The 243793-nt window shown below is 42.6% G+C and overlaps 1 protein-coding gene and 1 non-coding gene across 2 annotated transcripts; both read left to right on the top strand.

The window, feature by feature from the left end:
* The first annotated feature begins 238 nt into the window (after window positions 1-238).
* Window positions 239-206377, top strand: PID1 (phosphotyrosine interaction domain containing 1). Its single transcript, XM_090269241.1, has 3 exons — window positions 239-523; window positions 98921-99067; window positions 205592-206377. The coding sequence occupies exons 1-3, from the start codon at window positions 494-496 to the stop codon at window positions 206066-206068; spliced, it is 654 nt and encodes a 217-aa protein (XP_090125367.1). The 5' UTR covers window positions 239-493; the 3' UTR covers window positions 206069-206377.
* A 32267-nt stretch (window positions 206378-238644) lies between these two features.
* Window positions 238645-238724, top strand: LOC150022748 (small nucleolar RNA SNORD55/SNORD39). The gene has a single exon (XR_016513632.1). It is a non-coding gene; the product is annotated as a small nucleolar RNA SNORD55/SNORD39 (small nucleolar RNA).
* The last annotated feature ends 5069 nt before the right edge of the window (window positions 238725-243793 follow it).

Here is a 243793-nt window from a genome sequence, read left to right as displayed (position 1 = left end):
TCAGACCTCATCCCACCCGGGGTTCCCGCGGGGGGCAGGGCCGCAGGCTCTGGCCTCCCCACGCTCCCCTGGCCGGCCTCTGGGGGCCTTCGCGCGGCGTCCCGTGACCCCCGCAGCCCCGGGGTGCTGGCTGCCGGGCGGGCTCGGGGCCCCGGGCATGCTCAGAGCGCGCAGGTCCGGAGGCGGCGGTGGGGGAGGAGGAGGGAGCGGTCGCCGCCGTGCGCTCGCGGGCCCGGGCGGAGCTGCGCAGTCTTCTCGCAGCTGCGCCAGGACAGCCGGCGCGCGGCCGTGCCCACAAGTTGCCGGCCCCTGAGCGCGGCGCCGCCCCCTCCCGTCGCAGCCCCCTGCGCCCACCCCGCGGAGGTGGCCCGCTTGAGGACGCACATCCCGAGGACACCGACCCCACATGTAACAGCGGACCGCAGCCCCTCGCCCCCAGGCGCATCCAGTGAGTCTCGCCAGCGTCTCCTCTGCCAAACCCCGCGGCTGGAAGATGTGGCAGCCGGCCACGGAGCGCCTGCAGGTAAGGGGCACCCCGGCAGCCGGGGGCCAGCCTGGAGGAGGAGGTGCCCGGGCCAGAGGAGCCGAGCTGGCGCCTTTGCCCACTTGCAGGGATTTGCCCAAAACGACCGTGTAAGGCGCACGGAGAGGCGCATGATGCTGTCGGCTTAACCTAGCGGCGCCAGGCACCCGGCGGGGGCGAGGGGGTGATAAATTGATGAACGCATCTCTTCCAGCGCCACAACTTTCAGCTTGGGGGTGCTTGTGTGCGTGTTGAAATATATAAGGTTGGACTTTCTGACCAGCAATTTTAGATTGCATTCCACCGACACAATTTTACTGGTCTGGGGCTAAGGGCTTTTGCATCCAGATATTTTTCTTCTTTTTGTCTCCACGAAAGACAGAACAAATGATTTGTGAAAACATCCATTTGCCAATATAATTTGGAATATCAGGCTTGGTTTGGCTTGGTCACGGTATGCTACTTCTTTCTTTTTTTCTCCATTTGTTGGAGCTCTCTCGCCATCTCCGCTGAACCTAAGCTCCCCCAGATATTTGGAAATCAAAAGTTAAGTTAAGCCAGGAATAATTATGTCCTGGGTCATCCCATCGAAAGTTTTTCATAGTTGTCTACTGTAATTCCTTTCGTTTGGATTCTGAAGCTATGGAGGCGGGAAGGGGGGGGGTCAATGTCAGCCAGAGGGGACACTTGGGACCCTGGAATCGCCCTGACTTGAGGTTTGATGACATCCTTTTGCCTGAAGATATTCCCAAGAGGGAGGGCGGCTGCCAGATAAGATTCACTGAGCCCTGCAGCTAACTTTTGGCAGGCTCAGAGCCACATTGTTCTGCGGTAAAGTTTGAAGAAGTGTTTAAGTGGTAAAATACAGCACAGTTGGAGGCCCAGTGTGTCTGAAGAGTTAGGAAGGTGAAGGCCTGGGGCCCTGGCTGGCTGGAATGTTTCTCAATGAAAATTCAAAGCTCCAGATTGCCCTCTCCTACAGAGAGGTCACTGGTTGGGTCCCTGCGCTTAGCAGAATCAGGTGCCCACAGCCCCTGTCTGCGTCTCTCTGGGCCTGAGATACGTGAGGAGTGGGTTCACATGAACAGAATTGGGGCTATCAGGCCAACCCCCAGGGTGTCATACAAACCAAGAAAAGGGACCTGTAGCCTTAGAGGTGCAGTGGTGGTGGGTGACCAGCCTCTAACCCCCTCCTTGTCTTAGTAAGAGAATATCAACATCGGGGTCTGAATGATTGACCAGAGGTGATGTAAACGTATTTTGTCAGTGGCGCTGGTTACTGATTGTGCATATGCATTCCTCCTTCAGTTTGGGGCGTGGATTCTGTTCTAAAGGAGGAGGTGCCTGGGGGTGACGAGTGGGGGGCTCCCCATCAAGGGAGGTGGGCAGCTCTTGGAAGTCCTTAGAAAGCAGAGGCCACAGTGCTTTAAGGTGGTTCTTATGGCCTGGGGGTCAGTGCCTTGGCAGAGTTTAGGGGTTTTGTCCCTTGATATTATTTCTACGGGCCTGTTTCCTTTAGGGACTCCCGTGGGCTCCAGAGCCCGTGACCCTTGGCAGGAGAGCGCTCTGGCTTGCGTTCCGCATGGCGAGCGTTCCTTGCTAGGCATGTCCTCCTGGCGCGTCTGTGAAATGTACACACGGGCAGTTGGCAAGAGTCCGATTTATTACCGTTGGTGTTTGCAATGCGTTTATTTCATTTCGAGGTGTCATGTTGAGAGGGCCCGGGTTTTGGCTTTCGAAAGCTCAAGTAAACATGGCTTATCACTGACGAAGATCTAGTCACCACTGGGGCTTAACCTCATGCTCCTCTAATTTGAATTAGTAAACAGCCCAGTGCTCTTTTAAAAGTCTGTCTCGAGCCTTGTGATCATCAGAGTGAGCCAAATGGAGAAAAAAAATGTCTTCATAGTCATGGCTTCTTCCCAAAGAGCAGCTCAACACTGTTTAAAACACACATACTTTGTATGTTTTTACTTTTGGCTCTGGGGGAGGGAGATGTTGAGTGTGAGGTGGTGAGTGAGCCGCTTGTAATAATATTTTATTTACATTCCTTGTGGTTATCTTTGTCACGGTCTCTGATGTCTGGGATTTTTTTCTTCCCCCCTTTGCTCTCAGGGCGCCACCATATAGGAACGTTGGTTTCCGATTCCTCGGTGAATGGGCCGTGTCAGCTCGCCCAGATTCTGTGGCCACGGGACGCGTGTTCCACGGGGGCTTCTTAACGAAGCCCCACCCCTCTCGCACAAATCTTTTTGACCTTCTCATGTAACCTCATTAATTTTTTAAATTAATATTTAATGCAAACATTCTAATTTAGATGAGCTGGAGTGAAGAAAATGCTCCAAGGATGCTTTTCCCAGAGCATCCTATTAGGACGGAGGAATCATTTTATACCTAGAGACAGAAGAGGCATGGGAGGCAAAGTACAACGTCTTTTCTCAGTTGGTGTTATTAATTTCTATTTGACGGGGCCCGGTCCAAGGGTCTGTAGTGTAGGGAGTGTGGCAGAACTTTGCTGACGCCAGACAGTTCCCCTCTCACTAATTAGAATTGAACACATCCCATCTTTGATCTGGTTGGATTATCATGATCAATGCCCACTTTTTGGCCAAACAAAACGATGCTGATATTTTCTGATTTGAGTGTTTGCTGTTTGACCCAAATCCAGTATGAGCGAAGCGACCCGTTGCCCCGAGCAGGCCTGAGCTGGGTAATTTCTCATTCAGTCACACAAACCGTGGCAAGTTCATTTGCTCCCTTGAATGTTAAAACTTCTGCTGCATCCCACTCGAGGCCTCAGCCGGGAGCTTCTGCCATGAAAAACATAGTAGAATCAAAAGGGATGTGAAGGTTTACATTACCACCCCAACTTTAAAAAAAAAAAAAAAAAGAATAAATCTGAATTCTTCCCTTTCACCTTCTCCTCTGAGCAGCAGACTTTTGTTCTTGGAGGAACTGGGGAAAGTTATACATTTTTAAAGAGCGATTTGGAACAGGCTCTGCTGAGAGACGTAAAGGGGACTTTTCAGTAGAAAAAGGCTAAGTAGGGTTGTTTAAAAATAGAGATGAGATTACTGCTGGCCTCAGTATTTAAGATTTGCATGAATATCCGGCCTGTCTTGGGTATTGGACTGAGCAGATCCATTAGAAGTGACAGACCCATCATGCCTGAATGTGGACTCCCTTAGACATAAGGAACATGTATTTCCCTGAGCATATGTTTTCAGTGAGCTATCTTTAAGTCAGGAAAGGAGGGGAGCCAGAGAAAGATGAATGGAGACTGTTAGAAACAGAGGAGGCCAACCCTTGCCGGGCTCAGTTCGTGGGAGTGTTATCCCACACACCAAAAAGGGTTGAGGGTCCCATCTTTGGTCACGGTGTGTAGGCGAGGCAACGGATGGATGTTTCTCACACCAATGTTTCTCCCTCTCTCCCTTCCTCTCTCTTTAAATCACTAAAAACATAGCCTTGGGTGAGGATTAAAAAAAAAAAGAAAGAAAAAAGAAAGGAGACCAACACATCCTTGCCTGTGGTGTGGAAATTGCAAGGGTAGAGTGGAATGGGTTAGTAAGGAAGTATGGGGAAGAAGTTCTTGCACACTCTAATCGCGGAGTCTGTGTCTGATCACCTTCTCATGAAGCATTCCCTAAAGGTTCCAATTTAATCATTTGCTTGTCTTCCCTGAGATTAAAATTCTCCATGGTAGAGCCAGGAAATACAAAGCTTTTATCCATAAAGCTAGATTTTTGGCTTCTCAGCCTGGCCCATTTTTTTTCTGCCTGGCCACTTTCTTTTCCCCTCATTTTGGCTAATGGCTGTACGTTAGAACTTCCAAAAGAGGGAAAAAAGAGGAAGTGCGGTGAGAAAACCAGAGCCTGAAGAACCTTTCTTTTGATTTCTTTTTAAACTTTTGGCTGTTTAAAGGTTGATATTTTTTAATGAAATAAAATTTGGAGATCTTAGGAGGGAGGAGTCCTTCATCCTCCAGAATTATCCTGCTCTTTCTTTGTCCATTCGTCCTGGTAGATCTCGCCTTGGCTTGGAGTGAGGGTTACTTCAGATGTATTTCTCTCCTGTTATGCCACTTCTGCTTTTTCCCTGAGAAGTGAGACACAAGAACCCTCGAGAACATCAGCTGGAGACCATCAGACCTGGCCCACCGGGCAGAGAGAACAGGTTGGCAGAGAGGGCACATTTCCAGGCAGCCCGAGTGGACAAAAGGAACACAGATCAAGGAAAATAAAGACAACAGCGGCTTTTATGGAGCACACGTGTGTGGGGGGCGCTGTGCTGAGGAATTTTATTTCAATTATCCAGCTCACTTACCTCCCATAACCACTTTGATCCCCATTTTATAGATAAAGAAGCTGAAGGCTAGAGCGTTGACATGAGGCGGCCAAGGTCAGACAGCTGGCGATGAACTGAGTGGGGATTTGAACCAGAGCTTCCTCCTTAACCACGTCTGTCCCGTCCGGAAGGATAAGACAACACAGGATGCTCTACCTGTGTCGCTGCTATTGCTATTAATTAATAGAATTAGAATAATGGTGGTCTTGGTGGCTCAGAGAGGCTGCTTTCATATTTGTTGTTGAAGCAGTGTGGTTGCCTGTGTTTGACCAAGGGATACCTTCTTTTTGGTGACCCAGATCTCTGAGGGAAGTCAGCTGCTGTGTCATACTTAAGCTGAAACCCCCAAGTGCCATTTAAGGGTCCCTTTGAGAAGAGCACATAGCAGATAATCAAACTAGAGGCCTTGAAAGCTGGTAATCAAGCTTGATCTCAGCTGCAGTCCTTGCCTTGTTTAGACCAAAAGTGGGGGGAAGGGAGGGAGGAGGCGGGAGAGTTCAGGAGCAATTGCTTTTACAGAGGCACAGGTTTCTCACTAAATCCACTGTAGACTTGGCTGTTTTCCTTCCTCCCTCCCTCGCAGCCGAGGAAGCACAAAACCTCGGGCCTTATTGTTCCTAGAGAAAACTTGGAGTTATCATTCATTTACTTCTCTCAGAACTAACTCGCTGCCTTCCATCATTGGGTCTTTCTCAGAGTTCGTCAGCAAAATCTCCAGTAAGTGACTTGCAAAATGCTAACCTTGGGGGAAATTCTCCGCCCCTTGTTACATTGCCTAATGTTGACCCCGCCGGGTTATCTCCGGGTGTTGGGCAACTTTTGCGTTTTCTTTGATGTCCCAGATTGGCTCTCTTGTCCCCGCTTGCCTTGGCACTGACTCCATTCCGCCATGTCAATCATTAGTCCTACAAGGTGGATCTGGGAGGAGTTGGCCCCGGACGGCCCCAAGGCTGCTGGAGACCAGGCTCCCTCCGCAGTCCTGTCTGACTCAGAAGAGCAGCAGGCCAGGGACTCGCTAGTGGTCAGCAAAGAAAACTAGTCCGGAAACCCTCAAAGACTGCAGTGTGCTTCGCGCGGTCCCCTTGGGCACACATCTAAACGGGGGCTTTGTTTAAGTAGAGCAAGGAGAAATAGTTGCGATGTTTGTCCTCAGGCCTCCTTAGAGTCCTGGTGGAATTAGTTACTATCATTTTATGTTAATAAAAAAAAAGTTTTCATCCCAATTTAATGGCTAACCAGTAATAAAGCATCAGCATACTCACTGGGTTCAAACCCTAAAGCATCAGCATACTCACTGGGTTCAAACCCTAAATCATCAGCATACTCACTGGGTTCAAACCCTAAAGCATCAGCATACTCACTGGGTTCAAACCCTAAAGCATCAGCATACTCACTGGGTTCAAACCCTAAAGCATCAGCATATTTACTGGGTTCAAACCCTAAAGCATCAGCATACTCACTGGGTTCAAACCCTAAAGCATCAGCATACTCACTGGGTTCAAACCCTAAAGCATCAGCATACTCACTGGGTTCAAACCCTAAAGCATCAGCATACTCACTGGGTTCAAACCCTAAAACATCAGCATACTCATTGGGTTCAAACCCTAAAACATCAGCATACTCACTGGGTTCAAACCCTAAAGCATCAGCATACTCACTGGGTTCAAACCCTAAAGCATCAGCATACTCACTGGGTTCAAACCCTAAAACATCAGCATACCCACTGGGTTCAAACCCTAAAGCATCAGCATACTCACTGGGTTCAAACCCTAAAGCATCAGCATATTTAATGGGTTCAAACCCTAAAGCATCAGCATACTCACTGGGTTCAAACCCTAAAGCATCAGCATACCCACTGGGTTCAAACCCTAAAGCATCAGCATACTCCCTGGGTTCAAACCCTCAGGCCACGAACTGGGAAAGGACAGCGTCAGGGATCAGCCACAGACCCACTTTGTCCCTCTGGGATATGGCAGTGCTGCCAGTCTCCACAAGCTAAACTCCGTCAGTTGATGCTGAAGCCCTTCGGGTCACTCATCCTCCTGAGGTCTCTTGCTCATGCCCATGGCCTCCTCCTCCTGCCCTCATTTGTGGCAACTGAGGTCTTACTTTGATAAGGGAGGTTTCAGTCGTGAGAGAAATGCCATCTCCTGCTTGTTGAATGAAGCCTATATATTAGTTGGGTCTTTCATTAACTGTGGCATTTATACTCACATGGCTGCCAAGGGGCCACGATTCAGATTCTAACCCTGGTCTTACTCATAGTTGTGGGTTGACCTAAGTCCCCCCAAAAGATATGTCAAAGTGTTAACCCCATTACCTGTGAATGTCGCCGTATTTGGAAATAGGGTCTCTGCAGTTGTAATAGCATCAAGATGAGGTCATACTGGATTAGGATGAGCCCTAAATTCAGTGACAGGTGTCCTTGTGAGGAGAGGGGACACAGGACAGAAGGCCATTTGAGGGTGGAGTCAGAGCATGGGGTTATGTTACCACTATCCAAGGGTTGCTGGCAACCTCCAGAGGCGTGAAGAATCAAAGGCGCATTCTTTCCCAGAGCCTTTGGAGGGAGCCCAGTCCTGCCAACATCTTGATTTTAGACTTCCAGCCTTCAGAGCTGTGAAAGAACACATTTCTGTTGTTTAAAGCCACGCAGTCTGTGGTAATTTGTTAGAGCAGCCCCAGGAAAGTAATATACGAATGAAACTATATGTATTGCCTTTGACTGTTCTCTGTGTTTCTAGAGGGCTATGTATGTTTAATGTTTATACACTGGGACAAAATGAACGTGCATATATAGTGTGCTCTTTTGAATGCTGAGTGTGTATTTATTTACAGTGGGTTTGAAAAAAGAAATGAAGACAGACGATAAAGAATGTGTAAATGACTCCTTCCCTGTCCCTGATCTAGTTCTGAGTTCTGGACAATATCCTAGGACCAGGCAGCAAATGGAGGGCCTCTGGAAAATGCATTAGATACCTACTTTAAGAAATAGCTAACTTTGGTAATTAAAATTATGGCTGGTACCCAGGTAGCTCAGCTGGTTAGAGCATCATCATGAAGTGCCGAGGTGGCGGGTTCGATCCCCAGTCAGGTCACATACAGAAATCAATCAATGAAGGCATAAATGGGTGGAATGAGTCGATGTTTCTCTCTCTCCCTTCCCCTCCCTCCTTCCCTTAGTTTCTCTCAAATTAATAAATACAAAATTTATGGCTAGCATGTGAAAAATAGTCATGTAAGGTGGATCTCAGTGATACTTTTCCAGCCAAGGGAGGGCTAGAGTTTTATCTCAAAACAGTCCATTCTGTGCAGGGTCTTCAGGTAATAGGCCTCTGGGGTTTGCTCTTCTCAACTAGGAAAATACATAGGTTGACTTAGACTCCATTTCAAATCGGCCTCCAGGACAGCCTCAGAGTATGTCTGGCTGTTGATTATTTGTATCTGGCGGAATATTTTCTTTTGTTTTCGTTTTCACTTAGTAACGGTATAAATTATTCTCATGAAGAACCCATTTCTATTCTGGGACTGACTTGTAAGACAAAGAGCAAACGTCACGAGGAGTTGGAGCACTTGCTTGCCTAGGAAAGCTGCTCTTTTTCATGCGGCAGCTGTCCCGGGGCAGACGTTTCTAGTCGCGGCGAGGGGACATGGGGATGAGGAGCCTGGCTCATGCAGAGCGGCTCTTTGGGGTTGGGTTTCTCAGAGAGAAGGCACTCAGGTGTCCCAGTGCTGTTTTACTTCTCATCGCCCTTCTTGGAGGGAGTGAATGCTTTGTGTGTGTGTGTGTAGGGGACAGGAGCCGAGTGGAATGCAGCCAGGAGAGAGGGCTCCTTCATTGTCACCCTTCCTCAGGGACAGAGCCGTCTTAATCCTTTCATGACCAGTCTTTCCTCTCAGTTTCTCTGTAATTGTGGGGCTGCAGATCAGCCCTCCGATTCTGATGCCCCGTCTGCACAGCACAAGCTTTGATGCCTTTACTGCAGGACAGGCCCGTTGTTGCTCAGGTGCGCGGGACACCCTGGTGTAGGAGCCACCTGCGCTGCGGGGTCATGGAAACCGCTGTAAATTTAAGTCTCCTGCAGGTGTCCCCTAGGAACTGAGCAGTGGCTGTGGCACCAGGGTACCGATGTGTAGCTATTTTGCTTTTGATGTAACTTCTTGGTCGCTTAGCACGTTGATGTCCCGGGGTCGTTATAACCCAGTGCTGTAGGCTGGGTGGCTGAAGCAACAGGAATGCCTTGTCTCCCAGTTCTGGAGGCTGGATGTGTGAAATCAAGGTGTAAGCAGGGCTGGGAGGGAGCATCTTTCCCGTGCCTGCTGTGCCGCTGCTGGAGGTTTGCTGGCCGCCTTTGGCATTCCTTGGCTTGCGGCAGCATCGCTCCAGGTTTTACATGGCCTTCTCCCTGTGTGTCCGAATCCCCCCCTTTTATAATAGAGACACAAGTCCTATGGGATTGGGAGCCACCCTTCTCCAGTACGGTCTCATTTTAATTTAACTAGTTAGGTCTGCAGTGCTCCTGTTTCCAAATAAGGTCACATTCTAGGGGTTAAGCCTTTTACAATACATATGAATTTTTGAGGGTTACTAGTCAATCCATAGCACTCAGTGTCAAATTTTCTTTTGAGTACCCTCTATTCACCAATATATTTCTCCCTATGTGGACCAGCCATACTCCCCACGCCCCTCCTTCCCTCCCTCCATGAGAATTTTTTCCATGTAGTAATACCAGTGTGGATTGAGTGGCACATCTGCTACATGCCATGAGGTCATGACTATGATTTTCCACTTGATTAAAAAATACAAAATAATATCTGCTTCGGGTAACAAGGTAACAGATCAGACAGTTTAGTTTCTTACTGTAGCCTTGGTTTTAAAGTCTGTTCTGTTGGACATAAGTACTGCTACCCCAGCTTTTTTTCTTTTCCATTTGTATGAAATATCTTTTTCCATCCCTTTACTTTTAGTCTGTGTGCATCTTTCGGACTGAGATGGGTCTCTTGGAGGCAGCATATATATTGGTATTGTTTTTTTATCCATTCAGTTACCCTGTGTCTTTTGGTTGGAGCATTTATATTTACATTTCAGGTGATCATTGGTAGATACGAATTTAGTGCCACTTTATTGTTAGACTATTTTCCTCTGTTTTTTTTTTTTTCTTCTTAAAGCAAGCCTTTTAACATTTGTTGCAGTACTGGGTTGGTGTTAACAAACTGCTTTAGCTTTTTCTTGTTTGAGAAGCTCCTTATTTCTCCTATTTTAAACGATAGTCTTGCTGGGGAAAGTAGCCTTCGTTGTAGGTCCTTGCTTTTCATCACCTTGAATATTTCACACCACTCCTTTCTGGACTGTGAAATGATTCTGTTCAGAAATGAGATGACAGTCTAATTGGTAGCTTCTATGTAGGTAACTACCTGCTTTTCTTTTGTGGCTTTTAGAATTCTCTCCTGTCTTTAAGCCTTGTTGTATTAATTATGATGTGTCTTGGTTTAGGCCTCTCTGGGTCCAATTTGTTTGGGACTTTCTGAGCTTCCTGGACTTGTGTGTCTTTTTTCTTTGCCAGGTTAAGGAAGTTTTCAATCATTATTTCTTCAAATAGGTTCTCGATCCTTTGCTCACTCTCTTTTCCTTCTGGTATTCCCATGATGTGGATATTGTTCTGCTTCATGTTGTCCAAAATGTTTCTTAAGCTCTCCCCAGTTTTTAAAATTCTGTTTTCTTTTTGCTGCTCTTCCTGGGTGTTTTTTTTTCTATATTGTCTTCCAAGTCACTGATGTGATCCTCTGCTTCATCTATTTATTCCTTGCAGTGTATTATTTATTTCAGATGTTGCATTCTTTATTTCTGACTAGTCCTTTTTAATTTTTTCTATGTCTTTTCTCATGCTTTTGAGTACTCTTATAATCATTACTCTAAACTTTCTGATAAATTGCTTGCCTCCATTTCATCTAGTTCATTTTCTGGAGAATTCTCTTGTTCTTTCACTTGGGGTCTGTTTCTTTGTCTTCCCACTTTGGTTGCTTCTTTGTATTTCCCACCTTAGTTGTTAAACTAATCAGCTGTTAAACTGATCAGTGGCCTGGCTTAAGCTCCACAGGGTGGGGCAGAGTAATTTCTGCAGGTAGGGCTATTGCTTCCCCTCAGGCTAATGCCACTTGGAGGGGATTGCTCTGTCTGAGAAAGATGGCTTCTGCAGTATGAGGGATAACTCAGCATAGGGATCCAGGCAGCTGTTCTTTTAGTTCTCTCCCCAGAGCCACCAGCCCCCCAACTCTCCTCAAGCATCCCTAGTCTACTCTGCCCTCCCTCTGCCAGAGCCCAGGGTAAGTGGCCGTAAATGAAATTTTGTGCACTGGCCCTTTAAGAAGCTGTCTGAGCCTCCAGCCATCTCTCCCTGGCAGACAGGAACCCTGCTGCTTTTCACAGCTGGATGTTATCTGGGTTCCTTTCTGGCACTGGTGCTGTAGGCTGGGGAGCCCAGCTTGGGGTTTAGACTCCACATTTCTCAGGGGAACCCCCAGCTGCTGAAATATCCCTCCGGAATGTATCTTGCTGCCCCTGGGAGCCCAGCCAGCCCTCTCACATTTTTGTACTGCCTACCTCTCTCATGGTGGTGACGGGATTTCTTCTGTCTGTCCATAGTTATAAGGCTTCTCCCCAGCCAGTGTTCAGTTGGTTTTTCAGGATGATTTCTCTCCAGTTTAGTTGTAATTCCAGATTGGCCCTGGGAGGAGGTTAGTGTAGCTTCTAGTTATTTCTCCACCTTCTTGCATTTCCTCAAACTAGGCAGTACAGAAGTGTATAAAGAAGTCAATCATATTGTGTCTTCCGTCATTCTCAGTTCTACTCATGAAGGAAACTCATATGATTTGTCTGGTAGTTATCTTCCCAAAACTTTCCCTGGGTTTTTGCAAACATATACAAATATATAGATACACATTTAGGCTTTCTCACATAGCTCAAGATATCTATATCTTTATCTATATCTGTATCACTGCAATTTTTAAAAAAATGTATGAAATTGTTTCAGGAGTTTCTCTTCTGGTCAGTACAAGTAGCTTCAACTCATTCCTTTTAGTACCTGCATAGAATTTTGTGGTAGGTCTGGACTGTAATTTATTCAGTCCTCCCTCATTTGGGGAATATTTTGGTCATATCCATGTTTCTTTTGTTTTCCCCTGTAAATAGTACTGTTACAAGGATCTGAGTCTTATCCTTGCACTTATGTTTCTTTAGACAGAACTGCTAAAATTGGAGCTGCTGAATCAAAGTATACGCATGTTTTAAATTTTAGCAGCTGTCAATGAGGACCTTTTAGGAGAGTTCTGCTTTTTGATCAAGAGTGTGTGATTTTGACAAAGGCGCAAAGAAGATGGTTTGCTGGAGAAAAGATAGTTGTTTTTTTCCAACAAAATGATGCTAGAACAATCGGCTGCCCATGTGCAAAACTACAAGCCAACAACACTGACAGCAAACCCCAAACTTCAGCCCATCGCTCCCCTAGACCGTAAACAAAAAAATCACTCCAAATGCATCAGAGACACACATGTAACGCTTCTAGACACTTTTAGACAAAAACAGCAGAAACTCCCTGGGACTTTGTATACATCTGTGTAAACAACCAAGATAATGAACAGATCCATCACACCCAAAAGTTTCTTTGGTTTGGGCAAAGATTTCCTAGAACAATAACGAACACATTCAATAAAGGGAACTGGGATAAATTGCACCTCATCAAAATTAAAAAGTTCTGCTCTTAAACATATTTATTAAGAGTATGAAAATATAAGGTGCAGACTGGGAGAAAATACTTGCAAATCATATTACGTATGATAAAGGACTTGTACACAGGCTATATGAAGAACTGTCAAAACTCAATAATAAGAGAACCTGATTAGTTTTTTAAATGAGCAAATGATTTGAACAGAGCGGTTACACGGATAGGAGGTTAACACGTGAAAAGTTATTCAACATTTTTAGACATAGGAAAATGCAAATGAAAACTACAATGAGTGGATTGAGTGTTGGCCTGCGAGCCAAGTGTCGCTGGTTCGATTCCCAGTCAGGGCACATGACTAGGTTGCCCCTCAGGTCCCCAGTTGGGGGCGCAAGTGAGAGGCAACCACACAGTGATGTTTCCCTCTCTCTCTTTCTCCTTTCCCCTCTCTCTACAAATAAATAAACAAATAATAATAATAAAAAAAGAAAACTACAATGAGATATCCCTGCATAGCTACAGAGCAGCTAAAACTAAAAAGAGCTCAACTGTACCCAGTGTGGGTGAGGGTGTGGAGGCAGTGGGATTCTCACGCGTTGCTGGCGGGGATGTAAAAGCATGGACAGCAGAGTAGTAGCTGCCTGGGTCTGGGATGGGAGGAAGGGACCCGAACAGCAGGTGTGAACTGAGCATCTCCTGGCTGCTGAGATGTGTGGGCACCTCCATGGTTGGCAGGTGAGATGCTGAACTTCTTTTCCTAACTGTATTCACTTTGGGGGAGAGGAAAGAAATGAAATAGGTTGAGGTGAGGAACAGCAGGGGGGCTAGAAAGCAAGGAACAGGGGACATCGGGGAGTCGAGGGGGTGAAGGATGCCGCTGGCACATGTTAGCTGCCTGTCACAGGTCCACGACACCTGCTGTGAGACATTATTCCTTCTAGCAAAGGCATCAATGCTCACATTTGCTTGCTGTCCTGAACGCATTAGTGGACTATCTGGTTCTCTTGGAAAAGCAATGTTTTCTAGTTGAAGAGCTTGGAAACTTTGAGGGGAGAAATAGCACAGATCCAGAGCCAGGGGCTGGGCCGTGCGGACAAAAGGGGAGGTGAGGAGACCACTTCTTTAGGCTGCAAGCCAGGCCACCCATGGTCCAGGCAGGCTCCCGCACATGGGAAAGAGCATAGGGTTTCGAGTCAGGCCCCCATGGCTATAAATCTTGGCCATTTCCTTATTTAGGGGTTACCTCCGGCCTTTGATTTGTATTTCCTCAACTTTAAAATGGGGGTAACACCATTTAGCTCCTGACTATTAACTGAGATAAAGAATGCGAAGCGTTTAGTAAGGCATCTGGCCATTTGTGGGAACAAATCAAGTCTAGTTTGTCCCCCGACTTCAGGTCCAGGGGTCAACTAGGTGAAACGCGACACCGCATTTTAGAGTGAGGCAGGTAAGAGAGGGTTGGTGTTCCCCAAAGTGGCTCCATGGGGCGCCGGTTCAGCGAGCTGTTCACGTGCGTCTTGCCACAAAGGGTCCTGTCTTTAAATGGGTTTGGGAAGTGCCCGGTGAAACAAAGTGAGTCTGGTTTATAGCAGGACTTCCCACAGCCCTGGAGAGGCCAGACCTGTGAATGTCCACGTGGGGAACCGGACAACCCCAGTCCCTCGTGAGGAAGTTTCCCCCCCCAGGCCGGGGCACTTCAGTGCAGAATCTGAACTCCTTCAAGTTGACCAACTGTGAGCCTGAGGTTTGGCTCTAGCTTAGAAAAATGTTTTCATTGGCCCCCTTCAGTGTATAGAAAAACTTCACAAATTAGTCTCCAGAATTGAAAAATTAGAGGAATTTATAAGACAATCTGGGCTTGCTGATTCTCTCCAAAAATGGGAGGGTCTTGGCACCGTGGGCCTGGATTTTAACATGGTGACCACTGACCAGCTGGAGTTCCACTGGGATGGGATGTGGCGCCTGGCTCATCCAGGCCACAGAGAGCACATCCTGCTGACTCACAGCCTGCTGGGAACTTGAGTCTGGGACCCACGTCTAGGTCAGGTCCTTCTCTTGACTGATGGGAGAACTGCATCCCAAGTTCACATAATGTTAGAATCAGGATTGGATCCTGGGTCTCCTGACTCTTAAAGTTCAGGGTGATACATAATTGTGTGACTAAGTGTACTTGTCCAGAACCATTCAGTGCTCTTTAAGACACAGCTCTGGAACTCACGTTGAGTGCCTGGAGCCCAATTTCTGTCCCCTTTTTGCGGGAGCCATGTGTTGGAGTTTGTGTGGCCGGAGTGGGGAAATACCACCATCTCTCCTCTCCTGGGAAGGCGTGCCCAGGGATTGGCAGTGCTGTTGCCCATCCTGTTTTCTGATTCTGAGCATCTTGGAGGGCTTCCAGGCAGAGGTGGAAGGCTTCACCTACTTGTCACTAAATGTAGATCTCTGTTTCCTTCATATCCCATGCCGGGCAACTACAATTTCTCATTGTTAGGGTGTCAGCTCCTTTGGGGCACTGTTACTGCCAACATTGGAACAGATTGCTTCCCAAAAGGGGGACGTTTAGGGGGTGGAGAGTAATTTTTAATCCTCCCTGATTATCAGCCTATGAAGAACCATTCAAATACTACTTTAGGAAACTCAAACTGAAAGACATCTGTAATGGTGGCAACCCTTTTATATTTAAGAATTCTTATTTTCACCCCCCCCCCCCAAAAAAAAAAAAACCACTCAAAAGCACTTTGCCGATCTTTCTTGATCATCCTGGGAGCAGTTCTGCAGCCGCTGCTGCCCGCCTTCCCGGGTATGCACTTGTTCTCCTTAGCTCTGCCCGTATCCTGCGGGGTTATGGGATTCTGACTGTAGCGTTAAATGTACAAGGAAGTTAACCAGCAAGCGGCCTGAGCTATCAGACAATGAGCCCTCCCACCGTCTCCTACTCTGCTTGGTTCCTGAAAGTACAAATCTGGGTGCTTCTGGGTTCCCCCCCTTGGCCACGCCCCTCCCAGTGAGGCTGTTTAAACTGTAGGTTTGAGGAAGTTGCCTATTGCTGCTCTTCCATTTGACCCCCTTCCACTAAAAGTTTATAAACGTTATTGACAACTAGTCTAAGTGTTACTGCATCCTGTCATTAGACTCTGAGTTAGGTCTTTCCGTTCTTTCTTTTATCTAATCTGATATAGTCTTAAGTTTTTTTCCCCTATATCACCATTTAAGACTGGAAATTCATTGAACTAGTTTCTGCTGCACATGCTTCACTCTGCAGTAGCAAAATAAATAAATAAGTAAATAAATAAATAAAAATAAATAAATAAATAAAAATGTAGAGATGATGCTGAATGCAAAGGTCCTGGCCCACCTAAAAGTTCAGAAAATGCAGTTATACATTAGATGCTTATAAAATTCTGAAGAGTTTGGCTTTTGGTTAGTTCGAAAAAAAAATTCAAGTCCTTTTGAAGTTTTAAAAATTAAATATAGAATTACTGAAGTATTAAAATAAGACTGAAATAAAACCTTCAAATACCAGTTATATCAGGAAGGGAGAGCTTTAGTTCTGCCTGAAAACCTAGACGAAGGATAGCTACTATAATTGGACTTGAAACTTTTAGCTCTGCGCTTCCTGGCAGCCTAAGTAAGAAAAGAAACAGGATGAGTTACTTAGTCCTTATTACCTAATAGGAGAGTATATGCCAGCTCATCTGGAGCCCCAAACTTTCCCCTGATTTGAAGACCCTGGAAATTATCATGTGGATCTTCATAGGGAGCGTCATAACACAGAACATTGGGCAATAACATCAGCTGTAGTTTTTGCCAAAGTTTTCCCTAGAAATTGAAAAAATAAGCAAGTCAGTAGGAACGCTAAGAGTGTTTATGTGGAAGTAGAAGTGGACGTCTCTGGTTTTATTTTTTTTCTGCCCAGCTTCATATCCCATCTTGGCTTTTGGGGACTATTCCTTCCCCACTCCAGTGGGGGGAGACTTCACTCAGTGTAAAGCAGGGCTGTCAGTCAATGTGTCCGCCTTTGGCTAAGGGGTCAGTGTGTGCCCCAAATGTCTAGATTAATCAGACAACTTCTCTCAGGAGTTGGGAGCCTGAGCGGGCTGACAAAAAAGCCGACAGTAGCCCAAACTGGTCATTTTGACCACCACAAAGGAACGGTCCTCCTGCTGCATAGACCCAGGAGCTGCTCTATCCCCACCCTTTCTGAGCTCAGTCCTTGCGCCCGCCTTTCAGTCCAGCCCCACTGCTATTGTTTATTTATGTTTTCTGCTCCAGGGGACCAGGGTTGGCATCCTTTGCTTGCAGCCGCAAACTCTGATTGCTCTGCAGGTGGAATTTTCCATGAACCATTGATACGCAGTCTTCGGATTCTGGTCCACAAAGTGCGGTTTGGGGAGCGGAGTGCCTATGTGGAGAAAAGTGGGGGAGTCATGCTTGCTGGATCTCTAAGAGGCCAACCGGAAACCTGGGGATGCCCACGTCTCTCCTGATGCATCTACTTCCCTTGTGAAGAGTGTGCATGCTTCACTGGGGGATGAAGAAAGGCCGCAAACATTTTTTTTTCCTTGGCTTTTTTAAGGCACCTATCCTTCCTTTAGTAAGTGCCACTGAACAAAGCTAATCCTAATTATCCTATAGTTCTGGCCCATCGTCAGAGAAAGATTTTTGTCTTCGTTGTTTATAAGGGTGTAGCCCTCCTTTGGCATCTGCTATAAATCTTAAGGTTTTTATAAGTTGGATGTCACTCTTACCTTCCTGCCAAATATCTGTACTGAAAAAGCAGAGTGTCATTTTAAGTAATGATGCTTTCACTGCGTCCAAAATAAACAAAGTAATTTCGGTACACATTATAAAATGAATCCTTCTGGTCTCTGAGGCTGGGGTAAAAGTGGTTTCAGGGACACAAACAGCTGTTTTGGCCAAACTAGCCAAAAAGATATAGTCTCAGGCTGTCTGAGCCTTAGATCTTGAGAAACATTTGTAGTTCCTGGTGAAAAATGTGAACGGCTCCGTAAGTTCACGCTGGGACAACGTGGGTTCTTTAGCCCAGAAAGTTAAAAACCTCCGACTTCGGCAGTCCTGACCTTCTGGGTAGAGAGTGTATGATAGCTCCTTAGTTAGTCTTCAAGACCTTCTTTGCCACTTTGATGTAATACGAGGTGGAAATCTCCAAAACAAAGCTCTCTGGATCAAGGGAAGTTCCTCTGGCGTTCGTTAGCTTGGGCACCCCCCTACCTCCACCCCGCCCAGCCCTTAGCCTTCTCTCTAGGAGCTCCGTGCTTTGTGAAAAATGAATGGCTCTGCGAAAGTGCAAATTTGGGAGCGTTGTACAACCCAAGAAAATTCAAATTAGTATTCCCTCCATGGGAATCCTCTTGGGGAAATTGAAATTATATTGAAAGACTCCCGTATAGAGTACAGCCGGTGTCTGTTTTGGGATGTTGACAGACTGAATGACATGGCTCAGCGCTTTGCGGGAAGTGAGGCCGTTTAGAGAAGGAAGGATCGAGTCTAAACACCTACTAATCGGTGTTTCCGTCTCTCTGCTGGGTTAATGGTAAATAGCACAGGCTCAACGCTGATCTCTTTCCTCCTTGGCCCAGAGAACTGGCGTTTCTCTTCATAAGGTAATTTAATGCCCTTGTCGAACAAGGGCTGACCCACCCGGGAGAGATGTGTGTGCTCCGAAGAGGAGGGGACATGTGCTGGCAGGGTACCTAGTAGCAGGGCAAGCGTTCAAGGAAAACTTGGAGCGGCTCTTTTGGAAATAACACTTAATTTGCAAGGATCTCAACTCTACATGTAAGGCAGGGTTGCTCTGTGTTGTGAGACAACACCTATGTTTTTTCTGGTGTATTTTTTTTTTTTTTTACCCTCTTTCTTCTTGCTTCTCTGTTCCTCACAATGAATGAGAGTGAGGCTCTTTCCATTCTTGAGTTTCTTTTAACTCTCTTGCTAACTGCAGAGTTTTTTTGGCACTTTTTAAATAGCTTTCCCAAGCAGCGATCGTCATCTCTCTTCTCTCGTCTTCCTTTCAGCAGCTGGGGGATCTTGGTGGGCGGGAAGTCCCAGCTGAACTGGGCAAAAACAAATTGGGCTGTTGCTTCAAAGCCATTGCTCTTGGGGGCTATTAACCCCCCCCCCTCCGTTATTGGCTAATGATTAAGAGAGCATTTATCTTTGCATTTGCTGGTCATTAAAACTCATTTCTTGGGTTGTGGATGTGAGAACAAACGGATTCATTTTGATCCTAGGACTGGAAGAAATGGATATATTGTTGATATCTTGTAAAAGGCGCTTGAAAAAGTCTGTCTTGGAATGTATCAGATGTCTGTTGTTGGTATTTGAAGGACGTGATACTGTTTATCTATTTTTTTTTTAAAATTCAATCACTGGGCCCTCTAAGTGGGACATTTAGGTTGGCTTTGAAGCTATTAATGCCTACTGGTAAATAAAAAACACGTGATAGAGCAAATTATTTCTCAGTTCTTGCATTTCTATGGGTATCTCAGGCTCGGGGGAATTTTTATGTAGCATAACAATTTTATGAGTGTTAACATATTTTTTAAAGCTTCACATTGTAAATAGGAGCAGAAGCCCACCTTAGAAATGTAAAACCAGATTAAAGTGGGCCAGAGCAGAAGGTAGCCTCAATAGTTCTATTAGAACTCTCATCCTTGGGATTCTGGGTAGTGTACTGACAGTGGGATAGACTCAACTAAAATGCTCTCATAATTCTTAACCTATGGATCTTGGAACTCAGGAGGGTCATGGAATTATTTCAAGACATCTGTGACCCTTACATGCATTACATATGCATGTCCTATAGACCCAAACCATATACTTTGCAAATATTTCAACCACGTTTCAAATCCTATGTGTTTTATTAAAAGAAATATTTTTAAAAATTCATTATTGATTCCTAGGGGCTTTTGGACTCGATGCATATTTCCATTAGTGAGTACAAAAATGCTATGTGTGGGTCAGCATCTTCTTAAATTTAGAAGGGGCTGTGGGATTTGCAAGAGCTGGGCACAGTAGATTTGATTAATGCTGAGCACAGGGTAGGAAAACCACACCGAATTGGGTTGAGATTTGTCTCAATACTTCTCCCCATGTCTCTTTCTGCCCAGCTTTACTTTCAACAACTGTTTATTGATCTTTTATTCTGGGGCGAGGAGCCAAGCTAAATTATAAGGTGGGTCAGAAGAAGTGGTTACAGGAACTGCACATGCTGGAGAAGATTTCAGCGAGTTAAATATAAAGTGGATTGTTGGATTCATGGGGGAACTTCCCTTCTGAGATGCTGTGAGTGGGGAAGGATGAGGGCCTTTGTGTTAGGAAGACAAAAGCTTTCCCTCAAATCCCACCCAAGGAGGATTCTAAAAACTCAGAGACGAGGACCTATGTTACTCTGGAGAACAAATATATTTTTTAACTGGGCACATTTTTTTTGCCCCCAGTTGAGTCAGTGTTGTGTTATGACAAGGGAAACACTGGCAGGCGTTACGTCATCACCACCACAGGTGCTAACATTAAAATAATGGCAGATGCGGATAACACAGCATCCCCGGGTTCCGTGAGTTTTTTTATTTGCCTTAGAGCCTTGGCACTTCCCTCCATGGTTTGGTGCAATTGCATTGAAATGGACACCATCCTAGACATGAGCAGTCAGATGTTGCTGGTCTGATATGGTATCACATGGTTTCTAGCTCATCTTTCAATAAGTGCATTTCGTCCAATGGCATGTGTTGTGAATGGCTGAGAGGACTGAAAAAAAAGAAGACTTTGTGGTTAAAATAAAAATCGCATCGTGAGAGTTCAGAAGTTTAGAAATTTTATGTTTGTTTAAACAGATGCTATTTGGCTAATTTCTTATTTGGGAAAATATCTTTTAGTTTCTATCTCCTGTTTTTTTCTCCCTCTTCTTTCTGCAGGCTTGCACATTGGACGTGAGGTAATCGTATGGAATAAAGCCAACGAGTTAAAATGTTGGTGATTAGGCAGAACCTTTTCGCTCCTCCCTTCTGTGGTCAGTGTTTGTGAAGAGGTATCCTTATCAGATGCTCGGGGGTTGCTCTGATGCTTCGGTTGGAACTCATATACCATCCTCATCTCTCTGTCTCTCTCTTTTCACGCACCCTAGACCACTGTCCGCACTTCCGTGCTTTGACGTTTGATGCCTTGGCTGTCTTGTTTCCTCAGTTGAGCTAGTCTTCATTACCCATGTGCTCTGCCCAGGAGACCATAATCTGGCTGTAGCAGACGAAATTGTCCCTTTTCTGCCTTTCCTGATCTCCATTTGCAATCAATTACCTCTTTTTTTCTGGGAGTCCACACTTTGTTCTTATGTTGCAATTATACCACTTAGCTCAGTCTAGTTGTTCTGGTTATTAGAATTATTTGTGGGCTTCCATCTCTTAAGTCTCTAAGCTCTAGAGGATAGAGTCTGGGTCTTTCTTTCTCATTGGGTGCCTCACTGCGCTCGGCACAAGGCTTGGAGCATTAAGCTGGGAACACAATACCGGCCTATTAGATATATTCGTTTAGATGGTGCTCCAGTAAACTAATGATATTTTATAATTATTTTCCATCTCTCTTAATTTCTGTGGAAGGAAAAGCAAGAGGTAGTCTGGCCTACATACCTTTGTAAATCTGTAAGGATGCTAAGAGTACTGGTTGATTTTTGTGTTGGGAGGGAGAGGGAGAGGGAGTCACTCTTTGCTTTTATCTTTAGAGCCAGCTATTAATGGGGATGCACACAGTTCTAGGTGCCCATATTAAGCTCTTTGGAACATGTCCTGAGTCTCCTTGACATTTAAGTTAAAATATCATACACCGTATCTGTCTTATACCCAAGTTATTTTCCACTTATGGTGGAGATCATATCTTTGTTACATTTAATTTCAGGAATGCAAGAGACATCAACAGTTAGAGCTATTTATAATAAAGTATAATTAATTGAAATACAAAACATAGAATCTGTCATTGGTTAGGTTGGAGCTTTAGATGGGAGAGATTTATGTAAGATAAACTGAACTGCAGCTGGGCACTATCAAGAAACCTGGAGTGTTCTGGGATGGCTAAGCACTTTCTTCGCTGTTCTATAAAGCAGCCAGCACAGAGTTCAGTGCCTGGCAAAAGCAGGCAGTTCTTAAACGTCTGATGGTTGCATGGACCCCAGGGCCTTGAAGTCTTTTGAGCTAGGGAATATTGATCTTTGCACAATTGCAAATGCCATGTGTTGCTATTTTCAGCTCCGTTGCAGCTAGTTATGGCCACATAGCAAGTTCATTGTAGTCGGTGGGATGTCAGCAGGAAGGACCTTGAAGGGTGCGGGGCTGCCTCAGTAGCCCCAGGCTGCTTACCCAGACTTCATGTTTTTGTGAGAAAGATATAAATGTCTGGTTTCTTTAAACCACGGCTGTTTTGCTTTTTCCTTCATTTGCAACTGATGCTAATCCTCAGCGATACACTCTTCTTTCTAAAAATCATCACCATTGAATTTTTGTTTCTCTCTGAGCTTTGGATTCAGTTTGTCCCACATGCACACCAACTAGAGAAATCCTCTGACCCTTAAACAAAATTCTCCTTCTTTTTATTCTTCCTGTTTCCCCAGAGTAGACTTTTTCTTATTGTGATAAGGATTCTGTTTCTGTCCTTGAGTGGGTGGGTCAGTATTTGCGGTCGGGTGGAAAAGACCCTTTCCTTTCCTCTGTCACAGCAAACCTATGCTTTGCAAATTGCTAACTTGGTCTGAAAAGATTGTGAGAACTGGTTTGCCTGGTAGAGTTCTTGTCCTGACAGAACCAGCGGGAGACCGGATGTGCAGAGGTAAGCACCGGGAATAATCAGGAAATAGGAAGTTTTCACGATTTCCAGTTGTCAAAAGCATTTTACTTCAGTTGAAGGATTCAGAGCAGGTTTTCAAGGAGATCCTTCTGCCCGGGGAGTTTTGTTTAGCAAGTCTTTGTACGTATTGGAATCCATGCATGTTTTTACTTGTTCAGTAGATGGTTCTTCCTTGGGAGCTATTTATTGCCACTAAGGTTTGCGGTGCGTTCGGTCCCACAGATAATAAATGGGTGTGCATGCCCACAGCGCAACGTAAATAGAGGAGCTGACTCCCAGCTTGTTTATTGTTGGGCTGGTATGTAAGCAACAGGCTTAACGTCGCAATTATGTCTATGTGTGTTTCTGTGCGGTGCCGTCTGGGAAGTCCCAAATGGATCTTGTAGGGGTAATGCATGGTATGCTGTTATTTCCTTTGATGTGTTTATTTTTTTAATGTGACATGAACAGAGATTGTATATACTTGCATAATTCCCATTGTAACGTTATTTCACGACCTGGGGGGGCTCTGTCGTGTGAGCATACTTTGCCTCCGATGGGCTGAATGAATCACGGGTGCCCTGGCCAATAGGACTCTGCAAGGTAACTGATCATCACTTGAATGTAAAGGATTATATTTGGAATTGCCGTGGGTGAAGTCTGTCAGCTCTTTAAACTCGAAACTATCTTGGACAGGAATCAGAAATTGCTGTCGATGCAGATTTTGATTCTGTTCCTATTAAAAAAAAAGAATGAATAACTTATTTTCCTAAGGTCAACTGAAGAAGTCTCTGTCACCGGTTTGTCTGCAAAACCAAACAAAGAAAACATCAAAGGAAACCAACAAGCAAACAGACGAAAACCTAATTGTAGGTTTTCCTGCCCTGGCCTGGGTGAGTCTGGAGTAATAGGAACAGGGCAGAACTAAGACTCAGGAATTTTCTTTTGGTTCCAGCCCCACAAGCTTGTATCTGTGTGGCCTTGGGCACCTCATACCAACCTCTGCACCTCAGTTTCCCCATAAAGTACAATGAGCCCAACAATAGAGTTTTCTTGAATGTGAAATGAGACCCTAGATGTCAAAATATGTTCAAACATCTTTCAGCAGTCAGCTCCCCCAAGGACTCGGATGCCCTTCCCCCAGTCCCCCAGCGCTGATTTTCCTGTACTTTGCATTCTAGGTCATCGTAATTGCGAAGGATTTGTCAAGATTTGTGTGTGATGTGCAAAAGTATATTCTGATTAAAACAAGTAGCCTTTCTGTGGCCCCAGGATTACCGTTAGCGAAAGCTTATGAGAGAAATTAGGCAAAGTAAAACAAAGTCGTCTTTCTCCCCTTGCCCTTGAGGGTGGACAGACAGACGTGGCCGCCAGAAGACCTGGGGTCTTCATTTCATCCGGCCTTGCTTGGAATGGTGAGGCACGTATCCAGGAGAAAAAGTTTACGAGATTGTGTGTTCCGAACAACACAGAGAGAGTGCAGTGTGAGAGGCCGAGTCACGCAAAGGCGTTTTAAACAACAGGTGTGTTTTTAAGAATGTCCTCAAGGAGAAGGTGCCAAAGCCACAATTAGGCTGAACAGCTCCTTTAGGTGTGAAGAAAAACCCACCTACTGGGAAGAGATGGGCTTGGTCACAGGACAAACCTACAGGTGGGATTTTGATTTAGACCGTTGAAAGCAAATTATATTACATTTGTATTACCTGAAACTTCTGGGTATGGAGCTTTGAAGTTTCCCAGGATGGTGTCCCTATTCCTTTGAGCATCAGAGTGACTCATGCTGCAGCAGGTGTCATACCTGCTACTGTCAGGAGCAGCACACAGGCCAGGGTGGATTGTGTGGGAACCTTCAGACGGGAATTCAGAGGGCACGTGTGGGAAACGAGGCTCTTAGGAGAAGTGGGAAAGAAGACTACATCGTTTTAATTTTCAAAGAATGGAGAATTGCTTTTGCTGCTTAGGCGATATGTTCCAGTTATGGGGATGGAAAGGGGTATTTTGCATTTGTAATAAACGCATTATTTGGGAAATGAAAAACATAAACCAAAAGGAGGAAAAGATAAGCAGCCTTCATAGGAGCAGCTACATAATTTTAATTGAGTTAAAATGCAGAAAAATGAAAGAATTTGGAGGGACTGATTTTAAAAAGATTTTTATGAGGCGGTCCGCAGAGCTGGAATTATGGGAAAGAGGGTCACGCATATTTGTTGATGAAATAGTCATGCTTGGTAGCTTTGAGGTGACTCCCTGCAGCCCGACTTGACCCCCAGTTCTAGTTTTCTCAGCTGCTTGCAGTTGCTCTGGTGAGGATAGGAATCAAGGATAGGGGGTCCTATATTTGGAAAAAGTGATGCTTGACTGCTTAAAAGCGGGTCTGGAGGAAGGCTACTGAGCAGGAGGTGCTTTTGGGCTATGCTGAGTGCTTAACAAGAAACCCTGCTTGCTCTGTCTGTCTTAAAAAACCCCAAGTCTCCATTGAAATAGTGGTTAAATGAGGTTGCACTAATTTTCTGTTGAGAACTAAAGAGAAACATATTTTGTTTACACAATGCTGGTTTTTGCTTTATTCTCATGTTTGTATTAGAAATGAGTAATTTAGTCCCAGAGAAAATACACGTGGGGCTTTCTGCCAAGACCTAGTGCCAAACATGAGTTTTGTGATTAAACTAGCCAATATTAATCTTTTCTTGACAAAAACCCAATTCTATTTTTTTTTTTGTTTCTACTTTTCATGATTTAAAAAGAAAGCATTATAACTAAAATGTCTGGGCTAGGGAATGTTGAGAGATACCAAATTGGGCTTTTCCCGGTACACATATGACCTTGACCTCATCAAAAGAAGAGATTTTATTTCCTCTTGGTATTGGAGACATGTAGATAATGATGATTGCAATTAATACTAAGTCTACTCATTCCTTGTTTTATTTAATTACTGTCCTTGGGGCGTGGGGTTGGCCGTGAGGCACATATTTTATTCGATTCTTGTTTTGCATCTCTGAGCTTTAATATTCAAATGCCCCATATATATTTATGAATTCAATACATGTTTATTGGGCACCTACTATGAGCCAGATACTATGCTGAACATTGGCTTTGTCTTCTGGGAGCTCATAGTCTTAAGAATGCAAGAGGCATATAAACATGCCATTACAGTAGAGTGGATAACAGTTGTGAACCCTGCCCTCGATGGGAACCCTTTGCAGAGCAGGGGACGTCAGCTACTCATGGGCGAATAGGCATTTTCTAGGTTGAGAAGGTAACCATAGGCATTGGGAAGAACGTGTGTAGAGCTGTGAACTCAGGCTCGTGCAAATAAGCGTGAGGGAACCATGTGCATCTGGAGGGTGGGAGACGGACCGCAGCACAAGAATGTAGAAGGAAAAATGTAGAGGCGGCCTGACTGGGAAGGGGCTTGTGTGGGGTATTTGTGAGCATGAACTTCATCTGTCAGGCCCCGGGGGACCACCAGTGGCTGCAGGAGACCGAGGACGCAGATGTAGTGGTCTCAGGAAGAACATTCTTGGGCGGCATAGAAAATGAACTAGAAGCAGCGAAATGAGGAGGCTGTTGGAAATGGTGCAGAAAAAGGAGAATGGAGATGCCACCTGAAGCAGTAACTGTGGGGGTGAGGGGGTGGCAGAGGGCTTGGGTGAGTTAAGGGGCAGAATGGATTGCCAGCAAGTTAGGATGGAGAGGAAAGGTGGAGTGTAATGCTGAGGTTCCTAGTCTGGGCAGCTGAGTGGAGCCAGCCAGGTTTTGTGGCAGAAGGAGCAGATCTCAGGTGGGAAAGGTGGGGTTGGAGGCCCAGGGTTTCTTTTCAGACCTATAACTAACTATTTTAGCCCGTGGGCATGGAGTTCTAGTTGTTCTGTGGAGTCTGCTGAGTCATGGCAAGCAGCGTGAGTTTTGGTTTTAGCTGGCCTGTAATTAGGCAGAACAGGAAAACTATATTTTAGTTGTTGGATTACATTTTTTTCCACCTCATGCTCTAAAGGCAGAAATCTCTGCCTTTGGAAATAACTATTTACTGAGCAATAGCTCTCTACCTGCTATTATGCTTAAGGGCTACCTGTTGTTACAAATGTGGTATTTTACAGGTGAGGAAACAGATGCATATAGAGGTTAACAACAAATTTGCTAGATGCGATGAAGGTGGAATCACATCATGTCTGTATTAAATGTAAACATAGCCTTATATTTAATTCTTAAAACATGATGCCTTCTATGGGAAAATTATTGAAAAAATAAAAAGAGATTCTGTTTTTACAGCAGCAGCTAAATTGTAAGGTATTTTGATTCTTATTTGGTCTTTTAGGCTGGTCACTACAACTTTTCTGTCCATATAGGGAAATAAAATTTGATTTATGCATTTTGTGATTTTCGTAGTTCTTGTAAACAAAATCAACATTCCTATTATCATAGAATGACAATAGGCCCCAGAGTCCTAAAATGTATCATTCATCGTGATCAGTGTGAAACAAGAAATTCTGGCAGAAAATAGAACATATAGCTAAGAGGGAAATGAATCAACAAAAACAGACCCTGAAAGGACACTGATGTTAGAATAGCAGAAAAAGACTTTGAAACAGCTGTTTAAGGAACTAAAGTCTCAGCAGAGAAATAGAAACTGTACAAAAGAATCAAACAGAAACTCTAGAACTGAAAAATAAAGTATCTAAAATAAAAAGTAAATATCTAAATCTCAATAGAGAAATAGAAACCATACAAAATAATGACACAGAAGCTCTAGAACTGAAAAATAAAATAACCTAAAATAAAAACCATGTATCTAAAATGTGGACTTCACAGCAGATTGAAGAAAGAGGAAGAACAGGTCAGTGAACTTGAAAACAACTCAAAAGAAAGCAATCCAATTGAAGAACAGAAGGAACAAAAGATTGAAAAAAATGAACCAAGCCTCAGCAACCCATGGGACACACATCACGTGGTGTAAGATACCTGTCATTGTGGTCCCAAAGAGAGAGGAAGGATACTAGGCAGAAAAAAAAAATGACAAAAATGTTTAAAATTCCTCAAGTTTACTGAAAAATGTCACCTTACAGAGATGAGAGCCTTAGATGAGAGCCCGAGCAGAAGAAGCCCAAACTAAACTACCCTTGAGCTAATTGTCATCAAAATGCTAAAAATCAGAAAAAATTGAGAAAAATCACGAAACAGCCTGAGGAAAACAATCTATTTCATACAGGATAACAGGGACGAGACTTATCAGTACTTCTCATCAGAAGAGATGGAGATCAGGGAACAAGGGGAATGACTGCTTTTAAGTTACAGAAAGAAAACAAAACAGTCTGTTAGCTCAGAATTCTATATCCATGTACCTGAGAACACAACTTTCTGTTTACTTGGTTTGAGAACCTCTGAACTAAACAAAGTTCAACAGGTTTCTGTACTTTACCATTTCTTGGTAAATTGAGTTCTACAAAAAGGACATCACGTATCACATTCGCCAGTTTCTAAGATTTTCTTTCTTTTTCTCTTTATACCATAAATCACTTACAGTGGTCCCTCGCTATATCGCGGGTCACTTATCGCGGCCTCACTGTATTGCGGGATTTTTAAAAATATTTAATTATTTATCGCGGGTTTTTCACTATATCGCAGGATTTTGCGGTCCTGTATACGTATGTTGTTAAAGTGACGTAGGGTTAAGAGTGTAGAATAAATGTAAGGTTCCTGCTTCGTGGAGGGTGGGGGTCTGGAACGTAATACCTGCGATAAGTGAGGGATTCCTGTAGTCACAGAATGTCTCAGGGGATTAGTTTTATTGGTTACACACTTCTGTAAATACTGAACTGTGGGAATGAAATTTAATATGGTTTGTTCTGTATTTTTATGTCCCCGGTATCTCAGGATGAGGTGATTTTGGAACTCACTGGCGGTATATCTGTTTGTATCTGTGATAATGAAACTTAAATGAAGTTTTACTTACACCACGTAGTCTTCCCTTCAGTAGCACATTTTGAGGGTCGAATGGGCGTGGTTTGTTGCCGGGTGAAGCTGTCTCCAGCAGGGCTAAATTGTTCAGTGTTGCCTCTTTAGACTGCTTAGAGGTCAATGAAAATAGAACTGCCACCTTGAGTTTCAAGGCATACTCTCTGAGTATAATAGCGCCAGGAATATTGATTGGCTTGAATTACAATGAAAAAATTATCTTCGGTGCCTCTGTTTTTTTGGGTACTTATGTGTATGCCTATGTGGAGTTTAAAAATGAAGTATTATAAATTAATGCTATAAAAAAGCAAGTCATAAAGGTAGTCCAGAACTATTATGGTAAATGGCTTAAGCCATCTTATTCTAATAAAATTTTGACTTCCTGAAATAATTTAGGGAAGGATTGACTTAAATGTCATTGTTACTGACCAGCATGACCTTCTCTGGTATATTAGGAAATGGAGCTTAAGAAATCGTCATTTAAAAGGTTTCTTTTGAATTTGTTTGTTGGACTCATTTTCCATTTTTAAGTCCAATTGCAGCTGCCCTAGAAGTCTAACTTGTTTCCTTTCCACAAGGGCCTCATTGAGGCTCCCGCTGTGTTGATACTGATCGGCAGATGACATTGTAGCTGGCTTGTCTTCTTGCTGGTGGCTGTTAAGGATCTGATGGTAGGTTCATCTGTTGCTGCCTCTTTCGTTCTCCTTTTCACGAGGAATATTTTATTTCCCCTTTAAACCAAAGATTCCTAACTAAAGACCACAAACTTCTTGTCTAGCAGTGGCTGGAATTGGCGATCCCCAGACCTTTAGCGTGAATCACTTGGAAACTTGGTAGAAATACAAATTATTGGCCCCTCTCACTGACTCTGAACCTGAAACTCGGAGAGTGGGCCCAGCAATCGGTGCCTTAACAAACCGTCTCTGTGATTCGGAGCCTCACTCAAGCCAGAGAACTACTGCCCTAAATAAAGCAACACTTTCGAATGTAGTTTTCCCGTCCTGCTGGTTTTCCAGCAGAACCTAAGAGTGATTGGTGGTTGTAATGGAGGGTGTTGGATGAGTCCCTTTCAAACCAAATGAAACATTTTCAATGGTAACAATGATTAGTGGTGATCATCAAGAAATAACAGCACTTTTTATTTAGGGTACATGGTTCTGTGGGCCAAGCCCTGTGCATGTCTTATCTCCATCAATTCTCATAACACGCCTGAGGTCAGTACTAACGTGATGGTTGTTTACAGGGAGAAAACAGGTGTAGGGAAGATGTTGGCCAAGGCCAAGATATTTAATAGGACAGCCTGGATTATGATGCTGGTCAGACGTGTACTAGTAGCAATATCATGACCAGCTGGTAATGCTATGCATGACTTCAAACAGGGCCTATCTCCCATCCCTACTCATCTCTCCCCTGTGAAGCTGGAGACCTATCTGCAAATTCAAGAAGTAGAGCTAAAAATTCACGTCTTTGCAGATGAGCTCATGTCTGTCTTACTCTTTGGGACTTACCCCCCCCCCCCCGCCCCAACTAATATTCAAAGCTACTTTGATCAAATAGAATGACTCTTATACTCTATGCCCTGTGCAAACAAATTTTTATAGCCTGATTTCTTTTAAAAGTGTATCTCATTCTGTAAGTAACAAATTCACTGACCTTTTATCTTTAGGCTCTAGTGTGTGGTCCTTGAAGCTTTTCAAGATCCACTGAATAATGATGTGTTGTTGTGGCATTTTAAACAGTTAATACGGTATCAAGCTGCATGATTCTGAAAGTAATTAACACTTGAATGAGGTCTCCCTTAAAAAAATACGTCATTGGATGATTACAGAAGAGCTTTCAAACTTCAATTCTGGTGATGCGGGGATTTATTTTGCCTCCCAGGTATTTTTGTCTTGACCAACAACAAAATCGAATGTTTGAAAGAAGTAAGACAAACTACATTAAATGGAGAGAAAGGTGCTTTGTAAGTTGAAGTTTAATGTCCTCGATTTTTAACATGAAAGTAAAAACTTAAATGAACCTTCAACGTTACTAATTAATATAATGCTAGCCCCACCCCTCCCAACGTGTAGATTCCTTTTAGTAGAGGAGTTTAAAAGAAGGACATTAATTAAAGTTGGAATGATTAATTTTATTATGTGTAAGTCAGAATAAATTAATTCCAATGTCAGTATAAATTAACTCCAGTGTTAATAACTCCACAGACCTCCTTTTCATGGCTTGCTTCAGTAATTGAGAGTTTATCAGACGTTCCTAAGAATTCAGCAAAAGCCTTTGTGTATTGGGGGGAGAATAGGGGAAGAGGGCATAAAAATATGCTGGTACTTTAGAAATGTCACTTATACTCCATTATTTTTGTTAGGGTAGCTTTCTATTTTAAGCATAATATCTATATAGAAGGATAGAAGTTTCTTTTCCTTCTGCTTGTGCCCCTCCCTCTGCATTTATTCCTATTTCCCTCTCTTTCTCACACCACACAGACATGGCGAAACAAATGAAGAGCTTTGCACTTGCCTGAGATTCCAAGATTATTATTTTTTATTGCACTAAGTGGGTCATTGCAAATTATTGCTTCATCTCCAATCAAAATTGCTTGCTACCTAGAGAATAATGTTTGTTAGGTCAGTTTGGTGTGGTAATATTTTTAGAGGACACTCTTAAATGAATAAAAATGGTAAGTGGAAGTGTTCATGTGACATCGGTTTAGCACTGGGGTGCCCTTTTTATGGGCCATCTATTCACGATTGCGTATTTTCTCCTAAGTTCTTCCACTGTGTTTACAGGATGAATCAAAGTTTGATTTGAGTTTTATTATTATTCTCTAGATGGAAAGGGAGTTCTTAGTTTCCAAAGTGGATAATTGTCTTACTTACACATGACAGATCACCGAGTTCTTCTGTTTGCTTTAATTTATTCACATTAGTGGAAGGTTTTACAATATTTTAAAAGTAGTAATTATCTGTAGCAGGGGTCAGCAGTGTGTCTGTGTGTGCTTGCACACGTGAAAAGGACTGAGCAGTGAGTTTATTAGGCTTTGGGAACATTCTCTACCCTAACTACCCTGATGTGTGAAAACGCAGACAATGTATGAAGGAGTGAACAGGGCTCGGTGGCCAAAAAACGTTAGACAGAACAAGAAATGCTGGCTTGATGTGGCCCAGGCTGCAGCCTGCTGACTCCTGTTCTGTGTTAATAGCTGTGGACTTGCCTGTTCTCTATAACTTGCCTTCCTCCATTTCAACTGACTGGCCCGTGCCTTCCCCTCGAGGAGGATTATGGGCTTTCCTCGTTCCCCATCTTCGTTCAAGCTGCTCCTCCCGCCCTAGAATCCTCTCTTCCCTGTTTAGGCACAGTGGCGCTCCTTGGAAGCTCCTTGGATGTGAAGGTGACCCGGTGGCAGGCCTGGTTCGCTGTGACAACCAGGGTTTATTCCGTTGGTCTGACCTTCCTTCTTTACCATTCTGGGAAGGTCCCTGCTAAAGCTGCACTCTGGGTGGAACAGCGTGACCTTCTCAGGTAAAGGAGGCTGTTTTCTGGTGAGGAAGATGTGGTGGCTTTGCTGCCTGTCCCAGAGGGGCTGATGGGAGAACCATCTCCGTGCAGCTCTGGCTGATCGCTCTGTCTGGAAATGGCCTCCCCTTCCCCTCTGAGTCCCCTAGAGGTTTTTGGATCTACCATCATGAAGTGCCTCCTGCTTCTCCCTCCTCTTCCTTCTGCTATCGGCTTTTCTTTGGGCTGAGTTTATGTTGGGGAAGACCTCTGTCCCTAAAGAAGGGCCTCTTTCTTAAAAGTCAATACCCACATTGCCCCTTTCCCCGATTCTCTACATGTATACCATTTCCTTAAAAGCGGACACCCCTTACTGATATGGTCATAAAGCAAACTGCACAGGTCATCTTTGGGGTGAGCTTTGTCACCAGATTCATGGAGTGCTGTTCCAAGATGATGTTCATCCCTTTTTCTGTAAAACACAGGCTCTGGTTTTCTGCTCTGTTGAAGAACTCCTGAGGAAGAAATGTCTTGTATTTTATTTTTTAAATTGTCATCAGAGGGTATATTTGTTGATTTTAGAGAGAGAGGAAGAGGGGGCGAGAGAGAGATAGACAGACATCAATTAGTTGCCTCCTATGCATGCCTCATCCAGGTATCGAACCCACAACCCAGGTATGTGCCCTGACCAGGAATGGAACCTGCAACCTTCTGGTATATAAAGGATGATGCTCCAACCAACTGAGCCACCTGGCCAGGACAGAAATGTCTTGTATTTTGCCAATTTTGCTCCAGGCCTCTTGTGTCCAGCTAACCACAAGTTCTTTTTGCTCTTGCCCTGAGGGTCATGGAAGCCGTAACAGGACCGTCTTTTCAGGGAGCTCCCCTGGAGGGCAGGCTTCCTCACTTGAAGCTAGAATAGCGAGTAGCTGCTTTCCTGCTATGATTTTACTCTCATGCCTCCCACCCATCTGTCTGAAGGCCTAGTGGGATTCCGCTGCCAGGACCTTATCCCCTTGCTCAAGAACAATGATTATCATTTATTCTACTGATCAGTTATTGCAAAAGTGGAGGGAGATGACAATGCCAGTGGCTATTCCAAGGATTAATATCAGCATTAAAAACAAACAAAAACAAGGGAATGAAAGAAGGGGAAGGGGTTAGCTGAAGAACACACATGCATGACCCATGGACACACAACAGTGAGGAGATGGCCAGAGAAAAGGGGGTGCGGGGGCTAGGTGGAGATGGGCAAAAGGGAGGATAATGGGGACATCTGTAATAGTGTCAATAGTAAAACTAAAGGAAAAAAAAGTCAGGTGAAATCCGTGAAAAGAATCTGAAATTTCAAACGGCAATGGACGACCATCCTGGACGATACCCACGTGGCTGCAGTTGGCTCCTCTGCCCCCTGCGCTCCCGCCACGTCTGCCTGGGTGCTGCTGCTGCCGCCTTCCTGCCCAGCCTGCCTCACGACTGCCTGCTGTGGGGCTCCCCGGGGTGCAACTTTCAGGACCACAGGGTCTGGGCAGCTCCTCTGCTCTGCCTGATGATCTCCGGGTAGAGTTGCGTTAGTTCCGATTTACTTCTCCTTCTGAAATGGGTTTTTCTTTGTCTCCAGTGGAGAGACTCACTGCTCCTAAGGGCTCCTCCTGCCGTAGGTATCAACGTTTTGGTGATGAGGGGTTGGGGGTGGAGAACTGCACCCACAGGAGCTGAGTGGTAAAGGGGAGCAGAGAAGGTTTGAGGGTGCGAGGGAGCCGGGAAGCCTAGAGAGGGCCTAGGGAAGAGGGGTGAATGCGGTGGGGACGGGGGAAGCTGTTGATCAGAGTCTGGACTGACAGTATCACAACTAGCGTTTCAGTCCTTAGACTAAAGCATGACCTCCTGGATGACCGGGATGCGGAAGACTGGACTTTGCAGGCACTGTATGTAAAAGTGAACACTTCATATTTATTGAAGGGTGTTATCAATCAGACACTGTGCTAGGCACTCAAAATTCCCAATCTGTTCTAATAATCATGGCCTTTCAGAATAGGTCCTTGTTTGACAATAACACAGCCATCAGGAATTCCAGGCTTGCCTACCTGGTCCTGTTTGCTATTCAGTCCAAGAGATGAGCACACGCCTGTCATGTGGTGCCCGCCCCCCGAAATGCCCACCCTCCAATACCTGAAACTTAAGAACATCCTATGTGTTAGTTTCCTCTTGCTGCTTTGATAAGTGACCACACCTTTACTGGCTCACAAGAGCAGCGTTATTAGCTAACTGCTTTGCAGATCAGACATCCAAAATGGGTCTCACTGGGCTCAAAGGAAGGTGTTCGTAGGGCTGACTTCCTTCTGGACGCTTGAGAGGAGAATCTATTTCCTTGCTTTTTATACTTTGAGAGCCTTCCTGCCCTTCTTGGCCCATGGCTCCTTTCTGTCTTCAAAGCTGGTTGAGTCTTTCTCATTGTGCATCATTCTGACAGTGGCCCTCCTGTCCCCTCTTTCCCTTGTAAGGACCCCTGGGCTTACATTACAGGATGACCCAGGCTATTCTCCCTGTTTTAAGGTCATGATGGGCAACTTTAATGCCTTAAAATATGACACATTGACTGTTTCTGGGGATTAGGACGTGGACATTTTGGGGGGCCATTACACATTACAAAGCAAAAGGAACTTTGCAGATATAATTAAGGTTGTGAACCTTAAATTAGGGGCTTTATCCTGGATCATCCAGATGGGGCCAGATGAATCCAATGAGCCCTAGCAAGCAGAGTGCTTTCCCAGGCTGGCGTCAGAGAGAGGCGGCCACGGGGAAGGTGCTGAATGGTTCCCCTTGTGCAGCTGCTGCGTGAATCTTTCTCAGTTTGCTTTCATTCCAACTCGTTTTTGCCCAGAGATGGCAATGCAGTGAATCTCATTTGTCCCTCTTGCAAGCCCCAAGTACCATCGCAGATTCTAGTAGTCAGAGCACCTCTGTGAAGCTTTGAATCCTGTAGCTGAAGTCTAGTTCCTTATGTTTCTGTCCGGGCCCTTGAAGCTGCGTGTTCTTCCGTATTCTCTGCCTTGAAGACCTGTCCTGCCTCAATGTCTCCAGTTTCTCCTTCTCTTTCAAAGTTAAATTCAAGTCCCACCTTACCCATGAAGCTGTGGCAACTGTGGCCACTGTGCTGACTTTTCCCCACAGCATCTGTAATCTGACATACAGTGTTCAACTTATTTATTAAGCATCACGCATTGTTCCCTGGGCGTTTCCTGCATAAGTCTTCGCCCTTCAAGGTATATGGATCTTGAGAGTAAAGAAATGTTTTCCTACATCTGCCAACGTGAAATGCTATAACTGATGCTCAGTAAATGTTTGTGGATTGACTCCCTGAAAGTGAGTCTATAAAAATAAGTGAGGCATATTTGGTGGAAGCAGTTTCCTCATTGCATGGTAGCCATCAGAGATCTCACACACTGGGTTTTTGGTTACTGGGACTTTAAGACCTTCGATTTCTGCAACTCTTTTTCTCACCTTGGTCCCCATCTGTTACCTCCATGCGTACCCTGCCCAGCTACATGTAAAACTAGTAAGTGGCTCAGAAACCTTTGTGGTGGCATGTCGGTGACCTGTCGCCCCGTGAAAGTTCCTGCATCACGAAATTTATTATTCTCTCTGCACCCCAAATGTCCCTCGTTCCACCTTTGATCAGGTAATCTGATGAAAGTAAGAGAATGCATGCACTATGAAAAACTGACAGGAAATTTCAAAAATTCTGTTTTTTTTTTTTTTTTTTTTGTAGCAAAATATTATTTAAAAAATCTAAACTGAGGGATTGTGGTTTGTGTGGAAAGTTGTCTTGTCCTTCCTGTTCATGGCTGCCAGAGGGCTGAGAGCTGGCCCTCGAATGTGCTTTCTGGACAGACCGGTGGGCTGGGTGCGATGTTCTGCATCCTTCCTGATGCCTGAGGGTTGGCTTTTTGCTAAAACGCTGGTTGAGGGGTGAGAACTCAGTGACCCTCATGCCTGGGGTTTCCCCACTGCTGGGTGGCCCTCGTTAAAAAGTTAAGGGTAGTTTACTGATGTCCGTGTTTGTCTTGTGAGTAGGTATATTAGTGAGACTTTTCCTTTTAATAAACATTGCCTGGTGTTATTTGAAACAAAGAGAAACAAATCAAGAGAAATGACAGTATATGATACATGTGTACATGGCCAAGAAAGGATACATATATATTTAGTTATGTTTCTAGAGTGTATGTTTGTGTGTGTGTAAAATATCCTTTTGGAGATCCTGTTGAGCTATATTTTGAAAAGAAGACTGTGATTCAATATAAAAACTGAAAATATGAACTTTTTTCATCCCCAGTAAGTCACATCAGGCTTCACGAGCAGATATTACAAAAGCCCAAAGGCAGCAATAAATTTCCTTTGTTGATTTAAATCCCATTAGAGTTCAAGCTTGAGAAACAAATGTTGAAATTGTACAGCTGACAAACCAGACGACTTAAAGGGGTTTTATAGCAAAGAGGCTTATGGAAGTTATTCACAGAAAAACTCGCAATTGGAAAAGATAAGCACTCTTTGGATCTGAATGGTGTCTAATCTGAGCATGCAATCAGGGCCAAAAAGGGTTCAGATTGCAGAACACAGGACTCACTCAAGAATTTCAGCCCTTTAAAACCCTAGCGGTTTCTGCCTCACTGACCAAGTTGATCATTTTTTCTTTCTCCCTTTCTCCTGTCAATGTGAGAAACATCTAAACCTGTACAGAATTTTTATGAGTTTATTTGAGCCAAACGGATGACCATTGCCAGGAAGCAAAATCTCAATGGATGGAGATAATGCTCCAGAGAATGGCGGTACTGGAATTTATATTATACATGAGAATCAAAGGAGGAGCCATCAGGAGGGTTACGTGAGATCCATTGGTGGTAGGTTAAGGGGGCGGGAGAAAGCAAAGGGGGAAATCCCTGGGACCGGATAGAAAACACATCAGAGAGACACAGAGTTCTTTTTCATAGGCTAGTTAATGTTTACAGCACATAGAGATGTGTGTGGGCAACAAGATAACAATGAAGAGTCTGTGGTCTCATGCTCTGGTGTCCAGGTTATGCCCTGAGGGCCTGGAAAAGGAGAATACTCTGACATTTCAAAGGTAGGTTACCTTAAATGCGAAAAGACAACAGACAGGCTCACTTGAAGTAAAGACTGACCTTTGTCAGGGAAGCCACAGGCCTGGGATGTGACTACCCACCATGACCTGCTTTTAGTTAGGAATTTTTATGTTCAGATCATCCTATGTGGTTACTTTGGGTCTCTGAGTTTGTGGGGCCCACCATGCAGCCCTCCCCTGAGCTTCTCCAGTTTAGTACGTGGCCCCTTTTTGATCCACAGCCCCTTTCTATGTCTCTCTTTACTTTGTTCTTCTGGTGGTGGAGTGAGCAAGGTACCTAACTTGGCACCAAGTTACAATTTCAGACACCTTTAATTTACCTACAGCTACATCTAAAACGCCTTGACCCCCATAGATTAGAAATGATTATTTTTAGATTGACACCCTTTCCAAACATTGAAGTTACTGAGAGGAGTTGTATAAGCAGTGAATTAAAATGTCATAGAAAAAAAAATCAAATGACTGGGTGCGTTGAGACAGACAGTGGTTTGACTTCATGATGTTTTAGCAGAGCTTTCTCCCAGCATGCCTTGTGTCTTCATAAAAGTCTTACTAGGTACCATATGTGCAAATAGAAGAGCTAAATTAAACTTAATAGGTCACCTGGGTGAAGTTATTGAATGAAATATCTGCTTTAAGCCAAGTTCAGATGTGCTCTTGGTAGAATCAGCATGATACAGCCTACATGAAGCAAAGATCAATTCTTATTTTGGGGGTTTTGAAGGTGAAATGTAGCGCCACCAAGAAAGAGGCACATATGGAAGAAGCCAGGTGTTAGATATGAGACACCCACTTGAAAATCTGCGGATATCCTACATCCGAGCTGTCTGTATGGTAGATCATTTTGCTATGAGGAAAATTACATAAGAATTTATTTATCATAAGCTGATCATCACCTCACGTTTAAACATTCCCTTTGGTTGAGACTGTGTGAGCACATCCAGTCATTTTGCAAATTAGGGTAGAAATAAACGTGATGCATTTCAGAAAACACGTGTGTGAAGTCTAGGAGGCGATAGTGGCCTCAAGGTTCCCTTGCGGCAGCATTCCGAGAGGAGGCGGTACAGCTGGAGGAGGTACGTGTTCCAGAGCAAAGGGTGGCTTTTACTACTGGTCATTCCCTCCCTCCCTCCCTCCCTCACTCACAAATCCTTACTGGATGCCCACGATGAGTCAGCCTTTACTTAAAGACACAGATATAGTGATGGGCCTAGGCTCTCCTAGACGACATGGGACTAGGTTGAAAAGGGACGTCAGTGGACCATTTCTCCATCATTCCTCCTTGTTGGACTCCATGTTACATCCCTCCAGAAGGACATCGGACAGTTTCTTTGAGATAAGGTGTATTTCTCAAATCAAATAATGTAAAGGACCAACAAGAGGTGTTCTTTTCTCAAAAACACATTTTTTTCTATTTTATTTTTTATTTAAATCATTTTTTATTTTTCAATGATAGTTTATGAGAATTAGATTTTTAATGGGCTTCAAAACTTTTGCTAAAGCCAATGATACTTCTTTTTCAAATTGTTGTTCCATTAGAGTTGTCCCAATTTTCCCCCCTTTGCCCCCCGCCCAGCCCCCCCAGTCAGTCCCCATACCGTTGTCCATGTCTGTGAGTCGTTCATACATGTTCCTTAACCAGACCTTTCCCCTTCTTTCCACCGTTATCCCTCTCCCCGCTGCCCTCTAGCTGCTGTCAGGCTGTTCCATGTCTCTGGTTCTATTTGGATGGCCAGTTTATTTTGTTCATTAGATTCCTCTTATAAGTGAGATCACATGGTATTTACCTTCCACTGCCTGGCTTATTTCACTTAGCATAATATTCTCCAGTTGCATCCATGCTATTGCAAAAAGCAGGAGTTCCTTCTTTCTTTCTGCTGCACAGTATTCCGTTGTGTAAATGTACCACAGTTTTTTGATCCACTCATCCATGAATGGGGCACTCAGGCTGTTCCCAGCATTTGGTAAAGCCAAAGATACTTCTTGTGGTGAGATTTCAGGTACCAACAAAGGGTATTTCTATGTATAAAGGAACCTTTCCATTAATCTTTAAGATCACTTCAGGAATATGACTACCAACATGGTTTTAACAGATACCTTTTTGCTTAACTATGAAACTGTGAAAACTTCTATCCACATACATGTCTTGGATGTTTATAAGTTATACACACATACACACACACACACACAAAGGAACATGTGCTCATTAAAGAACATTTTTAAAGCATTCAGCTTATCCATACACTTGCCTCAAAGATATTTGTTAAAACTCTTTGGTCTATTGCCATTTACTCTATAATCCTTTATAATATGTTAGAAAAAATATAAGTATATATTTGTTATATATATGCACATATTAAATAGTAAATGTAATTGTGTGTGTGTGATTTTGTTGTCTACCTAAAGATATGTGAGCCTGGATATGGAAGTAAACATAAATATTCAGTCTTTCCCTAGACCGTGTGCCTCAGTATCATCTTGTACACTGAAAGGTTGCAGGTTCAATCAATCCGTGGTCAGGGCACATACCTGGGTTGGGAGTTCAATCCCTGGTCGGAGTGTGTATGGGAGGCAACCAATCAATGTTCTTCTCCCTCATTGATGTTTCTCCCTCTCTCTCCTCTCTTTCAAATCAATGAGAAAGTATTCCTAGTGAGGAATATATATCCAGATATATCTATATCTCTCTCTTTATATCAATTCTTATTAGGGATTAGATTGTTCTGTACTCAGTGATTCCAATGACGGGTTATTTCAGATCTTAGAATAGGTAAGTTTATAGAACCTCACCAGTGTAGAGTGATTATTGTAACAGAATACAACTGATTCTGGTAGAAACAGTTCTAACAGTGGTTTAAACAGATAGGGGTACAATTGCCCATGTAGCAAGTGTAGAGAGGAGTGAGTGCTGGCTCCTCCAATGTGTTATCAGAATGGCAGGTTCTGTCCAGCTTTCTGTCCTATTGAATTTGGTGTTTTGACCTTCATCCTCAGGCTTTGCAAGATGGCTGCTGAGACGTCAGTGATCATATTTACGTTTAAAGATGAAGAAGGAGCAAGGTATCATACCTTTATGAGGGAAACTAAAGTTTCCCAGGAGTCCCCAGGAGAGTTCTGTTTCCATGTCATTGGCTGGCATTTTATCGCAAGCCTACTGAGTCCATTTAGCATTTCCAGCCTCAGAAGAGAAAGGCTGAGGGGGAGGAGAGTGGAGAGTGCTCCTGTCAACAGGGTTTGCATCATTAATAAACTGCAATTGCTGTTCCTGCTTTGCCAACAGCGAATATGCACAGAATGGAGTAGTCTGACCCAGTGCTGTCTGATAGAACTTCCTGTGATGAAGAAATGTTTAGTAATCTGTTCTGTCCGGTATGGTAGCTACTGGCCCCCTGTGGCTATCGAGTACTTGAAACATGACTCTTGTGACTGAGGAACTGATTTTTAAAATGTATTTCAATGCAGTGAATTTAAACTTACGTAGTCATACGTGGCTAGGTTGGTGGCTACCGTATTGAGCAACACAGGTGTGATCACTGAACCTATTTGAATAATTTTGGGGAGCGACGTCGACATTTGAAAGATCAAGTCCTTTTGTAGTTAAGTGTGATTTTATAAAAATACATGTTGCAAAATAGTTATTTCTTCATGTGCATGTCTTGAGTTCGCATTTATTTATCTGTGCTTTATAAAGGTAGCCCAAAGCTTAGTTTCTCTGACCGAGCACAGATTTCTTTGAAAGAACATTTCTATCCTGGAGATTGCTCTTTTAGAGTAAAGAAAATACGACTCCATTGCCGACTAAAAAAGTAAATCTTAAACACCCTCTTCTCGTTCCTGTCAGCTGTGCTGCAGTGACAGAGGAACAAAGAGATCCTTAAAGGGGGGTCGTTCTAACAGTTTGGCTCCTTGTTGTGTAGCTATTGTAGAAACTGTAAACGTATTCCCCGCTCCCCATCATGAAACGGCCCCAGTTATTGAAACGTGTGAGTTGACTTTGGATTGGATTTTATTTCTGGCAAGCTGCATGAGAAAAGAAATGTAGAGAAGCGAGGGGGTTTTCAGTGCGGGAGTCCTCCCGGCTCTGGTTCCCTGGTGCACGTGGCTGATGGGGACCCTTCTGGCAGGGCTGCTGGGCCAAAGCTCTGGCGGCCACGCTCTGATGGAACGAATATGTCTGCGCTGGAATAGTCCGCCCATGTGCTAATGGGAAACATCCCTGGAGCTTGGAGGTCTAGCATCTCGGGTGGGGTCACGTGGGCTGGGGGACGTGTCCTGTTGTGCTAAGTTCCGTCAGGCGGTACGACAGCCACAGGTCAGTGCATCCTCTGAGCTAGGACGTGCGTGCTACTTTTGGGTTGAAAAACGATGTGTCCTTTGTCTTTTGCGATATTTAGGGCAGAAGTATTGACTTTCTCAAATGTGCAGTTCTATCCCTAAAAGCAACCCTTAAGCTAAGCCTGGAAAGCTGGAAAAGGGGAGAAGTGCTTACTCTTCGACGGGGCTACAGTCTGATGTGGGATGTGGGCCTGGCCACCTAAATAAAATGGCAAACCTGGAGTGCTTGGAGTAGTGGGACAGGTCAGCCATCAATTCGAGCAAGAACCAAGATTTGTTTCAGTGTCCCTGCTGAAAACCAGATGTCAGAGGACTGAGGGGACTTTAAGAACAGACTCTATGAAGTGGGGACAGGGTTAAGGGGGGCGGGGCATAAGAGATGATGAAAAATGAGAGGCCAGCATTGGGAGGATGCTGTTACAGCCTCTAGCTCTGAAAAGGGCGCAGTGTAGCCCGGGCCTCTGCAGAAAGCCCGCCGACTAGGAGCGTTGGCCCTGAAGAGAATGGCCACTGTGAAAACCTGGCCCTAGACGAAGAGTTAGGGAAAAAGCAAAAGGGAAAAGCAACCTTTATAGCTCCCCCCAGTTGCTTCCTGTGCCTACCGTTGCCTGGCGGTGCTCAGAAGCCTGGGCCAGTGAGGGATGGCCGCACTGTGAAATGCTCACACGCGTGTTGGCTAAGTCCGGCCTCACTGCAGCCTTTATTTTACTTCGGAGAAGACTGCAGCTCAGGGACGTTATGCAAATTTCTTCCCATCCAACGATTGGTCAGGCCAGACTCTGGCATCCAAGCTCGTAACTTCTATGCTGTGAGCAGGACTGTGATGTTGCAGAAGATGAGGAGACATGGAAACACAATTTCTGGTTACAGCTGCATTCATAACAATGGGAAGAATGCCCCCGCCTTCCATTTCCAGACATTATCCCACTAGACCTTCCCAATATTCCTGGGAGTTAACAAGGTTAGGTATTATTATCTTCACTTGGCTAATAAAAATATGTATGTCAAAGGTTCAGGCCAAATGGCTTGCTACAAAACAGTATCTCAGAGCTGGCCTTTGAATACAGGTTTTGTGATTCTGAATCCATCAGTGAGGCAAGCATACCGCACTGCTAATTAGAAAATGCTGGCAACAGGACAACTCAATTAGATTAAGCCCAGAAACAAAGCAAAACAAATCAAAAACCAGGTGTACAGCTCTCCTGCTGAAACGCTGGTCCCCATTTCGCCTCGTGGATCACTGTTTCCTGACGCCCTTATTGAAAAGCCCACAGACAGTCGCGGCCCATCCGAAACCTGGTGGATAAATAGCGTGTGAATCAAAAACCAGAGGAAGGAGCAACCAAAGAACATGTATGCACAAGCCATGGACACAGAAAACACCGTGGGGATTGGCTGAGGGACGGGAGAAAAAGTGGGAACGACTGTAACAGCATAAACAATAAAAGTAAGTAAATGTAAGAAGAACCGAGAAGAAAAGTGGCCGTTGAATAAACGAGTAGGACTTTCTAAAGAAGGAGAGAATTTAAAATGTGTATAATATATCGGCCACCAAAATGAATTCCAGAGAGCGCCAGAGTGACGTCAAAGCCAGTGCACGGGGCCCTCGCAGCATGAAGTGGGCACCGTCGCTGGGTGCCATGCTTCCTGCGTGCCAGGTGCCGTGCCGGGGCTGCGCAAGGGCTTTCCCGTCCAGGGCTCCCCACAGCTTGTTCAGGAGGTTACCCCCCACTTCGCAGGTGACAAAACTGAGGCCCAGCGGCCTCCCGTGGCCCTGTGGCTGACCGTGGTGCGGCCCAGAGCCTTCATCGGTCTCACTCCAGATTCAGTGCGCTGGCTGCTGTGGGGTCTTCTGATCATTCCCATTCGGACCTATCGGATGTCATGGAGGAAGACGTTGTTGGTTTGTTGTCTAGAAAACCTGTTAGATTACCCTAAAATGAGCAATAATGTAGCTGAGAGCCAACAGTAAAACAAACTGGGAAACTATTTGATCTAATACGAAAAAGGGTTAAATTTTATGACAAATATTTTAACTGAGGCGTAAGAAGTACTGTGTAGGTTAATGGATAAAAGATATGAATAAATGTTAGAATATGCTTAGTCAACAAGGTTGAAAAATTTAGCTTATTAATAAAATAGATGCAAATTAAAATAATGAGTGGGTAGTTTACATGTTTCAAATGCATAATAGTTTTTTTCATGTCTTTGGTTTTTTAAGACCAAAGCGAGGGAACATACGAAATCATTGGTGTGGTGGCAATGGAATTTGTGTGGCCTCTTTGGAAAAGCAATTTGGCAACAATTATACATAAAATTTCCACACCCTTTGACCCAGCAATCCCACTGTGGGAATTTATCCTGAGGCAATTATTAAAAAGACAACAAAAGCCATGTGTAAGAAAATATTCAGTGCAGTCATGTTTATAACAGTAAAAATCCACAACAGGAAAATGATTCAGAAAATTGAGTCTTTACAGTCATCCTATAATTATGGAAGCCATACAGTAATGTATTAATGATGTTATATACTAATGATGTTAATTGAAAAAGGAATGAAAATTATATTTATACTGTCTTTAACTGCAAAAATGTCCACATAGGGATTAATTCTGAGAGCAAAACAGAAAAATAAAAAGAATGGTTGTAACATGATGGGATGTTAGTGGCTCCTCTGAGACCTCTGACCACGTGGGATGTTATGACTCAGGCACCTGGGGTTCTGGCTGTGTGAGGGGCGGTGTCCCAAGGTCAGGCTGAGTAAGAAAGTTGAAGCCAAGTCAGAAAGAGTTTCAGGTACCAGCCTAAAGAGTTTGAACTTTGTCCCTAGAGGCATTGGAAAGCCATTGAAAATGTCATAACTACTTTTATATTTTGGGACTCCAGCATGGAGAGCTTCAGAGTGGGAGGAAGATACTCAAGAGGCCTTTTAATGGCCTCGGCAGGAGGCACAAAGTGCCTCAATCAGGGAGCCAGGGAGGGGATGGAGAAGAGTAGAGGGAGAGACCTGAGAGAATCCTTGGGGGCTGAGTCACCAGCATCTGTCAAGTGTCAGATGTGGGAATGTGGGAGAGAGAGGAGGGAAAGAGGACCGCCACGTTTTGCTTGGTGGGGATGCTATCACAGGAAGGAGTGGCGAGATGATGGGTTTCATCTTGAATGTGTTGGGAGCAGGGCTGTTAGGGGGCTCCAGTGGGCAGCTGGAGTGCGAGCCTTGTCTTTGGCAGAGAGAGAGGGGTTGGCTTGTGGCCACAGCGGGAGTTGGAAGAGCGGAGGATGCCCAGAGAATGCGTGCCTCAGGAAGCAGAGGATGGCCCAGGGCAGAACCCAGGGAAGGTTCAAGGTTTTGAGATGGATGGAAAGAAGAATGAATGGAACAGTGGGAGAAGGAGCAGTTGGAGGTCAACTGGAAATGGAACTTGGGAGGATTTGAGAAGGAGGGAGTGGATAGTGGAGCTGAGTGCCCAGAAGGCTGCAGTCCCAGGACAGCCTTTGGTTAGGTTGTTGGACCTTGGACAGTACAGGTTATCCTTGGAGCACGGAGTGGGGAAGGAAGGGGAGGAAACCCAGGTGACTATGGAGTGAGAAGCTAAAGGGGGGTGCCAGGTGGGTACATGACTCTGAAGTACTCAAGACTTGAAGAAGCTCAAGGATAGATTGATCATCTGTCCCCATTTGCCGGGGACTTGGGGGCACTCCAAGGGTGCAGAGCTTTTCATGTCCAAATCAGGAAAGTGCTGGGGCAACCAGGACAAGTGGGTCACCCTACTTACACAAAAATGTATAAGCTAAAGTATTTTGTTCTCTGGGAGACATTGAAGTTGGATGCGGATAGCAGATTATCTATCTATGTAGCTACCCGTCTATGGCAGTTTAGCATCAACACAGAAGAACAAGCCCATGCCGCACTGCCAATTTAGTGGGGTGGAGTTTGGGACTAATCGGGTAAAATCTGGAGGAAACAAAAGTTGTTTTTCTTTTAAATTGTTAGTTAAACAAATCAAGTCAGAGTGGCATCATAAAAACTGTAGGAAGTAAAGCACTGGTGTAAACATTGACACTTTAAAACTAAATGGCTTCCTTTTCTGAGTCTTCCAATTACTGTTTTATTTATTTGGTTTTAATTTTACACCAAGAGGAATAAAAATAACCCTATAACGATACCTCATTAATTTGCATTCATGGGGAAGTAGTGGGCTGTTTGGTAAGAGAACGTGCTGAGTTTAAAGACACAGAATGCTAATAGACCCTTGGTCATAGAAAAGACCCAGGTCCTCTGTGGGGTCACCAGGTCCCCATGGAATCATTGTTTGCCAGGCTGGGCCCTCACTGTTACCGCCTCCTGGGTATCGGAATTCTAGACCTGAGTTTGGATCCCTAACCTCATTGCCTGTTGGTTCAATGGAGAGCGTGGGCCACTGGAGTCCTGACTTCTGACTCTTTGTGGCTCAGTTTCCTCATTGGTTGCACAACCCTTCTGTGAGAATTAAACGCAATGTTTGTGAAGCAGAAGCAGAGACGACCCTGTGTCTGGGGCTCTTTCACCCAGCGTCTTGTCACTTGCTACAGATCACTCAATGTTTCAGGGCCTCAGTTTTCTTGTATAAGAGGTTTCAAGATGTCAGGAGGTTGAAAGTCGGTCGTGTATGGCGTGATTTGCACAGTGGCTGTTACACATTTTTACTGTTATTAGTTGTGGCCCAATCACTGAATAGCTTCATGATCTTAGACAAGTCCCTTGCCCTCCAATTTTTAAAAAAATCTACAAAAAAGGTCTGAACTAGATGATCCATATGGTCTTCCATCCAGTTCCTGAATCACGCCCTTTCTTTAATGTTTGAAGCTTGGACTGAAGATGGATACTTACTTGTGTGTTTGTGTGGTGATTGGAGAGACTGACTTCAAGAGAATATTTCAGTTTAACACATCCTGACATTTGAAAATGAGACATTTAGTCCAGGAAGAAGGACGTTAAGAAGGCTACAAGGAGGGGAGTGTGGACAAAGGTAAGTTCATCTGACCCTACAAAGATCCGCGCAGAGAGTGTATGTTCATCAAAACAATACATTGGGTCACTTTGGGGTTTTCTTGCCTGCACCCTTGCTACCCATCATTCCGCTTGTTACTGTAGCTCCTTCTTCTTTGTTTCTAAATGAAACCTTGGTCCTCTGTCCACTCCTCTCTTCTCCCTGAGACCCAGGCTTCCCCTGTCTATGAATCTGCTCCCAGACTGGACCCATCCACCCTATCCTAGATCCAGGATATCAAAGACTTGGGGGAGCGCAGGTCTGCCTGGCATGCTTAGAAAAGGAACAGGTTTGAGGTGACTGGAGGGTGCATGAGGAGAAGTAGAAGAAACTATAGAGACAGGAGCATGTCTTCCGGGACCTGGGATGGCTGCGATAGGGACATGGTCTGGTGGTGACGTGGAATTAGTGCAGAATCCGAACGAGTGGAGTCTCAAGTAATGAGATTTGACTGGGAGGAGCTTGGGATATGACTTTGTAGTTTCACATTGGTGTCTCAGTGTGATCTGAAGCTTTTGAAGGTCTTGTTTATAATAGTCATCCTGGCTCCTCTCCACAGTCGTCAACCATGTATTGGTTTTCTCCCACCCACCAATCGCTCAGTTGGGGGTGTATCGTTTCTTTGGCAGCCCTCCTATCTTCAGGGGGAGCCGCCTGCCCCCTACTTCCTCCTCCTCCTTCTTGGACTCCGAGAGGGGGATTAACGAATCTTGTTTACTTCAGAACTGGGGCCAAAGGAGAGTCTTTGAATAGATAATTTCTGACTGTATTTCTTCTCTGTGCTGTTTTCTCTCCAGAAAGGCACTATCATTAATTAAAGCGCCAACAAACAAAACAAATCCTAAACAGCTGAGCTTTGTATTTTTAAAGACTCCTACACCTCATCAGCATAAAAGAAATTAAATTCAGAACTTAGCTAGTGCAGACATTCATTTTGATGGAGAGTTCCAGGCTTCTCTTTATTGCCTAGAAGAGTGCTTTTTGCAGTCATCCCGGAGTGCTGACAGGTCTCCCTGTAGATCCTGGATAGAAATGAGCTCTGTCCCCAGGAGGCTATTCTAGCAGTCAGGCTAATGGAAACTAGGGACATTTGTGGCCAGCCTTTTCCAGGAGACTGGAATATGAACCTCTGAGCCCTGGTTGGGTAGCCCTTTTATCTATTTAAAAGTTGAATCTATTTGTACTTGACACCTGTACATTTCACTCGATGTAAATTATAACTCAAGAAAAATTCTAAAAGTAGGAATAGTAGTTTATTAATTAAAAAAAATGTAAATGGGAACATCCAGGTGCCCTTTTCAGGAGAGGACTTTGAAAATCAAAGGGACAATGACAATACTAATATCATTTGGGGCTTTGGGTCAGTTACCTGCACTTTTGGTTTATCCGTTTCCTCATTTGAAAAGTGGTATGCTAGGTTTTTAGTTTTACTTCTGAGTCTTGTCTGTGGTTTACTTTTCCTCCATAGTAAAATCACATTTAGTAAAAATTTTGTGCAAGACAGCTTAAGGTATCAACAGCAGCAAGAGTTATAGTGGCTGACTTTTAAGAACTCGCCAACTCAAAGATTACCCACACATTTTTCTTTGAAAGATCAAAGTCAAAGGCCTTAGTCCACTGTCTCTTTAATTCATAGTGTCTCCACCAGTTTTTGATCTCTTCTCTGGGTCACATGGTTATCTAGATGCTGGTCCTCTTGTTGGGGGTGGGGTGGGGTTAGCCTTCTTTCCTGAGTCCCTATGTTGCTTTCTCGCTCCGTGATTTTGGGAGCTAACGCCACAAGGATCCATAAGTCCATAAGACACCAGGGAGGCAAATGTTGGGCTAGGGGAGCAGATTGGCAGTAGCACAACCTGGACCTTAAACCCTGGAGGAGAACCTTCAGATGAACATCTGCTTCTATACAACTGCCTATACCCTGGAGCATGTCGAGGGGGTCACATGACAAACAGCATATCTGCTGTTAGCCTATTATTATTTAAAGCCTTTATTCATTCATTTTCAGAGAGAAGGGAAGGGAGAGAGAAAGAGGGAGAGAAACATCAGTTAGCTGCCTCTTGCACGCCCCCAACCAGGGACCTGGCCCGCAACCCAGGCATGTGCCCTGACTGGGAATCGAACCAGCGACCCCTTGGTTCACAGGCCAGTGCTCAATCCACTGAGCTACACCAGCCAGGGCTGTGCTGCTAGCCTTTTAAAGAAGGCTATATTTGTATTTGTTCTTCAGCTGCCTGGGATCTTGCAGTCAGGGTCACAAGGTCAAGTTTTAAAGATTCCATCTTTTGAGGGCTCGCCTCCTTAAATCCAAGTGTGCACTGCTGGCCTCTCTTGGCGTTCAGTGATTTCTAAACCCTGTTCAGCAGAGTTGACTCAGGTGTCCCACAAATGATTTTGATTTGGGTTATAGTTTTAAAATATAAAATATATTTTCACTGCTTACAAACCATAATAAGAAGGCAGTACAAATGGTTGACTGGGTTACAGATTACATTTTAAAAGGTTGGGGAGCGCCAGTACATTGGAGACCCCGAGTACAAGTTCAAGTTTTTAATTTAATTTAATTTTCTGATTTTTATCATAAAACATGGTCTGTCATGTCTGTACACATATTTGGACTCCCTGACGAGGAGTTAGCTCTACACCATTTGTTTTTGGGTTCAGACTTGCACGTGTTCATGTACATAATCTTGTCATGGGAATACGTGACTGTGCCATGATTGAGGGCTCTGCTGCATGTGTGGAGGGCCCAGGCGCACCTGCCTGGTCCATGCGCTGCCCGCGGCCAAACGATTTCGTGAGAATAAAGAAGCACGCTGTAATCTGGTACACTTGATTAAGTAAGCATTTAAAATTTGGAGGCAGACTTCCCAGAAGATAAATGACACCTTGGGGAAAGTGTAGAGCCAAAGATTTGACCAGCGAAGGGTCTATTTTACTAACATTCAACGTACTTTCACCATCCCTGCAAAAAAGGGGAGTGAGCTAGTATAAAAACGGGCAAAAGATAAATAAATAGCATCACAGAAAGGAAGTACAAATTTCCAGTAAATATGAAAAAAGATGTTCTGCCTCATTCAGTTAAAGAACTGAAAAATGTAGTAATAGGAAGCATCCCCTTCCTCTGAAAGGTGGGTCGTGGTTATGAAGTGAAATAGAGCCTCTGGCTGTTGGTCTAAGTGATTATCATCACTTTCATGCCTTATTGTTATTGGTAGGAGTGTCCTGTGCTTCCGCAACCCCCTTTTGGAGGGTTTGGGTAATCGTCGTTGGCAGCCGTCCGTCTCGAGAGACGATGGTGTAGCTTCTTAAGAGTCTATCTGCACCGCCGAGAATGGCTGTGCAGTCCGACTCGGGAGTGACACGGTATCTGTCTCCTCCCATGTTGAATCGACATCTTGCGATGACGCTGGAGTGTCCTCTCCAGTGGAGCTGAAGCTACAGAGCCTGGGCAGGGTGATATGGAGGGTCTGCTGTTGCCCATGCAGCAGACCCCCCCTCTCTTCGCAGCTGAAGGGTCCAAGGGAAAGACGGAGTCAATACAGTTTGGCTTCAGGTGCGCCGCAGGAGTTGCCGGTGTTGACTACAACGTCAAACCGCCTTAGGGACTCCGGCTCCGGATTTTCTGTTGGGGTTTACTCCCTTAGCCTTTCCCCTGAAGAGGTATGCCGCAAGGCAGCGGAGGTTTTTTGGAGTCAGAGTTTTCCTTCTCTGATGTGCCCTGACTGGAAGATCGAACCAGCGACACTTAGCTCGCAGGCCGACGCTCAATCCACTGAGCCAAACCAGCCAGGGTGGTTTGGGTAATATGTATCAAGAAAATTAAGGCACGCCCTTTTCCCTTTTATATATTCATTTCACGTCGGCTTAGAATAAGTGTTCTCTATGTTGTTTGTAATAATAACAACGTTGTACTCAAACTGCTGGGAGCGACCTAAATGGCGATATGTGTTTAGTGAGTGCATGGTACCGTGATTTAATGCGACACTAGAGAGCTCAGAGGAGAGAAGGCAGGGCGGAGGGAGACGGGGAGAGAGAGAATGAAGGAGTGATTTGGGGTGCTCTTGGGCTGCTGTTAGGGAGAAATGTTTCATGTCGAGTAAGAGAGAAAGGTAAGCTGTAAAATAGTGATTCAGTGTGACCGTAGTTACATAAAAATGGAACCAAAGGAAAACTCGCCTTATGCTTATCAACTGAATTGAAAATTCAGTCTGGAAAGAGATGCCAAAGAAAAAAATAAAAGGGCACAACAATACGAACCCTGCTGAGAGTGATTGACTCTGGGATTTGACATGGAAATTCAGAGAATGAGGAGGGGTCTTTTATACTTCACTATCTGCCCTTCTTTGGTAATTCAATTTCCTTTTTTTACACGAAGCATGTGGATCTTTCTTGATAGGAAACTATTTAATAAAAAAAACCCCGTTCCTTCTCAATCATTCTCTAATAATGCCCTAATCCTTCCTTCCATCTGATTCTAGAATTTTATTTTTTAAAACTTAAGTACTTGAAGATTTGTTTTTAATGGGCCAAGGCATCACTGGCCTTCTGATACACTTACTTAAGAAGTAATTGCATTTTGACTGAGTTGGCCCGACATCCCCTTAGATTCTATGCAAAAGGATCAGTCACAAGGCCTTCAGGGCTGTTCCTGGTGCGGGGCGGGTTGGGGAGGGGATCCATGCTACAGGCTCTTGGTCAGGAGACATGGTCATGAAAGTGGACTTTTGGGTTAGATGAGTCAGATGACTTGGGTTTAAGTCTCGGCTCTACTAGTCGTCATCGTCGGCAGCCGTCCGTCTCGAGAGACGATGGTGTAGCTTCTTAAGAGTCTATCTGCACCGCCGAGAATGGCTGTGCAGTCCGACTCGGGAGTGACACGGTATCTGTCTCCTCCCGTGTTGAATCGACATCTTACGATGACGCTGAAGCTACAGAGCCTGGGCAGGGTAATATGGAGGGTCTGCTGTTGCCCATGCAGCAGATCCCCCCTCTCTTCGCAGCTGAAGGGTCCAAGGGAAAGACGGAGTCAATACAGCTTGGCTTCAGGTGCGCCGCAGGAGTTGCCGGTGTTGACTACAACGTCAAACCGCCTTAGGGACTCCGGCTCCGGATTTTCTGTCGGGGTTTACTCCCTTAGCCTTTCCCCTGAAGAGGTATGCCGCAAGGCAGCGGAGGTTTTTTGGAGTCAGAGTTTTCCTTCTCTGATGTGCCCTGACTGGAAGATCGAACCAGCGACACTTAGCTCGCAGGCCAACGCTCAATCCACTGAGCTAAATCAGCCAGGGTTGGCTCTACTAGTAAGTGTGATCAATAAACAGCTATATTTTAATTGCACACTCTAAGAAAATGATGAGTACCCAAATAAAGGTTTTATTTGTTCATCACGATCCACTGAACATTTGGTACTTGGAGACATCAGCTTGGCATTAAACCACTGTCCCCAGAACAATTCCTGCCCATAAATGCACTGAATGAATAAATGAGTGAAGGACAGAGAAATATAGACATTAGATTACACAGAACACCTAATTTCTCGGTATATACCTAAATGAAATGTTACAGTAATTTTGAGCCTAGCAAATGTTTCTTCACTAAATTCTCTGATTTTTTGATAACTCCTCCTCGCCAAACCAGCCTCCAATTTTGTTTACACATTTTGTTGTATAATCTTTTTTTCTACAGTCATTTCACTGCACCCCTCCCATCTCCCTTTCCCACTTATCTATTTATGTATGTATTTATTCATTTCTAGAGAAAGGGGAAGGAAGGGAGAAAGAGAGGAGAGAAACATCGATGTGAGAGAGATACAGTATTTGGTTGCCTCTCACGTACTCCCGATTCGGGATCTGGCCCGCAACCCAGGCATGTGCCCTGACTGGGAATCGAACCAGCAACCCTTTAATTTGCTGGTCAGCACTCAATCCACTGAGCCACACCAGCCTGGGCTCCCTTTTTGCACATCACCACATTAAATATTTCTTCCTTATAAGGCAGCTTTGTTTGGAAAGGGGCTTTAGAAAATACTCGTTAATGAAATTTTCAGTGGAGGCTGTCTGCTGCCACCAAAATGTGATTAAATTTTCATTAAACTATATTTAATTAAATCCTATTGGCAGAAAGTAAATGGAAAAAGTGATTAACCCTAATTAACTGTTTTCACCAGGCTTTCAGGTGCCCTGCCGGGAGGGGCCGCTGCTGCTGGCAGACGCAGGGCTTGTCTGGGGGGACGGAGCTTACTTCCCCATCGGCCAGGATTCGCCGCTGGCCTCTAGCGCCATACTGCCGCTTTGTGTCCGGCCTCTTCCCTCACTCCCCCGACAGATGATCTGCACGCACAGGAATTATGAGGCCAAAAGCTATAGCCTTTGAATTTTGTGTTGGGAAAAGTGTGTTGAAGTCTTTTGACTTCTCCCACTCTGGGTTTTTATGTGGCAGACTCTTTCAGTCTCTAATGTCCTTCTTCCCAATCAACATCTTTACATATTTTATCCATTTTCAGAAATCTATGCATTCCCTTTTTGATACTAAGTTGTCTAGTAGGTCATCTCAAGTGGACAAAAGGGCAATAAGCAAAAATTTAGGAGAGGGGAGTCTCTAAAAAGTAATCACTTGAAATGGGATATTTTCTCTCTAAATCAAAGTGGAGGGATATATGTTCCTTTTGTGTGGGACAGTTAATCATCTGGATCGATTACATACACATGTGGGAAGCGGTAGAAGACAACACACAACGGTGAGCTGAGTGAAAACCCTTTCATTTTTACTGAAAAGGCTGTTCGCAGGCCTCAATGAGGCCCCTGCTCTAGACGGGCAGCCAGTCTCGGGCCACGAGGGGGCACTTGTCCTACTTTGCAGAGAAGTGTTTGAGAAAGCCAGCGTGCAGAAGTCAGCCGATGGGTTCAGTCCCGAAGCTCAGACCCAGTGAGGCCATTTCCAGTGTGACCCAGTTTGCGGCGGTGACGAAGAGAGAGAAACCTCGGGAACTGGAACTTGCCATTGCTTTGGATCCAGACGTGGCTAGAGTAGTGAAGTGGAGGACCCATCCGGGGAAGGGGTACCCCGGCTCCAGGGAGTCACTGTGAGTTCATCCCTGAGCCTCTACAGGAGGGTAGGAACAACCACACTCATATCCGGTAGCAGTTTGCTGTTCCCCAAGCCCGTTGTAAGAGCCCCAGTGGCAGGTAGGGGGACCCTGCCTTACTCAAGTTGAGGCTCTGAAGATGAGGCCGTGGTTTCCAGTCCTTTCTGCAGATCAGAGTCACTCAGGAAGGGTTTAATGATACAAAATTCCAAGGTTCCATCTCAGACTTGAGGACCGGCCAGGGAGAAGAGTCTACATTTTTATCAAATCATGATGGCCAACCTGGTGCAGGTCTGGCCACCCACATCTGAGAAATTCTGGGGGAAGCGATTTGCCTAAGGACCGATAGCTAAGAGCAGAGCCAAGTCCATACCTCGCGGCATCTTTTACTACAGATGAATTCATTCCGTTGGAACCGGGATCAGACGGCTTGATAACGTCTGATGGCAAAGACCACAAGAAAAGAATCTCCTATTTGTTGAGGAGCTCCTGAGCTAGAACACTATTTATATGTTTTTATTTCACTGTGTGATAACATCCTAAGTGAGTATTTTCCATTCCCATTCTGCAGAGCAACGTGCTGAGGCCGAGAGAAGGCTGGGTTATCAGCAGGGCGACCCCGTAGCAGTGCCAGACCCGTATACCTCTAGATTTCTGCACTTTAAATCTTACTCTAAATCAAGTCATTATAAAACATGGCTTTAACTTTTGTGTTTACTGATTTAAATTACTAATTGGATCAATCACAGGGAAAGCAAAATGAAACAAACATTTCCATGTCATGCCTAAAGAGAACCAAGCTTATGAAATACTGAGCCTTAATCCCAACACAGCCAGTGCACACCTTGCTTCTCAGAGTCGTCAGCAGATTTATTTAACTTACGGCGTCAGGGTTAAAGGGCTAGAATTGGATCCACTGAACTTGGAACGTAAAAAGATACAGCAGAGTACTTCTTCTGTACAGGTGTGCAGCCGATGCTTTTTGATCACGAAGAGGTTTACTGTTGAAGGTCCATTAAACTTAATTTAAGAGACTTGTCAGATCACAGACTATATTTAATTTAAATAAGTTTCTTATGCCCTGATGATTCTTTCTCTGTGACTCAGATCATTTTCCTGATAACTCTTAGGCAGAATATAATGAACACTGAATAAAAATCCATATTAATCATTGGTCATGATAGTTGTTAGGATCTTTGGTGTAGTTTGTAGTTAAGCGAGCTATAAGTTAGTAGTAATAATTAGTTTTTATGCAATAATTTTAAATTTGCTTTTATGGGGAAGGTCTCCAGAGTTTGGCGTGCTCATGAATCTGAGTAACAAAAATCACCTTGGCAAATGGTTTTGTATAGACTTGAATTTTTGGGTCTCAGTAAGAAAAATCTACATTTCACCCAAAGCACACAGGATCTATTTTGGCATCAGCCTGTTAATGAGACAGTAATTGGTGTGTAAGCCGTTCATTCTTCCAGTTTTCTCACGGGGCATAATTTGTCTCTTATTTGTCAGGGATGGGTCCTGGGAAACAACACTCCCATTCATGATGAGCAGAGCAAATGCACTAAAACATTATCATAGCTGGGATTAGTGGTCCACTATGGATTTATGTCAAGAATGTTAATGATTTGTTTATGAATAAGTGGGCCTGTCGCATGGTGAAACAGTAGCCTGCAGAAGTGCTGAATGGAGAGTTTGCTTGCAGAGAATTCTGGAGGGAACAAATACCCTTGCCAGGCTTTTTGCATCTCTTAAATCACTACTGTGAACTGACTTGTGGATTTGAAATGGTCGCATTTACCTTATGAAATCCTGTTTTCACGATTGCTGGTCTTGTAACTCTGAATATAATATAATATGGAGAAAGAATATATATATATATTTTAAAGTATATTTTGTTGATTATGTTGTTATAGTATCACAATTTTTTCCCCCTTTGCTCCCCTTTGTCCAGTACCTCCCTTCCTTCCAGCCATCCCATCCCCCTTACTTCATGTCCATGGATTGTGCATATAAGTTTTTTGGCTTCACCCTTTCCTATATTATTCATAACTTCCCTATTTCTATTTTGTACCAACCAATTATGCTTCTTAATCCCTGCACCATTTCCCCATTTCTCCCCCTTCCCACTCCCAGCTGATAATCCTCCAGATGATCCCCATACCTACAATTCTGTTCCTACTCTGGTTTGCTTAGTTGGATTTTGTTTTTATTTTTTAGATTCAGTTGTTGATAGTTGTGAGGTTATTGTCATTTTAATATTCATAATTTTGATCTCCTTTTTCTTAAGTAAATCCCTTTGACATTTCATATAATACTAGTTTGGTGATGATGAGTTCCTTAAGTTTTACCTTGTCTGGGAAGCACTTTATCTGCCCTTCCATTCTAAATAATAGCTTTGCTGGATAGAGTGATCTTGGTTGTAAGTCCTTACTTTTTATCACCTTGAATACTTCTTGCCAGTCCCTTCTTGCCTGCAAAATTTCTTTTGAGAAATCAGCTGAAAGTCTTATAGGCACACCTTTGTTGGTAGCTCTTTGCTTTTCTCTTGATGCTTTTAAGATCCTCTCTTTATCTTTAACCTTTCGATTTTAATTATGATGTTTCTTGGTGTGGTCCTTTTTGGGTCTAGCTTGTTTGGGACTCTCTGTGCTTCCTGGACATCTATGTCTATTTTCTTCACCAAATATGGGGAGTTTTCCTTCATTATTTTCTCACATAAGTTTTCAATTTCTTGCTTTTCCTCTTCTCCTTCTGGCACCCCTATGGTTTGGATGTTTGCACGTTTAAATTTGTCCCATAGGTTCCTAAACCTCTTCTCATTTTCTTCAATTCTTGTTTCTTCATTCTGTACTGGTTGACTGTTTTTTTCTTCCTCATGTTCGTAATCATTGATTTGAACCCCAGTTTCCTTCCCTTCACTGTTGGTTTTGTGTGGATTTTCCTTCGTTTCATTTAGCATAGTTTTCACTTCTTCTCTTATGCATTTGTCATACTTAAGCATATGTGTCAAGTCTGTGAGCATCTTTATCACCAGTGTTTTGAATTCTGCATCTGTTAGGTTGGCTATCTCCTTGTCGCTTAGTTCTCCCACTGGAACCTTGATCTGTTCCCCCTTTGGGGCCATACTTCTCTGTCTCCTCATCTTGACAGGCTCCTGTGTTTGTTTGCCTCTTTGTCTTAGGTAGAGCTGTTGTTCTAAGGGGCAGAGCCTTAGGATTTCTCGTCAGAAGAGGGCAACCTGTTTCACCATCTTGTGATGCTGTATGGGGGAGGGATCTGAGAGGGAACAATGCTGCTTGCTCAGCACTCGCCCCTTTTCCAGGCACTTCTCCCACTTCTGTATGGGACCGGTGCCTCTCTAGCTGCTGCCCTGGCCATTGTTCCCAGAGTGGGTGGGTCTGCGGACATTCTAGGACTGCGGGGACCCTTTAAACAAGCGAACTCTGCTGAGAGACTGGCAGTTGCTTCCTCCACCCCAACCCCCACTGGTCTGCACAGTCAGAAGCAATGAGGCTTGATTTTCCCCGGTGCTGGGACTGTGGGCTTTGCGTTCCAGTCAGGAGCTGGGAACTCTCCCAGGTGTCTCTCCTGCCTTTTTAAAGCACGTGACTGCGCTTTCCACCAGCCTGCTGTTGCCACCACCACATCGCGTCCTCTCTGCCCCGGCTCCGCCCCTCCTACCTGTCTGGATGAGTATTTCTTCCTTATATCTTTGTTTGCTGGACTTCCATGCAGCTTGATTTTCTGGAACTTCTGGCTGTTTCTAGTTTTGAGGTAGTTGTGTTCCGTCTTAGTTGTGGAGGGAGATGCAGCGTGTCTGTCTACGCCTCCATCTTGGCCAGAAGTCCGAGAAAGAATACATTTTTAGCATTGAATCTAAAGTATTTTTTGTAAAAGAGTGTGAAAAAGTAATGATTTAATTAAATCTCTCATTGAGCAGAAAGCACTCCTCACAGACCACGTGTGTTTTTTTAAGTGTATGTAAATCTGTGGGAGACATGAATTTGCAGGTTTTAATTGGTGCATAAAAGTAAGTTATTGCCAGGTAGAGTCTAAGAAATGAAACTAAATTATGATTATCTAATGATTCATATCTACACACTTAGATTGATGTAAGAATATGTGTATGTACATGTGTTTATATGTGTGTATATAATATGTATGTGTGATGTGTATGAGTATGCATGTCTGGGGCTTGCAGTGTAAATTTTTATGATGGAATTTAATGATGCATATTCTAGCTACTTTTTAATCACTTGCCTTTTTATGTATGATGATGTTGGTTTTTTCTTAAGAAGAAGTATAAAGTTAAGTGTTATTCTATTTATATAACAAATATTAACTTTTTTTACTCTGGGCTAAAGTTAGTACAGTCAAGTTTTTCTTGACTTATATTAAAAGGGTCTTAATAACTTAAACACCAAAGAAAGTTTATATAAAAATTCTAATTGGAATCTGAGAAATTTTATACCACAAATATGAATGAAAGAATATTAAGGTCTAGGTTCCTATATAATCAGGAAAAAATGTATGATATTTGTTTAATAAAAGTGACACCTGCCTTTATTACCCAGACAGTACCCATAATTCACTTGATCCTTACAGTCCTGGCTGTTCGGGGGTTATAAGGTCATGGAGTCAAGCTTCAAATCAGCACCAGTTGCGTCCACATCTTATGTTCTTTCTGTTGCACAATATCACAGGATCCAAGCCCATGTGACCTCATTCCATGTGTTCCCTTTCACTATATTGCCCTCATGATTGTCTAGGTAGGTGGACGAACTTACTGAATGATATTGAAAGAAGATGGTGGGCACAGATGACCTTCTAGGAATCAGAGAACTCTCTGACACAACGTGAAAACCTTGCATAAATCTTATATTCCTTGGATTTTATCTCTTTCTTTAAGGGGGCTATGATCTCCCCCAAGATCACTTTTCCATGTGTCAAATTAGTAACTCAGTGCATGTCTAATCATACCTGAGTGGATGAACCTGTGTTGTTTGTCATTATCATCTTTTTTATTTTTTCCTTTTTGGATAGTAAATGTGATTTTTTTTTTCATGGAGAAAGTAATATTTTATTTATTTTATTTATTTAATTGTTGTTCTATTACAGTTGTTCCATTTTTTCCCCATTTCTCTCCCCCACCCTGCCCCTCTCCCACCATCCATCCCGACCTCATTGTCCATGCCATGGGTCATTTATACTAGTTCCTTGACTAGACCCTTCTCCTTTCCCTCCTTTCTACCCTCCCCCCCTTGACCCTGGTCACTGTCAGTCTGCTCCTTGTTTCCATGCCTCTGGTTCTCTTTTGCTCATTTGTCTGTGTTGTTCATTAGTTTCCTGTATTAGGTGAGAGCACATGGTATTAGTCTCTCACTGCCTGGCTTATCTCTGAAGCCGAGAAATTGGTTTTTCTGTGTGGTCCTTTACCAGTTGCTCTCACACTTGATGTCGTACTTTGTATACACTCTACTCCAGTCCTAACCAACAGCTCTGGCAGTAAGCGGCAGATGTGTAAACTTGAGCTCTTCTGATCATTCTAAAGTTCATCACCTTCATCCTGACTGGCTAGTTCAGTTGCTTAGAGCATTGGCCCAATATGCCAAGGTTGGGGGTTGAAGCCCTGGTCAGGGCACATACAAGGACGAACCAATGAATGCATAAATAAGGGGTACAACACACCAATGTCTCTCTCATTAATCAATCAATCAGTAATTAAAGTTCATCACCTTAGAAGGGACTGGGTACAGGCAAGTGTGTATTGATTAAGGCTCCTTCAGAATTAAAATAAGAACAACTGTGGTTTGTCAACTTTTCAACTTCATTAAATTCCATTTTCATCCTGTAATGGGCCTCAATGAAGTCTGTTATCATTAGGCAAGTGGTTGGATTTGGAATAGAATTGTTAGCAGAGACATAAAATTCATTCCAAAGGACACATGTTGAGTATCCTCCATGCGTGAGGATGAGAAGATGTATGGGACCTGGAAGGATGCTCACGGTGCTGAGTATGTTCCCCTAAGCATAGATTGTGGTCATGATTCACCTGTGTGTGTGTCTCGTTATTCCACTGCTCACACTCCCATCCCTTAAATGTTAACACACTAAACATTTCAAGGTAAGAAGACTCGAGAAATGCTAAATTACAGTAACATAGCATACTATTTATGACAGAATGAATACGTACTTACAGTATTTATTTATGACTATGTGGTTATTTCTTTTTCTTATCTTCAGATATCTTGGCTTTAGGATTTTCTTTCCCTGTTCACTCCATAGTTATGATTTATAATAAAACTGATTCTGCAGAAAGATAAAAACCTATCTCTTTACCCCAAATCCCTACCATCTGTATCAGTTTTTCACCTTGCTCTATTAACCTCAAGGTCTGTCGCCCTCAAGAATGCTGGTCTCAAATACTGGTGTTTATTGGAATCAACAGGGCTTTTGTTAAAAAGGGAGATGCCTTTCTTCTACTCAGGAATCTTCTAGCTTAACCAGCACCACAAAGGATTCGGGTGCAGAATGGGCTTTATACATGGGCTTTGTAGAGGAATGACCACAACTGAAGCTTTTTAAAATTTAGCTTCTGATCAATTCATAGTTTTATTTACATTCTCAGAGGGGGTCTGAAGTGCAGAAAGAGTTTACAAGCTATTGTTCTTGTGACTGGAATGAAGGACATTAATTGTAACCTATACTTTTTATTTTTAGAGCTTGGGAGGTAAATGAATTGAATTCACAGGTAGTGTGGTGAAATCATATGGTAATCGAGACACTGTTAGAATAAACAGTTTTTACTTTCAAACTAAAAAAAAGAAATACTTTTGGAATACTATTTTGTGTACTTTATTAATAGCACTTAAAATGTCATAAAAGTTGATGGCCAGAAAGGTTAAGCTGGTGTTAGAGGTGTAGAAGAGCATTACAAATACCATACCTGAGCCAGGTGTGGTGGAATGTGCAGACACCTTATGTTCTTCTGGTAGGACACGCAATCTTAACAGCCTTTCGGACAATTCACCCTCCCAGCCCAGTACCCCTGGAAGTTTCCAGTTCTTTCCAAACCTGTCATCTGCCATTCATTGTCATAGGAATAGAATGATAATAAGGCATTAATCACTCAGGGCAGACACAGTGCTAGTATAGATGAAATAATAATGTTAATGAAGTAAGTGACTGAATTCAAAGGACAATTCTACTTTGAGATTCAAAGAGAGGAGTGAATAAAAGCCGAATCGATGCCTGTCCTGGATGTGTAGCTTGATCAGTACTCTAAAACTTGGTAACGAGGACTTTTTTGCAGATTAGTGATAATAAACTTATATTCTTCAGACATGTTTTCTGTACTTCCAGACAGTCATATTAATAGGTCGTTTTTCCTTTAGGGATTAGTTATGCTTTTCTCTTTTAAAAATATTTGATAATTGTTTCCTGGAATTGTCAGTACTTGCTGTGAGTAAAGATACAAGTAATTTCAGTACTAGCTTCACTTCTGTGCCTTTTCACATAATAACAGGTGGCAGGGAGGGTAATACAGGTCTAGAAGTACTGTGGGAGCTACAGTAGTGTGGCTTTGGCTAGTTAAGACAGGAAATATTTTTTCATTTTTACAGTCGGATGAAAATGCCATTGAAACCAAAGCAAATATGTTTTATCATCAGGGAAATGCAAATCAAAACTACAAGGAGATACCCAGCACCTCACACCCATTAGGTTTGCTTGTGTCAAAAAACAAAACAATAACAAACAACAAAAAAAAAAACCCTAAAACAGAAATTAACAAGTGTTGGTGAGGGGGTAGAAAAATTGGAACCTCCGTGCCCAGTTGGGAGGAATGTAAAATGATGCAGCTACTGTGGAAAAAATATGGCAGTTCCTCAAAAAATTAAAAATAGAATTACATATTATCTAGCAACTCCATCCCTGGATATTATACCCCAAAGTATTCAAAGTAGAGTCTCAAAGAGATAATTGTGCATCCATATTTATTGCTGCATTATTGACAATAACTAAAACATGGAAGCAACCCAAGCATCCATTGATGGATGGATGGATAAACCAAAATGTCTCATATATATGGAATATTATTCAGCTCTAAAAAGGAAGGAAATTCTGACATGTATTACAACATGGATGGACCTTGAGGATGTTATACCAACTGAAGTCAGTGAGTCACAGAAAGACAAATACTGTATGATTCTACTTATATAAGGTACTCAGAATAGCCCAAATCCTAGAAACAGAAAGAAGAATGGGGGTTGCTAGAGGCCAGGACAGGGAAAATGGGAAGTTATTGTTTAATGGGCACAAAGTTTCAGTTTTGCAGCAAGAAGAGAGTGCTGGTGATGGATGGTAGTGATGGCTGTCCAACAACATGAATGTACCTAATGCCACTGAACTTAAGCGGTCAAGATGGTAAATTTTACGTTACATGTGTCTTACCACACTAAGAAAGATTGAAAAAGAAAGTGATTTAAAAGATGCTTTCACACAGTTAAAAAAAATGTCTTTCTTAGTTCTCTGTCTCTTGTGGGCCAGAAATCCCTTTTAAATGAGGCTGCAGAATGCAGAGACTCAGGTCAGCCTGGAGTTTGCCAGTGGAGATACCCCAGCGAGCATTCGACATGGAGAAATGGTTACTGTGTTTATTGAGCAAATATCTGTTCCGAGTTCTGCCATGCCGGGTGTTGGCTCAAGTGTGGATGAGTGTGAATGAGGTTCAGCTCAAAACCAAATGCATTTCTTCTTCTTTTTGAACTTGATAGTTCTACCAGGTTAAAGATGCTTTTTGTCCAAATGGAATAGTCTTAGTTTTCTGGTTTTTTTTTTTTTGTTTTTTTTGTTCTTTGTTGTTTGACAACAGTTGTATTTTCCTAGTAGGATATTTCATGGTGTAGAAAAGTATAAAAAATAAAGCAAAACTCATTAAGGCCCTGCTGTTAATGCTTTAGCATCTATTCTATGTTTTTTTAAATATGTATATGTATAAGCACACATTTATTTACAAAACAGAAAACTGTTGATGAATTCTATGTGACCTGCTCATTTGGGTTAATACATGTCATTTGACATAATTCCATGATAATATGATTAATTCTCTGTTTGCATTTTTAGTAGCTGGGACAAAATTTAAAAGGTTGCTAGATGTTTCAATGAACATCATATCATTCTAATGGAGGAGATGAGTTAAGTCATGGAAAAGATGTAACATGGTTGCAATGCAAGGAGAATGAGTGAGGTGCTAGGGAGACACATAGCAGAGTGGGAGCTCAGTGAGGGGTGTTGGAGCTCAGGCTGGGAGCAGAGGCTGTGGCAGCTGATTAACATGGGACATCTGGGGACCGGAGACCTAGCAGAGACCTTCCATTCTTCTCGGATGCTGAGCCTTGTCAGACAAAGTCTGGTCCTGAATTGTTTGTTCACTTGACAAGTGTGTCTTTGAGGGCCGACCATGTGCTAAGCAGTGTGCTATTTCTGGTAACACTGGGCTGAAAACAACCTTTTCCTTTTCCAAGGAGAGCTTCTGGTATAGCAGTGGAGGCAGATACAGTCATTCACAGTTATGTTACAGTGGGACATACAATATATAGGGATTTAGAGAAGCTTCTCAACAGCTAACCCAACAGATATAGGCCTCGGATGGGATATTTTCTTTATAGCATCTATATGGTACAGGGCCCAAATTGATGTTAATTCAGCCATCTATTATTCTTTCAGTGTCTTTTCTGGTAAAATACATACATACATAAATAAATGCTCTGGGATAAACTTTCCCCAAAGTGCTCTCTGTATACATTCACTTGGTTATTTGGCCCCTTTACAGAACAGAGGTGTAAGCAGTGTGCTGACCGTAGAAGGAATTACAGTAACTTCATGGATGGCCATGGCCTTCCTTCCTGCTGGACCCAGGATGCATTGGGGGAGTGAAGCAGTAAAATGACCACTTAGCGAACTAGCTTCACTAGTGAAACAAACTTCCTTGTCCAGGTTCTTCCTAGTGGTCGAATCTCTGCCTCCTGCCAGAATGGGAAGGAGTGATCCTGAGTTTTAAGTTGACCTCCTAAAAGTGTCCGTAACAGAATAATTCCCTTAAAATTGTGTGTGTGTATTGTATGTGGGAATACTTTTCAATTTGATAAAGTAAATTTTTTGATGCATGATATGTGTTTAAATCATACACACAGGCTCTGACTTGCAGGATACTGAAATATTGTTGAAATACTGTTAGAATTGATTGGCTTTGATGGAAAGTATTTTTATATTTTATGTTTGCATATTTTAAATTAGAAATATTCCATTCATCTTAAACAGATATATTCTTTGGAACGTTAAGCGGCTCTCTATAAATTCAGTCATGGAATTAGTTTGTAGATTTTAATAAATCCAAAACATTCCTGTTTAAGAAAGCATACCCTGATTAAGCTTAGTTTGGACTTTATCACTGTACGCTTGTTATTCTAAAAAAGTTGTTGTTTTATTATAGTCGACCACAAAATGCATGTTTATTAAAAGTCTGCCATGAGCCAGGCACTGTTCTAGGTACCAGAAAAATGTTTCCAATACAATTGTGATGGAGAACCCTGCTCTCCAGAGACATGTAGCAAGTAAACGAACAAGAATTGAACATGTAATAGCATGTAGTATGATAGTAGAATGTGAGCTAATACCGGGCAGTGCTGGTAGTGTGTAGAAGACAAAATGAGGTGACCTGATACTTGGTGGGGGCTATTTATCTCTGGAGGAACAAGGCCTCTGGGAGAAGGGGCCCTTTGAAGGGGTTGTTGTTTCACGAATGTTTAGGCAGATGCATTGCAGGCAGAGGAGGCAGCATCGGCAAGGGCTTTCGGTTGGGAAGAAGCTTCGACACAGTGTCTGGGACATCGTGAGGAACAGGACAGAAGCAGAAAGTGAGGTCAGGAGTTAGACCTTGTCAGGCATGGTTGGGAGTTTGGAACGTTATCCCACGAGTGATGGGGAGCTGGTGGTGGAGGCGACAGAGGATCTGTTCTTTCAGAAAGAACAGTGTCTGAATGTGCTTTTGGAGGATGGATCGGAGCAAAGCAAAGTGCAGGCAGGGAGGCCGGTGAGGAGGCCGTTGCACTAAGACTAGAAGAGAGATGCTACTCTGTCAGGGGAGATGGTGAGCAACGGTTGGGTGTGGGATCTGCTTTGAGTACAGAGCCAATAGAATTACCAATAAATAAGGAGTGGACTCTCAGAGAACATGAGAAATTGATACGGTTTCTTAGCTTACACCAAGAGGAGAATGGTGGGAAGGGTTCTGGGAGCGGATGGGGACATAGTTTTGGAGAAAGAACTGTGTATTTCTGTTCTGGCCCTATTAATTTCGAGGTACTCATTCAGGCATCAAGTTAAAGACACTGAGAAGGCGAGTGTACATGCTAATCTAGATCATAGGGAAATCCAGGCGTGTGTGTTTGCGAGCCGAGTTATTGGAATACCTCCAGGGTTGGAAACAATGGAGCAGAACGAGATGACACCGGAGAGAGTGTGGGCAGGGAGGGGATCTGAGAGCACAGTCCCTTGGCTGGCTACTCCTGTGTGAGATCTTGAAACATTATACTTCCACTTCGTCTGCTGCTGAGAACAGATGTTGAGAACAGATTATTATTGCCTTACCTTTTGTGAATGCTCGAAAGCTACTTATGCTGCATATATACATCCCTAATCAATTTTGAAGCTTTTAGGCAAAATCCTCACATGTTTTATTTTGCATCGTCCTAGTGCAATAGGAAGGGTAATAAATTTGGGGAGGATTTGTGTGTATAGTTTCTAAGAAATATTTGTTTGAAAAGATGAGATTGCTTTTTCAGTGTGCCAATATTTTATGGCCTTCTCTGACTTTAAACCTGGAAGCTGTCAGGGTTTTAATTTGTAATTGATTGGATTTGCACCAAAGACTCAGAAAATTTCATTTTAGTTGTTCAGTGCTACCACCATTTGGATTCTGAGCCATAATACTAGATGTTGAATTAAGTTTTTCATAGTTGTCTGTTTATTTTTTTTAATAAAAGAATGCAATTTATTTGAAGTGGTTGTAAAACAGTCATAAAAGGAAAAATCATTTAGTAAATAGCAACATTCCATTGTATGAAGAATTACAAAGAAAATGTACAGCTTACGCAAGGCATTGAGGTTCTCATGACCCCACTCTGTGAATCTCAGGAATTAAGCAAGATGAATCCCATTGGTTGTCTGGTTATGGTAAGAGGTTTTTATCTTGTCATGGTACCTGACTGTAATGTTTACTATCCACCTTGGTATGTTAACACTAAATGTGTATTGTTTCTGTAATTCCAATTATATTTGACCTGTATAATAGCAAATTTTGTTTTATTCGTGCCATGAGAAAAGAAATATATGGTTTACAGTACATGATTACATAATATAGGTAAAATATAACCTCTAATTACTATTGTTAAATGCTGCCACATTCTGAGGATGTATCTTCTCTTTCCAAGTTGTTAGAGTCAGATTAATATATTGATATCTAAGGATTTGTCACTGAATAGTGGATGTAATTTCTAAGGGGCTTTAAAACAATACAATAATGTCCAAAAGGCTTTTTTTCTTTAACCTTAGTAATTTTACTATATATTTTTTTTTTTGCAAAGTTACCATGTACCATCAAAGGCTGCCAATTTTGAGTTATATGAATTAAATCAACATTATTATCTATATATTATCTATATAATTCAAATTCTTTGTGTGCCTTTTTATTTCTACTTGATTCCTCAATTTCTGAAAGTGGTTTGTTAGTGTCTCATTATTTTATTTGCCTGTTATTTTCCTTTGCATTCTAGTGTATTTTGTGTTCTATCTTTCAATTGCATTTTATTATGTTTGACAGATACAGGATCATTCCTGTTTCATTGACAGTTGTGCTTTTTGTCAATATACAGTAATACATGTTTTTGTCTTGTGTTCTACAATTGATGCTGTCTTAATTTTGTTTGTTTATCCTTCTTCTAGTTTTAACTCACTTGTATAGAAGTGTATCAGTGTTACTTACTATAATGTTCCAATAGTAAGGGTTCAATAAAAGATCTAACTTAGCCCTAAAGAAAGCACATGACTCCTTCCCTCCCTCCTTCCCTCCCTCCCTCTCTCCCTCCCCCTCTTCCTTCCTTCCTTCCTGCCACAGTTATCAGAGCGCCATTTCTGCGGGTCAGGAGTCTAGCCACGGCTTAGCTTCTCTGCTTCGGGTCTCATGGGGCTGAATTTAGGGTGTTGGCTGGACTGCATTCTCATTTAGAGGTGCAGGTGGTCATGGATATGCTTCTGAGCTCATGGGTTGGCAGCACTCAGTGCCTGGCACGCAGACAGACTCAGGCCGTGGTTCTTGCCGCTTGTTGGCTGAGAGAAGCCTTCAGCCAACCTACATCCTTCCTAATCCTCATGAAAGCTTTGGGAGCTAGCTTTGCCCTCATATGGGTAAAGGAAGTGAAACTCAAATCCTAAACATGATTAAATAATAATGATGGCATTAGGCTTTTAAACCAAGTCTGTCTGATCTTGACTTTTGCCCTGCATAATCTCTGCAGAGAGTTTTTATTAAAAAAATATTTTAAATTTTATTGATTTGAGAGAGAGAGAGAGAGAGAGAGAGAGAGAGAGAAGCATCAATCTGTTGATCCACTTATTGATGCAGTCATTGGTTGATTCTTATATGTACCCTGACCGGGGATCGAACCCGCAACCTTGGCGTATTGGGACAACGTTCTAACCAACTGAGCTAGCTGGCCAGGGCTCTGCAGAGAGTTTTATAAGCAGTATGATTTTGGGTTATATGTAGCCCAGTCTGAGAAATTTTAACAAGATATTTTGACCCATTTGGATTTATTGTTACAACTGATACACTCATAACCATTTCAGTCATTTTATTTTGAGATATTTTTACATGCTTTCTAATACTGCACATTTTAATTGATTACTTTTAATTTTGTTTTCTCCAGTGACTTTGAAAGTACAGAAACTTTTCATCTTTGAAGATATAGGTCTTTGGGTTATCTTTGAGGAATGTTTTAGAAACATTTAACTCGTATTTCTTTTCTTATCAAAGTTAACAATGAGATTGTTGTTACTCCAAGTATAAAATGAAATTCAGCAGACTTCTACTTTCTTGACCGCCTCAACTTTTCAGTCTTTGAAAGTATAACCTAAGGGGCTTGTATGTAGGCTGCTATTATAGACTTCTTGTTTTCGCACTATACAGCTTCATGTTCAAGAAATAGTTTCCACTTTTATCCTTAGTGTTTTTTTGTTTGTGTGTGTGAGCGTGTATCTTTAGATTAACCTTGATGTTTAACTGTTTTAGTGATCAGTCCTTCTTTAGCACATCTTTACTCTCCTTGGATTCTTAATTTTGTTACTTCTTTTAGTTTGCATCTTTTAGTGCATGTGGAAGAAGAGAGGAGATGTGGGTGGAAGAGGTTTCAAGCACTTGCTATGTGTATAAATGACCTCTTGTATGGATTCTTTTTTTTATCAAAATTCTTCCATGCTCTGATAGAAAATGTCAGAAGATATAATCCCAGGGCTATTTTTTTTTCAATACTGAATTAGTAAAAGCCTGAAAATACTCAAAATCCACAAGGAAGGGGCCAGTTTAATAAACTGTGGAACATTAGGCTCTCATTTCTATGCTCCTGTGAAAAGAATTTAAGAATGATCTATAGGGCATATTGCCAAGTTAAAAATACCTAACACGGGGAGGGTTGTGTATAGCACTCTATTGTTTAAGAAAGGAATGGATACATGTGAATACATGCACGTAGTATGTATACACATATGAACACATGTGTGTATTATGTATATATATTTGTATGTATGCAGAATGTATATATGCAGAATATACATACCTTCTCCCTATATATATGATATAAACCAAAAAAACTAAAAAATTGAATTACTATGGGGCAAGGGGGTACATATAGAGGGGCCAGGGATAGAAACTAGAAATTTCTAAATACAGTAGAAATTTTGGAATCCTGTATTTTGACACAACTATAGATAAAATTAAGGCAAACTAAAACGTGTACTCTCTAAACCTTTAAAGGAAGTTTAAACAGTGATGGTAACTGCATAGATTAATGATTTCACCCCATAGAGAAGAATTATTCCAAATGACTATAAAACACATTCATCTAACTATCACTAGTGAGATAAACTGAAAAACAAAGAAAAAACCCTACAAAGACATCTTAAAATATTCTTGGTAATCATTTGTTTTAGATCATTTTATAGTAATGATATTGGCATTGTTATTCTGAGCCTATTTATGTATGTATGTGTGAATAATATTTGCATGTATATATGCATAGTATATATGTCCCTAAGGCGGTTTGACGTTGTAGTCAACACCGGCAACTCCTGCGGCGCACCTGAAGCCAAGCTGTATTGACTCCGTCTTTCCCTTGGACCCTTCAGCTGCGAAGAGAGGGGGGGTCTGCTGCATGGGCAACAGCAGACCCTCCATATCACCCTGCCCAGGCTCTGTAGCTTCAGCTTCACTGGAGAGGACACTCCAGCGTCATCGCAAGATGTCGATTCAACACGGGAGGAGACAGATACCGTATCACCCCCGAGTCGGACTGCACAGCCATTTTCGGCGGTGCAGATAGACTCTTAAGAAGCTACACCATCGTCTCTCGAGACGGACGGCTGCCGATAGATAGATATATGTATATGCATATATCCATAAAGCATGTATAAATAATCATTGTTTTATTCTAATATATTCTACTGTTCAGTATTCTGTTCTCTATTACTTATTTATTTTATCCTGTGTGTTCATACACTAACACTCACACACACTAACAGATATATCATGAAATATATATTATATTCTATTATGTATATTCTGCATAAATTGTAAGATAAAGCAAATCAATGATTATGTTAATGTCATTAACAGGAGTCAAAATTTTAGTAAATATACATTCCAAGAATTAGAGATAAACTCTATGATTCTAAATTTAAATTGGAATCCTATTGTCATTTCATTTCAATTCACTCTCCTTGGTTTTTAAATTCTTTGTTTCTTAGAGGCGATGTCATCTTATATACTATTGAATTTGCAAAGTAGTTTTCTAAAGTTTTTTTTCTTTCTAAGTGTTTGGAATGAGATTCTCTTTCTCTTGTTCTAGGATATTTTTCAAAGGCTCTATGTTGGTTTCTTCTTTCTTTTTCTTTAACAGAAATGCCTACGTTTATAAAAGTTGAGCTAGTAATAAATCTTAGATTTTCTGCTTTAATTGAATTACTTTTTTGTGTGTGTCATTTTTCCTTCTTCTGACCTTGAGATTAACTAGCCATTTTGAAATTGTTTTTCAAACACTTGGAAAGTTCAGGATACTCCTGGAATGGCCGTGGGTCTGCTGTAAGCCCAGTGCAACAAATTACATTTAATTCCCTCCTAGAATTTTCATTAGGTTTTCTGGACCATCGCTCGGTGGCAAGGGACTGGAGATCATCCTCGCTGTGCATGTAGGTAATAAGTCCTCTTTGACAATGTCTTTCCATTTCACGACTTCAGTGCTTCTTCACAGTATTGCTTGCTTCCCCAGGGAGCCATTTGGAACATAACATAAGGCTTTCCTTTGATTTTGGAAACCAATGCTTAATTTGGCCGTGAGCACGTTGTACTTGACATCAGTTTTATTTGTTCTAATTTCTCGAAAATCTACTCCAAAAGGCCATTTTGCAATAAGGCTCCAATATAATTTTATTAAGTGGGCACTATTTACTTATTACATGTTAGTTAGGTTCTTTTAATACACAGATGCTGACTCGCACATGACATGACACATAACAAAACATCCGTTTTTTGTAATGCCTCAGAGACCTGACTCACAAGAGCAGCAATATTACCCTGTGTGTTGACATGGGATCCGTGTGTGGACTAGTGTGATGGCTGGAAATGAGTTGGTACTTCTCCCATTGGGAGGTGGAATCTAATTTCACTCCCCGTGAATCTGGGCTGGCTTCAGTGATCTGACCAACAGGATGTGGCCAAAGTGACTTTCTGAGACTTCTGGGGTTCAGTTAGATGTCTTACAACACAGTGTCTCCCCAGGCTTTTGAAACATGGTCTCTGGGAGCTCTGAGTCACCAGGTAAGGAACATGACTACCCCGAGTCCACCTCAGAGAAGTCACATCCAAGGATTGTAGCAAGAAGTCCCACTTGAACCCAGCCCTCTAGCCATCCCTGCCAAGGCACCAGACATGAATAAAGTCATCTCCGTTAGCCTGCCCTTTAGCTGAATGTCACTGAGTCATCCATCTGCATCTTCTAGAAGATGATGATCACCCAGCTGAACCCTGCCCAAATTCCTCATCAACTAAATTGTGAAATTTAGTTTAAAAAAATATTTTTTAAAAGCCATTAAATTTTGGAGATAATCGAAATAGGATATGTACATGGATCTCTTAAATGCAGTTTAAATATTGTGATAAATGGCATGTTGAGAAGGCAGCATGGAGTGAGGAGCTGGGAGGTGTAGGTCTAAGTTCTGGTTTTGTTCCTAAGGACCTGACAAGTTACCTGACCTCTTTAAACTTTACTTTTTCAGATATAAAACAAGAAAATTTACCTAAATAACAACAAAAGAAAGAACAAAAAATCTCAGTGTAATAAAAGCAAATACTTATTGAATACAGATGTGCGAGATACCGAATTGAGTGTTTTAATGCATTATCTAATTTAATCCCCATACCAACCTGGTAAGTTTTAGGTGTTATTATTATTATTACCAGTTTACAGATGGGGAAACAGGCTAGAGAAATGAGGGGACTGCTCTCCGATGCTCTGTAGAATATTTTGTAATCTCATAGTCTTCTATATTGTTTCTAAGATTCTTTGAATTACTGATTATGAATTAATTTTCTATTTGTGATAGTTCAAGAGTATCTTTCTAGTGTACAAAATAAATTTCATAGTAGTTTTAAAGTAGTATAAAATCAATCATGTAAAAAGACTTCAAGAGTCTTCTGCACAGTTTATCCTGAGTCTGTTGATATATTGGGACAAGAGAAAGAATGGAAACCTCAGTGGTTCTTCTTCTGGTCTTCAGTCCTGAGGTAAGGGAGTCATGACAGAAAGCATGGGACACACCTTCTAAACAAACATAGTAGTTATCGTGGTTCATACGTAGTTCGTAGAAATGGATCTTGACAGAAAGGTTAGAGAAGGGGCCCCAAGGACAACTGGTGAACTGCTTTGTGTAGAGAAAGACCTGTATCTTCATTTTAATTCTTAGTAAAAAATAAATTGCTCCTACACTTTCAGTATTTTTTTGTTTTGATTTTTTATATCCCCATTTTCTTCTAAGACTTTTTCTTTTTCTTTATACTTGTGGTTGTAAAGAGTATGTGTCATGTTCATTTAAGGAAGGAAGGAGGAAGGAAGGAAGGGGGAAAGAAGGAAGGACGGAAGGAAGAAAGAAAGAAGGAAGGAAGGAAAGAAGGATGGAAGGAAGGAAGGAAGGAAAACCACTAATATTCATTAATTCATTGGGTCATTCTTCTGTGTGCTAGCACCTGCTATTAGCATAGCACCTACATTTCAGTTTTAAATTTTAAGACATATAACGTTTACATTTTTTGAGATTGGTTTGCTCTTCCAAATCCACTTGGCTAGTAAAAGGTGAAACTGGATTTTAAATCCATCCTCAAAATCCCTATTTCTGATACACAATATACCTGATTATCTCCTATAAGCCTGCTCTTTAGTTGACAAGATTTACTTTACTTACATTTGACTTACTAGTTCTTTAAAAAATCTTAATCCAATTTAAGAGTCCTGATTCCTATACTGCGTAGCATTCCCTGGTGCTTTGAACCTATTAATTTCAGTTGAAGTATTAAGAGTGTCTAAATATAAGCTCATGAATGAACTTGCCGAGTAGATTGAAAAATACCCCTAAGCCTTTAGGCTTTTGTGGGAGGGTGTGTATTAGCCGTTGAACTCACAGTTATTCATGGTGAAGATCTCTTCAAAGCACTGAGGAGGTGTCATTTCATGTGATTTAGTGGGGACGGCTTTCCAGGTGGAACTGGGCTGTGTATCCTGCCAAATAGGCCCTGGGAGAGGAACCTGCTTATATAAGAGTTTCCTCCCATTCTCTTGAGAGAGGATGTTCTCAGGCTCGGACACGCCCTCTGCTCAGAGCTCTGGGCCCCGTGGCTGAGCTGCTGGCTGCCGTCATGGGATACCTGTTTTCTGGAGCCCAGTTGTTCTAATGGAACAATTTTGCCCTCCTCCCAGGAGGTATTTGGCAACTTCTGGAGGCAACTGGGAGATCCAAGTATTATCTAGTGGGTAGAGGCGAGGCATGCGGCCCAGCACCTAGCAGCCCCAGGACAGCCCTGCAACCGAGGCTGATGAGGCCCAAGTGCCAGTGGTGCCCAGGCTGAGAAACCTTACTCTAGTTTTTCACCCTTTTCTTCCTTGTTGCCCCCCTGAGCCTTTTTAGACATTTCCTCCCTAATAACACCCTTCCTAGTGAATTTTCAGGTCTTATGTACAGTATTGGTCCCTGGCTGGTTTGGCTCAGTGGATTGAGCGTCGGCCTGCGAGCTAAGTGTCGCTGGTTCGATCTTCCAGTCAGGGCACATCAGAGAAGGAAAACTCTGACTCCAAAAAACCTCCGCTGCCTTGCGGCATACCTCTTCAGGGGAAAGGCTAAGGGAGTAAACCCCGACAGAAAATCTGGAGCCGGAGTCCCTAAGGCGGTTTGACGTTGTGGTCAACACCGGCAACTCCTGCGGCGCACCTGAAGCCAAGCTGTATTGACTCCGTCTTTCCCTTGGATCCTTCAGCTGCGAAGAGAGGGGGGGTCTGCTGCATGGGCAACAGCAGACCCTCCATATCACCCTGCCCAGGCTCTGTAGCTTCAGCTTCACTGGAGAGGACACTCCAGCGTCATCGCAAGATGTCGATTCAACACGGGAGGAGACAGATACCGTGTCACTCCCGAGTCGGACTGCACAGCCATTCTCGGCGGTGCAGATAGACTCTTAAGAAGCTACACCATCGTCTCTCGAGACGGACGGCTGCCGACGATGTACAGCATTCCCTCACTTATCACGGGTATTATGTTCTAGACGCCCCCGCGACAGGTGAAAGTCCACGAAGTAGGACCCTTACGTTTATTTTAGTATTTATATATATTTTAAGGCTTTATAAACCCTTCCCACACACTTATAAACTGTTCCCAGCCCCTTATTAACCTTTTCCACTCCCTTATTAACCTTTTCCACACTTTCATAAACACTACTTATGTTCTTGAACATATTCTGCACTCTTAAACCTATGTCACTTTAACAACATATATATATACAGGACTGCAAAATCCTGCGATAGAGCGAAACATCCGTGATAAATAATTAAATATAATATTCGAAAAATCCCGTGATAGAGTGAGGCCGCGCTAAGTGACCCGCAGTATAGAGAGGGACCGCTGTAAGGGTTTATGCACTGTGTTATGTTTGTATGTAATGCATAATAAGAGTAAGGCTTTTTTGCCCCCTTGGGGAATGGCCTCCATTGAGAATTCGTGTCCCAGTGGACATCCTTGGGAAGTGAGGGGACAGAGGACCCAGGCCACATTATATCCTTGCCCACGACACCACAACAACTCAGGAGGAGCTGAAAGGCCTCGGATGTTAATGAGAATGCCCGGCGGCCCAAGGCCAGTTCACAGCAGTGTCAACAGTCAACTATGAGTTGTAGGTAGGGGGATAAAAAAGATTCTGGCATCCTCTTTCTCCTGCCTCTCAACAGACAATAAAAGCCCCCCCCAAATTCTCCTTCCACACAATCAGAAGATGGGACTTCATACCTCCTCTCGATGTGCTCATCTCCCCCGTAGTCGGTCACTGAGTGAGCATCTCTGTTTTCCACAACTCATTTGAACAGCACTTAGTGACATCTATTCTATGTGCCAAAAGCTGGGAATGCCACTGGGGCAGAAGACAAGGACCAGCCCCTCCTGCAGCCTGTGATGCCCCCCCCAGTGCTGGTCCGGCTCTAGTTATTTGCATAATACCATCCACAACATTTTGATCCCTATGCCACCCCCACAATTTTTACATAGGTGGGCTAAGTGAAATGTTTATTCTCTAGTGTCATTAAATGACACCCCTTATTAGGTCATACCTTTATTTACAAAGGAATATTTGTGTCGCTGCCTTGCATGGGAAACCTTGCCATGTCTCTTACCATTAAATACTAGGAAACAATAAAAATAAAGTGAGAAAAAGTACTTGAGATCCTATTGCTTTCTGAAGGCTCTGAGCTTGGAGCCAGTACCCTTTAGGTTTAAAAGGAAGATTCAAGTTCAAGAACAGTGTTCAAGGACTATTGAGACTTTCTCCCTGGAATTATTCAAGAGAGAATTGAAGTGGGCATAACTTTTTCAAGAGGCAATGGGATACTATGTAATGCCATATCTGTGTACACCCTAAAATCATGTTATGTACCCCAGGGGTACATTTGGGAACACTTATCAGGCTAAGCCAAGTGAACTGCGTGCCCCTCCTGCTTCTGCCCTTTTGACTGTCTGCCCCAGATGGCATTATCAAAAGTCAACTATAACCATCTGAGGTTTCTTATTTTCCCCTCTGTGTCCCTAGTGCCAAGCGCTGTGTCTGGCACAAAGCAGCAGCCCACTGTTCACCTGCCACTTGCTTGGTTGGTTAACAGTGTGTCCTCACTGGCCACGGGAGCCCATAGGTGGCAGTGGTATGAATCAAGGTTGGATGCAGCTTCGTGGCTGCAGGCTGGTGAGCGGGGCTGTGGAAGGATTTCAGCCTCCTCCTGCCATTGGCTAAGAGGCACCCACATGCAAGGGCAGCCCACCCAACCACAGCCGGCTGCTCTGTGTACAGGGAAAGGATGTGTGGGTTCATCGGCGAGGACAGGACTTCTGCAGATGCTCCTTGTGCTTGAGGGGTGAGCGGAGAAGCTGAACTTTTCAGGTATGCCTTCCATGGATTCTCTTTGTTCTGAGGAGCATTTCAGGAGCATTTATCAGTAATTGTCATTGAAATGTAATATAGAAGGAAAATAGACTTGGCATAAATATTTCAAAGGACGCTTACTGAAGACCAAGGTGATTTAAGAAGCAATTATTTTATGTAATCATCTTTCAAGTGGTACTACCTTCCTTTTCTTTCTTCTTTTCCTTCCTTCTTTCCTCTCCTCTCTTCCCAGCTCTTCTCTTCCTCCCCTCCCCCCTTTCCCTTTTTTAAAGATCTGATTTCTCTATTATTAGAGAGAGAAAGGGAAGGGAGAGAGAAAGAGGGAAACACCGATCAGTTGACTCTTGCACATGTGCACTGACTGGGAATTGAACCAGCAGCCTTTGGTCTGCCGGAGGACGCCCAACCCACTGAGCCACACCAGTCAGGGTTCTTTTCTTCCTTTCAAAGTCTCCAATCATGCGAATGGAAAAGGGGAAATTTTCCTTTTGTGTCTGGTGCTGATAGCCTGCCGCTGACCTCCAGGGAATGAATGGGGCCCCTTCACAGAAAGTTACAGCAGGATTGGTTTAGAGTCAAGTCTTAACATTTCTGTTTTCAACATGAAGAAACAGAGAGACAGAAACACATCAGTAACACAGCTTGTGGGGTTTTGATCAGGCGTATTTTGTGACCGTTATTTGTGGTATCATGACTGATGAGGGAACCATGATTCTAAAAGCCAATAGGCGTAGCGGGCAGAGGGGCAGAGAATGAAAATAGCCCATGACGGAACAGTACAGTCTGTTACTCAGCAAACACCTTGAGTCAGATCAGTGGCATGATGGGGCGCAGGCCTGCTCAGAGGGGGTTTCTGAAAGCTTGGAGGACTGGAACTGGAAAAAGAGGCTGAACAAAACTTATAAAAGTGCGTTTTGCTGCGGAGGGAATAAGAGAAATGGGGAAAAAACTGCTGCCGGAGGAGTTGGGAGGGGTGGATTCAAGACAGATAATTTTTTTGACCATGGGAAATTGTAGCATGCTTTGAGCTTATAAAAATGATCCTCTGGAGAGGGGAACATAAGTGACGTAAGGGGGACAGTTGCTGGAATGACGCCTCCGAGTGGACAGGGGGCTGGTACCTGTGCGCAAGTGAACTGAGGAGTGATACCTAGAGGAATGTAGATGTGGCGTGGAAGTATGAGGTGAGGCAGGGTCTCAGGGACAGAGAGGAGGGATGTACGCACAGAGAGGTTCTCCCCTGTGTGCACTGTCTTCCCAGAGAAATGCCAGTGTGTCACCTCCTAGGGCTGCCCTACCAAGGCGCCAGGGGGCCAGATTAGTCAGGGTCCCCAGGGAAACAGAAGCAAGAGGATGTTTGTCGCTATAGAAAGGTTTATTGTAAGGAACTGGTGGCTGCAATTACAGAGGCTGAGAAGTCCAGAATCTGCAGTTGGCAACCTGCAGGCTCAGGAGAGCAGACGGCGTAGTTTGATTGAGTCCACAAGCCTGAGACGTGATGATTTAAGTTCCATTCTGAGTGTTGGCAGACTCGGGAACCAAGAAGAGCTGATGTTTCAGTTCAAGTCCAAAGGGAGGAAAAGATTGATGTGTTAGTTCAAGACAGCCAGACAGGAGGAACTCCCTCTTCCTCAAGGGAGGTCAGCCTCTTTGTTCCATTCAGGTCTTCAACTGAATGGGATGATGCCCACCCACACTGTCTCCTAATTTCAATGTAAATCTCACCCAGAAGCACCTTCACAGAAACACCCAGGATAATATTGGACCATATATCTGGGCACCCTATGGCCCAATCAACCTGACTCATAGCATTGGATTAAGGCCTGCCCTAATCTAGTATGACCTCAGCTTAACTTGGTTGCACATGCAAGGACCCTATTTTCAAATGAAATCACATCCACAGGTTCCAGGGTTTAAGACTTCAAACATATCTTTTTGGAGGACACAATTCAACCCACAAGAGGAGGCAAGATGCTCACTGGGGACGAGGATGGGGAAGAGAAGGGGAGGTACAAATATACCAGAATATAAGAGGGTGGGAGAGTACATCCGCCTAATGACATGCAGAGAGAATGCTGAGCCACCTGGACTGCCTGCTTGGGGTTCATGGTCAGGAGCTGCTTGTGAGACCTGCCAGCTTGGTCCTGTGGGCCTTTCCGGCCGTGTGCGTCTATGTTCATGCTGCATGACTTGAGCTGAAAGCTGGTTTTCACTAGGGTAGGTTTTCCAAGGCAGCTGGAGGAAGTGATTATTAAAGGGGAATGAAAGGCATATGTTATGATGGTGGACCTTGGATAAGTTGGGTAAGGAAGGCGGAGAGGATATGAGAGGGTGGGCCACAGGGAACAGGAGGTAGATAAAATGGGTTGTTATTTCTGTCTCATGGAAGATGGTGGGAGTCCAAGATATTTATGGGAGTTAGCTGAAAATATAAGAGATTTGGGTCCAAGAGTTGGATGCTTAAAATGGAGCTGAGGACTAGTGGCCTCTAAGTACCAAAGATTTTAAATAAACTTTCTAAAATCATTCCACTATTGTCTAGGGAGCTTCTTTTATTACTTTAAACTATCACATTCAATCTTTGCCCTTGGCAAATTCAGAGGGTTATTAATTTTCATTACAAAACAGTAATCTGTTCATATTGGTGATGCTAGCTCTATTTCTTATCTTTATCATTTAAGTGAGAGACAGCTCTGGGAATGTTTACAGAGAGGAATAAAGCAGAATAGCCCTTCTCAGCTGCTCTGTTGCAGCTTAATGGTTCGTGACTTCTAAGTGTAAAATTAAAATGCTAAAGATATTATAATTATGAATTGGAATCCTTTGATTATCAGTGGCGAGTCCTTCTTTGGAGGAATATGTGGAGATGAGAGTGACTTCCTGGCTTCACTGTCACTTTTGTTATTGGTGATATGGTCACAAATCTAAGTTCTGAAGATCTTTACTGATGGGTACCATTGATCTTGTCAGAGCCTTTCCCCAAATCCTCATAGACTTTTCACGGCCCACAGAATCTAGTAGAGTCCTTTGTGACCTGACTCATATCTATTTTTCCAGCATCATCTTCTGCTGTTCACCTCTTTGTATTGTGTATTTCAGCCAAACTAGACTCCCTCTGGTTCCCAAATAATAAGATGTGCTTCTTGCTGCTGGGTTTTACCTCTTCCTGTCCTTGGCCTTGTTTATTGACATTCTGTTATGTCACCTGATTGTCAAGGCCCTGATCAAAGAGTTTTGTGATTCTCAAACATTAGCACATATCAGAATCAGCTGGAGGGGCTGCTAGAAGGCTGATGACCCACCCAGAGGTTCTGACTCAACAGCTTAGGAGGTGGCGCCCGAGACCCTGCAATTCCAGAGAGTTCCCAGGTGATGCTGTTGCTGAGGGTCTGTCTGGATGTCACACTTTTGAGAACTGCCATGCTAGAGCGCTAAAGCCTTTTTATCAGTTACATTGGCATTTTCGAGATGTTTGCCCCTTAGAGCTTCATTCCGTCACAGTGCAAACATAATATTAGCAAATTGTTATCAAGCAATAATTATTTACCTAATGCCTTCTATATGCACACAGATTATGCATTTTGGATAAACCAGAATGCCAAAAACAAACAAACAAAAAAATCTCACAAAAATCCCTATAGTATTTACAACAGTGAAATGATATTGAGTGGAGTTTTATCTTGGATGAGTTAACACGCGCCTCTATTCTATGCATTGCCTAAGAACTATCATTATGAATGTCAATCACAATTTTATGGTACTCTAGGAAAAATTAGGTGATTTGAACTTCTTGCAAAAGCTGATAAAGCAGAGATTTAAAAGGCAGAGACTTCAGACTTGGAATTTGTATATAAAGTGCATGTGGATATAATTGTTGGCATTTATTAACAATACAGGAGATTTAACCAGTCCTTTGGACCTGGCTGTCGTGTTTGGGGCAGATATGGGCTTGCGCTGGGTGGGGGCCTGTCCTGTGAAGGGCCCTGCTGAGGAGAGAAGGAACATGGCAGATCTGGGCTGATGGGGCTGTTTCTGAGCAAAGGTCCTTGTGGTCAAGAAGGGTCCAGCCTCTTTTGTGACTTTGTAGTGCCCCAATCAGGGCTAAATCCAGGACAAACAGGTGACCTCCTGCAACTGTCTTTGCTTAAATCAGATCAGCAGATTGTGTTTTCATAAACCAGGTAATATCTGGCATTTACTTTGTATCGATTGACTTTTACTTTTGGTAGAATTAGAAAAACAAAAACAAAAAACGCTGGGAATCTTGCATGAGTGAGTTTTATAATAATGTTGCATTAAGGAGAAAATACAATTTCTGATAGATTAGTAAGGAGAATGGCTTGGTTTTTAAAAGAAATGCTATCGTCTGTATGTAAATGATGTAGAAGTTGAAGTGTGTCTCTCACTGCAGACTTCCTTTTGAGTCCTTTGTCACCCCAACGTCATTTTCTCTGCTGTTCCCTGTCCATCACTCAACTCGGACAGCTTGCCCTTACAGCTCTGAAAGGGAAACATTTTCCGAATGGGGCACCCATCACATAAAAATAAGCGGTCTGCAGAGCCCAGATTTCTGCTAATGTCTTAGAAGCGATGGAAGCTCCTTTCTGAAGACGCAGTGGGGGCCGATGGGCGCCATGAGGGTGCAGTCGGCCGGCTCTGTCTATGAGAACCAACCTTCCTCTGGCCAGTTCCCTTCCCTCTTGCCTTGGCTGGTGGGAAACGCGGGACTTGAAAACCTGTCCCATGGGAATGGGGTGGGGCACAGAGTCTTAGGCCGAGGAGAGGCAGAACTGAGCTCAGCGGTTCTTGGGACCAAGTGGGGGGTGAGCTTTCACCTTCCGCAAACATCTGGACACCAGAGGGTACCTGTGTGTGTGAAAGAGCCGGCGGTTCAATGGGTCACCCACACTTCCGTCGGCCAGCGCTTTGCGTCTGACCTTTATGGTGAGGATCTAGCTTTGGGCTGGGGCATCGGTCTCTGCGAAGTGAAACTGAGCCTTCCCCCGAGTTGGCTCGTCTCGGCCTTGTCAGCTCACGTGTCCTGCTATCCTTCCCTCTTCTGGCTCATGCCCCGGGCACAGGGATGGTCCTGTTTCCTCTTTTACAGCTTTTCCTGATGCCTCCAGACCACAAGGCAGCCTTCCCTCCTCTGACTGTTTAGACATGCATTGTCTCAAGCCCACAGTTGGGCTCTTTGTAATTGAAACTGAAGTGGTAAAAATTAGCTTCAATTTGGGCAATTTACATGTCTTTGTAAGTAATAAAATACATTTAATTGAATATAATTAATCAGCATACACGAGAAATAAACAAAAGGTTTTTTATCGTGACCAATTATAGAAAATGAACCATGGAGCTTAGAGCTTGGTTTCAAGGAAGACTGAGCCAATGAGAAAGATGAGTGTACAAGGAAAATTAAAGACAAGGAAATGGAATGATCACCGCCCCCCCCCCCCCCAAAAATCATGACCAGTATTTTTCTTTCAAAAAAATGGAAGCAGATATGCTAACATCTTTTTCTACCACTGTTTAATCAAGATGCCTTTTGAGATCATCAGCTCACTGTGTTGGGCTAGAGGGGCATGACTTGGAGGTGGCCTTCCCCACATGTTGTTTTGGTCTGTTGTGCTCACTCTTGGAGGATGGAGAACCCTGAGGGGCAATCACAACATAAATTTGTGGTCACTTGTAGGAGGAGAGGTTTTACCTTTTCCCTTAGCTTCAAATAATATAGAACCATAGGAGTGGAGGGATTGGATAAAAAGAATTGGTTGGATACTTTGATTCAGTGAATATGCAGTTTAAGAAACAAGGAGAAGTAACATTCAGCCCTAGTCTCTGGCTTTGACCTCTACAGTGATGCTGAGCCTGCCAGGGGTGCCTTGGAGAGAGGAGAAGGTTCATGGGAGGGAGGGTAGTCTCTGGAGAAGGCAGATAGCTCATTTGGATGCATTTTGACTTCGGGCTACCTATTGGCTATGTTATTTTACCTCCTTGTTCCTCAGTTCTGAGCTCTGCAAATTGGGTTTAATTATAGTTTCCACTTCGAAAGATTGTTGTCAGCATTTCCTGCATCATTACACCTAAAATAGCACCTAAGACACAGCTCAGTGTTAGGCAAGATAATGGTGCTGAGGGTGATGATGATGATGATGATGACAATGATGTAAAATTTCAGGGGTTCAGCTAGGTAGTCATTCCCCTAGCCTGTCTGATCAACATCTTTTTATGTTAATTCTTTCCTTATCAGAGGTCAAAAGCAGCAGTCTTCAGCATTCACCCATCAATAAATAGGTCTTGAGTGGAAATAGGTCACTTGGTGTTTCCCAGAGCTGTAAAGAAGAAATGTTGAAATCAGTGTTCAATGAAGAGGAGAAGAAAAGTAACACATTGGGGAACTGGGAGAATAAGAAAAGCAAAAGGCAAAAACAAAACAAAAACCAAAGGCAGAAAAGAAGAAAATAACAATCCTAGTAATGAATGTCATTGATTATGTAGGAACGATTTGCATTCCAGTTGCGGCCAACATCCCAGCTCTTGCAAGACGCATGCTAGCTGCTCAGTCCGCAGGCTCACCCAGTTAACCCTTAGGCAGCCCTGTTAAGTGCAGGTATTATAACTGTTCCCATCCACAGAGGATCACACTGAGGCTTGGGAGGGGAAATGACCTTCCAAGTTCATACATCTAGTAAGAAGTGGAACCAGGATTCAAATCCAAGTAACCCTCTCTCTTTTGTAGAAGAAGAGGAGCTCCTTAGAGACATTCTTGACCTATTGATGGATTCTTCCTAGCCCACCATAGCTAATTTTTCTTCTTTTTGTTAATTGCACGATTAGGAAGAAAGCACATGAAGATATATATCATATAAATGAAATATTTGGGTGCTTAAGGCTTATACAATTTCTCCTTTTCATGGTAGGGTTGAATAAAACATTGATGGCAACAGATGACATGGTAGCTGTAGACTTCCATCGAGAATTGTTGAAGTCAGGCATGACTGATCTGCAAATTGTATATTATAGGAAAAGATCTGGCATTAGTAAGAATCATCAGAGCTATCGGTGTCGACTAGAGTTTTCTAAAGTTGCCGGAATATAGGCTTTCGAATATGGGGGCCTAGTTACCTAATAAAAACAATATATAGCACACACTGTATTGGGAATGTGTGCTGAATCCAAGAACTAAAAATTATGTGCCCCCAGGGCAGATTTGGCTGGGCGTGTTACTCTGAGCTGAGGCAAGACAGGGGAGCGGTGATCCAAATGGAACCAATTAATGTACACTTGGATGTGGACCCAAGGTTGTTTACCAAGCCCATTCACTGGTGGAGAGTCAGCTTTCTTTATCCTTCTTGTTTGTAACTTAATTTACTAATTGCCTTGAAGAAAAAAAGAAAGGTTGTATGAACTTGGGACAAACCTATAAAAATCCAGATTTTATGAGCATGTTTAACGCAACCAAGGAAATATAAAGTTGTTCTAAATTTACATGCTAAATGCGCACCTGTTTTGAATTTGTTAGCTCTGATTGATATTACTTTTTGGAATAAGTTCAGGGGGCCTCTGTTGTACTTGAAGCAGATGATGGGGGGTGGCAGGCATGGGGACAGTGAAATCCTTCTTAGGCAATCCCAGAATTCCCCCCAAAAGTGGAAACAGTGAGTATAAAAAGTGACTTTGCTGTGAGATTTGGTGGCTTCGAAGCGTGTCTACAAGCATGTTGTTTTGGTTCATTGTGGCTGTACTGCAAATCACCTCTGAAATTAGCTGTGTGGAACAACGAGTCATTGATTTGACTCCCAAGTCTGCAATCTGGGTCGGGCTCCGCGGGGGGTTGAAGGGTCCCCTTTAAGACGGCTGGTTCTTATGTCTGGGAGTTGGCCGCTGGTGGTCAGCTCGGAGCAGAGCCGCGTGGGCCTGTTTCTTCTCCACGTGCCCCTCGGCTTCCTCACAGCGTGGTGGCGGGATCCCAACACTGAGTGTTGCGAGTCACGGCAGCAGGAAGCTACCAGTTTCTTAAAGGTTCAATTAGCAGGAACCTACATAACCCTTTCTCTTGAGGTGAGAGGTTTCAAAAATCTGCAGCTGTCTTGAAGGTACCCCAGACCAAACTGGACGACTTACCTTTGTCTCTATCAGCTGTTCACTTTCATACCTTTTGGTATTTGTTAAAGTATGTCTTTACCTTTATTGCCTCCCTCCTACTTCCTTTATTTTTTCTTCGTGCATTTCCAATGGGGGCAAATGTTGATTCTTCAAGAGGAGGCAAAAAACTTAGATACTACAATGGGAATAACCACAGCACAGAACGTAAACATATATGTCACATATGTGTGGTATTAAAACGTCATGGGGCTGGGGGACGCAGTCAGAAAAAAAGTCTGAAAAGGCTTCTTGAGGGCAATAATGTAAGAGATTTTAAGAAACACTGCTTTATCTCCAGCTCAAATCTGTTATCCTCTCTTTCATAAAACCTGTCCCACCCCAATCCCAGCAAACTGAAGTGCTCCCGTTTTACACATTTGTTGCCATTTTATTTGCATATTTGCAATATATTTAAGCTGGTTGCATGATGCTTCTTTCTTATCTGACTGTGAGCTTCTTGGGTGCATATACCATGCATCTTTGGAATGCCTGTAATCATTATTTGGTCAATTGAATTAAATTGGTCTAAAGGGAAAATAAGTTTTATCTGGGTTGAGTTCTTCCAGAAATAGACGCTGAGATAAGGATTTTAGTGCAACTGGCCTTTGGAAGGGGCAGGAAACACTGGTGGGGAGCAGGGAAGGGGGACAGGGAAGGAAAAGAGGTGACAAAGGGGGTGCTATCAAGCCAGCCACCACTCGTGTGTAGGAGCTTAATCCTGCAGGGAAATTCTCAGAAATGTAAAAAACTGGCACCAACATCAAGCCAAAGGGCCATGAAATGACCCCCAACTCGGAGGTAGGCCATTCATAGGGCCGAGGAGCGGGGGGCGGTTGACTCTCACTCTGTCTTCCATTGATGGTGGCTGCCCAGGGCTCAGTCTCACATCTACTAGACTTTGCTTCTGTGACTTTGGAAAAAAAACTCATACAGAGAAGCAGGTACTAATGGTAGACGTTACTGGGGGGCCCATGAGTGGGGAGGCCTCAGGGGGAAGGGCAGTGCATCCCTAACATCGGCTGCAGCCCTGCTTAGAACATTATGACTAGAATAGTCAGAAGGAGGTGATGCATGGTCTTTGTCTGAACTGGGGGAGCTCTTAGCTTTCTCACGGTCAGCCTCCTGACATCGAGTTCAGCTCCACGAAGACGGCAAACGTGCCTGTCAACGCTGTCTACCCAGCACAGTCCCTGACTCAGTCAATAAGGGGATTAATGAATAAATGCACTCAGAATTAAGAGATGGGTTCTTCATTGTGCTCTAATGCAAGGGAGCTCAGAGCAGGTAACACACAGCTGGTGATGAAACCTGACAGGTGTCAGCTGCTGTTTGCCCTCCAGAACTCACAGAGAACAAACAAACTAACCACAAGGTGGATTTGTTCCTGGTGACAGCCCAGGCTGCTATGGAACCATTGACATTTTTGTGACTTGAGTGGCCTAGGATCAGATTCAGGTCCACTGAGTTCAGACAGGCCCAGGCCAGGTCCCGCCCACAAACTTTGGTGTCTACCCCTGAGGTATTTAACATTATCTTGGGTTCAAATGCAGCCAAAAGAAGCAATATTGATTGGGGCAGCCGGTGAAACATCTGTGCACGTGAAGAACCCACATGGTGAGAACTTCCTGTTCGGGGCTGAATTTCGCCCCAAGTATGTTGAAGTCCTAACCTCCAATGTGTCAGAATGTGGCCTTATTGAGAAATAGGGTCTTTGTCGAAGTAATCAAGTTAAAATGAGGTCATTAGGGTGAGAGCTAATCCATTATGGTGTCCTGACAGAAGGACACTTGGGCTCAGAGGCAGACACGCACAAAAGAGAGATGATTTGAAGACACACAGGGAGACAATAGCCACGTGCCTGGAACGATGCATCTGTCAGCCAGGGGACGGCAGGGATTGCCAGCGGACACCAAAAGCTAGTCCCCTAGAGATGGCACGGAGAGCATGGCTCTGCTCACACCTTGATTTTGGAGTTTTAGCTGCCAGGACCGTTAGACAATACGTTTCTGTTTTGTGTTGCCACCAGTTCTGGGTATTTTATTATCGCAGCCTGAGGAAAGTGGAACACTTTGTTTTCTTGTTTTAGTTTTGACAAAGACTCTTCCAAGTGGTTGTCTCCTCCCTGTTTTCCTCCTTTTTGCTTGCTTGCTTACGGGCGCTGCACTGATTAATATCTGACGTTTACCGTGGGTTCCCTCAGGTTAGGAGGGACAAGCCATTGGGGAGGACAGAGAAATCCTTCTTCAGCTGTTTGGCTGTTCCTGTGAAGGGAGTCGTTTTCCTCACTGAAATGGTTTGCTGTCTCTGCCAGTGTCCAGTGGGGACGAGCCTGTGCCGCTGTGGCAGTTGGGTGAGACTGGCCTAGGAGATGGCTTCCGTCGCCCACATGGGGCTTCCCGCGGCACCGAGCCTGTCCTTTCCAAGGACATGTGCGTGGTTTCAGTGAACTCTCGTGAGCTCGCTCATCACGGTCTCCATGCCTCAGAGTCACCAGCGTCCTGCTCGTGAGACTGGGTCTTCGTCGGGTTGTGCGCTTGGCCCAGAGCGCATTGCCGAGGGGGTTGCTCAGAAGGGGGAGCAGGTAAGTTAGTGGGTCCTAGCTGGTGGTGATATGTCATCAAGACTGGAAAGGAGTGAGGTCGGAGAGGAACAGTGTGACCCGGGTGTGTGCTTAGTTCAAAGCCATTGTTTCTTAATTCGCATGATGGTGTTTTTCTTTGCTCACTTAATCATTTGTTTATTCATTAAACGTTCATTTCGCGACGAGTCCCTGGCAGGGCCTCTGCCAGAGACGAGGGGTGCAAAGAAGAAGAGATAACATATAAACAGTACATTCAGGTGTTATGGGTGGTATGAAAATGCTGATTATTGGACGAGGTGCAGTTCAAGCATACGGTGGGTGAGGGGTTTCAGAAAAGCCCTCATAGGCGTGATCATCATTGAGAGGAACATCGACCAAATACTGGTTGCTGCCTCCCTCGATGTGTGCGACTTCTCTCTCTCTCTCTCTCTCCCTCTCCCTCCATCTTCACTTGATAAACTCTCTTAAGTGTAGCACGTCTAGCAGGTGAATGCCCTGTCCTCTGTGGGTGACTTGGCAACACAGCGCTCTTCGCTGAGCTCTGGCATGTCACCTTTCTGACCACTTGAAGCTTGGGGACAAAATTATTTTTAGTTTCCTTCCAACCTGCCAAGATAATGTTCACTCCTGTATCAACAAAACATGGTCCTGCAGAGGGATTTGATGTAGCAAAAAGGCCGTGGAAATAAAACCAACTGTGTGTGGGTGTGAATCCCTGTGCGTTTATAACGTATCTCTGCAGTGCTCTGATGAGCTGGGTGCTCACCGACGCCGTGAAGCCAAGCGTCTCCAATGGGAACAGGAGACCCATCTTGGGACTAAACTCAACGACTGAAGGAAGTCCTGAGAAACAGCCCGTGGAATCTTAACCTCCCAACATTCTGTTTGGTTTCCAAGCATCGCATTGTTGTGTCTGACTTCTTTTCATTCCTTTAGAAGTGTGTTTACATGGCTTAGTTTTGATTCTCTGCTCTGTGCCCTCATTTGTTGTCTGGCCACACCAAAAAAAAAAAAAAAAAAATTGAGAGAAAAACAATTCATTATGAGAAGACAAAGCCATGAACAGAACCAGACTCAGAGGTTACTCAGATATGGACCTGGAAATCGTTTTGATGAATATATTCATGGTTCTAGTGGATATATGAGCATGCGTGAACAAATGGGGAATTTTGGCAAAGAAATGGAAACTGTAAGAAAGAATCAGGCAAAACTGCCAGTGAAACAAGAGCAGCAGCAATGGAGTGGCAGGGGTGAAGCCTTCAATGAGTTCATCCGGGGACTAACTGCAGCCAAGGGAGAGTAAGTGAACTTGAAGATAGACCCTTGCGATGACTGTGCTGATTTTGTGTTATATTTCATGGGTTTCTCTTCTGATCTTTATTATGTGTTTTCTTCTATTCACTTTGGGTTTCATTTATTCTTTCTTTTCTTTTCTTTTTAAGTTGAAGCTGATTTCATTGAATAGAGAATTTTCTTCTCTTCTATTATTGGTATTTGTGCTATGGAATCTCCCCTAAGTGCTGTTTTATCGGCATCCCATTTTCGACATGCTGCATTTTCATTTTACTTTTTGATTTATTCTTTCATCCATGGACCATTTAGAAGTGTGTTATTTAGTTTCTGTATGTGTGGAAGTTTTACAGAGATTTTTCTGTTATTACTTTGTATAATTTGATTATAAATTTAGTGAGATTTTTTTTTCCCCTTTGAGCCCAGAATTTGGTGCATCTTGATAAGTGTTGTTATACTTGAATTCTGTTATTTTGGGTGGAGTGGTTTATAAATGCCAATTATGTCAGGTTGGTTGGTGGTGTTACTCACACCTCTGTATTCTTGCTGATTTTCTGTCCACTCATCCTCTCAGTTTTGGAGAACAACATCTGTGGTTTTTGTGTATTTATCCTTGTGGTCTATCAGTTTCTATTTTCTTTTTTATTTCAGAGTGAAATTGTTACAGGCAACAGAGTTGGGTTTTGTTTATAACAAATGTCACTCTATCAGTGTTATTAGGGGTAATTTACATACCTCTCAGATTAGTTTTATAGATTTTAAATCCATCACATTATTTTATTCTATTTGTCCCATTTTTTGTGTGTTTACTTTTTTTTCTATTTCTGCCTTCTATTTTATGATCCCATTTTATCTTTGTTATTGTATGCAACTCTTGGGTTTGTTATTTTAATCACTGCTTTATGGTTTATAATATACACCTTGAACTTACCACTATTTATCTTTAAATGATATTAAACCATGTCACATATACTGTCATATCCTTACAATAGTATACTTCCATTTCACCTTTTCTGACTTTTGTACTAGCGTTGCAATGTATCTTATTTTTATATATGTGAAAATCCTGCCACATTGCTATTAATTTTAATAATTAAAAAATAGCCAGTGAATTTTAAATATTAAGAAAAAATTGTATTTATTCATGTAATTACCTTTTTCTGTGCTCTTCATTCCCTGTGTGGATCCTTATTTTCATCTTTTCTTTTGGCCTGACTCACTTCCTTTAATATATCTTATAGGAAAGGTCTACTGGTCATGAATTGTTTGAAGTTTCATATGTCTGGAAAAATCTTTAAAGTTAAGAAAAAGATTTTATTTATTTATTTTTAGAGAGAGGGGAAGGGAGGGAGAAAGAGAGAGAGAGAAACATCATTTGCCTCTCACACACTCCCCAACTGGGAACCTGGCCTGCAACCCATGCATGTGCCCTGACTGGGAATCAAACCTATGACTCTTTGGTTCACAGACTGGCACTCAATCCACTGAGCCACACCAGCCAGTGCTGGAAAAATCTTTATTTCACCCCTATTCTATATCTAGAATTCTGGCTATAGAATTCTAGGTTCAGATTAAAAATTATTATTATTTTTCTATTGAAAAGTGTTCTACTGTCTTCTCACTTGCAATTTTGGTCAATGATCAATCAGCTGTCATCTTCATCTTTGTTCCTTTTATTATATTCAATATTATCGAATTTGATTATGATATGCCTTGGTGTATTTTTCTTTATATTTCTTGTGCTTGGGACTTGTTGATATTCTTGTTAATGGGGGTTTACAATTTTCTCAGATTTGGGAAAATTCTAACCATTATTTCCTCAAATATTTTTTTCTCCCTACTTCTCCTTTGAAATTCTAGTTATACATACATGTGGATATTTAAAGTTGTTCCTTAGCTCATTGATAATTTTTTCCCACTTTTCTCTGTTTCATTTTGTAGTTTTTATTGTTATTGTTATCAAGTTTGCCATTCTTTTTGCTGTAATGAAATGTGTTATTAATCATACCCAATGTGCTTTTCACATCTGACAGTGTACTTTTTATCTTCCCAAATTATACTTGGATCCTTTTATATCTTAAATATCTCAATTTAAATTTTGGAATATATGAAATACAGTTTTAATACCATTGCCTGGAAATAACATCTGTGTCATCCCTGGGTAGGTTTTGATTAATTTATTCATCTCTTTATTTTATGGGTTCTATTTTTCTGCTTATTTGTATGTGTGGGGATTTTTGATCAGATGTGAGATATTTTGACTTGTATCTTATGGTTTGCTGGATATCTTTGTATGCCTATCAGTATTCTTCACCTTTTTTGTGCGGAATTCAGTGAAATCATTTGAAAGCGCTTTGATCCTTTTAGATCTTTTTTTTTTTTTAAAGAATTGCAGGTGGAACCAGAGTCACAGTTACTCTAGTGCTAATTATTGCTCACCACAGAGAGAAGACTTTTCTTAAGTACTCAGTGCCCTACGACTCAGGAGATATTCCAGTCTGGCTGGCGGGACCAGGAATATCCCTGGCTCTGTGGGAACCAGCACTCCTCCCTCTAATCGTTTCACTGGTTAGTTTCCTTTCATGCACACTCGGATTAATACTCAGCTGAATGTTTAAGGAGCCCCTCTGCAGATTTCCCGAGGTCTCTCTCTACGTGGGTTCCTTTTCTTTTTGGTCTCCCCAGGCTGGCATCACCGTCTCCTCGGCTCTGGGACGCGGCTGGGGCCTTTCCGTGTTCCCCCTCCCCGCGCTGCGGGCTGCAAGCTCTCTCACGGTTGTAATCTGGACAACGGGCAGCTTCCCCCATTTGCCTCATCTTTCAGAGATACCCAGTGTCTCACAGACTGTTGTTTCCTGATTTTTGCCCAGTTTATTTGGTGGTTATGTCCGTGTCAATTTGGCCCCTGTCACTCCATCACAATGGAAAGTGGAAGTCAAAAAGATTGAAATTTAGCAGTTTAATTACATGCCGTGGAATAAGATGTACCACCAAGGTCCTGTGGGAATACCTTACACAGAGAAGATGAGATTCCTGAGTCCTGGCCCATGTTAGTTGTGTGGAATGACATACAGACATGTTGGCCTACTTCTGTTATCACTTCTCGCTGTTACTCATTCCCTCACCCTCTTTTAGTTGAGTTTTCGTGACTTAAATATAGGTGTGAATTTGGGTGCTGAGTGTACAATGCAGTGTGCAGACGATGGGTTAAGAGAGATGTCCATTTGAAACTTGTATGGTTTTATTAACCAATGTCACCCCAATAAATTCAATCAATCAATCAATCAATCAAGGTGTGGTAATTCAGCAGTACATTACTTTTTTTTTTGAGTGGGTGACATTCTTTTAAGTATATTTTATTGCTTATGTTGTTACAGTTGTCCTAATTTTTCTTCCCCTTGCTCCCCTCTGCTCAGGACCCCCTTTCCCTCCAGAAATCCCGCGCCCCTTAGTTCATGTCCATGGGTCGTGCATATAAGCTCTTCGGCTTCACGCTTTCCTATGTTGTTCTTAATTTCCATCAGGGTTGTGGTTCAAAGGCCTATGAGGGTCAAACAAAAGGTGTATCGGGGTGAAGGTGGCATCGCATGAAATTACTATAAAAATAGTCACTTGTATTTACTATAGAAAAGAGCACTGCAGTTGGGGAAAGAGGGACCTGGCGAATTTCAGAGGAAAATATCTACACGAATAAGGGCAACTGCAGGACCAGCTGGAGCTAATTGTTGCCATGACAGCATGCAGGTTGCGTTTGCAGATCTTCTGACCTATGAAGAGAAGTGGAAATGCAAATTGTAATCAAATATACCCCAATATTTAAATACTCTTCAAATTTAAGCCCTGTGCAAATCAAATAAAACATTTACCAGGCGAAGGTACCTTTGAGCTGAGGGCTTGTAATCTGTGTTTTATTATAGTTTCACTGTTAACATATAGAAAAATTGTTTAGAAGATGGCAGGAACAAATTAAACTAGGAATATAGCAAGTGTGTATATATTTCAGATAAGTAACAAAAATAAATGACCTCTCTGTCTCTCTGTCTCTCTGTCTCTCTCTGTCTGTCTGTCTCTCTCTCTCTCTCTCTCTCTCTCTCTCTCTCTCCCTCCCCCTTCCTCTCTCCCTCCCTCCCCTGAGGGAGCCTTTCACAGTCTTGGGAGCTTTCTGCATACTCTGTGGGCAGGCAGTTATTTTGTGCCCCTCCCACAGAATCTTTTGAGGAAATCTGTGCTATTTAAAAAGAAACGCTTCCTTAATGAAAACTGTGAGAATAAGTATGGGTGTGGGATCATGAGTATTTTCATTTAGTTTAATAATAGCTATTCACTTTAATAGATACAGACAGTCTTTTAAACTTATAAGTGTCTGGATATAGGCTTTTAAAATTAAGCTGCAACTAGAATAATCAGCAGCCATAAAGCAAATGCCAAATTAGTGTAGGTTTTTCTTTTCTTGGAATTCTAGGTCACCATAAGCTACATTAAAAATTAATCCTTCAAATCAAAAAGTGCAATTTTGTATATGCCTGCTAGATTTGGGGAGACTATTCAACCCTGTTTTACTTTTAGAAAGGGCAAAAACAAAGAAAACCCTTTGCATGAAAACCTACTGAAACAAAAGGTGAATTTAGTTAAGTAAAATGAACCAAGACAAGCCCTTTGTATGGAAAATCCAATAGAGGTGGCTTGGGTGTGCCTGGCTGAGGTGAGGTCTCAGGTCTCAGCATTCCCAGGGTGGGGCAGACTGTGAGCCAGGTTGATGGAGACTCAGATATGGTGCCTGCAGGCCAGGGTGGGTGGAGAGGGTGGGCTCATCAGAGGAACAATGGCTCTGGCCAAAAGCTGCCAGCTCTGCCCTCACGCTGAAGCCGGACAATTCACTTCCTCCCCATCTGTCCCTGGTACCTGTCAAGCTGCTGCTCCAGCAGTGGAGCTCAGAGGCCACCAGCAAGTATCTCCCTCTGCGGGCCCTTTAAGAGGAACGCAAGGGTCCGGAAGCTTCTGTCTCACTCAGCCACCATCCCCGATGGTTTTTACAACCCAGAGTTCCAGGAACTTCTCTTCCTGGCACTGGAGCCTTTGGTTGGGACCCCTCACACCTCAGTGGGGAACCTCCTGATGTTTAATAGCCACACGTGGGTGTGGGACCAACCTGGTCCTTGTCTTCCACGCCTGCTCCCAGTCTCGATGTGGCTTCTTCTGTATCCTTGGTAACAGGCCTTGTGTGCAGCTAGACTTCAGGCAGTTCTTAATGGTTGTTCTATAGTTTTGTTGTCATTTTGATGTGGTCGTGAGAGGAGGTGAGCACAGGGCAGGGGCACAACTGCCATCTTGACTGGAAGTCCCTCTTGTATTCACTCTTGCTGTTTACTTAACAGAAAAATATTTTTCTGACTTATTTTTTTTTTTGCAATGTTGTGTGTGTGTGTGAAAATGCTAGAATAACTATTTAAAAGCAAAAATCTAAGAATTACATTCAAAATGGTAAGTGAAAGATCTTACTAAAGATCACAGAAGAGTGTTGCAATTGTTTCTGTTCACACGTGTGGGGCATGAATATACTTTTTTAAAGAGTGAGTGCTATCCAATGTTAGGAAATCATCCCGGAGTGAATGCTTACCCCACACTGTAGCAAAATGAAGTGAGATCGTGAACAAATGTTGAAGCCCTTCTGATTTTTGTACACCTGTACCCCGTGGCAGTTGCATGGGGTCCCGAAGTTTTCCATTAACTTGATTCATCCACCTGTGCCTTGTGGCTCTCTGAAGGAGAGTATTTGCAGTATCCTTGAAGTTTGATTATGGCGTTACTGACTCCATAATTTGCAAGTTAAAACTGACCATTGTAGCCAGCCTTCAAAATGCAAGATGAACTAGGGCTTGAAACCCTAATGCCTTGCCTTTAATTTGAGTGAGCATTGGGGTCCAGTTAGCTTAGAAAAAGAGGAAGCAGCATTTACCTTCCAAAGATGCTTTATATTTTGGATACAGAATCAGTACAAGGGCGGGACCTGCCCGATCTGAATTGATAAAATATGTAAATCTTGGCCTGCTGAACCGTCAGAAATTCATGTCTGAATAGGAAAGGATGCGCCAACTGTAAAATTATACAGGGCCCGGAGATTACCCCGTCCGCATAATGGAGCACAATTGAGAGGCTGTATTTTAAGATCACACATAAAGCACCAAATGCAGAAAGCCGAGCTTTGTTTAATTTGTCAGGGGGCAGGGCCCCAATTTTCCACAACACTATTCACTTCCCTTCTTTAACAATGAATAACACATCTTCTTTATGAAACACTCAGCCTCTTCCGTTGGGGAACAGTAGCTTTCCCGAGCTCCTCTATTAGGTTCCTCTTTTATGGCCTTTTTTTGTTCGTTCATGCAAAGGACAAGTGATATTATTTTTGATGCAACATAACACAGCGTTTTCAAGTTGACGGATGAGTAAACTGAGGCCCAGGAAGACAGGGGCATGCAGTTCTGAAAGAGCTGGTTACAGATAGCTCTGGGTCTTTGTTACCCTGCAGGAGCGCTTGCCACCCAAATTGGATGACATGGTGGGGGTACCATGTGGCCTTAGCTCAGAGGGATTTATCACAGGTACGGATAACCTGGGGACTCTAATGCCTTCTTTAGATTATTATTTGCTGTTTTATCAGTAAGGCTCAGTCTGCTCAAATAACTAAATGCAAGATTCACTTTAAAAAATATATAATGTAGCTTTTTATTTCTGCAGTTTAACATTTATGAATTCTTTGTAAAATTTTCATCAGTGGCTCCATTTTATTTTCACAGTTGACTTTTTATTAAAAAGTTAATTGGTATTGGTGAGCCTCCTTTAGCTGTAAGAGTTGGACAACTAATTCAAGGTCGCTTAAAGCGTTAAAGGGGCTATATTTGTTTGTATCCTCAGTAAGACCATGGGGGCATCTACGTCAGCGGCAACTGAATCCGGGGGCTCGGTGACGTCAAGCCCGTGACGCTTCACTTTGCAGCTCTCCTTGTGTCTGTGTGGCCCCGTTCTCAGGCTGACCTTGGCAGACAGGAAGGGCAGCAGCAGCTCCAGACTCACAGCGTGCCAGTCTAGCACGCTTTTATATATGTCTGTCTTTCAGAAGAGTGTGTTCCGCCAGCGTGACTTGCCTCTGAATCAATGCCTTTGGCAGGGGAGAGGGGGACTCCAATGGTCAGCCTGGGCCACATAGTCTTTCCCGATGTCAGGGGACAGGGATGTGACCAAAAACCCAGGGAAAGAGGCAGAAGAATGTTCTCATCAGAAATAGCTATAGCCATCATACGTCTACCATCCAGAAATCTGCAAGAGCAACCACAGAGTTAAAATTACATAAAAATGTTAATTTTCTTTTAAAAGAGGTATTATTGTAGACTCAATGCCTCGTTAAATAATTCATATTTTACTGCCCTCTTTCCCTCTGTCCTTTCACAGTGGGCAAAAGGACAAAACGATTTCAGAGAAAAAAAATGGAGTCATTATCTCTATCTCACTTTTAAATATTCTCCCCTCTCTCTTTAGCTTTTCTAACAAACTTGTCACACAAATTTGCAGTTGCCATTTGGTTTCACAGCCTCCACCTGCTGTGAGAAAGCCTTTTACGCAGAGACGGACTCTCTATTTCTGATCCAGCTGTGCCCACACAGTGTCTGGCTGAAAGGAGGTGCTCAGTGAGGGCGTGTGGAACAAACTGGCAAACCGGCGCACGGGTCGCACCTGCCTGGCTGGCGGTGCCAAGGCTTTGAAGAGTTAGGGAGCTGAGTTTTCACAACTCACTTTGTTGAAGTTGGAATTTGAGCTCGGTCATCTTCCCACCCCCAATTTAGGGTTTCAAATATTTTTAAAAGACTTTTTAAAATTTATTTTTAGACAGAGGGGAAGGAAGGTAGAAAGAGAGGGAGAGAGCCATCAATCGGTTGCCCCTCGTGTGCACCCCCAACAGGGGGACCTGGCCCATAACCCAGGCATGTGCCCTGACTGGGAATCAAACCCGCGACCCCTTGGTTTACAGGACAATGCCCTACCCACTGAGCTACACCAGTCAGGGCTAAAATGTTTATTTCTTTGAACTCACTCCCAAGCCCAGTCAACAAGGGGTCCATATGTGTGCCAGTCTGGAACTTTCCATATCTCTGTGCGCTGAGTGACGGTCCCACAATAGGGACAGGAAGATAGTCTCCGACTTTCTGAGCAGTGTGGTTGTCCAGTCCTTCGAGAACAGGGTCACTGCTAGTGCCATCTCCAGGAACTTCCTGTGTAGAAGTCAAGCTGAGCTGAGCTGTGGTTTCATGGCTTCTCATAGAACGGCAGACAGGGCACAGTGTTCCCAGCAGCTTGTCGCCTCCTCTTCTGAGTCACTCTCCCCTTTATCTTCATCAGCAAAAATTGGGCTCTCGCTCTCAGTGACCCATGTTTCTCCTCCCAGACCTCTTTGCAACCCTGAGCCCCACTCCCTCTGTTGCACTGGAATCAATTAAGAACAAAGACAGAAACTTCCAGATTAATATGAAAACTTGTATTACATGTTTAAAAAATACAAATCAGGCCTGGCTCGTGTGGTTCAGTGGATTGAATGCTGGCCTATGAACTGAAAGGTTGTTGGTTCAATTCCCAGTCAGGGCACATGCCTGGGTTGTGGGCCACGTCCCTAGTTGGGGGCGTGTGAGAGGCTACCGACTGATCGATGTATCTCTCACACATTGATGTTTCTCTCCCTCTCTTTCTCCCTCCCTTCCCTTCTCTCGAAAAGTAAATATATAAAATCTTAAAAAAAATACAAATCAATACTCACTGGGAAACATAAAGGCAAGTCTCTCTCCTATTTAAAAATGTATCAGGGCTGGCACCCTAAAAGATGGCTGTATCAGTCAGGGTTAAAGCAGAGACACAGAACTAGTGGGAGATATCTGTTGAGATTTATGAAAGGAATTGGCTTATGCAGTTTGTAAGAGCTGGTTAGGCGAGTGTCTGATCTTTAGGAGATGCTGTCAGGAAGAGTGGGCTGAACTCTTGGACATGGAACAAAGCTTCTCTCCAAGGGTAGAATTTCTTCTTCATGGAAGCCTCAGTTTACCTGTGAAGGTCGTTCAGTGGATTGAATCAAGCCCACCCACATTATCCAGGCTAACCTCCCTTATTTCAGTTCAACTGATTATGGACTTGAATCATATCTGCAAAATATCTTCACAGCAACACCGGGATTAATGTTGGAATAACTGAGCATGGTAATCCAGCTAAGTTGATACAGAAAACCGATCATCTGAGTGGCCGGTTGTGGTCCTAGTATGTTCTGTGTGGATTTATAAACCGCCGCAAGCCCTTGGGATACTTCATTGAATAAAAACGGTTTCTGATCCTCTGGCATTCGTAGTCCAGTGGAAGATAATAGGTCATAAAATAAACAAAATACATAAACTTATAGCAGTGACAGAATAATAAATTGGAAAGGAATAGACCATGATGAGTATATGTAGGTACGTAATTTGTGGAGCTCAGCGCAAAATGAGAATTTAGTGTCTTCTGTGCAAACAGTAGAGAGAAAATGCCATTAAAGGCAATAAAACCAAAAGCTTTTTCTGTCTTTTATGAATCTCTGAAATAGGCATGGTGTATTTTTTCTACCTAATGGTCTTCTAAGTAAAGAAAAACTTAAAGTGATTGCCATGGATTTACCATTCGTTATTACATCGCAAAATCCCCACTTTAAGTACAAACGTAAGAGCTGAATTATTGAGATGACACCCTTTCCATTTCCTAGTTCATACCTATCCACATATTTTGTTCTTACCAGAACAGTGGGACTACTCCGCAAAACGGACTCTCCTGTTTCTGTTTCGCTTCTAAGATGCGGATATTCTCCCAACACGGCCTTTGGTTTACTGGTTAGCGGGGAGGGGCGGGACGGAGGAGGAGCTGTGGTTGCCCTGCCTGTCCCTGTCCTGTGTTATCACTTCCAGCATAAGTGGTTGCCTCATACAGGAAAGTCAAACAGGTAAAAGGGGATGATAGGGTTCTTGATCATTCTTACATCACAGCTGACTTCTTTCTGCATTTGAAGCGGTGCGCACTGAATCACAGACTTAATATGCTCACCCGGCACTCCCTTTGCACCTTGCTGAATTTTCTACATTGGGGGGATGCACACATCGTGCGTATCCCTTCTACTCATGGGCCTCCACTGTTCCGTCAGACTTAGCTTACAAAACACGGGTTCAGCGAGAAGGTGACCAAGGAGTCCTTCTCTGAATTTCTCTCTGAAAGAGTCATGGTGGGTTTTAAACCGAGAGCATTAGAGGAAGCATGGGGTCCTCCTGAGCATGGGAACCTGTGTGATTGCACAGGTTACATGCCCATGAAGTGTGTGTGTGTATGTTCATGTATGTGTTTGTGCGTGTATGCATGCTTTTTTAGATAATGTTGATAAGGAAGGACTGTCTCATATGGTGACATTTGATCAGAGTCCCCAAGAAGGTGAAGAAGTGAGGCTTGCAGAGACCTAGGGCAAGAGTAGCATGTTCAGAGGTTCCAAGACACGGGTGTCTGGCTTGTTCTCAGAAAGTAAGGAGGCCGCTGCGATGGATCTAAGCGGGTGAGAAGGTGAGGAGTGGAAGATGAGGCCAGAGAGGTAGCGGGCCCATCCCTGAGTCATGCCTAGGCTCAAAGGCCAAGGTGAGGGCTTGGAATTTCTCCATGAGAAGAGGGAAGACTTGGGAGAGTTTTAGCAGGTGGATGACACGTCATGATTAGATTTTAGAAGGATCCCGTTGGCTACACGTGGCAATCCTCTGCACAAGGGCAAGGTGGGAAGTGGTGGAACCAGTTTGGAAGCTGTTAGACCAAACAGCGATGGAGCCCGGACTGGGTGTGGAGATAGCAGTGATGAAATATGCTTGGATTCCGCATATAGTTCAGAACCAGTGCCAACGGGTGTTGCATGTAGACGGGATATTTACCTCATTGGGAAACAGAGCATTTCCCAATGTTCTAAAGCCAAGGCATGGCAGAGCTGAGGGGGGCAGAGAGCAGGAGTCTTGTGTTCTCTTTCACCATTTTTTCCTCTGCTCCATTATCTCTCAACTTTCCCCCAAATTGTTCTTTAGCATCCTCTTTGGAACATCCTCACTTTTTTAGTTAAATTCAGTAGTGATTCCATCTCTGGGATTTTATCTGTATAGACCACCTGGGGAGACTGTCTCAGAACAAGGTCGCGGGTGACTCTGCCCATGTTCTCATGATGTCTGCAGGGTGGGTGGCTGTCTCCTGCATGTGCACTGTCAGTTTTTTTCCCTCTATTTCATTCATTTGCCCTCGGCCTCCTCGATTAAGGCAGAGGTAATGAAACAAAGATTTTGCTACTGGGTTTTAGGTGCAGTCGCGCCACATACGATCCCAAATGACTTGACTAACAGTGTTGGCTTGTTTTTCTTCTGCTTTTCAGCACTTTCAGACCATGCTGAAGTCTAAATTGAATGTCCTAACACTGAAAAAGGAGCCTCTCCCAGCTGTCATCTTCCATGAGCCCGAGGCCATCGAGCTGTGCACCACCACACCCCTGATGAAGAACAGGACTCACAGTGGCTGCAAGGTATGTGGCACGGGGCCAGCAGGGACCCTCTTGTGGGACAGATGAAAGGACATGTAGCCTTAACACACTGGTTTCACAATGGTAACATTTTTAAAGAATGAAAATGTTAAACCACGAACAAAATAAGTTCATTGAGTGATGATAGTGTGAGTTCAGAGCCTGCTTTGTTTTTCTGAATGACACAGCACTCTTCATAATGTGGGGGTGACATTAAAGACGCGAGTTTAAGGATGTGTGAAAAGTATAGTGTCCTCTCCATACTTCTGTAGCCCTGTGGAACTTAACAAGAAAGTTCTGTCCATAGTGACAACTCCCCCGTTGTATTTACCGTCGGAATAATACATATCTTACCAAGTAAAAACCAAGTTTCTCAATAGTCATACCCTGTGAGTCCTTTGGGGGTAATTTTGTATTTTTGTTTTTCTTTGGCTCTCAAAATGTATACTAATATTCCTGCCTTAGGATCCATTAAGGATCCCCTTACAGCCTGGCTGGTTTGGCTCAGTGGATTGAGCGTCGGCCTGCGAGCTAACTGTCGCTGGTTCGATCTTCCAGTCAGGGCACATCAGAGAAGGAAAACTCTGACTCCAAAAAAAAACCTCTGCTGCCTTTGCGGCATATCTCTTCAGAGGAAAGGCTAAGGGAGTAAACCCCGACAGAAAATCCGGAGCCGGAGTCCCTAAGGCGGTTTGACATTGTAGTCAACACCGGCAACTCCTGCAGCGCACCTGAAGCCAAGCTGTATTGACTCCGTCTTTCCCTTGGACCCTTCAGCTGCGAAGAGAGGGGGGGTCTGCTGCATGGGCAACAGCAGACCCTCCATATCACCCTGCCCAGGCTCTGTAGCTTCAGCCTCACTGGAGAGGACACTCCAGCGTCATCGCAAGATGTCGATTCAACACGGGAGGAGACAGATACCGTATCACTCCCGAGTTGGACTGCACAGCCATTCTCGGCGGTGCAGATAGACTCTTAAGAAGCTACACCATCGTCTCTCGAGACGGACGGCTGCTGACGAGGATCCATTAAAAGCATTTCTTGGTTTATGTAAACTGTAATGCCAACATAGAAAGAAAGCTGGAAAGGAAATGTGTAACTTTGGGATCCTTTGGGCTTCTTTCATACAATATTCTTTTTTACATGAGTTGGTAAGTATAGAAGTCATTTTAGAGGTAACAAAGAAAATATTTTACACACATTTTATCACCAGACATTTGTTTTGAGTTTCGAGGAGTGGGAAATGCTTGTTGGCCAATGGATTTCTTTTATAACGTTGGAGATACACTCCTTCCTTTACAGCCTTCCAGGTTGGGGAAGCAAAGATCCGTTGAACTTCCTTGTTGGGGTGTTCCATCCCCTCCCAGGTCCTTGCATAGCTGTGGTCAGGTTGGAGCCCAGGGCAATCCTGAGTGATGGTGAGGTGCACAGAACCTCACACGCGTCCATTCATTCCACAAACGCACACTGGCTGCTCCCTGGCTGCTCAACATGGGTGGGTGGGTGGGGGGCAGTGTGAGCAGGACAGGCAGCGGCATTATGGGCTTGGCTGCTGGTTGGAAGGGGTGGGGAGAAAATATAGGAAAACAAACATCAGCTGGTGAGAACGCCGGTCTGTGAAGAGCTTGTGGAAGAATCCTTTAGGCAGAAGGGACAGGATGTGCTGATTCTCCAAGGTGGAAATGACCTTGTGTGTTTCACAGTGGAAAGCAAGGGGCCAACGTAGCTGGGGAGCTGAGAACATTGTGATGAGTGGACTAGTCGTTTGGGGGTTCGAGTATAAAAGAGTCTGGTTGTCATGGCAGAAGTTTTTGTTCTAATTACCGTGAGGAGCCATTCAGAGGGATTTAGGCAAGCAAGTTATGGGAGTCCATTTAAAAAGGCGATGTTATTTTTATGAAATTTTATTTTTCAATTACAGTTTTCATTCCAAAATTTTTTTGTATTAATTTCAGGTGGATGGCCTAGTGGTTAGAGAATCATATGCTTTACAAAGTGAGCCCCTGATATTTCCAGTACCCATTTGGTGTTATACATAGTTATGACAACTTTATTGTAATATTATGCTGTACTTTACCGCCCCATGGCTATTTTGTAATTACTAGTCTCTACTTCTCAGTTTCTTCACCTTTTTCACTTAATCCCCCAAAGCCCCTGCCCTGCGTCAACCAGCAGTCTGTTCCCTGTATTTATGAGTTTGTTTCCATTCTGTTTGATCATTTATTATGTTCTTTAGATTCCACATATAAGCGAAATCATGTGGTATTTGTCCTTCTCTGGCTTATTTCATTGAGCATAAGACTCTCTAGGTCCATCCATGCTGTTACAAATGGTAAGATTTCATTCTCTTTTACGGCTCGGGGATATCCCATTGTACATGGATGTACCAGCATGTTCTTGTCATGTGCTGTTGATGGGAATGCAGATTGGCGCAGCTATTATGGAAACCAGTATGGAGGGTCCTCAATAAATTAAACATGGAACTGCCTTATGATCCGGTGATGCCACTTCTGAGTAAAAAAGTGATTTCAGTTGGTAACTGTGCTAAGGGGAACTTCCAGCATCCTGCGAGCAGTCACCAATGTCCCCATTTCAGCTGGAAAGAGTGGATCCACAGACCTGGCCTCGGGCCACATCGGAGTCAGTACTTTTGGTGAATTGATGATATAAAGGAATGATAAAAATACTCAGTACATTTAAAAGCGATATGAGATCAAACTGGGTTTTATGTCCTTCACAGATTCCCTAAAGTCATTTTGAATTCTGTTCCAGTTGAGGAAAAAGTAGTCCCTCGAAAGCAGGATGAAGTCAGGAGGGACAAGTCTAAGGAGAAGGGCTGACTTTGAAAGAATCTGCAGCGTATGTTTAAGTGGGAGGGAAGAAATGCAATTACAGAGTAGAAAGATTTAACAATCCAATCCAGATATGAAAGAAGTGTGTGTCTGTTTACATATATGAGTATATACATACATGCATTCTCTATGAGAGAGGGAGGGAGGAAGGGAAGGAGAGAGAGAGAGAGAGAGAGAGAGAGAGAGAGAGAGAGAGAGAGAGAGAGAGAAGGGAGAGAGAGAGAGAGGACAAGAAATAAATTTGGTAGGAAGATATGCACTATCATTGTTCTGCAAAGGTATCTAGGATTCAAGATTCACGATGTGATTGTATCGTCTGTGTACTGCTTCTGGACATGCTTGTTTCCTTTACTTCTAAAAGGACATTGAAAACAAAGGGGGTACAGAAGGCCAGCCCCAGAGAGCGAGGGGTGCCCTGGCATCCTCTGAGGAGCTAGTGGACAAGGGGAAACCCACAATGATTTCAGCTGGACCCAGGGGAGAACTTTGCCTTCAGGGTGAAAAACACATCCCGCCAGGCTAAAAAAAATTCCGCACGCTCCATCCCTAGAAATCTTGAAGAGGACGCTGCAGGCAGAGATTGCTGTGATCCTGGAGTCGGGGACGTGGGTCAGCACCTCCTGAGCTGCTTTCCAGCTTTAGGATTTTATTCGAAGGGAGGAAACCTCCAACGGCTCATTCTTCAAGTTGTATGCTATAATGCACTTTATACATTTAAATTTTAACTGTAAGCATACTGGAGTTACAGCTTTTAATTCTCAAGGATAATGTTTTATTTGTGTCCAGAGCCATTCTTTTGTTAAAAAACCAACACACACAAGAAGGTTAGATTTTGAACCTTGATTATTCCTGTTTAAAATCTCCAGACCTCCCCACCCCCATTAGTTTTTTTCCAATCATCCCTTGGAACAAAGTGCAATGTTTCCTCTCTGATTCTTGCGAATAACTTAGCTCACCAAATGCCAGCTGCAGAAGGAGCTCTCTCTGGGGGCTCTCGCCTGCCAGGAATAATGAGCGCGGTGTAGCCCGGGCCAGCTGCAGGGCCAGCACGCAGGACTGGGACCTGTGTCGTTGTCACACAGCGCTGGTTCTTCCTGCCCAACAGTTGCGTTTGCATACATTTAGGTTTGCGGACAGGAGAGAGGCAGGAGGAAGCAAAGGAAAGGGGAGCTGAAAATGGATTACGGCCCTGGCTCCTCTCAGCTTCCCCATTCCCCTCTCATCGGTATTCTCTGCGCGTCCCGAGGGGGTTGCCCTGCCAGGCTATTCATGTTGCGGGCAGCTGGGCCTTTGTGTGTTCGTCTCTATTGCCGCCACTTTTCTGTCTCCGCGGCGGAGCTCTTTGACGGTACAACCCGCCGCACACCATGGGGACGCTCCCGCCAGAAGCCTCGCTGGAGTCCTTGGCAGCATCAGACGCTGTCTCTGATTTTGCAGCGACGACAAGGGCTTGTCATTCCTGTCTTCTCTTGCTCAGCACAGTGCAATCCTAGGTGGCTTCAGCTTCTTAGCAAGCATTTATTTAATTCATAGCCATTGAAAACCTGCTGCATCCGTGGAACTGGGGAGAAAGGAATCAAGTGTAGGTGTTGTGGGTAATGCAACTTAGAGTGAGTAGAACCAACAGGGTGAGTGTGTCCCCCCCACCGCCCCGCCAAGTCACCAGGGCTTCTGAGATTCCTGGACCTTCTTCCCTAGGTAGTTTGGTTCAGGCACTCAGCTTCGTGGCAGGGAGCAAGAGCCTGCACTTAAAAACCGACCGTGTAATTTGCGTGAAGTGCCACCTGGACCCTGCTTTGAGCTTGGGCACCTGACCCACAGGGTGGTGCGTGATAAAAGCAAGGGAAGTGACATAAATGAGTACCCGCCCTGCTAGGTGGGGGCCGGGGAGGGCAAGGGTGTGTGGGGGCTAGCTGGCACTTACAGAGTTAGGATGGGTCAGCCACACAGCTGACCGGGGCGCTGACCTCACCTGAGATGACGCTCTGGCTCCCAGACCTCGTGCCCTCCTGAGTCAGGCACAGGGCATGGCACCCTTCATCGCCCCTCAAAGGGCCTGCTGTCCTCTTCCCATTTGTAAGGGCAGAAAAAGATCGAGGAACCTAGTTTCTGAGAAGGGCTTCCTGATCCTTAAACCATCACAATTTTTATATTACTCTGTCTGAGATTCTTTGCCATCAGGAGTGATCACAGTAGTCCCTTTGCTCTCAGAGAGGGTGTGGTTGATTTACAGTTTCGTGGGACGGAGACGAGAAGTTTCTGAGCTGAAGGATTGCCAGGTGAGCCCAAATGCTACCATTTCAGGTGCGCGCCAAATGGCCAGTTTGGAAGTGGATCCCAGAATGCCCACTTATAATAAGAGCTCCTGATTTTAATTTAGATACATTAAGAAGTAGCATCACGGGTATCTGCTTTCTACACTTACCTCTTGTGTTTATTTGATCAGCTATGCATTTAATTTGAAATAAAGTTATCTTTTCTCATTTTAGCCAAAGGCTTCATTTTTCTTTATTTTTTTGTCCTCATTAAAAAAAGGGAGAAACAGTAATTATATCATGTTGTCATCTCTCAAAGGCATCTTTGCCGCCCTGTCTTCGTGTAGGTCACTTTGGTCATTGCATGAACCCAGTTATACACACATTTTCCCTGCACAAAGATAAATTTCTGATTTTGATTTCAAGATGGAATACATACTATATCGTTATATAATAATATGTAAAGGAAGATTCGGGTGCATGGTCTATTGGTTATTTTTTTCTAAATTCAGAGCGAATGTTACTTAATTTCATTTATTTTCTCTTCCTTCTTTCTCAGACTCCCTTGTAGATATTAAAGCACATCATTTCTGCTTGCCTCCCAAATCTAGGAAGGTGAAAGTTGATATGAGCTAATATCTGTTGTTTTAAGAGACAAGCTTTTATTTCTCTGCAAGTTTTGTTTTTTATCAATTTATACATTTTTTGACTTTCTCCCTCTCTTCTTCTTTTATTCCGAATTTCCTTTTTTCATTTTTTCCTTCACCCTCAGGATGTCTCAGGTATTGATAGGGACACAAAGGTTTGCATGCTTTGGGGTGGAAATAACAAAAAACCTAACTTGAATGGACTTAAATCATTGAAATGTATTTGCTTTCAAATCTGCAAATCCAACAGGAAGGACGCGGGAAAGAGGTGCCAGAGAGACTCTAAAAAAAGATGGACTTCGTGACCTGGAGGGAGACAGGCTCACCCTGCAGGGAGCGCAGTGGCAGTGAGGGACAATGCAGTGTCCTCAGATTGCTGGGCAAAGGGCACCCTTTCCCCCATCGTTGCAGCCCAGCCCACCTGCCTGCACCTTAGGGAGTGCGCTATTGCCTGGGTGAGATGTGCCTCGGTCTGAGGACAGGCTTCTCTCTCCAGAGTCCCCGGGCAGCCAGTCCTGAGTGAACCGCGGTGCCACCCTGAGGGCGTGGGGGGTACCCTCAATCACTGGAGAAATCCTGAGCCCCTGTTTTCAGGCTTTGCATTCTGGGCTTCTAATCTGACAACCCATTATCCAAGGTTAGGACAAAGCAAGGGCAGTATGATGTAAGATGAGGTAATGAGTTCACGCTTGCAAAACTTGAGATGTCTGTTGGACCCCAAGGGGACAGCACCCAAAGGGTACCTTGCTGTGTGCGTTTGGGGCTTCATAGGTGTCCAGAATGGGCCGTGAGAAGGGGAACAAGTCAGAAGGGCGCGCGCGCACACACACACACTCTCTCTCTCTCTCTCTCTCTCTCTCTCTCTCTCTCTCTCTCTTACGTGTACAAATGTGCACCCACCAGAGAGAGAAAGAAGAATCATTGGAAAAGGAGCATTATGAAAACCAGAAGTTCCTCCTCCCCAGCAGGTGGGGAAACTGTCCTCTGCCTGTTCTCCCTCTTCATCCTGCTCACGGTGCTCACTCTCTGGACCACCCTGTTCTAGTCTCAAAGGCTAGCTGAGCAGAAAACAAGGATTGAACTCCAGGGACAACCAAAGCCTTCAGTTTTATTGTTTTAGGATTGGACTTTGTGTGTGTAGGTATGTGTTTGAGTTACAGACTACCTATGCCACTGCTGCAATACCTAGCGTGGGAGCGTCTTTTATTTGTGGCTGTAATGTACGCTTGTTGGCCGTGAGACCCAGTTTATGACTTTGAGTTCTAGGCTTTGCTCTTCCCGTTGAGCGCGGTGCAGGCTTCAGCAAAGTTGTTTATCCTTCGTCGGCTCACTTTTGTTCTTTGATGACTAAACATCTTTTCATACGGTAAGTGTCTTTATTTCATCTGACAAAACTTTTTAGAATGTGGATTATTATTCTGCGTGAATGCTTGTTGAGTAGGAGTGCCCGCTTCTTTCCAGGGTTTGCTCTTTCCCATGATGGATGGATGGAATAGAGCTGTTTTTCCCATTGAGGAATCATCTGGGGATCCCTGACACCTCCAAACTATTTATTTCTTAGTGCCCGCACAGTGTGAAGGCGGTGGCTGAAAACGGTCATCTTACTCCAGGGAACCAGATTTGGCATCGTAGCGCAAGTTTTGGACTAACGTCAAAGACTCTATCTTCCTGTATCTCCAAATTTGTGATGTCACCGTCTACTTTAGCCTACTTCTTGCCTTTAAAAAACTCTTGGGAGATCAGCAAAGATTTATTAGTGAAAAATGGGAAAACATTCCAAATGGCTAAAAGGGATCTAATATTTTTGCTCCACCATCCTACGGAAACCGTGCAGTCATTACAAAATCTGCTGTAGAAATTATAACAACATGGAAAGTGTTCATATTAAATGCATAAAAGGCAGGTTGAAAATGTTATTGGGACCCTATTTTTGTAAAATAAAATAGAAGTAAAATATATGCAAACATTCATAAGAGAAAGCTCACACTAAAATATGAACAGAAACGATGTATAGATAGTAGCGTTATGCGTAAAACTTTTGATTTTCTTATTTTTTGCATTGTCTAAATTTTTATCACTGGACAAACACTACTTTGGCAATTAGTTTTTAAAAAGTAATTATTAAAGGAAAACATTTCCTTTGGAGAGAAGTTTGCGTGGAAAGATATCTGTAAGGAACCCCATTCTAAATGGAGCATTTTAGGAAACATTTTGTTTGGCTGGAGTACATGTTCAAGAACTAAAAATTGTGGCCTTTATATGTCTAAAAATTTCTTAATTCTACCCTCATTTTTTGAAAGTTTGATCTTGTACAGAAGTATAGACTGAAAGTAATTTCGACTTAAAATTGGGAAGGCAATTCCCATTGATGTCTCTGTCTCTCGTGTCGTGGTGCGACTTTTTCCTGAATTCATCCCCTTGAGACATGATAGGTTTTTTCAGTTCGAAGACTCTTATTTCTTGGTGTTTTAGGAAACCTTAAGTAAAATTCCCACATTCCCCCCAATTTTGGAACCATTTGAGAAATAAGAAATGTGATGCAGATAGATTAAAGATACCAGTTTTATAAAACTTGCTTTGGAGGATGTGGCTTAGATGTGTAGACTCACTGGATTTTCTAAAGTTTTCAAGTTTTTGTTGAAGTCTCTAGTATGTTACTGTCTTCTCTTCCATTCATTTTGTTCTTTTGTGGGGTAAGGTCAACCTACCATCTTTACCCAGAAATCCTCTCTGAATGATTAAACCCTCTCTAAATTGCTCCTTGTAGCTGTTTGAACTTCTGTTGTTTTAAATCTTTATCTAAGATGGAAACAGTGATCCTTAACTTCAAGTCTACAGAGGTATTTATAATATACTCTAAATTTTTCACAAGAGCATAACTGTATAAATAAAATAGTCTTGTTATTCAAATACGGCTCTCTTCAGTTTGAATGGAAAGGTCAAGGAACTATAGTCAAAATGGTAGTACATGAGGTATGGATATTAAAGTGGCAATAAATAACCCACATCATAAAAAGGTCATAAACATATTTCTTAAATATGAATAGCTATTTTTATTACATCTCTGAGTATTTCAACTCCTGACAACCCAGCGAGTAAATGATCAAAAGCACTGTGACAACAGGTGCAGATGTGTGCCTTGGTGTGCTGACTGTTCATTTCTTTATTTTTATTGAAAATATTATACATTCATTTCTTGGCAAGAAAAATGATGTCTGGACTTCTGTGTGTACTGCGTTCTCTAAATGAGACATTAGTCAGATTGGCGTTTATGAGTCACCAACCATCTTCATAAGCCAAATCCAGGAATTATAAAATAATTTACTCAGGAAGTAATGGGGATAAATGAGGTTTATTATCCTATGAAACAGGAAAGCTACCTTGTGAGCTAGAGATCCTACTGAAATTAATCCCCTTCTCCCTGCCACATTGAAGGATTAATTCCTTCCCTTTAAAACTTGTCTCTGGGACACTTTGGAGCAGTGCTAGAACTCTCCTGTGTCGTCATCTAGCTATGCCTATAATATTTGTTAGGGCAGGAAAGGTTCTGTCCGTTGCTACAAGGACGTTTTACTGGTGGGAAGGTGCCGACAGGTGTTTTACTTTCCTCATCAGAGCACTCCCCAGTGTGTGCGGAGCCCATCATGCTCGTGTTGAGAAGCCCCGTCTCTGTTTTGCCTTCCTCTTCTCGTCCCGAAGTTTCTCTGAAATCCTTTCCCTCCTTGGCTCTTCCTTGCAGTCCCATCTGATAAGAGTCTCGGCCTCTCAGGGCGGGGGAGGCCACCGAGACTTTGGGGCCTCCAGTTAAATCTGTAAGACAGACACCTCTTTATCTTGATGATAAAATGGAGTCCTTCCTATAGCAAAAACCGGGTTTGCTCACCAGGGTCTTGATTTCATTTCTCCTTCTTAACAAGGGTCACCTCTCAGAAAAGAAGAAAGAGCAGGGAAGGTGATAACTCATCCTCTCATTTGTACACTGCAGTTGTTCTGAGAAAAAGAGCCAAAGAAGGGAATTTAGAGACCCGCTAGGGCGAGAAGAAATTAGTTTATTTCTTCATGGTCACTAAAATTCCCTACTAGTGACTTTATACTTCTTTTTCTTTTTTAAATTACACATCCTTTTAAACAAGATAAACATACATTATTGATAACTCTAACCTTATTAATATAAAGATTAAGCCCATTTGCTAGATACTAATCTATATAAATATTTTAAGTATATAAAATGGAAATGTTAGAAGAATGAGCTAAACCTGAAATAAATGATATTGTATGTATATATTGATAATTGTGATGGCTTCATATTATCATTAGTGTAGACAAGGCTCTTTTATTATGGTGGATGTAAAGCCAAATTTCAAGTGGCTTTGATAATTTCTGTATCATTTAGCTGATCCTCTGAGGTCCAATTGGATCCTTTGTTTTCACCCCAGAATGAAGTAGAAGAGAGTACGTGCCAGGAGAGGTATCAGCTCCCCCATTTCCTTGTTGTTTATTTGTGTGACATTCTTTTTATTTTCTGAAATCTGTCATTTATTTGCAAGAGTCTCATCTGGGTTTTGTTGAAACCAGATTATTTAACCCATAAATCCAGAGACAGGCAAACAGGAATGATAATGCTCTGAGCAGTCATGTGAGCCAGGTGCCCCGCCCACATCTTTCCACCATAGAACTCCCACCCTTGGGAGACTTCATGGGTCCTATGGTCTGGCTGGATATTAAGCATAAGTGATGCTGAATTTATCTGTTTGAAGATAAATAGAAATTCTAGTTCTTAATGAGGGATTCTCTTGCATACCTTGTGGGTGTACACAGTAGATTGGAGACGAAGGAGCTAGAGAACTGTGATAAAGACATTGAGGCTGCTTCTTGGCTTTGCAGAAGAGTGTGCCAAGATCATTCATTGATGTGTGTTGTTGCTTCAAGAGGAGGACGTGATGGGCTGGTGTCAGGTATTTACACCTAGACCAAATTTCTCTCTTGGACTCTAGAAGGTGGGCAAGAGAACCTTGGCCTCTTAGGCTGAGTGATGTTCTTAACAGACTGATGGAAGGTCAGAGTTATCATTTGCCTTTCTTCATTTTTGGACCCATTCTTCAGTGACATTACTCCTTCTTACTAGATCATGAGAGAGAGAAGGAAAGAAATCATCATCCTTTGTGTGGATGTTAAAGGCATCAAAACGAAATGCAACTCATCTAGCTTTGGCCAAGCACTAAGATTTATTAACAACTAGAAGCCAGTTATTATAGCCAAAATGGTTCCTTTGCAAGGGCAACCTCCACCTTTGTAGGCCAAGATTTCTTTGCAGAAAGTGCAAGAGACTTTCTCAATGCTGGGATGTTTAGATTTAGGCATTTTGTGTTTCATTATTTTCTTATTTTTAAAAATTCATGTTCAGTAGGTCATAACATCCGTTCTTGGAGGAGAAAGATCCTAAGATCAGCACTATTTGAAATATGGAAAATTCCAGTCTAGGGAAGGAGGAGAATGTTATTTTCATTTTATTTGCCAGATGAATAGATTCTTCACTTCGCTCATTAATCCATAGTGCTTTGTCTTTAGGCTTCAACATTTGACTCATTAACTAATGATTAAGCTGTCCCTGAGAAGGAGGAGGTGTTTGGGACACTATCCTTTTTTCTTTCTTTGAAGTGTGGCTAAAGATAGGCTAAGTGCCTTGACAATGGTGTTGAAGCAAGATTAAGAATACATATATTCTTTGTCTTAGGTAGCATGATTCTTCCAACTTTGTTCTTCTTTCTCAAGATCGCTGTTGCTCTTTGGGGCCATAAGACCATACAATCCTAACAGCCTGGTACTGACATGAAAACAGACATGTGGATCAATGGAGCAGAGTAGAGGGCCCAGAAATAAACCCAGGCCTTTACAGTCAATTAATACTTAACAGAGGACACAAGCACATACGATGGGCTAAAGACAGTTTGTTCAATAAATGGTGTTGGGGATATTGGACAAATATGTACAGAAAAATGAAACTAGACTGCCTTCTTATGCCACACACAAGAATAAATTCAAAATGGATCAAAGCCTTAAATGTTAGATCTGAAACCATAAAAATCCTAGAAGAAAACATAAGCAGTAAAATCTTGAACATTGCTTGTAGCAATGTTTTTTTCTGATATATCTCCTCAGACAAGGAAAACAAAAGAAAAAATAAACAAATGGGACTACATAGAACTAGAAAGGGTTTGCACAGCAAAGGAAACCATCAACAAAATAAAAAGACAACCCACAGAGTGGGAGAACATATTTGTCAAGACATCCGACGAGGGGCTAATATCCAAAATTTATAAAGAACTTATGAAACTCAACACCTAAAAAACCCAAACAATCCAATTAAAAAATTGGCAAAAGATCTGAATAGACACTTCTCCCAAGAGAACATACAGATGGCCGATAGACATTTGAAAAGATGCTCAATATCACAAATCATCAAAGAAATGCAAATTAAAGCCACAATGAGATGTCAGCTCACACGTGTCAGAATGGCTACCACCAATAAATCAACAAACAACAAGTGTGTATTAGGATGTGGATAAAGGGGAACCCTTTTCCACTGTTGGTGGGAATGCAGACTGCTGCAGCCACCGTGGAAAGCAGTGTGGTGTTACCTCAAAAAATTAAAAGTGGAACTGCCTTATGATCCAGCAGTTCCGCTTCTGGGAATTTATCTGAAGAAACCTGAAACATTAATTCAAAAGAATATAAGTACCCTTATGTTCATTGCAGCATTAGTTACAATCACTAAGATATGGCAGCAGCCCAAGTATCCATCAGTAGATGAGTGGATAAAACAACTATGGGACATTTGCACAGTGGAATACTACGCGGCCATAAAAAAGAAACTTTTACCCTTTGTAACAACATGGATAGGCCTTCCCGTTTTTCCCCTTTATCTCTTTTTTCTCCACTTCCTCTCCTACCGAACAAGAGCATGAAGCTCCTCTGCTTAGATAGGCTTAGCTCACCTGCCCCGCCCAATAGGATCATTTTGGCCCAGGTGTGAAATATGCTACCCTGGGCACAGGGCAGAGCTGCCTGGACTCCCAGAGGGAAACGAGATCTGTTGGGACTATGGAAGGGGGAACGGACACTCCAGAGCAACAAGGGAATGCCCACAGCAAGTGGCATCTTTGTTTTCCTGAGGAAGAGATTCTCTACCTCATCATATACTGTGAAAAGACTATGTAGAACGTTAGAGTGCGGCTGCAGGGTGTCTTGCTTCCTCTCCGGTTTTGGTTCATTGATTATCCAATAGTCAAATGGGTTTAGCGAACGCAGAGATGATATGCAGGGGACTTTCCAAGAGGCTCTTGGCACCCATTCTCAAGGGCAGGGATTTCTGTTGGGTTTCTGGTGATGGAGAGATGCAGGAGAAAAGCTGCATGAGAAATCCTGAGAAATTTGCAACAACAGGGATGGAGCTGGAGGACATTATGGTAAGTGAAGTCAGCTAGACAGCATAAGACAAATATTGCATGATCTCATTTATAAGTGGAATCTAAAATAGTCAAAATCATTAAAGCAGAGAGTGCAGTGGCGGGTGCAGGGTGGGAGAAGTGAGGAAAAATTGCTCGGGGGTACTAAGTTCCATTTATGCAGGAATAAGTTCTGGGGATCTGTCGCACAGCATGGCGACCGTCTGTAACGGTCTTGTATTGATACTTGGAATTTGCTACAAAGGAAGATCTTAAGAGTTCCCAGTACACACACAAAATATAACCTATGTGAGGTGATGGGTATGCCGATTTGCATCCTTGTGGCGATCATTTCACATTATATGCATATATCAAAGCATCAAGTGGTATACCTTAAACATATGCAATTTTTATTTGTCGAGTATGTCTCAGTAAAGCTCAGTCACAGCCTCGTAACATTTTTATAAGCTTGGAGGTATTTCAGAAGACGGCTTACACACCAGTTACTCTGGTCTTTGCACCTGCAGACATGAACAGCTCCACGACTCCCTCCCGCCTTCTGAGAGTCCAGGACGGGAGGCGGGGGTTGTTTCCCGGGGTGATGGAGCAGTGGGGGCAGCAGGCCCTTTCCCGTCAGTTATCATCTAGGCTGCTGAGAACTTGTCTGCCTTCCTGCAGGCACGTTATATCTTCCTCCCACCGGCCTCAGGTGCAGTGGTCCCTGCGGAGTGTGGCGTGAGGGAGACGCACACCCCTCCGTTTGCACGTGGTCCTCTGCACAAAGGAAACGCTTTGTCTGCTCTCTGCAGCAAACAGCTGATGCGTTTACTTGTGCTCCAGCATGGCCTCTCCTTTGCTTCGTTCCGCTTCCTCAAACAGAACAACAGGGAGCCCATCAGCCTTCAGTGGCCTTGTGGTGCGTCTATTTATAAGTTAGCCAAGCAAAGTGCTTCCTTTATGGGAAGCGGAACTCTTTGCGCGGCTGTATGAAGCTCGTGCTGGTTTATGAAGCTTCAGTTACGTGCATAATTGAGGTCACTACATCTGACATAAATTCACCAGTTCCATCCTTTCCTGCATGGGAGTGTCTGTTTGTCTTTAATGTTACTTTGTTTGTTATTGATTGTCTTTCAGCCCTTGAATGTTGATTAATTACGCAGTATATTGAGTTGAAGCCTTTGCTCATTTCTCTGCCTAGATGCAGGAAGTATTATATTGAAACCATTAATACCCGGTTAGAATTTAGTGTGCTTGATTTGACATTTCGTCCACTGGTAAGAGATGAATGTCATCTTTTCTGTTAGAAACGAACTTAAATGCATTTTATGGCAAAGAATGACAAAAGGATAAGGGACAATAATGCTCTTTATCTTCCACATGCTCAGGGCCCCTGGTTCTTTTCATTAAAACACATTTGTCACAATTAAGCTACTTACCCTACAAACATGCGTAATGTATTTGAGCAGAAATCATTCTATTCTTTCTGCCATTTTGTTACTGGGACGTCCTCAAGTGCATTAAAGAGAGCAACTTTTTTGTTTTTTTAATGAGGAATCAGAAAAGGGCATTGCCTTGTGCGGTTTATTTTACTTGAAACTGATGACATAGGCAACGGTTTGCGATTTTAAAAAAATCATGAAACTAATTGATTAAAGCTCTTCAATGTAAAAAAAAAAAAATCCCTCATCTTCTCTGCATTTTTCCATCACTATTACGAGCAAAGCTTAGTAGCAGGAAATACCCATTTGCCTTAAGGGAGTTGGATTTTTCTGCTGCATAGACTTTAGTTTACGGCTCATTTCTTCAAGAGAGACATGTTTACCATAAAGAGCTGTGATGAGCTCTGGGACAGGCTGTATGAACCCACTACCTAACATTTTCCCTCACTGCAGTATTCTTCATTACTGCAGGGTATGCTTTTAGGTTGAGGTAGGGCTGAGAATGTTGAGGGAATATTTGTCTGAATTTGCTCAGGAGGTCAGACAGTATTCATAGTTTCCTTGGTCGATTTATGTCCCTGAAGTTGAGGAGAGCCAGCCAATAACAGACTTAAATGAAAGAGAGAAATTACCAGTCCTTAATTGATTTTTTAATGGAGGGCAAATGGTCCATTATCCATCATTCACATAAAGAGGCAGAAGGAACTATTTTTATATGTAGGAAACCTGGTGGGGGGCATTAAAGTATGGCTAAGTCCAAGAGGGAGGAATATGACATTTCTGAAATGATTCTTTTTATTAACCAACGAATAATCAGTAAACTCCATTGTGCTCGTCACCTATTGCTGCATTAAAGTGACCCCCAGATTAGTGGCTTAATACAGCAATTTCCAACTGCTGCGCCACAAGGATTTTTATAACATGCAACACCCGACTGGTTAGTCAGGGGCGCTGCCCTCTTCCCTTAGATTCCCTGTTAAAAAATTGACAACAGCCAACAGAACAAGAGCCATCTGGCTGGAGTGAATCAAAATGATACCTGTTTTTGGTCGGGTCATCAAAAAATAGGTATTTTTGGCGCGCTTCAGAATTTTCGTATAAGTTTGTGCTGTGAGATGAAAAAGGTTGGAAATCAGTGGCTTAATCCACAGACGTGTGTACCTCACAGCTTCTGTGTGTCAGGGACCCGGCTGTGGCTTAGACAGCTGGCTGCGTGTGTCTGCCTTGCCATCTCTCCCGTGGGTGCCACCAAGCCTCTGGCTGGGGCTGCGTTCTTATCTGAAAGCTCAAAGGAGGGAGGGCCCGCTTCCAAGCCCTCTCGGTCCCAGGCAGGCGGTGGGCCTCAGGGCTTCAGTTCCTTGCTGGCTGTCTGCAGGACACCTCCGCAATTTCTTGCTGCAAGAACCTCTCGACGTGGCAGCTGGCTTCCCTCTGAACAAGAAAGGGAGAGAGCAAGAGGGGATGCGCAAGAGAGAAGACAAGAGCTTTTTGTAACTTGAACTTGGAAACGATGTCTCGGACGCCAGTCATAACAAGGTCCAGACCCCACTCAGAGGGAGAGGATTGTATAAGGGCATGAATCCTAGGAGGTGAGGATGGTTAGGGCCGTCGTAGACACTGAGTTCCACGTTTGCTGACCGCTTTTTCAGACTTCATTTCATTAATTAATCGGCAGGCATAAACTGAGCTTGGTGCTCACAGTCCAATAATCTGAGTTCTGGCTTTCACACGATTGCCCTTCTCCCTCCTTAAAATATGCCCATCCTTGGTGTCGGGGCTTTTCCTTGCTGCTCTGAGGTTCCTTCTTGACTTCTTTATGCCCTGGACCACTCCCTCGGCCCTGCCCCCCACCTCCACTCCAGTTCAGTGTTGTTTTGAATAGCTGGACATGCTGGAGACTGGTCTTTCTGTAGCCCTAGGTCTTATTGGAGTTGTAAGCAGTTTTGTAGAGCACTTATGCATCGGGTGCCACCACTGGAAGATGCTGCCCCTTCATTAGACAGTCTATTTGGATATAAATTGGCAGACCACACAGCTCACATTCCAAAGTGTTGCTATACCACAGTTTTTCTGTTTGTGGAACTCCCATCATCCCCATCGGAGTTCAGAAACAGTGCCAGTGTAATTTATGATTTACTGGACCCAAAAGGAACCATACTGGAGAGTCCTGTCCAAATCTTGAGATGTAGATATTGGTGTATATATAACTTGAAAGTCAATGCTGGAAACATTGGCTGGGTTACTTTTTTTTCTGTGTAACAGAGAGAAAAAAAATAGACAATTGACTAAAGTCCTGACCCATTGTGAGCTACTGAAGTATTCATGAAATGTTAATGAAAGTTCTGTGAGGTGTGTTGGTTTATCAACCAGTCTTGTTTTGTTTCTCATTTGGCTATGAGTGTCACGAGAAAGTATGATTTCTTCACTATCATGAAGGGATATCTGCATGCCTGTGTTCATCGAAGCATTGTTCACAATAGCTGTGACATAGGAGCAGCTTCGGTGTGCCATGACAGGAGAATGGGTAAAGAAGACGTGGTATGTATGTATATGCGGTGCTATGTTACACAGCCATAGAAGGAAGGAAATCCTGCCCTTTGTGGCAGCATGAACGTTCCTCGGTGGCATTATGCTAAGTGAAATAAGTCAGACAGAAAAAGACAGATACTGTATGATCTCACTTACATGTGGAATCCAAAAGAACAAAAATGCATAAAAACAGAGCAGATGAATGGTTACCAGAAACTGTGCGTGGAAGAAACGGGGAGATGTTGGTCAGAGGGTGCAAACTTTTATTTAGAAAATGAGTAAGTTTCAGGATTCTAATGTACCACTTGGTGACTAGTTAAGAATGTTATATTGTAAATTTGAAAGTTGCTATGATAGCAGGTCTTAAATCTTCTCACTATAACAGCAACGATAACAAAGTGGCAATTATGTGAGGTGAAGGATGTGTTAACCTTATCATGGTAAACATTTTGCAATATGTATGTTTATCAGATCATGACACAATCCACTAATACATGAAACGCACACAATGTTATGTGTTCATTATATGTCAGTAAAGCTGGAAGGATGAAAAAGAAAAGATGGTTTCTGAAGTCAGTCATATAATCATAAAACACTTTTTTTTAATGATGTTCACGCCCAGCCCCGATGACATAGCTAGTTAATTTGGTTGATTGCGTCTCATTTTGGCAGACGTGGGAGATAAAAGCTTTACTGTATTCATAAGATTGTTGTGGATGAAGGATTTAGAAGAGTGTGTTCTGTTGTTTTTTGTATTTTTGTTTTTAAATTCTGTTTCTTTTCTGCTGAAGAATGGTGCCTGCTTTGAGATGAGAAAGTTCAATGAGGCAGACAGTGTAGGAACGTTTCTCCTTTCTAAGTGGCTTTGTGGGCCATCTGTGGCCAGTCCATTAACCAGGCTAATGCACGTATAAGGCCATAGTCAGGGTTTTCCCCACCTCGCTAATCCGGACCTGTTCTCTGGCCATAGGAGTTTGGAGTTAGAAGCAAATTCTAAACCCACCTTTTGGTAGTTGCCTATTGCTTGAGCAACTTAATCTTCCGAGTCTCTCTTATATCATCTGTAAAATGGGAACAAGACTCACTGGGCAAGGTTGCTGTGAAGAATGAATAAGGTTGTGACAGGCAACAGGGGTTCGATAAGAGGGGAATTACTTTTCGCACTTTTATTTTTGCTTATTTTTGAAATCCCCTCAACTCAAATGCTTTTCAATAAGAGGTTCTTTCATTTTTAATTCCACTGATGACTTTTTAAAAACACTTACTCATGAAATTTACCATTTTAGCCCTTTTAAAATGGACCAATGCCAGTGGTATGTAGTATATTCACAGTGTTGTGGAACCAGCATGCCGGTCTAGTTCCAGAACATTTCATCACCCCCGCAGGAAAGCTCATACCCGTGAAGCGGTCACTCTCCATTCCGGACACCCCATCCCCACCTCCCAACCACTAATCTACCTTCTGCCTCTATGGATTTGCCTCTTCTGGATCCTTCACACAAAAGGAGTCATACAGTATGTGGCCTTTGGCGTCTGGCTTCTTTCGCTTAGCAAACTGTTTTCAAGGTTTCCCACTTTTAGTTTATGTAGCTGTGTCACCAATGTCTGATCGCCCAGGAAGAACTGAATGAGGGAGAATAATGCAAAGTAGGTCCCCTCTGAACAGTGTCATCTTTGTGGGAGGACAAACCGCATGAGCCACACAAGAACAGAGAGAAAAGAAGAGTAGGAAAGGGATCAGAAAATTTATTTCTAAATCAGCTTCTACTGAAGCCACTTCCTTTCTCTTAACCCCCTGGCTCCTTCCATGCATCGACCCCCTTCCTTCTCTTGAACCTCCCTGTCTCTCTGTCTGCCTTTCTCCCCTTTTCTTCATATTGCCCCCCTTTTCTCTCTCCCTCTCATTTCCATTCTTTACTTCTCTCTCTTTATTTTTCCTTTTTTTGTTTCTTTATTCCCTCTTTTGTTCTCTCTGCATTAAGGCAGAGCTCTAGGAGGTTAGTACACTGAATTTCTCTTTGTGGGGATTTTCCCCAAGGACATAGCAAAAAAAAAATTTACTTTGGGATCACATAAGGAGTTCAGTATAAAATATTGATTTTAAAAAAGGATGAGGTACCTCTTAGAAATAATACTATATAGCCATGAAAAATATGCTTAATTTTGTCTTTCATCACAAAGTATGTATTTGGAGATGGAAAGAGCTTTTTACAAAATAGTACACACTGCTGTATGCGCCTCAGATTTTAATAGCTCAGCTAAGTATTACATATACTCAATGTGGGTCTTTATGTAGAAAAGTTAAGGTGATATGCTTAAAATTAAAGTAGTGTTAGAGTACAGGACAGTTACTGGTGGCTTTTATTTTTCTTCTCTGCGCTCTCTCTAGCTTTGGAATTTTCAACAATGCACATACAACCACCTTTGGAATCAGATAAAAAAGGGTAACAAACATTGTTACTTGAAAGTTTGCAGATGGACAAGCTCGCTGCTTGTCCATGAAGCCAGCGATCTGTCCTTAGTACGAAGGAAGAGCACTCATTGACTGAGGGCTCTCAAATGGAATGGTTTTGTTTTGTCCCCAGGGGACCTTTGACACTGTCTGGAGACATTTTTTTTCTGTCACAACCAGGGAGGTGCAGCTGGTGTTTAGGAAGTAGCGGCCAGGGATGCTACCCAACATTCTAACATGCACAGGACATTATTCTCCCCACCCCCAACAAAGAATTTCCCCGTCTAAATGTCCTCAGTGCCAGGGGTGAGAAACCTGCCAAGCCCCTTTAAATATTTTAACTAAGCTCATTGGAGAATATCAATGGAAGAGGTCAAATCACTTGGGTTGTCTCTACTGGGCATAAAGAATTCGTTTCCTTTCAAGTAACACTGCGTTGCCCTAAATCTCTAAGATTGAGGCGAAATAAGGCTGTTTTTCTACTCTTCCACCTGCCGCCGGCATGATTTTTTTTTTTTTTTTTTTTTTTATCTGCACAGCATATCTGAAAGAGAAGTGTCCGGGTAGTATATTGGAGGCTAGTATGTTGCTGCTAATTTAGGCCACAGATTTCCACGGAAGACACCCCTAGAGGGAACCACCCGCAGAGCGCGCGCAGGTCGGGCCCAGTGACGGGTGCTCTGGCTGAGCGAAGAGTGCCACCTGCTGCACCGCGTGTGTGTTCTCGCAGGTCCCGTCGCTGCAGGTTTAGGCCTGGAAGTGCTGCGCTCAATTATTGATCTCGCCCATTTTCTTAAGCAGGGACCAGCAGTTCTTTAAACAATATTTAGTTGTTATTGGATCAAGGAGCAATTGGAAACAGCTGTGAGCCTCGCATGCCATCCAGCTCCTGAAGTGCTTGCGCTCGGAGACCTCGGATGGATTGGTAGAGGTTGTATCTGGCAGTCAAAACAAATGTCTCCGGTTTCAGTGCTACCAGCCAGTCCCGTTTTACCAAGGTAACCAGAAAGGTTAAAACTGCATTAAATGCACTGTTTCCAAATATCACTGTTTTCTTTGAAAAAAAGAAATTTAAGCACATAACAAAATTGTCAACACTGCACCCTTTTCTTCGTCAGAATTTCAGCTTTGATCTTTACTCTTTGTACATTTTAAACGTACGTTTTAAATGCCCTCATCTTTGCCTAAGTGTTTAAAAATAATTTTTGTAGTACAGTACATACATTTTAATATGTCTATTTAATAATGTCTGCCTTTTTAGATAACTCAAAAAATCATTAATTTTTATCTTCACTTGAGGACAGTTTTTTCATTGCTTTTAGAGTTAGAGGAAGGGAGAGAGAGAAACATTGGGGAGAGAGAGAAGCATTGATTGGTTGCCTCCCATATGCACTCCAACCCATGTGCCTGCGTCCAGACCAGGGATCAAACTCACAACCTACAGATGTACCTTGACCAGGAATTGAACCCTCAGCCTTTTGGTTATGAGGTGATGCTTCAAGCAACTGAGCCACACTGGCCAGGGCTCAAAAAACTCATTCTGAACTACATTTTGAATTAAATGGGTCAGATAATTTGTTAGCATGGTGAATATTTTTATTGGGATTAAATAATTTGTCTCATAAAATTATATGTCTCTGTATAATATGGTAATTCATGCTCCTAATCAAATATTTAATTACATAATGAGCTTGGATTAATTTGTAACTGGAATCTAAAAGCTCATTCATGCACAATTCAGAACAGTACATACCAGAGAGAATCTAAGAGTTTCTAAGTTTTTGTTTCAAATTTTAGGTCGTGTGTGCCAACAGTCAATAGGAGGATTTGTGACAAGTTTCAAGGCCGAAAAAGCACCCACTGATAATGATTGCAAAAAATTGGATTTCTCATGGCCATTTATTTACTTATACTGGCTTAGTTCGAAAGCCAGTTTTATAAGGTTGACTGCTTTCTTGGTTTCTGTGGAATGGTGGCACCTGTCACGTGAGCACAGAGGCGCCAGAGTGTGAAGGGGGTCCGTCTTTCTGATGTCATCGTACTTGGAAGTACTGGGGGGTGTGGTCCTCAGAAGATTATGAAAGGCAGGACTTTGGAAGATGGGAAAGGGCCATGTTCGTCTTCTAAGCCTTTATTCTCTCTGATGAGTATTCTTGCCCTTCCTTTCCTGCAGCCAGTTTTAAGCCTGCCTTCCCCAGCAGTGAGCAGTCTGTGCATCTTTGAAAGGAGATGATCCTACTAAGTGCCATTAAGTAAATGAAAAACAGGGCACCCTCTGGACTTCTGGGAAACACAGAAGTGAACATTGAGTGCCAGAGCAACATGGACCTCAGCGCCTGAGTTCTTTTCAGAGATAGCTCCATGCCTGACCAGAGTTTGCTCCCAGCCCCAGTGATGGTCTTACTACATCATAACTGACCTTCCCCCTGCTCTCATCAAAGTAGTTTTACAGTGATTAATTATTGAGATAGATAAATACTTAGTACTTCTTTCAACCCAGGCTGAGTCTTGTTGCCTCTTTCAGAAAATGCTGAGCCCCTTGAAGAACCGAATTTTGCTCGATTGACCTTTGTGGTTTATTTAGAACAACATCAACTCCTGAGACCTTGACATTTTATTATGAAAGAGGATTAATTAGTGAAATGGCTGGCATGAGTATTTTCTGGTGCCTTTGGGGAGAATGGACATTTTGCCTGACCTCTAGTCTCAGAGGAAATAAATCACTCCTGAAGTCTGGCTGTCATGTTGATTTTTGTGTATGAATGAGATTTCTTTACTCTTTTCGCAACTTTTTTTTTTTTTTTTTGTCATACAGCAATCAAGTATTATTTGAAGTTTATTTCTGTATGGGTCGAATTATGCCCCCCCCGTCAAATTAATATGTTGAAGTCCTCACCTCCAGTACCTTACTCTGTGACCCTCTGTGGAATTGGGTTGTTCTAAGTGTCATTAGTTAGGTTAAGGTGAGGTTCTGTTGGGGTAAGGAGAGCCTCCAGTCACATATGGCTGGTCTCCTTGTACAGAGGGGAGCCTGGGGCATAGATGCAGGGAGAGTCCCTTGTCACTCCTGGAGTTCTCTGCCACAAGGCAAAGGAATTCCAGACATTGGGAGGGAGACCTGGAATATCCTTCCCCAGCTGGGCCCTCTGGACACCTCGATCACAGACTTCTGGCCTCCTCATCCGTGGGACGATAGACTTCTGTTGCTGAAGCTGCTCAGTTTGTGGTATTTCACATGGCAGCTCCAGGAAACGAATCCATCAGACGTTATGGCCATTGCCACGTCTAGTTAAGTTCCACTGGCATTTATGAGAATCTGCTTTGTGCCAGAAGCTGAGCTTGGTGCCAATGACACCAACTGAATTAAGCCTTCCAGGAACCCAGTCTGGTGGGAGAGGTAGACAGACACGCACTGGGAACTTTGAAGTTCCTATAAGCTCATAGTCACCCACTTTAAACGGAGACATGAAACGACCTAAGAAGCCTACTAGTTTTCTAATTAATGGCATTCTCCAGTGACCTTTCAAGTCATTACTGTCCTCCTGAGCACCCAACAAATGACTTTCTCCTACCTCTCATGTGATATTTCTTAAGTGATTTTATTTTTAAAGACTTTTCTATTATTTTCTTCAAAGAGAGAAAACAAGGGTTTTCCAAATGGGCAGTTTCCTGTTCTTGCTGTCATCCTCAGACAAGGGCCACGTTGCCCCTTTTCATTGTGGCTCTAAACGTGTCACCTCTGGGAGGCATTGCTGGGACTTGAACACGGTAGAGAAAGTTCTGCCTGCCCTGGGGCACGAGGGCACATGTGTGGGCAGAATTCCACGTGGGCTGAGAGCTGTAAAGCTATGGAGACAACTCCTTTTCCTGCCTCCTTGTGACATCGTTATTCAGAGCTTCATTCAAGGTCTCATGGTAACTAAGGTTCAAGTATATTAGCTTTAACAACTTTTTAACACCCGTCGGTAAAAGCAAACTGACATTTATTTTGGTGGTAAAGCTGAACAGATCCAGGAATCCTAATGGCGACTTCAGAGCAAAGTGTCCTTGAGAAATAGTTCCTTCTTTGTGTGACCGCGTCAGTTTCTGGGTGGAGCCAGCCATTGCTCCTTTGCTGTAATTCATGGAGCGATGTTGCTGGAAGGTTGCCATGGTTACTGGAGCCCACTGGGCAGCAGGACAGATTTTCATTGTAATCAGTGTGAATGCCACAGCCCAGCTGTGGGTGCTTCGTGGAGCCACCTCCCTCATTAGCTCATGCAGTGACTGCACCGGGGGACATGAAACAGACAACCATTCCCTCTCGTTCTGTTCCCTCTGCGCACACTCTTGGGGACGAGACCAGGCCTAACCTGGAAGACAGAGACAAATCGGATGGTTGTTAGAAATGTGATCCTCAGTGATACTGTTTGCATAAGCTACTATTCCAAGATAGTGTTGACTAGATACTGTCTCCATAGCTGGGATTTAATATACTTATGTACAGCTTAATGTGTTGCGCAGTTGGGGAGGACTTCATGGCAATGAGACAAAGATTCAAATACCTCTTACCACAGTGACATTTTGATTTTGGTGTGTATACGTGTCTGTGATTGCCAGTATGGACTTTTCAATAACTTCAGTTCCTATGGAGATATCATGGTTTGGTGGAAATAGCACAGTCACGGAGTCAGGGAGATTTAGATTCAAGTCATAGCTGTGAACTTCCCTAGCTTTGCATTCCCAGGTAAATCACTCCCCTTTGCTAAGCCTCAGTTTGTTTGTCTTTTCCAAATATAATACCAATACCTATTGACAGTGTATCTATAAGCATTAGAGAGAATGAACATAAGTGATCTGGGATTAAATAATGATCACTCAATGCATAATTATGATGATTATTATTAGTTTTTCGTTTACAGATTAATTGAAATGAACAAAAGCTCACAGTTCTTATTGCAATGTTAGTGTTATAGTCATTAAATCGCTTGGGTTTTCCAAGTATTATTATTGTGGATTAAGTCCGCTGTATTCAAATAAAGGTTCTTTGGCTTTGAACAGTGTTTTTTCCTTATCAGAGGTTCTCCTTTTAGCCCTGAAAGTCATAAATAAGTCCCTTTGCACATTTCAATTCGATACCCTTGGCACTGGGTTGTTTACCACCGTCAGAGCCTTTCCTTCATTGTTGAAACGTGACATCCAGTGCAAGGGAGAAAACGCAATGCTGCTGGTTGGACCAGGATTTTAAAATACCTTTCTATTTGCGTTTTTAGAGGGAATTTAAAGGGAATGCATTTTCTTAAGCTGGATTATGCTTGGAATAAGTGCCTTGTGATGAGGTTGCAAAGGCCGCATCTCTGTTGCCTCCTCAGGAACTCCTTTAATAACTTTAAACAAAGATTTTATTTATTTATTTTTAGAGACGGGGGGAAGGAGGGAGAGAGAGAGAAGGAGAAAAACACCCATGTATGAGAGAGATGTTGATCCATTGCCTCTTGCAGGCCCCCAACTGGGGACCTGGCATGCAACCCAGGCATGTGCCCTGACTGGGAACTGAACTGGCGAACTTTCGGTTTGTAGGCCGACGCTCAATCCACTGAGCCACACCAGCCAGGGCAGGACACGCCTTTCGCTGTTGGAGAATGAGGGAAGCGTGCGGGACTCGGCTGTAAAAGTCCCAAACCATTTACTTTTGTTGGAAGCTTGCTTAGCAATCATTCCCTCTCCCAGCAGAATGGGCAACACCGGTGTCTTGCGTGAACGGGAGACGCAGACAGAGCCCCTGACGGCTCTCACTGTATAGGAAGGACTTGCAGCCTCGTCAGTGGCACCAGCACACCTGGAGGAAGCACGTGTCCTCGGAGCGGGATGAGCTGCGCTCAGGCTAGATGAAAGGAAGCCGAGGTGCAAGTGCGTGGCTGTGTTTTTCCAGACTGTCCGGGAGAGAAAGAGAGAGAACGAGAAGGACAGGCAGCCATTGTTTCTGGCATAAAGGAGTTTTCCAGCCACATCCTGGATTGTGTTAGTTCATAACGCTTTTTCATAGGCTAGAACAGTGGTTCTCAAAGATGGGAGGTGCACTTTGGTCTCCCAGGCGACGACATCTGACCATGTCTGGAGACAGTTTTTTTTACAACTGGAGAAATCTTAATGGCATCTAGTGGGTAGAGACAGGAGGAGATGTTAAACATCCTTTGATGCATGAGACAGTCTTATGACAAAGAACTGTGCAGCCCAAAATGTTACTAGTGCCAAGGCTGAGAGACTCTGGTCACATGATTTAGACAAAACGCACACTTTCAGCTTAGCACATGTCCTTTTTTTTCTTTTACTCCTGCTCAGAAAGTCTACTAGACTCTTTCAGTCAAGAAAGAAGTTGTCTTAGATAGCTTGGGCTGCTATAACAAAATAGCATACCCTGGGGGGTGGCTTATTCACAACAGAAATTTCTTACAGTTCTGGAGGCTGAGAAACCCAAGCTCAAGGTTGTAGTCAATTTGATGTCCAATGAGGGTTATCTGGTTGTAGAAGGTGTCCTTCTTGCTGTGTCAGCGCTTGGTGGAAAGAGCTGACTCACTCTCTGACTTCTTTTTATAAGGGCACTAATCCCGGTCACAAGGGCTCCATCCTTATGACCTCATAACCTCCCATATGTCTCCCTCCACATATCATCTCACTGGGGCTCTCAGCATATGAATGCTGGGGAACACAAACATTCAGTCCATCCCAGGGGTGTCCTAGTTGGTGACTGATAGATTCTAGCCTCCAACAGAAATAAACTGGCAATGTTGCTCACTTATAAATCTCTTAAAATTCAACTCAGTTTTGAGTCTGGTCAGTTTTGGACCCTTAAAAAAAGTAGAAATAATAAATGAATAAAAAGAGTGGGAATAATAATAATAAGTAGGTAGAATTTTTAGGCTATGTTATAGACCAGAAAACAGACAGGTTATGTCTTAGCAAGCAAGAGAGCAAAGAAGTCACCAAATGTTTTCTCTTTTCCTCCTGGACACACAGCTAGATTGCATTTCCCAGTGTTTTTGGCAGGGAGGTGTCCCAAATGACTGTTTTTACCTCTGAGATGTGAGCAAAAGTGACACGTTCCATGTCCACTTTTGTCCCATTAAGTGTGCAGATGGTTTTCTATTCTTCTTCTGCCATCCAAATGGGGACAGTTTCAAGTTCCAAGAGGATAGTGGAGCCACAGCCCAGGAGACCTTGGTGTTTGACCTTGGAGGACCAGTGTCTGAGCAGGAAGCTTAGCCTTGGAGTATTGCATCAATAAAAATAAACCTTTGTTCTGTTAAACCACTCAAGTGTTGAATATGAGTTTAAGAAGTTGTTAACCTGTTCTGACTAATAAAACAATGGAGCAGACAAGTGCAAACATGAGGGGACGCTTGGCCTGTGGCCATTTGTCTGGGGGTGTGAGGAGTAATTCACCTCCACCAAATGTGCGAACTACAAGAATCAAGGACGCTCCTCTATAATCTGGTGTTTACATTTGTACATACTGTCATCTGAATCATGCTTTCAAGTTAAAACCCCTTTATCAGTACTTTTACACAATGGGAGAAACCTTATTTCTAGCTTAGGCAGTCATTTTAATAACTTCCAGCTCCTAAACTTAGCATAAAGATAAATAAATTTACATGTTATCCTTTAAATGCTAACCGTTGCATGTGAGTCTGGGATTTAACTGAGAAATGTGGAATACAAAGTTTCTTCTGCCAGACCATTCCCAGTTGGTTGTGCATCCCAGAGCCAAAGCTTATATTACTCTCCAACTTGTAATTTAAACTTGTTAAATTGCCTCCAGACCCATCTTTTTCATGTAACACAATGGGGAAAACTTGGTGCTTTGGCTCCAAATGTGCTTCTCTTTTATTTTTCTCTCTCCAAAACCCTATCTCCTCTAGGGATACAGCGTCATTATTTCATGGAAACTTGGGGCAGAAGCATCTTTTAATGAAAACTTTTTCTGTGTCTTTTTTTTTTTTCTTTTCTTTTGAGACATTTGCCATCGCCTCTGGCAGGTGGTGTGGCATTCAAACTCGTGATGTAGTCACATATTAAAATCTTTGCAGGATGGCTGTAAGGAGAAATTAGGCTTTGTAACTACGTAGAAAACTGACCTGGTAAACACATTATAGGTAGATTATCCTCTATTGCTCCCTAAATAGCACTTGAAGAATGTGCTGTCCGTGGCCATTTCAGAACCTAGGAGTTTTGTTGCCAAGAAGTAGAAAGTTTAAAGTTTGCTCCATGTGCTCTCTATACTTTGATGGAGGAAGCCTTCCATGGTATACCAGCTGCCTGCATGAATACAAAACACCCTCCCACAAGCATATATGAGGCACATGGGGAAATGTGTCCGTTAATGTACGTGTCAATTATGGTAAATTCTCAATGTCCCATATTTAAATATTTAAGGAGTGGGATGATTTTCAGCAGAACTGTCTATTTTCATGCTTTGTTTTATGTTCATGAATGTGAAGCTTCAATATGTTTTTAGGACATAAGACGTGAAGGAAACTTCAGTGTATAGAACCTATATTCTAGACAGTTTTTTCTTGGTGTTTCCTGCATGTTACAAAAGGCAGATTTTGCCATGTGGATTTGGATTTTCAGTAGCCTCGCTAATTAAAAGAGAATTGTTTAAGTATGTGAGGAAGAACTGGACCAAGAATGAAAGTAGCTCTTTTTGCTGCCTGCATTAGTCAGGATGGGATGTTATGCTGCAGTAACAAACATTCCCCAAGTACCAGTAACCAAAAACAGTGCAGGCTGATTTCTCACATTACATACCCACTAATGGGGAGCTCTGATTCATGTGATCTTGACTGAGAGCCATGCTGAGGAAGGCTCCTCCATATCGAATTTCACATGGCACAGTAATGGGGAACCACACAAGGGTTCTGCAGCCCTTCAGCCAAAAGGAGATACACATCCCTTTTGCTTAATTTTATTGGCCAGGGCTTATAGCAAAATCCCACTTCAAAGAGAGAGATAAGTGTGATTGTCCTGAATACCAAAATAGAAACTGGATATCAGTGAATTTACTTCATGTTCTAGCAGACAACTCACACATACATAGACATTTAACCATAAGCCCAATTAGAAAATTGGCCCCCAAGAGAAAATGAAGAAGTCCCATTAAGGGCAATTTTGGAAATGTAGCTCAGAATAGGAGACACACACACAAAAAATTACATTCTTCTCCTGATTTAGGAATCTTCAGTCAATAGGTAGTGGAAAGGCATTTTTTCCCAGGGGCTACCCCTCCACCCTACACTCAGTTATAAGGAGCACTATATAATCTCTGAATTGAAAATATTTCATTCGGTCATCTCATTTTAAGGCCTAAATTCAGCTCTGACAGTGTAGTGATTGTGGGGAAGGAAGGGGTCGTAGAGGTGGGAGAGGGTATAAGGGAGATGAATAGTGATGGAAAAAATACAATAAAAAATAAACTATTAGAACACACAATGGCTTAGCAACAAAAAACCCATAAATACAGCTCAGACTAAATTTCGGGTTTTCTTTTAATTTTCTTCGTAAACAGCGGATCAAATCTCAGTGAGACGTATATCCACAGATATGAGATATTTTCACTAAATCAAATTTTCAAGGTCTGTTGAACAGACTAAAGGCAAATATAAATCATGAGAAAAGACTTGAAACATGTAAGGATAGAGCATTAAAGGAGATATTATCAGAATTTACTGCCACAGATATAATTTCAGTTCTTTCCTATTTGTAATTGTGTAAAACATTAAGAGAATCTCTTCTAAATATCTTTTATTCATTCTTTTTGTTACAGTTCTTTAAGAACAATTTTCTTTAACCCCAAATAAACAAAAAGCCAGTTGCCTGGGAGAAGTCAAAAGGAACACCACAGCCATAAAATGGAGCCATCCCAGGTGGAGGGAAGCCAGGGCAGATGGATGGATTATGATGAGGGAGATAATTAGCAAATATTGACCTAATGCAGCCACCAACAAAAACAAAACTCCAAACTTTTCTTGTCAAACTCCTAATTAGGTCAAACTAAAAAAACAAAAATAAACAAATAAAATTAACAGCATGATGACTGAAGAGCAAACATTTCAATTTTATTTTGTCTTTGCCTCAGGTTTTAATTTATCAACCTCATACTGAGCCAGTCTCTCACGCTATCCTCAAGTCTGGCTGTGCTTTATTTAACAGAGAGCAGAACCTGACAAAAATCTGACCTCCAAGGTAGCAATCCCTTAGGGAAGTTCATTACCCGGCATTGGTCTACTTTGTGCAAATCGTACAGCTGATAAGGGATTTGCGTTCACAATATATAAAGAAATCTTATAACTCAGTAGTAAAAGACAAATGCCCAATTTAAAAAATGGGCAAATAATTTAAATAGACATTTCTCCCAAGAAAGTATACAAATGGTCAATGCACATGAGAAGATGTTCAAAGTCAGCTCTAAGGACATGCAAATGAAAAACTGGATAGCACTTTACACCCCCTGGGAAGGCTAGAAACCAAGAAGACAGACACTAATAAGTGTTGGTGAGAATTTGGAGAAGGCAAATCCCTCATATGCTGGTGGTGGGAATGTAAAATGGTATAGCTACTTTGGAAAAACACTCTGGCAGTTCCTAAGGAAGTGAAACTAGCAAATCAATCCCTAGCAATATATTCACGAGAGAACGAATTCCAAAGGAAATGAAAACTTCCTCCCATACACAGATGTTCATAGGAGCATTATTCATGATGGCCATAAAAAAGCCAACAACCCTATATCCATCAACAGATGAATAAACAACTGTGGTATATCCGTAAAATGGGAAATTATTTGGCAATAAAGAAACGAAGCACTGATACGTGCTATAACATGGATGAACCTTGAAAACATTATGCTAAGTGAAAGAGCCAGTCATAATGATCATATATGATTCCATTTATATGAAATGTTTTGATGGGCAAAGCTGTAGAGACAGATAGTACAATAGATTAATGTTTTCCTAGGGCTAGGTAGGGTGGGTGGGTAGTGGGGAGTGACTGTTAATGGGTAAGGGGTTTCTCTTTGGAGTGATAAAAATTACATTCTAATAGCAATCCAGATGTCAGTGGGAAATCTTGCTATTTTGTGATTCAAAAATAATTGGCCGAGACCCCAACTCCTAAACGGTACTCTTCAGAGATTTGGAAGTGTCGGGAGATGAGGCTCTATCTTTCTATTTCCTCCCAGTTCGTTCAAGGTTATTGCCTTTTCTTATAAATACTGTTCCTTTGCCACTTCCCCTTGTTCCCGAGTGACCTCTCTCTATGTCATGCTAAACAAAATGAGAAATTATATCATTGCCTTAGGAAGCAGGAGTGGCTTCCACCAGTGACGGCTTTCAGTAAGAAATAAATAACATAGAGCTAAGCATCTGAATTATTTTCACCCACTGATTACTACTATTTTAGGGTGCTATTTTCAGGTGCTAAATTCTTCAGCCAGTATCCTGATAAAATAACATGTTACTCCCGTAGAGATGAATAGTACAATACAGAGTACACAGACTTCGGTGGGGATCTTGGCCTTGCTTCGCACTAATAATATAATTTTAGACAAATGAACTGATTTCTCTAAGCCACAGTTTTCTTGGTTGTAAAATGGAAAAAATAACACTTGCTTTGCAGGGTAGTAAGAACTAAATGAGGTATTATATGTAAAAGTGCTTTGTTATAGAAGGCCATATACAAATAATGTCACCGTTGCCATTGCACACATTTTTATGAAAGTTTTAGTTCTTTACAGAATGACTACATGAATGATCCAAGTTTCCCGTCCAAGGACATTTCTTACCAGCTAAAACTCTGAAAATGATATTCCCTTTGGGGCGAAAAAGGCAGTTCAGGTAAAGAAAACGAATGATGTGTAATACGTTAGAAAGCACCTTGGGAAATAGTCTGCTCCAAGTGAATTTTTCTTTTTTTTGAGCAGATAAGTGTAATTTCATAAAATTGGCTAAATACTATTGTTTAAGACTCTTGTCCCTGAGATATCCCAGATTTCTTTTCCTAGTTACACTGGTCAAGATCCTAGTATTTTACTGACTTAAAAAGACCACATATAATAGGCAACGATCCTACCCTTTCCAGTAGGATTAACATATTTTGCATTCTAGATGTATTTTACTTAAAATCCTTGTATGTGTACTACTTTCCCACCAACAAGCAACATGTTAACATTTGGAATAGGCCAGCAAACAGATAGGTGGGTCTGGACTCCTTTCTCATTTGTGCAGGGTGGCTGGTGATTTCTCTCCCTATTCTTTGTCATTACAAAGCACTGTCTAATAGTGTCTCAAAATGTGGGATCAATAGGTTTGGCTTACCCCTTTGTAGAAGAAATATTGGGACACGAAACTATTAGGTATCTTACCCAAAGTCTCAGAGCTGGTTGGTTGGTGACAGAGAAAGAATTTTTTTCCTTCCTGTTATAATAATGACACCCTCTCATCATTTTTCTTACATACAGGCATGTGAATAAGCAGAAACAACAAATGCTCTAAGTCTGGAGAAATGCAGGTTAATATTCCAGTGTTTCTCTAGGATATTAATTTATTATCACCAATGCTGAGGTCAGGGGGAGACTTTCTACCACTTTTCTGTCCATTTGTCAATCTGTGTCTGCACCGGGGGAATGAAAATGGATGATCTGAATGCAGAAGAAAACAGAAAAAGAAATTGAACAAATCTTATCCCCTTCCCATTGATTCATCCATTCATGGACTTGCTGATCAAGCATTGTTTGAGTGCTTACTCTGTGATAGGCTTGGTTTGAGTCACTGAAGATACAGGGGTAAAGAAAACAGGAAATGTACCAGCCTCATGGAACTTCCAATCCGTCAAGAGAGAAAGACAGGCAATGTGTCATTGACACTGAATATCTATGATTGCAGTGAGCATGGCAGGCAAGTACAGGAGACTATGAGTTTTTTATAGGGTATCTCAGCTGAACATGGGAATTCAGGGAAGTTTCCTGAAGGAGTATTCTTTACCCAAGATTAGAAATCTGAGTATGAGTGTGGCAGGTGATAGAGACTTGTGGGGCAGAGAGGGCAGGGAGAGTCCAGGCAAAGATAACTATGAGAAGAGGTCCTGCAGTCGCATGCACTTGGCATATTTGAAGCACAGAGAGGTTTGAAGTGAGGGAGCAGGTGGAAGGAAATAGCGGTCTCGTCCTTGGAAGAGCCGTGGTGATGATGTGGAAGACTTTGGCTCCTGCTGTAGAACAATGGGAAGACATTAAAAAGCCCTGACAGATGGTGGTGTCCACACGTTGGCTGCAGAGAAAGGAAGAATGGAGAAAGGCTGGCTTACACGAGAGACCTGTTAGGAGGTTTTTGCAGTAATCCAGGCTGGTAATTGTTTTCGCTTTGACTGGGGAGGTGGCAGTGGAGAGAGGGATGATCGCTCTGACTGTATTGTGAAGGCAGACTTGATTGGAGGTGAGGCCTGAGGCAGAGGAAGATTTGGGTGCCGAGTCCCTGGATTGGGGCATGGGAGAGAAGAGATATGGCATGATTCCATGTACGGGTGGGGGGCTGCTTAGAAGAACACATTTTTGAGGTGCGGAGGATGAATACAAGAGTTATTTTTTGGACAAAGTTTTACATGTGAGCTATCCAAATAGAGGTGCCAGTCTTGGGTGTCTTGATCCAGGGTTCAGAATAGAGAAACGGGGTGAAGTTAGACACGCCTGAGCTGTCAGATGCCGTAGAAATCCGTGTGGGAGGCTGAGGTCATCAGAGATGAAAGGCAGGTGAGAAGAGACGAAGACCCCGGACCAGACCCAAGGAGCTACTGCTGGGCCTGCTAAGATATGCATTGCGGGACATCCTCTCTGGCAAAGTTTAGGATAGGGAGACAGAGTTGAAGGCGGCGTTTAGAGATCAGAGGGAGAACTTCACAGAGAAAACCGAGAACAGGCGACCAGCGTGCTAGGTGACAAGCCAGGGGACTGTGGTATTGTGGGAGGCAAAGCAAGATGCGTGTGGGTGCTGCTGAGGCCGTGGGAGGGTGTGGTACCACTAAAGTAATGGAGAACCCAACTCAAAGTGGGTTAAACACTAAAGCATAGTCTCAGGACTTGATTTTTCTCTGTCAACTCAATGACGTATCACTAGGCTACGTAGAATTCCCCCTACTGAATATTTCTAATGATTGAAGTAATTTTTAAAAACTTAGAATGAAATGTGTGAAGTAATTAAAAAATGATTTATGGGAGCAGGGGCTGGGGTGGATGGAGGAGGGCAAGAGGGGAAATATTGGGACAACTATAATAAAATAACAATTAAAAAAAATCAAATGACCATCAATGTTAAGTTAAAAATAATGATCTAGTTGATGCCTGTCTGGTTTGGGCGCCGGCAGAAAATCCCGGCGGTAACTCTATCAGTGCTGTTTCTGGATTGTTACGTTGAAGGCTTTGACAAAATAAAATATTGAAAATAGCCTTTTCAGTATTGTTATATGATGTGGGGCCTGACTGGTGTGTCATTATTGTGAACCGATGTTCCCATGGTTTCCCAGTAGATTTCTGAGTTCTGATTGTGACTACGACAGTCTAAAGAACAAGGTTTAGGTGAAAGATTTGAAAAATACAGATTAAGAACAATTATTACATGAAGGATTTATATCATGTATTTTCTCTCTTTGAATTCTTCTTTGAAATGTCTGATTTACAGTCGTCGTCGTCGGCAGCTGTCCGTCTCGAGAGACGATGGTGTAGCTTCTTAAGAGTCTATCTGCACCGCCGAGAATGGCTGTGCAGTCCGACTCGGGAGTGACACGGTATCTGTCTCCTCCCGTGTTGAATCGACATCTTGCGATGACGCTGGAGTGTCCTCTCCAGTGAAGCTGAAGCTACAGAGCCTGGGCAGGGTGATATGGAGGGTCTGCTGTTGCCCATGCAGCAGACCCCCCCTCTCTTCGCAGCTGAAGGATCCAAGGGAAAGACGCAGTCAATACAGCTTGGCTTCAGGTGCGCCGCAGGAGTTGCCGGTGTTGACTACAACGTCAAACCGCCTTAGGGACTCCGGCTCCGGATTTTCTGTCGGGGTTTACTCCCTTAGCCTTTCCCCTGAAGAGGTATGCCGCAAGGCAGCGGAGGTTTTTTGGAGTCAGAGTTTTCCTTCTCTGATCTGATTTACAGTACATTTTTTTAAATGATCAAATTTTTGCCCCGACTGGTGTGGCGCAGCTGGTTTGGCTGTTATCCTGCAGAGCGAGGGGTTTGATTCCTGGTTAGGGCACATGCCTGGGATGTGACTTCAGTCCCTGAGAGGCAACTGATCAATTAATGTTTCTCTTCCTGTCTTTCTCCCCACCTTCCCCTTTCTCTAAAAAAATAAATAAAGAAATAAATTCTTTAAAAAAATAAAATAAAAAGATCAAATTTTTTGGTGAGTTTTATAGGACCTCCTTTAATTCTTACATACTACACACTGAATTAAGAGTGTAGCTGCTTGTTTTGGCTGATGAGTTCTCACATAAAGGTGCAATGTAAAAAAAGAAACTGGACTCTCCATTGGACACACATTCCAGGTAGTCTATTCTCCCCCAAAATTAATCTGGTCTCAAATTTAAACTGATATTTTTAAATCTCTCAAGAACATAAAAAATAATAAGGAAAGAGGTAACCAAATTTTATCTTTCAAGTTAAATTAGTTCTATCATTGACTGAGACTCAGAATACTTGGTTTTTATAGAACAAGCAAAACCTTATGGAAAATCTGTGCAACTTTCTAGAAAATCAAAGACACAGATGCTGGTTTCTGGGAGCTCACAGATAAATGGGGGAAGACAAGTGTACACAAGTAGTTATTAAGCAAGGAGGTAATTTTTATTACAAATATGTGTCTTAGGAACTTGAGGATGAACATGGGAGTGAGTGGTAAAGGGAAGGATTCACAGAAAATGTAACAACGTGACCCAAGTTGCATTGTATAGTCAACAGGAAGAGCCAAGACCCAGAGAAAGGAGTCATTTGACAGGTGTAGCAGGAAGTCACATCTATTGGATTGAAGGTCAATATCATGTTAGAGAGAACCCAGATTGCGAAGGAACAGCAAGCCAAGCTAAGACACTATTGAAAAGTTTCAAGCAGGTACTCGATAGGGAATTTATGCATCATGGGAGGTCATTTGTGACAAAGGTTACAGTAGGGGACAGGTTTGGAGATGACCTCTGTAAAAGATGCTGTTACAGAGGTCTAGATGCAACACGGAGTGGCCACTCCAAGGGACAATGAGCAGGGAAAAGATGGCTGCCTCTCTCAGAAGCATGCCTAAAAGCAGGAAAAAAGATCCACTTTTTAGTTTCAATTCTGTAACTGTACTAGAGCTCTCCAGAGAAATTTATTTAAAGGGATCGACTGCCATGATCACGGAGGTTAGCAAGTCCCAAATCCGCAGGCTGCTCTGGCCAGCTGGAGACCCAGGGAAGAGGCGATGTTGCTGTTCGAACCCAAAGGCAGGCGGCTAGCAGCATTGCTTCTTGATTGGGGTGTGTGTGGGGGCGGGTGACATCCTTTGCTCTGTTAAGACCTTCAACTGAATGAATGCATCCCATCCACATTATGGAGGGTAATGTGCTTAACTCAAAGTCTCCTGGTCTAAATGTTACTCTCATCTAAAACATCCCTTCATAGAAATATCCAGAAGTATGTTTGACCAAATATCTGGCTCAGTCAAATTGACACATAAACTAACCACCACAGTAACTAAAGGCTTAGGTGACCTTAGGCAAATGACCTTAAATTTCTGGGCCCCCTCTCATCTTCCTCATGTACAAAATGATGGCATTGGACTAGATATCATCAAAGATCCCTCCTGGCTTTGAGCAAGAATACTTTTATCCTTTCTTTACCATGGAATTAAGAATGGGCATTGCCTAATTTACTTTGAGATTTCTAGAATTTTAGATCCACAAGCCTCCTTTGGCATCTATGCAAACACATTCATACAACGTATGAGGGGGCAGGGTGACTTGCTTCATTCATCTAAATTAGTGAGTCCATTGCTGTCACTTCAGGATGCAGCGGATAAGTTCTGCCAAAGTGCGTGAAATCAGATTTCTATAGCTGCAGTCACGTTGGAAGCATGCTAAGAAGCGTTCCTACTTAAGAGATTCTTCACCTAGCTTCTGGTGGGAGGTCAGATATTAGCATACATTATTGGAATTTTGTGTGGCCGACATCCTTGGCGTAGAGAGAGCGTCTTCAAGACCAAAGACAAAGTGAAATATTTTTCATGTTATGAGGATGAATTAATTAGTTCTGGGAAGGAGGGGTTCTCACACAGCAGGGCATCACACAGCTGATTTTAGGGTGTTGCTTCCTTCCAGGTGGGAGGCTTTCAGGGAGGTAGAAAGGCTCCGCTTCCTTAAAAACATGTTAGAAACACTTTACCTTCTATTTAAGAGAAGTGTTTTTAGATGCAAAGTGCATTGATCCAGTTTTAGTTGTGAATCCTAACAGTAATTAATGAAAACATAATCATCAGAACTATTTTCTCATTAGCAGAGAAGTTAGGAAAACGTCTCACTGACTCGAAGCTTTCTTTGTTTTTTCCTACCTATCTGGGGTGAGATTTTGTTTAGTTTTGTTTGCAAAACATGTGTGTGGACTAGTGTGGGCTGAGAGCTTTGTATGAATGACATAGTTTTCATATTGAAATAATAGAGGAGAAACTCCTTACATAGCTGGTGGACATTTTTGAGTTAGTTATCACGTCATCGAATAGTTGGAGTGATGTGCAGCTCAATGTGACAGCTCTAAAGATTAGAGGACATCAGACACTAATCTTTTTCCCTCAATCACAGCAGTTCAGACACGATACTCATTTTGAAACCTTTGGCTGACTTTTCTCTTTCCACGCTAAGCTCACTGGCGTTTTGTGTCTGACATTTTGAGACAATTTTTGGAAGATCATTTTAAATTTATTTCAAATTATTTTCATTCGTATTTTGATGTCATTTAGCTTATCATATAATCAGGACTTCAGGCTCACTGCTGCCCTTGGAAGGCTGTTTTAAATCTATTTTACTCCTCAATCAACATATTCTTTATTAAAAGGCTTAAAAGGATTTAAAGTGAGTCCATTAAATTTTTTAAGCCTCTGTCTCATTTTGGAATATTGTTTCTGATGTTTCATTGGCATAGAGTATTCAATTCCTGCAGAAAAAAAGATAAGAAAAAGAATTCCTTTTCCATTACGTAAGCTGGGACATGGGGAGTCAGAAGTGGCCGTGTTTGAATTCTTTGCCCTAATCCCATATTTTCCCTTCATTCTTCTTTTTTTCATTTTAAAAAGGTAGACTTCAAATACTATATATCCCTTTAATTGAGGATTTCTGGGTCCGAACATATCCCTCTCTCACTGTATCCCTTATGATGTAATTTCTGAGACAGTACAATTGCAGTCTACTCCAGTGTCGGTTTTGTCAGGGAGATCCATGGGAGATGCCTCAGTACTTCTGTTTGAACCCAACCAGTGCCGGGGTGTGGGTGAGGTGGCTCTGCCCCACTGCTGGCGTCTGCTGCTCCGCCGTTTTCCTTCCGCTGTCGCAGGCTTCCTCCTGACGGTCCAGGTGCATCACAGGGCACCTGGGCAGGGAGGAGGAGGGAGGGCTGCAGGGAGGAGGAGGCGGTCACATTGCCTTGGCCAGCCCCCGCCCCCCACTGTCCACTGATGTTACTTCTTCACCCCTGCAAGGACGATACAGTTCCTAAAATGTGTGTTTGAGGTTTTCTTTTTTTAAGTTCCCAGGAAAAGTAAAGAAGGTAACCTAGTTTTGAAATTATTTTGAGAAAGTTGACAGTTCAGCCTTTACTGAAATGAACAATTCCATTATTATACCTTATGTTATATGTATTGTTTCTAATAATTATAATATTACATCACTATTTTCATTTACAAATTTAGGGGTCCTTATTTATCCCATAGAGTTAATCTTTTTTTTTCTTTGTTGTCATCTCTGATAAATGAATTTTTTAAAACTGGTTTTGCAACTTTTCGATATCAGGTCTTTCTTACCTGTCCCGGTCCCATGGCAATGTCCTCCCTACAGCTATACCCTGGGAACTGCTCCTTGCCTTTGCCCCTCACCTTCTCAGGGAGCCTCTCCTGCCTCCTCCTCCCTCACTTCATCTTTCCTTCCCCTGGTACAGACCCTTTCTCTTAGGGGGGACTCTCGTCCGTGTTGTCTTCTCTCTAGAGTTGGTTCATGGTAGCTCATCACTCCCACACCCAACTCTGCTCCAAGATCTCCAGCCCAGCAGGGTCTGGACCCAGAGCACATAAAACCGAAGGGTCTTGTTTCCCCAGTGACCGAGCCTTTAAAATGAACCTAAGAGCTTTGCTGCGTTCCCAAGGTGTTTGCATCTGAGGTTGCCTGCAGGATGAGAATCCAGGTGTCTACCCAGCAGGTAAGGCGGACACTCTAGCAGATATTTCCAAGCAACAGAAGATGATGGAGCAACTCCACCAGCTATAAGGCGACTCATTGGAGTCCTGGTTAGTAAGTTCCACACGATGAGGTGGAGAACCTTGAACAGCCGGGTATCTAAAGGAAAAGCATTTGGTGTGTGACATAGGACAGCTGCAATGACTGAGCCTACTTACCCTGGTGTCCTGCAGCCCTGGCCAGCAACAGGCGCAGATACACATCAGCTGGGCTTGCTTTTCCCATGCCTTAGCCCGCCCAGAATGCCCAGCCTTGCCATGGCATCATAGATCCCAGGTATTGCATCCATGTCCTTTGAAAGCACGTGTTCTAATTAAATATAAACTATGATTGTGTTATGTAGTCATAACAGAAACAGACCATGCTTCAGTTTTCAGTTCGTGAGGATTATTGCACGGCCCCACCCTCACTGTTCACGCTCCGTGGTGATTTGGGGGCGGATACAGACGGAGGCCCTAAGTCACTCATCATCTCCTGCCTGGTGTCTTCTGTGACGGGCAGCAGCACTTGCTAGGCAGCTGCGGGAGGTAGAGGGGTGCAGTTTGTGACAGTGGACAGGCGATGTAGGGTTTGGTAGCGCAGCCTACGATGCATTCATGTGCCAGCACGCAGGCGGCTGATACACAGGCTTTTCTACTTCCCCGGCCGCCTGGAAAGTCCTGTGGTGCTCTTCTGACGTCTTGCCATGGACACTCGTGTGCAAACTGTGCTACGACTCAGGTTTCTGCAGCCTGAAGAAGCTGAGTTTGCACGTGCCCCCAAGGGCCTCTAGTGTCGTATCTTAAAAAGCTTCAAAGACTCTCCTCAAACAGGTGATCTGTTGCCCAAATTACCACAATGACTGTCTTGATTTCTTAGCAGAAAACGTTTTTAAGGTTTGAAATTCATTGACTGCTTTTATTTCTACATAGTCACCAAGATCTACAAGTCTTGGTATTAGTGAGCTTCCTCCCATAACATTTTATTCCACTGAGTTATTATTATTATTATTATTATTATTACTCTTATTGTTATTTCATGGAATTAACCATGTGATATGACCTAAACATGTCCTGTTTTATACCTTGTCATCATAACATTTAATTTAAGAGGTGTCCCTTTTAGAAATGTCTCAATTTTTTCTGATAGTACATTAATAATACCATTTCCATTACTCCATTTGGAGCCTGATTTGGGAGATGCTCCAGAAAGGGAGATTCAGGGTCTTTGTTTCCCACCACAGTGGTGGGAAGGTGAGCTGCTGTCACTCATACAACAATGTCCTGGCTCCTTAGCATGGACCACACGGCTCTCCCCAGGGACTGGCGTCTACCTGCCCCTCCGCCTTCATTTCCATCACTCTCTGACTTCTACTCTGTTGTTCCGTGTGGTTGCTAGAACCCCCAATTCTTATATGCCTCTGTGCCTTTGCTTATGCTGTTCCCTCTCTCTGGACTACCTTTCCCTACCTTCTTTGCCAAGACTCCTCTGGCTCATTCTTTAAGACTTTGAACAGACAGCATTTTCTCCAGAAAGTGGTCCCTGAGCCCGCCTACCCCCTGCCCCCAGCACCCACACATGGGCCCTATTCGCACTCAGGGTCCCTCTGTATTATAGCGCTTCCTTCTTATGCTGAAATAGACCGTGGCCCTCTCGCCTTTGCTTTGTGCAGGGTGGGGTCACCATTTGCTCATCAATGCATGAGTGTCATCTGTCACCCAGTGCAGCATGCTCCTCAGGGGTGGCTTGAGAGAGTGATCACCAGCTAAGCTGTCATGGGAGCACTGGGCTTTTCTAATAAACCAAGTTAATAATAGATCAAAGCCACAGCTGAAAAGATAATTAAAAAATGTACTGCTTCTGATCCCTTGGAACTTTGGGTCTAACCCTTTCCTAGGAGTCTAACCCAGTTAGAAAATATTGCATTCAATAAATGTAGTGAAGCAAAATATTCTTTTTCACTTTTCTTTCTTTTTTTTTAATTTTAAGGCTTTATATAGTTCTTTCATCTTTTTACTTTATTTTTATCGTGGACACTGTTACAGATGTCTCCCCCACCACTTGCCTACCTCCATCCAGCCCCCCCCCCCCCCCTTTTCCCTTTGGCCGTCACTACACCACTGTCTGTGGCTCTGGGTTATGTGTATGTGTTCCCTGGCTAGCCCCGCCCCCTACTTGCATCCAGTCCCGCCTCCCCTTGGACAGCTGTCAGTCTGTCCCATTTTCCCATGCCTCTGTTTCTACTTGGTCAGTTCTTGCCAAAGCCGAAAAAGCTGAGAAGGGTAAAGCATTTCTGTGTGTGCACATGTGCATGTGTGTATTTCATGAGTTTCTTGTCATTCTTGTTGTGAGATGACATCGTTTCACAGCCATGGAAAGAGTTGTGGTGTAAATGCTCTCGAGGAAAGCATCTCCGATTTTCACGGGTCAACCAAATACCTGCGGCGCCTTTTAAGGATGCAGATTCAGACTCGGTAGGTCTGGCAGGGGACCTGTGATTGTGCATTTCTAATGAGCTCTCAGGGGACAGCAATGTTGCCAGTCCAGGGACCACATGGAGGGTAGTGAGGCAGTAGCATTCAGATGGTGTCTCAGTATTTTCATCCATTGAGACTTTAAAGCAAAATTGCTTCCTTCTGTTTCAAAACACTCAAATAGAAATGCCTCGCAGATGACTTGGTTATAGGAGAGCTGAGCAAAGCTCATATTGTCTGTCTAGGGACATTTTGGAGTCTCTCTCATATCACAAACAACACGTGAGGCATCCTAATTACTTTCAGCTCTTTTTTTCTGATGGTCCATCTTAGGTTGAAAGGAGGGACTTCTTACCATGCTCCTTGGTAAAATTTTGCCACGAGTCTCTGGTCATCCTGTGGCATTTTCCAAACCAATTCATTGCCTTCCATTCCCACTGGCTGTGGGGTAGAATTTCCTTGCAGGAGAATATCCTCATATCCCAAGATTAGGATATTTTTACTGGTCCCGTAAACCCTTGGGCATGAGTTTACTAGGGCTGCCATAACAAAATACTGCAAACTTGGTGGCTTTTAAACAACAAAAACCTATTCTCTCATAGTTCTGGAAGCCGGTAGTCAAAAATAAATGTGTCAGTAGGGTCATGTGGCTGTGCTCTCTCAAAGGCTTTGGAAAGAACGCTTCTTTACCCCTTCCAGCTTCTGCTGGCTCCCGAATTCCTTGGCTTGTGGCAGCATCGCTCCGGTCTCTGCCACCATGCTCACACGGCCTTCATCCCTGTGTGACCCTGTGTCTCAGATCTCCCTCTCATGTCGTTTCTAAGGACATTGGTCACTAGATTTAGGACACACCCTGAATTCAGGTTGACTTTTATCTCTGGGTCCTTAATTACATCTGCAAAGACCTATTTCAAAATAAGATCATATTCATAGATACTGGGGGTTTGGACTAGGACATATTTGGGGGGGGGGATACTGTTTAATCCACTGTATCCTATTTCCCCGAGTCCATTGCAGGTCCAAGTTATTGAGGTTGGTGCAAACACTCTATTCCGTGCGGAGCAGAGTGGGAGTTGCTTTGTTCCTGTGTGTTGGGGGTTGGGAAGGTGCCTACTTCATTGCCCCAGCCCTCTGAGTATCTTTAAGGATCATTAGAGAAACAGCAGTGAACAGGTATTAGATTTTTATATGTGACAGAGCCCAGGCAAACGGTTTTATTTCATTTTTTAGTTTTTATTTAATCTTTGCCGACTGATTCCTTCATTTATAAGTTGTCTTTAGATAATAATTAGACTGTGCTTATTCATTTCTTCCTCTTTTTTCCCCTTTAAAAAATATTTAATTCTCTACCTCTGTATCAGCGTCTCTAGTCCTCTTTTCTCCTCTTTCTACCAACTGACCAGCTACGTAGCTGTCCCCCGCCTCCCCCGCTGTCAACGGATCTACTCAGTTATTTTTACACCATCTCATTCCAGAAAGTACAAAGGCATTTTCACGAATCTGAATTATAAGTGCCTGTAGGTCTTGATTTGTTGTTCGTTAATTATTTAGATAATACGAAGAATTTAGTAGCCAACGCTAATGGATGGGAAGGTAAAGAATCTCTAAGGCAGTTGGAAAAGATCACTTGATTGATCAAAAATTCAGTTGATGTTCAGTTCTCAGGGTCAGCAGAACGTACACAGCATGTTGTATTCCCCGTGTATCAAATGAGTTTCCTATTTCAGCACCTGTCTCCTGGCTAGCTAGTGTTAGCGCGGCGAGATGGTGGGCAGGAAGGAAGTTCTCAGCTGTATCTTTTCTCTAAAGAGGTTGAACCAGGTGTATTCTACCTGGCTGCCAGATCTGACATTTGAACACCTGGGTTACCCCCTTGGCATCAGGCCCCTTGGCCCCGAGAAATTAGATAAAATAAAATCTCCGCTAAAACAGCAAGGGACCCGAGGCTGCAGTCCCCGAGAGATGACATTTCTCTGTTCCCTTATTGAAGGCTGCCCCAGAAACCATCCTGTGTTACATGCTGCCTGGCAGATGGGAATCAGTTTTGCTGGCCTCAATCCTTCCAGAGTTCTCTGTGCTTAGTTTTGCCCACTCTGAGCATCAGCTTTGACTCTAGTTGTCAGGTAGAGGCTTCCCAGGACACATGATAAATATAAAATATATCATATCATAAATATAATATAACATAATATATATTATACATACACACAGTACAGTATTCCCTCATTTATCGCAGGTGTTACGTTCTAGACCCCCCGCGATAGGTGAAAATCCGCGAAGTAGGAACCTGACATTTATGTTAGTATTTACTCTACAGGACCGCCAAACCCTGTGATACAGCGAAAAATCCGCAATAAATAATGAATATAATATTTTTAAAAACCCCGCGATACAGTGAGGCCGCGATAAGTGAGCCGCGCTATAGAGAGGGACTCCCGTATATCAATACCTACTTGGGTAGACTTCATTCGGACGGCAGAGGGCTTTGGGGGGAATGCCCGAGCCCTCGGTCTGTGATGAGAACAGCCCGGGTGTAGTCGGCATGGGGACGAGGCAGAGCCGCCTCTCACCCGCACCGTCAGGGTCTCTTCCCTAAAGGAAGGTGCAAGCTCTGGGCCAGTTTGGAGTGGAATGGTCTCTGCCTCGATCTTACCTCCCTCCTTACCTGAGGGCCCACGTGGTCCTTCCTGTTGATTAACTTCTTGCTTCAAGACTCTCATTACGGAGCCCCAGGCTCTGTGTTAGTTTCCGGTTGGCACTGTGCCAAATCACTAGTAACTGAAAGGCTTAAAATGACACATTTTTATAGTACAGTTCTGCAGGTCTGAAGTGGTTTTCAGTGAGCCGAAGTTGAGGTGTCAGCATGGCTGTGTCCCTTTTTTGGAAGATCGAGGGGAGAATCTATTTCCTTGTCTTTTCCAGTTTGTAGGGTCACCTGCACCCCTTGGTGTGTGACCCCTTCCTCCATCTTTAAAGCCTGGAACAGCTGCTCAGATCCTTCTCAGAGCACAGCACTCTGACACTCACTTTTCTGTCTTCCTCTTCCGCTTTGAAGGATTTTTATGGTCACCTCCAACCCACCTGGATAACTCAGGATAATCTTCCTATTTCAAGGTTGACATGGTTGGCAGGGTGTGAATCTGGAACCTGTGCATATGTTACATTACATAGTAAAGGGGTGTTAAAGATCCCCGGAAGTAAGACATGAACATCTTTGGGAGACCATTTTCTGCCTACTACAGGCTCCCCAGACCCTTGCCTCTTAGACGCACCAGTTTAAGACTAAGAGGAGGCATTTTAAGCTGGGGATCTGGCATCGGAGAACTTGAGGTTTCTTACCTTCATAAAGTACTACCTTTGTGACCTTAGGCAAACTCCAGCCTCTCTGGGCCTCTCTTCCATGAATTATAAAATGGACATGATCATAGGGCCGCCCTCACAGAGTCGTCATGGTTTTAAATAGAATAATACACGCAAACAATTTGCATAGCGTTTAGGCCCCGGCGAGAGCTAATATATTAGCTGTTAGTCATTATTATTGTTGCTATATTGCTGAATTCACTTTGTTGATCACCCAGGGCATGGCTGTGTTCTGTGAAGCTCAGTTAGTATATGTGCCCACATTGGCTTCTGCATTCTCTGGGTGGAGGCAACGTTGCTTTTTGGAAGCATGAAAGCCCTTTTAGAAGTAGAAACTATTTATGTTTGCTACCCTGCCCTGATACTGCATAGTGATTTAATTTCATCCCGTGTCCAGTATCCTGTGTACACAGCACAGTGGAGATCTGTTCTCCATCCTTCCCAAGTTTCTGTGTGAGAAGGAAGCCCTTGTTACCCAGTCTCACCAATGGCTTGGGTCGTGTACCATGCAGACTGTCTCTCGGGGAGCGGGCCACTTGGGGATTTATTCAGGAGGAACATATCAGCTGTATTTTATGAGAAATGCAGATCGTACAGTGGGTCTATTTGATAGAAAGAAGGGCTGTCTAGCCGTCAGACCTTATCCTGTGAGGTCCGCCTTCCCTGAGCACTTGGCCAGCTAAGGAGCAGGTAGGAGCAGGGAGGAGCAGGGAGGGCTTTCTGACTTGGACCCTTTTGTGGCTAATCATTTCTGGCAGAAAGGCCCTGACTCGTGTCTTCAGTTTTCAGCTGTCTGTTGCCAAAGCAGGTCTGGGGTTGATTTTTATCTAACTATGAGGGTTTTCATTGGACTAAACCATCTTGGAGAGTCAAAGGATCTGGGATCTACCTCGTATGATGGGTCATAGGAAATGATATCTCTAAATTCTATAGAAGTAGTTGATAGAAGAGGAGAGAATCTGGTGGGGGTGGGGTGGGGTGGGGGTGTCATTATTAAATTGTTGCCTGTGCCACAGTAAGAAGGAGGATATATATATATCTAAACCCGAGTAGCCTTGTTATATGGAGAAGCCTGGTTTTTGTCCCCTGGAAAAAAAATGCGCTGGATCATTGAGTCATCATTTCCTTTGCACTTTTCTAATTCCCTTGACTTGAAATGTTGCTTGATGTTTTCTAAAGAACCTGTTTCAAATTGTAAACTAGCACATAGAAGCATTTCTTTAAACCGTTAACATATATGACCTTACTGTCTGCAATTATAGCCCTACTGAAATTGAGTTTAGAGTAGAAAATAAATATGAGGTTAGATGTTCTAGCTTTATAGTATAAGAAGAAAAACTTATAAAGAAAAAAAGGGATGATTATATACTTTCAAATGTGGCAGAGATCTATGAAGTCTTTCCTCCAGTCATCTTATATTTCTCTCAATTTGATCTTTTAGGCAACGAGAGGGTTTGTTAACCAAGAGGCAGGTCTAGAAAGGAGCCGAGAATTCCAGGTTCTGGTCACAGGCTGTGCCTCTCCCTGTGGCTGGCCCTCAGGCTGAATTTTCACTCCCGTTGAATAGTCCTGTTCAATCAGAATGATGTCCTAAAATGGGATTTAAATTTTACATTCATACACTTACTCCAAGTTTCTAACCCAACGAACTCTCCCGCTTCTTGGAATTTTCCGTGTCTCTTTCTTTGTACATGTTCACTACAGCAGTCCTGAAATCCTGCCTCCTGGTATTGAACTTCCTGCCTCAAAATAGTCTGCGTCAAAGCCAGTGGTGCAGATCTGCTCATGGAAAGCGGTTAATGAAAACCACATCTGCTGCCTCCTAGGCAGGAAAGTGGGAACTAAAGTAGGAGCCAGTTCTCTGTTTCTCCCCTCTCCCCCTCTACCTCACCCGGTCCCTTACTTCTCTTTTAACTAAAATTAAATTGTTCTTCTTTTATAGACACATATTCTAACAATTCCTCAGCTGGTTTCTAACTTACTGATTATATAGGGCAAGAGTTGGCGTGTGGGCAGGTGTGGGGGGAGGTTGATCTTTTAAATCGTGGCCACAGTAGAACGATGCAGAAATTGTTGGGAAAGGGTTCTGGTTCCTGCAGGGTCCCAGGCATGCACCAGCATTCCCCGGGGCCGCTGGGCAGGCCCCCGGCCTCCAGCTGTTTCTTCTGGCAGAAAGCGAGAAAGTCCTCAGCATCCCTTTAGCCTCCGAGAAGTGCAGTGGGGCAGAAAGCCAAAATACGATGATGAGATTCAGCCGGGGGAAAGCGAATAAAGAAAACTGGAAAAAAGCGTGAGCACGGTGAGAGCAAATTGCCCCAGGCTGCCAAAGAAAATAGTCTGTTAACTCCTAACTCGCTCGGAGTAGGGAACCTGTGTTTCAAACAGCAGGAAAGCTGCTGTCTCAGACAGAAGGAAAGACAGGAGCTTCCGAGAGGCCAAGGCTCTCAGGAAGTGGAGGAGTTAAGAGGTCAAGGCGGCTGTGGGAGTAGACAGTGGTTGGGGACAGAACGTCACTTTTGCATATTAAGTTATACTCGGGATGTATGATTATCCCAATTTCTTCCCTGCCATTTTTCTGGAAAGAACATTCACTGTATGTTTAAACATAAGGAAGATGTGTCTTCTGAAAGAAATAGACTATTTGGGGCACACAGTAGGTCCTTAAAACATTCACAAGTGGAAACTACTTAAGAACGCTTGCGTATGGCTTATATATGACTCTGTTGGACAAATAGACTTTATTTAAGGACTCCGAGAAGTCTTGTCATGAAGGAACAGTTCCCTTTCACAACAGTTTCCAACTTTATTTAACCACGATACCATCCCCCCCCCCCCTTTTGCCTTTTGCTTTTTACAGAGACACTGGTTGGTGAAACAAATGTAGAGAGAATGCTTGTTGGTGTCTGTCATTTTAGAAGAGAGGGAAGGGGCCAGAAGAAAATGTCGTTGTCCAAGATCCCTCGTTCTGGAAGAACTGAGCGGAGATTAGAATCTCAATGTTTAGTGCAGACCCCCGCCGTTGTTAGCTCGTGGCATGTGAGAGTGAGCTGAGTCCCAGTCCCCAACAGGAGCCCCCTTTGGATGCCCTGCCACATAGACTCATGTGTCCGTGGGTCCCTGGAGGGTGCTTTTGCACCGAGCAGAACTATTGTTGGATCCCAAGCTCATGCCTGTGGTAATAGACCCGAGAAGCCCTGGTTGTATAAGAAGAGCTTGACCTCACAGAAGTCCTAGCTCTCACTTCAGAACGATTCAGGTGACTTGTACGATCTGCCAAACTTGCAGCAGTGTTAGCTTATGGAAAGCAGATCTGAGGACTTCCCGTTGCTTCTCTTTTCTGTAGGATCAGGCCGTTATGGTTTCATTGCAAGGTCCCGTTCGTTACCTCTTAAGTAAGAATAAAGAGGAAAACTGTAGGCTTGTGGCATGTTAGGTTGAGAAAGGAAAGAAGAATTTCTAAATACTACTAATAAGGGACAAGGATGATTGGATTGTGCTTCTACAGGATGACCTGATGTAGCCTAAGTAGCTCTAACGACTGGGTGGAAACCATTCCTAATTATGCTTCTCACAGAAGATGTATTTTATTTTTTCAGAAATGTATTTGACATTGTAGGGTTCATATACTGTCTGATTCTCATGCTTTAGGTGAAGGTAATTGGGAAAGAAAGAAACTTAGCAACTTCTAATTAAAGGCATATTTTTTTTTTTTTTGTCATAACAGCAAAGGCAACCTGAGACAGCGATGTTAGTTAGCTATGAGATCCCAAGTTAAAATTCTCAGCTTTTTAGTCAAAATGTTTTAGGCCATACTTTATACTTAGTCTTACTTTTCTTCAATGCATTTGAAGCTCAGTATTCCCATTTTTAAAAGAGAACATTGAGTGCCACATAAGACAGGGGTAATTGTGACTTCTGTGGTGTCCCCCTGAGTCAGACTTCTTCAAAATGAGGTTTGCAGTAAGGCACTTATTTTTTTAATGTTTTTATTTATATTTATTCTATTGATTTTAGAGAGACAGATGAAGGGGGAGAGAGAGAGAAATATCGAGTTGTTGTCCCACTTATTTATGCATTCATTGGTTCCTGTGCCCTGACTGGGGATCGAACCTGCAACCTTGGCCTATCAGAAGGATGCTGCAAAAAACTAAGCTACCCAGCCAGGGCTTCTTCCTCTTTTCTTTTTTTTTGCATTTTAATTAAAATTATTTTGTTTGTCAATTACAGTTGATATTCAATATTATTTTGTTAGTTTCAAGTGCACAGCATAGTGGTCAGACAGTTATATAATTTATGATTGATTCTCCCCAGTAAGTCTCGCGTCAAGTGAGATTTCCCATATACGGTCAACAGAACTTTGTTTTCGTAAATACTTCATGTATTTCTATCTTGAAAGTTCCTTAAAGGCCTGATTTTGTCTCATAGCAGTGGTGGACTTCAAACATGGCCGCTTTTGTAAAAATGTTTTATTTTTCTAATCAAACACAGTGATTTGAACAAGCTATTTTCACAGCTGAGTTCCCAGGGCTGGAGATTTATGGCGTGTCTCATATGTTCTTACTTAGCTCTCTGCTCTTGACTTGTTTATTTTTCACGGCACATGTCTTCTTGTAAGCAGGACCCTCTTCTTGAGCTCCAACTGTGGGGTTATTAGTACAAGGGTTCATTACAGGGATCCTTAGTGAGGGGTTAAGAGACACGGTCCAGAAATTATTTTCTGACCAAACACGTGCACGATGTTTCCCTCCCACAGAGCTATAACCCAGACTTGAATTTCTGAAAGCTTTGCCTTCTCAGGACATCGGTGCTTTTGATATTATCCATTTCATGCTCTTTCTCACATCGTTATCTTCCAGATGAACCCCTAGATGGGGGAGATAAAGAATCCCAAAGCTTAAGTCAAGAACCATAATGTAGTCACGAGTCAGATGGGTAATTGTAAAGCTGTCTTCTTTATGTCATGTGGTCAACTTTTAGTGAAATTACCCCATGACGTGGATCTTAAGTGGGTGAACTGAGATGTCTTTATCGATGATATGGTAAGGGGCTATTGCTGAGTAGAGTCTTTTTTAAATTTTTATTGAAGACTACAACTTATCTTCACTCCATTTAGCAGGGATATTGCCTCCAAAACAAATTATTTAGACTAATGCTGACATTGTCAAAAAAGTGGTGTACCCCTTTACTCAGGAAAATGAGAATATAAAGGAATATAATATATTAGCAAATGCTGGCATTGGGATTTCCTTTCCTAATTCAAACTAATAATTAGAGTTTGTAAAGCAAGAGAAATAAAAGTACGTTTTTTCCTTAGATCCAGTGTCTGAATGAATGCGTGCTTAAATTTGTAAGAGTAAGTCTAATACATGTATGACTACTTTGCTTATAGATAATCCGACAGTTTAGCTTATAAACGAAATGGTAGACTCTGTTGTGAATATTCTCCACATCATTTGGCATGCTTCCAGATGTCCCATATGTTAAAAGTCACATGTAATATGAGGCTCTTATAATTCACCTTCACATTGGGCTGATGCAAAATGTCTTATTCTTCCAAATTTGGACATCAAATTGAGTAGAAGCAAACAGATCAGAAAAATCCTGTATTTATCACACATGTAAGGGTGAGTGGTAACTTTATGATGATAAATCAGAGATGTTTTGTGACTCTGCCTACATCCGGGAGACGCATTTTTCAGTCTAGAGCCTTCAGTGGAAGACAGGTGAGTCTGCCTGGAAGTGGGCAAATGCTGGGTGCACCATGGGTGTGCGGTGTGTGATGTACTGATGGCTTCCGAGGTCTGTAATGAGCATCTCTGTATGAATGCTTTCTGATAGGAAAAGAAATTTGCCTATCAATGCAAGGAAGACCGCTGGTGTAGGTGAATTTTATGCAGGCATCTTTTCACTTTCTAACTCACTCCTCAATAATGGCATTGTAATTGGATTTCTGAAGGGACATACCTAGAAAGTAATTGAAAGGAACTTGTTAATGAGAAATTCCTCCAGATTTGTGCAAAAGTGAAGACACAGGGCCTTTGTCCCAAAATGCAAAATGGACAATTTCCCCTAAGTACTATAATTTGAGGGAGGCTTACCTGCCACAACCGGTAATCCTCAGTGATGCTTTAAATTCTACCTCTAGAGAATTCAAGTTTCATCTCTTGGCGTCAAGCATTTTTCTCTCACCTTGGCCTTAAGGTGCAAAAACACAAGATGTAGTGGTAGCGTACCAAATCTTTGGTTCCTCAGTCTTCCTAAACATTTTTTATTTTTGTGTCTCTAAGAGGAGACATCAGGATCTCCCTGTGTTTAGGGATTGGGGAAGGACAGGATGTGTAGGTCCCTTGTCCTTTGAAGTGGGACAGGAGAGGGAAGCCCAGCTCTGTGATGCACTAGCTTTGCGGCTTTGCCGTGTTCCTTAATTAGTCGGTTGTTACTGACTTCATCGGTAGCATGTTCTCTACCATCAGAGTGCCATGGGGTTTTGATCAGACAATACATGTAACATAATAGATAACCCAGCACCTGGTGTGTATGTTGTAAATGGAGACACAACTAAAATCTTCAAAGGATGATACTTAGAAAAGTTTGAGGCAAAAAGTAACCTTAGAGGTGCCTTTTCATTCATAATACCAACAAATAATAATAATGCGAGAAAAACACAATAGCAGCACACATTTATTGTGTTTACTTCATGCCGGGCTCTTTGCTCTTCTCCCATTTTATTTTCTATCACAGCGATCTTACAGAGCAGGTACAGATAAATAACCCAAAATGATTAGCAGAACAAATGATTCTTTCACATTGTAGTGAGCGTCCAGAATGTGGTGCTATGCAAAGATAAGAAGACTTTAAGAGTGATAGTGTTTGCTTTTCTTAAGGTTGGTAATTAATTCGACCAAGGATAAGCCCAAGTTTTCTATCTAGGAAGGAACTAATAATTACTGAATTTCATGCCTTTCAACCCATTTAGTGCTTATGTCCACCTTGAGAAAGATGATGTTACTGATAAAGGAGCTGAGGCTGAGAGAGGCCGAATGCTTGGCCAATGGATGCATAGGTAGTAACTGACAGAAACTTAGCTGCATCTAGGACCCACTGGTCCAAACCCATGTGTTTTCCTTAGGCCATACCGAGGTGACCGGGACACTGTGTCATTCATAGAAACAGGAAAACCAGGATCCTGGATTTACGTATGAAGATAAGTTCAATTCGAGTCAATTTTTCTGTTAGACTTGAGGAGCCATTATTTTGGGATTAGCCAGATGGCAGAATTGGAGCAGCTCTGAGAGATGTGGATTTAGGTACCATTCCCAGACACGCTGATCGTAGTGGCTGAAGGGAGAGCTGAGAATCACTTTGCGACTTACAAAAATCTCTCTCACTCTCGGTCTGTGTGTGTGAGTTTGTGTGCACATGCATGTTTCAGGGTTTCTTGGCACTAGGGATATTTTGGACTGGATCACACTTTGTTGGGATGGCTGTCCTGTGCACTATAGGATGTCTAGCAGCATCCCTGGCTTCTACACATTATATGCCAGTAGCATCCTTACCACTACCACCCAATGTCCTGACCACCAAAAATGTCTCCAGACTTTGCCCAATGTCCTCTGGTAGGAGGGGGGGAAAAGTGTCCTGGGTTGAGATACACTGCTCTGTGTATGTGTGTATAAATATGTATTTGCATATGTTTGTGTGTTGTGGGCAAATATACACAAATGGATACACAATAAATTATTGGGGAGGAGAGTGGGTGGATTGTACTGATAGCCCTGATCTCTAGTTCTTTCCCCCTTTCTCTACCCACTGCCACGTCCCATTGCAGCTTCTCTCACTAAAGAGACAGAGTACAGAGTCATCTACCTTCCCCTCTGATTCTGGGCTCATCTGTGTGATTGCACATTCGGCACCTCCACCCCAAGTGGCCACGCGTGGTTCCCTTGCCCTCTCACACTGTTGCCATCGCCACGATAAGGTCATGACCGACATAACACAAACAAGACAAAGAGTTGCCCTGCCAAGGCGCCTTAGTCAAGCCCAGCTTAGAACAGAGTCCCAGCCAAGGTGTACATACATGAATGAGTTCAGCAGAGATCCACTGACCCTGCTGAACCCCAATGAGCTGATGCATAAGAAATAAGTATTTCTTGTTACAGTTCACTGGTGCTTCTGACATTTTTGTTACAGAGCAAAACTGAGCTGATAGAGGGAGGGAAGGAGAGAGACCACAAAAGCAGAGTGAGAAACAGGATTTAGGAAGGAGGACCGGGGAAAAGAGAACATCACAAACCACAAGAAGGGGGCTGATAAGGAGAAGACCTGCCGTATGTCAACTGGGCATCATTTTTAACCTGGATACTGAACATTTACAGTGGAGTTGGGAACTGGGATTGGAGCAAAAATCGAGTTGTAAGAGAGTGAACCAGGGGTGAAGCAGTTTAAACAGGATTTGTAGACTTTTCTCACCTAGAGTTTGACAAGGAAGAAAAGGTTTCAGAAAGATATACAGACACTAAAAATTATTTCTAGCAATGAAATGGTGTCATGAGCAGTGTGTTTGATTTTCATTTTTCCCAAGAACATATTTAGGCATGAGTCTCACTGATTTGTTTTTAGGGTCTCTCCAAGAGCACTGATGGGGACCATGGTAGCTCCAGAGTCATGAGCTGAAGGTGCGCATGAACCCAGGAGCTCTTGCCAGCACTGGGAGGAAAAAGAGAGGCTGAAATGTTATGTAATTGGTAGCACCCTTGGGCCATCCCCGTTGCGCACAGTGCCTCATCGTTCAGCTGAGAAATTGGATACTCGGCTGCCACCTCTTCACAGGAAGTAGAGAGAGAAGGCATGTGGGGCTCTTCAGTGAAGGTCACCCGAGTTAGTCATGGCTGTCTTTCCTTTTCAACAGGTTTCACCCCATTAGTGTTTCCTGTTTTGCACTATGAAAGCATAAGGGTTGGGTAGTTAACTGAATTGCCTCAGCCTCTCTCCTCCTTGTTTTTCACTTGTTTTAGACAGATACTCTGTGCTGGGCTGTCTGGCTCTCTTACTAGACTATATAACTGTTTAGGTCGTGGCTCTGTACCGTTAGCCTGCCGTGGAGACCCTTAGATGACTAGACATTAAGTAAGTGCTTAAATATTGAAACATTCGTTTGAAGACTATAAACCCGTGCTTGAAACAAGCGGGAAAGAAACTTGCTGGTACACTTGTTAGATCTGTCTGTGAATACAACAGTCCTTCCTAACAGCAAGAGATCAGTGTGGCCCCAGGCAGTTGGTATTCCTTTCAAGAAGAGGCCGGACTGGCATGGTGCTTTCAAGGCGAGGTGCACATGCAATATGGAATGATGCATCTGTAGTATTTGCTTGTACCAGGAGTGACAGGTTCCTGAATGGCAGAGTAAGTCAGTAGGATGGGGACAATTCCTGGGCAACAAATGCTTCCTGCTCCCAGGTGCCAATGACCAATCCAAATGGGTTCCTGCTAAAGGGTTCCCATTGTCACTCACTGCAAATACCAAGGCTGATGTTCAAGTTGTCCGATTAATGTGACTGTCTGATTAATTATGGAGAGTTTGTTGGTATTTCCTGAAAATGTAGTAACGCCTCGGCTTTTTTTACCAGAGGGCGTTTTTGTGATCCTTACTTTGAATAGATTCTCTTAGTTATTCATGTCAGCCAAAACACCTTGCTGTTGACAAAGGAAATTGCCTGCCGTTCTTGCTATTAATCATTATGTGAATTTAGTGCCCGTGCTTTTAGAAAATAATTATTTTCTAAAATGAAGAATCTATTTTATCCCTAATGAGTAATAATATTATGTTAATTGTGTCTAAATGGGAGTATGTTTATTTTTGTATTATTAGATATACAGTATAAGTAATTATCTATGGATACTCAGTGTAGAATAGAAAAATCTCTTTGAAAGTCCTGTACAGGGCTTTCTTTTGTGTAAAGTGTTTCACATGAGAAACTGTAATAGATCACAGAGAGAACAGGTAAAAGATACAGAGATGAAGACATCAGTTTTCAGAGCTTTCAAATGTGGTACTCAACAGAGGAGCCTTAGCCACAGAGTTTAACATAAATGGGTGCTCCCAATTCTCTCCTTTTACCCCCATCACCATCCTGGTCCTTTAAGAGGTCATAGCTACTTGGTAGTAACACAGTGCAAGGCACGGAGGGCATGCTTGATAAACATTTGCATGGATAAGTCATGGTACGAATGCACGTGTGAGTCAATGAATGAAGACAGCACATCAACTGACTTTCCGCTCTCATTTCTTGCCTGGCTCCCATTTCACTGCTAGTTTAATGAAATAAAGCACTCACTTATCAGTTAGGATTCATTGCAGAAAACAAAAAGCATTAAGTATTTTAAGTGGGAAGGGAGTTAATGCAGAGGATTGGTTACTTAAAAACTGCTGGGGTGGCTAGAAAAGTAGGATTTGGGAGGTTACTTGTATTCTGGAGTTCAAGAACACTGATCGAGGGATCAGGAAGGTGGGAGCTGCCAGCCACTGACACTGTAATCGCCCCTTGACAACCACTCACCTCCCATGAGGTGGAGATAAAGAGATGCAGGCAAAGCAGCTGGACAGGGACCTCTATCACCCTTCCCTCCACACGTCACGAGAGGCGGGAGAGTGGTAGCACCCAATTCTCGTTCAAGTACTTTGAATGTATTCAAGTGTTCAATAAAAGTTGGTAAAAATGAATTTAATCAAATTAGGCTGATATGCCACAGATTCTAGGTTTATCTTACTTGAATGTTTATTACAGATCCTGCTCTTTTATTTCTAAATTGGTTAACTTATGTGATTAGACATAAAATAACCACGAGGAACACATTACTAGCAGGCTAACATTCAGATGTTCTGACGGAGGATTGCATAAGAAACGTATTTGGGGGTCATTGTCTTTATTGTTGGGTGATTTGAATCGAAGGGTCTGGATTGAGTTTAAGCTTTGTGCGGTAATTGCAGCCGAACTCGGATTTACCTGGGATAAATTAAATAATGACCTTTGACCAGGAAATAGCAGTGGGAACTACTCACGTGTGTTCCATATTTGGGGTGTGAAATTGTTTCTACCAAATTGGTATTCTACTTACTTCGAGAACCACAGGCCACAATCAATCTCAATTTCAGTCCCCTTCTCTCTCATTTATTTTCCTTATTGTTACCCTCTGCCCCCATTTATCCACTGTGGAGTGTTTTACTGCCATCCACACAGAAGTACACCTGTCAGTTGCCAATAACTGACACTTTCCAGCTGGCAGGACAGAAAGCACCACTGTGATCTCTAATCTGTGTTGCCTTTCTTTGGAAACCAAGGCTCCTTTCCTAGACAGATGATAGAGAATTGTCTTTTTAGTATTTCAAGTATTAAGTGCATCCTATTTGGTAATTAGTTATGCATTCCATGTATAGTTTACCATTGCTGCTGTTAATTAATATTCCTCCCAGTGCTTTACAGATTTCATCAAATAAAATCTGCAGGGAGAGTCCCCTCATGTAAAGCATTGGGGAAGCCTTTATGTTTTTACTTAATTAGTGTGACAGTAAGCATTACTCACTTGAGGGAATTGCGAGTCTAGAGATCAAGGTTGTTCCAATAGCATGATTATTACCTTTCCTTTCTAAAAGAGCCCAGTCTATTCAAGGTTGATACAAATAAAATCTTAGAAGAGACTAAACCCATAGGGCTGAAATGATTGAGGGCTAAATGTTACTCTGAAGTACAGCTGATACCTGATACATTTTAACCAGTGCCTTTCCAAGTCTATAAATGAGCTGGTGCTTCCAGACATCTTCAAATGGAGGACTAGCTGAAGGCCAGCAGCCAGCAGAGCCATTGATGACCAGCTATTGCTGCAGATGGAATAGAAAAGGATGAACAACTAGGAAATCTCGTCTCTCTCACCTTCACTTTATTTTACCTCTGCATGTCTTCTAGTATGAAAACAAGGCTCTTTCTTTTCTATCTGTCTTCCATCTGCCAATTTGAAGTTAGAATTGAGATAGCACACAAACTTCCAGGAGCAGAGATTAAGAATCTCTGGAGGAAATTATGAAAGTTGCCAATACCAACAATACTTTGATCTTAAAGGCAAAAGAATTTATTTTGGTGGTTCTAATATTGATGGCTTATAAATATTAATGGAAGAGAACTTGAACAAAGATAAATTCCTACAAAGACAAGAAAACAATCTCGAATAGCATTCATGGGAAACAGTGAGCTGGGTTTTAGTAATTACTCAAAATGGTGGAAGCATGGGCCTCCAGGGTATTTACTGGCCCTGATATATATATTTTTTGTTCCTTTGCAGTTTTCTAAAAACGTTTTTTACATTTATCTTTTTAGTGAATTTATTGGGGTGATATTTGTTAATAAAATTATAGAAGTTTCAGGTATACAGTTCTGCAATACCCCATCTGTATATTGTGTGGTGTGTTCACCACGCCCAGTTAAGTCTCCTTTTATCACCACTCATCCCCCCTTTACCCTCTTCTTCCTCCCCCACCCCCTCCCCTCTGGCCCTCACTATACCATTGTCTGTGTCCATGAGTCCTTCTTTTTAACTTTGCTTAATTCCTTTATCCTTCTTACCCAGCCTTCTGCCTTCTCCCCGTCTGTGTCCATGAGTCCTTCTTTTTAACTTTGCTTAATTCCTTTATCCTTCTTACCCAGCCTTCTGCCTTCTCCCCTCTGACAGCTGTCAGTCTGTTCTCTGTACCCATGAGTCTGTCTTCACTTTGTTATTTATTTTGTTCATTAGGTTCCACATGGACGTGAAATCAAATGGTATTGTCTTTCTCTGACTGGCTTCTCCTTTTGCGACAGCATGGATGGCCCTGGAGAGCATTATGCGAAGTGTTTTTTTTGTGTTATGACAGTAATACACAACTGGAATTAATGGCTTGGTGTGACTTTGAAAACTACAGTCAAGTGCCTGTGTATTTGGCAATTGACACTCTGTGTATTTAGGCTCCATTTCAGCTCCATGGCACCAAATTCCTTTCTCTAACTGCACCTGATTTGAAGGATGCATTCTTTAGATCATGATGGATTTTTTCTTTTTTAGTAGCAAATACCTGATATAACAACCATATTGTGATCTTTGACTCTTCCCACAGTGTCAAAACACTTAATGTGATTTGATAAGCAGTTTTCCAGTGAATTTGGTCAGTGTGGCGTGTAACGTGCATGAAACCTAAAATGCATCCACTGTCTTCTTCACTTATCTGGTGTTATTGGTAATTATTTGGAAAGCTGAAACGTAGTATTTAGTCTGAGAGTGGTTTGTGGGTGGACATTGCACTGTAGTGATTGGCTGTCTTCTCGGCACATGTGTACATGTGTGTACATGCATGCATGCGTGTTGGTGTTGTGATGGTAAGAATGGTGCATACAGATGGTCTGCAAATATCAAGCATGCTACCCTGAAAGATGATATTTCTGTTTCAAAGAGTAAGCTTTACAAATACTGTGTATAAACCACCATCTCTGTCTTGCCATTTGCACCAGGACAATTTAATTGCCCTCTTTAGTGTATCTTTCTTGTTACCTAGACGTCTGTCTCACTCCCAGTAAGGCCTCAGTTAAGGGAACTATAAATTTCTCTTGCATTAGCAATTATGTCATTTAAATTCTGTTTTACTTTTACAAAATCTTTTAAAAAATAGAAACAATAGAAAATGCAAAGAAATCATCTAAAGCTAACACGGGAACAGTTTTTAACCTAACTCCTGTTGAGTTCGATTTTTCAGCTGTTTTGGACTTAAATAGGCATGGTGATTTCAAAACTGCAGTTAGTTTTCTCCTACCACGTGCAGTTTTCTCTGTACAGCTTATCTTAATGCAACCACTCTAGGCTGGATTGAGCCTGAATCGAGGGAAGCCTGAATCGAGTGGGGAGGGGTGGGGGATGACCTTAGAGACCAGCGACAGGTTCATACTTGTCTAGACTATTCAGCTACACATGAGGCAGTGTGGTGAGAGGTTGTGTGCCGCTCTATATAGTGAATCGTATTCCAAAGTGTAGTCTGAGTTCTTGTCTGTATATAAGGAGTTAGCAGAACTTATTTTTTTATTTCCATACATACATATTTCCTTTTCTTCAGATCATGTCTGCCTCTGCTATTTCTCGTCATAAGTGCCTAAACAACCCTGATTTGTTTTGTTATATCTGTGACAGTTTCACCATTCCCAGTCAAAGGACACACATCAGCACATTTGTCAGGCAAGCCTATTATGCATATTTTGAAGTAAAACTTGGTGATCAAGATAAGTCTTGGGCCCCCCACAAGGTGTGCAAGCAGTGTGTCGAGAGTTTACGGATGTTGACGAAGGGAACACGTGATAAATTGCCATTTGGTACACCTACGGTTTGGCGAGAGCCCAGAGATCATTCAAGTGACTGTTACTTTTGTCTAGTGAAAACGTCAGGATATAACAAGGAAAATAAATGTAAACTAGAGCATCCTAGCCTACCATCAGCTATACGCCCAGTGCCTCCCTCAGCTGAAATCCCAGTGCCAGTTTTCATTGAACTACCCTCTTTCAAAAAACAGGAGTATGGTGAAGAACTAAGTGACAGCAATGAAGAAGATTTTGTAATTAAAGATGACTCAGTTCATAAAGGATTTGGTCAGCATGAGTTGAATGATTTGGCATGAGATTTGGGACTATCCCAAAAGGCTTCGGAACTCCTAGCATCAAGACTGCATGAGAAAAACTTGCTTGAAAAAGGAGCGAAGGCATCCTACTTTCGATCCATAGAAAGTGCATTTCTGCAGTACTTTCGAAGTGACAGTGGCTTTGTGTATTGCCATAACATACATGGTTTAATGGAGGAATCAGGAATTCCAACCTGTAATGCAACCGAATGGCGACTGTTCATCAATAGCGCAAAGCGGAGCTTGAAGTGTGTCCTCCTCTACAATGGCAATTGTTTGGTGCAGTCCCAATTGGCCATTCAGTTTGTTTTCGTGAAGAATATGAAGACATAAAGAGAATCACTGATCTGTTGCAATGTCACAAGTACAACTGGATCATCTGTGTTGACCTTAAAATGATCTGCTTCCTTCTTGGTCAGCAACGCGGATACACCAAGGATCCCTGTTTTCTGTGTATGTGGGACAGCAGAGCTCGTGAGAAGCATTGGGTGGAGTTGAACTGGCCTCCAAGATCTGACCTCAAACCTGGTGACCCAAACATTCTACATGAGTCACTTGTTGACAGAAAGAACATTATATTCCCACCTCTGCACATGAAACTGGGTCTCATGAAGCAATTTGTTAAAGCTTTGCCAACTGAAGGAGACTGTTTCAAGTATCTCATTTTGGCATTTCCTAGCCTGTCATCTGAAAAGATAAAATACCTTAATGTGTATGTTTGGTAGCATAACTTTACTACTTGTACTCAATTTGACTTGCAGTAACAATATATAGCTTTTATATGAATAAAATAACTCTAAATAAACAGTATACCCAGGTAATGTTTTCTTTATTTTCCTTTGTATGTATACTTGGTATGATCTTTGGGACAAAGGGAGGGTATCCTGTATTTTAAAAAGTTGATGTGAGAGAGAAAAACTGGGTCATTTTTAGATTCAGATGCCAAAAGTTAGTCAAAAAAAAAAAAAAAGTGTCAGGTCTAACTCAACGAAAATTGTGTTCCCCTGTGTAATCTTTAGATATGTATTGTTTTTTCCCATGTTAACTATATTTTTAAATAGATCCTGAATTTAAACATAATTAATCTACTCAAAAAAGTATACGAATTGTAGAGTCTATAAAATATTGGCTCTTATTTTTAATGTTGTGGATATGAATATAATTATATGTATTTGGAATAAAAGACAATTGTTCCTTTCATTGATTTTTCAGAAGCTATAATCAGTTGTCTTTTGAAGGTCTCCTCATGTCCCTAGTAGTTTCAAGGTTAGTTGATTTATAGTATACTGTGGATTAAAGTGATTTCAGATAATTCAGAGCCAATAACATTGAAAGGAATTTTGTGGTCTGATGAACGATTTATCTAGTTGACTAACTGAAGGACTCAGGAGCACGTTGATTGGTGAAATTTGCTTTTCCGTTTATGTTACAGATCACTTGTGTTATCAAGATATCAAAAATATATATTTTAAGCAATGGTTGTTCATGGGTATCTTCTAACTACCATTTGACTGATGTTCCCACAATAGTCAATCACATGATTCTAAAGATTCTAAATGTTTCAGAAGTTGAATGCCATGATTGGTTGGCCCATCAGCTCTCTCTTGGTTTAATTCAATCTGACAAATGTCAGTTGAATACTCCTTTCAAGTACAAGGCATAGGTTTGATGGCAAGAATGCAAAGATGAATGGGATAGCTTTCCTGACTTGAAAGACTTATGCTCTCATGGAGATCAGACTCAATTCATAAGACCTTTCCTGAACTTCCTGAAAGACTAAGGAAATCACTTCAAAATTATGTGATTAAGTTTCCCTCATCTGCATGAAGACAACATTCACTCTGTGTCTCACAAGGAGTGGGAGGATGAGAGATTGTGTATGCAGTAGGCTTATTCTGTTGGTTTTTTTTAAGACTCCTGTATCATTAAGATAAAATAGATGGAATTATCATAGTTTATTTACAGATAATATATGGTATGTTATTTTAATTTCTTTTACTACTTAGAGAGCTTCGTCTTAAGTTCTTTAAAGAGAGATGTTTAGAGCCCAGAAACAATAAGGAAAGAGGAAAGCGGAAGAAGAAGATGCCTTTTTAGAAAGAAGTGACTTGATTTCCCACTGGCATGAGACATCTCCTTTGAACTACTAAGAAAAATAGAGCAGTGTTTTTCTTGGGATATATCTTAAGAGCAAATGAACTGCTTGTTAGCTTTGAATTATGCAGCTTTAATGCATTAGACAGAAAATATGCGCTTTTCTCAAGGCGACTTGAGAGTTAATGCTTTGCACTTCATCTAACATACAATGTTACGTTACGTCAGAGTGTGCTGCCGGGTCCCCTGGTTAGCCTTGTTGTTGAAAGCTTTGCCCTCTTTGCTCTGAGTTTGGTGAACCGTTTTTTAATGGTTATAAAACAAATGTGGTGGTTGGGAATTGGTTGTCTTAGCCTTGCTTCAGAGTCTGTGTGTCCACATTTGTTATTAATCAGGAACATAATTATATTAGGAGCAAGGAAAAGAGATCATTTATCAAGGCAGGCCAGGATGAGACAGTCCCGATTCATAGGATTGTAAACCCCCCAGTGGAGTCAAATCATTATTGCCAGCTCAATCATTTTGGGGTAACCTGGAGATGAAACAGAGAACTATCAACACCATCATCAGTTAGAAAGAAAATATTTTTCCCCCACTTACTGGCATGACGAACAGTGAAAATGGCCCGTACAGATATTCCAGGAGAATATTTCCACTTTGTATGCAAAAATGACCATGTGGGTATTGCATAAATAAAAATAATGATGAATAATACAAGAGCTGACCCGTACCAGGAAGATGAGTACTCTTTAGCTTTAAGTCTGACCTTATGCTATCTTAACCCTGAGATTGCCACTGGCCTGACCAGGCACCCGCATTGTGTGTGGATCTAGTCTGGAGCTTGCTTGGAACAACCATGGTCATAAACACTCGGCTTGTGTCAGCCAACAGAATATAAATATTTAAAGGGTCCGATGGGCAGGGAGCTATTTCAAGAGCCTTCTGTTTATAATCATTCGCTGAAGTAAATGTTTCCTATTACACAGACAGCATGTGGTGGGTTACTGAACTTCACTGCCTGGCTAGAGTAACACGAAGAATGTGAAAATCTGGCAGCCATTGAAGGGCTTCAGTACCCAGCCAACCCTTCACATCTTTCTGCCACAAGGGTAGCTCCCGTGGCAGGTCCCATGTGCTGCTGGCTTTTTTTGAGCTAATGCATGTGACTGAGGGTGTTGCAATCTGAAATACCTTTGACAGCTTGCTTGGGTTTATAGGCAGCGGTCATGCTTGGAAGAAACACGTTGGCTTTGAACAGATAACCTTCAGATCCCAATGGCTTCCCTTGGTCAGTTTCGCTTTCATTGGACCGATTGATCTTTTCATAGCAGAATGATTTCTGACAATCACCAGGGGACGACAAAACACGCACATGTTTTGACTGATTTTAACTAACAACCATGTGCCCTTCATGTTAATTTTGATTGCCTCAGGTTCTCTGCCATCATACTAATGTTTATGCCAATATTGATTCAGCTTTTGGGCAGACTCTGAGACTCCCTTTATTTATCTAATTTAACAACCTGCTTGCTGGTAACAGTGAGTCTCATTTTTCTTTATCTGGCATGGGCAATGATTGGTCTCAGAGTTCAAAGTAGGTTTCCATGACCTTGACCCCTTGGCGTGGGTATGATGATTACAGCATCACTTGGTATAAAGTAGCTACTCAAATGCATGGTGCATGAGTGAATAATGAAATGGATGGGGCCCATATTATCAGAAAATAAGGCATTAAATTGGACTATGGAAAGGAGCGTGTTCTCTGAACAGCAGGGCAAAGATTATGCTGATAGGACCACATTTCCTCCTGCTTGCTTTCCCCAAATTTACCATCCTCAATGCTCTCTTCTTCTCTTACCTTGTGGTTTTTGTTTCTGTACCATTCACCAGCTTTATGAAATTGCATTTTCAAGACCTCATATACGTCAATTAATATGTGCCAATATAATAATAATTACTAAGTTTTCTATGGCTGCTGCAACAACAAATAAGCACAAACTTTGTGGCTTCAAACAATACCGTTAATTATCTCACAGTCTGATAGGTCAGAAGTTGTGGTCGACTTGGCTGGGCCCTCTGCTTAAGGTTTACAAACCTGAAATCCACATGTCAGCTGAGCGGCATTCTCATCTGGAAGACTTGAAGGAGAATCCACTTGAAGGTCATTCAAGGTGTTAGTAGCGTTTAGTTCCTTCTGGTTGTAGGACTACTGTCCTTGTTTCCTCTCTGGCTGTCAACCAAGCTCACCCTCTGCTCCTGGAGGCCACTTACATTCCTCCAGCTTCAAACCAGCAAGCAACATTGGGATCCTTCTCAGGCTTCAAATCTCTCTGACTTCTCTCTCATCCACAAGGCAGGAAATTCTCTGCTAACAGGAATTTTAAAGATAATTTCCCGTTCGTAAGGTCACCTGATAAGTAATGTTAATGACATCGGCACAATCCCTTTTGTCCTGTAATGTAGTCTAATCACCAGGGAGTGACCTCAGGGGGTCCATCTTAGAATTAGAATTCTGCCTATCACAGGAGGTGAGGGGCAGTAAATACCAGATTATCTGTGCTTGGAAGGTCTTTCTTTTTCACTCACTGGCAGTGGTGCGAGCTGTCTCCTTTTCGATACAACAACCCACATGGTCTTTGCTTCCAGAGCCCCAAAGAGGCTCTGAATTACAGACAGAAGTTGCTCAAGGATCCGTGGCGACACTTCAGGAACTCCTGGTCTTGGCTCTGTGGTAGAAATATAATTGTGAAAATATCATTTCGAGGTGCCTTAAAGAATACTGAGGTTTCATGCACATTTTCTGTTAGGCTAACCTTATAATTTTGTGTCTTTGCCTTAAGTACTGCTGAGATTACACAGTTCCTCTGAAAAATACAGGCTGGATGGGCTTCCGGTGCGCTTTGCTCTCCCTGATCTCTTCTGGCTTTGAGAATTTGAGGGTCTTTTTCCTGAGCTCTGTAGTAAATTCTTCTGTGTTTAGCTGGCATGTGCCACCTCCTGCGTCCACCAGCACCTTCTGTTTATCCAGCTTTGGACTTCCTGCAGCACGCCTTCCCCCTGAGGATATAAACAGCTTTCTCGTAGCGGAAACTGAGGTGGCTTCATAAAGTAGACAGTCTCCTTTTGTAATTCAGGACAAGGGAGCTTAGGGGATCTAATTGCACTTTCTCTCTGCTGCCCCCAAGCCAAATGGTTCTTGCAAAATCCCATTTACATCAGCCTGCTGTGCCCCTCCCAGGCTCCTCAGTGGCTCCGTGCGGGCTGCTCAGTCAGCTCACAGCCTCCTGACCACACACGCTTCTCCCTGCTTCCTAGGTTAAAGCTTAACTTCCTCTCATGTACTATTCTGAATCTGTCATGTACCTTAGCTTGTCTGTCTTACGTTGCATTGTTCTGCCTTTGCATATTTGTTTCTTCCCTGCAAGGCCTAAAGGCATGGTGACCATGTCTGACCTCTCCTTCTAGCTTTGGAGTTTGCATAGGCCTGCCAGGTGGCCAGTACTCAGAAAATGTTGGTAAACTTACGTGACTGCATCAAAAGTTTAATAAATATCGAGTCCCTGGTTGAGGTCCTGCTGTGTTCCCGCACTGTGCCAAAGGCAGAAAGTTGCAGAATGAATAGACTGTGACTTTGGCCTTGAGAAGATCCCGGGTGCTGGAGAAGGATGTGGATGAGATAGTTCTACGTGTATGAGTTATGTGCACAGAGGTCAGAGCACCTGATTCCACCCGGTGGGCTTGGGGAAGGCTGGGTAAGCAGGCACCTTGCAGGAGGTGATGTCTGGCCAGTGTCAGGATGAGAGACCACTTACAGAGTGACTGTCAAAGCTAGGATGGAGGGTGGGAGAGCCAGCCCCGAACGGGGACACACAGTGTGTGTAAGGGTGTAACAAGGGGATGTACAAAATGTGTCAGGGCCTGAGAGCCAGGGGTGAAGATCAGGTTCCCAGGGAAGGCAGAGGCAGGATTCTAAAATGACTCAAATGCCTTGAGCTTTGTCCAGTAGATAGTCAGCAGCCGTGAAAGAGTTTTCAGGAAGGAATATGATGAGATTAGTATTTTGTCTTCCTGTTTTGTGCTCTTTCCCGTGAGCAATGGGAAGGCAAGAATTTGCCTGAGTTTACTGCTGGCCTGGTGGCCCACTGGAGGCACCTGTGCTTCTTGCTGTCCCTGTAGCCTGTCCCATGAAGGGTAGACTGGAGGAGAGGGAAACAGCAGCGGGCAGGGCTGGTGTCATGATTGGTCCTGCCTTGTCCCCACCTGTCTGCAGACTGCACAGCAGCCTGGATCTCTGCTCCCTCACTCCATCCTTTGGGCCAGCAGAGTCTTCCACAAGCTTCCTGCTTGGACCCACCTCACAGCTTCTGTGCTGACTTCTCCTTACCCACCTCCCTTCTCTCTGCCTTCTTGTGGGTTCAATCTCACTGCCCTGCTCCAGAGGATCTAATTCTGTCTCTGCTTAGAGGTCCTCATTGTCCCTTTGTAGTACATTTGGGGAACAAGTGATAGATTCAGTCACTGGATCCCGGGCTGTGTTCTTTCAACTTCAGGATTTATTGATTCACGAAAGAACTCAGGGAAAGATTTGTCTCATCTTATTTCCTTCCCTGCCACTGTTTAGGTCCAAAGGAAACAACTTGGGATTCTGAAAACCCAGTTCTTGGAGCTCAGGAAAGGACAAGAAACATCTAGTCCTCGGTCTTCTCTCACATGCCTGAGTATCAGGGGCGGGCGCTTCCCCAGTACGCGTGCCTGAACCTGAATGGCGAACTTGGCAGATGAATTGTCAACACCAAACTAGAACTAGAGAGGGTAACACGTTGGATAGCAGGGTGTTGGAAGGAAGGGGACTCGAAGGACATACTTTGACGAAATCTTTTTAGAGCTTCCCCATCCTTTGTTCTTTGAGGTTATACTTTTCATGAGCTGAAAAACTACTTCACAGAGATGTTTATTTTTATGGACAGAAACACAACCTTTAATCTCTGAACAGTCCGGTTAAATAAGGAAAAATGGGGCCAATCAACAAATATTTTGAATAAAACAAACCTTACAGCTGTCATGAGGAATAGGAAATGTTCTCAAGAAGCCTTTCTGGAGCTAAAATAGAATCCAGTGCCGGTGCGGCTGTCCTGCACACGGGCTGCTGTTCATCCTGGGCTTGGAGTCACACATTTGTTTGGGTTTCTGATTTACAGGAACCTGAAAGAATAGCAGAAGTAGGTCTTTTCCATAAACTCCTTTTTGTTCTTTTCAGTATTTCTCCTTTTATATTTTAAACAGATGTTCCCAGGGGTACTTGATATTGCAAACAATTTCGCCTGGAAACTGAGCCTTGCTTGTTTTGTTTAATTGATGTTATAAAGGCATTTTTTATTTAAACTGCGCTCACCTCAGCATTTTTGCCAATTTTTCTCCTTATGCTCCATGAAGTGATTTTTTTTTTTCTCTGTGACGAAATTGGGGCAGAAGAGTAAAAATTCATTATGACCTGATAATCAATGTACATCCAGTTTCGCAACCAGCCGATAATAGTAGATTTTTAAGTTTTACCTCCTCGGAAAAAAGAGCTTAGTATGACCACATTTCATATGATGCCACATGACTAGGGCTACTTGATTGGATTTATATAGCTATTTTGCCTCTAAAAATCATAGGATTGTGCTTGTAGTGGTCTTAGAACATGTCCCTCTATGTTGTCTTCATGTTACATATTCCAACTCATATTCCCCTTATTCTAACCTTATGTCTTCAAGAGCAGGATCTAGGCTCTCTGGGAATCTGGCTGCACTCAGCATGGTACTTTGTGTCAAGGAGGTGCTTAGGAACACTGCTTTGAGGAATTCATAAATGTATTTTCCCAGAATTGCATATGCACATTTCTCAATGACAACAGAGGAGAAACTGGCTTAAGGAAGAAGGGTGTTACTGTATATCTTAGATACAGAAAGCGCTAGGAGACGGCCACTAAATCAGGGCAAGGAGTCAATGTGTGACACGTCATTGGGGATCAGTGCTAGAGAGAAGGGAAAGGTACGTATGTACTGGGCACACATTTGTGAGCCGGCAATATGAAAGTCTCGGAAGTCACGAGAGGATGAATTCCTTGAGAAAGAAGTTCTGGATGACAAAGAAAAATGGGAAAGAGGTTGAAGAAGACTGCTGGATATAGCCTCAGAGACCACCCACCGTGGGGGGGAGAATCCAAGGCAGAACAAGGGAGGAGGTTCCGAGAGGTGGGGAGTAACGGGACGATGGCATCTTCTGCCAAAACACGAAACGGAGCTTCAGGACGGGCAGCAAAGTGGTCCAAGGGAGTGAATGGGAAACATGAGTTGGGATTTGGCAGTGGGAAAGCTGTGGAGGATCAGGGAGCAGAGTCAAAGAATTTGCAGAAGCAGTAGCCATACCTGGGAGGATTAAGATCTGGTTGGGGGCTGAGCAATGAGCTGTGATTCTCAAAATTGACTTCAGACTCATCTTGGACGCTTGTTAAAAGGACAGATTCCTGGGGCTTTACCCAGAGAAGCTCTGCTTCAGCAGGACTGGTGTGAGTTAACGAAGCCACATTTTTCTTTGTTTGTTTGTTTGTTACAATATTTATTTATTTATTTAGATGAGATTTATCGGGGTGGCGTTGGTTAATAAAATTACACAGGTTTCAAGTGTACAGGCCTGTGATACGTTATCTGAATATCGCGTTGTGTGCTCACCACACAAAGTCTGATCTTCTGAAGCCTCATTTTTAAATAAGTGTCCCTCTTAACCCTGGACCGTAGATGGTCTGCAGACCCCCTTTTTGAGAAATGCTACAGAAGGGGGCCACCGGTGGACCCTACTGCTTCTGGAAGCGAGACAGGGATGGGAAGGCAAGCAACAGAGTGGTCGGGGGAAGCAACAGCAAGTTGATGCAAACATGCACCCCCGCCCCTCCCCCCCACCCCCACCAGGGGGAAGGCTTCTGAGTTAAACACAGACAGAAGTGGAAGACAAGAAGGACACCAGGGAGGGCTGCGGGCAAGCGTGAGTCCTTGGGCTTCTTCTCAGGAACGAGGAAGGGCTGAAGGGATGAGCTGACCTTCGGGGAGCCTTGGGGCCCAGCTTACATGACAGCGAAGGAGAGAGGGGGTCAGGGAGGCAGCGAACAGCGACCCCTGTCTCTATGACTGTCGTCCCTGCGGTCTCGCTCTGCACACAGCAGTGGTTCAGTTTTGCTTCTTTGTACATTTTGCACGGCCTTGTGGCTGTCTTGATTGCAGATGTGATTCAGGTCACTTCTGAGAGTGTCATTGCATTTATACTGCAGAAGTCAAACATGTAAAGTTATGAGGTTCTTTTGCTGTAAAAGCAGTCCATCTGTGTTCCCTAATATGTGGTAGGCATGGCCGATGGGGCAGGCTTTTGTGAGGAAATATGAAAGTGACGTAATTACACTAGCCTATTTTACTTGAATACTAATATAGATTACATCTCTCAGTGCATATGTATTATGTAATTACAAATTCTACACTTAGCTATATGGGCAGAGCATTTAAAAAAATAAGCAAATAATTGTTGAAATAGTTTTGTTCCTGTTTTTTTTTCTGAGATTTCTTCAACTGTAAGCTTAAATAACCTTGAAATCTCAGTGCACATTTTGCCATCTATTTACAGACTATTGGTCATTCATAGAAAATAGAATTGCTATGTTTTTTTTTCCATAATTGATTTATATAGTTTATCATCAAAATTATGTTTCTAAAAGCAATTTGATATCTAGGACATAGACTAGGCTAATCAACTCACTTATAATTAATTAATTATTAATTAAATACAGGAAAATGCCTTCTAATCCTTTGGGTCTATCTAGGCTTACTTCACTGAAGGATTATGAAAAATCATGAGATAATGTTTAATGTAGAATTTATCCTCTGAATTCATTAGTTTTCTACAATTGGACAGTAACTTTACTAATAAACACTACTGTGTTTAAAAAATGTTATAAAATTCCCCCACTGTCATTGGTTCCGCGTTGCCCGCTTCTCGTCTTCTCTCCCTTTCCTCCCTTCCTCTCTTTTTTGAATTTGCACTTGTATCCAAGTTTAAGGCCACCCGATCGCCACTCTTCCACCCTCCCTGTGTTGTTAGTTCTCTTCTAAGTAATCCCTTGAGGTGCACTTTACTCTGGATTTTTAGGAAGGGGTCTGTGTCCTAGAAAACCTAGAAAATGAGTAGCTGTTGATAGAATTCAAATTATCTTAAGCATCATTAACTGAACGTACTGCAGCGTTTGCTGGGACTTCTTGTACTGTTTTTGTAAACAGGTCTGACCATCGTATTGGCCCTTTATAAGTCCTATAAGACATGAATGTAAATCCCAATTTGTTAAGTCTATTGCCACTGATTTATGCTTTAATGATTTCTGTGTTGGAGGAGACTTAACAACAATGCATTTAATTTGGTTGGTACAGGGAGTTCCTATGGCCTCCTGATGGGGAATGTGTACTCCCTTACAACAGTGCCTACATGATATTGCTTACTCACACTCACATGTGTTGATTCCCCTGGGTCGTTTGCAGCCCCTGGAATAAGGAAATAAGGTTTGTTGTCATATAAATTTATTTTCTTTCAGCTTTATTCCCAATAGCCAATGTCTTTAAGAATGCAAATATATACCATATTTTCCCCTCCATAAGACGCACTTTTCCTCCCCAAAAGTGCGGGGAAAATGTCTGTGCGTCTTATGGAGCAAATATTGCGTCACAGACCGTGATGTGTATCACCTGACCTGTCAGCGGTGGCGACAGCTGTTAGAAGAGGAAGCGGTGGGCCCATGCGAAACCCCTGGGGATGCTTAAATGTCCCACTTTGATGATGGTTCTTATTACCACTGTTGACTGCTGTTCACTTTACGTGGTTGAAATATCATTCTCTTTTATTTTATTAAATATTTTAGTACACCATTTGGTTCAGAATATTTTTTTTCTTGTTTTTCTCCTCTAAACCTAGGTGCGTCTTATGGTCAGGTGTGTCTTATAGTGCGAAAGATGGTAGCTTCTTTCAACATTGCCTTAAGTGATAAAATTCTATTCACCAACTTGTGGCAAGTAAAGGTAACTTGAATTTTGCTAAACCCAGCAGAGGTTTGTAGTGTTTGTTGATGTCTTTAAAAGGTGGGATTCTGGTCCTCTCTACTCCATGCTGCCTGGACTTCCCTCTGCCTTCCGTAAGCAGCAAGCAGGGGTGTATTGGTGTTGTGGGGAGACATGGTTACTCCAATCTCCAGCCACACAGAGGGGGGCTGTGCATGAAGCCACAGTCTAATCCTCTCACCCTTTGATGGGGCTTAGTTTCATAAGCCACTCAGAGTTACTCAGTCAAATGGCAGCTTAGAGATGGCAGCAATTACCCCATTTGTGACCGACCATAGCCCCATTTTAGGGCCTTTAATTGGGTGTCTTACAGCACTGTGGGGGTGGAGAGAGCTTTCACTTGGATTCCAGTTTTGAAAGTACTGATACCTTTTAGAATCCCCTTATTTTCCCAGCAAATTTTTTTTTTTTTTTTTTTTTTTTTTTTTTTTTGCACCCTATCCTGATCTTTGCCGCCTGATTTAACTCCGTTCTCTGGGCAGGAGGTATGTGCAAAGCCTACACTAAGCTTGGCGACTACATTAATTTGGAAACAGCAAAAGGCAAACTAACAAAATCCATGGAAATACCTGTCTTCAAGGTGGCGACTTTAAAGAAAAGCCCCAGCGCAGACGTCAGTGAGCCTGAAAGTCTGTTGCTACATTGGAGCCTGCATTTATGGGTCTGTACCAAGTGAGTAGACATCCAGATACTAAAATTGTAATAGTCAGAGTAATTTATTTCTGGGAAAATAAGGAGCTTCTAAATGATATTGGAGTACTTTCAGAACTTGGAAGACTTCTTAAGACTCCCATTTCCCTTTATATGTCATTTTCTCTTAGCCTGTTATTGTTTATGAACTTGTAAAAGAATAGAAATGTGTCTGATTCATAAATGAAATAGAGAGTTGGCATTATTTGATTCCTGGGCGTTCCTAGTGCTGTATTGAGGCACTCAGTCCTGCTGTGCCTTTGAAAACACTAATCCCGCTGACCAGAGAATAATTTGTATAGATTTGTATATGACACCATGGGGCTCAAAGCTATACAGAGTGACCCTGGTCATTTGAGAATAGCAAAGGAAAAATTTCAATATTATGGCAGTTATAGAAATTAAATTACTTTTGCAAGAAGGACGTGGTAAATGTTTCTATTCACTGGGAAATGGGGTTTTGGAATAAAACAGTGGCTTCCTTTTATGGGCTATCATTTTTTCTTCACAATCAGTTCTTGTAGAGTTCACGGAAGCCCTCTAGAGAGGTTTGTGGGTGTTCAGGGGCCTAACGTGGGATGGGTCAGGCAAACCACACTTGATATAAGACTGTGACTTTCCCACAGTGTGGCTATGATGAAATTCGCCTTTTGATGACTTAATGGAGAAGGGATTATTGTTTAATATTCAGAAAGGAATCCTTAGTGTACACGTAGCACTCACATAGAAACTTGCTCTTTTTCAAATGTCTGTCTCTGAAGGGCCAGAGGATCAGGGGATGGAAAATTCTGAGTATGTTCAAATCCGGCTGAAATGTCATCATATTTTTTGTAAAAAAAAAAAAACACAGCATAATGAAGCAGTCACCATGCCTCTGCCTCTGCCTCTAGCCATGATGCCAAGACCACTTGTATTTTGCTTTTAGAGCCTTCTTCTAAATATAGAAATAAAAATGGCTTTCAGAAGTGACAGTTCGAAATCCTTGGTTAGCTCCTGTGTAGCCTTCAAATTTCAGTTCAGGTGTTACCTCTTCTGAGCGGCTTCCTTTGACCTCTGCAGCTCTACTGCAACAATTCTCCTGTCGCATAACACTTGGCAGATTGACCTGGAATTCCTGTGTCTTCCTGAGAGACCACAAGGTCTCTGAAGGCAGGGACTGTTTAATTTTTGTGCTTTCATCACCTAGATAGTGTATGAAATATTTAAGCATGTGCTAAATGAGTGAATGCATGAACAAATGTATGAATGAGTAGAATGTTGGATTCTACCATATATCAGCTACTCTTGTGCTCATTTTGATAATTTATTTATGATAGTGTGGTTGTTTTCATGTGTGTGTGTGTGTGTGTGTGTGTGTGAGTGCAGCTTAAAACATAGTTTTATATGGTTGTTTTCCTTCGGCTGCAGTAGAGTTAAAGGTAGTAAGTTTGCTTGTGAATCATGTGGATTTTCTTGGGTTACATGAAAAAATGCAAATTATGCTGTTTCTATACTCATGAAATATTTTAGTTGGGGCCTATACTTACATCAATAGCGTAGTGTCAAGCATATAAATTACTTTCTTCAACCACATGACCCCTGGAGCAGAATTCCTGGAAATGTGTTGGACGAGATTATGAAGTGGTCAAGGAGGTAGCTACAGTCTGCTCAATTTAACATCCAGATTAATGCCTTTATGCAATTCTATGATTTTTCTAACTTTTGCCTTTTATTTTAAAATTCACAAAAGGTCCATTTGTAGCTTTAGTTCACAAAGAAATACAATGAAAGTAATCATTTCTCAAGAGGATTTTATGACCTCAATAAACCTTGGAAAAGTCTCCTTATGGTTTTCATTCTTTTAATTTCAAAATTGCTCTGCATGCGTGTGTCTGTGTGTGTGCAATGCATGTGTATGTATTTGCGTCTTACTTGGCAGGGGGTATAGAGTGAGGGAGGATTTAAGAAATCGCAGCACATATGGAGTTAATATTCCTTACGATGGCAGGAACCGCCAGCACAGAGCAAAGCCAAGCGTTTCTACGTTTCACGGGATGTTTGTATAAGATCTAATTGGTCACAAAAGTGAGACAAAATAGTCACCGACATAACTGGTTATGTATGTTATATTTACTCTGCTTTGGAAAAAAGAGAGGTTTTTTTTTTTCCCCTGACTCACCTAAAGACCATTCTAGAACTTAATACTGTTTGTCACAGGAAGGGAACTCTAGAATCCTGGATTCTTGCTGGCAGTCCAAGGATTTCCCCTCAGGGTACTCAAAGGCATAGTTCCAATGGGAAGAAGTTTCTGAAAGTCCCAGGGACTTAGCAGTCCGCCAAGGCCTTTCTTTCTGAGCACTTGAGGAATGTGCAGTTCGTTTGTGTAGGCTGTTAAGTGCAGAACAAACTGTCAGTCCGGGCCAGTGACTGACATCTAGACTCTGGCTCCCTTCAAAGGCTACTCCAGGCTCATTGCATTTCACAGTGTCCATAGTCACCACATGGTCACTACACAGAATCGCCATAGCGTTCCATGACTCCTACACATTTTCCACTGTGTTGCCTTTATATAGTCTACACTATTCCATGGGCTGTCTTTGCAATCAGCATCTGAGTATAGTAGGCTCTACTTAATTACACTTTTTTTTCATGTCTTATTATTATTATTTTAAATTAATTAATTAATTTGTTTATTTTTATTTTTAGAGAGGGGGACAGGAGAAAGAGAGGGAGAGAAACATTACTGTGTGGTTGCCTCTCACTCGTGCCCCCAACTGGGGACCTGACGTGCAACCTAGTCATGTGCCCTGACTGGGAATCGAACCAGCGACACTTGGTTCACAGGCCGATGCTCAATCCACTGAGCCACAGCAGCCAGGGCTTAATTACACTTTTAATCCAAGAAGTAAATGCTTAGTATAGAAGATTCTAGTCTGATTATGTCCTGTGACTTTCTAAAACTTCTCTTCATTGAAGCGAGAATGGCTGCAGTCTAAATAATTTTAAGCCATTCAAGGGAGTGGGCAGTTGCAATGTGGCTCTTTAAAAACACCCCAAAGTAAGTGTTTCCCTTCCCGCTCTCTCTGACAGGCAAATTGGCTCTGTCAAAAACTGGAGAATTTACAGATTTAAAGAATTAATCCTGAGACAATGTATTCCTCGTGTTATGAGGAAGTCGAAAGGAAGGGTAACGCTTACTGCCGTTCCGAAGAGTTTCTGGCAAAGCTTAGTCATTTACATGCAGCCCAGACCCTTGCCCTGTTCTCTGTCTCACCTGTCTTGGAGAGACACAAAGTCAGCTTATCCGAAACCGAGTTCATCCTTTTTCTTCCTAAACTGCCCTTTCTTTTGTGAGCGGTACTACCCCCCACTCAGCCAGGTGTCCAAGAGGACATCTAAGTCTATGCTGGCATCTCCCTGATCAACACAGCTAGTCCTTCATGAATCAGCCTGAAGCACTCCCCACCCACTTCTCTTCCTCTCCTCCCAAATTTTTATCACTGCTCTCTTCTGCTCTCACTGCCTCGGCAGCCTCTTCCCCACCGGCCTGCCTGCTGCCGCTGTTTCAATCCGTTCACCCTGTCGCAATCGGAAGGATACTCCTCAAATAAAAAGGTCTGCGGATGCTGTTTGCCTGCTTGACCTCTTGGCTGGCTGTACCACGGAGCTCAGGATAGACTGCAGTCATCTTCATGTAATTTACACACCGGTTTCTTCTCCAGACTCAACATTTTCTCTGTCCCTTTCAGTGTTCTAGTTCTCACCTTTGATCTAGTCCTCTGGGATGCCACCCAGTCCCCCCGCCCACTCTGAGCCCGGTGGCCCCCTGTGTTTCCCAGAACACAGCAGCTAACACACTAAGTATAAGTGTAAGTTTGTGTCCCTATGTCCTCCGCTAGGCTGTAAGCTCCATAAAACCAGGGACTCTGCATCCTGTTACATTCCTGGTACTTGAGAAAATGCCTGCTGCTTAGTATCCACTCAGTAAATATCTGCTGAATGAAGGTAGTTTCACTTTGAGGGAATGCTACAAGGTGAGACTAAAATGTCATTTGACAGATTTCGCAGTTGGTTTATGGAATTAGCTTTGCTGGAGTCCCCCTGTGAAGTGAAGGCATCCTAGCTCTTAGATAGTGACCTTGCTAGCCAGGACCATTCGATTTTGATTTAGCGCTCGGTTCTTAAGTCCTTTAGCATGGTTGACTATAAAGCACTGTGAAATTAGATTCAGGAAATGCTTGGGTTCTAGCCCTGGTTACATCCTTTAGACTGTGGGACGGGACAAATCAATGGGTGCCTCTGAGACTCAGTTTCTTTCCTTTGCTAAGGGAAGGTGATAATGATCCTGAAGTTTGCCTGTGTGCTCATAGGTGAAAACACCTGACCTGGTGCCTAGAACAAAGTAGGAAGTCAGTAAAGTTTAGTTTCATGTATCATAATGAGTGAGAGCTAAGAAATACATTTCATGTAGTCAAGCTATTTTAGTATTTATTACGTGAATTCAAGTCACTGTGTGACATAATTTGCCAATCCTCTCTTAAACGTACTTGTTTTAATTTAAAAACTAATAATACAACTTTAATCAACTTAACTAAACTAAATCACACAGCCACACCCACATGCAGCCCCGCATCTTCTTCGGTTCTCTTCTGTTTCTTACCCATTTCTTCATTTCTCATCCATCTCTCCCTTTGTACCTTCTCCTACAGAAAATGCACAGTTGAGCCTCAGAGAGAGGAGTGGCTGCTCTAAGTTAGTTTGGTTTTCTTTTGTTTTCAGCTAAGGTATCTTGAAACAACTCAGACTTCTATTTAAACACTCTATTGACACTGGAGAAAGACATTAGTTTTATTACCCTACCGGTAACTTCACATGTATTTTCTCTTTTTAGAAGTATTTATCACACTTCCTGTTTTTTTGACTGCGTCACCTTTCACGGATTTTTGAAGTAGTGATAATAGAGCTTCTCTGTGGCATATTTCATGGTTGACAGCTCTATTAACATCAGCTAGATCTGTCATATGGATGTGAGCCCATCAATGGCAGGAACAACACATTCGGTCTCTGCTCTCATCGAGCTCCCTTAAAAAAAAAACTTACTCTCAATTTCATTAACTTAATGCAGAGACTCAAAGGCACATCTTTTAAGTCGGCATTCTTCTCAAGCACCTTTGAACGTGCAACGACTCTAAGGCTGAAAGAAGATAAATGGCTGGTGAAGAGCTGGTGTTCTAAGCAGACCACTGATGTCCTGCATGGCTCTAGTGCCATATTAACTGAATTTACTCATTCAACAAATATTTTCTGAAGGCCTGCTGTACACCACACATTGTTCTGGTCCTGGTGATACTGCACAAAGAAGAGACAATGTGCCTGCCCTTTGTAACTTATATTCTAATTAGAGAAGACACAGAATAAAGATGTAAATAAACTTTATGTCAATAAAATAAAACAAAACAAGATAAAATAAGATAAGATAAAAGTGCACCCACGAGAACCACCTAAAGAGTTCTGGGAGGTACATCAGCAAGTGTGTCTGTCCGATAGGCATCTTCCCAGTATACAGAGCTCACGAATTTGAACGTTTGTTTAACCAGAAGAGAACCCTTTTCTCCGCCTCAGCAGTCACCTCTAGTCAGTGTTGATACTGCTTCTCAGCTGGAAAATGACCAGCGACTGCCAGAAACCAAAGCAGATCAAGGGAGAGTTTCTGCTGTGGACTCATTTATTTTTTCTTCTTTTCAGAATGTGGTATTTTCCACTAAAGGAGTAGAACACTTTAGAGGCAGTGGGTAAAGATGCTGAATATGTTTTTGCTGATTTCCTAAGGAGACACGCAACAATAGTCTGTTGTGTATTCATCCTGGGATGAGGTAATGGAGAGAACCGGGAAATAGTTCTCTAGCACTCAGATACCCATGCAAAGAAGGAGCCCGGACAGGCCCTTGGAGATTGTATTTATTCCGGCAACGCTTTACCAAGGAGACACATAGCCATTCACCAAGGCATCATTGACCTTGCTTATTATATCTGCCTCGGCAGGGAGAAAGGCCTGCATTTCTAACCATCTTTTAACTCTTTTGTAGTCATTTAGGTCAGCAAAATATCACTGCCCCATTTCCAATGCATTTTGAATGCTAATTAAAAATATCTTCTGCTCCTAGCCGGCTCTCAAGAGCATGCATAGCAAAGGCTCTGACATCCTCTGTGCAATGATCATTATTCTGTGTGTGCCTTGACAACCTCTCTTTGGAAAATTATACTAAAGGCCCACAGAAAAAATTTAAGGTTGACCAATTCTACCAACTAGCTGAATCTGCAATATCATTATAACCAGACTCTCACTCACAGGTGGTATTTCCAATCTAATGTTTAGGTATTTTACTTGCTAAAGTCTGATTTTTTTTTTCATAGATAATTTTAGCTCTTGTGATGTTGGGCTTTTTCTTATTCAGATTTAATTCTGTTTTCAGTATTTAGCTTTACTTAGATGAAGCAAGAAAGCAGCAGCTTGTGTGCAGAAGAAAGGGACACTAGACAGAGAATCCAGGATGAAAAATGAGTGTTTGTATTGACTTTTTTGCTCTTCTGGTTTATTTGTATTTGTTTGTCTGCTTCTGGTGTTGCCACAGCGGTATTTGGCACATCATGAGGTCAGCAGAAATAATCATTTCTGTCTGTTATGTTAGAGTTGTGTATATGACTTTTTATTTGGGAAAAGTCTTGGAAAAACACTTCCAGTAAGGCCGATAATCCTTCAGCTGAATAGACAACTTTGTCTCTTCTTCCTACAAAGGAAGGGACAGCTACTCTTTTGCCACATAGACAGGAGGCAAATCTATCTTTTGTTCCCTTCAGGTAATGAACATCCAGGAAGTAAGGGTCTCTAATATTAGAGTATGTTAGAGGATGGATACTAGGGACACTGATGTGAATTCATTTTAATCATGCCGGCAATGCAATTTATTAGCCTGGAATCTTTTGACTATCATATTGCATGTTGGCTTTATAGGAAAGGGGGAAAAAAAGCTAATCAGATAAAAGGAATTAATTTTATTCTGGGTTGTAGTCAGAGATAAATTTTTATTTTTTAGGAAAAGATTCATTTATGTTATTCTAAGGCCTTATTAATGTGCTACGTTTAGCATTAATGTGCTATATTTAACATCAGAGTCCAGTTTTCTAAAGAGAGAACAATTAATTATCCAAACTATTCTTTCTTCCCAGAGAGATATGATCAAAGGTCCAAGAGCGTTGGCTGTATGTTCTAACAAAAGACAGACTATGGCCACAATACATAACAAATCACTCAAAACATGGTGGCCGGTCCAGCAGCAATATTGCAGACATACATGGCAAAGGGTTTGGCCATTAGCTGGGGCCAGGAATTAGTCAAACTCCCACAGGGTGGTCTTTCTCTGTGGCTTTCATATTTTTACAACATTCTTTGACTAATCTGGATTCAGGAGTTTTAAAAGGGATTCCTGAGAGCAGGCACTGAGATTTCATTTGAGAATAAGAAACGGTACCTATCAATAGACGTGCCCTTCCACTCAAAATCATGTACAGTACAAGGATAACCTGCCTTTTCTGGTGAATTATGAGTTCACTGGAATTTCAAAATTTTTTGGACATGACTATTTGTGTTCACATGTGCAAGCCACACAACCTCTCAGCCTCAGTCTGCTTGTCTGTTAAATGGGAACTTTGACTCATAAGATTAGATTTGCATGAAATACCCTGTGTGGAAATGCTTTGCAGACTTTTATAGTGCTACACACGAGTTATCATTATTGAAATCAAGCTGTGTGCTTATAAAAGTTTAAATTCAGCATCTGTGGCTATATTCTCAGGCCTCATCCTTGGTTTTAGAACAAAATTGGTGGATATATTGATAAGGTTCTTTGTTTAGATATGAGTACAGTGTCGTCTTCAACTTATGCTGTATTTTGTCTATTGGAAAAATCATTATATATGCAGTTAACTCAAAAGACACTAATATTTGGTTTTCTTTTCGTTTGACTTTATGATCAGGAGAAGCCATAGTTATGGTCTAAATTGATTTCTAATTATCCACATATAGATTAATCAATTGAGAACATGTAATACCCAAGGCAATGCAACCTTTTATCTTTTTCTTGACAATATTTTCTCCTCTGTTTATATTTTAATTCCCTTTTTTTTAAACTGTGGTTGAGCAGGACACAAGGAAAGCCTTTTAGATATGTTAAATTACCCTTGCTTTTCTTATCCTCTTCTTCCTCAGGGTAGGTAGAGGCAGAGAAAGAAGTCACAGGTGGAGATGGGAGCTCAGCATCAACCTTAGGAGGTCAGCTGTCCCTGCGGAGCAGGTAGCAGCTGGGAGAGGGCACATGTCAGGAAGCTAATGGGCTTGACCTGCTTTGCCTCTCTGCAGACACGAATCATCCATATTTGTAAACTTTGTGATCATAAGTTCCCGTCATGAATGATGAGCATAATAGACCATGACGATGAGTTGGGATTATTCACAGTGCACATTCCGTCACCGTGGGTTGTCTGTCATTTTCCTCAAAGAGTCTGGTCTCTCCCCTTCTCTTCATCTGCAGTGACACTGACCTCTGACTCAGTCCCCAGGACCGTGCTGTGATTGTATCCTCCATGAAAAAGCAAAATCTTGACTTCCATTTAGGCATAAGATGAATGTATGTGCAGATTTGGGTCTACTCATGAATCATGGCGGGAACCAGGCAGTTGTTACAGCCAGTTCAGGAGAGAATCTGAAGGACAGGCTCATTGGTGGATTAGGGCTATTGAAATGAACATGCAAATAGAAGCAAAATTGTTTCTCCTGACAGGGTGGGGATAGAAGAGGGCATGGGAAGTTACTCAAACTGCTTCTGGGCAGGACAGAATTTACACATCAATATTCGAGAATTATATTGTATTGCTATCACTTTTTTACAACTTACCAAATTATGAAGTACTTGCCACAACACCAGAACCTGATAACTCAGAGTGCTGTTTTCTGGAGTCTAGAAAATGTATAGTTTTCCACTGAGGCACAGCGTTTTTCCTGAAGGCTGCCTGGTCGCATGGTGGGTGACTTTGACCACCAACACCAGATTAAATGTCCAAGAATACTGCATTCATCATTTGACTCACCCCCATCAAGTTTTTCTTGGCTTTCTGGCATTGATTCTATCTAGTCTGAGTCCTCACCAGGCATCAGGTTATTTACGATCATTTACATGTCCATCATTGGATTCCACTTTTCTCCAAACGCAAAACCTGCTTTAGTCAGATGGCCTTCTGCCCTCCCCGTTGCCCAGCCAGGCTTATGTGGGATCTCTCCTTTTTAACCTAGTCAATCCCCTTGTGCAAGGCTAGTTTACTTCAGCCTTGTTAAACTCTGCCTCTTCTGACCTCCTGTTGGGTATGTGGGTTGTCAGGAACAACCGTCATTTAACCACCTGCTGCCTTGTATTGTTGGGAATCACTTCATGTTTGTCAGTTTCATCTTAATGGCAAACTCTTTTCTTTCATTGATTATATCCCATTATGAGCATATAAAACCATGTGTTATGTACTTATTGGTCCTTGGTTACCATACATTTGTATGATTAAAATAAGAATTAAATAACTAGAGAGAGGTGGAGAAAATTTTCGTTTCTTAAAGTTGTTCTTGGATTCCAAAGACTTTTTCTGAATCTGAATTCTTAATGAAACCTTCTCGAAGGAGATGCTGCAAACTTGGTCACGGGTCTACCTTGACTTTTTGCTTGGGTTTAACTACTGGTTTAACCTTAGAAAGAATGTATTTCTTGGGAGCAGTCACTTGATATTTCATTATCAGAGCAACTGCTCAAGGTAACTATAATCCACAAAATTATGTTTTATATTATGTTCAAAAGTGAGAGTCCAATTTGTAAGGTAGAAAGCTGACGTTGGTTGATACTGAATGGAGTGACTGAGACTCCATGCATGCTGAGAGGGCGTACCTAAGGCTTCACTGTCCTGGCTCGTGTTGGGACACCTGCCTTTCAGGTTACTGCAGCCCCTGGAGTGGCAGGTGCCAGTTTGGTCCATAGCAAGTCAGAATGTACAGCTCTTCCCTTCCTTTAAGAAGGCAGAATTTTTTGTCTGTTTTATTCACGTGTGTTGCCACATGCCTGCACCAGCCTCTGGCATATTTTCGATCCTAAGAAAATGTTTGACGATTTGAATGAACAAATGTCTGTTTTCCATTCTCTAATCAGTGTAACATATTTATAGTTTCTGAATTCACATTGTTTGAAAACCCTGTTTTGATGGCATTCAGATTAAACTGTTTCCCCTAATAGACACAGAAACTCAGATAAGAATTCCAGTTTTATGACAAACGTCCAGTCAAGAAAAGGAGAAGTTAATGCTGTTTGAACCAAAATGCAGTACATGTGTATTACACATTTATATCCATTTACATGTGCACAGATGTTTTAATTGACAGAAATCTGTGTTCTCCCTAGAAGGGGTTATTTTATATTCATGTTTACTGGTGAGTGTTCTGTTAAATTTTTGTGGCATAGGCTTTTATTCTTTCTTATTATAGTTGGCTAAAATATCACTTAAAATCATTTACTTATTGACATACAGTTTTCACACTAACTATTATATTTGGCACACATAAAATAATAAACATAGCTTGAGAAAAAGATGTGTTTTAGTATTCGAGTCTTTTATTGAATACAGTTCCTACTATAAAGGAAACTTTTCAGATGGCTTAAAATAAAATTCCGTGATTTCTTATTCTTAGTCCACGGTCAATACCCACGCAGCACTAGCTGCTGGACTTATTATTGAAGACTTTTCTCCCTCATGTCAGCTAGATGCTAGCTAGCCTCCAGGTGGTTCTTGGGTCAGTATTTTTGCTTCCTGCTTGATCCGAGCATTTCCCACAGGTCAAATCAGGCAATGGATAACCAAGTAAATTTATATCATGTAACAGGCCTTCTGGAGGAGAAAATGTCCGCCCTCCCCCACAAATTTGTCTTCAAAGCAGCAGCACTTTATTGATCTCTGTTTGTTGAAAAATAGGCTCTCTAAGCCCAACTCCATCTAAAACAGCAATTAGGAGGGAAGGGCCTTGGTCCCAATTAGAAATGGTTAATTAGCCCTTTAGAGGAGCACACAGTTAATGTGGAATCTCACGGCTCCACATATTGGTTGAAATAAAACTATATTTAAAACAGAAAATCTAACTAGAGAGTTTTCTCTCCTATCCAGCATTATATTACTGAATAATTGGCATTGTAATACTGTCAAACCACTTTAGCAAAATTACCTTTTGGAGGTAGGAGGTGGAGGGCAGGGACTAGCCAGGTCCTGCCACCGTGGTCAGCAGTGAGATCCTGAGCCAGGAAGATTTCGGGCCTTTGTGGGACTCAGCTCACATTTTTCTGTCCCCCAGTTGAGTCGGAGGCTGAAGGATGTTGCTGACATCGCAGTGGGGTTTTTCAGCTGGGAAGCTATGTCACCTGGGCCTGCTGTAGACAGGACAGGAAGAATGTGGGCCAGTGTTACAGAAGGAAAACGTTACCCACCAACTGGCCTAGAAGGCAAGAAGAAGGAAGCTTTGGGACCTGGAGGGGACCTTGAGCTGGACAGCAAGCGGGGCCATGTCAGGTTGTAAAACTCATAAAGGCACTGCCTTCACCTCCGTTGTTCTTTTCGAGACTTGACCGTGTGCTGGACAATTATTCACATCATCTCATTTAATTTCCTTCCTGTAACAATCCTATACCGTAAGTATGGATATTTTCATTATGTCATGAATGGGATGTTGGTGTCTTTTTTTTTTTCTCCTCTCTGCTAAATTCTTAGACTGTGGCAGAGGGTAGACACCAAACATTTATTGCCGGAATCCTCACTTTGTAGACGAGGAAGCCAAGACTTGAGTAATTTGCCCAAGACCAAGGATCGGTTAATTAGCCCAACTACTTGCTATAAAGTCCGTGATTCAGATAATGATAAGGGTTCAGACAGGTATCTTAGGACCCACAGGCTGTTGTATTTTGCATGTTTATCTATTTAAATTGGTTACATTTTTCTGTTTCTTTTTTATAAAATGTACAGTTTGATTTTATTTCCCTCGTGCAGTAGGAAAAAGGAATAGTGCTTTGCACTTGAAATAGTCTCTTAGTGAGACTAGAGTTCCTGAGGTGGCCAGGGATTGGGGTGATAATTGGGAGTACACATAGAGAACCCTAAAAGAAAACTGGGAACTCAGAAACACTCGAGTCACACCAGTTTTTCCATTGGCCCTCCTGCCAATTTCTGTTCAGACTTTTATACTGTATGAATTGCTGGCCTGACAGTTCCTAATCTGTTGTGGGAAACAAGGGATTCTTTTCTTTATAACAAATTGTAGGGTATGCTCAAAGACTTGCCATGTGAAGAGCGGTGATTGGCGTTGTGATACCAAAACCAATGCCAGTCTAGTAATGGAGTCATGGCTTGTTCACTAGTGGACCCAGCTTCACTGATAGTTCAAGAGGGGACAGTGAATGGCTAGATGGCTAATGGCAGAACAGGCATGTCTCTGAAACTATAAGTACAGATGGTCCCTGACTTACAGTGGTTTGACTGGTGATTTTTCGACTCTACAATGTTGTGAACGTGATGTGCCTTCAACAGAAATTGCATTTCAAGTTTTGAATTTTGATCTTCTCCTGGGCGAGTGGTGCGCTGTCATGATGCTGGGTCCCACACTACCACAGACCATATTCCATAGTGTACCATGTTGCCAGTGGATTTTGGATATTGTGTTCTAGGCATATTTAAGGCAGGCTAGGTGAAGCTATGATGTTCAGTAGGTGAGGTGTATTAAGTGCATTTTTGACTTATGATATTTTCAACTTATGATGGGTTTTATCAGGATGTAACCCCATCATAAGTCTAGAAAAATCTGTATACTCTATGTACACACCAGTATACACACAGTACTTATCCATAGTGGCCATGACTTCCTGGGACTTTTCCAAATCCTTTTCCAAATCCACTGTTATTTGGCTGTGAACTGAGAATTTACTTCTCATGTAAATATTGGGAAAGATGGAGTTTTGTAAAGGAAATATTGTTAAGGAGCCCTGATTCATTCAGCAAAGCCTAAAACCTCTTTAGATGTGTACAGTCTGTCTCACCCTGGAGTCGTAAATTTGCCATCACGGCAGTCCTGAGTCCTTGAGTTCGCAGTTTAGACTTGATGCAGCTGAAGAACTCATGGGACAGCTTGAGAAGGCTCTGAGATTGTCATCTGTTGTGGCATTGGGACATGGGAGAGGGGGAGCGAGTGGCTGCTGCTCTAATGGGAGTTCCACAGACACAGCTGTGGTGCCTTTTTATGGTTGGCTATGTTTTCAGGGACTCATAATGCTTCAGGAAATGCACACCTGTTGAGATTTACAAAATGATAAAGAATTGGAGCCTTCATTTGGGAGAATTTCTCTGACCCCATGATTTATTGCTTTGGCATTCTATCATATTTTTCTTCTCCCATAATCGATATTTATAGTTTTGACTGCACAAGTTTAATGATACATGAATGTGTGCATTTAGATATAAACATGTGTGTGTGTGTGTGTGTGTGTGTAAATTTTTACTAAAATAGTGATAAAGTTGATTTTTCGAGAATTAGGTGCTTCTGGGAAAAGGCTGTTCAATCTCATGACTTCTAATGCAGTAAAATATTCCCAGAGTTATAGATGACTTTTTCTGATTTCTTCCTGGTTGACTTTTAAAACAGCATGAATATAGTTGGAAAGTTTCATATGATCTTATGAGTGCTAGAAAATTCATCTCAGGGTTTCTGAGATGTTAAACTTGGGAAAGACATGAAAGTACACCTCTTGTATTATAAGCTCTTGGCTACCAGCTCTCTCAGCTACCCAGAACCGGTCACTGGATAACACAGAAGTTGGTGAAATGCATTTGGCTGCTTATATGTGCTCATGGGGATGTTTCTCGTGTTCTGGAATTGTGCTGAATTTCACATAAATTCAGGCTACAGACCAGGATTGCCATTATCACTTGTATTAACAATAATTTTTCTGGACATATTGGCCAGTGGAGTGAGATATAAAACAAAGTGAGATACAGGTATTGGAAAGAAGATAAACAACCCTCTGCAGAAACAAAAAGGGGCAAAGCAATTCAACAGGTCATTTACCAAGGAAGAATAAAGATTTTCATTAAGAATATGAAACAATTCAATCTTACTAGCCATCAAAAGTAACAGGGTAATGTTTTTCATCTGTCAAGTTGGGAAAGACCTTAAAAATGATGATCACTATTGTTGAAAATGTCTGGTATGTGGAAAAAGTCTCCTACATAGATATTGGAACTAAAAATTGGCAAAATGTTCCCAAAAGGCAATTTTAAAATATACATCGAAACCTTGACAAACATGCACATTTGTTGGCTTCACAGTTCATAGTTCTACTTCTAAGAGTTTACTGTGGGCAGCGTCGCTTTTCTTCTTTCCTAGTCCCTTTGAAAAATCTGATTCAAGTGATGACTCCTCTTGGAAAAATGCAAATGTACAATCAAGTGTGCATTGAATTTCTCTGGTCATGTGGTGATTGCCCAATTCCAGCAAAATGGCAATACCTTATATTGCAGTACTAATTTTGCATATCACCCAAAATACTGTTACCTTGAACATTATAAAGAATTAATAAAATAAGACCCGTGAAATTCCATAGTTAATATGTAACATGTATAAAATTCCAAAATGAAGCGTAGAGTAAAATCTTTTTGAAAATGAAAACTAGCACGGCATACGTTATCAGTTGCCTACACAGCATAGCCATGGCTTCAGCTCTTCCCTTGACTTCCTTCCCCACAACTGCTTCTCTTACTTGCCCTGCCTGGTTCACGCCCCGGAGCGGAACCTTCAGGACTGATCTATGGGTCCCTGCTCTGTGCTGGCGAACACCTTCCAGGTTCAAGTTTTGCTCAGTCCCTCTTTCCAATCAAGCAGAAGTATTTGCGGGAGAATAAATGCCAACCTGAGAGGTCTCTTAAGTCCCTTAGTATTAGAGAGAACTACCCCCTTCAGAGGGTCCGTTCCCCCAAGCCCAGGTGCAGCTTTTTGTTAACTTTTTGGGGAGTGAGGGCTGCAGTGAGGATTGGCCACCTGACTTGGGTAGAAACAAAGGTTGGTGGTAAAGAGGGTTGAAATATGTAGATGCTGCTCTTTCAAAAGGGGGCTCTCAGGTTAGGGGACTCTCTGTGACTTAGGTCTATTAAAAGGGTTTTTTGAATGAGAAGAAAAGTCCTTAGATTCTATTCCATATAGCTGCATCTCATTTATTCACACCCAGGAAGAGACTATCTTACAGCTGTAGGATGATGATTGCTCCTGGGTTCCCCAGCAGAATGTCACCTGCCACCACAGGGCTCACCCTGTTTAGGTAAGAGTATATATCATGAGAGAACTTAGGGTTTATTTGTATCCCTAACCTTAGTACTCAGACTCTATGAATGAGTGACGGCCACACTGCCCTGTCCTCAGCAACCCTGCTCAGCTCCTAGAGACCCGTGCATGTCACTTCTTTATGCAGTCAGTCCATCTCATAGTTGGTCTTCCTCTTTACCTGCTGCCTTCCATTTTTCCCAGCATTAAAGAATAAAATCTCATATGACTTCTCCTTTGGAGGATAATTGAAGGTAGTAGTGGTGAGTTAATCAGTTTAGGAATAAGTTTTCATTACCTAGGGCTCAAATTATGTTCTTATCTCGTATTTTTTCTGAAAGAAGATGGAGGAAGAGAAATTAAGATGTGCTTTCCATATGATTTAACCAGGCCCATTAAGAGCTGGGGCATGTTTTCTCATGCCACAAAGTGCATTCTCTCTCTCTCTCTCTCTCTCTCTGTCTGTCTCTCTCCCTCTCTCCCCCCTCTCTCTCATGCATACACACACACTCACCTCACACATTTCTAATTCAGCTATGCTAAAGCTTCTTTTAGCATTCACACACACATAAACTTTGCAGGGAAAGAATTAAGAATTTTAGGAAGTTGGTGGAGTGTGTTATGTCTATTATTAGCACTAAGGTTGGACTTTTGGGAAAATGTAGCATCTGTCCTTGCTTGTATGTTTTTAAATTGAATCTTATCTATTCAATGGAAGGAAATGCTCTCTTGCTACAATATGGTTCCTGGTAGGGTGGATGGGTCCTTTGATGGAATCAATGAGGAGCTCTGAGAGCCTTTTTTTTGCCTTTAAGTGGATTGAATTGCCACCAGGCAGAGAGGAATGGACAGAGAGGGACAACACCAAGTCTGGTCTGGGCTGCGCGCACTTGAGGCAAACCTTCCTGTCGCAGAAGGAGCCTCGTCTGCCAGCTCCGAGATTGCACAAACTCACGGCACACTCAGTGACAGTGCAGGCACCTGCTGCTGTTCACACGAGACAGAGGCTGTGACTGACAGAGAAGGCGGTAGAAGGTGGCCCAGAAGAGCTAATTCGTGAGGGGGAGTGCTGGGGAGGCAGGGCTGGTGTCTCAGGGTGGGCTCGAGTCATCTGTGTAGTTCCAGCCTGAGCCCAAGTCCGAAGGCAGGAGAGGACCAAGGTCCCAGCTTGAAGGCAGTCAGACAGTAAGAGGAAATTCTCCCTTGTTCCCCCTCTTAATCTGTGCAGGCCCTCACTTAGATGGGGCCCTCCCACATCAGCCAGGGCAATCTTTATTCAGCCTAAGGACTGAAATGTTCATCCCATCCAGAAACCCCCTCACAACGCGCCCAGAATAATGTTGGAATAAGTATCTGGACACTCCGTGGCTCAGTCAGATGGCATGAAATTAACCAGCACGCCACCTTCCTGGTGGAATGAGGAGTGATGAGCTGAACCAGCACCTCTCTGTCTGTGACAGAACTTCGTGCACCTGTGGGCCTATTGACGGTCCTTCAGGTCCTTGGAGGTCTTACCACATGTAGCATCTCAGCCTCCCTGTGAGGCTGGTGATGGAGAGGAAGTGAGAATGTGGGGAGCCCACCGGCACGCATGGGGAGAACGGTGGGAGACCTCAACCAAAAAGTCAATATAGAAAGACCCGTATGCAAATACTAGTGAATTTACAGGGACATTTTGCACCATAATAAGGACATAGTTCTTAAAACAATGAAAGTAAGTTCTTTTTTAAAAAAGGGAGTTGGCTTTCCTGGCCTGAGTTTGTGAGTCACGATTTCTGTATCTTTGCTTTAATGTGTAGGAGGTTCCAGGGTTTAGAGAATCAGACAGTCACCCTTCAGAGGAGTTCAGAGAATACAAACTGGACATTGTCCTTGTTTTTCCTTGGATGGTCACACAGACTTCCCCCTGAGACTGTTCACAGGTCTCCACCTTGCATTGCTAGGCTGCCTTTTCTGCTTCCCTGGGCTGATGGCCTCAGTGGCTCTTTGCTGAGCTAATCAGAGGGTGCAGTTCTGAATCTGTCTTCTGGACAGTGATTGCACATGGGGGCTGGGCACTGCTAGACAAATAACCGGAGAGCTTCTTGCTGCTGCTTCTTCATCCATCAACAGTTGAAACCTGTGGTCCAGTGCAAGCGCACTCTTACTAAAAATAAATGTACTTGCTCAAGTGGCTATTCATTTAAAAAAACATCCTGAATCTGCTTCATCCCTCATTCTTATTTTCCCAGCACTCAAAAGGAAACTTTCCTTCTTTTTTCTACTTTTAAGAAGGCATTCATCAGTAGTGACTTTAACCAGATGTCCTTCAAAGCCACAATACATAAACCTCTAGATTTCAAGTACTTGCTTCTGTATTTCTAAATATCTGACATCACTCTCCTTTCTTAAATCTAGTAGGAGAACTGGTAGGATTTTTTCAGTGTGAAAATTCTGGTACGCAGACAAATAGGAACGCTCTTCCCTTGGGCCGAGCTCAGTAGTTAGATAGCAGAGAGAGCTGTGGTTCCAAGAGGACTTTGAATGAAGAATATAAAAACGTGATGGGGCTAGTCATTAAAAGTTACTTTCACATTATGCATTGGTTTTTATTTGCAAACAGGAAGTAAATATGACATTTAAAGCTCTTGAGTGATTACCGATTTGATTGCCAACAGTGTTATTTCATAAGAGCTGCTGTTTGCTTAGGGAAGATAATTTAAGCCGTCATCTGCCCACTCCAATTCTTGCACATAGGTGCGCCGGGGCACTTAGACTAGAATTTGTCACATGCCATTAAAATGGATTGATCCCGTCAGCTTGAGGGGGTAGCCTTTGCTCACAAACAGGTTCTTGGCTGGATATTTCTGAAAACTAAATTTACTCTTCAGGATATGAATATTGTTTAGTTAGCTACAGATACTCATAAACATGTTTTTATTTTCCATTTAAGTTAGCACTGAGCCAGGGAAAGCGTATGCCTTGCTCTCCTTTTTAATTTATTGGTATGAAATCATTTCCGATACAAAACTGCTGGAAAGTTATTATAAAATATTTCCATGTATGCCTCTTACCTGTATTCCCTGCTTAGCCGATTATTCACATGTTTTTGCTTGCTCTCTCTCTCCTGCCCCCCTTCTCTTCCTCCTTCCCTCCCTCCCTCCGTCTCATGATGAGGCGTTATGATAATGCTCCTGTATTTTGGAATGTAATTGTCACAAACGAGGATATCCTCTTATGTAACCATTCTGATATGTCCTTGTATTTGTGTCTATGTCTCTATCTAGCCATATCGCCTTATATGTCAGGATATTCTCTTATATAATTATCTAACTCAGTACTAGTATCTAATCCATGGCCCTTATTCATATTTTGACAATTGTAAACTGATGTAATGTATATCAAAAGAAAACAAAATGATGATCCAGGATCTAGTCAAGGATTACATAACAGGTCTCTTTAGTGTCCTTAGTCTAGAGCAGATCCTTGACATTTTCCCCTTTTTGAATGTTAATCCATGCCCCTCCATTGGGGCATGTCCAACATTTCCATGATTAGGTTCAGGTGATTGACACGGAGGTCACAGAAGTGATGCTGTGTCCTTCACAGTGCACGCTTCTCTATCACTTTGATGTGACTGGGTCTCCTAGGGGTTACCCTCCATTTGTAATTAGCAGGTGTATTGTGTGGAGATACTTTGAAGCTATGTAAATATCATGTTTCTCATCAAACAGGTAGTTCCTAGTCTTAGCATTCATTGGTGCTGCTTCTTGCCCCAAACAACTGTTACTATGGTATTTGCCAAATGATGGTTTTCTAATCTCATCATCTCTCTACCTTTATAAGAACTTTTCCTTCCATTAATATATTTTTACCTATTTATATCAATGTTAACTCATGGATTCTTTCTTATATCGTGGGTTTTAATGATCAGCACCATCATCATCATCATCATCATCATCATTATTTATTTTTATGGTCAAATTGTCCCCAGTATTGCCAGCAGAAACTCCTTCAAGATAACTCTCTGTCCTCTTTGGACAGGATTTTGTCATTCTTTGAACACTTTGCTACTTTCTGTCACAGCATGATATTTCAGAATCATCTCATACTTTTCATGTGCCAGCCCTGGAATCAACTATTTCTCCAAGGAGGGCTGGTTCCTTTCCGTGGAGACTGACATTTAGAAACTGGGGTTTGGGCTTTAGACATGCTCATTGCTAGGGACGTGTCACTGCTTACAGAGTCCCTCGGTGGTACTGCTGTGAAATATATGCATGTGGGTGAGGATGCATTTATACACAAACACACCTCTGTATCTGTGTCAATGTCTACGTCTATGTATAGTGAAAACCATAATCTCTTTCGATCACTCCAATTCCAATCTGATGCCACAGGACTCTTTCTAGGCTTAACTCCTTTTCATATAAGTAACACCCACCTCCCAACAATGAGAAACCTGGTTCTCAATATCTGTAATATGGTTACTTTTAGCCTCACCCTTTCATACACATGAAATAGGTTCAGAATTGCAAATAGACATCGCTTTGGAAAACAAGCTTACCAACTAAATCTCAATGTTGGTTTAGAGTCCTGTCTGTCTTTAACCTGAGGGCATGTAGTCAAAATGCTCTGTTAAAATGTTTCTTGGGTATGTTTTTCCTCTCTTCACTGTACTTATGTTTTTCATTTGCATTTGGTTAGATTTATTTATTTTTATTTTTGTTCCATTTTGAATTTTTCTTCCCATCGCTCTTGATTGCATTATTTTTGTCCATATGATTCTAAGTCATAACTATAGAAAAGATGTACTTGGAGAATATCACTCCTCTGTTCTTTCTACCCTGTTCCCACAACCCCATCGTTTCAAACTCATTCCCAACCACCCCTTGTTGGTAACCAATCTCTGGTTTTCCTTCCTGTGTGTGTGTGTGTGTGTGTTTTTCCCAAGTGAGCAGACATAAAAACATATGTTTTTACTTCCCCTTTTTGCTTACATAAAATAGTTTTTTCCACTTTGCTTCTTTTCCCATAACGATATGTGTGGTCTGTCCAGCAAGTATCCATCCATGTACTATGAAAAATAGAGACATGTACTGAAAAAGATACAAGAAACCATGATGCCTCAGTTCCCTTCAAAGTAGGCACCTTGGGACCGCACACAGTTCTCCCAGCATCTCTTCCACTGTTCAAAACTCTGCAGAATCCTTTCTTGAAAACACCATCAGCTGCCCTATCCTATTTTCCTGAATCTCATCGATGGCCTGAAATCTCTTCCCTTTCAAAGGTGATTTTAGTTTTGGGAAAAGCCAGAAGTTGCAGGGTGCCAGATATGGGCTATGGGGGAGCTAAGTTACTTGAGTGATTTGATGTTTTGCCAAAAAACCGCACAAGACATAGTGGAGCGGATGCGTTGTTGTGATGAAGTAGCCCATCACCAGTTGCCCATAGCTGCGGCCATTTTTGTCATATTGCACCTCTCAACTGAGGAAGACCATTGTTCAGCCTGGAGGGGCATACTTGTGATGGACAGCACCTCCCCAATGAAAAAAACACAGTTAACATGGTCTTGATCTTGCTGCACCTTCTTCAGGTGTGGAGAACCAGGTGACTTCCATTGGGACAACTGGGCCTTCATTTCCGGATCATAGCCAGAGAGCCACGATTCATCTCTGGTTACGACCTTCTTGAGGGAATCTGGTTCATTGGAAGCAGTTTGAATTAAGTCGTTAGCAACTGCAGCACGATGTTCCTGCTGCTCTGTTAGCAGAAGCCATGGAACTGGTTTTGCTACAATATATTCATGTCAAGAGCCTGCATCAAAATCTCGGACACAGTAGTTTTTGGAGTCCCCAGATCAGCTTCTAGTTCTCACTCTGTCAGTCACTGATCTTTGTTGATTGCAACCTGTAACATGTTCAACATTCTCAGGTGTTCTGTTTGTTGCAGGCCTTCCAGAACATGGATCGCTTTCAACAGATTCGTGGCCATTTTCGAAGTGTTTGTTTCACACTTTTATTTGTGCTGCATGCATTGCATCATCCCTGAAAGCCTCTGAATCCAAATAGTTTCCATGGAGGAATGTTCAAGCTTAGTGCAAAATTGGATGCAGATTTGTTACTGCACTCGCTCAGTCATTTTGAACATGATAGCCACACAGTACACATGTTCACTCAACAACATCTACCGCCCCCGCTGACTAGTACAGTGAAGTTGTCATTGTTCATGCGTGCGCGTTCCAGTCCCCTCTCCTTGGCTGCCTGGTTGCATCAATGTCGTGCAAACCATTGTAGTTATATTAACAGTGGTTGGATTTTTTCTGGACAGACATTGTACTCTGTAATTCATTCTCTATAAGTACATATACTTTTTAGCATTCTTTTTTACACATATGTAATAGTACCTTAGATAGATGTACTAGAATTTATCCAACTGCTCCCTTTTTTGTGAGCATTTAGTTTTTTTTTTTTTTTTTGTATATTTTATAGTAACAAATGCTACCATAGTGGATAAACTTGTGATTACATATTTTCATATTAATGGAGGGTAGTTTTGAGTAAATCCCTAGACAGGGCATTGCTGGATCAAAAGGCTTGCATGGTTTTGTTATATATTGCCAATTCCTTTGCAAAAAAAAAAAAAAATTATATCAATTTGCAATCCAACCAGCAATTTGTGAGAGTATGTATTCCTCCAAACCTTGCCAACATAACATGTACCATGCTTTTTAATTTTCACCAATTTGATAGGTATCTCAGTGCAGTTAAGTTTGCATTTCTCTAAATTATAAGTAGATGTTTTAAGTAAGAATCAGTAAGGTAAGACAGAGCCTGGGGGTTTCATTTAACTTTTTAATAAAATATATCAGTATTCTAGTTGACCACACATTTTTAACTCTACAGCAGATATTTCTACCTAACATTTAAATGGTTGCAAAGGATATAATCTCTATCTATTTTAAATACTGTTTAAACATTTAAATATTTTAAATAAAATTGCTACATGGCTCTTTTTAATATGGTCAATATAATCTAAATACCACACTTCATCTTTTCACAAGATTACCACGAACTAGCTCTTCTTTAACAATAACAAGTTTTATGAGTTTTCTACTCCTTCCTGGTCTCTAATAACCCTCTTGCCCTGTCCCTCCACCACAGTTGTCATCCTAATATAAGTGTGTGCTGAACGTCTTCCATTGACTACCCTACGATGTTACAGAAAGAATTAGATATTCCAATAGGAAGTCTCATCCAGTACCACACTTTACTCATAATTCCAGGAAAACAAATAAGCAGAAGGCACAAGCAAAATGTGATGAGGTCTGCTGGCATCAGCGTGGCTCTCTCAGGCCCTTCTTGCAACGTCATAAACGGCCTAGCCCAAATTCACACAGAAGATACCTGATGCTGTACGTACTTATGTTAGCTGTGCAGAAGAGAGCCCTTCCAATCTTTTCCCTCTTTATACTTAGGTATAGAGCCTATAAAACATTTTCCTGGAAGCCAGGTTCCATAACTCCGCAGATGTCAGGTTTGTTGACCATCGGCAATTCTAGGCAAGCAGGTACATCCTGCAAGAGGCATGTTGTAAATAAGGATTTTTCTTGCCAGAAAACAGCAGACAGTCTGCCATTAACAAGTTGACAAGGAGATTAGACAAGGTTATTTCATTATTTTCTGGGTCATTTCCCCTTTCCCCAGTCAAGGAAAAGAATAGATTTCAGACCTGTTGCTTAGTTATATTTCCCACCTTATCCTATTTCCTGTGCAAGGAAACAATATAAATAATTGGAATTCTCAAAAATTATTTTCTGTGACCATAGGTCTTTAAAGTTTAAACATTCGAGTAATCTTTACAATTAGTATGCATCCTCCTTGATCACAACAACATAAATATATTTAAAATTTGATAATTATTAATAAAGGTAGTTTTGTTACCCTGGCTGGTTTGGCTCAGTGGATTGAGCGTCGGCCTGCGAGCTAAGTGTCGCTGGTTCGATCTTCCAGTCAGGGCACATCAGAGAAGGAAAACTCTGACTCCAAAAAACCTCCGCTGCCTTGCGGCATACCTCTTCAGGGGAAAGGCTAAGGGAGTAAACCCCGACAGAAAATCCGGAGCCGGAGTCCCTAAGGCGGTTTGACGTTGTAGTCAACACCGGCAACTCCTGCGGCGCACCTGAAGCCAAGCTGTATTGACTCCGTCTTTCCCTTGGGCCCTTCAGCTGCGAAGAGAGGGGGGTCTGCTGCATGGGCAACAGCAGACCCTCCATATCACCCTGCCCAGGCTCTGTAGCTTCAGCTTCACTGGAGAGGACACTCCAGCGTCATTGCAAGATGTCGATTCAACACGGGAGGAGACGGATACCGTGTCACTCCCGAGTCGGACTGCACAACCATTCTCGGTGGTGCAGATAGACTCTTAAGAAGCTACACCATCGTCTCTCGAGACGGACGGCTGCCCACCGATATGTATATATATATATTCACTTTTTTCTTCAGTGACTTATAGTCAGCTCTATGGGTTAATGCCAGACTCAGGAAAATTTAACAGGAGATTTAGGAATAGGCAGGCAGGCAGGAAATAATTGACTGAAGAGCAGAAAGCGCACAGGCAAAGTCGGGATCCCAGAACGCATGCCATTATGGATGATAGCAGGGCTGATTTAAAGAGGTTATTCTGAGGGCGAGGCTGTGTTGGTACATCATTTTATCATTTTGCATTCCAGTTCTATGGAAACTCTGTTTAGATCATTATTTTTATTCCATTTCTAGGGAACTTCTATTCAGATCATTCTTTTCCTGTATTTCTTTAAGAAGTGCCAACTTCATTATGTCTTTGTATTTATGTGACCGCATGGGACTTCAAACAATGTATCAACTCCACAAAGGCAGCCAAACAGGAGTTTCATTGACTTCCCAAGGCTCACCCTGTGGTATAAGTCAGACCCTCTGACTCCTGCTTCGTGTTGACCAGATCCTGCAGGAACCAGTTCATTACTGGCTTGGGTAGGGTCGGCTCCTTTGGATCAAGAGAAGACTCATCCAGGAGTCTTGCCAAGGTCTGAGATGAGGAGATCCCCATATTTTCAAGCAGCAGGTGCTTCCATCACAGGAGAATTGGCCATTTTCTGGCCCTGCAAGAGAAGTTTTGATAATCCCATGCTGGGAGAAAGGGCTTGTCTGTCTCCCACAGCCTCTGTGGCCTCCATTGCAAACTCCAGGTGAGAGCAGACATCAGTCGCAGGTCCCAGCGAACATTTGGTGAGATCATTGGCCCTTGTCAGTCTTGCGGCGGAGAGCAGTCACCACGTGATCCACTCATAGCCTTCCTGCATCTGCATGGTTGGCAGCACTTGCCAAGGTGAAGCTGATGGAATATTCCGGGTTAGTGAAGCTGCGCCTTTACCTGGGCGCAGTTTGGCGCCAAAACAGTTCCTTTGTCTCCCGGATTTAGAGAGTTAAAGAGGGCTACTTCCTCATTATCCTCCTCTCTTCTAACATACACTTTCTGAGCTTCCCTGAAGAGTTTTTCAGTTGCTTTAATTGGCCCGTTCACTTACTTTTTGCAATTTCTTACAAATATTTGGCCAGTTTCTGTTACAATGGTGACTTTTAAGAGTCCCTGTCCCACAGCATTCTCTGGATTTAGACCAGAATACTTCCTCATTTTTTCCCTGAGCTTCTGCAGGGATTTTGGCCATGTCTGAACGAGCTACCGCCGCCGCCTGCTCGAACAGAAAGGAAAAAGGAGGGCCTGGGGCGGAACTAACGAGACCCAACGCACTGCAGTGGAAAAGTTTAAGGTGTGAACATTTGAATTCAGAGTGTATACGGCGGTCCAGTCGAACAACAACGGTACAGCAGGGACTCGTCGGCGCAAGAACACGTAAGGACGCTGTGAGGGGACGTGCAGAACTCAGGTCGTGTCTTTGCAACTTTGATTCCCTTTTCTCAGCCTACAGTTACTTCAAAGTTAAAAGTGTTTTATGTAGTATGTAAAGGTGCAGCTGAATAGGGTGGTCCTGGTTGCAGGTTATATCTTTGTTTGCTGGACTTCCATGCACTTTGATTTTCTGGAACTTATGGTTGTCTCTAGTTTTGAGGTAATTGTATTCCTTCTTAGTTGTGGAGGGAGACGCCGCATGTCTGTCTATGCCTCCGTCTTGGCCAGAAGTCCTCCTAGTGAATATTTTAATTGAATTATTATATTCTTCAATTCCTGAAGTTCTGTTTTTTAAGATATTTTCATTTTGTTCATGCATCATTTTCCTGATTTTCCTTAGTTGTCTGTTTTCTCTTGAAGTTCATTGAACTTATTTAAGATGGTCGTTTTTATTTTTGTCTCATAATTATTAGGTCTTCATTTCTTTAAGGTTGTTTCTGTGCTGGCTTAGGGGAGGGGCTCTCATGGGTGAAATAATTTTTTAACCATTCTAATGTAGCTGGTTTTGGCTTTGCACTTTCCTGGGATATTATGACTTTTTAACTGGTTTCTGGAGTTCTCTTAAAGCGTTTTTAGACAGTATACTGTTAAGTTCGTGTCTCTGTGGAAGAACAAAGTGTGGGGCTTCCTATTTTTCTAAAGGATTGGGCTGGCCTGGCAGAGGGTCCCTGGTTTATTCTTTGGGTGTTCTAGAGGGAACAGGCTATGAGGCAGAAGCCTGTCATTCTTCCAAAGTTGTGTAGTTTTTGTATTTTATGCTGTTTTAGTTTGTAACTAGCCCTATAGAAATAAGGTGATTAAAACAGGGGGAAGTGATAGCAGGGCCCAGGTGTTAGAGTTTAGCCTTAATTGATAGGCTTAAGTAATTGAAGCTGTGACTGGATAGACTTTCTTTATCACCAAACCTTTGCTTCTGGAATTTTGCCTAGAGGGTGGCGGCAGGCAGCAGGACCCCAAATTGCTTTTCGGTAGCATAACTACTATTGAATCAAGATTAAAGCATTTCCATCTCCCTAAAAATTATCCTGTGTCTTGTTGTATCATCCTTTCCTCTAGCCCCATAGCCCAAGGCAACCAGTGATCTACTTTCTGTCTCTATAATTTTGCATTTTCTAGAACTTCATGTAGACTTTTATGCTTTGCTTCTTTCACTTAGCGTAATGCTTTTTGAGATTCATTTGTGTTGTTTTGTGTATCAGTATTTTGATCTTTTTTATTGCTGTGGATGTCTGTGACGCGATATTCTAGCGTCCGCATCGTTTAGAGCTGCGACTCAGAACATGGCGCGTTCCTAGAAGCCGCTTTCGGCATCAGTGGGCGGCAGCGCGTGGACTTGCAAGCGTGGGGCGCGGGACCAACCGACGCCACTTCGTGTTGGACAGTGGAAGCTGGAGAGCCGGGCTATTCGGACTGAGCCAATTGGTTTCCATGGATCACAATAGTGCCAGCACTGTTGTTCTTCAAGTCTTAACTCAGGCCACCAGTCAGGATACTGCTGTGTTAAAGCCAGCTGAGGAGCAGTTGAAACAGTGGGAAACACAGCCAGGTTTTTATTCAGTGTTGCTGGTAAGTTGCTTAAAAATAGTTATTATTTTTAATAAAATGAGACACTATTCTATTGTTTAAAAACCTACTTGTGTTGGTGGTTTACTTAGTGAAACTGATCCAAATGTTTGGCTGCCATTGCACTGCCATTTACTAATTCGAGGCATGGCACTTGGAGGACATTTAAGAGATGTTTATTGTTGGGTGAGTATACCCAAGCAGGGTATTGGTAGTATCTGCTTAGAAGGTTACACTGCCAGTTTCTATTTTAGCCTGTAAATGCTGCCCTCAAGACTGTAAAGGAGGAAAGAGGAAGGACATCTCTAAAATCAGAGAAGGAAAACTCTGACCCCAAAAAACCTCCGCTGCCTTGCGGCATACCTCTTCAGGGGAAAGGCTAAGGGAGTAAACCCCAACAGAAAATCCGGAGCCGGAGTCCCTAAGGCGGTTTGACATTGTAGTCAACACCGGCAACTCCTGCGGCGCACCTGAAGCCAAGCTGTATTGACTTTGTCTTTCCCTTGGACCCTTCAGCTGCGAAGAGAGGGGGGGTCTGCTGCATGGGCAACAGCAGACCCTCCATATCACCCTGCCCAGGCTCTGTAGCTTCAGTTTCACTTGAGAGGACACTCCAGCGTCATCGCAAGATGTCGACTCAACATGGGAGGAGACAGATACCGGTTATAAGCTCATCCGATTGGCGAAGGAAACGAGCGCCAGGGGTCTCCTCTGACGGTGGGAGAGGTCATCGCACCTCACTGGACAGCTACCGTCTCGCCATGGCTCGCCTGCCCCACTGGGTGCGTGGGGATCAGAGAGGCGCCTCTCGAAAAGTGGGCCACAAAACACCCGCACCAGTTAATTCCAAGCAAACAACAAGAAAGAAGCCTCCGGCTCTTCGCCTCGCTAGCTGGAACATCAGGACCATGTGCCCCGGACTTACTGCAGACCTTCCGTGGATCAAGGGTGCCAGGAAAACCGCTGTCATCGATAGGGAACTGGCACGACTAAACATCGACATTGCGGCTCTACAGGAGACCCGGTTGGCCGACAACGGAACTATCAGAGAAACCAACTACACCTTCTACTGGCAAGGGAAGTCTCCGGACCAACCAAGACAGCACGGTGTTGGGTTCGCTGTGAAGAACACGCTTGTTAACTCCATAGAGCCACCCACAGGAGGCACAGAGAGATTACTTACCCTCCGATTGTCAACAACTTTCGGCCCAGTCAGCATTCTTAGCGCGTATGCCCCAACCCTCTGCGCCACCACCGAAGAGAAAGAACAGTTCTACCATGCACTGGACGAAGCGTTATCCAAGATTCCCAGAAGTAACGCTCTCTATCTCCTTGGAGACTTCAACGCAAGAGTAGGAGCCGACCACATGGCCTGGCCCACCTGCCTTGGAAACTTTGGGAGAGGAAAGATCAATGAGAATGGTCAGCGACTGCTTGAGCTTTTGTGTCACCACGGCCTGTGCGTGACAAACACATTCTTCAAGTGCAAAGAGATCCATCAGGTGTCATGGAGGCACCCCCGCTCCCGTCATTGGCACCAGCTTGACCTCGTCATCACCAGAAGAACGGATATTGGCAGCACCCTCCTCACCCGCAGCTACCACAGTGCAGACTGCGACACGGACCATGCCCTCGTGGTAAGCAAGGTGCGCATAATGCCGAAGAGGTTGCACCACTCCAAGATGAAGGGTCGCCCACGCATCAACACCAGTTGTGCCAGCAACCCAGTTAAGACCCAGCAATTCATCAACAAGATGGAAGATGCACTCGGCGAGGGAGTGGCGGCAGATGACATTATCGAATCCAATTGGCCACGTCTCCGCGACGCCATATACAACTCCGCCATTATTGCTTACGGGAAGAAAGAGCGGAAGAACGCTGACTGGTACGAGGCTCACTGGGAAGAAATGGAACCCGTGATCGAGGCTAAGAGGAAGGCCCTACTGGCTTACAAGGTCACGCCCACTCCCAGTACACTTCAAGCTCTACGGGCTGCCAGGAACAAAGTCCAGAAGACCGCCCGCCACTGTGCCAACACCTATTGGCTAAACCTGTGCAGAAGCATTCAGGAAGCCGCCGATATAGGCAACGCACGAGGAATGTATGAGGGTATCAAGAAGGCAACAGGCCCAATCCCCTCCAAGATCGCCCCCCTTAAGTCCAAGACAGGTGAGGTCATCACTGACCAGGAACAGCAAATGCGGCGGTGGACCGAGCACTACCTCGAGCTGTACGCAACGAAGAACACCGTAACAGACACTGCTCTTAACGCCATCCCAGACCTACCAGTCATGGAGGAGCTAGACACCCCACCTACTGCGGCAGAGCTCGGCAAAGCCATCGACCGCCTCGCTTGCGGGAAAGCACCAGGAAGTGACGGAATCCCTCCAGAAATCCTAAAGAGCGGGAAACCAGTCCTGCTACAGCCGCTCCACCATCTACTCTGTCGCTGCTGGAAGGAGGGTTACATCCCCCAGGATATGAGAGACGCCAACATTATCACCATGTACAAGAACAAAGGAGACCGCAGTGACTGCAACAACTACCGGGGCATCTCTCTCCTCAGCGTCGTCGGCAAAGTATTCGCCCGGGTCGCTCTTGCCCGCCTGCAGACCCTTGCTTCCCGCGTCTACCCAGAGTCCCAGTGTGGCTTCAGAGCTGGCCGATCAACAGTGGACATGATCTTCTCCCTACGCCAGCTGCAGGAGAAGTGTCACGAGCAGCATAAACCACTCTACCTCGCCTTTATTGACCTCACGAAGGCGTTTGATCTGGTCAGTCGAAGCGGACTCTTCAGCTTGCTACGGAAGATTGGCTGTCCACCACATCTGCTTGCTGTGGTCATGTCCTTTCACGACAACATGCACAGCACGGTGTCCTACAACGGCGCAACCTCTGAGGCCTTCCCAGTCAGCAGCGGAGTAAAGCAGGGCTGCGTCCTCGCGCCTACGCTGTTCGGAATCTTCTTCTCCATGCTCCTCCAATACGCCTTTAAGGACTGCAGCGAGGGTGTCTTCATTCACACCAGATCCGATGGCAAGCTCTACAACCTGGCCCGTCTACGAGCCAAGACCAAAGTCAAAGAGGTGCTCATCCGTGAGATGCTCTTCGCCGACGACGCAGCTTTGACATCACACTCCGAAGAGGGACTCCAGCAGCTAGTCACTTGCCTTTCCCACGCATGCAAGGAGTTCGGACTAGCCATCAGCCTGACGAAGACGAATGTTATGGCTCAAGGCACGGGGACTCCCCCATGCATCACCATCGACGGATACACCCTGGAGGTTGTCAACGACTTCACTTACCTCGGGTCCACCATCTCGAGCTCTCTGTCAGTCGACTTGGAGGTCAACCGGAGAATCGCCAGGGCAGCCACAGTTATGGCCAGACTGAACCGGCGAGCGTGGAACAATTCCAGCCTCACTGAGAAAACCAGACTGCGCATCTACCAAGCCTGCGTACTCAGCACTCTCCTCTATGGCAGCGAGACGTGGACCACCTACGCAAGGCACGAAAGGAAACTCAACAGCTTCCACATGAGGTGCCTGCGACGCGTCCTGCATGTCGCCTGGCAGGATAAGGTCCCCAACACCGAGGTGCTGAAGCGAGCCAATATGTGCAGTTTGCATGCAGTTCTTAGCGAGAGACGCCTCAGGTGGCTCGGCCATGTCAAAAGAATGGATGCAGGCCGTATCCCCAAAGACCTCCTCTACGGCGAGCTAGCAGAAGGCAAGAGGATGACAGGGCGCCCAAAACTGCGGTTCAAAGACATCTGCAAAAAGGACATGACACAATGCTCCATCAATCTCAACACATGGGAAGTTCAAGCAGACGACCGCCTAGCCTGGAGGCTCGCGGTCAGGCAAGGTACGTCACGCGCGGAGGCTGCGCGCAACGAGGAGGCGGTCCAGAAAAGATCGAGGCGGAAGCAGCGTCAGCAGCAGCAACAACAGCCATCTGCCTTCACCTGTACCAAGTGCGGCAGGGATTGTCACTCCCGAATCGGACTGCACAGCCATTCTCGGCAGTGCAGATAGACTCTCAGGAAGCTACGCCATCGTCTCTCGAGACGGACGGCTGCCGACGACGACGACGACGACGAGTGAAGCTGATGGAATATGCCGGGGTAGTGCTGTGGAACATCTCTATGCTTCTCTTTTTGCTTTTGGGAAGATGCAGAAGCCTGGCGTTCCTGAGATGTTTTATTTTCTTTGATTTCATTTTAAATATATCACACAATTTTTGAGTTTTAGGAAACAGATTTTACATATTATTAACAGATTATATATTATGCAAAATATATAATATATGGTAGTATTATCTATGTGTATTATTTAATTATTTGTGCAGTATTTTACCTTACCATTTTAGAAGGTTTCTGAATCTTCTCTGCAGTTACAAAACAGAATACATTTTAAAAGAAATGCCCAGGCTTCTGTTGTCTTGGAGAAAAGTGCCATTAACAAAGGCACCAGACTAAAGAATGTTGTTCATTCGATGGAAGGACCCACTATATTTGGATGCTCACATAAATCCAAAATTTCTCTGATACCTCGAAGATGGGAATAACGAGTAAGTGGCTCAAAGCTGTAAATGGCCATCGTCTGCTAGCAAAATGGTCCAGGAATTCAACACGTGTCTCTTTAGGTTGTCTTTTTCTACGCAATTTTCCCCACAAATAATCAAAACATTTCTGAAATCCCAACACCTGGCAGTATAAATGCTGTCTCGCAGTGCTACCACCTGACCTGAGATTCTTGCCTTTTAAAATGGGTTAGTGATGCTAAAATTCCATTCGAACCACTGTGTTGCCAATGGATCCAGAGATGCTAAGTGCTTTTTCCCTGACGTGCTCATACAAATGTTCGTTACTACTATTCAGTGTCTATGTGGCTTGACTTGACTGAGGATGTATGTAAATGGGGACCTTATGGCTGACGTGTAATGTGCTAGACAGGTGACCCTGGTAAAATGGGACTGCTAAATAAAGACACTTGCGTAATAAGTTTAATTTCAAGAGATTGCATCTATGTTGTACCTCAGTTGTTTTAAAATTGCTATTTATAAATGTCTACATATTATTTGTAGCTTTCATTATTATCTTATAAAACTTTTGGAGCTACTACTCTTCGTTCCATTCTTCTCTCAAGCACACTTCCAAAATTTAATGTCTCTTAAAATCTTTAGTTTTTAAGTAATAAATATTTATAAGAGAGGAAAACATTTTGTTTGTGTTCTCAAAATTTCAGAACTGTGAAATTGCTTTCCATTGGAGTGAGTCATTTGCAACTTCTAATGAAGTTTTTAAACTCATCCTTTAGTTATATCTCAATAAAAGTCACTGTGTAATTATTTTTTAAATTGTGTGTGTGGTAGGGGGAGATGTGGACAAGCTTAGAGCAGATCAAAGGAGATTCTATCCCCATGAAGAATTGTTGTATCACATATAAAGTTATTTCTAGTTTCAGTGGATACAAAAAACAGAGTATGTTTTCACTTCAAGCGCTGAAACTCATTTTCCCCATTTGCCTTTAAACTTCCAAAAGTAATGATGTCATAGAAGGAAATGAGATACTGATACATGGTACAACTTGGATGAACCTTGAAAACATTATGCTGAGTGAAAGAAGCCAGGCACAAAGGTCACACATTGTGCGATTCCACTTAAATGAAGTATGAAGAATAGTAAGTCCATAGAGACAGAAAGCCGGTTGGTGGTTGCTAGGGCCTTCGCAAGAGGACAATGGAAAATGGCTGCCTGATGGGTGTTGTGTCGCCTTTGGGGGTGATGAAAATATCTAGTTAGAGCGGATAGTTTTATAGCACTTCGACTACTAAATGCCACTGAATCATATGCTTTAAAGTGATAACTTTTATGTGATGTGAATTTCCCTTCAATAAAAAATAACGCTGTTAAAAATAATAAGGGTGTCATAAAGTACCACATAGAGAAAGTACGTGTTCCATAAATGGTATTCAGGAACCTGGTACTGTGCATTTGCTCGCAAAGCCATCTTTATTATGTGACTCCAATCCCGCGTGACAGGGAGCTCTTCGAGCAGTTGCCCTCTTTGGGGCGTATGGGCACTCGCGGGGTCTGAGATATTTTCTCCTTCCAGTGCGTTGTCAGTTTTATCTCTGTGGTACCGTTCCCGTGCATCTCCTCTGTCCTGTCTCACTACTGACGCTCCTGGCTGAGCTGTTCTAACGATGCCTTGCCTGAGCATCCTGTCATGAGCCAGCCCTCCCCGTCCACCTTTCTTCCTGGCATCATCAGGTCTTCCAAGTTTACAGCCTTGTTCAGATCCAGGCATTCCTTGGGCTGTAGATTTTTATCGGCATTCCACCAAGAGCAGAGAAGTCCTTACTCCCCAGACTGTATGCAGGGTCATTCCCCCAAGGTTCAGTCTGCTTTTATCCACCGGTCCTGGACCTTCTCTCTCTTCTCCAAGGCTGTCTAATGTCACCACCTAATATGCCGTCAGTTCAAAGCGGCCTATTCGTCCACCTGGGGGCTTTCCCTATAGCCCTTGCCTTTCTGCGCCCTCCTCACACCACCTTGACTTGCTGGGCTTCTATCTTGAAATTCCATGACTCTTCTCTCTGAAGCCTTCTGCCAGCAGGGCACCACAACTCTGTCCACTGAATGTTCAGGGTATTTGTAGTACCGCTTGCTGTGCCTTTCAAAGTCTTCCTTCCATCATAATTACGCCTATGCATATGCAGAGGTTTAGCAATGTGCCCAGAACCAACCCCCCCGGTGTATGGTGGAGCTAGGATTTAAATCTTGACTTTGCCTCTGAACAAATATCCAATTGTTTTCCATTGATTTTCAGGCTACCCCATCTTTTCCCTCCCCCTCCTCCATGTCCACTTGGCATATTGCCGTTACGTATAATAGGTTCTGAATAAACATCTCTAGACTGTGCAGCACTTATGCCTCTTTACTAAGGAGCTATGTTTTTAAAGGGAGTGTCCAGTTAACTGTTGTTTAAGAGAGAAAGCACAAGAAGTTGTAACAAGACTTCTGTGTTCCAAAATTTTAGTGTGTGGCCTTTATATTCCCACTAAATGTCAATAATGGTTTGTAATCACTGTGGCCAAGTGTTCTTTCTCAGTTCTCATCATTTCTTTGGACATTTTTCCTGGTCTTTTTCTCAAATCCATAGTATTTATATCTATGCCACTAATTCTGCACCAAATTATATACTATTTTGTCTTATTTCTGAAATTATTTCTCCAATGTTATGCATTTCCATAATGATAGCAGTTCTGTCTGTTTTGATGAATAAAAAAAAAATGAAAGAATGAAAATCTCTTCTTGGTAGTCACAAACAGGTTTTTAAGAGGACGCTATTTGAATCACTTGGAATTATTTTTCTTTGTTTTTGTGCTGCCCATCTAGTTATTTGATAAGTATGCATTCTAAGTCTCCAACCATCTGTAGATCTTTCAGTTATTATCACTGTAACCAGATGGTACCCATCAATTCAAAACTGTTTAGGTTGAAACACAACTGTATTGCTATATTTTCAAAAATTGTCTTGGAGAGAAAATAATAATGTTTTAGGCCATAATTTAAACAGAACATTTGAGTGTGTGCGTGTGTGTGTGTGTGTGTGTGTGTGTCCTTAGCATTTTCTAGAAGCAAGTAGCTTAAGTGGACTTGACCATTGACAGATTTGGAAAGAAAAGCAGACTAGATGCTTTAGAAGGATTTTTTTTTTTCAGATGCACCATCCTTTTGACTCTTTCCTGTCATTAGATTCTGCTTGTGTTTGCCTGAAAATACGCTCTATGATTTTAAAGAAATGCCAACTTATGTAAAAGATCTTTTATCACTCACTTTAATAGGAGCTTAAAAGAAGGGTAGGGAGAGAGAGAGTAGTTCTTTCAAAATTAGATTTTTTAAATCCAGCTCTATTTAAAGAATTTTAATATCTTTGCCAAGTGGATCACCTGTTAGGGAGAAAAGTAAACATTCTGATGACAGTTATTTATTTCGAGAGCAAGAAAGGTATTTGCCTTCCCATTGGGACGGAGAACATTGCAATGAACAGTGGGAATGGCGTTTACTGTTGACCTCTCCCTTTTTCTCCCTCTCTCTCCTCTGCAGGTTACCTATCTGGGTAAAGTCCCCACCACAGGCATGCAGTTCTTTTCGGGCTGCACAGAAAAGCCAGTCATTGAGCTCTGGAAGAGGCATACCCTAGCCCGAGAAGACATCTTTCCCACCAACGCCCTTCTGGAAATCCGACCATTCCAAGTGTGTCTCCATCACCTTGACCACAAAGGGGAGGCCACGGTCCACATGGATACCTTCCAGGTGGCCCGCATCGCCTACTGCACCGCCGACCACAACGTGAGCCCCAACATCTTCGCCTGGGTCTACAGGGAGATCAATGACGACCTGTCCTACCAGATGGACTGCCACGCCGTCGAGTGCGAGAGCAAGCTGGAGGCCAAGAAGCTGGCCCACGCCATGATGGAGGCCTTCAGGAAGACTTTCAACAGTATGAAGAGCGACGGCCGGATCCACAGGAACAGCTCATCCGAGGAGGTTTCCCAGGAAGTGGAATCCGACGACGGCTGAAGGAACTCAGGGCGCTTCAGCAAAGGCAGCACCGGTCCGGGAGTTCCAGACCATAGATGAATAAGCAATGATTCGCATTTCGGATGAAAGACAGCCAAACGATTGGCCGACCAAGCTTTTTAAATTCAGAAGAGCAATTCTAAACCTAAAGAAATGTATTATTAAAGTAATTACATTACATTGAAATCTGCTACTGCTGTGACCACGAGGAGGGTGGGCACGTGGAAGGGGGTGGAGTGCTGGACTCTCTCTCTTTTTTTCCCCTCTCATTCCCAGTGCCTCCCGGTAGGAGGGCTCCATGCCGATTTTCACCATTCCCAGCCAGCTACGCTGAGGCTGTTATTTGGTGGACCATTCCAGTTTGCCTTATGAAACCCAACAGGAATGTTAGATGCGCTTATCGGATCCCTAGTCATGGGCGGGGGAGTGGGAGGGTGCGTGCCCTGGTGTTGGTTCGGAAGTGGCAGGGCTGAAGGAAAAGGTCGGGTGGGTTCAATCCCCAGACTCCTCCCCCACGGCATGCTTCAGAGTCTCTCCTCAGTAAGCCAATCAGCACAGCCTTCATTGAGCTTTACAACTAACAGCCTGAGTGTTGGCAGTTAATTCACAGTTAAAGATAATGCTTTTATTTACATAAATATATCGAGTAGTATCCTCTTATTGTATTCACTCCATCTATTTTCTTAGAATCCTTGCAATGACTAATAGCCCTTCCCTCCTCCTGCCCCGTCCACCATCTTTCCCCTTCCAACCCATGCCAACATCCCCGCAGGGGTGATTCTCAACATACACTGTAGGATACTAAAAGGGAAGAAAATAATCGAGCAGATGAAATCAACCATCAAACCAGCTAAGAGTTTATAACAACCACCACCACTCTAGTGACCTTGGAAAAAGGGAATGAGTTATCAAAAAGTGAACAAACTCTGTGGAGGCTGTCCTTTTTCCAGCCAGGACTTCTGGTAACTTATTTAGTTGATGGTCCTGTCGGATGAATCCTTCATGGCAAGCTTCAAATCTGATTTGGTATCTCGAGGAAGCCTGCCACTGTCACTCAACATTGCCCTCCAGTCAGTTCTATCAGCTTGGCTTGTCTAGAGAATCTATGTCTATCTTGATCTAAAGGGAAATCTGACCCTGCTGTCTTGAAATTGGTAACATCTCAGGGTCAGGATTGTCAGTGTGTTCACTGTTTCTAAGGAGAAGTTCTCACTGTGCCTGAGATTTCTCCGTTTCATGGATCTTTTTCAATGTCATAAATGCCAAGGGTCGACATGGAATGAAATTGAAAGTATTTTGTTAAAATACATGCATTTAAGGCCCAGAGCAAATGGCTAGTTTCCCAGGTAATGCTGCTCATTTATGAAAGTCTTGTTAATCCTGGTATTGTTCGGGGCACTGGGGCACCTTACAGAAGCCTTAAGTGAGAACTGGTCGCATCTGGAGAGCAGCGGTGTTGGTTTGTGTATGCGTGTGTCCCTGTATTCGTCTGTGTTGTGTCCATGTGCCCCCGTGTGTGGGTCTGGGTTTAGGGCATGTAGAATTAGCATGGAGTCATATTGAGGGGAACCCGCCTCTTGGAGATATGCTTGCTGCTTTCCAACACATGTAAACTATTCTTTAGCATAAATGCATTCATTCTTTAATAAAAATATGTTTGCATTAATAAAGTTGAGGCGTTTTCTACTTTATGTCTTCCCTTTTTATGTAAAAATAGAGAAAATTGAGTCAAGAGGGAATTCTATCTAAGCACATGTTCCAACTTGGTCATAAATAACGCATTCCGTGATTGTGTTTAAACAATTGCGTTTTGTTTTCTAACGCTTGATTTATATTTAATTACTGCTCCTTAAATGAGATGGTAACGTGTCAGCCATGGGAACAGTTATTTAGTATGCTGAACTGATTTCAGAGGAAAGCCTTCCGGGACTTTTTGCAAATGACTAGAATTTATAAAAATCTCACCTACATCTTCGGAGTACCCACAGTGAAATCCCAGGAGGTAAACCTGGACTGATTCCTTCTGACAGCACTGGTTAAAAATGTCTCTGCCAGGCCATGATTTCTGAAAATGGCCCGTTTTTCTAGCACGGTAGGTGGCCACGGGGCCCGTGTGTGCTGAGCAACACCCTTTTGGAATCAGTAACAAAAGGAAGGCCTCTGCAGTGAAAATACGGGTGTCTGCTGAGGACATGAACTTGAGTAAGAATTACTACCTAGCTTCTCTGAATAAAATGGCATTTTTTTCTTTGATTAACTTATTTTAATTTGGGGTTTACTCTGTTGTCCTCGAATATGCATCTAAGAGGGGGAGAAAAAAAGAAATAAGCCAGTCAGTATGTATTTCAAAACAGTGCCATATTCCTCTCTTAGTACAAGTTGAATCCCAAGTGCACGTATAATTATTTATTGCAGAAAGCATTTGCTGGGGTTTATTCGGGGTAACAAGTGTGACGTACTAAGTAATTGGCTCTGGTAATATTGGCAGGAGCTTTTGCTTGAGATGATTAATAAGCAATTTTAGGATAAAGACACAATGACATCTTTCAAATAAAGTGTTTTAGGAGAGACGACGCTAATTCCCCTGAGAGGGGTGATTCACACTGATGTTAATGTTTTTTCATGTGTCCTTCTCTCTCTTTCTGTGCTACACTTTCACAAAGCGCTCTCGTGTACATGAATTAGTTCATTTGCCCCTCAGAAGGATCCTGTCGGTGGGCATGGCAGTTACTTTAGAGATGAGGAAATTGAGGTTCAGAGAGGTTACATAATTGGCCGAGACGGCACAGCTAGGATGTCTTGGAAGGGGATTACAACCCTGAATTCTTTCTGATCCAGGACCGTTGCTCTGTTTAGTCAAGATCCACCACTTTTGAATTTTTTATTTCCATTGCTCTTAAAACCCTCTAGCTTATTTTAAATTGACATACTAAACCACTGTAAATAAACTTTAAAAATTTTTGCTATTCATTTCTGAAATCTTTTGGATAGCAATAGAAAAGCAAACAAGGGTCCAAGAGGTTTTATTTCAGCACAAAAGAGATCATGTGAGATTCTCCTTAAGTATTTTATTGGCTGTGGTTAACAGACAAAATAGTCTTGCCACCCCTAAAAACCACGATACATGTTTTGTTTTGTTTTTCTGTGAAAACTGACTGAATCAGATCCTTTCATTACAGGATTCTATAGCATCCTGTAATTTCCCTTCATGTCATTCATTGCAGTTTTCAATTACATATTTATTTGTATAATTATGTAAATATTTGTTTAAGCCCCTGGGATGCGAGTATCTTGAAGATGGGGGCTTTGCCCCATTTGTTCACATTTTATCCTCAGCTCCTAAGGCAGGACTCATCATGTAGGCAAAACTCAAGATGTTTCTGTTAGCAGGTTGCATGCAGGGATAGACAGACGGATGTGAAAACCACTATGTGAGCCTCTGATTTGCAGGTTCTTGCACAGAATCTTGGAACCCGGGAAGGAACTGTCAGACGTTCTGGCCCATGTTCTTCAAAGGTGAGCAGATGGTTTTTATTGAAGAAAACCATCACCCCTCACCTAATTGCGGGGGGAGTCAGTGGCTGCTTATGGCCAGAAGAATAATGTTCAGTGTTGGCTACATGATGGAAACAGAACAAATGTTACCCCAAAGCAGTCGGCAGATAATGCACTTTAAGACACGTGCATTTAGTAGATTCTTGTCATACATTTGTTTCTGTTTATTTCTGTTGCTGAAAGAGAAGACAGAGTGAGAGAGTGATGCGAGAGGGCATCTTTACTTTCTAAGAAGCATGTGAGCGTAACTGGTTTTTCCCAAAGTTTGCACTTTAGAAAATATTTTTTGTCTTCTCTTCTGCTCTTTTTTATAAAAAGCTTTTCCTTTTCTCCTCCCTTATCACTTTTCCTACCTTAATGATTTAATTCTTCACATGACACCATTGCAGACTTTCTCTGATGTTAGCAGGGAAGAGCATATATACTCTGAATCTGAGATGACATGTTTTGACTCGTGACGCAGAACTTAACAAGATTGTCAAGCGCTGCAGATTTTCTTAAATTGCTCTTATTTGTTATTATTTTTCAGTCGGTTGGGCAGGGTGACAGTTTAATTCTCCATAGCTTACTATTTCTTAACATTCCAAAAATGGGCTACCTTCTCTTCTCCTAGGTAAACCCTAGACTGAACTGGAGTGATGATGAAGGTCTCAATAATAGTCAATTTCATATTGATCTTTAAAAAGCTTGCTTATTGGTTGCCAAGAATTGGCTTTGGAAGTAACTTTATGGGACACATTGTTCAGTGTAAGAACTTTGGGTGCTCCTTCTGAAGAGATACCAGCTGATAATATAAATGCCACCCAAACAGAACTATGCAAAAACCTAAGCTTAGAAGGAAAGACAATGAAATGGGTTAAAGCAAACTGCTAAGAGAAGAAAAATCTAAACCATCTTATTTTAACATCTTCAAATACACTGTATTTGTTGAAAATGAATCTAAGACATAGTCTTGTACAGTTGCGCGAAGATGACATTCACAAAGAGATCTGGGGGACATGTTTCTCTTGGAATGTCCTAGTAAGATTATTTAGATTTTGCTTATGCACCCAAAATTGGTCATTCAAAAAGCATTTGAAGAGTTTTTGCTTAGGAAACTTAGGGCTTACACTTCAAAACACTCTCAAGTTTCTACTAAAGTTTCAATGGCTTGACTTAGAGGCTACTGCAAGAAGGTACTGATGTGATCTGAAAATGGAATTACTGAAGAGAGTAATCCCATAACACATTACCAATAATTATCAATACTTTCATGTCTGTAACTTTATATAACAACTATTGTCTAAATGAAAATGTTTTCATTCCTTTGTCTAAACATGCATATTAGACCGAGGTTGGGTCATTCGAAAGCATTATGAGATTTGTGAAAAAAAGATGTGTCGCCACATGGGATTTTCTGAATTTCCAACCTGTCATTATGTACCCTGGTTGCCTGACTATTCTTTGTCCTTTGGGGGCACACTTTAAGAGGAACATTTAAGGAAATACCCACTTGTGAGGAAGAACTGAAAGTTGACTCCAGTCCGGGGTCAGTTTTTTATGTAAATTTGGGATCAACCAAAACCAAAGCTCATCTCATATATGAACATAGTGGTTCTGATTCCAATTTTGCACAGAAAACAAAATCTGATGATAAATTTCAGTATGTTCATAATTGGAATATCTTCATATAAATGATATTATGGGTGTAAAAATATTTTAATTGGGGCTTAGAATGAAATTAGACCTTTAATTTAGCTGTGTGGCTAATATTTTATTGCCTTTCTCCATTTTAATTGCAACAGCTTTTCCTAGAATTTAATATTATGCTTTTAGAAATTAGTACAGTAAAACCTCATTAATTTAAATAAAACTAATTAGGAGCTTGTGGTTTTTGGCCCTGAAAAGCTCAAGTTTTATGCTTATTTTTAGTAAGCAAATAAATAGGATGAATTATGTTATTGGAAGTGTTTGCCCACTAGGTAAAACACTTCTTCTGCATATTAAAATAACAATTTACTAGAAATATTGTAATTTCAGTATAAGCAGAAGCTGGATACAGCCAACATTGAGGCTTTGATGTGCTGGTTTTGAGGCATTCTTTATTTATTAAAGTGGGTTCTTTGATAAGCAACAGATGGGTAATGCAATTCTTGGATTCAGAGCCCTTGAAAGTAATAAAATTCCTGTAAAACTACTGATTATTTACATACATCTTTCCCTTTAGTTGATATTGTATAAATGTTTGGTCTGATTAATGAACCACTGCCCCCCTTTGGAAAAACAAAATTAAAGTGAGTAACTCCTGTTTCTCATAGAAACATAGCTATAAAAGTAATTAAAATTATTTTTCTCATCATCCAACTTTAATAAACTTCTCTTTGCTACTAGTGTATTTTTCTTCAATTATCAAGACACCAACTTATTGTGGCTCACTTTAAGAAGCTCAGAGACTCATCACGATCACATAATGAGTTCGTTATGGCCAATTATATTTAGTGGTCTGGTTTGTGTTTCAAGTTCTGCATTGTATAATTTTTCAGATCCGTGTGTTTATGATTAGCAGTGATTCGCTACCAACCTGACCCTCAGGCTAGCTCCATCTGGATGTTTCAGGAGATTCTGAGGGTGACTGAACCTAGAACGAAGCCTGTGCTTTGCTCAAGCTCACGTGGTGGAGCAGACCCAGGTGGCTGCGTTGGAAACCAGCCCGAGCTCTGCCCACAGTGTGCCTCTCTTGGGCCAGGGGCGTGGTGTCAGCCCAGGGGAAGAGGCACCATTCTTCAATCCATCAATCAAGGGAGGTGTCGTTGTGTAATTATATTCTTAGAACGCAGATAATTTTTCTCTCAAGGTAGAAACTTTTTTCACAATTCATCTTAAAATAGCAACTATGAGTTTTACCCGTACTTTTTCCAGATACAGTAACTATGAAGTGATGGACGCTACTGTACATGTTTCATAAACCAAAAGAGGGCACCTGGGGACCACCAGAGACCTAGGGGCCACTAATAACTCTTAGATCATGTTTTGGAGAAGAGCCGTTTCATTTAAAGATGCTTAACTTCCAAAACGAATTTTGAGTTTTGAATCATTCTATTCTAAGTTATTTTGTATTTGGGAAAAATGTGTTTTAAAGAACCCAAATCATTGTTTCATTAGAGCAATTTCTTCTCTATTAATCTTGAAGGAAAGGTGTGATGCACCCCACACATTAGACAGCCTCAGAAAATGGAAAACATCATTATGGAGGACCTCAAGGACGCCTGAAGGTGAAACCAGGCGTCACTTTCATCCCGGCGGTGGACCTCCGAGGTGGAGCTCTCATTCATTACTTCTGCTACTTCAATCCTGCCATCGATACAAGCTGTTCTCATGCGCAGAAGCATCATGGCGGGAGTGGGCTGATGTCAGAGAACAGCAGATCCTGAGGAAGGGAGGAAAGAACCCGGTATCATCCACAACTTGATTTCAGTCAGACCAGCTCTGTGTGTGTCCTCAGATCGCTTTGTCTTTTGTCTGCAAGGTGCCTCCGGACACTACTACATCCCTCAAAGGCCATAGCAACCGGAAGCTCTCCAGCTTACTCGTTTATTTCCAGGCAGGGAAAGAGCAGCAGCTTCTCACTGGAACACAGAATCTCCAGCCCACCACTCTGCATGGCCTCAGAGCTCTTATTGCTCTAAAATGCAAATTTAATTATGTCAGAGTCTTGCTTAAAATCTTTCCATGGCTTCCTTGTTGCATGCAAGAAAAACTAATTCGTGTCCTCTCTCCCTCCCTCCCTCCTGCTCTCCTTTAATTTTATATGTTAGTGTGATATACACATCTTTGCAGGCTGGCTCTCACGAGCTATTCCACGCTCAGGTTGAAACCCTTATTCTGCATTGTTCTGGGCAAGGAACTTCGTATGTCAGGCCACAGTTTCCTCATCTGTAAAATGGAAAGAAAAAGTGCTAAGTCACAGAGCTGCAGTGAGAACGGAACAAGGAAGTGTATGGAAAGCCCTTAGCCTGGGTCTGGCACCTTGCATTGTTCAGCTAATGCCACCAGTGTTGGGTTGCGCGTTCTCCTCTCCTTCACAGGGACCTGCTGGATAGCCTCAAGAGGTCTTTGCAATTCCCCAAAAGGCCAGATGCTGGGCCTCGTCTGCCCTGTTCTCATGCCACACACTGAGCCCCTCTTGGCTGACTGGGCTCCTTCTTCCAGGCTCCCGCCGATGGGTGAAGGCACCACTGTCATGGCCTTGACACTGGCTTCTAAGGCTCCCATCCCTGGTCTGAGAGCTCCTACAGCACGGCTGTCTTGCAGACCTATACCGCCGGCCCCATGCATAATGTTAAATTTTCTAGCATCCGAATTAAAACATTAAAAAGAAAGAGGAGAAATTAACTTTAGCAATGTACTTCATTTAACCCAGAGATCTAAAATATCACTTCAACCCATCAATATGAAATGCACTGAGATAGTTTACATTCTTGCAGAAAGTCCTTGCTCTCTAGTATATACTGTAGAATCCACAGCACATCAAATGCTCCGTGGACCCATCTGACTAGTGCCTGTGTACAAGGCCTCACAGTCCAAGAGGTGAGGAGCGTGGCCTGATCCTCTCTGCGTCCACAGAGCCCATCTAGTGACTAACGCATAGGAGGGACTTGTAAATGCCTGTGCAGTGAGTAAAATTGGAGACTATTCACTCCATCTGGGAAGCAAGCATATTAGTTGGTTAGGGCTGCTATAACAAAGTAGCACAAACTGGGTGGTTTAAGCAGCCGGGACCGCATAGCTCTGGAAGCTAGAAGGCGGAGGTGTTGGCAGGGTGCTCCTTCTGAGGCAGTGAGGGAAATGATTGAAGCCTCTTCGCGGCTTCCTGTGGTTTGCTGGCAATCTTGAGGGTGTTCTTGGCTACCACTCAATCACTTTGCTCTCTGTCTTCGTGCCCACAAGGCCTTCTCTTGTGTGTGTGTGTGTGTGTGTGTGTGTGTGTGTGTGTGTGTGTGTGTGTGTATCTGTCTCCAAAATCCCCCCTTTTATAATGACATCAGTCATATTGGATTAGGACCTCATCTGAACTAATTACATCTGCAATGACCCTACTTCCACATAAAGTCACATTCGGAGACACTGGGGGTTAGACCCTCAACATATGAATTTAAAGGGGGACGCAATTCAAACCGTAAGGATAAGATAGGTAGTGACGGTGAGTCATGCTTCAGTGCTTCTGGCGTGGAGGGGCAGAGCAGGGCGCCACCTCAAAATTGCTCAACTCCAAATTCAATATGTTTTCAGCTGCTTGCCCTGCGGAAAGACCTCCTTGTCTGGGCTTGGTTGTTCTTGGCCAGCCCGGGGGGGTGGTAGGGTTATCAAGGACAGGGCAGGCCATTCTTTGAAGTATATTTTCATTTAAATTTTTCGAATTTCCTTCTGAAATAAAAGTAACATGGTTCTTATATACACATGCCTTTCAGGGAGATAAAATTCCCCTGAAGTTGCCCTTTTGAGTCTTTTGCTTCTCCATGGGAATTGTTTCCTTTTATTGCTTCGGTGTCTGGTAATCACAGGTTTGGACTCCCTGCTGAGGGAGATGAGATGATGAGGGACCAGCAGTTTGACAACTAAAGAAATGAGAGGAAGTTCAAGGCAGGCAGGAGGGCCCTTTCTGTGTGGGACAACATTAGCCAACTGTGAAGTCCAAGTTTCCCAGGGTGGGCCAGCGCTGGTCTGAGCCAGTGCCCGCAAGTCCCCTCACGGGGCCTCTTGTTCTTTTCATTGGGAATTGGTGTTTTCCAGGCATCTCAGTGTGATCCAACTAAAACCCCCACATCACACACAGAAGAAGCCTTTGAAGACCAGAAGTTGGGATTTGCCAGTAAGGCAGGGATTGTGGTGTGTGGCTGCGTCTACAGATCCAGGTCGTGTGGTTACGTCTCTCTTTGTCTCCTTTGTTCTTTGTGCCGCTCGGAAGAAGCAAATTCCTCTGCCTCACAGTGAAAGCACATCTTTTCCCATCATTTAAATGGCACAGTCAATGCTACTCTATTAGGATAAGCCCATACCAGTATTTGGCTGGCCAGCAACCAAAGAACTTCTATGCAACTGGGGGAATTTATTACTAAAAATTATTTTCCAGGCTGATTTATTCAATTCTTTCTTTTAAAGGTCAGACTTTGTTATATTATGATTAAAGTTTCCTTTTTAAATAGCCTTTTTCTGCACTGCGGGCTACCATCAGAGGAGTTGAAAACTTTTTTTTTTTTTATCCTTCTCTCTGAAAAATCAATGAGCTTTGCACAATTCCTTTCAACTTACTAATTTGGGTAGTGCTAAAGTTTTGTTTGTTTGCTTTTTTTTTTTTTTGGCAATTCCAGCTGACACCATAGAATATCTGCTCTCTCTTGGTGACTGTCTCAGAGACATGGGGTTTGAAATAATATGTGCCAGGATTTGTTTCAGGTTCAAACTATCCTAGAAAAGGATCTCAGGAAAGCACATTTGCAGGTCCTTCCTGAATTTGTTGCTGGGGAGACACTTAAGGTGTGTGATGGTGATAAAAAGTTATATTCTTAATACTCAACCCTGCCCATTAGTTGCTACACGCACTTTGCTAAGGGCGGGGGCTGACGGTGGAGGTTAAAGACAGAAGAAGGTTTTAGAGGAACGAAAATAATAAGAACTAATACTTTTGAGCGTATATGAGGGGCAAGACAGTTTCAATACAGCATCTCATTTAATCCTCATAGAACCCTTTGTGGTCAGCATTGTTATTCCTTTATTATGGATGAAGAGTTGATTTTGAGAAAGCTTAAGGAAGTCAGCCCGCAATTAATAGGAAGCAGAGCTAGAACTGAACTCAGGACACACTGATTCCAAAGCCTCTGATGTACCTACATGCTCCAAGGATATTCCCAAGTTACGCCCACCTTGTAGCAGTCTAAACACATGGCCTTCGGGTCTCTCAAATTGGGACCCTAACTTTTCCAACAGATTAGAGTGCCTCATGCACAGACCCAGCTAAGACTTGGGAACCTAGTGCCTCTTTCATGCAGTTGTTGATAGACCAACCATGAATGACTTTACACAGCCTTACCCCAAAACCTGTGTGGCCAGTGAGCCCCCAGAACGGCTTATACCCAATAGGCCTTTTTTTCACAAATGTGAAATGCTGAGCTTCCCCTGGAAAATTTTGATGGTTCTTTTTGGTCTCTGCCCTGGTACCTAAATGCATTTCCCTGGTCCTATCAGAAAATATATTTCAGTCGTCCTTTTAACCTATGCACATGAGGAATCTGGACCTTGAGCCCAAATCATTTGAGATTTAAATGAGGTAAAAATGGATCAAACATTTATTGAGTGTTTACCATGTATCAGGCTTTAACTTTCTTACCATCATTTTCTAATTTTATGGGCTTCACCAAACTCATATGCAAAGAGAACTATTATCCTTATTTTATAGCTGAGGAAAGTAAAGAGAGGTATTTGCTAGATGTCGCCATCCTAGGGAGGTGGAGTGACTCCTGACTCTTCCTGTCTTATGCAGCATCACAGGCGAGTAAAGGCCTGGGGCCTGGTGTTGGCCGCTGAGCATGCTCAGTCCAGCTAAGTTACAAAGGTGTGTCTGGAGCCTGGCTCTCTCCTGAACCACGCCTGCCAAGCCAGCACCCTTCTTCTTTGTGAAATAAATTACTCCTCGGAACCCAATTCACAGCTTTTATTCCTAGAGGACCAAAGATAGAGAAGAAAGATTTACCAATGTCTCGGGCATCTTTACGTATTACCTATTTGAATTCCAGTTGGTGTTAAACTTTTTCAGATAAAAGTATTGAGACCCGGAGAGATTAAATGATTTCTCTGACTCTACACAAAGTTAGAGCAAACCCAAGATGCTCCTCTCAATTCTTGGAGGCCATCTTCTGTGTCATTGCAGGCTACCTCTGTATTGTTGGAATTAGACGTGTCTAATGTACACCATCATTTTTATGTTTCCTTAAAGTGTTCATTTCTCATCGGAAGTTCAATAGTGGAAATGCAGAATCCATCATGAATCAAGGACTCCAGCGGGAGGGAGCTAAAATATGCACACTGTGTCGAGTGTTGCTATCCAAATAATCAGAATATAAAAAAGAAGAAAAAGTACCACAACTGCACTGAACATAGTTGCATCTTAATCATTAGATCTTTCTTATTGTTTCCAAGATTTTCATTATTATAAATATGTCATTTCACGCACTGCCATTTAATCAAACATACACCATTTACTCCAATGAACCTTGAATGGTATAATGCTAATTTTCCTAACTTCACTAAAAATGTTGTTTTTAAAACCCTACAATTTTCAGGACCTATTCTATCTATCGGCCACCAGCATTTTGGTGCATATCAAGCTGAGAATGCCCCCTGGTTCTTAACTATTATCTCCCTCCTTAGTAATTTATCTTTGGTTTTCCAATTTTAAAGAAGGATATTAATATTTACAACCAGATTGTTATTCCAGGCAGAGATATCACAGCTCTGGCTTTATTTTGTGGCATTCCCTTCTGTAACTTCATTTTAAAATCTAAAGAAGCATGTTTATAATAGAGAAGAAAGAAAGTAGTAATTGCAATATATTACTGTGTCAAGAATGACCTTCTCAGGTTGATTTGATTAGGAAATAATTGTACCTTCCATAATTTTTCTCATGTTTGTTAATGAACATGTAATGTCATATATATATATATTTCATTTAAGAATTACTTCTGTTGCTCTTTAATTTCTGGGGAAAAAAAAGTACCAACACAACATTCGTTTCCCTGGTGAAAATTCTCCCCAGAAGACACAATATGGTATGAGATATTTACTAACAGTAGGTAATATACGAAGCCATTTCTCCTGGAAAATATAACACCTGGGAAAAAACAATTTGTGCAAATGCATTTCAGTATGATTGTGTTATCCTAGGTTAATGATGATGGTAACTGCATCATCAGGGCAGTTTATTTGTATGAAACGGAAGAGTGTTTGGAGAGAGCCGTTGTGAATAGCCTTTGGTTACGTTTTTTGGCAACTGCTTCACGCAGAGAGCCTGAACCAAGCCCATGCCGCCGCTTCCACTTGCTGAAGCAAAGGCAGGAAGAGGGATCAAGGGGGAATTGAGTCTTAATATAACTGAGAACAGTCTCTTAGAGTTATCTTGAAACAAACCCATGATGACCTGGTCACAGTCCTGCTCTCTGTGCTTCAGTGTCCTGGTCATCTTGTGGTCCCTCCGATGCTCACACCAGTGGCCTTCGTACGCGTTGTTCTCTGTGCTTGGAGCAGTGCCAAATTCCTGCCCTCAGTTCCCCCAGTCCTAAGCCCCGCCCCCCAAAATAGATAATGTGTGTCCAACCACTGAGGAGCACCATGAGTTATTCTACCTAGCACGTATCATAGCTGTCATTGTGCCTTTATAGGTGTGCCCTATAAGCAATGGCTGCCAGTCCTCTGCTAGAATGTAAGTTTCCTAAGTACCTACGCCATGCCTGCCTTTTAGACAGGGCCCATGAACAGTCTCTGGATGAATTAATGACTTGGCTTTGGAGCGGTGATAACTGCGGCCTTGGACCCTCTTCCTGAGGTTCACCGCTAGTTTCGCTCAGCAGCAGTGTCTGGGCTGGTGGGCGGTCACTGCGGAACAGAGATTTCATCTGTTTGAAAGTCTCTGGGTTATGTGGGGATCAAAGTCCGGGGGATTAGAGCAACTGATTCCTTAATCAACAAGCCAGAGTGACTTCAAAGAGATTTCTTCCTGGGAAAGACTGGGCAAGAGTACAGAGGAGGGTCAAAGCCTGGATGTAGGAAACGTTAAATCTTCTGACTTTCCGAAGCTCTGTTTCTACTACATTGCAAATGTTTCCAGTTTAGTTGCAGGCATGTGCCCAAAGAGAACAGTAATGACTGGAATTACAAGTTTCAAGAACTAGGAAGGGTCTTAGAAAATGGTTTCATGTTTTGTTTTGTTTTTCCCCCAGATGGAGACCTACAGAAATCTAGTAACTTGCCCACAATTCCTGGACCAGTGACAGGGTCAGGTCTGGAATCCAGTGTTCTTTCCATCAGGCTAGACTTCTGCTTCTTACGATAGCTTGTCTGCTCCTTAGGTGCCTGGAGCCGCTCACTCATAGGCCCTGCCAGTTAGGGGAGGGGGAATCCAGGCCAAACACTTAACCTTTTGGCACCTCAGGCTTTGATTTCTCACATGTAGAATGATGTGCCATGCTAGATAACACCTTAAGTATCTTGAGTTGCTGATCATTTCTTATTTTTCACCAGCTCTCTGGCGTTCCAAAATTATATTTCCTTGGGTACCACTTCTCAGCCCAAGCCCTATACTACAAAGTGATATGGAAGTTTTATATTAATCAAAAGCAACACTTGTAGAGCACTTACAATATACAAGATACAGTTCTGTGCTCCATATAGAAACTAATTTAACCCTCACTGTGACCTTACTGGAAACACTATCAATTATCTACTCCCGTTTTACATATGGGGAAACGGACACCCCAAAATTTACCTGTCACACCCATAGTTTTGTAGATGCTAAGTGACAGGGCTACTATTCACACCCAGGCAGCCTGGCTCCAGAATTTGTGCTGACTTCGTTTAGAGACAACTGTATGTGCAAAGTGGACTCATCTTTTATATTTATTTGTTTATCACTCCTTTTTCCAAGTGAATTTGAAGTGCCTTACTGATGTACCCATGATAGCACCTACAAAATACGTGAATAAAAAAGGAAGAAGAAAAAATGGATAAATGCAACACCAAAAACCTTTGAACATGATATGAAATGTAGGCTTAGCCCAAGGCTTTGGGAGTCCTGGTAGTGAATATAAAGAACAATGCCCCCCTCCCCACACACAATTCCCCCCATCCATCGGAAACAGGATTTGAAAAAACAATTTTTAAGCAACTTCACATTGAGTTGTAGAAGTCTGTTATACATTGTGAGATTAATCCCTTATCACATATATTAACTGCAAATATTTCTTCTGTTTCATAGGCTGTTTTCCACTCTTTTGATCATTTCCTTTGCTGCGTAATTTTTTAGTTTTATACAGGGGCGGGAAAAATTAGGTTTCCAGTTCATCTGGAAAAAGATATGCAGGTTATGATTATGACAAAGCTTTATTAACTCAAAAGATCATCACTCACTCCTGGAAATCGACTTTTATCCGCCCCTGTGTATTCCCACTTGTTTTTCTTTTTGCCGCCTGTCTTTGGGTTCCATGGCCATGAAATCATTGCCCAGACACTGTAATCAAGCATTTCTCCCATGTTGTCTTCTAGGAGTTTTATAGTTTTGTTTCTTATGTTTTAAGTTTTTAATCTACTTTGAGTTGATTTTTGTGTATGGTATAAGATAAAGGCTTAATTTCATCCTTTTGCATGTGGCTATATAGCTTTCCCAACACCAGTTGTCAGAGAGACTATCTCTCTCCCACTGTGTATTCTCGGCACCTTTGCTCTCCCCCGATCCGCTCTCCAGCCTTCTCCAAGGTGAAGGGTCACTTCCATCTGGCTCACGGGTCCTCCGGCAGCATCTGGTCTCAGCTCATGGGGAGCACTAGCCAGAGATGGGGAAGTGGGTGAGAAACATGTCTGTGTATTAACTCCCCTGGCTTTTTCTTTGCAGGCTCATTCTCAGTGAAAAGAATGGTTTAAAAATTCCCTAAGCTCTTTGTTTCCAATACTATTATTTTTATACATAAACCTTTTTCATATTCAATTTCATCTTTGTGTAAGATACGAGTAGGGAGCCATTTTAATTTTTTCTATATGGCTCCTAGTTAACCCGGCAGTCTAAATCCAGTTTTTGTCTACTGATTTGAAATGCTATCAGATATACAATATGCCACTTTTTGAAATTTATTTTTGCGTGTTTTTGTAATAAGCATTTATATTTTTATTTCATTGGTTTCTTTATTAAATATAATATTACCTAGCATTTAATTTTCTATTTTGTTACACAGAATTTATTCATTCCTTATTTTCAATACTAATGAAATTTGTAAATATTTAGTTCTTCCTCCTTTTCCTCCCCCCTCTCCTTCACCATCAAATTTTAACTAAATATATTATTTTTCCCATCATTTACCTTCATACCGTAAAATCTATACTTGCACCCATTTTCCTTGATTTATTGGTTTTAAATACCCACTTTTGACCAACAGCAGAGAAATCATTGGAAAGCAGCATGTTCATATATCCATCCTATCTTCCTTCCAATTTCCTCTCTTAGCTTCTAGTATTTTAATTCTGTATTGTAAAGGTTTGTTATAGATAAACATTGCTATACCCTTATAATTTGTCTTTGGCAAAGTTCTATAGTTCAGTATAAATTAAAGCTCGCTTTCAATCCTTCTGTCATTTTTTTTGTTTAAATATATTATTTGTTCGAGGGTTTCTTTTTCTTTTCTCTTTTTTAACCAAGAAATTTCTATAAGAAGAGCTAATGAGTGTTTTACTCCCTGAGTTTTTACATGTCCAGAAGTTCTGTTACCCTTCCTCTCATTTCTTGGTACATAATTTGTGTTTAGTGTTTTCTTCCCTTAGGACTTTGTGGAGAGCACCTAACTGCCTTCTTGCTCTGATAGTCTTCTAGACCTGAGGTGGAATGATAAGGGGGTGTGTGCTCAGCCAGATATGATGTGATATATATACTTTTGATTAGTTGCCTAAATGTTTATCACAATGATAAATAACTTGTCCTCAATACTCTTAATTTCAAGGTTCACTTTTTATTCTGTTGGTGATTAGAACATGTTCAAACCCTCCAATCTGTAGGCATAGTTTCTTATATTTCTTAAATTAAAAAAATATATCTTTAAACACTTTTTTCTTTCATCTATTGATTGTATTGTTTGGGACATCCATTAAATTTTTTTGCTTTGCATCGACTAATTTTGTTTTTCTTGTTTTATCTCATTCCTTTGTTCTCCATGTTTTACTGTATTTTCCTTCATGTTGCTCTAGAATGGACTTCCTTTTAGAATTAGTTTTGGTCTTCTGTTGTTGTTTTTCTTGAGTTTTACTTCACATTTGAAAACAGTTTTTGTCTTCCTATGTTCTTCCTAAACTCTATTATCTCAGCCATGAATTCTTGCTTCATAGCGGTGATAGTGTGTTTTTTAAAATTTATGAAAATATGTTTAGTTATAGTTTTGATCTGTTCCTTGGCTCTGTAATCCTGGTGAGTGTACATTCATCTAGCTTTTTTTTTTTTTTTTTTTCCCAGAAATCGATTTTCTCACAGTTCTGGAAACTGGAAGTCTGAGCTCAGAATGCCAGCGTGGTCATGTTCTCATCAGAACTGTCCCCCTGGCTTGGCGAGGGCCACCTTCTCTCTGTCCACAGATGTGATGTGAAGGGGCTGGGGGGGGGGGTAGAGAGAGAGAGGGGGAGAGGGAGAGAATGAGAAAATGAGTGCATGCTCTGGTGTCTTTTATCATGATGGCCCATCCTCATGGCCTCATCTAAACCTAATCACCTCCAGAATGCTCCATCTCCGAAACCCATCACATTGGGAGTTAGGGCTTTAACATATAAATAAATCTGGGGGCGGGGGGGGCAGTGGGAACCAACATTCGGCCCATAACCTGTTTTTTCTTTTCTTTTGTATTATTTTTGTATGTATACCGTACCTATTTATTTTTAACCTTATAGGGAGTATAATGTGCCTCACTGTGTTTTGCAGAATCCTGGAGGTTGGTCCCTGAGAACTTATTTTTTATAGGGGGGGGTCTGCAAGGTCAAAACTATTTTGATAACAATGCTAAAGCCTTATTTGTTGTTCCGTTGATTTGATCTTTGTACCAATGGTGCAAGAGCAAGGGTGACTGAGTCTGCTGGTGCCTTGGCATGAATTAAGGCAGTAGCTCCAAAACATACCGGCATCATTGTCATCTTCACAGCCACAAACTCACAGTTATAAAGATTTTGTGTTCGTTTTCTGTAAAGATGTTTTTAGTAAAGCAGAACTCATTGTTGATTTCACTGGAATCTTGACCCATGATTACATCTTGAAAACAATCTGCAAAAACGAGATGGGAATAACACATAAAGATTTGAACAGTTGGCAGGTTTTTTTGAAAATGAATCACATGAACTGTCACATCAAAGAAGACAAGTGACAATGTTTGTTGCCAATAAAGAGAATCAAACTTTCAAGCAAAAAAAAAAAAAAAAAAGAATTTTAGAAAACATTTATTCAGCAGTCTGAGCTTGACGTCTTCCAAAAATTTAGTGACTTTTCTGATAAACTCAGTAGTATATTAACAACATAACTTCTCAATATGGCACAATAAAATGTGAACATTTAAAATATATGCATTATTCAGTGACCCAGGTTAGCAATGCATGATGTTACAAATGATGCATAGGTAAAAGATTTATTCAAAGTCAAGTTCAGCCAGTGGATTTTAATGTAAGAGTAAGTGAAAGTCAGTGCTGTGGTTTCACATTCCACAGGGCAACTATTCGTTAAGAAACTAAAACTTTTCGGGTTTTGTCAGGTTAAAAAAGAATTTCCACAGTTTTTTGAAAAGGCTGATAGTAAAATATTGCTCTTTTTCCAACTACCCGCGGTGTAAGGCCAGATTTTTTTCATATACTTCAACCAAAATAATGTATCTTAAGAGAGTAAAAGTAGACGCAGATATTAGAATCCAAATTTTTTCTATTAAACCAGACACTAAAAGATTTGAAAAATGTAAAACTCTTCTTGCTAACTTTTGGTTTCAGTAATATGGTAATATTTCATTAAAAACTTCTTATTGATGTTAGAATTTTATAGGCCTATTATTAATTTTAAATGAATTATTAATTTTTAAAATCCTTTGGTTTTTATTTCTAACATGGTAAATATTCATAAATATAGCCCACAAGAACAGAAGCTGTTTGGGATCCTCAATAATTTTTAACGTATGACGAGGTCCTGAGGTCAAGATGTTGGAGATCTGCTGATGTGGTGGTGAAGAGCATGAACTCTGGGGCCAGACTGTCTGGGTCAGAATTCTGGTTGCCCCTTCTGGTTATATAACCCTGGGCAACTCCCCTAGCTCCACTTGGTTATTTAACCTCTCTGTGCTCCGGTTTCCTCATCTGTCACATGGGGATAAGAGGAACACCTAATTTAGAGTTGGTGTGAGAATTAACCATATGTAACATGCTAAGCATATTGCCTGGACCATAGCATGAGCTGCATGTTACCATGAGATTCATAATGCTAATAATCATATCATTCTTACTCAGACTTGAGTGAAACTATCATCTTGAACAGTTACTTCATAAATTTTCATGAAGAAGGAGCAAGGGCCATGCTGCAAGCTACTGGGAATTCTTCAAATTCAAGGTTATATGTGTGACTCCCTTTAGAATCTGCTCCTTTCCATCTATCTGAGATAAGCTACTGCAGGGTTCTCCCCGCCTGGCTTCCTTGGCTAAGGGCTTAGGGACCATTTGACCATTTGACTTACTGGGTCCGTACCCACGGTCCCAGCCTCTCCAAACCATGTGCCACAAGGGTTCAAGGAAGCTGTCATTGCCAACCTGTGTGACCACACCGGCTGGACCCTAGAGGAGAGTTTGGATTTGCCACTTGCTCTTAGGAACTGAGCTCTTTCAGCTCTTCTGCCCCGAGGGTCCTGGCCCAGCCGTGCCTCTCGGTCCTCCTGCTGACCACCAAACCGGGAAGCACTTCTCTTCACATTCTCTTAGCTGACAATTTTATCTAGTTTCACCAAGATGATGATTTTACCTTTCACCTTCATACTTCTTCTCTCATTTTCTTGCCACTTTGGGGACATTTTCAAGAAGAAAATTTGAGACAAATCTGTAATCCATGTGTAAGACTAACCACCTAATATTAGCAAATCCTGTGTGAACACAGCTCTTAGCATGGCCTTTTTTTCACATCCTGAACATGTGTTTGAGCCGCTGAAAAGAAAGAAACCACGTGACAAGAGTAATAGAAAGAGTTTTTGTTATTATTAAATGATGTTTGTGGCTTGATCCTATTCTCTCACCGATCTGAGGACAGCGGGTAACCTGAGGTGGGCTCAGCCCCTGTCACTGCCCTTCGGATCTCATCACGTGTAGCCTATGGAGACAGACCGGCAGAGCAAACATATTCTTCTATAGCAGTCACTTGGGGGCCTTCTCGTCATCCTCACTCCAAGGTTACCAAGTGTGAGTTCCATGTCGTGTGTCTCCTTTTCTTTCCCAGAAATCACACCATTCATCTGACCTCAGCCTCGTCTCCCCCAGCAAGACAGGGATGAAGGATGGAACACAAATAAAAAATAAGGATTTGGGAATATTTAAAAGGGAAAAGAAAGAAGAGTATTTAATTAAAATCATTTGACTTGATGATACACTTTCACTTTCTCTGGTGTCTCAGACTGAGCAAACTGGGTTTTAACCACCTGCTATTAAATGATTTTCCACCAGAGCAAAAAAATAAAAAAGAATACGTAATGGATTCCAGATTCAGTACAGCTTCAAGAAACATGAGATATTTCGGAGCCCTGGAGGATAATGAAATGTTAGAAAAACTTCAAAGCAAACCTTGAAGAAGAAACGCTCAAATTCACATTGTAAGCTCTCTTGGCTATTTTTCTAACTATGAGAGAGGTCAGCCTTACTTAACCGTAGAAACAGGTGAAAAATGGATACTTAACATAGCCAAATACTTTTTGGCACTATCCTCTGGGTTGCTTTTTACCTCCCCTCCAACAAATCTAGAGCTAGAACGTGGTTCATGACTATTCTCTGTTGGATGCAGAATGGGTACCAAGCTGAGCTTCACTCCTATGGTTTAATCACTATTTTCTTCATGTGGTAGTGGCGGTGGGGGGGAGGGGGGGAGGGGGGGTGGCTGCAGACCAGGCAGGGCGGGAGGCTTCTGTGGACAGGCCTGTTTGCACTTCTTACTCCTGATCAATGGTGGGAGCTCAGGAGAGATTGTGAGCTATGATGAGTTAGGATTTAGTTTTATTTTCTTTTTCTGCAGAAAGCTTGTTTATTGTTTCCCTTTGGTGCGATGCATGGGAGAGGGCTCCAGGGTGGTAAGAAGGATGCCTAAGGGCTGCCGGGAGTGACTCAGGCAGAAGCCAGGCACGGGGTGGGGTGGGGGGATGCAGAGGGCCCCCTCAGAGGCCTTTGGGCTTTAAAGGCCCCTAGCCATATTTGAGGGTGAGCCTTCTGGAGAGACACTTACCCAGCCCAGCGTGGGAGCCAGCCAGCCTGTAGAGGTGGCTCAGGTGTTCGCCCATCTTCTTCATGAGTTTCACCTGTTCATCCAGGACATGGATCTCCAGGAAGTCCCAGGGCGGAGGGCGTGTGCAGGCAGGTCCCAAAGGGCCCGCTTCAGGTTCTTCTTCAGGACCACAGTGGCTCCCATGGAGTCTTGAGTTTCACCCCACTCATCTTGGGACGGCTTCAGCTTGTTCTGGGAGAGAACGCCCCCCGCCCCTCAGCTGCCACCGCTGGTTTTGCATTTTTGAGAGACCCTTGGCGCCCCCAAACTTCTCCTCTGCCAACTCGTGGAGAAAGTGGTCCCTGCCCTCCAGAGCCACGTCATCGGGGTGGAGACAGAAGCCCGGACAGAGGTAGGTGTAGGAGACCCGCGCGGGCAGGGTGACCAGGTGGTTGACAGGACCTCCTCCTTGGGGGAATAATTCTGATGAATTTGACAGCTCACGGCTGTTCAGCAATAAGGAGTTAAGGTCACGAAACGGTGTTGGCTGGTCTCCTAGGCTGAGGATGGCTGAGGTGGTCCCGAAGGTGGTGACTGAAAAGAGCTTAGAGGGTGGTCAGAGGCTGGAAGGAGGGGCGTCCCTGGGTCTGTGCTCATCACACATTGTTGAAGCGAGAGAGAGCTCCAGGGGTCTGCTCGAGGGCACTGCTGGATTTGGTTTTTTAACGGGAGCTGATGTCACCTAGGTATGAATATGGGACTGATGGCTAACACTATTGCTATAGGTAAAAAGGTAAATAATAGTGTCAACATTTAGGAGACCTGGAAAAGCATCATTTCCTGCCAGAAAAAAAAAAATGGTTTGGTTGGAAGAGTTAAATGTTGATGGCAACCAGCTGGATCGTGATTTTCTATGAGGGTTCTCTCAGACCTGGGACATATTTTATTCCTGCTTTGAAGTAACCTGTCACCTTCCTCCTCTGAAAAGAAAAAGTACCGAAGGCTTCTCAATTTCCAAAAAGTGATATTAGGCAATTGGACCTGCAACCTTTTTAGGGACCTGGCCACTGCATATATTGGAATCCTGTGTTGCCATGGGAACGTGGCTTTGGGAAACAAAACAAAGGAAAACCTTTAAAGGAAGGTGTGAAATAAGGCAGTGCTGTTAGGTGGGGAAGGAAGCTGAGTTACAGGAACCTCAGTGAGAACTAGATGGCCCGTAGCACGTCCTCCCAGGGCCCGTGGCCAGGAAAAAAGGATGGTTTCATAGCTTCTGTGACTGTGAGCCTGGCGACCTCATACACTTGATACAATATTATGTATCTTACCTAATCCCACGGATACCACTCATTACTTGGCGGTTATGTATACGAAACCTCTCTGTATCATCTTCACAGTGTTCTCTTTCAGATAGAAAACGATTCTACAATAAAACACTTATTTAAACATGTGATACCCGTTGTTCAAAAAGCAGGGCGGGGTGCGGGGAAGGAATGGACACAAACCCCATCTCAGGGAGACAGGGGGGCAAAGAGGGTAGAAAATGAGCCAGCAGGAGTCAAGACTCCAAGAACTGGGTGCATACTCCATTCTCCCAATGGATTTTATTTACAAAAGCAAAATGGAAAGATAAAATTATTAAGGATTTCGAGGTGGTGACAGCAGGACGTGAACTCCAAGCACAAGGTCCCCCTTTGAGCATGGGGTCATGTGCCACAGCACTGGTCACGTGTCCATGATGCTGGCTCCACTCCAGTGTATCCTTGCCCTCACCAGCCCTTCCATTATATTCCCAAAGAAAAGCATAGGACACACCACTGTCTCTGATTTAAAGCATGAATTCTTAACCAGTTTTGTTCGATGGACTCCTCTGAGAGCCCAGTGAATGCTACTGACCTCAGAATAGTATTTAGTCGATTTAGTATATTTTGTGCAGTGATTTTTAAAAAACATGTCCCTCTGCAATGCGTGATATCATCACAGTTTTCTCCACAGATTTTCGCTCAATGTGACTAGTCAATTGTCAGGTTATTCTGTTCTTGGTACTCCTCTTCTGCCAAGTGGTTCAGTCGTGTGTCATCACATTGCTGATGCAATTGTCTGCAATGCATTCCAGTACATTCTATCTACAATGAGGTGTTGATCAATATTTGGATATAGTTTAGTCAAAAGCATTCTACACTGTAATGTTCTTATTTGAGTTAATCAAAAAAAGCTTTTACACTGAAAGTCATTTTAAATGGACATGACTCTGAAGCTTTGGAATTTCAATTGTTTTAAAAAATGCAAAAAAGATTTGAATTTATAATTGGCTGGATTCCCTCAGTCTGGCTAACATTATTACATGGTTAAAAAATGAAGAGAAAAGCAGTAATATAAACGAGAATAGAACTAAAATGGGGTAGAAGACGACACTTCATTTTCTGAAATCTCTAGAACAATATTTTAAGGTGAAAAGAAAATTGAAGCATTTGCTAACTTTCAAATAGAAGTTAGCCAAAAATAAAGGAGCAGTTTTGACCATTCGAATCAATGTAACTTATCCATGGACAAGAGGCAGTTGACAACTCTCCATTAGTGGGTGTACAGGAAATAGTCCCATGATGTACAGGTGTGGGCAGTCTCACCCCGTCCTCCTCTTGCTCCGTGTGCAATGGAGCGCTTGACTGGTCTGGTCGTAGTAGAATGGGTGGTTAATTCATTGACATCTGGTCCTATAATTCTAGGTGGTAATAGAAGTACCCAAATGGCCTCCTGAAAGGTGGAACCAAAGATCTGGGAGTAGAATGCCACGAGTCAGGGGAGCCTCAGGAACACTCTTTTGAAGTATTTGGTTAAGTGTGATTGACTGATTGCGTGAGCCCAAGCCCACCTCACGTATGTGTGTGCTCTGTTGTTCGGTCCTGAGCCCATTTGCTTGGCCTTCAATAGGGACTGGAAAGTGCATCTAGGAAAGAAGATAAAAACTCGTTTTCAAATCTTTTCATTCCTTGGAGGAACACTATCATTTCTTATTCATATCAATTCTTTCATCTGAAGATCATGAAGCATGACCTCAAATGTTTTCCAGATGCCTAATAGAATGTGTATTGGAGGGAAAAAATAACTAAATTTTGTTTGCTGTGCAGTTCAGCTCTGTTACTCATATTACAGAAGAAAATAAACAATGGGATCTGAGAGCATCTTTATTACTGCATATCCCTTTATATTAAAAATAGGAATAGTGTTGGCCTGTGATCCAAGTGTCACTGGTTCGATTCCCAGTCAGGGCACATGACTAAGTTGCATATCAGGTCCCCAGTTTGGGGCGCAAGTGAGAGGCAACCACACAGTGATGTTTCTCTTTCTCTCTTTCTCCTTTCCCCTCTCTCTAAAAATAAATAAATAAATAAACAAACAAACAAATAAATAAATAAATAAAATTGTTTAAAAACATAGGAATAGAAAATATATAGTAATATATAATAAAAGTAAAAGTGTTATTCAGGCCTAAAACAATTTCCTTTATTTAAATAACTTTCTCTTTGGTTATTTTTGGGGTATGGCTTACCTAGACCCTTTTGAAGTTCTTCAGCTAATTAGCTTATTTAGCATTCAATAATAAAATCTTCTTTTTGTTCTTATCCCTATCCTACCCAAACACTTTAGTATTACTTAGTGACATTACTTATAGTACCTATACACTTTGCTTTTTATACCATTACAGATGTTTATCCTACTTCTAAAATGGATCAAGTCACCTGGTAACCTTTGTGAGTATAACCAGGTCCTGGTAATTTTTCTCCCTGCCTACAACATGGCATTCTGTCTACTTGGTATCCTGCCTGTCTCTTTGAATACAAACTATCTCACTTCCTGCTGTGCAGCTGATGAGGGCTTATAAAATTCAAAGGAAACCATTCCTCAGTTCAAACTGACATCATTAATTTCTTGCCTCTTTGAGACTTGGCAGTCAGAGTGTAAGGTAATAACTTAAAAAGGAGAAATCCCAACCTTACATAAAGTTGACTTTCTATATTTCCATGATGTGACATGATGTTCCCTCAACTATAAAACATTTTGACTCATCTGGCTCCTTATTTACTTAGTAATTCCATTATTTAATTTGATGGGTTGTCTGAAAGATAATTTATAGACTTGTTGAAAATATATTGACTTCAGGTCCTGAGGCCACCATATTTTTCACGCTTCAAGTGTTAAAGAAAATGAAAATAATGCATGTGAAATTAGTTCTGGCCAACACGTGGGAATGTCTCCTCACTGGTTTCTTCCTAGATGTTCTTGCCCAAGCATTATAAACTCATTTCTAACTCATATGGGCCATACTTCAGTGATTACATTACTAGGAATCCTTTAAAATAGAGCTTCCACTTTAAGAGCAGAAAAGATTACAGAGGTGAGGTGAGTAGGAAGATATGATGAGAATTTTTTTAACCCTGGACCTGGCTTTTACTAGATTCCAGGTAGGTTACCAGTGGTTTTAACCTACTTAGCTATTTAATGGTAACATGAGAACTACAGCATGGATAATTCAAATAATGCTCACATTAATATTTAATTCCTAAAGTTTCCCCAAGAATAATTTCATAGGACCATGAGTCTTAAAATTCAGATATGACTATTATCCTTCAGTAGAATCTTAACTGCTTGAGAAAACATTTATATATTCTTATTTTCAATATGATTGTTGTTCATTGTTCCGGGAAAGATATCCTGAGGACTGGGCTCCAGGGAGCATGTCTGCACCTTCCTTAGCTATTTTCATCACCATTACAATAGCAGCAGCTATAACGACACCAAAGCACCAGCGACACTAATGATAGTTGTTACTGCTGAGCACCCACTTTGCAGTGGGCTCTGAGGCATACGCAGCGTTACTTCTTTCTTATCCCATTAGGGAAACAATGCAGTAAATGCTCATGTAATTTGAGTGCATCGCCAATGATATGAGGCTAGTTAACGGCCATGTGAGCATTTTAGCCACGTGGCTGTGGTTCGCTAGTCCACCCTCCTCTCTATCATGACTCCTTTTCCTCCGTAGAGTGTCAAGGTATCAAAAGAGAAGACATTTTTAACTAATGGGAAGGCTTCTCAGAGACTACTAACAACAGCATTAGCAGCAATACAGGGTGTCTCTCACACTCACACGTACCAACTTCAAGAAACTTCCATGGGTAGTCAAGGCTTGGGTAAAATGGAGATTTATTTCTCTCTCTACAAAAACATTAAAACCCTAACTCTTCCAAGGTTAACTAAAGGAAATAAAATGAAGAAATAGCATATTTCATTTAAAGACAGAGAAACATTGGGAGAATTTGTGTAAGAGAAGCACCTAGGAAGCTTAATAATAGTTTTCAGATATTTGGGAAAAATTAGTTATTTCCCAATTCCTCTGTGAACAGAACAACAACAACAAAAATCTTGGCTTAGACTACTGCACCAAGGCAGTTAAAATTGAATAATTAGCTGTGAATTAAGACTTAGGGTAGGACATTGATGATGCATATGGAGTCACTAAATCTCTTAGTCTTAAAAAAACTAGAGAGTTCATTGTTTCCTGAAAGTGATTCTCTAACACTTGTGAAACAGTGCACCACAGGGGTCGTCTGACCAGCCTGGTGGAGGTCTGGGCTCTACCACAACTGTGAGCTATGTGAACTCAAGTGGGTTACTTAACCTGCTTAACCCTCTTTTTTTTCTCATTTCTATAGAGAGATCTGTTATCCATAATAGAAGTGTGTATCATGCTTTTAACACAGTGTTTGACACATAGTTAATGCATCTTAGCTATCACTGTTGCTTTTGTATTTAGATATAGTCTGGACTGAGAATGGAACTGTGGGTTCCATTGCATTTCCATTTCCCTTGAGGCAAAAAGACAGGTAGTGAATATCTGCCCTGTTTTGGCTACCCAGAATTTAAATGGCTTTTATATTTGGCAGGAATCACAAAGTTGGGATAAGCCACAGGGAGGCAGATATTTCTTGGCTTTGAAGTGGAGACATGACCTTGGTTGGCTGATTAAATGCTCCAGCTTGGGTTTCGAATGTACTTGAGTGAAGTGGTGAATGAGAACACGGGTCACTAAAGGTTATTTTCTGGGACTGTGATAGGAATGACGGTATAGGCAGTTCTTAGCATGTGCCTGGGGATTATGGAATATGGTGGGACAGTAGCCAGGCTCCAGTGATAATGGCATCAATAGTAGCATCTTCAACAGACTATTTCTGTAGTGGAGTCTTGGCCATTCCTAGCTTTCTTTGGCTCTTTGATGCTCAAGCTTGATTTTCTAGTCATTCTAATGACCCTATGATATATCTATCAGGCTACGTCCACAATAATTCTGCATGACAACTCTCTACCCTCCTCCCCCCCAAAAAACCTCTCAATGGCATTTAACATAAACATTTGTTTCGAATTCCTATAAATGCAGATGGTTAGGAGATTGGCTGTTCAAGGCTGGACTTAATGGGGCAGGGATTGAAGCTGTGTTTACGTCCAACTGTTTTCCACATTTCCCTCATCTCCGCCGAACCAGCAGCTCTTGAAGGCACTTGTGTCTGATGGTGAGAGGCAAGGGTGTGCAACAGCAGGCTCAACTGAGCAAAACACACTGCAAGCATCTGCTAACAGGTCATTGGCCAAAACGAGTCACATGGTTATGTCCAGTATCAATAGGGCAGGAAAATATATGCCCTCTCTTGTGGAAGGAACAGTAAAGTCACAGGAAGTGGATCCTGCAAAGTCTAAGGCTACGTATTCAGAGAAGGGTGGAGAATTGAGGACAATGAAGAAATTGAGCCCATATGGGTTCCTCTACATCTTTTCAAATAAAGTGTTTTCTGCTTAAATTGGTGTTTATTTCTGTTTTGTTTTCATAACAAGGTGCCTTGCTATACAATACAGAGGCTATTAAGGGAGTGAGTTGTGCTTCTTTATAGAGTTTGGGGAGATCTCGGATTGGTATCTGGCCTGCACAGAGCTGAAGGCAATGGAAATCTAATATCTTTCCGTATTTTAAACAATAGGACACTGGCAACTTATGACATATAGTTGCAACATGATTTGTTAAGTTGTCTATTTGACCTAGAATGGAGTCCCCACTGAAGGCCATGAAGTGGCAACTGCTCTGGAGTAGTGTGAAGAACATGCATTATTCAAAGAATGCAGTGTGGTGTGTTCACATTTAATAGTCCTGGATAACTTTAAAAAGAATAATAAGCTTGCCCTGGCTGGTGTGGCTCAGTGGATTGAGTGCCGGCCTGTGAACCAAAGGGTCGTGGGTTCGATTCCCAGTCAGGGCACATGCCTGTGTTGTGGGCCAGGTCCCCAGTTGGGGGTGCACAAGATGCAACCATACAGTGATGTTTCTCTCCCTCTCTCCTTCCTTTCCCCTCTCTCTAAAAATAAATAAGTAAAATCTTTAAGAAAAGAATAATAAGCTCAACTCCTTATATTTTTTGTCTTCAGACACAAACTAAAAATCAAAAACCTTTATATAACTGCTAAAATAATATTTTATACATTTTATACCTGCAGTGCTGAGGGCTGAGGTCATGAGCTGAACAGCAAAAAGGGAAAGGATTCTATGCTTTGGCACATTACAACATTAGTTAAATATACAATGTTTCCAAATCTCTCAGAACACTGAGAAAGCATGGGCGCCTGAGAACAGAAATGGTTGTTCACATGGTAACGTTTGAAAGAACAGGACCTTCCCAAGTGTCACAAATCAGCTATGCCTGCCTTGCCACCTGCACCAAATTCACTTTCCTTGTCTAAAGAGACTGTTCCAGCTTGGCTTAAAGACACCACGCTTCCTTTCCCTATTTTGCAAAAGGACATCAGTTTCCCCAATTCCTCTCTCACCTGTTATTTTGTATCAAATTGTAGTTACGGTCAGATTGCATGTTCCTGCGGGTCTGAAGAAGTCTCACACACCAAGAAAATGACAGTTCTTCATCAATTTGTATCACAAAAACATTCTGAGCAGTATGTGTGGGAATGGGTTCCAAGGACGCGAGAACAAAGAGGAAAAAATATAAATGTAGATCGGACTCCTTTATTTTAAACTCTGGAAGGCAGAAGAGATTCTGGATTCAATATGCTGGAACAGCAGAGGAGGTTCTGAATGTAACTTGAGAGGTGATACATTGTCCTGCATAGCAAACAGGGACACGTGATGGAGGGAATTTATGGTGTACCATCCATTCACCACTCGCTCTCCATCTACAGTCTCTAGGAAGGCAGAGGAGAGTTGCCCTTCTTCCGCCGGCCTTAAACTGTCATTTGTGAGGGAAGCACTAGCCTTCCTGAATAATATCTTGGTGGTGTGGTAGCCCCACCTTTTCCATGGAGGGGGGGATGCGTGGATGCCTGAAACAGCAGATAGCACTGAACCTTTCTATATGTGCACACCTTTTTATGTAACGGAAGCACGTTATGGCTTCTCTTCAGCCTATCGGAGTTGCCATGATGGCTACCCTTGCGCTTTGGGGCCATTCTTAGGTGCATTAAGGTTGACTTGAAGACAAGCACTTGCTCTCCCTTGACAGTTGATCTGATAAATTAGGCAACTAGGTTCCTAGTGGCAGGGGCAGGTACAGAGTGGAGACACTGGTCAAAGGGACGATTCACAGGCAGGGCAGGATGGAGTGGGACAGTGTGTTGTTCCATCTCGCTACTCAGAATGGTGCACAGTTTTAAACTTAGGAATTGAGACAGGCTCTCTGATTTCAATGCTGTAAAGGTGTATAGGCTGCCAGACACAGTAAAGGGCATCTCCTCACTAGAAGCATCATGGGAAATGGACTCAATGTCCTCACTCAGAGTGAGCTTTGATGATGACTTTCTGATCATTGAATCGCAGGGACTGACATCAAGGGCAACGCACTGAGCTGCTATTTGATTTGTTTAACTCAAACAAAATATAAGCAAAAAGAATTGAGATCTACTTTATAGGCAGATGTAGCTCCTTATCTAACTCCCAGCTAGGAGTCAGCTCCAAAGCTTTAGTAAAGAGGATGCGGAGGGAGCTGTAAAGGAGACCCAACCGCCCAACATCAACATGCGGGTGTGCATCTGAATCCATCTTTCTTAAAAAGACTTGCAGCCATTTAACAAGATAACGCTTAGAGGTTTGGGGTTGTGTATCACAGCCTTAGAGAAACCCATAAAGAAACCTCAGTTAAATCTGGAGGTTAAAGGATCAAGTGATATACAGAAATTTGACAAGCGTCTGCCTCCCGGTAGGTCTACCTCAGAGCTCATCCTCAAGTTATTTTCCTAGTTGCTAAATGCTGATACACAAATATTCAGCAACAATGAGTTCTCATACTCATTTTCTGATTCACAGAGTAAGGACCGTATTTGTAATAAAGGCTCTCATTTCTTAGCAATATAGTAAACATAAAATTTTATGTAGTGGAGGCAGCGGTAGGCATAGAGATCTACCTCTCCTAACTTCTCAAACAAGTAAACAAACAAACAAACAAAAATACATAAAACCCATACTTCCAGCATAATTAGGAAACATAGAAAATCCAAACTTTAAATTACTTCTCAGTAGAAAAGTAAGCACCAAGTCCTACCGAGCTGTTACTCACTGTTCCTGCCACATAATTGGAGTAATACAAAGATAGTTTCAGAAAAATTGCACTAAAGAGAGTATATGGGATTTTATGGCATGCCTAAAATTGATGTAAAAATAACATTACCTAAAAGGAAGTCCACACAATACAAAAACACTTGGATTTTTGTTCCGGAGCAAAGCCAATAGGAGGAGGTTAAAACTGCTATGGAGTCACTCTTGGGGACAATGTTTTAAGTGAAAAAGAAGGTTAGAGGGAATGGATGGGCGACTTTTGGAAACTGAAGAGAAAAGAGAAAATTAAGCAAAAGGAGAAAGTTTAGTAACTTTCAAGCTTAAAACTAAAGATAAAAAGGTACACAGAACCTCTCTTGGCTTTTCTCTCCTTTATCTCCCTCCTCCCAGTTGGTAAGGAAGTCGTTCTTTGCTGCAATGACTGAAGATATGCTTTTGAACCTGGAACCTCACAAAGCACCCAAGCACCAGCCCTGTCCATAGAATGCAGAGGCAAAAACAGCCAGTCCATCTGTCCGTCTGTCTATCTATCTATCTATCTATCTAAGTACTTTGAAAAAACCCAGAAAATTAAAACCCAAGTAGTTCAACAGATGAACATTCTCTGAATAAATTAGAGTGTATTAAACTCAGGGATCTTTAAAAAGATAATATCAGAAATGAAGATTAAATTACAAGTTCCCTAAGAAAGAATAAATATAATTGAAAACAGCATGAGGGGCATTTAAGAAAAACAAGCAAACAAAGATAATAATAAAAATTAGATTTAAAAAAACAGGGAGGATCAGAAAGAAAGTGGTGAAAAAGAAAGACAAGCAAAGAAAAATAATACGTGTAATTGGATTTCTAAAGAAGATTTTTAAAAAAAAGAATAATGGAACCAAAGTAGTGTTTAAAAGTATAATTTGTATTTCCAATAATAACTTAGAAAGCTCGGCAGATTGAACTCTTCTGTGGACAACAGCTATAAACTCTGAAAAAAACGCAAAGGATGGCTGCTGGAGAGAGAACAGAAGCAGGAGATTTTATGGAGTCCGTGCTTGGAAGCAAGAGGGAAAGCTGTATAGTGTGAGTTCTCTGTGCTTTTCTTTTGTAAGTTTAGGGGAGGTGCACTTGCTAGGGGCACTGGTGGAAAAATTACAGTCTCTTTGGCTAATGAAACCAGCAAATGCAGAATGGGGAAAACATAGGCGTTGGAGAAGGAGAGATATTTCCAAGAAAGAACGAGCCAGAGAGGGAATATTTGTTCCATATCTGTCCCCATCTCTGGGTGATTTATATATGTACCATGCATAGTTGAAGTAGGCTCAAAAAAGCTTAACTAAAAAACATTTTATCTGAGGTCAGAGCTAACTTCTGGAATGAATTTGCAGTTGAAGTCTAACCAAGTCAGATATCTGCTCAAGCAAACAAACAAACAAACCCAAAAAACCATCACTCATCAACAAAATATAACAACCAGAATCTTCGTAACATAACAGTAACGATGCCCAGAATTACCTGACATATGAGGAACTATGAAAATAGATTCATTGTCCAGAGACAAAGAATCAATGAAGACCAAACTTGAGATGACTCAGATTTAAGAATTAGCAGACAAGTATTTTAAGAAACATATAATGTCCTCAATAATGGAAAAGAACATATGCTTACAATAAATTAAAAGACACACAGAGACTAAGAGTAAATGGATATAAAAAGATATTCTAAAAGAGAGCAGAGGTAGCTATCCTTACGTCAGACAAAATAAACTTTAAGCCAAAGACTGTAAAAAGAAATAAAGGAAGTCATTATAAAATGATTAAGAAGTCAATCCAGCAAGAGGATATAGCATTTGTAAATATTTATGCAGCCAACAGAGGAGCACCTAAATATATAAAGCAAACATTAGCCAACCTGAAGGGAGAAATTGACAATGTTGCAGTAATAGTAGGGGATTCAATATCCCACATTCAAAATGAGTAGATCATCCAGACAAAATCAATAAGGAAACAGGAATTAAAATGCATGTTAGAGTGGATGGACTTAACAGACATTTACAAGACATTTTGTCCAACAGCAACAGAACATACATTCATCCCAAGCGCACATGCAACATTGTCCAGGATAGATCATATGTTAGGACCAAATAGTCAAAATTAACATCGCCATTGGGCCACTGATGGGTCTGAGAGGGACACCAATGTAGCTGTGCTGGGAAAGGGTGTGGGCTGGGCCACATGCCTATCATGACTCCTTAGGGCTGCTCTAAACTCCTGAGTGCTCAGCGGGGAAGTCAACCTTGAAGACCCAAGTGTGCTGCCCACCCGACGTGGGGTTCTGGAGCTGGAAGGGCAAGTCCTGAACCCAAGGGGCTCAAAATTCTGTCCCCAACGCCTCCATACAGACATCTCAGAACAGCTGGCATGAGCACCGCAAGACTGAGGCAAGAGAAAACCCTACCTACAAAGCAAAAATATGAGCCGAGATACCCTGTTTCCAACACCAAGACCGACCCTCATCATTGCAAGGGTATCAGCAATAAGTACCGGGCTTTGAGGCTGGAAGCTGCAGCTTCTCCTGGGACTCCCAGGGTTGTACGAGCCAAACAAGGATTAGTGACATTGTCTATAGGCATCCGACGATGAACTGGTCCACACCAAGACCCTAGCAGAGAACTGTATCATGCTCGTGGACCGCACACCGCGTCAACAGTGGTAGAGTCCCAGGAGGTACTGCCCTGGGCCCCAAGGCAGGGGCCAAGCTGACTCCTGAGGAGGAGAAACTTTAAACAAAAAATCAATCAAAGAAATTCTGAGGAAATATGAAAGAAAAAGCAATACTGAGATCATGAATCTTCTAAAGAAACATGTCCAGCAGGGCAAGCTTCTTGCATGCCTCTCTTCAAGACCAGGCCAATGTGGCCATGCAGATGGCCGTGTGCTGGAAGGCAAGGAGCTGGGGTTGTAGCTGAGGACAATCAAGGTCTAGAAAGGCAAATAAATCCTCCTCCCTCCTGCCTTAGCTCATGTAATAAAGGTGTTTATTGTTCTAAAAAATTAACATTGCCTATAATTGGACTAATCAACAGCATGTACCTCCTGATGTTAGGCACTAAAGAGGCAATCTTGTTTCTATTGTACTCCTGCCAACAGAGCATAACTTGAATCTAACCATAAGGAACCATCAAACACACACAAATCACAGTCTATGAAGCAACTGATCTGTTCTATTGTTATCTGTTTGTTTTTACTATAAAGGACTTGATTGTAGAAGTGGCAACATCTGGTGATGTCTGTGAAATTAGATGATGTCTCATTCATGTTCATTTCTTGATTTTGATATTTTTTTCATGGATATTTAACAAAATTTTATATTTTAAGAAAATGTACACTGTAGTATCTAGGGATGTAGAGGTGTCAGGTATGCAATTCCCTTTTAAATGGTTAAGCAATAAGTAATAGTAAGAGAGAGAAAACCATAAGGAGAAAGGGATAATGGAGAAGAGAAGAAATAATAAAATGATACTGGGTGAAGGGCATCAGAGGATTTTTGTGCTCTTCTTACAACTTTTATGTAAGATTGAAAAGTACGTCAAACATAGAAGCAAAAATAATCATTTTCACATTTTCAGTCGGGGAAATATTATTATGATCTAGGTGCTGAAAGAAGCGCCATAATACAAACCTTGAAATCTGCATGCGTGGGAATCACATCCATGTCTACATTTAACTTTCCAGCTTGACCAGTGGATAAGATGGATTGCCCATTCAGAGCCCATTAGTAATTGTAAGTTTAATCGGGGAATGACACCAATTAAAGTTCCTGCTCCATATGTGGTCTCCTTATTAGAACAAATCAATAGAGCCCTTGGGACCTGGCATGTAGCTAATGACTTGGGTTTTTTTGTTTGTTTGTTTTCAGTACTGCTGAAGAATAGCTACTAGAGATTACAGCATGAATGACAGACTTCCCCTGAGGTAATGTAAGCCATCCAGCTTTGTCCTAGGTGAACATTTTGACCATCAGACATGCTGTTTTAAATCAATGGGGATATGGTATGGGCACTGGAAGATGGAAATTTTTATAACTGGTATGGCCTCATGATAATTGCAGATATGAAGACTGAAACATCAACCCACATTTCCTTCTTTAGTGTGTTAAGTATGTACTTACACATTTAAATAATTTCCTTTTTAGTTCAACTTTTCCTATTCATACCAGATTTACTATTAAGAATAATGTTACCATTTTGTTCCTAGTTCATGATATCATGGAATTGCCCCATAGGTAGAAAAGATATGGTCATCCCCTCTGAAGTAGAAGAGGCTGCTGGAGTTTGAGAAAGATGCAGAGGCTCAGACTCTTCTTGGGAAGAAGGTGAGTATATTTTCAGTTGTCTGAGTGATAGCTGAATTTTAGTGTGGTTTTTTTAAAGCATAAGAATAAGGAAAATGATGTGTGGGATTATTCCATGTCTAAAGGTAGGTTGTGGGGGACATTTGTCATTCTTGTCTGCCTAGCATCTATACTGTGAATTGTAGAAGAATGACGAAAACCTGAGGTTACTCAGGAGCATTTGGGGTTGACTGCCCCAGATCGGAGCACTCCAAGGAAAGGAAGGACCTCACCAGCCTGTGGTGGAATTCAGGTTATGTCCTATATCTTCTAGTTACTGACTATTTTCCAAGCCTGTTTTGAACATTACCAATAATTTTGTAAATTACCCTATATAACTTTACTAAATCTATTTAATAGATTCCAATAAATCTATTCAATAAGTGTTATTAAATTAACATATTGTACACAATACAAACTATGCTATTGTAACAAAGAATCTCACAAATAGAATTTTGGGGGGGTCATACAAGAGTTAAGATGTGTGTAATTCAGAACTGTCAGTCAGCTCGTCTCCCCAACCTCTTGCGGGGGCAATCAGAACCCTATCTTGATGTTCACCTCTTGTTCTCGTCTTTGTATCTGAAGCTGGGTCAGCACCACCATGTTCATGTTCCACCCTGTGGAGGGGGGAAGAGAGTATATGAAAGGCAAGCAATTTCTTTGTAAAGAAAGAATATAGACGTTCCAGGGATCATTTATTTTTTGCATTTAATTTTGAGAATTGAGTCCTCTGACCATTCAGTTACAAGGGAGGGCAGAAAACAGAGTGATTAGCTGGGATGCTTTGTGCCTCAATACAACTCAGGACAGGGAACACTTCTCTTGCTAAAACAAGAAGAGAGAACTAGATCCCAGGGAAAATTCTGATTCGGTGTCACATTTGGATGCTCTGAGTTGCTGTTGTTTATAACCAAAAGCTCCCGAATAGTACAGTCTCCTTGTAGCTGTTTTAACTTGACCTTTCTGTGCAAATATTTGAAACTACAGATCTGTTTTTGCAGAGAATTATGATCAATACTTAAATATTCTCCAGCACCTCCTTTAACCTTGGTGAGCCTGTCCCCAATGCACTTAAAAGATAATTCTGTTTACAAAAAAAAAATTGATTTTTCACAATACTGCTGTGTAAGAAAGTTTCCAGTTCATGGAGCATTACTACATATGAGAATAAATGATGAAAGGAAAGACCAGACTCTCCTTTAATAATGAGAGATTATTTAAAGCCAGGTATATTCTTTGTTCTTCCTTGTTTGCATCCATTTGCTCAGGAACACGGGCACCTATGCACATCATGCCTATTTCTAAAAGGGCTTAACATGGCTTAAATTAAAAAGTGCAGGTAAAATTAAAATGAAAACTAACCCAAGAAGGGTAAAAAAGAAGGATGGCAATGAATGAAAAGAGTGGAAGTGAGGATGAGTTAGGAAATCACATGACTGGAACAAGAACGCTACCACAGATGGACAGAGTGTGCCCGGGCCCGTGTGCATGTTCTGGAAGGAGAAAACTAGACGAGGGAAGTCGTCACAGGTCAACCAATCTCTGCAGTTTTCTTAGATGTTTGCTCTGATGATTAAAAATGAGGGACCTGGGAGAGTACTAGGGTAGCATAGAATGAAAAATTCGAAGGTACTCATTATAGTTATTCGGGTGTTTCTTTGAAAAACTTTATTTTGATTTGACACCCTCACCTGCAAATCGAACTTGGCCTCTTGTCTGCCAGGCCGCCTCCCCTCCTTACCTCTATAGCAGCTCATCCCCAGGCAGGACGACGGAAGAGCTCCCGGGAGCCTGGAGAATTAGAAGCTGCCTGTGTGTGGTACTCTGTGGGTGAGGGTCTGGGTGTGAACACACATATACCTCTGCTCTTGTGCTTTGGTTGACTAGACAGAATATTGCAATCATCAGATTACTTAAGAACAAAATCACAGTCTTATTATCCTAGTGCTACTTTGTTATGACAGAGAAGGAAAACTCTGACTCCAAAAAACCTCCCCTTGCGGCATACCTCTTCAGGGGAAAGGCTAAGGGAGTAAACCCCGACAGAAAATCCGGAGCCGGAGTCCCTAAGGCGGTTTGACGTTGTAGTCAACACCGGCAACTCCTGCGGCGCACCTGAAGCCAAGCTGTATTGACTCCGTCTTTCCCTTGGACCCTTCAGCTGCGAAGAGAGGGGGGGCCTGCTGCATGGGCAACAGCAGACCCTCCATATCACCCTGCCCAGGCTCTGTAGCTTCAGCTTCACTGGAGAGGACACTCCAGCGTCATTCCAAGATGTCGATTCAACACGGGAGGAGACAGATACCGTGTCACTCCCGAGTCGGACTGCACAGCCATTCTCGGCGGTGCAGATAGACTCTTAAGAAGCTACACCATCGTCTCTCGAGACGGACGGCTGCCGACGACGACTTTGTTATGAGAAGTCATTTTTATACTTATTTCCCCAAACGAGCTTCTCCTGGTCCTGCTCCACCTCTGTTAGGGGAGCTCAGTTTGCCAGATGGCCCCTCCCAATTCCGCATTTGAACTGAGTCTTCCATTTCATTGGTCCCACTCTGCAATGGAATCCTGAGCTTCACAGCCTCGGCTCTCGTTTCTCCCCACCTGTCATTTGTGTCTTTTGCTCTCAAGGGGAAGGGTTGTGAAGGAAAAAATCATCAAGCTCCTGGTCAGTATAGCCTGGGTTTTGACAGCATACATGTGCTCACAGGAAAAGTCTTACCGTGAGCTTTTTAATTGGAACATGGTCTGTTGATTTGTATTGTGATGCTGCCATTCCATGGCTGAGAAACCCGATTTTAGAAGAATGTCTGCCTGATATGGCATGAAATTAGGTTATTAAAAAAACATACAAAGGCACAGAAGCATGAATACGTTTAGCTTTCCTTGCGTGGATAATACATTTAGCCTTCCTTGCGTGAATGCCCTTTAAGAGCAGACAGTCTATTGCTAAAGGTTTTGGGTTGGATCCTTGAAATTTTGGAAAGAA

This window comes from Furipterus horrens, unplaced genomic scaffold (genome assembly GCF_987537825.1).
Source record: "Furipterus horrens unplaced genomic scaffold, mFurHor1.1.pri manual_scaffold_1, whole genome shotgun sequence".
NCBI lineage: Eukaryota > Metazoa > Chordata > Mammalia > Chiroptera > Furipteridae > Furipterus > Furipterus horrens.
Note: the sequence above shows the minus strand (reverse complement) of the source record. Positions and strands in the feature narration are given on the sequence as shown.

What these genes read in the sequence shown, in the direction of transcription:
- PID1 (XM_090269241.1), top strand. Translation starts at nt 494, where the DNA reads ATGTGGCAGCCGGCCACGGAGCGCCTGCAG. An exon ending in CGGCCACGGAGCGCCTGCAG is followed by an intron (nt 524 to 98,920) that starts GTAAGGGGCACC and finishes TCTGCTTTTCAG; the next exon opens with CACTTTCAGACCATGCTGAA. An exon ending in GGACTCACAGTGGCTGCAAG is followed by an intron (nt 99,068 to 205,591) that starts GTATGTGGCACG and finishes TCTCCTCTGCAG; the next exon opens with GTTACCTATCTGGGTAAAGT.